The 222,774-nt window shown below is 51.7% G+C and overlaps 80 protein-coding genes and 1 non-coding gene across 81 annotated transcripts; 29 read left to right on the plus strand and 52 right to left on the minus strand.

The window, feature by feature from the left end:
- Positions 1-652: 652 nt before the first annotated feature.
- On the minus strand, positions 653-1,447 carry BDP55DRAFT_698202 (short chain dehydrogenase; the record flags this gene model as incomplete). Its single annotated transcript, XM_060577761.1, has 1 exon — positions 653-1,447. One exon carries the CDS (start codon positions 1,445-1,447, stop codon positions 653-655), a length of 795 nt encoding a protein of 264 aa, XP_060423403.1.
- A 668-nt stretch (positions 1,448-2,115) lies between these two features.
- On the minus strand, positions 2,116-2,580 carry BDP55DRAFT_637603 (uncharacterized protein; the record flags this gene model as incomplete). Its single annotated transcript, XM_060573002.1, has 1 exon — positions 2,116-2,580. The coding sequence occupies one exon, from the start codon at positions 2,578-2,580 to the stop codon at positions 2,116-2,118; it is 465 nt and encodes a 154-aa protein (XP_060423404.1).
- A 220-nt stretch (positions 2,581-2,800) lies between these two features.
- On the minus strand, positions 2,801-4,321 carry BDP55DRAFT_564653 (uncharacterized protein; the record flags this gene model as incomplete). The annotated part of the gene is made up of 1 exon (XM_060570349.1): positions 2,801-4,321. The coding sequence occupies one exon, from the start codon at positions 4,319-4,321 to the stop codon at positions 2,801-2,803; it is 1,521 nt and encodes a 506-aa protein (XP_060423405.1).
- Positions 4,322-4,980: 659 nt separating this feature from the next.
- Positions 4,981-6,791, minus strand: BDP55DRAFT_564684 (FAD binding domain-containing protein; the record flags this gene model as incomplete). Its single annotated transcript, XM_060570352.1, has 2 exons — positions 4,981-6,081; positions 6,132-6,791. 2 exons carry the CDS (start codon positions 6,789-6,791, stop codon positions 4,981-4,983), a joined length of 1,761 nt encoding a protein of 586 aa, XP_060423406.1.
- Positions 6,792-7,184: 393 nt separating this feature from the next.
- On the minus strand, positions 7,185-8,392 carry BDP55DRAFT_388852 (uncharacterized protein). Its single transcript, XM_060567203.1, has 2 exons — positions 7,617-8,392; positions 7,185-7,558 (listed from the first exon to the last, which is right to left on the minus strand). Exon 1 carries the CDS (start codon positions 8,269-8,271, stop codon positions 7,636-7,638), a length of 636 nt encoding a protein of 211 aa, XP_060423407.1. The 5' UTR covers positions 8,272-8,392; the 3' UTR covers positions 7,185-7,558; positions 7,617-7,635.
- A 5,583-nt stretch (positions 8,393-13,975) lies between these two features.
- BDP55DRAFT_681786 (uncharacterized protein) lies at positions 13,976-15,259 on the plus strand. The gene is made up of 3 exons (XM_060576222.1): positions 13,976-14,095; positions 14,158-14,629; positions 14,701-15,259. Exons 2-3 carry the CDS (start codon positions 14,208-14,210, stop codon positions 15,212-15,214), a joined length of 936 nt encoding a protein of 311 aa, XP_060423408.1. The 5' UTR covers positions 13,976-14,095; positions 14,158-14,207; the 3' UTR covers positions 15,215-15,259.
- A 530-nt stretch (positions 15,260-15,789) lies between these two features.
- On the minus strand, positions 15,790-17,328 carry BDP55DRAFT_698206 (uncharacterized protein; the record flags this gene model as incomplete). The annotated part of the gene is made up of 5 exons (XM_060577762.1): positions 15,790-15,992; positions 16,138-16,228; positions 16,334-16,545; positions 16,621-16,873; positions 17,044-17,328. 5 exons carry the CDS (start codon positions 17,326-17,328, stop codon positions 15,790-15,792), a joined length of 1,044 nt encoding a protein of 347 aa, XP_060423409.1.
- Positions 17,329-19,568: 2,240 nt separating this feature from the next.
- On the plus strand, positions 19,569-21,779 carry BDP55DRAFT_681794 (uncharacterized protein). The gene is made up of 7 exons (XM_060576224.1): positions 19,569-20,189; positions 20,245-20,281; positions 20,349-20,416; positions 20,476-20,566; positions 20,629-20,725; positions 20,784-21,047; positions 21,108-21,779. The coding sequence occupies exons 1-7, from the start codon at positions 19,998-20,000 to the stop codon at positions 21,556-21,558; spliced, it is 1,200 nt and encodes a 399-aa protein (XP_060423410.1). The 5' UTR covers positions 19,569-19,997; the 3' UTR covers positions 21,559-21,779.
- A 59-nt stretch (positions 21,780-21,838) lies between these two features.
- BDP55DRAFT_698208 (putative monooxygenase) lies at positions 21,839-23,232 on the minus strand (the record flags this gene model as incomplete). Its single annotated transcript, XM_060577763.1, has 4 exons — positions 21,839-22,160; positions 22,218-22,564; positions 22,621-22,684; positions 22,742-23,232. 4 exons carry the CDS (start codon positions 23,230-23,232, stop codon positions 21,839-21,841), a joined length of 1,224 nt encoding a protein of 407 aa, XP_060423411.1.
- A 904-nt stretch (positions 23,233-24,136) lies between these two features.
- Positions 24,137-26,887, minus strand: BDP55DRAFT_681796 (uncharacterized protein). Its single transcript, XM_060576225.1, has 2 exons — positions 25,044-26,887; positions 24,137-24,986 (listed from the first exon to the last, which is right to left on the minus strand). The coding sequence occupies exons 1-2, from the start codon at positions 26,677-26,679 to the stop codon at positions 24,382-24,384; spliced, it is 2,241 nt and encodes a 746-aa protein (XP_060423412.1). The 5' UTR covers positions 26,680-26,887; the 3' UTR covers positions 24,137-24,381.
- A 729-nt stretch (positions 26,888-27,616) lies between these two features.
- Positions 27,617-28,369, plus strand: BDP55DRAFT_507677 (uncharacterized protein; the record flags this gene model as incomplete). The annotated part of the gene is made up of 1 exon (XM_060567683.1): positions 27,617-28,369. A coding segment is annotated over one exon (753 nt), but the record flags the coding sequence as incomplete, so codon positions are not given.
- A 188-nt stretch (positions 28,370-28,557) lies between these two features.
- Positions 28,558-29,376, minus strand: BDP55DRAFT_564619 (uncharacterized protein; the record flags this gene model as incomplete). Its single annotated transcript, XM_060570347.1, has 1 exon — positions 28,558-29,376. One exon carries the CDS (start codon positions 29,374-29,376, stop codon positions 28,558-28,560), a length of 819 nt encoding a protein of 272 aa, XP_060423414.1.
- A 2,053-nt stretch (positions 29,377-31,429) lies between these two features.
- BDP55DRAFT_t315 lies at positions 31,430-31,511 on the plus strand. Its single transcript has one exon. It is a non-coding gene; the product is annotated as a tRNA-Ser (tRNA).
- Positions 31,512-34,712: 3,201 nt separating this feature from the next.
- Positions 34,713-35,348, plus strand: BDP55DRAFT_681802 (uncharacterized protein). The gene has a single exon (XM_060576226.1). It carries the CDS (start codon positions 34,746-34,748, stop codon positions 35,262-35,264), a length of 519 nt encoding a protein of 172 aa, XP_060423415.1. The 5' UTR covers positions 34,713-34,745; the 3' UTR covers positions 35,265-35,348.
- Positions 35,349-35,516: 168 nt separating this feature from the next.
- On the minus strand, positions 35,517-37,316 carry BDP55DRAFT_698210 (flavoprotein; the record flags this gene model as incomplete). The annotated part of the gene is made up of 1 exon (XM_060577764.1): positions 35,517-37,316. One exon carries the CDS (start codon positions 37,314-37,316, stop codon positions 35,517-35,519), a length of 1,800 nt encoding a protein of 599 aa, XP_060423416.1.
- Positions 37,317-40,613: 3,297 nt separating this feature from the next.
- On the plus strand, positions 40,614-41,333 carry BDP55DRAFT_681806 (uncharacterized protein). The gene has a single exon (XM_060576227.1). The coding sequence runs from the start codon at positions 40,685-40,687 to the stop codon at positions 40,913-40,915; it is 231 nt and encodes a 76-aa protein (XP_060423417.1). The 5' UTR covers positions 40,614-40,684; the 3' UTR covers positions 40,916-41,333.
- A 22-nt stretch (positions 41,334-41,355) lies between these two features.
- On the minus strand, positions 41,356-41,746 carry BDP55DRAFT_733908 (uncharacterized protein; the record flags this gene model as incomplete). The annotated part of the gene is made up of 2 exons (XM_060580152.1): positions 41,356-41,475; positions 41,525-41,746. 2 exons carry the CDS (start codon positions 41,744-41,746, stop codon positions 41,356-41,358), a joined length of 342 nt encoding a protein of 113 aa, XP_060423418.1.
- Positions 41,747-42,453: 707 nt separating this feature from the next.
- On the plus strand, positions 42,454-43,004 carry BDP55DRAFT_758271 (uncharacterized protein; the record flags this gene model as incomplete). Its single annotated transcript, XM_060580802.1, has 2 exons — positions 42,454-42,609; positions 42,756-43,004. The coding sequence occupies 2 exons, from the start codon at positions 42,454-42,456 to the stop codon at positions 43,002-43,004; spliced, it is 405 nt and encodes a 134-aa protein (XP_060423419.1).
- A 364-nt stretch (positions 43,005-43,368) lies between these two features.
- On the minus strand, positions 43,369-44,714 carry BDP55DRAFT_389201 (uncharacterized protein). Its single transcript, XM_060567204.1, has 3 exons — positions 44,456-44,714; positions 44,166-44,369; positions 43,369-43,985 (listed from the first exon to the last, which is right to left on the minus strand). Exons 1-3 carry the CDS (start codon positions 44,493-44,495, stop codon positions 43,636-43,638), a joined length of 594 nt encoding a protein of 197 aa, XP_060423420.1. The 5' UTR covers positions 44,496-44,714; the 3' UTR covers positions 43,369-43,635.
- Positions 44,715-45,224: 510 nt separating this feature from the next.
- BDP55DRAFT_698211 (major facilitator superfamily transporter) lies at positions 45,225-46,990 on the minus strand (the record flags this gene model as incomplete). The annotated part of the gene is made up of 6 exons (XM_060577765.1): positions 45,225-45,331; positions 45,397-45,528; positions 45,587-45,983; positions 46,048-46,292; positions 46,348-46,408; positions 46,463-46,990. 6 exons carry the CDS (start codon positions 46,988-46,990, stop codon positions 45,225-45,227), a joined length of 1,470 nt encoding a protein of 489 aa, XP_060423421.1.
- Positions 46,991-47,521: 531 nt separating this feature from the next.
- Positions 47,522-50,256, plus strand: BDP55DRAFT_389272 (fungal-specific transcription factor domain-containing protein). The gene is made up of 5 exons (XM_060567206.1): positions 47,522-47,828; positions 47,904-48,032; positions 48,125-48,782; positions 48,837-49,352; positions 49,409-50,256. The coding sequence occupies exons 1-5, from the start codon at positions 47,725-47,727 to the stop codon at positions 50,093-50,095; spliced, it is 2,094 nt and encodes a 697-aa protein (XP_060423422.1). The 5' UTR covers positions 47,522-47,724; the 3' UTR covers positions 50,096-50,256.
- A 38-nt stretch (positions 50,257-50,294) lies between these two features.
- On the minus strand, positions 50,295-50,893 carry BDP55DRAFT_698213 (uncharacterized protein; the record flags this gene model as incomplete). Its single annotated transcript, XM_060577766.1, has 2 exons — positions 50,295-50,805; positions 50,856-50,893. 2 exons carry the CDS (start codon positions 50,891-50,893, stop codon positions 50,295-50,297), a joined length of 549 nt encoding a protein of 182 aa, XP_060423423.1.
- Positions 50,894-51,498: 605 nt separating this feature from the next.
- Positions 51,499-54,039, minus strand: BDP55DRAFT_708092 (Sodium:neurotransmitter symporter family protein; the record flags this gene model as incomplete). The annotated part of the gene is given in 8 exon segments (XM_060578090.1): positions 51,499-51,959; positions 52,019-52,474; positions 52,543-52,778; positions 52,837-52,925; positions 52,950-53,071; positions 53,147-53,487; positions 53,507-53,689; positions 53,966-54,039. The coding sequence occupies 8 exon segments, from the start codon at positions 54,037-54,039 to the stop codon at positions 51,499-51,501; spliced, it is 1,962 nt and encodes a 653-aa protein (XP_060423424.1).
- Positions 54,040-55,123: 1,084 nt separating this feature from the next.
- Positions 55,124-56,499, plus strand: BDP55DRAFT_389297 (NADP-dependent oxidoreductase domain-containing protein). The gene is made up of 2 exons (XM_060567207.1): positions 55,124-55,946; positions 56,013-56,499. The coding sequence occupies exons 1-2, from the start codon at positions 55,344-55,346 to the stop codon at positions 56,316-56,318; spliced, it is 909 nt and encodes a 302-aa protein (XP_060423425.1). The 5' UTR covers positions 55,124-55,343; the 3' UTR covers positions 56,319-56,499.
- A 125-nt stretch (positions 56,500-56,624) lies between these two features.
- BDP55DRAFT_564750 (uncharacterized protein) lies at positions 56,625-57,652 on the plus strand (the record flags this gene model as incomplete). Its single annotated transcript, XM_060570357.1, has 4 exons — positions 56,625-56,784; positions 56,821-56,976; positions 57,069-57,370; positions 57,455-57,652. 4 exons carry the CDS (start codon positions 56,625-56,627, stop codon positions 57,650-57,652), a joined length of 816 nt encoding a protein of 271 aa, XP_060423426.1.
- On the minus strand, positions 57,527-60,653 carry BDP55DRAFT_621480 (OPT family small oligopeptide transporter). The gene is made up of 4 exons (XM_060571352.1): positions 59,880-60,653; positions 58,881-59,824; positions 57,866-58,824; positions 57,527-57,815 (listed from the first exon to the last, which is right to left on the minus strand). Exons 1-4 carry the CDS (start codon positions 60,171-60,173, stop codon positions 57,685-57,687), a joined length of 2,328 nt encoding a protein of 775 aa, XP_060423427.1. The 5' UTR covers positions 60,174-60,653; the 3' UTR covers positions 57,527-57,684.
- Positions 60,654-61,424: 771 nt separating this feature from the next.
- BDP55DRAFT_733915 (chaperonin 10-like protein) lies at positions 61,425-62,710 on the minus strand (the record flags this gene model as incomplete). The annotated part of the gene is made up of 5 exons (XM_060580153.1): positions 61,425-61,610; positions 61,665-62,035; positions 62,105-62,308; positions 62,363-62,497; positions 62,563-62,710. The coding sequence occupies 5 exons, from the start codon at positions 62,708-62,710 to the stop codon at positions 61,425-61,427; spliced, it is 1,044 nt and encodes a 347-aa protein (XP_060423428.1).
- Positions 62,711-63,075: 365 nt separating this feature from the next.
- On the minus strand, positions 63,076-64,553 carry BDP55DRAFT_681830 (uncharacterized protein). The gene has a single exon (XM_060576228.1). It carries the CDS (start codon positions 64,476-64,478, stop codon positions 63,333-63,335), a length of 1,146 nt encoding a protein of 381 aa, XP_060423429.1. The 5' UTR covers positions 64,479-64,553; the 3' UTR covers positions 63,076-63,332.
- Positions 64,554-66,037: 1,484 nt separating this feature from the next.
- Positions 66,038-67,952, minus strand: BDP55DRAFT_564691 (phosphate-repressible phosphate permease; the record flags this gene model as incomplete). The annotated part of the gene is made up of 4 exons (XM_060570353.1): positions 66,038-66,240; positions 66,295-67,605; positions 67,662-67,811; positions 67,880-67,952. The coding sequence occupies 4 exons, from the start codon at positions 67,950-67,952 to the stop codon at positions 66,038-66,040; spliced, it is 1,737 nt and encodes a 578-aa protein (XP_060423430.1).
- Positions 67,953-68,548: 596 nt separating this feature from the next.
- Positions 68,549-69,234, minus strand: BDP55DRAFT_389349 (uncharacterized protein). Its single transcript, XM_060567208.1, has one exon. It carries the CDS (start codon positions 69,041-69,043, stop codon positions 68,696-68,698), a length of 348 nt encoding a protein of 115 aa, XP_060423431.1. The 5' UTR covers positions 69,044-69,234; the 3' UTR covers positions 68,549-68,695.
- Positions 69,235-70,162: 928 nt separating this feature from the next.
- BDP55DRAFT_758290 (uncharacterized protein) lies at positions 70,163-71,347 on the minus strand (the record flags this gene model as incomplete). Its single annotated transcript, XM_060580803.1, has 3 exons — positions 70,163-71,132; positions 71,157-71,261; positions 71,315-71,347. 3 exons carry the CDS (start codon positions 71,345-71,347, stop codon positions 70,374-70,376), a joined length of 897 nt encoding a protein of 298 aa, XP_060423432.1. The 3' UTR covers positions 70,163-70,373.
- Positions 71,348-71,449: 102 nt separating this feature from the next.
- Positions 71,450-72,359, minus strand: BDP55DRAFT_758300 (uncharacterized protein). The gene is made up of 2 exons (XM_060580805.1): positions 72,150-72,359; positions 71,450-72,100 (listed from the first exon to the last, which is right to left on the minus strand). The coding sequence occupies exons 1-2, from the start codon at positions 72,333-72,335 to the stop codon at positions 71,690-71,692; spliced, it is 597 nt and encodes a 198-aa protein (XP_060423433.1). The 5' UTR covers positions 72,336-72,359; the 3' UTR covers positions 71,450-71,689.
- A 288-nt stretch (positions 72,360-72,647) lies between these two features.
- On the minus strand, positions 72,648-75,110 carry BDP55DRAFT_708098 (major facilitator superfamily transporter). Its single transcript, XM_060578091.1, has 12 exons — positions 74,845-75,110; positions 74,662-74,784; positions 74,492-74,607; positions 74,329-74,435; positions 74,021-74,224; positions 73,867-73,950; positions 73,680-73,804; positions 73,577-73,627; positions 73,416-73,498; positions 73,183-73,360; positions 73,017-73,117; positions 72,648-72,942 (listed from the first exon to the last, which is right to left on the minus strand). The coding sequence occupies exons 1-12, from the start codon at positions 74,999-75,001 to the stop codon at positions 72,754-72,756; spliced, it is 1,518 nt and encodes a 505-aa protein (XP_060423434.1). The 5' UTR covers positions 75,002-75,110; the 3' UTR covers positions 72,648-72,753.
- A 919-nt stretch (positions 75,111-76,029) lies between these two features.
- BDP55DRAFT_681837 (cytochrome P450) lies at positions 76,030-78,185 on the plus strand. Its single transcript, XM_060576229.1, has one exon. The coding sequence runs from the start codon at positions 76,379-76,381 to the stop codon at positions 78,017-78,019; it is 1,641 nt and encodes a 546-aa protein (XP_060423435.1). The 5' UTR covers positions 76,030-76,378; the 3' UTR covers positions 78,020-78,185.
- Positions 78,186-78,208: 23 nt separating this feature from the next.
- Positions 78,209-80,879, minus strand: BDP55DRAFT_720468 (uncharacterized protein). Its single transcript, XM_060578472.1, has 7 exons — positions 80,611-80,879; positions 80,386-80,554; positions 79,873-80,316; positions 79,723-79,816; positions 79,585-79,664; positions 79,306-79,516; positions 78,209-79,248 (listed from the first exon to the last, which is right to left on the minus strand). The coding sequence occupies exons 1-7, from the start codon at positions 80,775-80,777 to the stop codon at positions 78,260-78,262; spliced, it is 2,154 nt and encodes a 717-aa protein (XP_060423436.1). The 5' UTR covers positions 80,778-80,879; the 3' UTR covers positions 78,209-78,259.
- A 1,045-nt stretch (positions 80,880-81,924) lies between these two features.
- BDP55DRAFT_681840 (ribonuclease) lies at positions 81,925-82,920 on the minus strand. Its single transcript, XM_060576230.1, has 2 exons — positions 82,359-82,920; positions 81,925-82,255 (listed from the first exon to the last, which is right to left on the minus strand). The coding sequence occupies exons 1-2, from the start codon at positions 82,633-82,635 to the stop codon at positions 82,143-82,145; spliced, it is 390 nt and encodes a 129-aa protein (XP_060423437.1). The 5' UTR covers positions 82,636-82,920; the 3' UTR covers positions 81,925-82,142.
- Positions 82,921-84,611: 1,691 nt separating this feature from the next.
- Positions 84,612-85,647, minus strand: BDP55DRAFT_720470 (NmrA-like family protein; the record flags this gene model as incomplete). The annotated part of the gene is made up of 3 exons (XM_060578473.1): positions 84,612-85,106; positions 85,158-85,545; positions 85,610-85,647. 3 exons carry the CDS (start codon positions 85,645-85,647, stop codon positions 84,612-84,614), a joined length of 921 nt encoding a protein of 306 aa, XP_060423438.1.
- Positions 85,648-86,570: 923 nt separating this feature from the next.
- Positions 86,571-89,807, plus strand: BDP55DRAFT_733925 (WD domain-containing protein; the record flags this gene model as incomplete). Its single annotated transcript, XM_060580154.1, has 3 exons — positions 86,571-86,898; positions 86,971-89,655; positions 89,713-89,807. 3 exons carry the CDS (start codon positions 86,571-86,573, stop codon positions 89,805-89,807), a joined length of 3,108 nt encoding a protein of 1,035 aa, XP_060423439.1.
- A 292-nt stretch (positions 89,808-90,099) lies between these two features.
- Positions 90,100-91,869, minus strand: BDP55DRAFT_708103 (solid-state culture-specific ATP-grasp domain-containing protein; the record flags this gene model as incomplete). The annotated part of the gene is made up of 1 exon (XM_060578092.1): positions 90,100-91,869. One exon carries the CDS (start codon positions 91,867-91,869, stop codon positions 90,262-90,264), a length of 1,608 nt encoding a protein of 535 aa, XP_060423440.1. The 3' UTR covers positions 90,100-90,261.
- A 1,659-nt stretch (positions 91,870-93,528) lies between these two features.
- Positions 93,529-95,475, plus strand: BDP55DRAFT_637636 (uncharacterized protein; the record flags this gene model as incomplete). Its single annotated transcript, XM_060573003.1, has 4 exons — positions 93,529-93,539; positions 93,626-94,418; positions 94,667-94,723; positions 95,080-95,475. The coding sequence occupies 4 exons, from the start codon at positions 93,529-93,531 to the stop codon at positions 95,473-95,475; spliced, it is 1,257 nt and encodes a 418-aa protein (XP_060423441.1).
- A 717-nt stretch (positions 95,476-96,192) lies between these two features.
- Positions 96,193-96,585, plus strand: BDP55DRAFT_637637 (uncharacterized protein; the record flags this gene model as incomplete). The annotated part of the gene is made up of 1 exon (XM_060573004.1): positions 96,193-96,585. One exon carries the CDS (start codon positions 96,193-96,195, stop codon positions 96,583-96,585), a length of 393 nt encoding a protein of 130 aa, XP_060423442.1.
- Positions 96,586-98,791: 2,206 nt separating this feature from the next.
- On the plus strand, positions 98,792-100,861 carry BDP55DRAFT_564753 (uncharacterized protein; the record flags this gene model as incomplete). The annotated part of the gene is made up of 2 exons (XM_060570358.1): positions 98,792-99,907; positions 99,974-100,861. The coding sequence occupies 2 exons, from the start codon at positions 98,792-98,794 to the stop codon at positions 100,859-100,861; spliced, it is 2,004 nt and encodes a 667-aa protein (XP_060423443.1).
- Positions 100,862-101,160: 299 nt separating this feature from the next.
- BDP55DRAFT_637639 (uncharacterized protein) lies at positions 101,161-104,511 on the minus strand (the record flags this gene model as incomplete). The annotated part of the gene is made up of 1 exon (XM_060573005.1): positions 101,161-104,511. The coding sequence occupies one exon, from the start codon at positions 104,509-104,511 to the stop codon at positions 101,161-101,163; it is 3,351 nt and encodes a 1,116-aa protein (XP_060423444.1).
- A 1,722-nt stretch (positions 104,512-106,233) lies between these two features.
- BDP55DRAFT_733930 (uncharacterized protein) lies at positions 106,234-108,519 on the plus strand (the record flags this gene model as incomplete). The annotated part of the gene is made up of 2 exons (XM_060580155.1): positions 106,234-108,343; positions 108,395-108,519. The coding sequence occupies 2 exons, from the start codon at positions 106,234-106,236 to the stop codon at positions 108,517-108,519; spliced, it is 2,235 nt and encodes a 744-aa protein (XP_060423445.1).
- An 8,759-nt stretch (positions 108,520-117,278) lies between these two features.
- On the minus strand, positions 117,279-118,122 carry BDP55DRAFT_637642 (uncharacterized protein; the record flags this gene model as incomplete). Its single annotated transcript, XM_060573006.1, has 3 exons — positions 117,279-117,517; positions 117,538-117,649; positions 117,892-118,122. 3 exons carry the CDS (start codon positions 118,120-118,122, stop codon positions 117,279-117,281), a joined length of 582 nt encoding a protein of 193 aa, XP_060423446.1.
- Positions 118,123-119,959: 1,837 nt separating this feature from the next.
- BDP55DRAFT_681860 (uncharacterized protein) lies at positions 119,960-120,251 on the minus strand. The gene has a single exon (XM_060576231.1). The coding sequence runs from the start codon at positions 120,199-120,201 to the stop codon at positions 120,022-120,024; it is 180 nt and encodes a 59-aa protein (XP_060423447.1). The 5' UTR covers positions 120,202-120,251; the 3' UTR covers positions 119,960-120,021.
- Positions 120,252-129,763: 9,512 nt separating this feature from the next.
- BDP55DRAFT_593752 (velvet factor-domain-containing protein) lies at positions 129,764-131,454 on the plus strand. The gene is made up of 3 exons (XM_060570956.1): positions 129,764-129,895; positions 129,949-130,032; positions 130,103-131,454. The coding sequence occupies exon 3, from the start codon at positions 130,156-130,158 to the stop codon at positions 131,056-131,058; it is 903 nt and encodes a 300-aa protein (XP_060423448.1). The 5' UTR covers positions 129,764-129,895; positions 129,949-130,032; positions 130,103-130,155; the 3' UTR covers positions 131,059-131,454.
- A 4,359-nt stretch (positions 131,455-135,813) lies between these two features.
- BDP55DRAFT_681882 (uncharacterized protein) lies at positions 135,814-136,315 on the plus strand. The gene has a single exon (XM_060576232.1). The coding sequence runs from the start codon at positions 135,951-135,953 to the stop codon at positions 136,128-136,130; it is 180 nt and encodes a 59-aa protein (XP_060423449.1). The 5' UTR covers positions 135,814-135,950; the 3' UTR covers positions 136,131-136,315.
- BDP55DRAFT_720479 (uncharacterized protein) lies at positions 136,313-137,516 on the minus strand. The gene has a single exon (XM_060578474.1). The coding sequence runs from the start codon at positions 137,133-137,135 to the stop codon at positions 136,773-136,775; it is 363 nt and encodes a 120-aa protein (XP_060423450.1). The 5' UTR covers positions 137,136-137,516; the 3' UTR covers positions 136,313-136,772.
- A 1,132-nt stretch (positions 137,517-138,648) lies between these two features.
- On the minus strand, positions 138,649-139,182 carry BDP55DRAFT_637645 (uncharacterized protein; the record flags this gene model as incomplete). The annotated part of the gene is made up of 1 exon (XM_060573007.1): positions 138,649-139,182. The coding sequence occupies one exon, from the start codon at positions 139,180-139,182 to the stop codon at positions 138,649-138,651; it is 534 nt and encodes a 177-aa protein (XP_060423451.1).
- A 1,065-nt stretch (positions 139,183-140,247) lies between these two features.
- BDP55DRAFT_681885 (uncharacterized protein) lies at positions 140,248-141,297 on the minus strand. The gene has a single exon (XM_060576233.1). It carries the CDS (start codon positions 141,036-141,038, stop codon positions 140,475-140,477), a length of 564 nt encoding a protein of 187 aa, XP_060423452.1. The 5' UTR covers positions 141,039-141,297; the 3' UTR covers positions 140,248-140,474.
- Positions 141,298-141,939: 642 nt separating this feature from the next.
- On the minus strand, positions 141,940-143,424 carry BDP55DRAFT_389656 (uncharacterized protein). The gene is made up of 2 exons (XM_060567209.1): positions 143,070-143,424; positions 141,940-143,022 (listed from the first exon to the last, which is right to left on the minus strand). Exons 1-2 carry the CDS (start codon positions 143,110-143,112, stop codon positions 142,319-142,321), a joined length of 747 nt encoding a protein of 248 aa, XP_060423453.1. The 5' UTR covers positions 143,113-143,424; the 3' UTR covers positions 141,940-142,318.
- Positions 143,425-143,939: 515 nt separating this feature from the next.
- Positions 143,940-145,321, minus strand: BDP55DRAFT_389685 (uncharacterized protein). Its single transcript, XM_060567210.1, has 2 exons — positions 144,981-145,321; positions 143,940-144,933 (listed from the first exon to the last, which is right to left on the minus strand). Exons 1-2 carry the CDS (start codon positions 145,021-145,023, stop codon positions 144,230-144,232), a joined length of 747 nt encoding a protein of 248 aa, XP_060423454.1. The 5' UTR covers positions 145,024-145,321; the 3' UTR covers positions 143,940-144,229.
- An 863-nt stretch (positions 145,322-146,184) lies between these two features.
- On the minus strand, positions 146,185-146,742 carry BDP55DRAFT_733936 (uncharacterized protein; the record flags this gene model as incomplete). The annotated part of the gene is made up of 2 exons (XM_060580156.1): positions 146,185-146,505; positions 146,572-146,742. 2 exons carry the CDS (start codon positions 146,740-146,742, stop codon positions 146,185-146,187), a joined length of 492 nt encoding a protein of 163 aa, XP_060423455.1.
- A 3,555-nt stretch (positions 146,743-150,297) lies between these two features.
- BDP55DRAFT_389734 (uncharacterized protein) lies at positions 150,298-151,444 on the minus strand. The gene is made up of 2 exons (XM_060567211.1): positions 151,270-151,444; positions 150,298-151,207 (listed from the first exon to the last, which is right to left on the minus strand). The coding sequence occupies exons 1-2, from the start codon at positions 151,378-151,380 to the stop codon at positions 150,386-150,388; spliced, it is 933 nt and encodes a 310-aa protein (XP_060423456.1). The 5' UTR covers positions 151,381-151,444; the 3' UTR covers positions 150,298-150,385.
- A 329-nt stretch (positions 151,445-151,773) lies between these two features.
- Positions 151,774-152,163, minus strand: BDP55DRAFT_564620 (uncharacterized protein; the record flags this gene model as incomplete). The annotated part of the gene is made up of 1 exon (XM_060570348.1): positions 151,774-152,163. One exon carries the CDS (start codon positions 152,161-152,163, stop codon positions 151,774-151,776), a length of 390 nt encoding a protein of 129 aa, XP_060423457.1.
- A 1,728-nt stretch (positions 152,164-153,891) lies between these two features.
- On the minus strand, positions 153,892-154,319 carry BDP55DRAFT_520117 (uncharacterized protein; the record flags this gene model as incomplete). Its single annotated transcript, XM_060567762.1, has 2 exons — positions 153,892-154,170; positions 154,233-154,319. Coding segments are annotated over 2 exons (366 nt in total), but the record flags the coding sequence as incomplete, so codon positions are not given.
- Positions 154,320-154,883: 564 nt separating this feature from the next.
- On the plus strand, positions 154,884-156,549 carry BDP55DRAFT_720485 (uncharacterized protein; the record flags this gene model as incomplete). Its single annotated transcript, XM_060578475.1, has 2 exons — positions 154,884-156,399; positions 156,458-156,549. The coding sequence occupies 2 exons, from the start codon at positions 154,884-154,886 to the stop codon at positions 156,547-156,549; spliced, it is 1,608 nt and encodes a 535-aa protein (XP_060423459.1).
- Positions 156,550-157,137: 588 nt separating this feature from the next.
- On the plus strand, positions 157,138-158,753 carry BDP55DRAFT_564679 (benzoate 4-monooxygenase cytochrome P450; the record flags this gene model as incomplete). The annotated part of the gene is made up of 2 exons (XM_060570351.1): positions 157,138-158,322; positions 158,394-158,753. 2 exons carry the CDS (start codon positions 157,138-157,140, stop codon positions 158,751-158,753), a joined length of 1,545 nt encoding a protein of 514 aa, XP_060423460.1.
- Positions 158,754-158,972: 219 nt separating this feature from the next.
- On the minus strand, positions 158,973-159,455 carry BDP55DRAFT_513157 (uncharacterized protein; the record flags this gene model as incomplete). The annotated part of the gene is made up of 1 exon (XM_060567727.1): positions 158,973-159,455. A coding segment is annotated over one exon (483 nt), but the record flags the coding sequence as incomplete, so codon positions are not given.
- Positions 159,456-160,040: 585 nt separating this feature from the next.
- On the minus strand, positions 160,041-163,072 carry BDP55DRAFT_773179 (serine endopeptidase). Its single transcript, XM_060581169.1, has 4 exons — positions 162,943-163,072; positions 162,135-162,888; positions 161,306-162,079; positions 160,041-161,244 (listed from the first exon to the last, which is right to left on the minus strand). Exons 1-4 carry the CDS (start codon positions 163,048-163,050, stop codon positions 160,157-160,159), a joined length of 2,724 nt encoding a protein of 907 aa, XP_060423462.1. The 5' UTR covers positions 163,051-163,072; the 3' UTR covers positions 160,041-160,156.
- A 1,047-nt stretch (positions 163,073-164,119) lies between these two features.
- On the minus strand, positions 164,120-165,534 carry BDP55DRAFT_389793 (short chain dehydrogenase). The gene is made up of 2 exons (XM_060567212.1): positions 165,166-165,534; positions 164,120-165,095 (listed from the first exon to the last, which is right to left on the minus strand). The coding sequence occupies exons 1-2, from the start codon at positions 165,236-165,238 to the stop codon at positions 164,182-164,184; spliced, it is 987 nt and encodes a 328-aa protein (XP_060423463.1). The 5' UTR covers positions 165,239-165,534; the 3' UTR covers positions 164,120-164,181.
- An 840-nt stretch (positions 165,535-166,374) lies between these two features.
- Positions 166,375-167,375, minus strand: BDP55DRAFT_389834 (uncharacterized protein). Its single transcript, XM_060567213.1, has 4 exons — positions 167,132-167,375; positions 166,861-167,067; positions 166,608-166,784; positions 166,375-166,548 (listed from the first exon to the last, which is right to left on the minus strand). The coding sequence occupies exons 1-4, from the start codon at positions 167,132-167,134 to the stop codon at positions 166,447-166,449; spliced, it is 489 nt and encodes a 162-aa protein (XP_060423464.1). The 5' UTR covers positions 167,135-167,375; the 3' UTR covers positions 166,375-166,446.
- Positions 167,376-172,774: 5,399 nt separating this feature from the next.
- On the minus strand, positions 172,775-174,206 carry BDP55DRAFT_637657 (riboflavin transporter MCH5; the record flags this gene model as incomplete). Its single annotated transcript, XM_060573008.1, has 2 exons — positions 172,775-173,691; positions 173,747-174,206. 2 exons carry the CDS (start codon positions 174,204-174,206, stop codon positions 172,775-172,777), a joined length of 1,377 nt encoding a protein of 458 aa, XP_060423465.1.
- Positions 174,207-176,027: 1,821 nt separating this feature from the next.
- Positions 176,028-177,138, minus strand: BDP55DRAFT_681924 (uncharacterized protein). Its single transcript, XM_060576234.1, has 2 exons — positions 176,973-177,138; positions 176,028-176,905 (listed from the first exon to the last, which is right to left on the minus strand). The coding sequence occupies exons 1-2, from the start codon at positions 177,130-177,132 to the stop codon at positions 176,196-176,198; spliced, it is 870 nt and encodes a 289-aa protein (XP_060423466.1). The 5' UTR covers positions 177,133-177,138; the 3' UTR covers positions 176,028-176,195.
- Positions 177,139-178,874: 1,736 nt separating this feature from the next.
- BDP55DRAFT_681925 (SGNH hydrolase-type esterase domain-containing protein) lies at positions 178,875-180,248 on the plus strand. Its single transcript, XM_060576235.1, has 2 exons — positions 178,875-179,362; positions 179,417-180,248. The coding sequence occupies exons 1-2, from the start codon at positions 178,970-178,972 to the stop codon at positions 179,768-179,770; spliced, it is 747 nt and encodes a 248-aa protein (XP_060423467.1). The 5' UTR covers positions 178,875-178,969; the 3' UTR covers positions 179,771-180,248.
- A 151-nt stretch (positions 180,249-180,399) lies between these two features.
- On the plus strand, positions 180,400-181,464 carry BDP55DRAFT_564713 (oxidoreductase; the record flags this gene model as incomplete). The annotated part of the gene is made up of 1 exon (XM_060570354.1): positions 180,400-181,464. One exon carries the CDS (start codon positions 180,400-180,402, stop codon positions 181,462-181,464), a length of 1,065 nt encoding a protein of 354 aa, XP_060423468.1.
- An 871-nt stretch (positions 181,465-182,335) lies between these two features.
- BDP55DRAFT_637661 (cytochrome P450) lies at positions 182,336-184,112 on the plus strand (the record flags this gene model as incomplete). The annotated part of the gene is made up of 3 exons (XM_060573009.1): positions 182,336-182,566; positions 182,640-183,877; positions 183,941-184,112. 3 exons carry the CDS (start codon positions 182,336-182,338, stop codon positions 184,110-184,112), a joined length of 1,641 nt encoding a protein of 546 aa, XP_060423469.1.
- A 352-nt stretch (positions 184,113-184,464) lies between these two features.
- BDP55DRAFT_681929 (uncharacterized protein) lies at positions 184,465-186,110 on the minus strand. The gene has a single exon (XM_060576236.1). It carries the CDS (start codon positions 186,020-186,022, stop codon positions 184,484-184,486), a length of 1,539 nt encoding a protein of 512 aa, XP_060423470.1. The 5' UTR covers positions 186,023-186,110; the 3' UTR covers positions 184,465-184,483.
- On the minus strand, positions 186,092-187,783 carry BDP55DRAFT_681931 (ClpP/crotonase-like domain-containing protein). The gene has a single exon (XM_060576237.1). It carries the CDS (start codon positions 187,377-187,379, stop codon positions 186,534-186,536), a length of 846 nt encoding a protein of 281 aa, XP_060423471.1. The 5' UTR covers positions 187,380-187,783; the 3' UTR covers positions 186,092-186,533.
- Positions 187,784-189,580: 1,797 nt separating this feature from the next.
- On the minus strand, positions 189,581-190,432 carry BDP55DRAFT_564746 (uncharacterized protein; the record flags this gene model as incomplete). Its single annotated transcript, XM_060570356.1, has 1 exon — positions 189,581-190,432. The coding sequence occupies one exon, from the start codon at positions 190,430-190,432 to the stop codon at positions 189,581-189,583; it is 852 nt and encodes a 283-aa protein (XP_060423472.1).
- A 636-nt stretch (positions 190,433-191,068) lies between these two features.
- Positions 191,069-193,793, minus strand: BDP55DRAFT_733951 (homeobox and C2H2 transcription factor; the record flags this gene model as incomplete). Its single annotated transcript, XM_060580157.1, has 3 exons — positions 191,069-191,174; positions 191,228-192,152; positions 192,212-193,793. 3 exons carry the CDS (start codon positions 193,791-193,793, stop codon positions 191,069-191,071), a joined length of 2,613 nt encoding a protein of 870 aa, XP_060423473.1.
- A 715-nt stretch (positions 193,794-194,508) lies between these two features.
- Positions 194,509-196,747, plus strand: BDP55DRAFT_681936 (major facilitator superfamily transporter). Its single transcript, XM_060576238.1, has 4 exons — positions 194,509-195,392; positions 195,454-195,915; positions 195,979-196,405; positions 196,469-196,747. Exons 1-4 carry the CDS (start codon positions 194,991-194,993, stop codon positions 196,657-196,659), a joined length of 1,482 nt encoding a protein of 493 aa, XP_060423474.1. The 5' UTR covers positions 194,509-194,990; the 3' UTR covers positions 196,660-196,747.
- A 727-nt stretch (positions 196,748-197,474) lies between these two features.
- On the plus strand, positions 197,475-198,332 carry BDP55DRAFT_698245 (uncharacterized protein; the record flags this gene model as incomplete). Its single annotated transcript, XM_060577767.1, has 1 exon — positions 197,475-198,332. The coding sequence occupies one exon, from the start codon at positions 197,475-197,477 to the stop codon at positions 198,330-198,332; it is 858 nt and encodes a 285-aa protein (XP_060423475.1).
- Positions 198,333-198,910: 578 nt separating this feature from the next.
- BDP55DRAFT_681938 (major facilitator superfamily transporter) lies at positions 198,911-200,704 on the minus strand. Its single transcript, XM_060576239.1, has one exon. The coding sequence runs from the start codon at positions 200,567-200,569 to the stop codon at positions 198,968-198,970; it is 1,602 nt and encodes a 533-aa protein (XP_060423476.1). The 5' UTR covers positions 200,570-200,704; the 3' UTR covers positions 198,911-198,967.
- Positions 200,705-202,200: 1,496 nt separating this feature from the next.
- BDP55DRAFT_681940 (glutathione-dependent formaldehyde-activating enzyme) lies at positions 202,201-203,638 on the plus strand. The gene has a single exon (XM_060576240.1). The coding sequence runs from the start codon at positions 202,322-202,324 to the stop codon at positions 203,462-203,464; it is 1,143 nt and encodes a 380-aa protein (XP_060423477.1). The 5' UTR covers positions 202,201-202,321; the 3' UTR covers positions 203,465-203,638.
- A 2,095-nt stretch (positions 203,639-205,733) lies between these two features.
- Positions 205,734-207,000, plus strand: BDP55DRAFT_681943 (uncharacterized protein). The gene has a single exon (XM_060576241.1). The coding sequence runs from the start codon at positions 206,236-206,238 to the stop codon at positions 206,671-206,673; it is 438 nt and encodes a 145-aa protein (XP_060423478.1). The 5' UTR covers positions 205,734-206,235; the 3' UTR covers positions 206,674-207,000.
- Positions 207,001-207,545: 545 nt separating this feature from the next.
- BDP55DRAFT_708124 (catalase/peroxidase HPI) lies at positions 207,546-211,334 on the plus strand (the record flags this gene model as incomplete). Its single annotated transcript, XM_060578093.1, has 7 exons — positions 207,546-208,164; positions 208,256-208,410; positions 208,852-208,924; positions 209,114-209,545; positions 209,708-209,843; positions 210,096-210,180; positions 210,225-211,334. Exons 1-7 carry the CDS (start codon positions 207,867-207,869, stop codon positions 211,332-211,334), a joined length of 2,289 nt encoding a protein of 762 aa, XP_060423479.1. The 5' UTR covers positions 207,546-207,866.
- A 254-nt stretch (positions 211,335-211,588) lies between these two features.
- Positions 211,589-213,242, minus strand: BDP55DRAFT_564722 (major facilitator superfamily transporter; the record flags this gene model as incomplete). The annotated part of the gene is made up of 2 exons (XM_060570355.1): positions 211,589-212,571; positions 212,627-213,242. The coding sequence occupies 2 exons, from the start codon at positions 213,240-213,242 to the stop codon at positions 211,589-211,591; spliced, it is 1,599 nt and encodes a 532-aa protein (XP_060423480.1).
- A 628-nt stretch (positions 213,243-213,870) lies between these two features.
- On the minus strand, positions 213,871-214,782 carry BDP55DRAFT_564672 (short chain dehydrogenase; the record flags this gene model as incomplete). The annotated part of the gene is made up of 1 exon (XM_060570350.1): positions 213,871-214,782. One exon carries the CDS (start codon positions 214,780-214,782, stop codon positions 213,871-213,873), a length of 912 nt encoding a protein of 303 aa, XP_060423481.1.
- Positions 214,783-216,114: 1,332 nt separating this feature from the next.
- On the plus strand, positions 216,115-217,522 carry BDP55DRAFT_681960 (uncharacterized protein). The gene is made up of 3 exons (XM_060576242.1): positions 216,115-216,365; positions 216,442-217,369; positions 217,492-217,522. Exons 1-2 carry the CDS (start codon positions 216,257-216,259, stop codon positions 217,230-217,232), a joined length of 900 nt encoding a protein of 299 aa, XP_060423482.1. The 5' UTR covers positions 216,115-216,256; the 3' UTR covers positions 217,233-217,369; positions 217,492-217,522.
- The last annotated feature ends 5,252 nt before the right edge of the window (positions 217,523-222,774 follow it).

Consider the following 222,774-nt stretch of genomic DNA (forward strand, 5'->3'; position numbering starts at 1 on the left):
CTCAGTACCTAGTATCGACAACGTCAACTTCAACCACTTCCATCATGACCAATGAGCTGCTTTGGGTGTTCTCACACTCCGTAAGACTTCAGCCACGTGCTCTGCTTCAATCATTCAAAGGCTCGAAGTATCTCGTATTCAACACACTTGGAAACCACCATACGGTGCGCCTAGGACCATTAACGCCCAGAAAAGTCCATCATGTAACGTAGAGGACCGATGATATATCGTCGATGTAACTATAGGTTGAAGCCGAGTTATGGGGAAGTAAGACCCTTACATGTTTCTTTATCCCGACGTTTCCTCAGGTGACGAACGCCGACATAATCAAGTCTGAGAATCGACTCATTCAACCTCTGCTCTCGATGGCTACGAAATGATGCATGCAAAGATATTATCATTGCATTCCCTGAGCTAGAGGCCAGAAACATCTCAAAGAGGGTTGCGTATGCCAAGCTCTGAGCGTAAATCGGACGAAGCATAAACCGATGCTGCCTCTCGTGGAGTCCGCGGATATGCCGGGAAGGGCCTCTTCAACGAGACGTCAGAATAAGCCTTTGCTCAAAGTTGTACAAGATGAAACAGTGTGTGTACTGTGATATGGCGACAGATGCTCAAACTGAGCGTTAATTACGTGAAAGATCAGATCGGATCAGTGAGCCGAGTAACCCCCATCGACGCATATGGTTTGTCCTGTGACAGTGGCACTCGCATCACTCGCCAACCATATGGCAACTCCGGCAAAATCCTCGGCCTTTCCATTACGTCCAGTCATTGTCCGCGCCGCATGTACCTCCGCAATCTCCGTGTCCGCAAAGACCTCTTCCGTCATCGGAGTTTCCACAAGGCCCGGCGCGATGGCGTTGCACATAACCCCGCTCGGTGACCAGGCCTCGGCCTGGGACCGCGTAAGCGATACCAAACCGCCTTTCGCTACACCATAGGCACCGCTGTTACCGAATGCGCGGAATGACTGCTGGCTGGCAAGATTGATGATGCGCCCGCTTCCGCGCTCTGCCATTCCCGGGCCAAATGCTTGGCCCAGAGCAAACGGGGCGGTGAGATTCGCGGCAATGGTGTAGTCCCAGTCTCCCTGTGTTATCCGTGACAATGGCGGGCGGTTGTTGACGCCTGCTGCATTGACGAGGATGTCTGGTATGCCGTGTGCGGACTTGATGCGAGCGCTGGCGTGGTTGAGGTCTGCCAGGTTTGCGAGGTCTGCCGTGATGGACGTCGCGGGGACGCCAAGTTGTGTGAGCTGATCGACTGTCGCTGCCAGAGGTTGTGGCCTCCGTGCGATGAGTATGACTTTGGCGCCGGCTTGACCCAGGGCGAGGGCGATTTCCTTTCCGATTCCTGAACTGCCGCCAGTGATCACGGCTGTTCTGCCCGCCAAACTGAAGAGACGGGTGAGGTAGGTCGGTAGAGTGCTGAGATTTCTCGCCATTGTCCAGAGGGATTTTTTTACAACCTTTGAGTAAGAAAAATATTGAAGTAATGGATGTGACAGTTAGTAAGTGAGATGGAAGGTCTGCCTTTACTTTTAGTCCCAGACGGTGTTCATGGTGGGTTCTTGAAGTGTGACTCCAAGTCAAGTGTGTGTGTGTGTGTGACTAACTGACCCTTGTAAGTCGAATCTGGGATTAGTGGTTCGAGGCGGGAGATCTCACATGCAGCTACCGGCGTTCATAAAGGACTTGGGGTAAACTAGGACGCCTGTAGCACCCAATACCTCGACTTCTTACGTGGGAAAAAATCGCACGTGATGGAGATCAAATTGGGTGATAACGAGGAGTAGCGGTTTCGATTACTCAAGCCCACGACTGGCGAGGCTGGCTTGCATGCGCAAGTGAGAGACCAACGCAACGCACGGTGGAGGTTGGGAATGAGGTGTACAGATAATATCCCGGGCATACCCTTCACAGCAGTAACGAGAAGGGTAACTGTACCACGAGAGAGAACCGAAAACCTTATGCTGAAGAAGAAACATCTGCGTGTTTGATATAATTTCAGAACACCACGAAACTCTTACAGCGCAAACGTAGTCGCTCCGTATTTCTGAGAAGCTCCAGAATCGGCGTAGCGTGGACTGTGACTTAATAGCGCTAGACTAGTTCAGGTGACGGTGTCAAGCACATCGGCAGCTGTCATTTGGAAGCTAACACCGATGTTGGCCCCAGATGCGGGGGTAAGCCCAGTCGCATTAGTGCGTGGCATCTCGGTCTTTTCTATGATCTGTTGATTTCCAGACAGAGACCTTAAGCAGTGTACCGAGACTTGTCCCCCGGATTCATAAGCTGTTGGAGACCTCTCTTTAGGCATTTCATCTGATGGTCTCGTTGAGACTGCAGGTAGAGAGGCGCGTAGAGGACACCGTATTGTGAGGAAGCATGCATAACCTAGGATTTTACCACCATAAATGCTCAGAAAGAGTTCAAGGAGACCGCCGTAGAGAGATACAGTAGAAGAAACTGCCTTGGGGGAGGGGGAGGGGCTTCTTGGAGGTCCCTCGACACTGGAAAGAACGAGAAGACTGGCTTGGGTAAGATAGTTGGATGTTTTGTCCACACGACGGCACATATAGTATCTGAACGAGTAGTTTTACAAGCACGTATAATGTCTTTAATGTCATAATGGTTATTTGGAGTTTTATTCTTGGGACTTCCATAGTGGATGGTACAATCCAAGTCCTAATTCAATGTCATAATCATAAAGCGTTCATCCCTCATCAGTCATTCAATCGTCAAGCGTAGTGCATTTCCATCACTTCCCATCGGAACACCGGCCCAACAACCTCAATCTAGAACTGCGGCAGGCAGTTCAATGCGGTGTACTGGTTCTTCGGACTGGCATAGAACTGGAACGCAAACAGCCACAGGTATCCGATCGCCTTGCCAACTCTTCCACTCATCTTGTAGTAGAATCGAGGGAAGTAAGTCCGAAGACCATAGAGGAAGGCCGTTTCCATGATCATCGTGCTGTAATTCAACATCCACCACCAGATCTCCACACCAACGTGACACTTGATTCCACAGATATACTCGGTGCCAGCATGGAAGATACCACTGAGGAAGAAGATGAGTCCATTCAGAACCCAGCGCTTATTTCCCCGGAAAGGTCGCTGACCTAAGCCAAGTGTAGTCAGGATCATCTCGCCCAGGCCGTTGGTGGTGCGATAGATGAGTCGGTCGAAGAATTTGCTCCAGAAGCGGCGGAGGTTCCAGCCTTCGCGGATATCGCCGAAAACTGGAGGCCACTCTTCAGGTCCATCGATGTGAAGCGCTACGAAGAAGAGGGCGACGGTAGAATGTATGAAGGTGTACCAGTAGAAGGCGCCCCAAAGGCCCTCGAAGGCGAAGTAACAGCGGATAACGACCTCGCGTAAGTCGGTCTCATTTCGAATGAGACGACGGAAATAGGAACGTTTGTAGAGGGCAATATCATCGTGGGAAAACCAGGCGTACGTGTCCCAAAGGTACTCTTTGACATGCTCCAAGATGAAGACGAGAGTGATTTTGGTTATGGTAATCATAATCCAGCGACTTCTTGGACTCAATGAGGTCCAGGAGCGAGCCAAAGGCTGGCTGACTATGTTCCAGGCGGGATAGCTGACTTGAAGTACCAAGTCCCGGGAACGATTGATCCGGTCGATCACGCTTTTGTTGTTGCTTGTCATAGTCAAAGTCTTATACAAGTCTTTATTATCAATGGTGGCTTCCTTGGTGGCTGTCTCGCCGATCGTGGCTGTATTGGTTGCTTCTGAGAGTTGTCTCTTGCGCTCTTCCTCTGCCTTGATCAAGTGGAGGACAGGAGCTGGACGAGCAGTGTTGACAAATCGTGCGTTCCACATGAGCTTGTAGGTAGCGAGGATGCGTTTTCCCCAAGGAAGCTTCTTTTGCTCCTCTGTGACAGCGATGTTCTCCCACAGCATCATGACAGCTGCGCCAATGTTCTGGATAACGAGTACCTGAACAATTGTAATTTTGACAGCGTAAAAAACAGGAAGAACTGAAATCTGCTTAATGATAGCGGCTGCAATAGCGAGAGACGTACCGACGAATGCGGTACGATATCGGCCGTTGGAGTTAAAGGCGATAGCGAGGCAGGCCAAATTGAGAAAGTAGACCAGGACTGGGTAGAGAAGTAGGTCTGTCTGAATCAGATATCTCTGTGACCGAAGATGGTCAAGAAAATGATCGACCAATGACTCCCATATGCCGATGGGCTCGCCATGGATGTAATCCCAGTCTGAGTCTGTCCAGTTCCATTCGGGACCGGTGTAATTCCATAGATTTGCCAATTCCTGCAGAGTAGGTGGCATGATGTCCATCGTCAGGATGGAGTTCATAGTTGCATTGCCGTCCATGGTAAAAAGTCTGTTTAGTCGGTTCCGATGAGCAATAGTAGAGGTGTGCTCCAAGTTTGTTGCTTGTGTGGCTTGACTGGTGTTGGTGATCCAGATATCTCAAGAGATGGAAAAGGAATTGACGATGGGTTGAGGGCATGAGTGATATGGGGTCAACAGAGGATGGGAGAAAGATATTTATACGAAGGACTGAAGTCTTGCCCTCTTTCTCCGGATACAACATGATTTCGGCACGGTCTTAACTCTGCATTTCGGCTGGTAGATTCCAAACCTTCCGTGTATGGCCTAAATCTAAGGGTCTTTTACCGCGAGTCTTGATACCTTGCCAGACCAAGCTATCGGATATGGATCCAAGCGCAAATCCGGCAGGACTTTGAATAGGAAGCGTAGACTTCCAACACATCAGATTCTCTTCGACGACTGATTATTCTTTGTTGTTTTTCTGCTCACCAGACTTTCGGGCGGCATCAAGTGGATACCTAGAAATGAACAGGAAGATGTATCATCTGAATACCTGCAACAGACATGGATTGAAATGATGCAGTATTATGTATGAGCAATTTGATAAATCAATGCCGAGTGACTACAAAATACTCCTTGCTCTCTGCACTGAATCATCTAGCAACACGACACAGTCTTCCATTCTCGTGAGGAAGCCCATCTTCAGTGACAACATTCCAAAACTCACTACCGACTGCAGTGGCAGCATAGAAGACATTTTCAGGGTCCCACTTGCGTTTCAGTTCCAGCAGGCGGGGGTACTTGCTGTCGCCGTAGAACGACTGTTGGAAATTCGGCTCCATCCTGTCCGACTCAGCAAGGTATGAGCCAGCACCTGGAGAAACATCTCTCCACCGCTGCATATCTCCGAAAGTAAAACCTTTGCGGACTCTTAAAATCTCTTCCGTCGTTGCGTTCACAGACCACCTGACTGACTGGAGAGCGAATAGGATGTTCTCGCGCCAAGCTGGGTTGACTGCGTTGTCTGGGTCATCAGGGCTGATGGCTTTGATGTTGAACCCAACAAAGACGTGACTCGTCTCGAGGGATGTGCGGATAGCCTCAAAGGTGGCCTGCTTCAGCTCCTCATTTTCGAAATTCTTGCGGGGAAAGAGACGGGACCCGCTTTGAACGTTAACCTTTTCCACCACCTCGAGAGGGAAAAAGTCTTTCCAGGCAGGGTAAAAGCTGTCATATTCTGTGATGTTAGGGTCAAAATGAATCCCGAGATCGTGGAGCTTGCTGAACCATGGGTCCAACAAGGTGGCCACTTCTTCGGCTGTCTTGTTGGGCGCGAAGAAGGGGGTCATCTGGAAGAGAAAATTTCCAGGGCTTGGGTTATTGTGTAACAAGAGGAAGTACGAGTAAGTTCCGTTGTCCGCGTTGTGAATGAATGAGTCAAAGTAGCTGCGTACGCCACTCCAAAACGTCTCGTTTGATATACCGTCCGCCGTAGAGAATTTGAACGCCGAGGCAGTTGTAGGGATATCCGGAAATGCCTTGACTGTGACCGAGATTGCTACACCAAACGTTGAGCCGCCGCCACCTCGAAGTGCCCAGAAAAGATCGGGATTCTGGCTGTGGTCAGCAGTCACAAGCTCTCCATCCGCCGTCACAACTTCGAAGGCCAGGGCTTGATCTGCCCCAGTGCCGTATATCGAACTCAGAGGAGAGTGACCGCCGCCCTGGATGTATCCTCCCATGACTCCAACAGTCTAGAAAAAGTTAGTTTTGATACCCTTTAGAATTATCCTGGTCAATGTACCTGTCCTTCGCCACCTACGACGACTCTACCGTAATCAGACGCCACCTTGTAGATTTCGAAAGCTTGAACACCAGTGCCACATTTGAAAGCAGGACCAGAGTATCCCTCAGTATCGTCTGTGACATCCTCGATGTATTCGATGCTTTTCAGGTGATGTGTCCAGATACTTAGCGACTCTCCACCACCTGACTTGCCCGAGAAGTCGTGTCCCGTGTTCTTGACTACTAGTCTCACACCCGTCTCCTTCGCGAATTTAACGCCTTCTTGCACATGCCTTGCAGAAGTGGCGTTGATCACGTACCACGGAAATCCACCCATAGTACAGTTGCCAGAGTCGTAAATGTGAGGGGGCAAACAAGTGAGACCTTGATAGACGGGTGAGAACATTTCAATGGGGTCATCAAGGTGGGTGTAAGAATTTGTCCAGTTGGCCGTCATGGTGGCGCAGGCGTCCTCATCGTACTCGGGGCCATTGTAGCATGCTGCTGCCTGTGGTCGTGGTTTGAGGAGGCGATTTTCGACTCTTTCGTTGAGAGCCGTCCAAGCTTCGTCGGAGGGCCATGAGGAGTCACCTGGGTATACTTTGCATTGAGCTGATGCGATGTCTGCTGATGCCACGAGGGCATATAGAAGTACCGTTGATCGTCGGAGGAGAGTCATGATCTCGGTGTCGGTCAATGAAGCCGTTAGGCATATATAAAGTACTACTTTACGCAGCAGACGCCAATCTCAAATTTCGCGAGTGAAAACTTGTATTATGGGGCGCGCTCCTGGAGGAAAGTTCTTGACCGTCTTTATGGGTTGTTTGAATGTCAAGTGCGGGGACTCCTAGCGTTACAATGAAGATGGCGAACCCCTTGCCGCCGTTCCCCTGCTATGTTGAGCCAAGATGGCGATCTTCGCTAGAAACAGAGGGAATTTCCGTAGCATGTCAGCGTCGTACCAATTTCTACGCTATTGACCAACTTCAAGTCTGATTCGGCTTTGAGTTTCGACTTATATTTAGCCTACCCGTACTCACTGACGTCTCGAGGAGGCTCGGCAATAGATGTTGAGGTTTGCGTGCCATTGTGGCTGGCAATAGGTTAATCTACTCATATTATGGTACAGTTTTCGCATGAGTGACAAAAGACGGGCAGCCTCACGTGAACTTAGAAAGACTTGATTGATTCCTAACTTTCTCACTCTATCCTGATCGAGATAGGTTGTCCAAACTCCAGATGGTTATAATTGCCTTTACTGTGTACTGTTCGTCTGGCCTTATGATTGCTGAAAGCCGAAGACCCATCGCATAACTGTTTCCAAGCCACGTGTCTTCGCAAGATTGATTACTTGGAAGTGGCGGCGCATGTCTGGCGTATGTTCATTCCTGTTCTTGTATGTCCAACTCAGCCTCAACTAACATAATTTCGTGCATCTTCGTTTGGCTATTATAACATTATTAGCTAAGATCATTTGAGCTGAGAATAGAAGCCAACACCGCACCCGTATGCAGTTCACAAAATCAAGCAGCCCGAGCTGCGCCATTGAAATCTTGGCTCATGCTTTGGCTGTTGTTTCCAATGGTGTTATTTTGACCGTTTCCATTAGACGATGAAGATCCACTCCCGTTATCGACTTCGTTTTGAGATCCATCCCAGGGCTGGGCTGCCTGCATTGCAATATTGTTCGCATTCCCACTCCCAAATCCACTTCCATTGCCGGCAAATTGTTGATTTTGAGAATCGATCAAGGGTTGCGCCAGTAAGTCTCTCGTGACCCCAATCCAAAGAGTGACCTCTCTCATGTAGACGGTGCCATGATTGCACATCAATGATACGTTGCCCTGCACTTGGAAACAAGGCGACATGAACACGTGCCGTGAAATATCGTCGATTTTTTGGACTTCCAGGGTGGTCAACCCTGAGACGTAGAGGCCTACTTGCCCATGCATAGGGTTCGTAGTAGGATCGGCATCCGTCATATATCCGCTGAAGGCTGCTTGTTTGAATAGAAGTCGTGCTTGGAATCGTCTACGGGTCCGTTTGTATTGTCGCGGATCAATGCCGTGTAAGACTATTTCGTAAAAATGCTCTGGGCTCGAAAGGTACCCCTGGAGAAAGACGGAGTGTGTGTCCGCTTGAGGCGGGGTGGCAGACATGGTGAGTGTTGATAGTAGATGAGTGATTAGGTCAATGTTGGTTGAGTGTTCAAAAGTCGTATTTGGGAGTTTGAATGGCAAAACGTGTTAGGATTGTGATCGATCAACGTCTGAAATTTATATCATCCCGAGGAGGACGCTTTTTTGTGGTCTGGGACGCGTAGCAAAATACCAAATAGCCTCGCCGCCTTGTTTGGTAGCATGGAGCAGTGGCGAAACGCCGGAGACAGAACCAGCGAATCATCCTCCGTACCAAGGCAGTCGGTAACCGAAATCTAAGCACTGGAAGCCAAGGCTAACCACTCAGAGTTGCGATTTGTGACATGCCCTCTCGCATATGCTTCAAGGTGGATAAGGTGGCTGACCTCGAAATGTTAAACTGAGCCGCGGAGGTACCCACGGTACCCTCAAGTATGATTCGAATTTGGTACAAGGATATAGCAACTGTTAGTGGTAGATAGACGTATGTGCAGGATGGACAAGGGAATTGCATCGGCAGCACTGAGCTGTTGAGTGGTGTATGAAGAGTTGTGACAAGCGATTGGAATTCCTGGGATTCGGGGATGCAGCAAAAGCACAGGTCGTCACAAAGGGCTCAATAAATGAATATAGACACTTAGCCCATACTTTACTGCCTACGGGAGACGGATGCATCATGCAGCTGGCTTTTGGCAAGGTCAAGTAGACCCTCCCTTGAATCCTGAAGCCAATTCTGAGCAAGCGTAATCTTCTTGCGAAGTTTCAGAGTAGTGACTGTAGATTCTAACTTGAGAGACTACGATGAAGGTGTATTAGTTATGATCTATCGCTACAACATTCGGCCAAGAGGAGTACTACTTGGTCATCTCATCACCTCACACATACGATCTAATCAGTGGTATCGGGTAATTATCATGTAAGTTTGCCTGCTTCTTAGATTTTCTTTCTTCTCGTTGCTGTATAAGGTCAACCGCCCACCTTTCTCTCTTCTTTCCAATCTTCGAGTGCCTTGGTGGGTATAAGTTTGGATTCAAACCATATTTATCCTGAGGTATTCCTGGAGTGGACCTATGATCAGGAGACTCCTTATTCCTTGCCCCTGCTGGCTTCAACTTCCACTTCTGTGGTCTTAAGCTCTCATGTATCCATCTCTACCCATTTCTTGGCGTTAGCCAGGAAAGCGAACAACGAAGGTACTTGTCTTAGGGTGCATTGAAACCCGAGTCGAATTGAATCCTCAAGCCCTGAAGGCAAGTTTGGTATGCTTCCGAGAATCTTTCGAGCATCCACACCTAGGCCCTTCAACTTTCTTTCCAGCTGCAGTGACATACTTGGGCTCCATTTGTTTGGGTCTGAACTGCCCATTAATTGTACATTATTTGGCATTTTACGATGTGAAGGGTCTGTTTCGGAAAGAAGAACATTAGGCGAAGACGGCACGAGAATCATTATCTGGTATGTCTGAAGCTCACGTAGAATGAGGTCAAATCCCGATTAGGTAGTCTACTCTGTTAAAACACGTCGATAGCGTGCAATATTCCACCCGAATATGTAATATAGGGGGGCTGGGCAAGATTACTGGAAAATATCTTTACGAGGTCTCTTTTTTTTGTGAAGCTTGTCTTTTAGTTGCTGGGACGATGAAATATATCGCTAGGTGCACGGATTTCCGTAAACGCACCCAATGGCAGTTCCCACAGGGGTGGTGGGTTGCTACTGTTAGCGCCGGATACGGGGGGGATGCATCTTGAAGAGAAAGATCGTGTCGAACCGGCGCGATTCGAGCTAGATCGAGGTGTGACTGGATAACAAGGACCTTGGCGTGAATTATTAGTCACTGAAATCAAATTGTACCGGAACCTCACTGAAGAAATCTATCTCGAAGGCGTAATATGCGAGTGCGGCCGAAGACGGAACCCCGAAAGTGAAATAACTTGGATTAACCGTTGAGAGTAATTCGGTCCCTCGACGTAGGTATCGCGCCTTTCAACTCCATCTACTATTGAATCGGATTCCAACGCTCAGTGGACGAGCAAGGCCTCGCCCGCCGCCGCCTTTGTCTCGGCGAAGTGGGCTCTCAGGTCCGGTGCCCGTGCCGTCTCCGGGTTTGGACTTCCGAGGCAGAATAGGTAGTGGGATTAGCAGTGAAGATTCTCACTGGAACGCGGATGGACTGTCCTACAAGTATTGGCACTAGGAAAAGGTAGAACCTCTGCCTGCCGCTCTTGTTCAAGTGTAGGATTGGCAGCAGCACCCTTGCCTTCACGATGCCAGATTCCCGGGCCGCACCAGCACGAACAATGCCCTGATCGATCCTCGATGCGGCTTCTATGATGAACTAGCGGTCATGGTAATCAGGCCGCGAACCACAGTCTTCGGATGCGATTCCCGCCGACCAACGAGGTTTAGTGCCCCGTACTCTGTTCTTATTGAAGGTCTTTCGGCCGGAAGAGTCTCTAGCTCACGTGGGTCCAAAGCAACACAGCCGCCGGACTCTCAGCCCCAGCGCCACGAACATGGACCAGACTGCATTCTGGCCGGAACGTCGATAGCGCTTTGGCCAGCATCGACCGATGCCCCACCGCCTCGGGTTCACAAATTGGGCAAAAGAGAGGAGGCTATAATGCCATAGTCTCTGGTGAGGCTGGCTTGTGGTGCTGTCAGAATGGCCCGATGACCTGAAAGTCGCGTGGCAGTCGGAGTTCGTGAGGCGAAGGTATCTTGGCGGTGGCTCGCTGTTGATTTGTGTATTCGTTGTTGTGCAAGACATCATGAAACGAGACGAATGTTGACAATAGCCGGATGCGTCTGTGATTCTAAGCCTAAAGACTCAATAATTGGTGAAGCCGGTAATTACCGTTGTTGAATCGGCTACCTACTGGGCCTCACCATTCATCGGCCGTGGTCAAGGTATCCCGTCGGTATGGTTTCATGCATCCTCTCGTCCACACCAAAGTGATGCTCTGTGCTTGATTTTATCTGAGATCTTCTTACTTCATTAACGAGACTCTTGAGGGTATGAGGCACTTCTTGGGGATGGCATCGGTGGCTTTAACCTGTCATATGGTGTGCCGGCGCCAGGACCTCACGCTCGTAGAGGCAGGAAGTGGCACCGGCAAAGGCTGAGCCACGCCAAAACGATCGATTGTTGAAGTCTAACCATAAAGTCATTCGATGCGTCAGGAAACCCAGTTTGACTCATGCATTCTCTTGCAAACAATTTACGGGGCGCTTTCCGATGCCAAACCGTTGTCAAAGGAAGTCGGTCTATGCTGCCTCCCGACGCAAGATAATCTCTAACCAGAAGGAACTGTGGCTGAATCCCTGTCCATAGTGGTCTAACTGTCAGATAAGTTAAAATGCATCTGACTCGGAGGGATTCCAGATTCCTGGAATGTGACCAGTTCTTTATGTCGCTAAAGCTATTGCTGGACCCAATTCAACGGCACCGGAGGACGACGGTGGCTTGCGCAGAGGCCAGCCAGAAGCGAGTTGGCTGAACTGAAGCGACACGCTTGGCTAGGACTGGCCTCTTCTCCGTGGCAGAGATGAGGATCAGTATAGTATTAGACGACGATTGAGTTGTCATGATTGTCAACCGGTGCTCATTCACGCAATAGTTGACGGAGTGAGAGTGAAGTCACCCTGAGTGGATGAATGGACTTTGACAGCGCCTAATTCTTGATAATGCTCAGGCCAAGTTCGCCAGCTCAGTGCCAGCGTTACACAGCTTGCTTCTTCCGGCGGCCAAAGCTCTATGATCTGGCCAGATCTGCCAATGGATGTCGATCATCCCGCGCCCCCTCAGCATGTCTCACCCGGGGAGTCTTGTCCATCAACGCAGAAAAAGGCTTGGGCAATTTGGGCCTACAATGAAAGAAGGAGGGCAAGTCCGGGAAGCCGGTAGTAATAAAGAAGCAAAGCCCGGATGCGATTGTAGAGTAAGCACGGAGACAATCGTCACTGATCCCCACTTGAGCTAGCCGTAGATCCTGAGCGGAGGGCTCTTAGAAAGACCCCGGACTGCCTTGGCCCCAGACCGTCCGACGCCGCGGCTGTCCGAGCGAACCCTCCAGGCTTAGCCAGCCCAATGCTGATTCGCCAATTCCCCTCGTTTGGACTTGGTGGCCCTGCAGGAGAGCCTATGCAACGACCAAGGCGGGTGTGTTGTGTGTGTCTTGTTCGTCCCTTCATATGTTTCCCACCCCTCAAAACATGGCAGAAATCCAGGAAAGGAAGGCCAATCGCTAGGCGATGTCCCCGAGACGTTGCGCCTCTGCGATGAAAGACGAGACGGTTTGTTCATGTTGCATTTGCCTTCCTAGAGGGGCCAAGGATTCCGTCCGCACAACCCCTTTGTGATTTATGATGATGTGATGAGTGTTTGCTTGTCACCTTTGGTCTAAGCGAAGGAAATACGACTCTGAAAGGAGATGGGGAAGAAAAAGGAATGGGGTAAAAACGCGCGACATTTCGAACATGTCTAAGTCTATCTGCATGCTGCACGCTCGGGGTCTCCCAAAAAAACGTCTAACGCTGCAGAAGCGAGAGAGAAGCAACGATGAGCGGCATGGAAGAAAAAGAAACGAGTCCGCAGAAGCAAACACCAAGACATATCCACAGTGAGCAGCAATTTTGGGTTGGCCGACAATTACGTATGTTTGCCATTTATTTTTAATTGTCCAGGGCGTTTCCTCTTTGCCTGTTCGCACTTTGATCGGCTGATCGGCTTGTGGAGCCTCTCATCTGGGCGGGAAAGTTGGGGAACTGAATTGAGTCTCCATTCCAAGGGTGAGATTTGCGAGGAGTGGGAGAGAGAGGGAGAGGGAGATTCAAAGGGGACCCTCAACTCCCACGCACATGTAAACATGCATGTACCTACGCAGAAAGGTACTCAATAACTCACATACTATACCATAGAGTGAGTGGCAAGGAAGCCTCGAACCTTGAGACCTTCGTCTCAATGCCAGCCATGAGCGATCTTGACCGTCTTTGTCCAGACAAAACGCCAGTGCTATCTGCATCAGGTGAAACAAGTTCGCCAGCAACAAAAAGGCACTCGTTAGCCATGTCCCCCAACCCGTTTCCGGACTGCCCATACCACGTGTGCAGGGGCCCCGGTGCTGACGGCTTTTTCAAGGTACCAAACTGCAGGGTGTGGCGCGCACCACTTTCTGGAGCTACTCAAACACCCCCAGTCGGGTTCATCTCGAGAACGGCTCGACAGACGGCTTGACTTTGGGAACCATTTATCTTTGCAGTGTCTCCCCCCTTCGTTCTTGTCCAACCTTTCCAGCCCCTCTAGGTCGTCCCCATCTTATCCCGAATGAGTTGTCTGATTTGATATTCCGCCAACTTCTTGCTGGCCAACGGCTGAGAACTCCGACTCGGAACCTACCCGCGAGCTGGACTTCGACCTACGGAAATCGAGGTCCCCCCGAGTATGCAAACGGCAACGGCCTCGATCCCGAGAACCCTGGTAGAAAATGGGCGGCTCCATACTTGAATTACTCGGCAAAGCCGACAACCTCAAAGACCCTGAGCCGGTCCTCAACCAGCGACCAGCGGTCCTGGCTATGGTCGTTTCCTTTCTGGTATCTGACGCCCATCAAACATATCCAAACAACGACAGCTTTTAACAACTTACCGCAGCTTGTCGCCTGGATTTGCGGTGCTTTTCGACTCTATGTTCGGTTATTTATTGCCCGATGTCCGGGATGGGATGATTTCTTCGTTGTATTATCTTTGGTACGTGACTACCGGACACTGATCCCATGTTACTTGCAGCGTCTAACATGTCATCTACAGCTCACCAGCTTGCTTTTATCTATTGCGACTTGCGTAGGTAGGTGTCTTCACTCTATGGTGCCTATTTTTGACTCGGCCACTGACTCTTCGACATCATAGCTACGGATTATGGGTTGGGAAAGCATTTTCTTTTACTCGGAGTTTCTGGCATGCAAGCCTTCATCAAAGCCTTTTACGTTTGCAACGGCGCATACCCAATGGCAACAGCCCTAATCAAATTGGCCTTACTGTTCCAATACTTACGAATGTTCGAACACAACACCAAATCTCGATTCGTCACCATCGTGATTATTGTCATCACCGCACTATGGGGTGTAGCTTACTCCTTCATCGCCTGGATCCCTTGTCTCCCTGTCTCAGCCTTCTGGGACCTATCGTCGACGACCGAGACCCGATGGGCCTTTGGCTCCCGTGATCCCGTCATCTTCGCGCGCAGCTTCGAGAGTCACGTCGGAATGAACGTTGCATTGGACCTGATTGTATTCGCGATACCTATCCCGTTGTTTCTGGAGGCTGGAACTCGGACGAAGTCGCGCTTGGGCCTACTTGGTCTGTTCACCATGGGTGTCCTGTAAGTTTCCACGCCTAAAACTTCCTTTCCATTTCAAAGCGAACACGCCCCGTCTGACTAGGCTTCGCTAGTGTGAACGTACTTGGAATCTTCCGTCTCATTGGCATTTCACACTCGAGAGCGGGCACCTATCCGACTCTTGACCCCAGCTGGTACGGCTGCGTGCCCATCGTACTCGCTGCGGTCGAAATCAACCTGGCGACGATTTGCGCCTCCCTGCCCGTCTTCTGGCCCACCCTACAAAGCAGTATCGGCCAGATTTTTATCACAAAAGAAATCGAAATCACTTCCGAGATACGCCGTCTCAGCAGTCTTCGCGACGAGGAGGCCACCGCTGAGCTGTGCGACTTTTCATCATCACCACAAAAACCGAGCAAGACGTATGGAGGAGCCGAGGTTCATGAGAGGTGGTGTATTAATGAGTCCCCCTTGAGGTCGACGAAAGTTGAGGTCGAATCAAGGGGTCTTCACACAAAACCGAGCGAAAAGTCGCTGTTCTCTGAAGGGTTCAAGAGGATGGCGGATGATCAGGAGTCATATGATCGTCTCGTTCCGTCTCCATCACGCAGTCGATTGAGACCATGAGTAATAAAAGTTCCGATTCACATTCACGCATTACTTAGCGATATGTCTTAATCGGACCGAGTTTCCTCTTAACACACATTATTTCTAAAGGTTTCTGTGAAGTGCAAGTCATAGATTACAACGGGCGTGATTACGATTACCTCGTTCTCTCGCCCGCACACAACCTGCGTAGGACATGAGGTTCCTTTGTCGCTCGGGGACTCCTCAGTCATCATCGCCGCAAGATTGCCGTCTTCAGCGACTTGAAATCGCAAGCTAGGACAAATGGGGATGCCTCCGATGTTAGTTCGGCAGAGGAACTTTATCCAGGCACATCGACACCGTGGCTGTCTTGGTCTTTTGTGTGCCAGACCCCAAACTGCAATGGCCCGCGCCTCAACCTGTGCACGGAGCTTTCCCTCCACCAGAGACGGCTCAACCTAAACTCGACACACTAAGCTCGCGGGCGACGTTGCTCATCAGTCCAAGGTGGCTATTGGTCGCTGTACGACGGGTTCGTATGATCGGATGCTGCGACTAGAGTCCAGACGCCGTTGCAGCACACTAGACTGAGATAGTATAGTAGATATCCGAAACTACTTATACTCGTAGCAAAACGGACCACCATGGATATCCATCACACCGCTGATGGGGATATCCTCTCCAAAGTTGGGATACTTGAGAGGGTACTGCAGCGTAATGTTCTCGTACGGCACGTCACCGAAGAAGTTGAACGGGTACGCGAACATGGTGTCCGGCCCGCCAATGGCGGTTTTACGCGCGGGCCAGTCTACGACCACTGTTAGCAAGACAGAGCCTACTACTTTTGACATTCTCTTTTGCTGGGGAAAACGGGGCGTCTAGCCGCTCGTCCAAGTGTCTTGGTCTGTTCACAAGAGGCACTGAAACAAAAGTCAAGTTCGCGGGCAGAAAAAGATGCTTACCTCGCCGCTGCCAGTCGTTCCAGATCTTGTCCAGTGCGCCGTGGACAAAGTAGAAGAGTGGATCGCCGGGGGAGGAGTACATGTCCGCATTCTGGTCCCAACAGTTAGCTTCCTGAGATTTCACAAATTCACAATCAAAGTAAGGAACCAAATAGGGCCGAATAATGAGAAAGCATCATCGTCTGATCATACGTACTTCGCCAACAGCACCGCCGATGCCAAGATGCATGCCCGCGTGGAGAGTCAGGCCGTCGAACTCGAAACTGTAGCCCTGAATGTGAGAGTTGAATTCACCATAGGTCGGCGCAGAGAGCGCACGGTCAATAATCTCGTCTCTCAGGGCACTGGCAACGAGGGTGGGACTGAAATCTCGACGTAGGCAATGGGGTTGCGGTTCAAGTGAGGAGCCTAGGACCAGGATGTGAAGTCAGCAGATGCAGGGCAGAGAGAGAAACCTTGTGGTTGCGGAAATCCCCAACGCACCAAGACCCATAGGAACCGTGAGGTTCGCAAATGGCCCTTCCTGGACGCAACCTCCTCCACTCCTTCCCGGAATTTCCGTGGGGGTCTTGATCGGGAACTCCTCGTCATCACTGATATCCTCGACATATGGCCCGTTACCGCCGAATCCGTAAGTATTGTCAAAGATTGGCGAGTTGACGAAACTTTCCGCAGTGTTGTCAAGACTCAAGTCCCAGTAGGGTAGTGTTCCTTGGTAGGAGCATTTGTTCCTCAGCTCGGATTCGAAGAGAAATATCATCCATCGATGCCAGCTACAGTGGAAGTGTTAGGAGTAATGATCGAAATAAGGTTAGAGTTATCTCTTACGGGAGGAAAGGTCCCTATGGTAAGATCAGATTTTAGAATCCACCCACTTGCCTTGGAACGCAGATTGAGTTGACTTACATTGAAGTGCACTTGTTCTGTGACATAGATGTGCATACCTTGGAAATCGTCATACCGGGTCTTTGCACCAGGCCACAAATTATTTCCTTCCGACGGCAGAGACATCAAGCATTTGATAGCATCGATGTAGCTTAATCTCTGCTCCAAGGATAGTTGTCGCCATTCGTATCGGATCAGAGGGTTCCGACAGCACCCGGGGCTGGTGTGATTTGATGGGGCACCAGCGACTGTCTGGACGCCCGCCAGGCCGATAATGGCCGCAGCGACGGTGGTGAAAGGGCGCATGATAATTCAAGAAAGGAGATTCAGAGCTGAGAACACTGACATGGAACCAGAACAGAAGAAAATGAATCAAATCTCATTCTTGCTAACTGTCTACTTACGCATTGGAGGCGGATCGGTTCACATTTGAGGAAAACTGACATATTGTCAAAGTCGGCATGCGCTTGCAGATTAAGTGCATTATCAGCCTACCCGGAGAAGACGAGATGAACATACTGCTTTTCGTGTGCTCCGATGCATCTTTGCGGCACAACCAGGTCCTCATCAACGGCCGAATTTCTCCTTTGAGTTTTTCATTGGCATCAAGATGTAGGTTGGTTGCAATGCGTTCTCGACTTCGAGAAGCCCTGGCTCCGGTTGCATGCTCCGTTGGGAGACGCGTATCTTTCGGCTAGGGATCTGCTAGGTAGTCAACGACGGCCGATGGTTCGATCGGATGATGTTGTGGAGGTTACCTCGAGACCCGCTGCTAATGCCTGTTTCCCAACGCTTCCAACCCTTGCCGTTAAGATTTTTCCACCGACCCTGCTCACCGAAGGCGTGCCCGATCACACTAGTTTTAAGCTATCACCGACTGTCCCCTTCAAGGGTAGAGAGATGAGTTGCGGAAGTTTGAAGATGATTGGAGAAATGAAGTTCACCTCAGGTAAACGGTTGTGGGGAGCCCAAAGACTCCTGATTGTGCTTTAGACTCTGATGAATGCAGCAACCCAAATTTGGCACAACTCAGATACCTAGTAAAGGCCAGCCACAGCCCATTGACGAGTATTGCGTAAAATCTCAGGACCAGGTCGACTTAGCTCATAAGCAAGGGTCCGAAACCAACGAGAGAAGAGCTTTGGATCCTCAGGGGCTCATCTTGTCTGAATTCCTGTCGCCGAACAGTGCAGTGGTGATAGGGAGTGGCCTGGCTTGAATGAGTTCTGTTTTCAAAGCGGTGGGAGCCTGGGAGGCGCTTGGAATCCTCAGCCAACATCTGGTCAGGGTTCCTGGGGCTTCGTTTCTATGGGGCGATGGAACCTCATTTCAAAGTAACGAGGCTAATTTGACTTGATGCCAAGACAGACGTGCTCAGCTCGGGTACTTCAATGTGGAGGAAGAGTTTATGGGTCCATTTCTGATTGGGGCAAGGTTCACGCCTCGAAACATGATAACATCGTAGCTTCTTGCCTGCTGTTGGATCAGGTCGGGCAAGCCTTCATGGAAGCTTCATAGCCGGCTTACAACGGTAGTGATTGACTGCTTTAAGCCTCAACACCGGCGATGGTGTTCATGCTCGACCATATTGTCAGACACGGCACCACCGGCCAATATCTCCGAAGCTTGAAGGCAAGGCCTCAGTGAAGCCTCGAAAAAGGCTCGATCGGCCTCTTGGGGGGAAATATGATTAATCATCGCTAGCCAAGGCCGGAACCGACAGCTTGGGTCGTTCGATTACAGCTCGCTACAGAGCTTCCTCTTATGTCCAACGTGGTGTCATTTCAGCATAACCATATGAGGTTCGAGGCGCTCCCATCCTCGAGGATCAAAAGGGGTGACTAATGTAAACACCATTGCAGGAATAGTACTGCTAGGTCCGACGTGGTATCCGGCTTCACTACTTCCAACACGATGCAGCAAGGTATGGTTTCCATCACACTATTTCCAGGCTTCTAAGCCGGTCCAACCGCCGCGGGCATCGGTAACGTCTCGCTCTCTGAGCCACATCCCCATTTGGCGAAATGTGCATTGCTGCGAAGCGCTCTTTCGGGCCAGGTCTCGACCAACATGCAGGCCAGAGACCTGACTAGCGGCCCGATGCCAAGAACCAAAACCAACAACACCGCGCATGATAACGTACTGCCAACGATGGGGGTTTGTCCCGAAGAATTAACCGGCTGCCTACTGCTCCTTTAATAAGGTGGATAGACCACTGGTGTGCCAGCATAGTAAATATTTCACAATACCGCACTCGCATTACAGGTGAGAGAGCGAGGACTACAAAATGCAACGCAACCTGAAGTACACAAGGTTCGTGCAGAAGTAGAAACTTCACACTTCTAAATGGGCAGAGTCTTTGATTTTCCTTAGATTTGTCAATGGTGAAAGATTGATCCTTTTAAAAACTTGGCGTTTAAAGATCAATTTGACCGCGGTCATACTGGGACAGGTGGCAGGATCATTCTAGTATGCATTGGTGAGGTTAAACACGGCGGAGGGATAACACTTCGATTTGCCTTTCCCCATAACAGGATCCAACATCCTGCCGACTGTCATCCCGCTCTCATGCATGCACAGCGGCTGTAACCAACCCTGACACCGAAAACCAGGATTTTCGTCACTTACAAACCGGAGACTGACCGAGACAATTCTGCGAAAGCCTTTGCTACGCATGGCTGCGGCACAGTAGCTCGCCCGCCGAAGAGTTTGCGCTTCGCGTTTTGAAGATGTGATGGGGGCTATGCAAGGCGCCTGGATTACTACCACAACTCGAAGAGACATTTCACGTGGCCAAATCCCGCGGCTGGCCGCACTTGGCGGCTCGAGTCCCGGAATTCAATCTCATCTCGTCCGTGGACAAACTTTCTCTTGTTAACTGCTGCGTGGTAGACTTATTCTTCAATTCTTTCTCTTGCTCCTCCTTATGCTGTTTCCTGCCCGTCTCGGTCCTAAAGTATCGGAAATCACATCGAATGACGTCCGCGCTTGCAATGGACGGCGAGGTCCACTTCATGGACTCTCCAGAATACGCCGGTGATAAGACTCTGCACCTCAATATCGCCCTGATTATCTGCACAACGATTGTAGTTGGTATCAGGCTCTATGTTAGGGCTTTCATGGCCAAGGCATTGGGGCTCGACGATTTGCTTGCGTTCTTAGCCTTCGTAAGTCATCTTGCGCGTCTTGAAATGGCAGAATTGTGCTAAGACATATCAAAAGGGACTAGTGTCTGCGTTGTCCGCAATGGATATTCGCCGTAGGTCACTTCATGATGTTTCTTTCGGGTATCGTTTGAACCGCTGACTGAATTTTCTTGTGGGCAGTTGTCCAGTTTGGCAGCGGAGCACACATCGAATATGTCCCAAAGCCTTTACTAGCGACATGGTTCGAGGTAAAGTTTCACTAGCGGTCTCGATAGGGCGAATAACTTTACTAACGGGCCTCATCAAGTCGCTAACAACACAGACACTGATTTATTTCGTCGGAACCGGGGTGATGAGACTGTCGATTGTGGCTTTTCTTCCCCGTTTGAGTCAAGATAGTAGGTCATCGCTTTCGAAAATTGGAAATCAATTATTGATTTGGACTAATAGTGCTTCCTAGGGACGTATCTAATACTTGTCTACATCACCGGCTTCTTTGTGGTGGCCCAGACTACCGGATGCTTTTTCTATCGCCTCACGGAGTGCAGCCCCATAGGGTTAGTGGCTATAGACATTCCGTTGATCCATGGACTTTGCTGAAAGTACCTCTTCCAGCGACATATGGAAACCTCCCTTTTTGCCAGGGCTTAACTGCGTTCCTCCCGAAGCCGAGAATACAATGATGGTAGCTCACCAAGTGATTGGTCTGATCCTGGATCTTGCACTGATGGGATTACCAATATGGGTCGTTTACATGAAGATGATCTTCTCCCAACGAGCCTTCCAGGTTATCTTAGTGTTCAGCGTGGGGCTCTTTGTAATTGTTACAGGTTGTATCCGCCTCGTAATGTTGAAGACACTACTTTTCCTCGCCGATCCGTAAGCATTCCGGCAACCAAGACACTTTTGCGAATAACAGCTGACGTCTTCCTGATACAGTACCTTCAACATGTCGACTATAGGCGTCTGGACCGATCTAGAAGGACACATTGGGCTCTGGGTTGCCTCATTTCCTGCATTACAACCTCTCCTTCGAATTGCCTCTTATAAGTTTGGCTTTCGAAGTAAGCTCCAAAGCTATGTTAAAGAAGGACGTTCGGATACTGGCGGCGATGGCGGTACAAGGTCGAGATCAGGTGCTTGGACTGGTCCTGCTCGTAGCAGAGGCTATGTACGTAACGGAAGTGGCATCGATACCGCAGATAGTCATAGCGAGAGGGGCATCATATCTAGTGCAGATAGAGATGTGGAGATGGACAAGATGGATTGCAGATTTTCCGGCATTCACAAACAAGTTGATGTCGAGGTTCGAGTGGATGATGCACCTAGGAGGGATAAACCAGTACATGACACTGTGGACAAGGATCCAAAGAGTTGGTTGGCGGATTGAGAAGACTTCAGACAACATAAAGTGTCCAAATCCTGCAGTTAGGACAAAACAAGTATTCTAGGCAATCTCCACGGTCTTCTTCTTTCAAAGTGAAGCCGCCATTTCATACGTTAGAGCAGTCGGAACTTGGTGGGAGAGTTCTCAGGCAAGAGACAGCCAACCATCAACCTTACCGGTCCGGCGTGGTAGAGCTAAGGAAACTCGACGGCAACAGTATTGCCGGAATTGACTCTTTCATGTCCAAATCTCCAAAACATCCGTCTAACAGATTTCGCGTACCTCACGACAAACCCCAGTCGCCGGTATTCTTTAAATCCTCGACAAAGATACCAGATTTCTCCTTTTCTTCCTCGTCTTCGATACTCCAGGGTTGGATCTCATGACCCACGGGCAAGTTGGTATTTCTGAATGGCTTGTCAAACGCGACTGCCGAACACGCCTCTTCGAAGTTCTCTGTGGCGTATTTTTCGGCATGGTGAGTCCAGACCCATTTCCCGAGGAGCATGGGCTGCCTTTCATCCTTGAGAATCTCGTTCATATCGCGATGGACCTGACGCCTATTGACGAAACCGTTGTGTTGCAAAAGCGAAGTACGCTCATATCTAGGATGGATTGATTAGAAATGAGGCCGTGTACAATGAAACCGCTTGCCGACTTACCTGAGAAGCTGGTGAGCGCGAACGGCAAGAGCTATGCGATCCTTGCCTCCCAGTCTTAGGCATTCAGGAAGCGACATGGCGTCCTCAAGGGCCATAGATGCCCCGTTTCCAGATGATGGGATAAAGCTGTGGGCTGCGTCACCAAGCTGAATGATGTGACCACCGTCGGAGTGCCACTTTGGTTGTGGGTTCCGGCAACATAACTTCCATCGCACAACAGTGTTTGGTGGGGTGCTGTGAATCGCTTCCATGAGAACTGGGTCCCAGCCCTCCTTGTCGGGCAGAACGTTCGCCGTTTGCTCGGGAGTCACAGTCGACGACCAGGATTCGACAGATGTTCCATCGTCCTATGTTTCTCATGTTAGTTCGTGATAGAAGACGACAAGCTGCGGACAGCACATACCTTGTGCGTAATACCGAGGAAAATGTGTGTCTTTGACAAGAGGAAGATAATGTACATGTCAGGACTATTAATCTGTCAGCGAAGTCTTTTGTTCGAGTCCCGAGTTGAGCAAAACCCTTACGCGGTATACATGCGGAGCTGAGGTCGTTGGAGTTCGGCAATCGCTTTCTGCAGAGCAGGGGTATCTTTGATGTGGTCGGTTGAGTACATGACACGATCAGCACAGTAACCCGTGCTCACTGCGCGAACAGGCTTGCCCAGGGTCACACTGCAGCTCTTGGAACCGATGCCATCTGCCGCTATCACAACATTGCCAGTGAAGCTGCGGCCATCTTCGGCGTGGGCGGTCGCGGTTCCCTCCCCATCTTCTGAGTATTGGGTGATGTCTACACCATATGTTACAGGAATTCCTAGTCGCTTGCATTGACCAAGGAACATCATGGCGAGATCTCGTCGGCCGACAATGGGCTTTGCTCGGATGGGCCATATCACATGTGTGGCAACTCCCGGGAGGTGATGCTCGACTTCAGCCTTCGGTACGGCAAATTGCCCATCACGGTGACAGAAACACGCCTCGGGGTCAAAGGCGAATTGGTCCCATTCCTGTATCATTTTGGGATACTCCTTCAAGGTGGCATAGCTGTTAGGTCCGAGTCTGATAACATCGCCTAGGCGGCGCACATCAGTTGAACTTCAGGGGAAAGGAAGTCTTGAAATGAATACGTACCGGCCTCGGAGATCGCCTCCCCCTTCTCAAGTATTTGAACCTCATGGCCCTTCCTCCAACACTCGACGGCTGCCTGCAAGCCTCCCAGGCCTGCGCCAACAATGAGAACGTTGATCCCAGACGGAGGGTACCGCACGACCCCGTCCACAATTGAACCGCAGTCGGGCATTTTGGCAATGGGAACTTATTTCAGAATAGGTCCAGAAAGCTACGGGGAAGTTTGACTAGGGTAAGGTCTCAAATCTGGAGCTTTATACTCCACGAATGTCCAACACAATCATATCTGTCAGTGCTCTCAAATAGCTCCATGATGTGGCAGGAATTGACAATATGTCGGTGACTAAGCGGGCTTGGGTCACAACTAGTTGCCGCAAGTTACCCATGCATCGACTGACTGCCGCGGACGGCAGTTTCATCAACTTCTTTGAGATGCGAGAGGATCTGTAGATCAGGGTTACGAGTCGTAGCGGAGCTCCGCCGCAGTTACCTCCCGGTGGGATACGCTGGTGTCGCAGGCTTCTTCGCATTATTACAAAAGCCCGAGACTAACTCCACCAGCAAGACCAATTCTCCCAGACCTCCAAAGCCCCAGGTTCATCGGCCTTGTTTAAATTGGTCGAACCCCTATGTTCATACCTGACCCATGGGCCTGCAACAGCTTCATAATTACACAGAACCCCACTCCGAAAAAAAAAGCTTTGGTTCAGCAAACGATTTATCTACGGAGTACTTCAGTCGCATATCTGGCTGCGCCGGAATGTTGCAATACTTTCAGCAACACACTAGGGACTCAGGGGCACGCCCATTGATAATGATGTCCAAGTTGAGATCTTCTGACAGTAGACCCTGTGATTTAATTCTATTGATCATAGGTGTCACACAACAGAGCAGATGCAATGTTGAAGTATAATTTATCCCGCTGCAAGGAGATTTCGGCAATGAAAAGGCGTTTTCCAAATCCAGTCAAGTTTTCACGCCTACAGCACCTAGTCACTAAAAAGATGTGGATATCGACTTTAGCAATTCTGCGGCTCTCAACCTCCCTTAGCTGTTGTTTCTTTCGCATTGGTCGATCCCCAGTTAGAAAAGATAACCGGTACATAGTAGTACCACTCAAGCTTGATGACATCGACACCATGAGGTCTTTCAGACTTAGAACTTGACCACTCGTTTCCATTAAAGATAGACATTGTTGACCCACGTGAATGTTTGAGACAATATCGAGAGAAGGAGATCAGCCCCATGCCGTGTTCTCCCTCAGCTTCTGGCCCAAGCAGAATAGTTTGTGTAGGAGGCTTAGCAGGTTCGTTGACGACACGATCTTTGATACCTCTTCGCTGCTTTCCCATAGAAAACTGTGGGTTGAGGCACATTTGATTAGGAGAATCCTTCCTCGGGTGGTGGTTTTTGACACGCTGGCTCACAGCCCAGTTTTCGGTCCATGGGCGCATACGGCTAATCTCCAAGTCTAACACCGAGGCAACTCTCACGGTGATGGGTGGCGATGAGGTTCGTTGAATGCTATCAAATAGATTTTCTGCACTCATAATGAGCGCTGTAGGCTCTGACCTGGAAACCATGATAACGGAACCGCAAAAATCGCCGTCCCTCACGACCCAGCTACCGGAAGCTCCTTGGGCTACAAAAGGTTGGTCAGCTAAGCTTTGGAACACTACGCAACCATCCGAATACTTACCAAGAGGCTTGTCGATGACGATCCTTCTTGTTTGAAAGGTGGCTTTGCCGATGTAGACGGGAAAGACACCCTTCAGCAAATGACACGACATGGGCGATTTTGGATCCAGAATTAATCTCGCATCACCTTCCAGTAGCCTGTCGTTCTCAATTGACGATTCGACGTATATTCCTCTCTCCGGGCTGTCCATGGCATAGTAATGATTGTGCATGCTTTCGAATTGCTCTCTACCGAAAAGGGCAAAGTCGGCACTGCACGTCATAGCATCATCGGCATTCAGAAGCTCGATTTCGTCACTGATTGCAGAACCGTCACTCTCTCCGTTGTTTGGCGATGGACCAAACCATAGAGTTTCTGCAAATTGTACCGGGAAAATAGGCTCGACTACAGTCCAAGAACCAATTTGTAGCGAAAGTTGTTGCAAGTAATCTCGGTGTATGTCCTTGAAAGTAGGATTAACAATTTGATCGTCCCTATCATCGTTGAAATTGATGTCTCCCCCCTTTCTTTCAAGGCTCTTGTCCTCTTGAATATTGCCGTATTCCTCCTCCAATCTCGTAGGGTTGGATGATTGAGAAGATGCGCTGGCTTCGTCTACATCGTGGACATCGTGCAGTAATTCCATGAGTCCATGTGCGGTTGTGACAAATGCGACGGTCTCGCTCTGAGGCTCGCTATATCCGCTTTCTATGATGATGAGACCGCCGATGTGAGAGAGCCGGTGCCGCTCCTCCCTCTCTCTGGATGAGCTTGCGCAGAGATTGAGGCCAAATGCTGACGAATCACATATAGGAGGTGAAACCTTGAATGAAAGGTGACTTGCGGATTTCGAATGTGCAGCAGTTTTCTTGGCCTCAGTAGATGGAGCGGAGAGGTAGGTAGCCGCCAGCAATGAGTCAAAGTCAACCAAAATAGGGACTCGAGAGAGCTGCTCGGTACTAAGCCACGAAGTCTTTTTCAGTTGCCGTTCGACCCTTTTGACTGTTTTTTTGTCCCCGCAAGCGATTCGTATACATGGCTGAAGCTTGTAACAATTGTCCACGGGTGTCGAAACTGCTCTCATACGCAATTGTAGATCGATTATCTTGCGTAAGCGTAGAACTTCTTGAGTCAGGATGTCTGGCTTCAACCTCAATAGGGCTTTAGTTGCCTCCCCAAACATAGGATCCCTGCAATTAGTTGATTCGGGGGACATCCAATGGTCCGGCTTCATTGAGAGAAGAAACCCCTCGGGCCCGGGTAGGAGATAACCTGGAGCTCTACCATCATCTGTATGGACCAAGATCCCTGGATGACCTGGTATACTGGTAGAGGTGTCGGTGGAGGCGATCTGGTCGGACTCTACAGTAGGCTTTTGAGACGGAGAATCTGGGGATGCAGTTGATAAGTTCCCTGTTGAATTCTGTTGCAGGGCCTCGGATGAAATATGTGAGTGCGGATCCTCATGAACTTCGACGTGTGAACCCGATGGTGCCCACGTCCTCAGTTGGCGAAACCAATTTTGTACTTTTTCAGCAAGACTCATGGTAGGCTTTTCCCTAGGTTGAGAGGGGTCTGGGGCCGGTGATCTTTGGCCAATTGCCGAACCTGCTGATGGCAGTGGCGGTTGCTGGAGACTAACCACTGCCTTCATCATTCTCGTTGAGTTGGGATTTCGAAAGTCTCTATGGTGACAGGCTTTCCGCCAGGAAGTTGCTGGTGAAACCTACTTGAAGAGATTGGATGTGCAAAAGTCAGAATTGCTTAGCCCCTGGGAAGGCCACAGCAACGTTGCACCCCGGCCTGTTCCGGGTAGACTCAACACCAAGGCAGACTCCATGACCTAGGTCATATGAATCATGCTCTAATTTACGCAGATGTATGACAAGGAATACTCTAGGACTGTTGATTTGAGCCTGACTTGGTGGCTACTGGAAGCTGCATGTGCATATGCGGTCCTCTGTCCAGTCAAATGGAGTGTGGTGAGACAGGGTGATCCTCAGACATCAGCGTCAATTGCTCCGAGAGTGCTTGCTGTGATTGGGTGTGACAGACGACACGCGCATGGCAAAATATTTAAGTAGCTCAATAGATCCCTTAATTTGCATCGACGCCCATTTATCATAATTCGACTGCCAAGATCATCTCAGCAAGCCGCGTCGGCGACAACGAACCATTCACCGAAAACAAATTCGCTCATCCCATGAGTTAGATCGGCCTAAGAAAGAGCTATGAAGGCATTCGAGCAAAGCGGAATATCTCCAAAGGCCCACATGTGGATTCTCCAGCGGCTATGGCCCCAACTACCTACCTCAGATTGTCACCTCGAAGATTACAAGTGCTTCCTCAATTTCCTCGACAAAGAAACGTCCAAAATCCACCGGGCACCACTTCATCATACAGAAAGTCTGCCTGATTATGTCCCGCAGTACATTGATGTGGTGGTGCAAAACGTACTGGAAACAAAAGTCCGAATCAGCGAGGTACTCGATCTTCGCTCAACGGGGCCTACAAAAGTCATTCCCCCCAGGGAGAACACAGCCAAAAACACGAATGGCATGACAGAGGTACCATCCGAAAAGCTTGGAAATGAAGTTTCCAGAAGTCTAGATCTTGTTGCCAGACTTTGGCTTACCATCAATTTCGATACTTTGCCCCTCGGTCAAATCTATCCTAAGCCAGTACAATTGGCCTGGGAAGAAACCAAGACCCTTCGCCAAGTGATCGACAGTTACTTTGCAGTCACTCTTGCCGATCGGCCTGCCGAGTTGAAACGGGGTGATATTCCATCCACTTTCAACATTACGGTGCTCTGCGAACGATACAATTTTTCCATTCGTTGGACTTCCAACCTAGCTGAACACTTGCAAATTGAAGAAAAGTTGGGCCAAAGAAGCGTGATGTTGTACGAACATATTGTGTGTCTCTGGAACCATTTGGAATATTCGAAAGATTGCCCTGTACCTCAAAGCCTGCTCGAAGAAACACTTGATACTCTAGTTCTTCTGTTTCCATACGAAGACACTGGAACCATGAAACTACTGAAAAGAGAGAAGAAGAATTTCTGGAGACTGGGGCGCTGTGGCCGTACAAGGAAGGCTGAGCTCGACGACTTTTCATACTGGAAGCCAGGCATTCAGAGGTTACTGGAGGAGTACAATAAGCCACCTCGAGGGACCCAGCAACTCCGTCTGGACAAGGAGGGGCGAAATTTCCTAGAGTTTTCCACGTTCTGGACAGCACTCCTGGTTGCTATCCTGACTATACTGGGCATTGCCTTTGGGACGATCGGAACTGCATACGCCATCAAGGCCTACAATTTGTCCTACAAACAATATGTGCTATCACAAAAGCAGTACGCGCTTGACTTGGTCCAAGCTTGCGCAGATCCGGAAGCGTCCCAGAAATGGCCAGAATTTTGCAGGAGCTAGGCAGGACTGTTGTATTGTATCGGCGAGGTGGCAGAGGTCAACGAAGAACGAACACTATTCCATTCATATTCAGACCATCAAGTGTTATCAATGTATTCAGAAGCCTAGTCGTCGTCATCATCATCATCTCCATCCTTTCCACCCCCTTTTCCTTTATCATCGTCCCCGCCCTCCCCCTCGCGGAACGCATTCGGGGTCACCGCAACCGCCCGACTCGATCCAGCAACTGGTTGTCCAGCAGTAGCCGCCACCGCATCAAACTGCGCAGACTTTGCGTTTCCGAGACGAGCAGTAAAAGGACCAAATCCTCGCTCGTGGAACCCCAAAGTCGCTCCAGGATTTCCGGGATTTCTTACCGCCTTCTCCGACAGAGCCCATCCCATAACGGCGTTTGCACTCGTAGCTTCCGGTCCGAGCCCCAGTGTCGCATCAAGACAGTTTTCGCAGAGAAAGGTATACGTCAAAGAGGTCGTGTTGACAGAGACACCCTCAGCAATGGGCCGGACGGCGAAGTTGCCCCTGACTTCGGGCGGGTTGTCCTCATTGGTGCCCTGACGGAAGGTAGCCATAACACCACCCTGGCCATCCGGCCATGCAGCGAGGAAGAAGTTTCCTTCCATGTCACCAGTCAAACCCATCGCGCCCCACCCTGCGCCGTTGACAAGCGGGAAAGACAGCTGACCGATGAAGGATGAGGAAGTTGTTTCCGGCAAAGCCATCGCAAAGGCGAAGGAGGTGCGGGCGCCGAAGAAACGTTCCATAGCCAGGCCTGTGGCCTGGTCTACGAATGGAGCGCTTTGCTGAGCCGGCGAAGAGGTTGGATCTTCAGCCTCAATGAGGATGGCGATGGAACAGAAGAGAAGGATCAAATAGAAAAAGGTAGGGCTAAGCAGCCTCAGGGGCAGGAGAAATTGTGACGACATGATGGTATCGTGGTATCAGGCTCTGTATCGAATTGAGTGATTACGATATGCCGGCGAACCAGCGCACGACCGAATTGGATAGATAAACTCAAAGGGGAAGACGCGTTGGAGGCTGAAGACTATCTACTCGAAACTGACTTAGATAGATATTCCAACTACTTTATATATTCTAATTGTCCGCAGTCCACCAGGTAAGTCTTAGCCAAGACGCCGTCATGTTGTGACAGCTTCGTCTCATTGAGGCGTACAGGAGGAGTTGATGAGGCCATGTTTGAGCCAAGATTAGCACCTGTCCAAACTTCCATCACATAACAGATGACTATCGGACGCATCGTGGTTGACCTCTCAGAAGGCTGATTTTAGCAATCAGACCCGGACTGTTCTATTAATATGTCGAGGTTGTTTGGCAGGATTTAGCGACGCACTACAAGTCAAGGTGTCTGACAGGCAAGTCGTTTCGGTTTGTCTGGGGTAAGGCCTGGTCGCGCATCATCCGTGATGTGCAGCCAATGAGGCCGGTGTGGAGCCCCATATTTTGGCCGTTTCATGGACGCAAGGCGGAAATAGTCTCACGAAAAGAGGAATCCGATCTCCTCGCCATCACTAGCCTCGACAACGCCATAACTTACAACAAGATCTATTTCGAGAGAGAACTTCGTAAATTGGTAGAGAACCGTAGAGGCTCTAGCAGTATTCCTGCATGCAGGCACGGCTACGTCGGCGAAGACAAGCTTGGCAGCTCGTCAAACGAGAGATAATGAGCCGTGAGACGACTTGCTAGGCTCGCATTCGAAATCCAAGGAGTTTTACCGTCGTATCGAGTGACATCGTTGACTTGGAGCTTTATTTCTTTACCGGGCGATATGGACTTTTACCCCGCCAAGATCGTCTCTTGTATAGTTTTCCGCCCAGCCGTTCGAAAGGGACATCATTCAGTGCCAAGCATTTGGCATCGGGTCGACTTGTCTTCGTCTTGAACCCGGCGATATGGTTGGGCCTGACGAAAACGAGACCACCGAGAAGTTTGCTCGGTATTGTTTGTACTTGGCATCATATTGACTACCTTTGCGGGAAATCTTGATGGCAAGAAGTAGCGACAGCGAGGCTTGGCTTTCAACACCATATCAGGCCTTGGCAAACAGGAGTTGCTCAATGTCTGAATGTGATCTCGGATCTGCGCTAGGTATCTCATGCGGATGGCTCCAGTCAACGAAAGACGGAGACACTCGCCTGAGAGTGAGTAAACGTAAGAATAAGGTTAAAAATAGCAAGAACAAGCGGAGTTATCCACAGCTCATAAAGACTACTGTACTGTTCCTGATTACATCAAGTTTCCGAACCTCGCGCCAGGATGTGTTCAGAATAAGAACGGACGACAGCCAGCAATCGGAATTGCCATGGGTTTAGCGTTTAAAATTTCAGACCCCAAATGCTCCATGCAGCCCCGCCGGTTGGACTTCCCCTCCCCAAAAATCTGGGTGACCCCGTTCGTCTGATCGACCCAGGGTCAGGGGCAGCCTCAGACCTCGTGTCATCTTGCACATTTTTTTGGTGCCGCCAGCAACGGCAGAGTTCCTGAGGCTCTTGACAACCTTGGCGCCGGACATTCGGCAAGTTCGCGTTCGCTTGCTGCTCGAGATGTTCAACTTGGCTAATGGAGCAACAGATGCTTCTAGCTTCTAGGGCACGGGATTGAGCTTGTCTTCTGATGTGACATCTCACTCGTACACCTTGAAGCTATGGGAGGCCTTGGATTAGAGGAAGTTGAGAAGTAAACTATTATACATGTATCAAGACCCGGAGACATTCTGAACTAGATAATCAGGTGTCCTGGGATGCACAGCATTGGTTGGCACATGCTATGAGAATATCTGCTCCAAGTGCTCATTTTCAGCACCTCAAGCTCTGTGAGTTAGGGACAACACAGTCAACACGTACATCTCAAGCAAGCAGGTGTTCAGGCATGCGCATAGGTAACGTCTCGCTTAGGATCATCAAGGAGGGCAAGTCCAATCTCAGCAACCCCGTCTCAAAGCGGGTTCCTCCACACTCCGGCGTTGTGGCAGAGTGGTCTAATGCGCAAGACTAGAAATCTTGTTCCTTCGGGAGCGTCTGTTCGAATCAGGCCAACGTCGATGTCTTTTGCTTTGCTAGCGTTTTTTTTTTTGGCTGTTGATCTTGTTAAGAATTTGGGTTGTGATTTGCACTTTTGAACAGCAAATCCCGTGCATTTTGGTCACTGGAAAAGTGGAAACTTTTGGCTTTGCACATTGTGTCTTTTTGTTGGAGACCTTGTCAGATGGTAAACGCCACTTATGTCAGCGCGTCTCCCTCGACTTGCAGCATCGCTGTCCACCGCTTCTGCGGGACGTCAAGCCTCGGGACCCAAGACAAATCGTGTTACAATACCGGAGTGTATCTGTGTCATGATGGAAAGTGGCCTCACCAAAAAACCAGCGCCCTTTGTCTTTACCATCCAGATCTGTCAGACGGCGTGAATCCCGTCCAGCCGGAATCCCATACACTGCGGGATTTCTCAGCGTCCGATGACACCACCACGATGTCAACGCATAGGGAAAATACCTGTACTCATTCCGAAGGGTGATTCCACGGTTTTCTTGCGTTGATTGATAATCTTGTCAGAGGTGAAAGGGATACTGAGCCTATCTAGCCGATTGACGGGCAATAATTCGAACGTTCCATTCTCACAGCCTGCCTGACCCCAACCTCGCAAAAACCCGCAAGCGATGCTCCAGGAATGCCAAGCCGCCAACTCAAAAGCAACTTCAAGCCACAACACAACTCACACCAGGGTCCAACAGAGACTAGCGAACGCCTCTCTTGGGGGTCCCCTCAACTCCATTCGTCAAAGTCGTCAAATTTGACTCAGCCGCACCGCGCCAGTCGCCGTTAGGGCGCAAGAAAAAAGGTCTGACAGGATCTTGCCCTGTTGGCGTGTAAAAGGCTGTGCCGCTTCAAGTGTCTGTACTATGTAGTACTGTGCATGTACGCTTGCACGCTTGATAGCGTTGTTCATTTGTCTTTGCCTATCGTGTACCTAGTTCCAACTTCTAAGCGGGGCATCTCGTGCCCGAGTCAAAGTAAGCATTTGAGACGTGTCGACGATCTGGACCTTGAATCGGCATTAGCTTGAGAGCTTCACTTCGCTTACTCGCAGGAGATGATAAGCTAGAGAAGCTAGAGAAACAAGGTTGAACGAGCTGAGCTCGCTAGCCCAGGCTGACAGGAATGCGGGGGACGGGGTGGACAGGCGGACTCGGACTCGGAGTCATGCCGTTTGGTGGCAGATGATGTCAGTTGGGCAATCTACTTCTGGTAGAAATCAGGCAGGATCGTTGATCTACGATGTAAGGTTGTAGATACCAATATCTCGGTGATCTACGTGAAGTTTGGATCACTTCTTTGAACAACCGGCCAACCACAGCCCGTACAGTGATCTACAACGGAGCGATCCACCCCGTTGCCGCCCTCGTAGGTGTCCTTACTCTCCCTTCTGTGTATGGACGACTCAAGCTGCTTATCTGAACACGAGACGCCTCTCACGACCCTCTCATTAAACCATGTTGCCATGCAGAAAAGAAACATCTTAAAATCTAACAAGCGTGATTAAACCCTGCATGTCTAGCTCATCCCCATAAGGCTCACCCACCATCTCAACGAGTCTACCTCTCTAATCCGCCCTATCCCCTTCCACCATCCAGTACCCCCAGACCCCTTTATGTCCACGTCCAAAGAGCCACCAAAGACTCCAATTCTTGTACAGAGTACAAGCAACCCGCCTTGCCAAGAAACAATCGCCTTGTCAATCAAGGGATTAAAGGACTTGGCAACAAGGTAAACGCCCGTCGTATTGTTTATGCCACCTCCGCCCGCGCTCCGTGTCCGTGTGACTTTGACCGCAAACAAGCACCCAAGAAATAGAGATGGACGTCGGGTAAGCCTCGACCAGGGAGCTAGCGAGCGATGAGCAAGGTCCGGGGTTGGAAGCTTTGGTATTCAGCTCTGCAATCCTACATGGTACGGTTGCCTATGCTCTCAGCCTGATCAACGGCTTAGTGTCAGTGGCTACTCCTGCGCAGGACTCGATAGAAACCCGCGGAGATGTCAAAGTCGAAGACGCCCGCCCTACAAAGCCAGTCTTTCTTCTTGACTTGAGTCTGGCCAAGAACTACATATACCACAACGTAAGTCTCTGGAGTTGCCCAACAGTCTCGTGTCTCTCGCCCCTCAGAGCCTTTGAGCTTCAGGCGAATGCTACCTCAATACAATATCGTCTTTTTTAAAACAAACAAATCAAAGAGCTCACGAGTCACACCCACAAACAACCAATCATGCTCTCCAAACACCTCCTCTTATCCCTCACCTCTCTTCTCCTCCCGTTTCTAACCCACGCCGACGAACCCCAAAACTTCGACGGCTCAACCTCCCTCTCGACCCAAACATATCTCTTCCCCGGCACCGGCTCCACAATCCCGATCCTCAACCTCGGCGCCGCGGCCGCGGCTTCGTGCGCCATTGGCCAGAAATCCTGCGACAGCGGCTGTATCCCCGTCACCGGATCATGCTGCGGCACGGGGTCGGGCGGGTATTGCGAGGTGGGCAAGTACTGCACCTCAGGCGGCTGCTGCCAAGTCGGCAAGACGTGTTCCGGTCCGCCGCAAGGATGTTCTGCTGGCAAAGTGCTTTGCAATGGGCTATGTATTCCCTCTGGCACGGTATGTTGTTCGAATGGAGGGTACTGCGATGCCGGGAAGACGTGTACTGGTGATGGGTTCTGTTCTGGCGGCAGCGGAGGCGGGGCAGGAGGTAGTTCTTGTGGGAACGGGCAGACGTTGTGTGGGACTGGGTGTATGCCTTCTGGACAAACGTGTTGTCAGACGTACTACTGCCCTGCCGGGGAGACCTGTGTGGGCAACAAGCAGTGCAATAAAGGAGGCGGCGGCGGTGGTGGAGGCACTTCGTGCGGAGCTGGCGAGACGCTGTGTGGAACTGGGTGTATGCCTTCGGGACAGACTTGTTGTCAGACGTATTACTGTCCTGCTGGAAACACTTGTGTGGGCGATAAACGGTGTAATAGCGGTGGAGGAGGTGGTGGAGGAGGTGGAAGCCAATGTGCAGCTGGTCAGACTCCTTGCGGATCGGGATGTATGCCGGCCGGTCAAGTCTGCTGTGATACATACTTCTGCGACGCTGGCGAGAAATGTCTCGGGAACAAGAAGTGCGACAAGGGCGGCGGATCTGGCGGCGGAAGTCAGTGTTCGGCGGGCGAGACTCCTTGCGGTACGGGATGTATGCCGGCTGGTCAAGTCTGCTGCGACACCTACTACTGCGACGCCGGAGAGACGTGTATGGGAAATAAGAAGTGCAATAAGGGTAGCAGCGGCGGCGGCGGCGGCGGTGGTGGAGGAGGAAGCCAGTGTGCGGCTGGCCAGACACCCTGTGGCGTGGGATGTATGCCGTCCGGGGAGGTTTGCTGCGAGACATACTTCTGCAATGCCGGCTTGACCTGTGTCGGGGACAAGAAATGTCGAAACCCCAACGGTGAAGGTGGCGGCGGCGGCGGCGGAGGAGGAGGTGGTGATGATACCAGCGCGACGTCCAGTTTGCTCGCAACGATACCTGGTAGCGAAGCGGGGACGACGTCTCTGAGAGATTTCCCTCAGCCCACGCAGACACTTGATGGCGGTGATGATGGACCGACATCATCGTCGTCAAGATCTTCGTCGTCGACAACGAGGTCGGGGACAACCACGACAAGCGCGGCACCGACATCGACGTCAGCCCAGGCTGCAGCGTTCTTGGGACGATATCTTGACGGCTCCGTCTTGGTTGCGGGCCTCCTCGTTGCAGCGCCGCTAGTGATCTGAAAATCAGCTGTAGGTAGTACATACCAGGAGTAAGAACGACAAATTTGTAACGCGAGTGTGTCAATAAATATCAAGAGAATAAGTCTATAATTTGAATCATATTCCTTAACCATGTATCGCTCCCTAACGCCTAGAGAATCCCCGTTAACGCCAAACTTTTTCGAGCCCATGTTGATGCTAGAAACGTCCAGGCGCCATGTGTAGTGCTATCCAAGCAATGCTGCCCACGCCCGTAAATGTGTCATGATAGTCCTACAGATACCTTGGCCTCATCCACTCCAGATTACGAATGCTCAGGTTGAGCCCGTTACCAGCCCACCACTTCCGTACCGGCTCTTGATCGCCGATGCTGTCCTCTAACGCCTCTTCGATATCGCAGGTTCGGTATTCGACGCGGTGTTTCCGTCCTTCCATTCCTTCAAGCTCGCCATATGCAAATTTGCGCCACCACTCCAAGACTCCAATGTGCTGGTGGATTGTAGGTTGAACGAGGACTTCGCCATCGAAAGCAAGCTTGTCGTCGCCCTTGAGCTTCCTCCAAAGTTCAAGAACACCGACCTGGCCCCACCGTGAAGCAATCTTTGCTACACCATCTCCATTGGCAACGGGAATGCCAGAGGCCACCCACCAACGTATGACGTCAACCTGGCCATGCTGGGCTGCCCACAGCAATGACTTCCCAGGCCTGAGCACAATGTTCTCGTCCTGGGCAGCAGCATCACGCCACCATTCAAGCACGAGAAGATGACCCTTTCCACTGGCCTGCTCGAGAGCAGCCTCGGTGAAGCGAAGCGGTAAGCCAGAGCGACGCCACCACCAGTCTAGAATCTGTATATAGCCGTTCTTGGACGCGCCATCGAGGACTTCGGCGTCGTAGCACTGTTGGTGGCGGCCACGGAAGTTTCGGCTCTCCTTCCAGTAGTCGAGGACGTCGGGTCGTCCAAAGTATGCGGAAGCCTTGGTCGCGAGGACCTTGCCGTCAAAAGCCTGGAAGAGATCAGGACGGTTGGCTTCCATCCAGGTTAGGACTTCGATGAGTGAGAAGCGGATAAGAAGTTTGATGACCAGTGCCGGGAGTTCGTGGAAGGTAGGCGGTGACTGAAGCAGCTTTTTGCAGATAGAGGTTGAGTCCCCTGTAAGTACAATCCACTCCAACTCGTGCTCGTAGACCTTTAGGGGATCATTGGGGTTCCTGGGTTGCAGCTTCCAGGGATATGGCATGGGTATGTTGGTGAAAATCCCCAAGGCCTGCGCTAACTCCCAGTCATCGGCAAAGTCGAGAATGATAGTCCAGATCTCAGGCGGTAAATTGGAGTACACTCGCGGGTCACCTGAGGCGAGGTAGCCCAGGTGGGTGACGACGTCCACATCCCGACCCAGGCCCAGCAGGTCCGCTTGATTTTTGATGATGCCCAACACATCATTAAAGCCGTTCCAGTTGACAATTCGCTTAGGGTGTTTATGCGAGCTGTCGTAGTGCCAAAGGATAGGTGGCATAGCTCGTATCCAAGGCCATTTGCTGTTGATTTTGTTCAACTGCCTTTTAGTGACCGGATTCTCCCACATGTGCGTGCTCATTCCAGGGACGAGGAGCACCTTTTTTGTCGTGTCCCAGCCGCGAAGGACCTCAAGAAGGAAAGTATCGGCGATCCCCACCATCATCTTGGCAATGTTGTCGGCGTCAATCGGGGCGAGAACCAAGAGATCAGCCCACTCGACCAGCTCGAATGCCTGCTGGCGGTAGAACTCGATATCGTCAACGTCTGCTTCGGAGCCGGCACGCGACGGACACAGCGGTAATGTCATGGATCGGTTCTGCATGGTGATGACAGTCTGGCTAAGGCGGGGCACGGCATCGTCGACGATGGCGCGCATTTCAATGGCCGAACTCTTGGAGAGACGGACAACGAGAGCTTGTGCCCATGATATGTCGCGGGGCCCATTGGCGGCCACTAAGAGGTGAAGTTTTCTGTCGCGCGGTTTGAAATGGAGTGACGAGGAAGAGGAGGCGCTCCTCGTTATTCGGAGCGGCAAGGGGTCGGGGGGATCCATCGTGTCATGCTTTGGTGGTTTGTGGGATGTATCGTGGTGATCGAGGCGGTATCGTCGGCAGTCAGACTATTGAATTCGGGTAGATCGACGGCGGCTGAGAAGCCAGGTAACGGACGCGGTCGTATATATGAGGGCCGTGTTTTAGCACTTCCCAACGAGATTGCGATCGGAGGCGAGTATCGAGGTGATAAGGTCGAAAGATGGACTTTTGGCGCGAGTCGAGTTGCCAAGGAGTAGGTGATTGTTGTGAGTCGGTGAACAAGGTCAAAAGTCTTTGATCGGCGGTCGTAGATAGCAGGGCTCTACTCGAATCTCGGGGATAGGAGTTGTCTAGTGGATTTGTGATTTATCGGCGGTTGGTGGTGTGTTGTCCGTGACAGCGTTTGCGGTGTGTGCAACGTCGCGTTGGGTAGGTCTGCAGTAGTGGTGGTCCAGCAATTATCCGGGGTCCGTAGGTAGCACAGCTATTAGGTGGTGAATCAGACCAGGCGGGAAGCGTGTGCAGGTATCCGATCCGCAAAGCAGCGAAAGGTTGCGTGAGGTCGCTCGCAAGTCAGATCAGCGAATAATAGGCTGGAGTCAAGCAGAGTCGTGGCTGGCAGACGGGAGGAATTGGACATGGATAGGTCGCAATATGTGGCATCACCATGACATGGGTGCGAATTCCTTAATTCCACTCTCGGGACGAGGTGCATGCGGTGACCGACCGACCGAGTGAGTGACGACGAAAGAGGGGGAACGCTGTTGGGTGGTCCTCGCTTCGTCGGTGACCGGGAACAAGCAGGGCTTGTTTGTCAGTGGTAATGGCGTCGTTGGGTGTCGCTTGTCTTTGATTTCGTTCTAGACTTCGATGATTCGTCGGGCAAGGAGGCAGCGAAGCGAACTGGATGCGAGGGAGAAAAAAAGTCCGGGCTTGTTCCTTGGGACGACGAGAATGTGAGCAGCAGCAACAGCACACACAAGACGGCGGACGCAGATACGCAGATGGGGATTTTCGGGAAGACCAGGACGAAGGAGTGGGGAATTCCTGCAGGGCAGAATGGAAGGGGGGGGCAGACGGAAAGAACAAGGGGTTGTTGACAGGGAAGAGTCGAGTAAATGCAGTTTGAGAGGGGAGAAGGAATCTTCCTTTGCTGGAGATGGAAGCGGCCCACGAATCCGTACCTTCCATGAAAGACACTGGGAGGAGAAAAGAGGAGGAGACTCAGACAGACAGACAGACAGACAGACAGACAGACAGACAGACAGACAGAGAGACGGTGACGGTGACATTTGTGGAGACATTGCGGGGCAGAAAGTCTGCCGTCCTTTCTTTCCAAATTCTTCTTTTTCTCTCCTGTCACTTGTGAGACCGGCACCTCTCTGGCGGTCTCTGGCGGCTTGCCTCTGTGCCTCTGTGAGATGGTGAGACCAGCGACGAGGAGGCGTCGGTGAGCGGCAATTACCTAATCTGCCCCGCCTTTCCACGCTTGTCCTACGCTCCTACGCTCCTACTCCGTAAGGTAAGGTACCAACCAACATGGGCGGTCGCCTTTTTTTTTTTTTTTTTGCAGGAGTCAGACTGAGCCTCTGAGGTGCACCTTCCTCAGCAAATTCTCCGCATCTACGTCACTTGCGCTCCTGCCTCCTGAGACAGTTTGACCAGTGGCGGCAGATCAAAAAAAAAAAAAAAATGCAAGCACGCAAGACATCTTTCCCTTCCTGCCTTCCTGCCTTCCTTGCTAATGAAATTCTCCGTAAGTCGGTCCATTGCCGTTACCGGATTGATTCTCATCAAGATAGGTGCCGGACCGTTATCTCCTTGGTACTAAGGGTAGGTGCTCACCAAGACATATGGACCTCTTCACTCTGGAACTCACTCACCCTCATAGGTATATCATTGCCTAAAAGAAAGTGCAGATACGAGATACGTACTCCAGTCCATCATAAGGTATCGCCGCTTCAAGCAACTCATGAGTCACCAGCCATCTCAACCTCCCTGGTCGGCTACTGTCAGCCTGCCAAACCCAGTTATCGGATCGGCTTATCCTGGCCGCCACAAGGCAAACCCCAAGACTTATTTTCTGCTCGTCTCAGCCTGCTGAGAAGAGCCCCCTGTTTTGCATTTCCCACCCCCGAGTCTGCTAAGTTTAGCGCATTCCGGCGTTGCCCCGCAGGGTCCTCCGTGCTATAGGCGCCGGATCCCCACCCAAACGGCGATTAAGTGTGAATTTCATCCCGACTTTCTTAACCCTCCTCGAGGAGCCTTCAAGCGAGACCCCAGTCAACCACCCTGGGCCGGAGAGAAATTCTTATTGATCCATCCAAAGTAAAGCTTGCTGACATAATTCAACCATGTCGCGTTAGCTTGACCCGCGGTCTACCTCTATGCAAGGCCTACCTGTAGGGAACTTTTGTTGGTTGTCGGATCCTCCCGAGAATGCGGCATGTGACTACTGCTCATTCCTTGTGGTGTTGCTTCTCATCTACAGGATCTACGGCTACTGCGATACGTTTGATGAACTCAGTGTTCTGTTGAGAAGACCCCCTGATACTTCTTGCTATCATCAATGAGGTAATAACATTACCTAGTACTTTGTACGTCGATGTAGATTGCAAACAGAACTCAATATGATGCGCCGCCGAGTACCCAATGACAAAAAAATTTGCCTCACCCTTCAGACAATTCACGGCTTCATCGGAGTCAAGCTACACATTGTTGATCTCATCGGTAGAGTTAAGCTTCTCTCATACACCCGCGAGCTAATGAACTCTATTCCTGGCACACACCTCAACCTCGTTCTCGGTTGACTAACGCATATTAACTAAGCCGTATGCATCGACTTGACACATTATATTCCTAGCGTGTTATGGCTTTTCTCGCCAGATTAACAAGATATTGTGTGATTCAGAAGATATGAAGTGTATGAGGACGATGCCATCGCGAATAATGGCAAGCAGGAAGCATATCCCGTTTTAATACCTAACAATGGCTTGAAATGAAACAGGATGAGTCTGCCCACCAAGGCCAATTCTTGTGACACGTCAGATGGTACTTTTTCCACTTCGAATACGAGTAAAGTGCGCTACCCACAGTACTAATTATCCTTTGTGGGTATTCTAGGCATCGAGAGGTCACCGTCTTCATGCTTCGCCAACAAGCCCACTTTGCGGGTTGATAAATTACCGGCGATATCTTTTCGAATAACCACTCTGATGCCTTACTGCTAGTCTCCAATGTCTATAAGATGTTGTTATATGCACAAGGTAGGCTGAAGGATGACAATTCTTCTTATAGTGCGTAGGTTGAACATTTTCAGAAGATCATTTGTTTCAATACAAGTCCACACCAGGTGTTTGTGTTTACATATTGTGGTCCGCAGACAAGAATGTTGTACCATCGCTACTTGTGGGCTTGGGCTATGGCCTGTACCATCACTGCCGCCAGTGCTACCTCTGACGTTTCTTTCACCTGGCCCCCTCCGCAAGGATCCATGTCAGACTTCGAGTACAATCTACGATATGGATGCGACTTCATGACTTGGTGTGGTGGATTTGATGGCGGATGCTCCGCCGAGGTATTTACTATTTACAACACCACACGCTCAGGCCGTTGCTAACGCGCTCATATGATAGTGCCAACGGCAAGGAAAACAAGGATGGAAATGCACAAGTCCCAATTGCGAGTGTTTTTGCGAATAATGTGGTGGCCATTCCGTTAATCCTTGTTTCGGGGACACGCATCAGAAGGTCCATCGAGCGATTCCATGCAGTACTGTTTCCATTGTGACATTGACATTGGTTTCAATGTATCCAAAGTATCCGAGACTAGCGCCCATCTTGACGGGGAGTTACCACTGGGCAGGTAGTAATGAGAGGCTTTGAGGCAACGCTCCTATAGGAGGAGCTAGACTGTACAACACAGCATGAAACGACCTTGGGCTCCCTATAGCCAGCCTAAATATCTGGGTTACGAAAGCAGCGTCCATTATTTGGATCGGCCCTGTGTACATACAATAAGCTTACTGCTAAATCCCAGTGTCATGAGGGTTGTGAAAGCTTACGTGTATTCCCAATTACCGTACGCCGTACGCCCCCCTTGCGCGCACTTTGCTTCCTTTGAGAAGCCATTCACGCACTCAGGGCTATGGATGGTACGCGTTGCACCGCTGCCAAAATACTGCGAAAGGTCAGAATCAACTGCAAATCTGCAGAAATAGAGTCGATACCTTCAGCTCAATGTCCCACTTGATGCCATTCTTGTCATGCACACAAATCCGTCGGAACTCGCCCTTGTTGTAGAGACCTGTAAGCAAGCCGCACACAACGCCGAGATCTAGAACGTCGTTATCGTTGGCGTATCCTGTTCGCGGTCCTGATTTGTAACATTCCCCGAGAACTGAGGAGGGTTCAGCAAGGAGGGCCAGAAGGAGAATTTGGATGAGACGCATCTTGCTAGGGACTGGAGAAAATAGCCGCTTTATTCTAGGACTCGTCAGTGATTGAGTCTTTGGGATGGTGCTTTCTTCTATGGCAAGCAGACCGAGTACTTATACTCAAAATGAAGGGCTGCACATCCGGGAAGTTGCTACTTCGAGCATGACAAGCTGCCATAAAGGCCAAGAGCAATTTCCAGCTCATCACTTCGAAAGCAAGCAAGCTGCAATGATCGTCCTCGTGTCAATTGCTATGTTGCCGATCTTTCTTGTCGAAAATTACATGGGCTTCTATTCATTCCTAGATCACTATCAAGCAAGTATGGAAAGCAAACTTTGCTGATTTGTCGGATGCCAAAGCCCAGAACCGGTGTATACATCGCTTGATGAGGCAATCAAAGATTCTCGAGCTGCTTATATCTCCTAGAGACTACATGAAGCTACTCAGCTGTTTGCACCATAATAATCCATTGTTCCCATTGCATTGCCTACCCCTGCGGACACCCTGCATTGTTGTATCACCTGTCTGAAAGACAGCATCTCGTCACATAAGCGTGAAATTCTGACTTTTTGCAATGTCCTAATTTTGTGGCGTTTCTGGGTCGATTGGTAAGCGATAACACAACACACTGCAGGCAACAAGTTGGGGAAGCAAACAAAGTGCTCAAAGACTCTGTACCTCAAGCACCAAGCTGTGATCTTCAGACTCTCATGTTTACAACATGTTACATGATTCGTTTGGCCGCCAAGCAGACCATGGTCGCTTTTTCAAACCTCGATCAGTGTTTGCTTTCCTTGTGATCTTGATTTCTGTCAAGGCCACAACTGTCTTCGATGTCTCCATTGATACTTCAGTACCAAGAAGCAAACATGTTGCCGTGAGGCAAATCAGTGATCACTAACCGAAATGCGTAAAGGGCTTTAGTCGAGTATTTAACTTTGAACAACCCCCACAAAGCAAGACCTTCAACAGACTTCTACCTCAGCCAACGCTATTGTTAGCTCTTGATCACATTTTCAACAGTTCTCCAAGATCTTGGTTACTCCGTCAAAAATGAGGACTACGGCACTTTCTCACCTTCTTGTTCTCACCGTCTGGGCCGCTCTTTCCTCCTATGCTGTTCTTGTAAAGAATGCTGGCGAGGCCGGCGACATCTTCCGAGGTGGCTCACAGACAATGACAGGTCCTATCGAGAAACGCTCAGTTCTTGTCAGGGATAACCTGAAACATGATAGGGCCGAGGAAAATGATGCGGTGTTCTCTGCAAGGTAAAATCATATCAAACATCAAGCACAAATCCAGTAACTGACAGTTCACAAAGGAATATCATACATCGAATTCAGAAAAGTTCTATCACAGAAAATCTGGCTTCACGGAATGATGATGATGCACTTGCTCCGACAGAGAAAAACCTGTATACTCTTTGTATGGAGCTTTGTAGGGAAGAACATAATGCAGCCAGTTTTGTTCATTGGGACCTGTAAGTCATACTGCCTTTATGGATCGGCTCATATACGTCACAAGAAGTTAACCTAATTTCCAAAAGCTGTATCAAGAGATGCAACCTGAGTTTTCCTCCGGACAGAAGTCATCAACTGAACATGAACTACATACGGCAATACGGGATTGCTAGATTCGCATCTCTGGCTGCGATTAGGCCACTTATGGCGACAGCCAAAACGTGGTAATTAGAGCGTAGTTTTCTAGTTATTGTTACACTCGACGATATTTCAGCCACACTCAGTGTATCTTCGACTTTGTCCAAAAGTTACTGCAACGGCTTATGACGATTATTGGGACCTGGGAAGGATTCCGACCAATTCAAATTAAACCTTTTTTGAGGAATACCTATTTATGTTTTAACCCCTTCTCGTTTGTCCCTCCGTGATGGTATATCCGGGCACTAAGGTAGATGAGTGACTTTGAATACTGCTTCTTGCAACGAGAACTGAGACGCGGTCTTCGAACTGACCCCATGATAGCAATTCGTCTTCCAGAGATTTGAAAACTGCGTTGAACGAAGAAGTGATAGACATTTGCGAACTGGGAAGCAAATGATTTTTGAGCATCGACGGTGATCTTCTGACAGATGTGAACGAAAACGATTATACATGTATATTCGCCAATGTACTTTTGAGTCTTCGGCTACGTCGTGAAGAGAAGTACAAAGTCTTGTTGCAGTGAGATCGAAACACCAATCCTTAGTAGCAGGGCTGAAACCTCGTCGAAATAAGGCAAGAAGCTGACCGGTTCCTGTGATTTTCATCAGTTTCTCAAGAGGGCCTGTGAGCGCGATAAGAGTAAGGCTCAGTGATGGATGCTTAGAATGGCACACTGCATATCTCGAGAGTCATCCTGACTATTGCCCAGACGCCGGAAGCCAAGAGATTCTGGGCACCTCCAACGAGCACATCACCTACGGGGCAAACTGACGGATTCTGTCCCAAACGTTGACAAGGCGGGTAGCGTAGAGTTTCCAAGCGCCATGGTGACGAGCTCCATCGCTGTTGATCTCCTCCGTCAATCGCAATACCTCCGTCGCGTTTGACGGACTTCTCGTCTGTAGATTCTTGAACCGGATGTGAGCGTCATCTTTGCGGCTCTGGATAGCGGCGCCGAATTCTGATATGGCTTGAGCTAGACGGAAATTAGACCTCAACTTTCCCACGGTCGCTACCTGTCACACAAATTGGACCACTTCTTATGGGCAGTTTTAACCTCACCTATATCTCGTGACACTATCGCTGTCGGAATATTTGGCATTCTTCGGCATTGTTCTTGCCCATTGATTGTCTTGAGGTCCAGACGACTTGTCCGTCGACGTTTATAGAACCGGAACCATTAGAGTAGAGACGCCCGGCAAGAAGTCGATCGCGCATAGAAACGGTTTGATGCTCGTGGCCTCAATGGCGAGGAAGTGAATTGGTATGATTAGTGTGGAAAACTGGTGGGGGGCGGTGGCCGGAATCGAACAACATGAATGCCCTGCCTCTCAGCTCTGCGGCGGCTCTAGGTCGGTCGGACGAATTGGCAGGCCAGCTTCTGTGGCAGTGCCGCGAAACGACTGCTGTGCCACTGTACCAAAGGCTTTATATACTCATTGGTTGACAAGATTAAGAGCCAGTAGGCTTTGAAGGATTCATGCATCTCAGATGCCTTGTCCGCCTGTCAACGGGCGTAACGAGACGCCACATCAGGTACCCATGCAATCTAAGGCGTCCCGTTCATCCCTTCAGATGCTGGGTCAGACAGACGATATTGAATGTTTGAGATTTCATTTCTCTTGTGACGGAACCTGCTTGTGTGCCCTTTCTGGCCTGACTCATATCGGAATCGGGAGATAAATGGTGGTGCCCTGGACAAGGAGCAAAAGACGGCAATTTGAATGAAGGCCAGAACATTGAAATGGGACCCCATAAACGCCATTCGCTATGCCAATGTACTCCCAAAAAAATGCAATTCCGCAGCGTCAGGCCTGAATCTAATCCAACTTTAATCTGAATCATCGCTGTTGCTCTTTTCTGCCCAATTTTGAGCCCTTGATGCAAACTTGGAGATACCCAAGACCAGAACGCCGGCTAGAAGAGCGGAGAATGCGGCTAAGTTATGGTCAGTAAAGTATGGGATATTAAAAGGGAAAAAACAGGCAACCTGAGGGACTTACTAATCGTAAAAGACCAGCCGACTCCAATGGCGTCGATCATCGGCACTAGGCCGCCAACGCTGCCAGCTCCGAAACTGTACTGGACAATGTATTTGCTGCTGATGACAGCTGTTCTACGCTCGGGCATTGCCTCTGGAGAAAGAGATTAATCTTGGCCCAAGTGACAATTAAGGTGCCATGAAAGTCTTACCGGCGGAATATGTGTTCAAACCACTGAAGGACCACATGAGACCGAGGCCCTCAAAGAAGCAACTGATGACAGGCAAAGCTATTCCACCTACTTCCTTCTGTACGCTCCATCCATAAATCAAGGTGCCGGCAGGCAATACGACGAAGATCGCCGGCAAGCTGCTCTTGAGCCTGTCCTGAGGCAGGCGAAGACCATTGCGCTTTCGGATGTATCGCTTCACAGTGTGGTCAGAGACTCTGCCCCCGATCGTGCTTCCCATTAGGAAACCTGCTCCGGGGGCGAGATAGAAGAGACCACTGATAAGAGGGGTGGTGAGACCGAAACGAGGGTTGATGACTCGTCGGATAGAACTCAGAAGACCGTACTGGTTGAATCCCAGGAGTCCGCAGGCAAAGTTCTGCAATACAGGTCAGAAGTGGTGAAAGGGAGTTGAGCAATGGGGAGAGGGCCTAGTAACTCACAGCTGCAACGATGTTAGGATATTTGAATTGACGAAGAACACCCATAGGGTTGAATGCGTGAGCCAAGTCACCCATAGATCGGATAGGAGCTCTTTCTGCGACGGCGATCTTCAGATGCGCCAGTTGGCTCGCTTTTGGCACGAAGAAGAAGGCCATGATGAGACCGACGAATGTCATGCCAGCTTGGACCCCGTAAATGACTCGCCAACTGGTGAAGGTCACGATGACAGCTCCCGTCAATGGCGCTTGAAGACTGTCAGTTTGAAGGCTCATTCGCAGAATTATGGTCTATTAACTTACCAATTGCGTTTGCCGCCACGCAACTTCCCAAGAAACAACCCACAGCAGTTCCGCGAGTTGTCTGAAAACTGTTAGACTCAATAGACTAGAAAAAGGAAGCTTATTTCTTACTCACAGGCTCAAATATATCTGCCAAGATGGTTTGTCCGGCAACTAGAAAGAAAGGGCCCGTTGTTCCTCCTATGACCCAAATAGCCGTGAAGCAGGCAAAGCTACTGGAGAGTGCCGAACCTATTGAACACAGGGTCAAGAGGCAGTTGGCAACGAGGTATGTTGTTCTGCGGCCAAGAATGTTACTAGTAGGCAGCCATATCAAGGCAGACATAGCCATGGCGATGAACACGCCAGCGTTCGCTGTGGTGATGGCATGCGTTGAGACATTGAAGTCAGCAGCAACCTCGGACGTCGCTGTCAAGATGGAGCTGCCGGAGAAGGTGACGGGCAAGGCCATCCAACAAACAACCGCAAGTGTCACCCATTTCTTCCATGTTGGCATCTCCATCACCTCATCATCTGCTGCAGCCACGGGCCGAAGAGGGGCGGCCGCGGCCGGAATGGGGCCGGTCAGCGGATCGGGGCTGAGATGAGGGATCTTGACAGCGGCGGTCACGCCGTCTGGCTTTTCGGCATTTGAATAATCCATGGCGAGTGAACTCTCATTAAAGAAAGGAAAGTAAGCTGATCTCTATGCAGAAGTATCGTCAAACGACCCAGAATGCATCGGGGAATCCTCCGAGTGTATATAGTCTCGGACTCCTGCAGCTCTCCGCCGGTCGGGAGGAACCCCTTCGGCAGGCGAATTTTCTTCCATTTTTTCACTACATTTCCTCTGACTCAAATGTTTCGTTAAGTGGGCCTTGTAGGGCGACGTGATGCACGCATAAGGCGACGTGATCAAGCCCGGTCCGGGCTTGTGACGGAAATGCGAATAAAATAGGGCGCCGGTGGTTGGTTGCTTGGTCTGAGTAGTCGGCAACATGGCATGAAGCCGACTTGGGAAACTGGTTAACCCCCTGGACAGTTTGTGGGGTAAAGATCATGACGGGAATCTCGGCAAAATTAGGATCTTGCCGATTATGTGGAGAAATCACAGTCCTTTCTCGGCGTAATGCGCCATTTATGCCGACATATCTCGGCTAGGCCAGAGTCTTTACCCCCAAACGTTTCGCTGTGACAACAAAGAAACTTTTACCAAACTAGTGCTGATGACTATCAGCCAGCGATGGTATTCCAGGATACGTCACAATTTATAGGAACTTTGGAAGGTGACAGGGTGTCTTCCAATATCCATTGAGCCCCTCGGAGTCCCTTCACGTTTCCCGAAAACATCGGACCTCACGAGGGCAGTATCCTAATCCGGCATACCGATAGACCACCATGACATCGGAAGGCGACGCGTCCAGTGCGGAAGACAGGGTTGCTTTGAGGTCCGACCCGGTATCCTCGTCGGCTTCATCCCGACCAAAAACCAAACCTACCGCGTGAGTATCACTTGCCGCGCCGCAAAGCTGCGGAAGGTTCCCTCGTGGTTAACACCAGCGTTTTCGCCATATCAGCTGTCGTAGGTGTCACTCTCGCAAAGTGAGGTGTTCGGGTGGCCAACCGTGTGAGAATTGTCGCCAAGCAAGCAAGGGCGCAGAATGCACGTACCCTCGACGAAACCGCATGGTCAAAGTTAGCCAACGGTATGTTATAGTCGTAGCCTGCCTACCTTGGATGTAACACTTCTGGGTTATGAGCGACAAGTGTAAAGAACTATCAACTAAATGACCCATAGCTACATCGATGACCTCATTGCCGAAAATCAGCGGTTGAAGAGCAATGGGAGCATTGGAAGTCAACCTCGAGCAGCCAACCTGCTCCCAGACATCACAGTCGTTGCCCCAATAAAAGAGACAGCAGACAGCAACGCGACTGCCATACCAGCGCCATCGCTTGATGAACGACCATGGTTCTTCGACATGAATATTCCTCACACGCCGATTCTCATTGGCGAGGCCTCAGACGCCGCATTCGCTACCCGCTTCCGTCAAGCGATATCATCAGCCGAGAGCAGTCACATCCCGCGGGTGAACTACGCCACAGACGAGAGGCTGCTCGCTCTGTCTGATACAGACTGCCCCTGGCCTAGCCCGGCAAGAGCACGTTTTCTTGTCGGAGTTGCCTTGAGATATGTTAGCCGCTGCTACCACATTATCCGAAAGAGTTCTATTCTGGATACCTTAGAACAGACACTTCAGAACCCAGCTGAAAGCGATTCCCTTCTCAAAAGTAAGCTGTGGGCAATGTTTGCTATTGGCGCCATGTACTCGACCCGGTCTGCTACGTCAGAAAAGCACTTCCCTGGCATGGGCTACTTTGCACGGGCAACCCGCATCTTGCGCATCGTGAGCGAACGACCGAGAATCGACGTTGTTGAGTTACGATTGTTACTGGTAAGATCGCTACAAGACTGTGTTGTGTGGTTTAACTTTTCTGAGTCTTGACAGTCTTTTTACTCCCTCGCGCTCAACCGACGACATACTGCCTATACCTTTGCCGGCTCCGCAACCAGGCTTGCCGTTGTCATGGGCCTTCATCTGAACGTTCCTGAATCTCAACTCAGGGATGCAGCCGCCCGAGAGCATAGAGTCAGGGTATGGTGGACAGCCTACATCTTTGACAGGATGTGGGCAGCCAAGTTAAGCCACCCCGTTGCCGTCCAAGACATCGATATTGAAGTGGATTTGCCATCGAACCCGGTTGTCGACGATAACACAGCGGATGACTTTGCCGATGCATCCTACTTCGTTGCCAGTGTCAAGCTCGCCGGTTTACTGGGAAAGGTGGTGCCTTCCATATATCGAAGAAGAGCACAAGACACGTCATTATCCCACAGAGTTCAAGAGGCGTTGAAGGATCTTCGTGGGTGGTCGGCGGAGTTACCGCCGCAGCTTCACATCGACTCAAAGCCTACATCGGAACGCATGCCAAAGCCAATCTCGCTGCATCTTAACTTCAATCAGGTAATTAGCCAGGCTATCGTTACCAGAGGGGGTATCAACCCGCTAACTTCTTCCAGTGTGCTATCAGCACTACCCGTCCGATTCTGCTCCACGTGCTGCGAACACATGTAGCGTCTTGGGGAACACCAGAGACCCCAGAACCTCGAGTCCCGGCCACCGCCATGACTCTGGCAGAAACTTGCATACGCTGCGCTCGTCATACTTGTCGACTTCTGACCGAATGTTGGATCGACGGCTCCTTTGCAACGTTTGACTACTTCTACACTCAGTACCTTTTTTCGGCTGCCACCATCCTGGCGGCATCTAGCCTTCTAAGCGGAAAGGAGAGTCAAAACGATAGGGAACAATTTGAAGAAGCTGCTCAATTCTTGTCCCAGCTGAAAGATAATGGTAACTATGCAGCCGAGGAGTTCTGCCATCACATCGACGCCATGAAGCCTACAATGGCCGCAGCTCATGTACGCCGTGGTGATTTCGCCATGGCGGCAGACTCGACGGCTTTGCTGAGCGATACGACGGCTGCTTTCACGGATGCTGCAGTCAGTCTCAATCAACCTTTCGCGGAGCAAAATACGACCGCTGGTATGGCACTTAACGAACCGTCGTTGCAGGAGCTTCTGGCGCAGCCACTCCTCGACTTGCAGTTCATAGATGCGTCGATTTACAACGATGGAGCTCAGGGACTTTACTGGCCAGACTTTAGCCCGGAGTCATGGACGCCCGAAACGTGGACAGCAACTTGAGTCTCCATTATGTCAACCTGATATTAAGAGCTACTCAGGGCACGTGTATGCCTTGAAAATACGAAATCAGGCGAAGAGAGACTGCCTTTGGGTAATCCCACACTATCATTCATTCTACAGAAAGGTTCGGGGGCGCTGTTAAGGCAGCCATTTTTTATACATTTCATCCATGTATGAGAACATAATCCTCAAGTGCTTTTTACCAAAACTTGAAAGGGACGGCCAGTCTTCCTGCCGCATTTGGTGTCGCACTAGCAGAAGCCGAGGACCCCGAGGCACCTGATGCCGTACCGGCTTGCGAGCCCGTCGCGGCTGTAGAGGCATGTGTCGTTGTCACCGTGACCACGTCGGTCGTTACGGCCGTGCCAGACACGCTTGCACTACCTGTGCATGCCTCCTCGCCAGAGACAATGGTGTAGCTGGTGCTGCAGCCAACCCTAGGGCAGGCACTCTTGTCGCAGCCGAATGTGAAGCTCTCTGTCGCAGCTACACTAGGGCAGCCGCATGATTGCGTCAGAGTCGACACCGTAACGCATTGCGGTGCCTCGCCGGTACAACTGGGACACAGGGATAGCTCTGTTGCGGTGGGACAGCCGTCTTCCACCACGGTAGGAAGCGGCACCGGGGTAGGAAGGGGTGTCAATGAATCAGTTGGCAGGATCGAGTAAAGAAACGATTCTGAACTGGTCTGGGCAACAATCGGTGCCGCGCTGTTGATGTTAGTGATAAGTCTCTGTGAGGAAGGTTGACGGACTCATACACGAAGAAGAGCGTTGCTACTTGGTTGACCACCTTCATATTGATTCTTCTTGATGCTGAGGATTGATAGTATCACGGAACGAAACTTGAAGCAACGGGAGGAGAAGATAGTTTACGACCATTACAGCGCATCTGAGCTCTTATGAAGTCACGAGCAGGTAACACCACCGGCGATCAACTCCTCCTTGAAAGACGACCGTCATTCGTTCATTAATCGTCGGTGTACAAACCACCATCCTTTTTCGGCATTGGGGTCTTGGCTTGCAGGGATGCTGTTGCGGAGAGCCCGTATCGACTGGCTACCAACCTCTTCGATTCTGTGCTATTGCAGCACCCTTCAAGGGAAAACACGTAGTCTCACTGCGGCCAATCCCCCAAAAGCAAGAGTCACACCAGCCGAAACTTAGTCTTTCAAGGCGCTCCTCCTTACGTTTCAGAAGTACGTGGACATATCTAGGGTGTTGACGCCAAGGACTCCAAGCCCGCGAATCGTTCATTGTCTTTATCACCTTCCTATAGAGGCACGAAGAGAGCGGCTCGTGCCCGCGCGACTTATGACGCAAATCATCATCATTTGCATTCACTTGTTTACTTGTGATAATGGGCATTTACTTGGTACTCAAACATGCATGTGCCTGACCGCCTTACTGTTGCTTGTCATCGATCTTTTCGTCAGACGACCTTGTTTCTCGGGTAGGGTTTCCCTCATCGCAGATTTCTTGAGCATCGATGGTAGAATCATGGGCAATTTGTGCCACCCCATCAATATTGAGCGTTCCCTCCGCGTTGACCCTCGAAAAGATGACGCCAGGCATGACAGGATCGTCGCCCTCGAGTTTCTTGTTTTCAGGAATGAGGATATTGAACCAGCGGGGTATGATCAGCCCAACGAGGGAACTGACAAGGACTTTGTGCATGAAGGCAAACCCAGCAATGTGTAGCGGGTCCATCCGATTCTTGGCATAGAAGTTTGGGTAGGAAAAGGAGAATATGATCGCCACAATCGGCACCGTATTGTACTTGAGGATGAATCCCCAAATGGTCGGGATCTTCCACTGCCCATTGATGGAGATCGTAGCATTTAGGTCTCGGCGAAGTTGGTTCCCTAAGAGGATCAGTAAGCAAGCAAACCAACACTGTCAGCGAACGGCCGAACGCGAGGACGTACGGAGTAGGATCTTAGATACCAAAAGCGTCTCAGATATGTGTTCTTTGAAAAGAACTTAGGTGTGTAAGCTATAGTGTCGGACGAGACCAGCACCGAAGAGACCATGCCGATGACGAACATTCCAAAACCAACATCAACACCAGGACCAGTTTCCGGAGATACTAAATGAGCGACAGCGAGACCGATAATGGTGCCTCCGATGTAGCCAAGAATATTGCACAAGGACCAAGGTAGGAAGCCACACTGATCAACGACATCGCGGAAGCGGTAGATTGTGGTAGCGCACACAGCTTCGCACCACACAATCCAGAATAGAGCCATATAACTGATCCAAGTATCCGCCGCGTCAACTAGAACGTATCCGAACTCGGTACAGAATGGTAGAGAGATGAGGAACGAGGCAACGACAATGACAGACGATACATAAGGGCGGGAGAACTTCTTGCCCCAGTCTGTATCGCAGGCCATAGTCACCAAAGTCACCAAGACCCAAGATGAAGAGCGTCGCAAAGAAGAGAACTCCCCAAAAGGTTTGCGGCGGGCATCTCGGCGATGGCTTCCTGGTATATGAGTAATCCAACGACGAATGTGTTGAGTCTTTTGCTGGTTTCGGGGTGCATACCGAGGTATCCAACGATCCCGAAGACAGACAATGAGCCGATGACCTCGATAAGAGAGTTGGAGATGCAGATTATCAGAGCGTCTTGGACGGCATTGGAGTACTTGGGGTTGTAGGAAGCGTTACTCGTGTAGTATCTGGAGCTCACGTCAGTTGAAGGTCCTCTTCCAAAAGCTCAAGGAAGTGGAACGTCACCCCATGCCGATTCCAGTGCTAAAAAAGACTTGAACGCAAGCTTCTTGCGAGATGGTGCCCGATGCAAGCTTCTTACCATGCCACTCAGTCTAGCAGATTATTATGCCATTAACAGCGTTTGGTAAAGAGCACCCACGGCCGACCAAAACGATCATGAGGATTATCGGCATTGCCATTATGAAGTACACTACTCGGCCAGTGATTCCAATCCCCTTGAACATGCATAGCCACACGACTAGTATACTGGAAAAGGTTAGTCATAAGGAGCGATGGACGACTTGGGAATGCAACCACAGGTACGAATACCGACCAAACCATGTGAACAGATTCCACAAAGTAGTCTCGGTAACCATGCCCATGCCGGGATAAGCCGTATAGTCTTGGACAGTACCCCCATTCGCTGTTAAGTTTCCAGCGATAGGGTCCACGTTCTGGAGGACTGCTCCCGCGAAGAATCCGGTATTCCGTCCTGTACATGGAAGCGTTTTATGAAATGAGTATCGGAAATAAGTCATAATCCAGGCGATGATCGGAACTAAGTAAATGACAATGGCGTAGCCAATGTAAACGACACCGAATCCAACGCCCTTGGCACGCTTTTTGGCATGATGCCACGCAAGGACGCAACCTCCCCTGTAAGCTCGACCAATGCTGATCTTCGAGAAGTAACGTGGGTATGGCCAGACAGCAGAGTGAAATCAGATACGGAATGAAGAATTGAAGGCCGTGATTGTTGTAGATAATTGAGGGGAACCGTAGGAGATTGCCGAGACCGACGGCGCCGCCCATCGCGGCGAAGATGAAGGATATGCGAGAGCCCCATACATCACGGCTGTCCTCGCCTTTTTCGGCACTGGGGACAAAAATATTGTAGAATTTTGTGCCGAAATTTATCGTGATTGCCGTCGATGATCAAACTGAGCCGGAAGATATGGCAGTAGTTGACGGAAGCAATCAGGCGACCATCGCGCTCGTTTCGTTGCCCTCTTATGGGGTATGATGCTACACCCTTCAGCCCTTAGCTAAGCGACTAGGAAACTTCATCTAGAGAACTATCAGACAGCCTGTAAGCATACCAACGTTCAGGTGAAATTAGAAGAACCTGGCAGTGCAATTCGAAAGCCATTACCCTTGCCGGCGTAGCACTGAGACTGAGACTTGAGAAGTGAGGACCAAAACGGCCAGGGCGTTGGGGCGCACCATTATGCCAGCCAAGTCTCTTGGTTGTCTTGTTTAAGATAAGAATCTTCCAGATTTAAACATCAAATTGAAGCCCATGCGGTCATCTCAAGCCACGGAGAGAAGTGTGAATTGGATGAAATGATAAGCTGAGCCGTGGCACGATCATACCTGATCTAGAAAAGCTTGGGGCTATTCGGCTCTCCGGTCGTGTTCTGACGTCCGCCCAGCTCGTCGATGCTATCATGAATTCATCTTGGCTCATGATCATTGTCATTCGACGCGCGACCTGACCAGAATTCACGTCTCCGAAACTTTGGATTTTCATATAGACCTGCGAAATAACCAAATTCTGCACTAGATCATTCATCTGGACGATGACCAAATAAAAGTCACGTTTGGTTCTGTTAAAGCTCTATCGTGGCCCGTTATTATCGTTATATAACATTGTACGTGACAATTCTCGCAACACCTTGCTCAAAGTTGAATGCACTCGCATGTCTTGACTTTGAAGTACTTGAAACATGTGGGAACTGGGAAAACGCTGAAGATCTTGAAGCCATTGGGTGAAGCCATGGTATGTTTTCCGCGGAGATGTCATTCTATATCTGCGAGTGATGTCGTTGTTGAACTTCTGCACTTTCGAAGCTACTGTTTTCTGCAGTAGGCTGTGATTCAAACCTTAAAAGACCTGAAAACTAACCAAATCGTGAAGCTCCCCACCATGATCGGATCATCAGATTGATAGAGATTAGTAAGATGCAACAAGTAGTACGTCGAGTCCGTCGAGTCCGTCGGGACACGGCATGAAACTCCGGTCATCTGAAGGTTCACCTCAACTCATCAAAGCGTCACACATGGTCACATAGCTTATTGCCCAGATAGGTACTTCCTGACGCAAGACCAGAGGGGTAAGCTTTGTTTTGCTGACGAATTGATGCCCGTCTTAGTCAGTGGCTCATAGTTGCAGTTGCCCGAACAAGAAGGAGTAGCACTGGGCGCATTGTCAGATGCATCTGATGATTCTGAGAACCACAAGGTAGTCGGACTTTGAAACCATTTAAACCAGAGAGATTTCCATCAAATTCCTAGCTAACCTCTCAGATGTATTAATCCCATCAACGTGCAGCAATCACACGATCGCACACAAGCCAGTCTCCCCTCACTTTTGCCGTCAAGTTTCATCAGCCACAATGTCATCCGCCCTCAAACTGCCCATCAACCTCGTGTTAGGTGTGGCGAACGTAAGCTTGCCCACGGCGTGAGAAGGATCTACCCTGGCTCCAAAAAGCTGATTTCCGCAGGTTGGAGATTCATCTGCCGACCCCATGGCACGCTACGACACACCCGACCAAGTGAACGCTTTTCTCGATGTCTTTGCTCGACGCGGGTACAACCAGCTTGATACCTCGCGCATGTACTCGCCCAAAGCGCCTACAAGCTCTGAACCCAGGCTCGGCGCAGCCAACGCGGGAGAGCGCTTCACGATCGACACTAAGGTCACATCCAGATCGCCAGGGTGTCACACCAAGGACAAAATCTTGAAAGAGATTGACGAATCCCTAAAGGCTCTAAAGATCGAACAGATCAACATCGAGTATCTGCACGTGCCGGACCGAACGACACCATTTGAAGAGGCCTGTGAGGCGATGAATGAGGCGATCCGACAGGGTAAGATTAAGAAATGGGGGATCTCAAATTACTCCGCTGCCGAGGTCCAGCGGTTTGTCGACATTTGTCAGGAACGAGACCTCATCAAGCCAAGTGCGTACCAGGGCCATTACAATCCGCTCGTGCGAGGAGGCGAGAAGGATTTGTTCCCTGTCTTGCGCAAAAACGATATCGCTTTTTACGGATACAGCCCCGCTGCGGCTGGGTTCTTTGCCGGTAACCACAAGAAGGTGAAAGCAGGTGGGCGATATGATACATCGGTAAGACTTTCCTACTCGTCTCGACTAAGATGTAAGACACTGACCAGATGTCTAATGACGCTCAAGATTCCCGTTGGAAGCATATACGCAGGAATGTACGTCAAAGAATCGATCATTGCGGCGACGGAGAAGGCGCTCGAAGTTGCGTCTGAGCATGGAATCGGCGGCCATGCCGCGGCGCTTCGGTGGACGGTGTATCACAGTATCCTCAGCAAGGAGCACGACGACTCGGTAATCATTGGAGCTTCGAGCCCGGAGCAGCTGGAGACCAATCTCGACATGATCGAACAAGGACCGCTTCCAGAGGATATTGTGTCTGCTTTCGAAGCCTTGTACGGACAGCTTGTCGACAAAGTTCCGTACCACATGTAGACTATGTCGCCCCCAAGCATTACGGAGTAGGGTAGCTTCATTTGGAATAGAGTCAACCGCTAAGCTCGATGGAGTAGGAGTACACCTTGGCAATGCTGACTGCTTACATCAAGCCATCAACTTCACCGCTGACAAATATCAGTGTTTACTTACCTACCTATGATCTGTCTCTTCTACAAGTATCTCTTATTCTTGTTGCTAAAGGCCATTGTTATCCGAACTACTAGTAGTCGTAACTTCTTTCCGTAGCAAGTGATTCTTTTGAGACGCAATTTCCTGACATTTGTTACACTCCGAATTACCAACATGGAATTCATTGTAATGGTGCATCCCAACCAGAGAGGCTCAGCCCGCTTGAAGAGACAGGCTCACTCTCACGCAGCACGGGTGACCCATGCCCGATCAAGAAAGCGCCAGCTGGCCCATCTCAGCAATCCAGAATTGAGAATAGAAGCTGAAAGTCATGGTCGGTCGATGAGTTTGAGACAACAAGGAGGGAAAGAATATGAATTCAGTCGTCCACAAAGAGATATCGTTGAGTCGCAACATGTGACTGCGCCGTCAATCCCAAGCAGAATTTCGGGTGCATTTGAGCATGAGCCATTGGCTAGCTTTCTGAAGTCTTCCACAACCGAAGAAAAAATGTTATTTTCGTACTGTAAGACACCACATATCTTTTATGCCGTTTTTGAAGCTCGCTCGAGGTCATTGGCACTGCAAGGGTGTTGTATGCTGACAGGTGAGTCGTAGATGGTCAAGTCATTGTTCCCAATATGGATTCGCAATGCCCTGTGCTGTGCTATCTCGGCGAGAACTTCGACCACATACGGAATAACTGGTTGCTCTGTGGTTCTACCGACGTTGACTTCCTCCAGGGATTCTTGTTCGCAGCCAGCCGTCATTTGTCCCTCAATCACGGAAAGGAGTGGGGAAACTGGGCAGTCAAGTATAAGCTCCAGCACATAAGCGACCTGCGCCGTGCCCTCTTTTCTGGCGAAATACCATTACGACGTACTGGTGTTGCGAAAGCATTGGTGCTGTCATTCGACGAGGTAGGTAAACTTCAAACTTGTTAGGTTCAAGTATCCTGTCACCAAGTGCGATACTCCAGGAATAAATCTGACCTTCTGCTGTAGATCATGCTTTGTGACATGCACATGGCTTCGAAACACATTCAAGGTGCTATCTCAATCATCAAGGATTCTGGAGGAATCGACACGCTTGGGCTAAGTGAAATTGTTCGAAGTGTTCTCTTTAGTTGCATGTTTGGCAAGGGCCTGCTGGACGGGAGACCACTCTTTGAACTCGGTCCAGTGTCGCGCTTTAGTCGTTAATAGCCTTTGTTCTAATCTGAGAGCACGCATTTCTAAGACCACGTTCCGTTCGCAGGTCCAAAGTAGCCTACATCCGGCATCTGTAACCATGGCAGGCCTTGTCCATCCGCGGTTTCACTCCAGACGGTGTTTCCCCACCAATCAGGGAACTGTGCATTGGGGCCTAAGGTCAAAGTTAATCTAGAGTTCAATGGGCTGTGTAGGATGACTTACCGTATGTGACTGCGAAGAAGATGACAATACCACTGATGGCGAGCCCAGTGTCCAATGCTGCAGCAAGAACATAATTGTACTTGCTCCACCAGGCGTAGAACTTGCGGTAGATAATCTTGTTAAAGATCAGGTTGACAATGTACCACGAAGAATAGTTGATACCCGTGGCTGGCGGCACATTGTAGGTTCCAACGAAGATGAGCGGCCAGTTGATCTTACGGATGAAGTCAGACTTCGTCTTCTTGAAGATGAAGTACGTAATCGGCGGCAAGATGAGTCCGATCCAGAAGAAATGCAAGAGACCTGAATAGATGGCGCCAACGGAATAGAGGCGAGCGGGTCCGACGAGGCCCCAGATGACTGAGGATGAGAACACTGTGCGACCGTTGGGGCAGGAGAAGCCGTTGGGCTGGTCCTCGGTGCAGATACCGTCGACGTTGCCCAACATCCAAAGTGTGACGCCAGTCTGGGTCAATGCTCCGAGGATGGTAGCAAGACCTTGGGCAAAGAAGAGAGTCGTAGGCGGAATCTTGAGATAATGGCCGAGCTTCATGTCGGCTGCAAAGTACAGCCCCTGACCGACGACATCTGTGCTGAGAATCTTGAAGAGGATATTGGCAATGGGTTTGCCCTGGAACATGTAACCTCCAATGAACTCAGACAACACGTTCAGCTGGTTGGCATCCACATTCGTGACACCCTGGATCATGCCGCAAGGGACCATGTAGATTGCGGGGATGACGAAGGCTAGGATAACTCCCCACCACGGAAGACCGGTGTCGTAGCCCTCTGCGGTACCGACTGCCATGCCAAAGACGACGAGGAGAATTACCAACCACCACCACCACTTTACAGTCTTGTATGACTTCATCAGGCGCGCGTGAATGTCGAGCTTGAGTGTTCCCTTCATAGCATGAATGATTTCCTCGAAGTGGAAGAAGTAGACGTGGGATAGGACACTATCGTGAGAAGATTAGAAGAGAGTTACCGGCAGTTGACATGACTCAGCTCATACCTTGTGATTGAAGCAAAAGACAACCCGTAGACGAAAGCAAACGTTGCGGGCAGATACGGGGGAGAGTACGAGGAGTACTTCTGCTGATCGAACTCATTGTTCGTGAGAACCTCTGTCACGTTGTAAAGGCTGCCGAATCGATCGTAAACGTCGGCCGTACAGAAGGGCATGTACGAAGTGAACCAGGTGTTGGTGTAGTAGATCGCTGGCGTGATGATCCAGAAGAAAAACGCAAAGCCGAAGAAGACGTTCAGCGCCGCCCAGTGAGGACTCAGAAGCGGGTTTGTGTTGTACGCGATCATGGACCAGTCGAAGGTCAGAGGGAAGAGACCCATGCCGGTGACCATGCCAAAGACCTGGTTGACGGCCAGGTTGTTGGGTGCAATCCAGCAAATCCAGGTGAAGTAGCTGAGACCCGTGAAGATGAGGCCAGGGAACCAGTACCAGACGAAAGCGCATCCACCGACGATCATGAAGAACTTGATGCGGGTGATTCTCCATCCGTCGGCGACGGCGTTTGCTCTTGAGTGCAGAGAGCTGAGAAGAGCGACGTTGCTGAGCACGCCTGGCCAGATCATGCTAGCGGGCTTGACAAGCCACGGCATCGCGAGACCTGCAACGGCGTATCCGCTGAGCTGACAACACAGGACGACGAGCACGGAGAATCCTGGCGGGATGTAGAAACCATACAACCTGGCTGCCTGAATAATGTTCGTCGCATCAGCTGAGCCAAAGCCAAAAGAGACGTTGGACATGATAGTCACGAGGGCGTGCTCCTTGATGTTGAAGTGCCGATCGGGGTTGAAGCGGCTGATAGGCAGAATCTTAGCGAGAGCAACGCCGATGGGGAACGCAATCAGCTCTGCGACAAGAGACACGATGTGGACACCAGGGTAGCGCAATGAGAAGAATTGATTTACGCCGGCGCCAAGGAAGACGAAGACCTTTGCTGCAAGTCAGTATTGCGTTCTCACATCGGTTGGACCACCAATTGCCTACAATTCCAAGGAACCAGGCGCGGAACGTGTTGACGGGAATCGCAGTGTCGTCTGTCTCCGGCACAACAGCTCTGACCTGAGGAAACGGTGAGGTATCGGCATCGTAATCCCCTTCTCCCTCCTCGTCGAGCACCCTCTCCATATCAACCTCCAGTTCCGCGAGATGTCCATTTTCAAGCTCGATGTCCTGGCCGTGGAGATTATGTGCCGTCTTGATGTTGAGCTTCTCTCCCTGCGCGAGTGACTTTTCAGGGTCCACATACTCTGGCGGCGTATGGCTAATGTCAGTTGCCATCTTGCTGAGGCTGAGGGTTTGCAACGATGGGTTTGCGGCGAAAACAAGCAAACGCCCAGAGGTGCCAAGAGAGTAGCTCCCGGCGCGGCATCGTAGCTATTATGAAGGGTGGTGCTGGTCACACTAATGTGAGTATGAAGGGTACAACGTCGCATCGACTGATAGAAGCGACATGGCCCGACGCGTACGACAATCTCCTAGACATCTTCTCCCGCTTATCAGTTCGCCCCTGGTCGGTGGTCAGCCGATGATAGGATTCTCAAAAAGTGCCTTTGGGGATTTCAAAAAGTTCCCCAGATTACACGTTCGTCCACTCATGTTGGCTCTACACACACAACCATCACGAATCGTAATGACTTTCGCGTTTTCCCCTACCGCGGCATCGGAACTGCGGCATTGGCCAATTGAGCATCTTGGCGTTATCTTGGCCCCATCTGCCGCTGCGGGGATCCGCCGTCTGCTTCTGGAAGGCGACCAGGGATTCCTTTCTTAGCGGTCGGGTCCGGCACCACGGAATGAGGGAGGCATTCGGGAAACCTCGATAAGTTTGCCGTACTTCCGCGGTCTGTCATTCCCGAGCGATAAGACTAGCAATGGTTAGCTGACCCAGAACGCGGCCATGACACGCTTTAAGCTCAGAATTATCTGCCCAAGCTTGACGAGCGCTGTTGGTTCCTGACATGGCGGGGTCATCCTTCCAAGTGTCTACCCGTCGAGCTGTCATGCAGAATAAAGTTGTCACCATTGGACGCTCATCAACAACAGTGAGCGCTGCATGATTGTCCATTATTAGGTGCTTACATCAGTCTTCATGACACTGGAACAACAGGTCTCCAAGTGGCAGGTTAAGCTTATCCTCCGCTCCCAGCTGTCTTATCTGCAGTACAGCTTACGCATCCTTCAGTCAAGTCAGATGTCACGGCGAGCCCTTGATGATGGAAGCCCCTTGCTGCAAAGTCTCAGCTATTTATTCCTGTGCTGATTGACATCGCGTGTAGCAGGTTCCCATTGGTCGGGCTTTCCGCATTATTTGTCCAACATAGACACAGAGGCTCCCATATCTACATGATAAATAGGAGTTGTTGATTACCACAAAGCACTGGAGCTCTCACGGGTGTAACGAGTTGTGACGGAAACCCAGCATAGTAGTTGTCATGAGTTCCAGCTTAAAGAAAGCGCGAAGATGCGCTAGTATGCAAGTACCGTACCAACGTGGCTGCATGCGCGAACGTAGCGAGTTGACCCAGGGCCTCAGAGTTTGTACACTACCTTCTCGCCGGAGATCGCTCCGTCCCGATACACTTGGAACCCCTTTTCAACGCCATCAAGACCCCCAAAAATCACCTTGGGTTTGTTAGGCTTGAATTTGCCAGCCTCTACCCAGCCGGGGAGCTTCTCGTAGAGCTCGGTACCAAGCTTGTGGTCCTCCTCGCTAGCCTACTCCGCTGTCAGTAACCACCCTTCACGAAGCCCTGTGGCGACACAACTTACCGGCCACTTGAACTGTGCGTACTGATGATCCCTCAAGAACGCAGTCCAGACCAAGACATCCGTCACAGTCGTCTGCTTCGTAACGTCCTCGGTGTTGGCCTTCCCCGGGCGCACGGTGCAGAGCCGTCCACCATTTTCATCAATAGCTTGGGATGCCAGGCCCGAGGAGGAATTATTCCCGATAGTATCGAAGACATACTTGAGGCCGGGCGTCGTCCTCTCAATGGACTCGATTACGTCGTCGTCGCGGTAGTTGAAGACATGCTTCGCACCCAGGGATTTCACCAAGTCAAAGTGGCGAGGGCTACATGTCGTGACAACGTTAAGGCCTTGCATCGCGGCTATCTGGATGGCGTATAATCCCACGCTCGCTGTAGAGGTGCACGATTAGCAAGAGGCTACACGTAGTCGGGGCATGTATTGGGCCGGCACACAGCTACCACCCCAGACGAGGAGTGACGTCTTCGATCCATCCTCTTGAGGGATTGCAAGGCACTCTTTGGAGAACAGAGCAAGCCAAGCCGTCATTGAGGCTAGCGGTAATGTAGCGGCCTCTTCAGGGCTTATGTTCTTGGGCACGCGGAAGCTGATGTTGTCATCCGCGAGGGTGTATTCGCTGTAGCTGCCGAGACCCTTGATTTCACCTAGATGGAAGTCACAAAATGCTCTCAAGTCACTCGTTCGGAAGGGCCACCGACCTCCCCAAATTAGACCAGCAACAATATCTCCCTTGGAGAGCTTGTTGCACTTGTCGCCGGCCGCTTCAACCGTCCCCACAAAGTCGCACCCGAGAACGGCGCCGTCACCGAAAGCATTGCCGTCGAGGGATTGAACTGCGGCCTATAGTTAGGAAATCGAACTTCTGTCGTCTCGAGACTAGTAACGGGTTCCGACCTACCGTCTGTCGGGTTCTGTGCAATATGTGACACTTTTACCAGGGCTTGATGCGGGGCAGGTTCCGGGACAGGAATCTGCTTCTTGACCATCCTCGTCGACCCACCGGCCGAGGATTCGGTCACCAGAGCTTGCATTTGTTGTCCGGCCATGTTCGCTCAGAATAGAAATAGACTTGTGACACTTGCGATGGGATAGACTGATGGGGAGCCATCATGAGTTTCTAATATGAAAGTGAGGCAGCCAAATGTAGCGTGGCAGGCATGTTTTCTTGTAGCAATCGGCGCGGTCTTTCTCCTGCTTAATCAGCCTACGAGCCCCGTGGAATTCGGACCTTGGCGCGCAAGGAAACTTAATCCACCTCGATTGTGCACTAACATTAATAATAATGTCTGTTCATGACGTAGTGGTGATGGAGAACACTGCCAAAGAAATACACCAACTAACATGAGTTGAGCCTGATGATACAGTCATGAGGGGGCCAAGCACAAAGGAAAACACACAAGACACATCGCCAACAAGAGTGAAATCGTGATCCTTGATGAGGGGAGGGAAAATTCCAGCTTATCATCTACCAAATTCCTCGACCCAACATGAATAACCTGATGCAATAAGCTTCTCCCGCCAGCACCCTCCCACCGGATTTTGCCAACGCAACCCCCTCTCTTGCTCGTATATCCCGCACGAACAATGTCTTTCAGTTCCCATCGTCCATCCTAAGGCATTAAGAGGCTCATAGTCTCATGGCACTCCTCCGGGGAATGAAAAGCTACCCTAACCAAGACCGGGCCAACTTTCCCGTCTCCTCAATAGCTCAAACCACATATCAGGCCTCACAACTTCAAACTCATCCCCCAACTTCTTCACCATACTAGCAATACTCGTCGGCGTCATATCAAAGGCACTAATCGCGCCTGCTACAAAAAGAGGCCCCCGACCCCTCCAATTATCCGAGATATTCCGCAACGTCGCCGCACCACTCTCTTCGTTCCCAATACTTACCATGTTTGTCACCGGGAACCCATCCGTGACATTAACCTGTAGTGCATCCGCCGTGGAAACAAAGGACCCGTAGTAGATTCCCCGCAGCCTATTCCTCCCCACGGCGTCACGAAAGTCGAGAGTTAGCCCCGGCGTGAGCGGGTTATCGGTGGCGTTGATGCGGTCGTACATGAACAACACCTCGCCCGTCTGTGTTGCCCGCATATACTCACCGCTCTGCATCAAGAAGATAGAGAGAGCTCGTCTAGGCCAGACCCCGGGATACGTGTACCCTGCGCCGTCGGGCCCGGCAATCAACAAATCATTTTCCGTGGACGTCTTTTGATAATACGACAGGATGCCCGGCCCAATATCGCGCAGCAACGGGCTGATAGTCCACCCAAGCGGGACTAATCCCCTCGCGGAGTCGTTCCAATGTTGAAACATGCTGCGCTGGTCATACTGAATGTTGTCGCCTTCGAGGTAGACGAGTGACAAGAAGACCTTTGGTGTTCCTTTTGGAGGAGGCGGAGGTCGCCACGGTGGCCCATCCGGCGCAGACTGCTGAGACTGACTTTTAGTATTGAAACCGCTGAAGATCGTGGGGTTGAAGTAAAAGTCCGTGGCGGCTACATATAAGCCGTTCCTCGCGAGTTGCGTGACACCGGTCATTTCATCACCGTTTGGAAACCAGCCGAGGTACGCCGCATTGGGCTGGAACTCGCGTAGGAGTTTGTCAAGCAGCGCTGCTTCCCGCGGTCTGTTGCTATCTAGCCATATGCAGGGAGCCGCTGTGCTGACGATGTAGTCGCGGAAGATAGAGTTGACCTTGTAGTAGCCCGGCTGAGCTGACGTTGCCGAGACGAGAAACTGATTCCACATGGACAGGGTGATTGTAAGATTAGTCGTCTGAGGCGGATAGTCGAACTTGTAAATCATTGCGGATGCGCCGTCTGCGAAACGCCAGCCTCCGGGGTAGTCTGCCAGGTGCGAGCCACCATCGTCGAATAGAAAGGAGTCTTCTTCCTCGCTGCCGGGACTAAAGTCTGCGATGGTCCTATTTCCATCCCCCATAACCTTGACGTGGTAGACGGAGGGGCCATAGCCATCTGCGGGAAAAGCATCTGTGATATTGACGTAGACAGTTCCGTTGCCGTTCATGAAAGGGGATAGATCGACGGTATAAGTGCCATTATTGGAAGAGTCGTTAATGGACGAGTTTGCCTTCAGAAGGATGGTCCAGGTTCTGTTAGCGTACAGGATAGTCGAAAGAGGCTTTATCGCTGTGATGATGCGATTGGTCACCTTGGGCCACACCTCCCGAGCTGCATGGTCGTACAGCTCGAATTTATCTTTGAATCGACCTCGTAAGTCTTCGATAATAGAGATGTTGAAGCTCCGGGCCAGCTCCTCGGTTGCGAGAATAGCGCCATGAAGACCAGCAAGTGTCGATGCCAGATTAACAGTATCTGGCAGTTTAGTGTCATAGATGATGGCACCCCGAATCTCAGACTTGTACTTGTCAATTAGTTGTAAAGGGGTGCTTGTCATATCCGCGCTCCGGCATCCTTGACTCTCAAGCTGTCGTAGCCAGGCTTCGTTGACAATGTCGTCTGGGAACGCGGAATCTTGCGACCAATAAAGGTACATTCGCGGTTGCCTTCGGTTGACCAGTCCTTGCAACGATACCAAGAGAACCTGCTCATCGCCAGATAGTGCAGTAAGTTTGGCATAGTCTATGTCTTTGGCAATTTCCGGGAACAAGGGCAGAGCTCTGTTTCCTGGCCAATCTAGGCCTGAGACAGATGGTGAACATAAGCAAAGCGGTACCAACAAGGCGTTCAGCAGCAGAATGAGATGGTGCATCTTGACTTGTGATGTTGGTAGCACCTTGCCACCTGCCATGATTTCGAATCCAACATTAGTAAACAAACGAACTTTCTTCAAGCAAGAGTCTTGCACCTTCATTTAAGGGGCATTGCAATCATTAACTTTGTTAACATGAGACAACCGGGCGAATGAGGCGAACGAAGCGGGGGTCAGAGATCGGACGAAGGTTTGCAACATGATTCTAAGCTTAACTCTGTTTCCATGACTAGCTCGTCTCCTTGGCAGATTCTTGAGAAGCTGGCCGTTTTCGCGGTATCGCCTTACATGCCCTAAAACAGATACCTGCTGGAGCTGCAAGTTGCCCAATGGCCGGGGCTCTCAAAACCCTTGGGGGCACATCGAAACGACACTCTTCAGTGGATCATCTGAGCTCCTGCCCGTTATCACAACCCGTATTTCTGCAGAGTTATGCATTGATTGCTACTGTTATCTATACTAGTGAGGGTAAGAGCCTTCTCTAGACTAACTTGAAAAAGAAACCTCTTCTGATTTCATGTGCTCTTCACATTTGAGCTTCACCCTGTCGCCATTTCCAACGGCACAACCAACCAAACGTGTCGGATGATACCATTAGTCTGTGGACGGATAATTCTAACTGTCAACATCTTTTAGCTCGCCATGCCCCAGCGAGGAGCGTTGACGATGACGCCCGCGAGACATCCGGAGATGATACCAGCAGTAGGCAGCGTGATGATCCAACCCATGTAGATCCAGCCAACCATACGCCAGTTGATTGATCGCCAAGTACCGGAGCAAAGGCCGACACCTACGGTAGCACCAGTGATGCACTGTGTAGTTGATACAGGGAGCTCTGCATGACAGTTAGTGATACTCCGGCATAGTCAAGTCAGCTTTTTCGACTTACTGAGACGTGTAGCCAAGATGATGGTGCAGGCAGCACCTAACTCCATAGAGAAACCACGAGCAGGCGAATGAAGGGTCAAGCGGTTACCAAGATTTCGCATGATGTTGTATCCGTAAGTCCAGATACCAAGAGCAATGCCAGCACCGCCGAAGCAGAGGATCCAGATTGGGACCTCAGACTTGCTGCCAGAGAGAACACCTGTGTTCCAAATCTGGAAGATGGTGGCGTAGGGTCCAATGGCATTGGCCACGTCGTTGGCACCGTGCGTGAATGAAGCGGTGCATGCGGTCATAACTTGCATGAATGAGTAGAGAAATTCAGCCTTGTTATCGTAGTGTTGGACACGGGCGTGCATCTCCTCCAAGTCACCAGTGAGGACGCTCTCTTTCTTCTGCATGTTGATAATATCCTGATCGACACCAGAGAGGAAGATCTTCTTCACCATCCAGAAGAGAACGGAGCCGTTGTGCCAAGGACCCTCAGGACGGGGGCCAACGATGGGCTTGTGGACATAGTCCTTGCGAGGAAGAGTGGCTGCAGGGGAGTCGGTAGAGCCCTGGCCGACTTTCTTCTCTCCATCAGCAGAGCCAGTTTCGATGTCGTTGCTATTCGTTTGAACAACACCACCGCTGCGAGCCATTTCAAGCTCCTCTTTGGTCATGTGCCCGGCGTAGAAGTCGCGAATACCACTGCCGTTGCCTTCAGGCTGTGCAGGGGGCTCGGGCCGGCGGAGCAGAAGGGGGCCGAGGGCGATGTGATACCAACGTAGTTGCCAGTCGTCCTTGACGACCACACGGTAGAGCCAGGGAAGGAAGAAAATGGTGATGAGGAGAGCCCAGGCGGCACCCACTCCAATGATCATGCCGGCGGTTTCGGCATCGTTGAAGGTAACCTTGATAGACCCGCCCTTCCAGACAATCAGCATAGTCAAGAGTGAGGCGGTGATACCAAAGTACACGGGCACCAAAGCCAGTCCCTTCATGACCGGATTCTTTCGCAACATGACGCCGTACTTGGTGATGGTGAAGATGATGGCTGCGAATGCACCGGAGATACCAGGGGCGATGATCCACGCAAGGAAGACCGACACAACACCAGAATCAATGCCGCCGCTAGGAGAGACCCAGTGGATGTTATCGGCACCAATAAGTGCGATACCCATACCGATGACGCCTCCCATGATCGAGTGTGTGGTTGATACCGGGAGACCAATCTTGGTGCAAAAGGTAAGATAGATTGAGGAGGCCACAATAGCACAGGTCATTCCAAGCATGAGGAGAGCCGGGTCGTTCTCGAATAGGTCGATATCCACTGTGTCAGCCAATTAGCCATGGCGTCTGTGTTAACTAGAAGAGCAGAGATCCTACCAATCTTGGTGCGAATGGTGTCTGCGACACGGGCACCGACACCAACCGAGCCGGCGAACTCGAGGATGGACCCGAGGGTCATGGCTTGAATGTAAGAGATAGACCGTGAAGAGACCGAGGTTGCCCACGAATTTGCAACATCGTTGGCACCTATCAGAACGGAAGGGTCAGCTTGGGTATGGCCATACAAGAGAGATTCTAGTTTCGAGGGTACATACCAATGTTCCACGCATCCAGGAATGCGAATATGGTGCCAATGGCGAAGATGTAGTCATACTGATGGAGAGGCATTTCGTATTGTCTCGCAAAGGTTGCGCAGAGCCGATGTTCAGGAAAGGTGACGATGATCGAGATGATGTTTCGAACTGGAACTTAGGTCCACGTGCCTGAAAGAGGTGTGCGAAGAGATGGAAGACCCTGGCTTCGTCGCGGATAGCAAGGCCGGAGAGGAAATGATGTTCGATAAGTCGACATGGGAGCAGGAAGGTAGAGATTGGGACGAACTCTAGCATATATACCAGAAGGCAGAAAAGCCAAGACGTTGCTTCAGTGCAGTCCATCCTTGTCCACCTTTCGGAATGCACGTGTACCCCCTTCCCGCCGGGGCACCCTCGGTGTATGATGCTCGGGCGTAGATGAAGAAGTGGCTAGACACCAACATCAGCACAGGCAAGACAGGGTGGGCACATTCGATTCTGCGAGACGTACAGGCCCAACCCACCCAAAGGTACTTTGCCACATCCATCATCTGCAATGCTACTGACATGGTTCATCCGCAGACCAGTCCTCGACGACCCTAGCTTGATTGTCTTACCAGGGTGCTCACGAGCCTATTCGGTATGAGAAGACCCCTTTCCATTGAAGAAGCATCCGCTATGTGGCTCTGAGGGCATCTACCATTGCCATTGGTCGTTACCATGATGAGATTTGGCGCAGAGTAGAAAATCCATTCCCGTAAGCTTTGAATCGCTGATTCTCGTAATCATTTGCGCCCTGTTTCTGTGTGCTTGGGGTCGTGGGCACGGCTCAAGTTATCAAGGAGGAGCCGTGAGCCATCCCCTTATGGAAAGCCTTGATAAGCACACCATCGGTGGGAGAGGGTATATGCCAAGGTCAACATAGCAGAGGAGTTGGCTGACATCAACCTGCGCGGGGCGGAATAAATGGATATTGAGTAGCCCGGTGAGGAAGCCTGTGAGAAGCAGGGTATATTCCGGGGCCACCCACGTGTCGTGAACAGAGTTGCCTGTTTGGCAGGACTCGGAATTTTCAGCAAAAACCGCAGCCTCACTAGAGGTATTGTTGGGAAGATAGCTTAGAAGCGTAAGAAGCAGACCGAGAGCTCCGTAGTCCGAGGAGATCCTAATGCCGGGAGTGGTCATAGACGGCCAAGTAGGTCAGAAGGATAGGATGAATATTGACTTTTCTCGCCGAGCCTATAAGGAAGCATCGGTGACGGCCGAATATGAGCGATGCAAGCAGCAGGTGTAGCATGTACAGATGAAGAGAGGTGGAGGTTGCACGTTGGATGTTGGACATTCGAACTTACCGGGAAACAAATGGACGATGGCAGGTTGCCTGAGGTGGGAAGGAGATACATCCTCGCCGCACCCTTTTCAAACCATCGACCGAGACCCATTTGTGTGGAGTATCCTAAGCGACTTGGCGCGCTCAAGCGCCAAGACACACGCTCTCAGGAAGCGCCAAGCGCTTCTGGCAGGAGAGCAGCGGCCCCGCCCTTGACCCCGTAACTGCCGAATCACCGGTCCCGAATTCACCACGTGCTGGATCCCGTCCCTTCCTGTGGATTTCCCCGGGCTGCATTCCCGGAGCTTCTCATCTCCAACATCGCAACCGAGTCGCCAGCACTATCGACAACTTCTCCATTGACAACTTAGATTTCTATAAATCCTGTGCTCCCCGCCAAGCAGCCAAGGGGCCAAGGAGCTCGACACCTTTCTAATGGCTCCGCCAGTCAACCGTATTGCGACGAATGTCGACGTCTGATTCCTCCCACGCCCCGTATCCGCCCCTGTGTCGAATTGGCAGTTTCTACGAAGTATATGATAGGTTTCTTCCGAAAGCTCATCTCTTACAGTTGTTCCCCGATGTAGGTCGATCTCCGGCCTTCCCTCACCTATACTCTTCCACCGGCAATATCCTTCAACTGACTTCCTTAGGTCCAATCCTGTTTCCGAAACGTCTGGCTGGACAGTATCTCTGCGAGACGTGCGTTGCTGAAGCCACTGTGATTCTTCCATTGTCTCTCCGGCGTTCACTACCACCAGTCATTTGTGACCATTACGGGCAAATCCCGTTACCCTGGTTATGGCTGTCACACGCTGCCCTTTGGCCAAGGAACTAAATAACGACCAAGGCGATTTATCGTCTGCCCATCAACGAATAACATTTGCGGCTCAAAGCCCGTGGTCTGCCCTCGACGGCCTGAAGTATTTGACTGTGCTTGTCGGCCGATAAGTCTCGTGCGGTCGAGTTTCATTGCCATCGAACTTGTTATCTGATGATCTGCAGCGACGACTGCGAAAGCTTCTGGTCTGGGGACAATTCTACCTTCATTCGCTTTTCTTCTGTCAGGTCATTGAAATGCATTGTCCGCTGTCGAACACATCTCGTAGTTCTTTGATGTTAACATTTATGACAATCCGCAATTCTTCCTCGAGGCCGCAACTAAGATCCACCGCCTAAACCTACCTATTCAAGAAGCCTTCTCAAGTTCTTTTTCAGTGCATTTTCGCCTTCAACCCACCCAGACTCAACTTTGTTCTCAAAGTTGGATCCGTAACGATCTTCTTCGTCCAGAAGTGCCACAGTAGAAAGCGCGGCATACGCCCTGGAGTTGAGTCTATCGTCAACTCCCTCTTCCGTATCCTCCCGCCACAAAGTACGAGCCTTCTCCGCAAACCCGTCAAGCGGCACATAGACAATATTCCAGTCCTTGAGACCAACATACTCAATAACTGTGATCAACTGATTCGTCGATACCGTATGGCTAGCAAAGTAGGCGGCCCTGTTGCGATACTTCTCCGGATTGATCAACACAGCAACGAGGGCCTCGCCGTTGAGTGCGCGGCGACTGATGCTGTATCTTTGATCTCCGGAGCCGTATCGAGTGATGATACGATCTTCTTTATTGATCCAGAAAATACCGCGCTCGAGGGTCCAGTCGTACCACGGGCCGGATATGATTGCCGTCCACGACAATGACCCGTTCGACTCGTCGACGATGCGTTCAAGCTCGCGCTGTGCTTGCAACTTGGGGTTTAATATGAGTGCCTCTTCGGCATTGGGATGGAACGTATTGCCACTGAAGTCTGGAGTGATGATGTGTCTGACTCCTGTGGCTAGGGCTGCTTGCAAGATGCTGGTCTGGTAGGATGCAGCTACTGGGTTGAACGCTTCGACAATCGCGTTTTGACCTTTCAGTACCGTTGTAAGAGTCTTGAAGTCTGACTAATCGGAGACTCTTCCATATACGCCGGCGGGAAGATTCTTTCCACTGTCCGGTCGAGTGATGCAGGCCACCTCGAAGTTGGCTTGTAGGAGTGCCGGGACGAGAACCTCTCCTAATGCACCAATTGCCTTGGGACAGATCAGGAATCATGACGGGGCTTGACAATTAATCAATGACTTACACCGAATATGGCGACGTTTTTGATAGCTGCCATCGCGGTCATGGGGGTTGGGCTGAAGTACTTTGAGGCCTCAGCAATCAGGAGTGGTGATGAGTCCAGAATACAACCTTTTGACTTCATGATTTTGTGTTGGGAAACAGGTATTTATATCTGCTTCCACGTCGACGATATCCCCATTGATGACCTTAGTAAATTAGGGCATCTTCTTGGGTGCAACGTTATGGCGTTGCTGGGGCGGTCATGAGCTCATTGAGTCAGCCGAATCGCACCATCGTTGATGAGCAAGACTTGTTGAGAACTATGGCACGAAGTTATCCCCCGTCTTACATGCCATGGCACGCCACGAGGTACCAGCTCCTAACTCTGCTCGAGTTCTTACGAGTGCTCAATCTCCACCTTTTCTTTCTCAGAAACGCTTGACAGCTTCTCGGCATCATTTCCAGCCCTCATTACCTTTGACATTTCCTTCGCAACCTTGACTGGATTACCACCCGAGGTGAAAAACTCGTCGATATCTTCCAACCTGAAGTTGCTAGTCTCAGGATAGAAGAAGTAGATGATTGGCACAATTAAGAAATTGGTGATGACAAAGATGAGGTAGGCTTTCCACTGAAGCTGATTGATGATTACCGGGGTGATCATGACGACAAGGAAGTTCCATAGCCAGTTGGAATTGAAACGGACGGCAGTACCTCGAGTTCGTGCATGGAGGGGCAGGATTTCGGGAACGACGACCCATGGGACGCAATACATTCCCATGCCAAATATCAAGTTGTATCTGGGTACCTCGTTAGTGGACCTTCCGAAAAACCTCGTATGTGCGCGACAGGTGAACTTCCAGGAAGAAGAATGCTACAGACGCCGAAGCACAAGCTTGACCGCCAGTGAATCCCACCCGCGACAATAGTATCGAGATCATGAGCATGCAGACGCCAAGTCCTGCACTTCCCCACATCATCGTCTTGCGACGACCCATACGGTCCAAGGCCAGAGCCGGCAAGATGAACCTAAACATGAACATTATCCGTACATAACTACTAATTATCTATGCCAAATGAGGCGTTATGCTAACATCTTGCACCAGTACTGATACTCGGATTCTAGACATGATAGTTTTACGCGCACCAATCACAATTACATTGCTGTAACGGGACATGTGCGGCATTCAGGCTTTGAGGCATGGTAACACGACAGATACATCTGGTAAATGAGGGCCAGGATGAAGAGAAACAACGATCGGTAATCATTGTGGTGTGAACTAATGAATGCGTCGAAACAGCACGCTTCATACTTAAGACATGGCGTGCAGGAGCATCTAACTAGCCTGCCCTTCGCTGTGCTGACCACCTGACTTATGATATTGAGCCCACGAACACCAACGCAAGCCTTGTGACCAAAAGATGCGTCTACCGCTTTTGATCTCTGAAGCCGAAGCGCTATCAGATCTTGAGGTCGTATTGTCTTTTCATATCCCGGTTGTAGAAGTGGCGGATAACGAGTACAGTCACCGCGGCCGCTGCTCCGAAACCAGCTGTAATGTAGTTACCAGTGACGATGTACGGCTGGAGATTGGCAGGGAATGTAAAAATAGGCACCCAAGCCGTGAAAATGTAGGCAAACGCGTTCATCTGATAGTGGCAATCGATGTTAGCTCTCATTGACTTGGAGGCCGTAGAACAACTTTGAAAATTGTATGACATACCATGGCAGACACGTATGCCCTCTTTTCGGGATCGTGTCTATTTGTTTCGTTCACCCATGTCCATGTGATGCCAGCGCACGTGCCTGCTAGAGCCGTGAGGTCTGACGAAGGGAGATTGTCAGTAAAGTGAGACGGATTCCATGAGAGCGGATGAGGAGATACTCACAGTACAATGCCCATCGAGTTGCGATGTTTTCTGGGTGCACGGGTGTGGCTGCCAGTGCAATGGGGAAGATAATGGCCATCACGCTGGCAAACAACATACCAGGCCATCGAGCTGCTCCAGGCAAGCTGTCCGATACCCAAGAGTTGACCAGGGTTGCGAAGATGGAAATAATGTTGATCTGGCCAAAAGGTAAGTTACGATGTAGCCCAGTGGGTAAGACGCGCAGAACTCACTCCGAGTGGGATAATATTGATCTCTGCTACGGAAAAGCGAGGTGGCTTCTCGGCTACGTTGTAGCTTTTGACCCAGAAGATCACTGCACGTAAGATAAGTACAGGCGGTTAATGACTGAGTACTCTCACGAGCAACACAGTTCATGTGTGTGTGAACTTACTTGATCCTCCGGACTGGCCCAGCTGTGCAAGAAACGTGAAGAACAGCGGGACTTCATAAGTCAGTTTCCATGAAAGTAGTCATCGACGAACCGGATCACTTACAGAGGTAGACGTGCCACGTTGTGTGCCAGCGTTTGACATCCTTCCACTTGAACAGTCCAGTGTGCGGTTTGACTTCAGTTGGCATCCTAGCACGGGCCAGCTCAACTTCCTTTCCGGTGAAAATCCTGGGTGAATATCAGCTTCAATGTTGCTTCTCTTCTAGGAGACTCCACCGGAACATATATACCAATTCGCTTTAGCCCGAGAAGGCAGTTGAGGCATGGCAAACGCAGTCCATATCGCACAAGGGAGGGAAATGCAACCGCAAACGCTAATCTTCCGTCAGCACAATCTCGTCGTTGAGAGGTCATCCAGTGGGCTTGGGATTCCAGTGCACTCACATGTACATCCATCGCCAGCCCGGGAGACCACTCTTTCCGTCCAAGCCGGCATACACGGCAGCCATCAAGAAGCCGGAGAAAAGTGGCCCGACGGAGGTAAATACTTGGATCAGCGTGTTACGCCGCGCAAGTTCATGCGGCTTGTAGTAACTCGAACACACGTACATGACGGCTGGGAAGTGCCCTGCTTCAAACAAGCCGACGCTAGAGCCGAGTTAGTGAGTCCATATCAGGAGTGAAAGGAATATAGTGAGTAGATATTATTTAAATGGATGGGAACGACGACAGTCCTAAACGTGGGAACTCACAAAAAACGGAATACGTAAAGCTGGTTGACATCTTTGACACCTGCGGTGGCAAATGTGAAGACTGTCCATGCAAACTCAAGGAAGGCAATGTAAAGCGGAGCATTAACCTAGAAAGCTGTCAGAAGTTCTTGTTCCCTCTGAAACTTGAATTATGTAAACTTACTCGAGTGAGAAGCAGGTTTGACGGTATTTGCCCGAAGACGTAAGCTGCACTCCAGATAGCGTTGGCGTAGTTGAGCTCCTTTCCATATAACGAAAGATCCTCTTTCATACCACTGTCTGGAAGAACATTCTTAGCAAGAATCAACAGACGAATATGGCTCAGATACTGACTGAAAGCATTCGTGATATTGACTTGGTCGAGATAGCGACACATTACGCCGAGAGCCGATGCTGATATGAGTGTCAAATCTAGCTTCGTAAGGAATCGTGCCTCATCTTTCGGAACATCGAGTGCTACAATAATAGGAAGTCAGTAAATGAAGCCGTTTATCGTTCTGATTCCAAACAGCTGACTTGACCAGAAAAATGATTTCCACGTTCTCTTGGATTCGACATATGCTTCTCTATCTGTATCTGCCTGTTGTGTTTCTTTGACTCCATCATGGTTTTCATTCTCGCTCTCCCCGATGAAGACGGCGCCTTTCGGGTTCTTTTCGTGAGGAAGCGACATTGTGTCTAGAAGAGAGACGTGATGTGAAGCATGGATCTGCCCACGTCAACTTTTCGCGACGGAGTTTGGTGGGTTTATCTACGAACTCAATTTCTGTGGCTTTCCGTTCAGATCTCGTTGCTCGGAAGCCGGGTTGATTGTCGTCTTAGGCGGGTCCCATGGCGACATCGACAGCCAACTCAGAACGAGTCTACTAGTCATGTTAAATAACGCCACAGGACCTCCATGTGTCTCCCAGGTGTTGTGAGACCAATGAGTACTCAGATTTTCAGCATAACATGTCGATAATGCAGGCGCCTCTTTAGGAGCTACCGATGTCGGGAACATGGGTTGGACCGTTTCTTTCGGTAGGGTACCTACAATTAGCGAGGAAGTGCGAGTCCGTAAACACCAATAATATCGACGAACAGCAGGCATACAATGGCGTGCTTGATATCTCGGCAAAACCACGCGTTTATTAATCGTGAAGGTCGCAGGCAGGTAATGAACAAGTCTTAAAAGGGCATTTCCTCCGCCTCAGACTCAACTATTCCTGATCCCCAACGTGAGGTATTGAGGCACAGCGACTCGGCTTAACGTTGGAAAATACGCATTCTCTTTCTCGCGGTGGAGCAGTCAGATCTGACGACAATGCCGCTAGGAGGAACCACAAGCCAGCTGATTAGATTTAGATCTAAGTGTTGTGATTTGATGATAAGCTTGCTAGAATTACTAAGAGTGTATCATCGAATTCGGCGGTTCAACCCCTCACCTTTGGGGCTATCACCCGCATCTGAAGCGAATGATATGAGGGCGCCCCCAGAGTCTATTGATTCACGACAATTTCGCAAGGGTTGTAAGAGTTCAGCTGGACCAAATCCTGTTGACCCGTCTCTTTGGTTTTCTTATTCATCTCCCTTGATTCGCTATCAAACATACCCCACTGAACAGACCATAGGGGACCAATCAATCTTAACGACGCGTCGCTACTGAACCTTTCCTAACCTACTCGCCTCTGAGGACATCATCTGATTTTTCACATAAGTAGCATGACATTGAAGAATCAGACTGGAACCTTACCGGGTCACTTGATACGATACCGAACACGAGCCCGCGGTGCTACGCAGAATATTGTGCTGGGTGTCGAAAAGGTTAAGCTTTTTCACTCTAGCGCGGGGTTGAAGAGATGAACCTTACCCCCTCTCGATGGCATTGATATGGTACAGACCCTACGCGCGTCTAAGCATTCTTATTTGCAGGTAAGCCGTTAGTTAAAAAATCTCTGAGTAGTACTTGCTCGAGATATGTGCTCTTTAATCCTCTCAGATCTCACGGGCTGGTAACTGCCTGACTTTGCAAAACTATTCACGACTCGCTGGCGGTCGGAATCGAACCACCATGAATACAATTGTCTCATCAGCGGCCTTGAAGGCTTTGGCGGCAGGCTGTTTACTGGCGGCTATTTACTCCATTTACTCTTTATACAGAGCTCGCAGCTTCTTTAGGTCACTTCAGCGTCAAGGATTGCCAATGCCTCCTCATGACCCAGTCTGGGGCCATCTCAAACTGGTCGGAAAGATTCTCAAAGATTTGCCGCCTGATATCATGCCATCCGCAGCACTTGCTCACGAAATACGTTTGCGATATCCGCATCTTGACCAGGCCTTCTACTTAGACCAGTGGCCCTTCTTCAAACCCATGTTGGTCGTCCTGTCACCAGATGGAGCTCGGCAAGTGACACAAAGCCAATCTCTCCCGAAAGAGCCAGGCCAGCAAGAGTTCCTGAAGCCACTCACAGGTGGCTACGACCTGGACACGATGGAAGGGGAGGAATGGAAATTTTGGCACAATATCTTCAGCCCTGGCTTCCGAGTCACGAATGTCGCAGCGCTGGTGCCGAGTTTCGTCGAGATGGCTGGTATTTTCTGTGATCGTCTGCGCCAGTGTGCGAGGAAGAACGAGGTGGTTTCTCTGAGCCCGATGGCTCTCAATCTTACCATGGACTTCTCAAGCAAGGCCATCATGGGCCACGACATGCATTGTCAGACAGGCTTCAACGGATTTGCTGCCGCGATGACCTCGCAACTAAGTTGGTTGCATTATCGCGGTACTTCACCGCTGAGAGATTTGAACTTCATCAGGCCTCTAGTCCAGCGCTACAACACTTGGCTGATGGATTCGTACATCAAAAAAGTGTTACAGGAGAATTCGGAAGCTGCCAAGAGCGGACAAACCAAATTGATCTCGATACTGGATACTGCCAACAAACCACAAGACCAAGGCCATCTCCGGATATTTCCTGATGTCATTCGGTCACAGATCAAATTCATGATGCTTGCAGGCTACGACACAACTGGTTCATCGATTGTTTTCCTGACCAACCTTTTGTCGCAACATCCGGAAGTACGGGCACGCGTTCGAGCTGAGCATGACTACGTTTTCGGGTCTGATGTGAGGGCAACAGCGGGGCTCATAGCCTCTCAGCCGAAGCTTCTCAACCAGCTTCCATACACGAATGCTGTCATCAAGGAGTCCTTGCGAATCTACCCACCTGGAGCTACTCAAAGATTGGGCAATCGCAATTTCAATGTTTCCATTCAGGATTCTTCTGGAAGTATGGTGCCTGCTACCGGCGAAATTCCAGCAATGACTCTGAGATTCCTGCCGACTGAAAAGTGCAACGTCTATGTCAGTCACTATGCAATTCATCATAATCCACGGTACTGGTTCCGTCCCAGCGAGTTTCTGCCAGACCGTTGGTTGGTAAAGGGCAAAGATGATCCTCTACGACCTCCGGCGAATGGCTGGCGTCCCTTCGAGAGAGGGCCTAGGAGTTGTGTGGGGCAAGAAATGGCTTTGACCGAGATCAAGATGATGTGTGCCTTGACTGCGAGGGAATTCGATTTCAAGCCAGCCTACGAAGAGGCTGGACACATCGCAAAGTATCACGGGGATCCTGTGTATTTGGTGAGCCGTGGAGGGGCAGCCAACCCGAGTGGGTTCTATCCGTGCCGAGTGAGCTACGCAAAGAGAACATGATGTTTGCAAAGCGCGACAGCCAAATTCGACTTTTTGTACATTGTCTCCTTCTGGACGGGGTGGAAATATAGCATGACTTTCAGGATTAGTGTAGGGTAATTCGCTCACCGTATCCATCATATAGGTAATGAGCATTGTAGGGTCAAGCTAGAACAGAATTCTCAACGATACGATAGCATAAATTCATTTGCCCTACTTCATTTCTAAGATAAATGATCTATAATCATCGGTTCTTTTCGACTATGCTTCAATCTTGTTACTCTCTGGCCAAGGGTTCTTCTGCCGCGTATGTGTGACATCACCTCGCTGCCAAGAAATCAAATCGTGGTATCCGAAATACTGAGGATAGCCCAAGGGCTTGAGCTTGGCTGATGGCCCAAGGAATCTTCCGACGACAGTGTTGTTGAGAGCATGTCCAGCAGCACCCTTAGCTTGATTAGCCTTTTCCGTGAACCACTGTCTCCAAGACTGCTTCTCCTTGGACTTCTCAGCTTTGATCTCGGCCCTCTTTCTCTCTTCACTTTCTTGGCGCAAGAACATCTTATGGTTAATGTCGATGAATAAACGTTCCCACATTCCTATGCGCTCCTCATGCAAAGTTCGCGAGCCTTCCTTTTTGTCATCTGAGTCTCGGGTCCAGATCCAGTGATTTTCGGCTTGTTCCAGAAGACAGAGGTCAGCCTCAAACGGCACTTGGTGGACGACAAGTGTGTGGCCCTTGTGGGACTCAAGGTCCATTGTATGGCCGCCGTGGACGGATGAGACGGCACCGGCGAGGGTTTCGTAAGTTGAGGCAATGGGGGTCTTGGGGTATGGATCATCAACCTTGGGCGGCGCGATGCTCATCTTGAGTTTGAATCCGTTCTTCGTCAAGGCTGCGCATTCCCATTCGCCAGCGTCATCGAGGCCAGCCCCATCGTAGAGGTAACGGATGCGTACGGAGGGATGTACAAGCTGGTTAGGGCTCACAAGTCTACTTTTCCCATCGTCGGTCCTGTATAAGCCAGGAGTTCGGGTGCCCAAGACGGTGTTTTCACCCTTCAACTTTTGCCACGGATACCAAATCGCGTTGTATGTCTGATCAGGGATCGACGTGGCTTTTCCAGGGTTGTTGATTCTACCCATTCCCCATCTGCGTGCCTTGACACCAGGAGTGAGGGTGTAGAAGAGCCGCTTCATCTCAGACGTGTTGAACTCGACACCGACAGAGGTAAGCTGATCCGCCATCCCTGTTCACCTTGTAAGCTGACTTTCCCCCTCAGTTGAGTCGCATTAGGAGATCATACAGGCAAGTGCAATATTGGCAATCTGTTGGTCCTCAAAACCTCCACCAACGTCGCTGTGGCTGCCGGGAAACCAGACTTGTCGAAGCTGCGTATGTTCATTGTTGTCCTTACCCCACAATGTTGGTTTGAATGCCGTGCGCCATTCGTCAAGTGCGAGGGCATGGAAGGCATAATCGACATTAGGGTTGACATCGAGACTTGCAAAGCGAAGCTGATCGTGTTGGTCTTTTGTTCTCGATATCCGGTAATTTCAGGGCATTTGAAAAGGCTTGAACTCACCTCCTCGACGCTGCGGCCAAAGTTGACCTTTTCCCAGGGCATTTTGGGCCAGCCTAGACTTCCAACAGTATCCCATACGGCTGTGTTGGTAACAGTTAAGCTGGGTTCGGTTCTCGTTTTGTTATGTGTAATACTCACCTACCGCTTTGACCTTGACGTTTGTCGGGACCAAGAATTCGCGCGATTCTCCCCCGCGACATTGCCTCTGCCTCTCGGTGAGAACCATTTCATGCTGAGCCATTGATCAGTGAATAAGTTCCTAGACCAAAGAGATAGGTCTCTCGTTACCTTTTCAAGCTGGTCTCTGTATTTTCTAGCCATCTTGCGAAGGTCCATTTGTCCGTAACCCTTCATGTTCTTGCGACACTCGGTCATTTCCTTGAAGAACTTCTGCTTCTCCTCGTCCAACAAAGCTTGTAGGGCAGCGCTATCACGTTCCTCGACCCTTTCCCACTTCGATGCTTCGAATTTCTGAAGACGCTCGTAGTTGGTAAGCGTAAAGCCTACCAAGTGGTCTTCTTTGTCAAAACTTCCATGCCATTTGGGGAAGGTCTGGTAATCGTGGAAAATTGCCCCGAACTGTGACAAGCCAACGCGATTCAAAAGCCCGAGATTGCAGATCAATCCGGACACCGATCGCGCGGTGAAAGCTCCGCGGGAGAAGCCGACAATAAAGATCTCATCTCCTGGGTTGTAGTTATCGCAAACGAAGCGGTAAACATCAGCAATGTCCTGGGCGATCGCAATCAAATGTCAGCAAAAGTCACTCCATTGCCATGCACATTTCAAAGAAAGACTGACCTGAACGATGCCCTTTCCGAAAACCCCACCGAGAGTTTGGGCAACTTTTGATTCCTCGGTGCCTGCTCCGCGGTGGTAGTAGACGACCTGTGGCATACCCGTGCAGCACTTATGGGCAATGCCGGACGAGAGGCGGGCCACATTGGTAGGAATGCCTCCCTTCTTGTTTCTACCCCACAACCAGAGTCAGCGATAGAAACGCGGCGAGTGGATTAGGATGCTTACGAATTGTTCCATGTTCCGTCACAGCAGACGATAATACGTTTAGTGTTAGCAAGTTTGCCTGTTTTGTGAGCGCAGTCTTCAAGCTTGGGCTCCTTGACTGGCTGCTGTGATTCAGGCAGCTGGATCGTGGAGTAGAATGTTTGACCGTCACTAGTAGCTGACGCCATGTTGAAGAGCAGGTATTCTATGAAGTTGAAAGTTGGGAATGATGGTAGATGAACTAGCGAATACAGAAGCCATGCTACTCGATAGAAAGGTCCTTCACGCTGGTTATAAGTTTTCTGCCTTCTCCTCAAGTCGGACTTGTACAGCACTCAGCGTTGAGACAAGCTTCGGAGGTTATCAAATGGGGAATTCGACTGCAAACGCCAGCAATGATCTGCCTTGGCTCTGTCTGTCTCGGAGATGTGGTGTTACCGACCCTACGGAATGGTAGAGGTCACCATCGTCTAACCGATCATGGCAAGAAATACCAAGTCTGTCAGACATCGAGGCATAAGAGCAACCATTCACATGCTAAGTTGCTGGTCTGTATCGAGATCAGAGACAAGGCTTGGGGACTTGAGATTTACACATTGTCGACGTTAGCTCGAAGTGAGTCTAGAATCATAGCAGTAGGCCTTACCGTAACCGTTCGTGCCCTTCAGATGGGATCGACAGGCTTTCGGCAACAGCATTTACCGGTGCCTGACACGTTGATGATCCGATTCACATTGGTGAGAGCCTTTCTGAAACTTATGCCTGCTTTAGGAAGTCACCAACAACGTTAATGAGAAACACTCCTCGCCCTAGCCTGAAGTAGCTGGTTTTACAGATGACGTTGATATGAGACATTCAGAAATGATGTCCAGTGGGCCGGAAACGTGTAGAGATTACACTGATCGAGATTCAGGAAGACGGCAATTCCATCGATCCGTCGACGTAAACCTCAGCTTGCCCAGGCCTCCACACACATACATACGTGCCACCAAGCTAAGCCGAAGAGTCCTGGACATAGGTAGCCGAGCCGCAGACGGCAAATCCACCACACTACTGCCGTGTGGGGACACAGCGGAGCGGCCCGCACTACGGGGGCGAGACGGCTGTGAGTGAGTCAAGGTAATGTCATCGGCGGTGCGGACATGAGGTATTGGTCCTCCGCATCTTTGCAGCAATACTGACGGCCCAGATAAGATGTCACCAGAGCTGCAGAATACTAAAGTACTGATGCACGCCAACATTTCGACAGAGAAACGGCAGTGAGATGGATTCTACAGGACCCTAGTTGAATACTTTTCCAGCCGCTTAGAGCCATCTTCGAAAACGCACGGCTGTGTGCCCAAATACTTGCATCATTTTGTTGTCGTTACGTTGCCAGGACCATGTCACGATGAGAAGACTGCTAAGACATCAAAGCGTAGAATTTTGACAGTTATGTACGTTCAAAAGGCTTAGTATGTGCAGAAGTGAATTTTCATAACCCATAAACAGGCCCTCCGACCTTTTCATAACCACACCCCTCCCAATCCCAACAAAGTCCTCTCATCCAGCATTTAGGAGGTACCGGAGCAGCCAACGAAGTTGTTGCCGCTGGCGCCAGTGTGGGTGATCTGGCCAGCCTGGCCGCAAGAAGCGTTGATGACGACACGGTCAGCACCGGGAGAGCCTAGGCAGAGAGTCAGTAACTGTTTGAATGGGTATGTGTACCACTCGGGCGACGCTTGCACCACTCGAACGTGGCGCACATGACGATTGGGGACATAACTCACCTCCGGTATAGACGCCGCTGGTCTTGATGGGGAACTCGTACCACGGGCCGGTAACGTCAAAGTCGAAGCCCTCGTAGTTGTTGTAGCGGTGGGGGTAGGTGGAGCTGCCGGCGACGGTGCCGGCCTTGACGTGAGTGCAGGCGGCGCTGGAGGCGGCGTTGACCTGGGCGGTGGAGTAGGTGGTGCTGCCGCAGGTGGTGGAGCGCTTCTGGATCTCGGCGGGGGCGGCGGAGACGGCCAGGGCGAAGAGGGAGACGAGGACGACGGAGAACTGCATCTTGGCGGTTGGTGTTGGCGTTGTTGGGAAGGGGTGGCTGTGGGCTGGGAGACGAGACTGGATGACTGGGCCTGAAGAGCTTCTCTCAAGTCTGTTCTATCGTGGGAAACCTCATCGTCTTTATACACGGAAATCGGCTGTAAATAGAAGGCAAACTGACTTTCCAATTATTGTGAGGACCCCGACTCCAGTGTGATGCTACAGTACGGCAAGCAACAGCCAAGCGAAAGAACAAAGTCCCACGTCCCCCAGGGTAGCGGTGTCAGCGCGTCCGCGACTCCGCCGTGCCCACTTGTCGATCCCCGGTCCTGAATGCGGAAGGTGTTTTTAGGGATCTTATCGCGCATGGCCAGGAACGCCAACGTGGTTGGCTGGAAAATGAAGAGGCCATAACGCATAGGAAACCTGTCCGGTCCGCCTTGGTTCACTCGAGCCTCTATAGGTTCCCACTCAGCTTCGTTAGTGTAACCGTAGTGTTCCTTCTGCTAAGACTTGCGCGGTTGCTGACACGTCGAGATCTAACAAATAAAGTCGTGCCCAGTGCTTCATGGCACCCGTGGAGTGGTGTTGCGGACATGGATGTCGTGCGCTAGTCAGGCGCATCTACCGACGGCATTGCGACCCCAATCCCGGGCCAAGCACCAACTGTGTAATGTCAACAAGAAGACAAAAAGCGTTCCTAAGCCGGGTAAGGAAGTCTTTCCCGTGTCTCCCGTCCCACACGCCGTTCGAGATCCCCGCATTTGAGTCTTGAGTTGCGCCCTTCTCAGTCCCTTATTCCCTGCGGTGTCCCGCCGTGGCCTACTATTTCCCCCCCTTGCGGCCAGCTCCGATCCACCATCCTCTTAACCAGCTGTCAAAATAGGCTTAACCTCAAGGTGGGTTTTGAAACGTTCGGGCTGTCCCTATCATTCTGCCACGGGGGTTTGTCTGCGCTCCGGTGGGCTGCAATCTGTCTGGGGGAGGCAAAGGTAAGCCGACTTTCAGCTTAAGCGCTTGCAGCGAAGCTTACAGGTTGCCTCGTTACCTACCTTCTCCATGGGGTTACAGCTCAGCCGTGGCGCGTTCGTCCCATCGCCGGGAGATCAGCGTAGGTAATCATTCAGTGGGTGGAGAAGTCGTTCGTTCTCTTTCTTCACAGATCTATGTCATCAAGTACTTGGCTCATCTTTGTTCCCGTCGATTAGAGCAATACCAAGCAGGAGCTTGTAGTCTACTTTGGGTGTTTAAAGCACAAGCCAGTAAATAATCCAACCGCGAGCCAAATTTATTGCACGACATCAATAGAGTTGAGAGTTCCCGAACTGCACAAGTGCTCCATTCTCATTTCTCGCAACCGGTTTCCAAGCGAACTTGCTTAACCTTAATCAAGCTTCAGTGGGGGAGATGCGTCCCCTGGACGCAGGGATCAAGTGCCGCTCACCCGATGCCGGACAACCTGATTCGAGGCATATCTCTCTACTTGATTGTATGTGGTCTTGAGCTCTCGTCGGAGACGTCCGGACCTGTTTGCACCTTCTCCTTGGGTTCTTGGCTTCTCATGTTGTCAGGCTCGCATGTGATGCTGTGCGGCCACGGGTTGTTGTGCCCGCATCGGCGTTGGTGCTCAATCAGGCAAGACATCTCAACGTCGGATGCTTCGCTTAGGAATTGGCTGCCAGCGAATTGCGATATCACGAGTTTCATCGTCGGCGTCGGCCGGTCCATACTATCTTATATCATGTTATCACGGAGGCATGGGTTTCAAATGAGGACTCAACACGGAAGTGAAAGTATCAAGATGGATAAAGATCATTGATAACAGATAAGCCAATGTCCACGACATGTGCGGCGAAGGGAAAATCAAGGAGTTTGTTCCATGGAACTGCCGTGGCATGTTGGTACGAAATTGGCTTGAAGAAAACACCGGTCAATCGTTAATTGTCCTACGTCTCATTGATTGATAACAGAGACATTTTTGTTGCTTCCTGGTTCCGCTAACCTGACAGAAAGGCCTTGCTCCAGTGGTGAGCTGAAAGCCATTCGTCGACTTTGCCCGCTTCCATCTTTTCTCCCAGATCTCCGGGGAACGTCATAGACTCTTTCCATCCACCTATCTTCTCCCCAAAAAGACCATATTCTGCAAGCCAAACCCAGCTCTCAGGAGCCTCGTGACCTAGCGGCGATTCGGCCGCCATGTCATCGACGGTTCTTTGCATGAAGACAAAGTCCTGACCCGTTTTCCTACGCAGCAACTCGATGCACTCTTTAAGCGACTTCATCTCGTCGTAGGCTGCCAATATCGTGCCAAGAGGCTCAGTAAGCACCAAAGCCTTAACGAAGTTCCCGGTGCTGGACGAAGCGTCGACGAACGGTACAAGATTGTCGTCACTCGCAGGCCCCTCGAATTCGATGTTGCCTGTGGCCGGATTGAAGCTGGGACCAAAATATGAGTCGGGTAGGATGTTGGAGTTGTAGAATCCAACCAAGATCTGTGAAGTCTTGGCCCAGAGTGCGAGTTACTCTTGTTGAAGGTATTTGACATTGTTAGCTTTGCCGTCAAAGTGTTGAACGTGCTTCAGGTTTCCTTGACTGAGTTCAGAAACAGGTGGAAGGTTGCTAAAAATGAAGCGCTCCAACGTCGGTATTTCCGCCGCTGTCATTGCAATGTTCCTGCCCCAAGACTCCTTTAGGACCTGGGTAGCAATGGCGAGATTGGAACCATCTGTTCCGGCCCTACTCGTAACCTGCTCGGTCAAAATTGCACTCCAAAAGTCGGTGACTGCGAAAATAGCAAATGCATCTGAGAAAGCTGACTTGAGCTCTGACACGGAGTCGAGAGAGGCAGACATCATTTCCGCTTCATGATTTAATAACTTGGTGGCAAAATCGGAAGACGGGTTTCGAGTAATACCGCATACATGCCAATGGCTGGCCAAAGCTATGTCGTTGAGAAAGGTTCGATTCACAGAGCCGCCTTGGTTCCCGGTGGCACCCAGCACGACCAAAATTTTCCTCGGTGCGTGAAGTCATGTTGGTTTGAAGCAATTTTGTCAAGATTTAATGATAAAAGCATGGTGTGAGTATTTTTTTTTTTAGAAAAGCATGCCTGTGAGAAGCAATCTGAATGCCTTCTTTCGATTTAAAACTGCCGGCCTGTGTTATTCCTAAATACATCACTTCTCAGTCCTGAAGATGAATAACGTTACTGCTGATTAAAGACCTTTCAAGAAGATTTTGTCAGCTTGATTTGCTATGATCCCGCCGTGGCATCATTTGCCGATCGGAATCCTGCAGTTTTGAGGGTGAGGATGAACAGAAACACCGCTAATTATCACGGAAATGTGGACCCTGAAGGAGAAATTGCCAGCCGACTCCGCTCCGCGACAGCGCCGGCAAGGTTCTCCACCAAAATTGCCCGGCTCCGGGAATCGAACGGAAGGAGGACGATTACCTTATCCTTTGCCATCTGTCCAGGTGCTCCTTCCAGGTTCAAGGTAAAGTACAATCGATACGGATAGGTAGATAAGTAAGGTACGTATCCGTCCTCGCCAGAGGAGGGTCATTAATCCGTCCCGAGGCTGTGTGTCACTCGAATGAGGTGGTCTGTGCAGCAGCTCAAGAGGTAGCAGTTTTGGTGCCAAATGGCCGCTCATTTAGCGTACGCAGCAGCAGGAGCTTTGGACGCGAATTCCAGGGCGTCCGGGCTCCGCAAAACGCGTTTTCTTGAGATTCAATCAACCCCAATTTGTGCCCACCTGTTTGGTCTGTCGCCTTTTTTTGTCTTTGGCATTGGTTCCCCAGCTTCACTATCACCAACCACATCACGGCGCATCAATCGCATCACCTATCCCATCGACGAGAGCTTCAGCAACATATCGTCAACATCGCATTTACATTCAAACCCTCCTATCTGACCGTTGACCTGGTCTAAATGACCCTGGAGGCCGCTCGCGATGCGCGTCATTAAGCCCACGTGGCTGAGCCATTCCGGCGAGCAGAAGGACTTCGAGGTGTACAGCTGTCACGTATCCTCCGACGGGAAACGACTCGCGACTGCTGGAGGCGATGGTCATGTCAGAGTGTGGTCAACCGAGGCAATTTACGGCGATGCGAATGGTGACGCAGAAGGCAAGCCGAGACAGCTCTGCCATATGAGCCATCACCTCGGTACAATCCACTCTGTCCGCTTCTCTCCAAACGGTCGATATCTCGCATCAGGTGCCGACGACAAGCTTATTTGCGTATACCACCTTGACAAGAGCCCTCCTGTTGCCTCCTTTGGTAATGCGCTCCTGCCGGAAGCCAATGCGCTGTGCCCTCCTACGTGATGGGGATTCTAATGCAAGACAATAGGACTTGGCGCCGAACCTCCACCGGTCGAGAATTGGAAGACATACAAACGACTTGTCGGCCACGAGAACGACGTCCAGGATCTTGCCTGGTCCTACGACTCCTCTATACTGGTGTCGGTTGGCTTGGACTCCAAGATCGTGGTCTGGTCGGGCCATAGCTTCGAGAAGCTGAAGACCATAACCGTCCACTCCAGTCACGTAAAAGGCATCACGTTCGATCCAGCAAATAAGTTTTTCGCGACCGCCAGCGACGACCGAACGATCAAGATCTTCCGTTTCACGCCCCCTGCGCCGAATGCGACGCAACATGATATGGTTAACAACTTCGTGCTGGAGCAAACAATCAGCGGGCCCTTCAAGAGTTCACCACTGACTACATATTTCCGACGGTGTTCCTGGTCTCCTGACGGCAACCACATTGCAGCTCCAAACGCCGTCAATGGTCCTGTCAGTTCAGTCGCGATAATCGAGCGAACCCGATGGGACAGTGAGATCAACCTGATCGGCCACGAAGGCCCGACCGAGGTCTGCATGTTCTCTCCACGCCTGTTTCATACGGAGAACCCGGCGGAGCAACCAGACAACAATGCCCTCGTTACTGTTATAGCGTCAGCAGGCCAAGACAAGACTCTCAGTATCTGGAACACGAACACGTCACGACCTGTAGTCATTCTGCAGGACGTAGCCAGCAAATCCATTTCTGACCTGGCTTGGTCACCCGACGGAACTACCATTTTCGCCGCCAGCTTGGACGGTACGCTCCTAGGGATTTCGTTCGACCACGGAGAGCTGGGCTGGGTTGCAGATGCTGGCGAAAACGATAAGGCTCTTCAGAAGTATGGCGCGTCACGGAAAGGCATGGGTATCGCAGAGGATATAGAAGGTCTGAACCTGGAAAACCAAAGCAAAGCTGGCGAGTCTCGTGCTGCAGAGTCCAGGATGGGCGCTCTGATGGGCGATCCGGGTTCTTCCAAGGGAGCAACGCCTGCAACAAACGGCACCAAACCAAATGGGATAGCTACAGGCACCTCGACACCAAAGCCCACGAACGGTAACGTTGAGCCGGAGAAGGAGAAGCCGGCAGAAGAGAATGGTGACAAGTCGGGGGAGAGGGTCAAGGAGCTCAAGTCTAGGGTGACAGTTGGCAAGGACGGTAGGAAACGTGTTGCGCCTCTCCTTGTCTCCTCATCCGGCACCGGCCAGTCATCTCTTCCTCAAACTCAGCTAGTGGGCTCGACATCGACCTCAAAAGCCGCGCAGAACGATACGCCTCAGACCATTCTAGACCTCGAAAGACCGTTTGAAGGACTCCCCAAAGGTGGCGTAGCTGCCATGTTGCTCGGGAATAAGCGCAAGGCCACAGTCCTTGAGGGCGAGGAAGAAGAAGATCCTGCATCAAAGCGGCAGGCAACAGGACCAACGCCCGTGGTGCTGAATGGCGTCGACGGCGTCGAGCCGGCTTCCGTCGTGCCAGCTGCCTACGGCGTTGTACCCACGCCCGAATATCTTAGGCCTGCGGTATTAAATCCATCGATTGCCTTCGCTCAAATCCGGTTGGCAGTGCCAAAGGTCAGATCTCAGATTGTGAGGCCACTCGAACGCGGGGTCTTGCTCCCGGAAAGCAGCAAAGATGAAGCTTCCAAGGTGCCCGAAAACATCATCCTCGAGGCCCGAAATCCTGTTCAAATCAGGGATCCATCTTTCATTTCCGCTACCAAGCGTGGAGCGCTTCTTTGGCAAGACTACCTGCCCAGAGCAGTAATCCTTGTCACTGGAAATAAGAACTTTTGGGCAGTGGCATGCGAGGACGGCAGTATCTACACCTGGACGCCCGCTGGACGCCGATTGATGAACCCGATTATCATGGAATCCCAACCAGTCATTCTCGAGTGCCGTAATAATTATTTACTATGCATCAACGCTGTCGGCCTTTGCCACGTCTGGGATCTGCAGAGACAAGCAGCTCTGCATCCCCCAGTATCGCTTGGTCCCGTCCTCGAACTTGCGACAACAACGCTCAACCTCAACACAACAACACCAGGTCCCGGCATCACATCAGCCCAGCTCAACTCAACTGGCCACATTGTTGTTACACTGACTAACGGAGACGGATATTGCTACACTCGGGACATGTATACATGGCAGCGGGTTAGCGAAGCCTGGTGGGCTGTTGGCTCCCAGTACTGGAACAGCAACGACTCTTCGATTGGCGCTCTGCAGTCAACTGCCGTTGGACCCGTCACACCCGCGAAGCCCAAGGACGACAGTAAGGCCAATGTCTCCGCCGGCATCATTCCTTACCTCGAGAGGCACACGACCAACGAGTTCCTGCTCAAGGGTCGCGCCTATACCTTGCAGCGCATCGTCAAGATGTTATTGACAAAAGACGGCTTTGAGGGCTTTGAATCAACGGTGAGTATTGCTCACCTTGAGAATCGCATCGCCGCCGCTCTACACCTGGATGCTAGGGACGAGTTCCGCCTTTACTTGTTCATGTATGCGAAGCGTCTTGGTGCCGAGGGTCACCGGGGCAAGGTTGAAGAGCTCCTCAACAGCTTGCTTGGCGGTATCTTGAGGGACAAGGACGAGAAGCCAAGTGAGGGCGGCCGGGGCTGGTTCAGCCAAGAGGACGAAATTTGTGGCTGGGACCGGAAGGAGCTCCTGAAGGGCGTCGTCATGATTCTCGGTAAGTTCATTCTCTCATCGACGCGCCACAAAAGAACTCATGCTAACAATCGCGCAGGCAAGTTCAGAGAACTCCAACGACTGACCATCCAGTACGCGCGCGTGCTCGACCTCAACCTCGAAAGCGACGGGGCGATGGAGATTGAGGCGTGAGCGACGTTCTGACAGGGAAAGTCTGCTGTATTACTTGTAATGAAGAGGCAGCGTTTGTATAGTATACCTACCAAGCGACCCTACGGGTAGTTGGCATGATGAGAAGCAAAAGGGCTGGCAAGGCGTGTTCGTCGCTAGGTTTCGGGAGTCAGCGTACCTATTAGGTGTTTATGGATGGGGTGGGCACGGCGAGCGAGGCATCGTTTTTCACGCTGGCCTTGATTTGGGATGGGACGGGCGTGGCGAAGATACAATTTCAGTTTGGGCTCAAGCTCGTGAATCGTATGCTACAGTTTATCATGTGTTGTTGGAGTCCTATGCTCTGGCAATAGACGCCTCTATCTCGTGGTCAAGTTCCCCCGTCCAGCGGCGTCTCGGTCTACAATTATCCAATCACGCACCCTTCGGAATCTTCAGCAAGTCACTCAACCTCTCGTCTACCTAAACGCACCCGTCAAAACGTCACCTCCTCCGTCGCATCCCGGACTCTCTTCATCGCTCTCCGCAACCCATCCACATCCTCGGCGCCGACAGCCACGTCAGCCAGACTGCACCCCGTATCCGGATCCTCGTACCAGCTGATTATGCACATCTTCCCTGCCTCAAAATCCTCTCGGAAAGACTCAATGAAGGCGTCACGGGACTTGTCGTAGCTGATGGAGAAGGAGGAGGCGCTCCAGAGGCTGCGGGTGGCGAAGTGCGTTCGTAGGAGGGGGAGGCACATTGAGCCAGACGTTCTGATATTGAGGTCGACGATGTGGAAGTTGGGGAAATCAGATTTACCATCTGTTGCATGTGGAATGTCATCGGTGACGCCATTCGCAGCACCATTTCTTGTGCCATCCGTCTGGGGATACGCTGTCGACGATGCCGTCTCCAAGACATCGGCTCCAGCGGGTCCAACGTACCCATACCCCTGCAGCCAAGTCGCAATCTTCTTGACCAACAGCCCAAACTTCTTCTTCAGCTGCTCTTGACGGCGATAGTTGATGGTGCTTCCGATCCACGCATTGTCATCATCTGTCATCTGTTCCGATGCAGCCAGGAAAATCGAATCGCTTCCGTTGTCCGCAACGAAGAACGTCAAGCCGTAGTTTTCCATGGGATTCTCGACCACGTCAGAAAGGATCAGAGCTGCAGGCTGGAGATGCGCGTTTGACTCCGTCACCGAAGAGAGAAGCTTGCGCAGGATGCCGTTTCTAAAGTCCTGCACCAACTCCTGACGCTCGTCCTCGTTGTTGATGATGTACGTCCCCGCACCACCAAAAGTCTGCTGGTTCTTGAGGACGAACGGCAGAGGGTGGGATTCGAGATCCGTGTAGACTCTCTCGCTTTGCTCTTCCAGCCATCTGCTCCGACTTCCTGTACAGCACTCCGGGATGACAAACTCTGCTGCGTCGCCGCCGTAGCATGAAGCACAGCACGCCCACGCATCACCTGCTAGCCCATCGACCTCGAGAATCTTGGCTTTCGGGGTAGGAAGGCCCGACTGCGCGAGCGCAGCCTTGGAGTTGAGAAACCAGTGCGTCTCAGGCGGGACGATGAGATTGTTGTACGACTCTAGGCCGTCTAGGACGATTTTATACGCGATGAGGTCGATGCCGGCTTCCTTAATGGGGATCTCTGAAGGTCCAGGGCAGAAAATGAGATCTGGCTGCTGAGTTTTGGACAGCACGAACAGAGTTCTTTCCGCCTCACGGCTATCGTGTAGCTTTTGCTTCTTGGAGTCGTTGATACGGAAGAGGATGACTGCTGTATCGCCGCTGATGAAGGCGTCTCGTTGAGGGATCAGCGAGAGGTATTTCACTGCTAGTTCTCGCTGCTGCTGTCTCCCGCCGTCGTCGCCTGGGAGACTACTGCTAGAAGGGTCTTTTGGAACGGCGTTGAAGGGGCTATCTTGATAGAGGTATTTTGCGTTGCGTGGAACGCTGGGGTTGAGTTCTGAGCCGGAATTGACGAGACTGAGGACTTGGGCGATGCGCTTGTCTGCGTTTCTGGGGCTTGCGCAGCGGTAGAGGTCTGTGAGGGTCGTGTCTAGGGTGATTGTTGGTAGGTCTATCATTTTCATCCCTTCTGCTTCTTTTTAAACTTGTAATCTGATGAGTGAGACTGGGTTAACTCTGAGGTGATACTTTTTCGTGAGTTGCACTGGGCATTAACGATCTCGTGCTCAAAGGGTTGAGGAGCATGAGATGTTGATGTCTGCAGATGATGTTTTTGAAGAGGAAGCAGCACTGCTAACTCCTGTGTCTTTAGAATATCGGAAAAGATTCCGTTTGTGGTTGTGATACGTTTGAATTATTCGAGACATTCTAGGGATATTGGTCACTCTTTGCAGATCTTCCAGGCTTGTGAGCGGTTGTCCACCACGGTGCGGCGCCATCCCGCGCCCCTCGGAAGGGAGAGAAAAGAATGGAATATCCTGAGCAGAGAAATTACGCATGACTATTGATGTCATCGTCTCCATCCATATTGGTAGGGCGTCGGTCGGGGGTTCACTTGGACCAGAGACAGGCGCACAGGTCATCCAGCGACGATCTAAGCGGGTCTCGCGTAAGACCTTTGACGTCGTTTTCCGATTGTGGAGATGGCTGAGAGATTCTGGGCAGAGGCTAGGCTTACGGCCTTGACAAGCAACGTTTTGACTTTGAGACGACTACTTTTATTTTTGTGACTGAGCGCTGTGGCAAGGTAAAAGGTGTGTCGTTGTGAGATGCAGTCTCGACCTTTACGGCCTACTTACCCTAGCAGCTCCTGGCGAGCTTTTACTTGCATCACCACCGCTAAGAAGAATCTATCATGTGCAGGTCAACGCTGGAACTACGGCGAGGTTACATGTGATAAAAATCTTTACTAGTGCAGTGATAATCTATGTACGGCGTGGCACATTGCAGCTCTCGGTCCCGGCTTATAACCCTAGGTTTCCAACATGAAAGACAAGACACAAGGTAAGACTTGGGCAGTATTCAAACATAAGAAGCATATAATCCAGGGGACGTCTGGAATCAGCGCTAAAAGCATTCGTTAGAGGCCCCAATATACTTCCATCAGCGTAGTAAGAATGGCACGGTGCGTGGCGGGGATGGCTCAGTGATACCAACCGCAGAGTACCTTCCCAACATACCTCAGTGAAGGTATCTCCGATTGTTTGGACCTGGCTACTTACAGGTCGTCCTGATCTTTTCTCGCGCTGCTTTTCGGAGGTATTTTGACGTGACGCGTCAAGAAGCTGCCCCCCCCCCCCCCCCCCCCCGCCACTGGCAGCTTCTTCAAGCCATTCTTCTTCTACCGTCTCACCAAGATTGATGAATATCGAGATCTGAACTTCCTGTCTCCGAATCGTCTCCGACGTATCAACTTGCTAATAATTTCCTTATATGCAAATCGTTATTTACCACACATCCGCAATGACTGATGTTAAATTTCCTCAGTTTCGGCTCCTCCCTGGCGAGATCCGAGATTTCATCTGGGACCACGCCGTTCGATCCCGCGGCTACCGAGGCGTTCACTAATTTTGGGTGATAGACACTTATGTTATCTCCTCGTTCGCGAGGATAAGGAGGTTTAAACAAAACCACCTCGTCGAGAAAGTCCACAAGGGCCAAATCTAGGTTTTAGCGGCTCCATTCTCAACGCTGGACATCATTGGATCGTCAAAAACCCATCATCCTATGCGATTGGCGGGGGTCTCTGGGTCGCCTGTAGAGAGTCCCGTGCAGCTATGTGTCGCAGGTATAAACCAAGTACGACGGAAGGGATCGATAGGAGAACGGTAGAACCAGACTTCGGTTCCCCTCAAACGACTCGGCCACCTTCAGAGTCAGCGACGGCAAGAGTGACCAGTGGTTTACGGTCCTCCCAGAATCCGACCTCTTCGTTTTGCAGTCCGTCAGCTGCATACCTGACTTCATAGGGTTGAGCCACGACTCGCTTTTCTCCTCAGACGACCGGAAGCATGTGCTCGTACATGCTGAAAACTCCGCAAACGTATTCGATCCTACATGGAACGTTGAGGAGCTCCGCCAGTACGAAAGAGATATAGAATGGGATCCTTCACACGATCCAATCAAATACCCTCCCAGAAACCTATCATCAACTGCGCATTCGAAGGACCGCTTTGACGTGTACGATTCGTTATTACAGGCCTCAATGAATCTGATCGCCAGGGGAGGTTCAAAGCTGTGGCTTATTGACAGCCGCCTACGCCGAAAGCAAACCGTTATATCAAGCGATACGATGCCAATACTCGGAAGCTGGACGTATTCCGGCCAAGGCCAGAAGATGTTTAGGGGGAACGGATGCAAGTTCTATGCGATCTCGGACTATGACACCTTGGAGGTCTGTGGAGACGATGGGGATGGGTACGAGATTGCCGCGCAGGTTTGCCTCTTTGTTGAGGAGCTGGCTTTTGTGGCAAAATTTCAGCATGCATTGCTTCGTGGTATCGATCCCAGCGATAGATATTTGGAACAACTTGGTATTCTAGTCAGGGAGCGAGACTGGATTGGAGGCCAAATAGCTATCCTGTCTGATCAACAACAGGACACAAAGGACATTATCACAGACGGAAGTTTCAAAGGTATAATTATAGACGATGGGCGTCATAGAAAAGTAGGAAGCACGCAGTAGGCCATGACTGGTGTCAAGGGGTATCTAAGAAGCAACTTGGTCAAGTCCAGTGGGACTAAGGAAGAAGGGAAAAGTTTTGAAATGACAGAATATTGTCAAATCTGAAGTATGCCCCAAGAATAGTCCTGACTTGGAGGTTTTTGGGATGCAGGATGCGATGACTACATACGTGCTGACCGAACTTCTTTGTTGGTGCTTGCAGCCATTTGAACTGCATACTCGGTTCATAGACTAATATCTCCCACCTTGCCATATGTGACATGAACAACGATAGACTCAGCATAATTGTAAGTCAAAATGTCCAATTCTGAGCAGCGCAATCGGTGGGAGATAAGGTCGGTGTAGGTAGAACAGCAGTAAAAGGTCGAGGCCACGGGGGCACTGCGACACCTGAAGTAGCGGCATAGTTTTTCATTTAGCGATAAGGCAGGTAACTGAGTCCTGGAAGAGAAGAGAAGCAAATCTGCAGGGATGAGCATACACCTGTAGCCTGTGACCTTCGAGTTTCGAGGCATAACGGCCTCCACGATATTGCCGTTCAGTAAAGGTCGGCTTCGCCGTCTTTGATACAACGCACTCCTGTAGAACACGCAGATACTACTACCTATATTAAAAGACAGAGAAGATGAACTTATCGTAGTAGAAGCACGAGATCTGGGATCTTCCACAGCATGAGTTGCGGCACCCGACTGTCCGAGTTTCCAGCTATATTGAGATTCGCGAGGTGGGGGTTTCTATCTCTGTCTTATTCAATTTCTGCTCACTTGAATTTCAAAAATCTCACCGGAGGCAAGAAATGATTGATTCGTTCGCTGAACTGGAGCATTGTGATGTTGTTGTGATCTACTACTTTATGACTGATATTGCCATCCGAGTTAAGGTCCAAAGGTTAATGATTTTAGTGGCTATTCGGTGCAGGAAACACACCCCAAATGTGGAAAAGCTAGCCGTTTCTCTCAGGGTTGCTCCGTCTGGCATTCAACAGATCATCAATCCAATTTTTATTTTCCCTAGTACGCTCCAACCTACTCGCCTGTAATACGAACGGCTAGCGAAGATTGCAGCGGTGTTTAATCATTTAAGCTTTGTAAACCTTGCTTGCGTTAGGCGGCCTATTTGTGTTAGCGGACTATTGACTGGTCCGAGTCCCAGTTTACAGAGGTTCGGCTCCGAACAATTCGCTTTCGGATAGCCCTGTTCCAACTTTCAGCTTACAACAAGTGAACAGCACCACTTTGTAGCTCCGGCTCCTCGTGTGCTGAATCATGTGTACCTCGATACGCGGACTAGTCCGTGTTGTTTAGTGTGTGCGGACTGGCCGATGAGATTAAGGTCACCCGACCAAGCTGTTGATCTTCATTCATGAAGTTTATCCTGCCGGCATCCGTTCACCGGTGGGATAATTCGTTGCAGTGGGCTTCTACAGGCGGTCGAGCAAATCAGCGACTGAGTTGCGTTGAATATCGACCCGCCGGTACAAGTCATGTACAACATGTGAGGCATAGCGTGTTCTTGGATACTATCGATGGAAATTACCATGGCCAGGCGGTTGACTTGAAGACATTGTGCAAGAGTATTTGAGTCGACGGGTTGGTCTGCCATCTATGATTTCCAAGCCAGCATTCCATTGTCATTCAAACTATCAAAACTTCTCGTCATACCGCACACCAGTCAGACATCATCTCTTCATTTCTTCCACAAAATTCGACGCCTTAATCTCTACGGTACAAACCCTTAAACTACCTAGACAGCAAACATGAAGTTCCAAGCCATCCTCCTCCTCGCGGCCAGCGCCATCGCCGCACCTACGCCAGAGGCAGTTGCCGAGCCAGCTCCCGCCGATGTTGGCGCCACAACCAAGGCTCAACGCCTCTTGTGCTCCGGTCTCTGGACTGGAAACGACCTTAGCTTCGGAGACCTCAAGTGGGCAATGGATAACCGCAGAGATGAGTTGCAGCTCAAGGCCGGATGGTGGAACGAGGTCAACACCGCCTGCAGATCGACAGATGGCAGGAACATTGCGCAAAATGGTATCTGGATCACCTATAACCACGCACGAAGCACCCAGGCGAAGACGACTTTAAAGTTCAACGGCGCGGTGGTTTGCTCGCCGCAGAGCGACTGGCGTCTTAAGTGCGACAAGGCTTGAGTGCTGACATGAGGATCGAAGTGTTTAATGAAGAGCGCTCCGAGAGCGTTTAAACATGCCTAGCGATGCATTTACAACAATGAGGCAGCTTTTGAATAATGTCAACAATCAATAAGCCACTTCATCATGAAGATGTCTGCCTGGTGCCGTGACCCATCCAGGAGACCTGATGTAATTTCAACTCGGGAGTCTTCTGTCAAGTTATTGAGCGACAAGTTCACAATTTCGGGGAATCGGGCGTCCTGTGAAAGGTAAAAATCGTAGGCATCCTTCTTGCATGTCGCTTGGCCGCACTACTACAGGGACAGCCCATTTGCTTGTCGAAGTAGAAGAACCTTTCCGCCAAGGTCACATAGTAAGTCATTCACGTGACTTTGACGAATACATAAGTAATTCCTTGAGCTAGCAAGTCAAACGGCTACTCTCTTAAGGCCGCCACATAATTCCTTCTCAAAAGACAACGGCATCAATGCAGACATCTCATCTCTCTCACATAAGGTATGGTAGACAGGTAGGGGGGTTTCGGACGAAAGCTCCGGGGGTAGGAACTCTAGCCTAAAAAGCTTTAGTGTTCACATTGATAGCGTTTGTATCAGTGGATAGCTGGATTTCAGCTTTTATCTCATGGAAAGAAGTAGTCTGTGTCGCTATTGAGGTGATCCAGTCAACGCCCATCCTCTTCATTACCTACCCATACCGCCGGGTCTTCTGCAGTAAGTTGACCGCATACAAAAGGATGAGAGTCCCGACGGACTGTTCCTAGTATAATTACTGAAGATATCCTTTACAAGGGATGATCTTCTTTTCACGCTTCCAGCCTGTTAAAGCAAGGCGTTACCTTCCGTGCCAGTGCCTTCTCAGATTGCCAATCTCATCTACTGCGTCAATATTTACAGCCCAAAAAAGTCCAGAGACCTCTGACAGATGTAATCAGGCGCTACCACAAGACATTCGCAATTCTTGAGGTGTTATGTTTCAAAGACTGGACTTGCGTTTGGCTTCACCGGCTCTAGTCAAGTACGTGATGATCGCCGTCTGGTAATCGATTCTTGGCGAAAGGAACGCGGCAGAAATTGTGCATTCAAGAGACGACGGGCATCACATATGCTGATCTTCTTCTCTTGGGACAATCAGGGGCCCTAAGAATGCTGTCCGTCGAAGGTGCTCCGTTGGGCTAAGTCAACATGTTTCACACGAGCTGTCGGGCCTCCCAGCTGAATGCAGTCGGGGTCTCAGATGAATCTGCTGGAACTTGAACATCGGTACCGACGACTCCACATCTAACAGTCAATACCAGTTCATTTTAGTTCGAGCCGAACGATAATTGGGTAAGAAACGCGCGTGTCTTTGCCTTAGATAGTCAAATCTTCTGCGGGGGAGGCGCCAGCAACCCCGGCAGTAATTTTCAAAGTTGAACTGTACCTAGGTACTCGACGCGGGGGAAGATATAACCGCTTTCGGTCATATAGCTCAGTCAGTTTGTCTCCATTCTAAGCGACGAGTTTGTAGATTAACGTAACAGAGACAAGGACCATTCCCATTGTGGCAAGCTATGCCCTGCGCGCGGGATAAGTCTCGAACTCACGTCCTTCGCCATCTTAGATCCTCATGCAAGGGCCAATCAGACCTTTTCACGTTCTTCGGCCCATGCGAGAGGGCTGCCTGTGGCTGGCTCAGCTACGACAACTAGGGATGCAAGCATGAACATTGAGGTCCCTGGTGTTTACCGACATCGCCACATCGCCTAGCCTCTATCAACAAGCAGGTCTCGGACTACTCTGTAGATCAAGAAGCTGCGAATGTTGCTTCATCGCTATCGCAAGCCATCCTATTTGCCCGGTGGGCCTCTTTGGGATGAAAGGGCGGAGATTGGGGTCTTGCTAGTTTGGTCGGTGCTGCTTTGGGAAACCAGCCATACTCCAGCTGTGTCTCAGCCTCTCAGGAACGAAATTCGTGCTCATCATTCCCATACGAGCGGTATCGATGACCATTCTTTGAAAATAGCAGAAGCGGAGGTGACCGGGTCGTGTCGTCGTGAGTTTGTCCCCGTCAAGCCCATGCCTTAAAAGTCCCGCGTCGCATGTGCGATCTGACCTGACCGAATCCGGTTCGCTAAGTCTGTTGATATTCCCCTTAACCCATGGCCGAGGGCTTCTACCAGTCTTTGGATTCTACTCTTGCTTCACACTTTGGACTACACAGCAATATGGCGACGACTCACGATCACAACCATGACCACTCCCAGACCCATCTGGGAGTGGACATTGACATCCACACCCCTCTTACTCCGGGCGAATCGGATTTGCTAACGAGCGAGATGTCGGGCCTGAGCATCAACGAAAGAAGCCGGCCTCGCCTTATCCCGTCTTACCCATCCGCGACATCTCCTCGTACAAGCAGTCCTACTGGGTCTGTCCGGAGCGCGTATACTACCAAGCGCCGCGTCAGCCGTCGCTCCTACAGCAATGAGTTCCATTCAAGCTCCCACAGTTCCAGCTTCAGTTCAGAGGTGTCGAAGGAGCTCACCCGCCAGGCAGAGACCGAATTTATGGCTCTCACGGAACTCATGGCTAGCATGTCGAGGCGAAGCATGTCGTTGCGGGAAGTATGGAGCAAGATTATCACCGAGCGCGAGTCCGTTTACTCTGAGATGCACCGCATGACCGAGCGCTACGAGGAGTTGACCGAGGTCATGGAGCGCAAGGATAGGGAGCACAGCCACCACAACCACGAGCGGGAGGGTCACAAGCAGGAGCTTGTCAAGGTGCGTCTGGAACTCACTGCCGCCACCAACAATGCTTCCAAGTTCAAGTTGGAGCTGGCATCGAGAGACAACGAATGCAAGACCCTCCGCCACGAAATTGCCGAGGCCAAGGACACCTACACCTACATCAAGAAGGAGCACGAGGAGCTCAAGAAGACTTCGGAGCAGACGAGACTCACTTTGGTTGCCACACAAGCTGCCCGGGTCGATCTCGAGGATCAATGTGGCAAGCTGCGCGGCGAGCGTGCGGAAATGGACTTGAGGCTCACCGAGCTGACCTCCAAGCACGAGGAAATCACCACCAAATTCGAGTCGAACCACAAGGAGCTTGTAGACATCAGGAAGAGCCACCTGATACTTAAGGAGGAGAAGCATGAGTGGCTTCACAGGCGGGGCGAGCTTGAGGACCACATCCGCAAGTGCGACCACAAGTACGATGAGCTGAAGCGGAAGTACAAGGAGACAGAAGAATTGTATGAGAAGAAGAAGTACGAGCTCAAGGAGCAACAGGAGACGGTCATCAGAGTCAAGAACGAAAGGGAAGAGGCTATCACCAAGGTCAAGAGTGAGAAGGAGGAAGCCATCACCAGAATTAAGAACGAGAAGGAAGAGATCATCATCAAGATTAAAAACGAGAAGGAGGAGCTCGAGCAGCACATCATCAGACTCAAGCGCGAACTTGAGGAAGAACACTGCCGGTGGGAAGAGGCTGAAGACAGCTGCGGCAGGTGGAAGCTCAAGTGGGAGCACTGCGACCGTGAAATCATTTCGCTCCGCGAAGAGATCTCTCGCATCGAGATCACACGTACCGAGCTACGGGAAACCATCACGAAGAAGACAGAAGAGCTTCGTATTCTCATTATCGAGAAGAAGCGCCTCAAGGACGAGGGCGAGCGTGCTGTCGGTCGCGCCAACGAGAACCACCGCCAGCTTCTGCTCGTTCAGGAGACCCTCAGCCATACCGAGACCATTCTCAAGAAGTCGCAAGAGGAGATCCATACCAAGATGGAGCGCATCGAGCGTCTCGACTGCGACCTAGGCGATGCCAGGAAGCAGGTCGAGAAGCTCCAGATCGAGATTGAGAGCCACCAGTCCGTCTCGGCCGTGCTCAAGATCGAGGTCGAGACGCTCAACAACAGGTGCGGCGCCCTCAAGGCCAAGTGCCACGAGTGGGAGGTCAGGTATGAGGAGGCCTCCGAGAGCATAACCGAGATCGAGGAGGGAAGCTCGAGCTTCGAGTACGAGATCTCGGCTATGCGCACCATGCTCCGCGAGGCGAGGGAGCAGAAGGAGACGGCCATTACGGCGCGCAACACGGCGGATCGTGAGCGCGACGAGGCTATGATGAGGTTTGAAGAGAAGTGCAGGGCGATGGAGAGGTTGGAAGAGAGGATGAGTGCGCAGATGCATGAAATGAGCTCGCGATCTGGGACCAAGACTGTCACGACGAGTACCAGTCGCAAGTCGGGTCACCGGGTGAATAGTAGTGGCAGCTTTTGCGTTGAAGCCTGACACGGTGACCGTTGGCAGGATCGTGGGCATAAGATTTCGACCTGGCAACAACTATTTTCTTTGTAAACTTCATAGGCATGACCGACCCTGATTCGTAGGATGGCCATACAGCTAGTGCTCCTAATATTACACTACACCTTTAAATTCTCACTCTGCCAAAGTAGCTATGGTTTATGAAATATGAGAGGGATTCATGGGGTCCATATGAATGCTCGTGATGAAATTTTTTATTACTTCTCTCGATTCGCCTTTTGGTATTATCTCCGTATTTTCAACCTAGGTAGGTCGTGGGTATTATGTTAATCTCGCTTGCCCTTCCCTCTGGCATCCTCCTCATCACTGCTTGTCAATGTCGCCTCGCTCGGGTTGATCCTGAAGCTGAAGTCCACAACACCAACCAAGCTGCTCACAGACCGCACCAAGCCTTCTAAATCATCGCACACAAGCGAGCTGCAGACCTGCAGCACCGCGAACTCGGTATATCCGTGTTCCTCCACATTCCTCACGTCCAGAATGCTTCCGCTGCCGAGGGGGCTGACTATCTCCGATAACTCGGCCATACTAGCAATCGTCGAAGTGTCGCTCGTTGGCGACTCCACCACGCTGGGCTTCCGACCTGAGGGGCGCACTTCCGAACCTGTGCGGGTATGCACCGTGACTAGTCTATGCTCGAGCTCACTGCCTCTTCTTTGCATGGCCCGCGGCTCCGGTTCGGGGCCCTTGAGGTGGAGGAGCTTGCGGGTGAGTTCATTCGGTCTCGGAAGTTGCATGAAGGGCGGCAGTGACTGGCCCGATAGCAGCGAGTTGGACAAGAGCGTAAGTGTGGAGAGAATGGTGTGTTGAGTCGGTTCGATCCCAGCAAGAACCTGATTGAGAGCGCGCAGCCAGGCCCGGTCGCTGTCGGACGAGGGGGTCGCTGGTTTGTCACGCGGCTTCCATGTAATGGTGTAGGCAATTAGTGTCAGATACCGCATGGTGCTGGTCGACCGTCTGATGATGTCTTCGTAGGTGGCTCTGGGAAACTTGCCGCCGATATCGGGTTCCCATTTTTGCCATTGCGCATGCTGATCCAAGCTAGGGAGCAGTAGTAGCAGCTTGCCCAGGATGCGACGCCTTTCCTTCTCCATCTTGTGTGCAGGCGTACCGGGCTTCTTGATGTCACCGTGAGTCTCTTCCATCGTTGCCTTGATTGTTTCAGTCACGACGCTGAAATAGTTGGCGAGGAGATAGAGCGAGGCGCTGAGATCCCGTCGGAGCCAGCGCCGGTCGGTGATGGGAGCCGGGAAAATCGTCCAGATGAACGCGATGAAGCAACCAGCCGCAACACAGGCAAGGCGATAGGGTGCCAGGAGGTATGTAGGATAGTACGGTTGTCCCGTGGCGGCGGCGGCTTTTTCCCCAATCTTTTGAACCTGCAGCTCATATCCAATGATGAGGACCTGAGTGATGATGGTAATGAGCCATACAGGCATGAATCGTGGATACTTCAAGACGAAGTACTGCTCGATGAAGATGAACAGCCAGAGGAAGACGATGACTCCGGCGGTGCGCTCAACAACGATGTACCAGATAATGTAGGAGAAGATGACAGCCACACAAGTTCCACCGACTCGACATACGAAGCCAAAGATGGATTGGCCGGCCGTGATGGTCATGCCGATGGCGATCATGATCATGGCCCAAACCAAGCGTTGCTCCGTGAAGAACGTCTGGGTGCTCTGCAAGAAAGCCATGATGCCAACTGTCATGGTAGCAATAGCGACACGGAAGCCGAAGAGCGATTCACCGGATCCGACAAAGGCGGAGAATGCCCTCACCCAGTTACCAAAGTGTTGCCAGAGGCCGTGAGCGTGAAGATGTTCGGGGTCCTTCTTCTTGTTGTATCCGTCACCGGCATATACGATATTCGCACCCATCTCCGCAATATCCGGCGTCTGTTCGGGGGAAGCATCCTCGGTGCTGCAGATACCCTTGAACCATTTCTTGAGGCGTTTCTGGGAAGGGATGATAAGGCGCTTCTTTGCCATTGTGCCGTCTGCCACCTTTGAGTCTGCAAACATGACCAGATCCTGCACCGCTTCACCGAGGGCGAGCATGAGCTTCTCCATGTACAGCATCACATAAAGCTGCGTCTGGTCGCGCTCCCGCATCCTGGTCTCGAGCTTCTTTAGGTGGAGATCCTGGCGTTCCTGCTCCGTCGCAAGCTGTCTCTCCTTTAACCAATTCCTGAGCAGCTCGCCCTTCTTGTCGTTGAAGTTCTGCACTCTCTCGGCGAGGACTTCGGCGAACCCGGCTTCGCCTGGCTTCGAAGTCGCCTTGGCACCTGCCTCCATCTCCACATCGGCACCTTTGGTCTTCTTTGGCTTCGGTGTAAGTTCGAGCACGATTCCGACGTGGTCGAGTCCCTGGTCCATCGCTTCCGTCAGGATTTCGAACGGCTCCAGCAATTGGAGCATGATATCGTTCCAAACTTTCTTTTCCCGGTCCTTCTCTGCGTCCGAGTCGCCGTTGCCATCATTGGCCCCCCATCCGTGTTTTTCGGAGGCACGGCGGAAAATGTCGACAATTGTGCTGATTCCGTTCAATGGAATCATGATGCTTCGCAGGCGGTTGAAGATCTCGCCAATATCCTTGGAGTTAAGCTTGCCGTAAGCGATATCCCTCTTGGCGAAGAGGATGTCTCCGTGCATCTTTCCAAACAGGGCCGAAATCGCCAAGGCCGTGGCCTTGAGCTCGCCGGCGGCCTTTGCCTCCTTTGTCATCTCGGGCTTCTTCTGCTTCTTGTTCTTCTTGAACACATTGCTACTCTTCGTCTGGTGACGCTCAAGCATGTCCGGGCTTGATAGCGTCTTCAAGTAGTTGAGCTGCAGGGCAATGGACTTGCGAACAAGCCCAATGGCACCCTTGAATTCACCGCTCACAACCTTTCTGCTGGAGACGGGGAAAACAAAAAGCGAGACACCGGTAGCAATACCCATGGCGCAAAGCATTGCCACAGTAAGCCGCTTCACGAGCGACTCGGCGGCTGCGGTCGTCACCATCAGCGGGCCAAAGGTGCAGGCTACGTTCATGAAGATGGAGTATATCATGACAGGCAGGTTCATCGCAGGGTACTTGGCTCTCAAAGTATTGGAAATCCAAATGTTGAAGAACAGCCAGACGCCGCAGACGGCGGACTGGCTTGAGTTGTAGACGGGTAATCCAGAGGCCAATTCCTCGGCGGAAGCGGTGTTCCTACGCGCCTGAACACCGGACCACAGCGCCAGCATCGACAGGGCACCGCCAATGCAGATTCCAGTGACATTGAGGACAAGATTCTGAAGGTATTTCCCTCTAGGTAGAATGGCGAGCGCGAGCACCGAGATAATTGGCACGAGATAACCCAATGTTGTGAAGTACTGTGCCACAGGCGTGGATTGGTAGATGGCGATGCCGATGAGAGGCGGTAATGAGCCCTTGAACATCATGATGAGCGTCGGCGCGTCGAGGCCCAATCTTGTCGCCAGGCCCGGCTTCGGCGCCGGTTTCTTTGTCGCTTTACTTGCGGTCGTCGGTGACCGCGCAGGGACGCCATCCGGGTGAGTCTCGGTCTCTGGGGACTGAGACTCGGTGTACCGGTCAGCGTCCGGCTTCTGTTCGTCGGATGCCATGGTTCCTATCGTTTTGCGTTTACGTTTGCGGAATCATCGGCCCCTCGAGCGAACGAGCGGGCAGCTGTTGATTATTCGATTATATTGTCGCGCCCGTAGATCAGTTGAACATAACGGTCCCTCGGCTTCTTGTCTCTGAGGGTTGCGACGACATTGGGTTGAGTTTTCACCCGGGCCGAGGGGTGGGCGATTTGTTTTGTCTCATTGGAGAATGATGTAATTGCGGAGTTCGCCGCATCTGTCCTCACGCGGTACAGAACCCCAACTCCGTACGGATACAGCACTGCAGGGCAACAGAATGCCGACAGAGTTTGCGCTAATGCTATGTTTTGTGGACTTTTGTACTCGTTTTCGGTCAAGAGGGGGGAGGAAAGATTACGGCGTAATAAGACCTAAAATAGCTGGTGGCCTTTTAGAAGCCTCTACCTATTCAACGTGAGACGAGTCAAGATTCATGCACGAGCACGGGCCTTCATCTCAAAGGTAGGACGGGGTGAGCCTGTGAAATGATGTGAGATTAGATGAGATGAGCAGATCATTCAGTCTAGGCTCCTGTCTCTCGAGCTGTGGAGATACAAAATCTGCAGTTTGCAATTGAGCCATGGTTGTTGCATTGTCCTACGATATCGTGGCCTATCCTAAGCACGGAGTAAGGATAGGTGAATTGTACACATCACTCACGGATGAAAAAGGGGATGAGTAAGCCATACAGATACCTCATCTAGCCGGTGAAAGATGATCGGTGCGGGTGTGACAGCAGCAACCAACCCCTCTGCCTCAGTGCAGCTAATGCTCAATGAGTTCTGATAGGTATCATCAATGACCAACGAGCTTGACATACCTTCAAGAAAACCATGGATCGAGAGTACTACTTCCTTAACGTCTACAAGTACAGCAACGCTGAAGGTCCGTCAATCCCTAGCGGACTAAAGGGGATGAAAAGACTGCAACTGCATGTATAATCCCTGCTCCTCAGCCCTAACGAGCTCAAGAACCCCGCCACATCAACTTGCCAACCCCAAGCCGGCGTGTCCGGCAGAGCATAGTCGCGGAATTATAGCCAGTTCCGAGATCGTCCGCGGGATCTCGAGACTTCTCCCCGGAGAGCCACTGCATATTTTCGTCGAAACGTTCGTCGGCCGTCGGAAAATTGAAAGCTCGCCGTCTTGAAAGAATGCCAGGAAAAGAGCGCACTCAAGAACCGAGGATCTCAAGAGGAGGGTGTGTCGGCCATATTTCAGGTAGCTTTGGTGGGCAACACCACCATTTTCCCCGCACCCCGGATTCACTCCCGCAAGACGCCGCGCTCAAGATCAGCACCGGGCCCGTTGAGGAGTCTCGGGGTGGGGAAAGTTGAGAGCCGCCTCTCAATGGTGCTGCATGTACCTGAGGTAATGTGATGTGCTCTTCACGCGTCTAATGAGCTGGCGCGTTGTAAGAGACTGGCCACGTTTATCTTCCATCCCGTCGATAAAAATTCAATGATGACATTTAATGGCACTGAACACGTTGCTGTTTTCTTGATGAAAGTCTGACTCTTCGCCGGAGCTGATGAGAAACCCCTGTCGGTGCAGGCAGCAGCCATCTATGGGCTGCTGACCGAAGACATATCACTCAGTTTCAACTTTCTGAGGAAATTTGACTTCCTGTCTCATAAATGTCAACAACAACATGCTCTCATATCAATCCCCGAGTTGAACAAACCGTCCCTGTGATATCACGATGTCTCCTGTTTACCGGCGCTTGAAACATGGCTACATTCGGCTTCTCACCCTTCTTCCGGGCGACGTATTTGATCCTTTATCATGCACTTTGCAAGAGGTCTTGCTAGAATCGTCTCCTTATTTCGAGGCTGTTTCGTGCGCAAGAGAAGCATTCGATGTTTCTGAGAATCTGACTATTCAAGCCTGCGAGTCGAATGAAAGCCCCAAATTCATCCCGATTTCATCACAGATTCTGTCCCTTCTATTCTCCCTTCGCAGCACAGTCGACGCGAGGACACTATGGATCTATGAAATCCGCGTTGAGCAGGCAGATCCATCAGAAAAGAGCACCCAAGCGAAGCTTTTGCGGCAGATCTTCGAAAGCGCTGTACGCGTGATTCTGTGGCTGGGTCCCACCGCTGAGGACGGAAGCAACGATCGGGCTCTCACGTTTCTCAAGAGAATGGCCATGCATAGGAAATACAACGATAGAGGTGAATACCTTGGTGGCAGGAGACTTGGTTCCGACACCAGCTCCGAGTGTGGAGATGGGAGGCGGGCGGGTATTTCGGACGAGGAGGCGGACGACGACGATGATGAGAAGGACGACGAGGGCTACGAAAGTGGGCCCCTTTCTGATAATGACCTTGATATCGTTGATGATAGGACTTCTTCCATAGTCTCGTCTGATACCAGGGCTTTTTTGGAGAGAGTCAACGCATCAGAGCCGCTCATGTCTCATTCCGAACTTCTTCGCACTGAGATACACCAGTTCTTTTCCGGCATCGGATGGTTTCTGCGTAGTAAGTACCGGCACTACTTCGTCTACGGCTACTGGAACCCATACCGAGCATGGAGAATCAGCAGAGCCTGGGAAAGGGCTGTTCTAGCATGGGAGCTTAACCGGTCAAGAGTTGGCTACATAGCTTTTGGGCGGCCCGTTCTTTACGAGAACCACATGGATTACTTCTTCCAGGAGCGCTACCAAGCCGACTGGGAGGCGGTCGACAGACTCCTTGAACATCCATGGTGGAGCCAGACGTGGACTGTTCTGGAGGTCTGGTGTGCTAAAGACCGAGCAGTGATCCAGTGCGGGCAGCGGACGATCAAGTGGAAGACCTTGCAAAAGGCACTACCATTTGCCGAAGCTTGGGACGATATGGGAAAGACAATGATTGAAACAAAAGACGTACGCATGAGCGAGTGGCCGCAGCTGTTCGAACGATACGCAAGAGCTTTCCACCTCTTGAAGAAGCGACTCATGGATGGAAAGCTATCAGACCTCTTGTGGAACACCTGGGACAGAGATGTGGCTGACCCTCGTGAAAAAGTGTTTGCGATGCTCAGTCTCGCTAGTAGCTTCCGTTGCTGGTCTCAACCTGACTACAACAGGTCCGTCAAGCAGGTATTCTGCGCAGCAGCAAGAGATATCATTCGTGACGAAAACAGCCTTGATATCTTGTTGGCCGGTGGAAGGATAGAAAGACAGGACGAGGCAATCTCATTGCCGAGCTGGGTTCCAGACTGGCGCAGGGAACATAGCCCACTTCAGGGGCGGCCGATGCCCCTGGTTGATCAATCGCGTATTCAATCTCTCTTCGTCGCTGGGTCGATTGAGTCTCTTGTTGTAAACGGACACGGATTCACGGCTTGCGCAGACACAAAACCAGTTGCTTGGTTTAGCCACGATCTCGACCGGTTGCATGTTCGAGCCGTATTCGTTGATGAAGTGGAGTCGACTGCTCCTCCGCATGGCTCGAGATCAGAGAGTGGCGTCAAGAACACCGTGAATGATGCTTGTCTCGTAGCCCGGGCTGCGTTCTTCGACGGGAAACCTAATTGGTGGAATAAGGACGAGAAGGATGGGTTGCCTGGCCTGGTCAAGAGCGTTCTAATGGCTGGTTCCCGTGGCACTATGGATGAAGAGGAAGCCATAGGAGAGACCATGATCTTCCGACGCTTCTTCATCACAAAGGATGAGCGGTACCTCTGTATTGGAACCCAAGGAACCCTACCCGGAGACAAGATCTTCATTGTTGCTGGATGCAATCTGCCCCTGGTTCTCAGGGAGCACAAGCGGGCAACAAACAATGGAACGGCGCTCTATGAGCTGGTTGGGGAAGCATACGGTAGGCCTCGATCAGTCAATGTTTATAGATCTTCACTAACTTCAGACTAAGTCCATGGTGTCATGAAAGGTGAATTCTTCGCAAGTAGGAAAGCCAAGGTTGGGTGGGAGAAGTATGCTTGGTGGCGGCCACCGAGGAAAAGTGAGGTCAATTGGGAGGAGTTGGTTATTCAGTGAGAATCAAACAAACCTACACGGCTATCGAATAGTGCGACTGTATTTCAGAAGTAGGGCATTGTAGAGACTAAACATACAAAAAGTATTCTGTCACTCACAACAAGATAGCAAGACTCGAACCCATGAAAAGCGGACACGTAGAGCGCAAGCAGAATTTGATTGCTCTGGATGTCAAAGAGATCAAAACTTCCGGTAATCTAGTTCTACAGTGAGATGCCGAGGTAGATACTGTAGTGCTGAATCGATTAATCAAAATGAAGTTAAGGTAAATGGGGGCAGTCCGGTACGTTCAGCGTATTTTGACCTAATGATCGCAGAGGGCTTCCACTTTCCTCATTTATATGACAGAGAAGGGGTTCTTTTTCTTTCTTCCTAATACTCAGACTTGTGTAGGGAGTCACGGTGCCTCTACATCAAGGAAACAGATTCTGTGTCTATGGCTTCCTGGTCTATGTTCGATTATTATTCGCAAACGGCTACCTCGAACAGAGAAATGCGAGGCTAGAAGAGATACAGAAAATGTTTTAGATTAATGCAATATAGATTGACGATAGAAACCCCGAACCAAAAGGTGAGTTTGTGTCAAAGATTTACTTGTTGCGGGGGATTGGATTACCAGAGCGTCCAGTTCTAGCTTATCCATAGGCAAAGAATTTTATGTTTGGCGTCATGAATCATTAAAGCCAAATGTAGGTCGGCCACTCGGCCTGTTATGAATGCGTCTGTCTCAAAAAACGAAGACGTTAATTTCGGGCTGCAATTAACGCCATAAATCCTACTACAGTTTCCCCCTCGCATCGTCAGACTGCGAGTGTCCACCGAGTAGTCCTCCACCTTGGACTGGGCGGTATTGAGGAGACTGGATATGGATCTTAGAGATGATCCACGACTGATCCCAGCCGTTGGTGCGAAGAGCGCCTGCCACGCAAGGAGTCAAGCCCGTAGTGTCGCGGGAATGTTCGAAGTCATCGACCTGATGATGGTAAACTACCTTGGGGTCTTCACTCGAGGACCATAAAACTCGCCAAGTTCCAAACCAACCGCCAGCGCGGTGATCCATCAAGTCGAACCTCAGGTCATCTAGGTGCGTTACTATTGATCAAAGTCCCGTGTTCTTAGTCCACCAATGTAATTCCTAGTGACTCGACGCTGGAGAGGAGATCGACGTCCGTCGAGACCCCAGAAAGCAGGAGGCCGAACTCTGGGATGTGTTCCAAGCGGATGGGATCGAGGTATTGACATTCGTAGATGGAGAAGACTCCAGCAAATGTGACGAGCATCGAAGGGTATGGGTCGGGTCTTAATGATGATGGTAGCGACTGATCGGAAAGTAAAACCTGTCGACAAGATACCATCAGCAATACAACCCCAAGAAGCGGGTGGAAAGGCACCGAAACACAAGGTTATGACAGAAAACACGAGATAGGCCAAGTCTGCCGACTTGTTCAAATAGAGGTCAAAGAACTTAACTTCAGAGTAGACGCCACGTAGACATGCGTCCGTAGAAGCGCCAGCTTCGATCTTGGTTCGTCCGGCCTCTGACTTGCTCGTCCAGCCTCAAAAGACAAACGACGTCAGTCATGGACCATTTTCAGGCTCTGACCGACAATGATCGAAGAGACCGCAAGGGCCCTTTGACTCTCTAGTGTCACCAAGTCTCCCGAGAACCGAGACTTCGATGTGTAGTCCCAAAATAACAAGCCCGTCTCTTACGCTTCCACACCCTCCCCTTTACACATCTCTTGTTATCACGTTCTTCTCTCATCTCTGTATTTTGTCCCTCCTCCGTTGTGTCTCTCGTCCGAGACGTGAGTTTTCTTCCCGCGCGCGGCATCGAAGAGTGGCCCAGGCTCGCGATTCGGTTTCGTCGGGTTTGTTCATACTCGATGGATCGGTCTTGGCATCTTCGTCGATAGCCGTTCGGCCGGCTTGTCGCACGATTCGAATAAAGGACTACGAGTCATTAGAGTAATTCTGTCGAGGTGTTACTGACTCCACAAGCTGTAATGGGATGACAGATGCCTGGGTCGAGTTGGATGTTTGTCGTCGTTTCCAACGACCCATCAGATAGAGACAGACAGATGAATTCCACCGCCACATCCATGATGCAAATTACCACGACGACAGCTGATAATGAATCAAAAACAGATAGTCACAATGAAGAGGAAACAATTAAGTATATGTATCCGCTTCTGTTCTCTGCCATCATCTACTCAGCTATACTACCAAGATCTTTCGCCATCCAAACCAAAGTTCAGCTCCTTCTCTCGCCTATCCAAACTATCAACACAGCCGGCGCGCCGCTCCCGGGTCTACACCGCTCCGGCGTTAGCAGAACCAAAAACCCAGTCCCTAAGCTTCCCAGGACCCATGGTAACCAAAGAACCCTAACCAGTAAGCTACACTTCCAAAGACTACGAATTTCTCATCAAAATAATGCCACAAAACAGATACGTAACCAAGGCTCGCAACTCTGCGGAACACCCAGAGCCTCAGCCTCTACGGATTTGTTGGTGTGGACCTACCATAATGAACCAAACCTTCCAGAGACCAGACCAGACGACACCGGGGCCCTCTCTGTCTACCCTTCCTCCTCCTCCTTCATCCCCCCCCCCCCCCCCCCCCCCCCCTCATTTCCCCCATCACCCAGAGAACTCGTCACTCGATCAGAGGCAGAATAACTGCCTCAGCCTTGGACCTCCTGATCACCAACCATCTCAGTCCCATTTCCTTTTTGCCGCCTCTTCCCTCCGAGATCTGTGCTCCGGGTGTTTCATTGACTGACTTCCGCTTCGTCATTTTACCGCCACGTTCCGCGATCTCCTGCAAGCAGCAAGAGAGATGTCTTGGTCGCACCGCCAAGGTCACAATTAGAGAGGATACGTGAATTTCCTATGCCGAACACGCCCTGGGAGTGTATAGCCCAAGTGATGGTGGAAATCCGTCACTAGTGGCCCCTAGCCAGCATGGTCCTTCCTGGGAAGCACTGAGGATCTAGACAGCATTCGAAACTGCCCGCATATCTAGTTAGGTGGCGGATCAACGCGGCCGAGTGGAAGTACGATGGGTTCAAAGCTCAGTCTCAAAACACATCTCGTCCCAACTTATTCCATCGGTACATCTTGGCAAGGCGACATAAAATACCACACAGACTTTGCGCCAAATCTGGCCGCGGATGTTCCGCTGCAGTTGCTAAGGCACGTCACCTTGATTCGTCACATTCCCCGATCGTGAAAGCCGTTAGTAGATAACTGATCGGAGTTGGGCCGTGGCCCCCTTCTCCCCACGGTGGTGGCCAATGGACAACGGTCCGATCGGTGGCTGGCTTGTCTCAACGGCTGTTAGACATTCGATATCAGTCGTTGGCCGATGATCAGTTGAGGCTGGGGGACGTTTAGTCGCTGTTGTCTCAAGTATGCATTGGAGCGGGCAGTTAGACTTTGTACAACTAGAACATCAAACCTGTCGTGGTTTCTTTTCTGCACAATGTCATGGCAGCATAACCGTTACCGCATGACATTTTCAGAAATTTCCAATGACACGAGAAAACCATATTGAACCAGCATCTTGCCTTGGTAGACCTGCAAACCTAGAGTCCAATCTCCACCGGACCCGAAGATGCAGTATTGGTCATGGCTCGATTGTGCTCCATTTATTGCTGGTGGTATCTGTACGGAGCACTTCTAGCTTCTGGGCTCTGAGTCTGGGGCTCGTGAGATTGTTAGCGCCCTAGTGCTCTGTTAGGCAACCCGATTCTAAGCGCGATGTAACGGCGGCTTGATGAACCGCCGTGAAAGTGCAACTGTGACCCTGATTGTGGAATCGACGGATTCTCTCGCCTACCAAGCCGTGCGATAATGCATGTACGCTGTCTGGTCCCATAAGCGGTGATTTGGACACACTTCGGTTTTGTGCAAATTGATCTAAGATATGTTTTCAACCGAGTTCAAACGAAACGAAACAATTAAATCTCCGGATCCATCGCCGGTATTTGTCCAAGAAGAGGGGCAAACAGCAAGGTGTGTTGGAGACTTTGCGTGCGCCTCGGTTCGGTTGATGATGAGGAAATTGGGCCACCTGGGGGAGATGCACGCATCGGGACTCCAGTTAATTGACGGTGCACACGATGTGCAATGCGGAGATACGGTGAGAACAAACTTCAAGTTAGGACGCCAGAAAAGTCGATCTACCTGATTGCCTACCGTAGCTTAGGTCCAGAAGGATGTGGGTGACGAGGGAGTGGCCTGGGCTGGATACGATGCTCAGCCCGGCTTTCTGGCCTCGAAGCTAAGAGTCCAGATGGAGGGGAACCAAGAAAAGCAAGGTAGAATCTGGGAATATTGGTTGTGCTTCAACGGTCTCCGAGGGGTTGCCTTGATAGCGGACATCGTCAAAGATTGGCATAGCAGGGCACTTGTCGACCGGGCCACCTGCTAGCGAGCCGTGTCCCGCCCGACGACCCGGACTCTATCTAGGTTTAGATGCAAAGCGAAGTTTTGGCTGACAACAGTGGATCGGTGTCAAGTTGCGCTTCCACTGTGGGAAGCTCGGAAGAAGTGCCAGAAAAGCACATGCAATTTGGGCGCGGGATGCCAGATCCGACCAGGAGATTGAGGTGGCGGCTGGCTGGCATGCTTCTGCTGCAGTGTAATATCGAACATGCAAGCTTGACACCAATTGATTCAGGGGGACCGCGGGTGCGCGGGTTCTCCGTTGGCCGCATCAATGGCCGCAGAAGACACGAAAGACCGCTGCTGGAAATGTATTATATGCGAGTATGCCATCCCAGTCCTGCGCTGGTGCTGCTAGTCCTGCTGTCGACTGCGAGAGATGTAGCTGACAACATCTAGGCTCTGTTGGTGCGTGGCATGGCATCCCCAATACGGCCACTTTCCTACCGTGTACACAGTAGAAGGTTTGGTGAATGGCTCACAGCGGTTCCTACACAGGGAGATCATCCCGACGTTGCCTAAGTTGTGCATGAGATGGCCCCTTTGGTCGTCTGCACTCCACATTGCACCTATGGTAGAACCAGCCAATTCACGGCTGTGGCACGCTGTCGGCACTGACCCTCGCAAATGACGCCAGACGCCCCGAAGAAGTGCAACGCATGGCGAGCCCAGCTCGATCCCATCGTATCCGTAGGTAAGTAAGCCTTGATATGCGTTACTTATCTCTGCCCCCAGTGTCGCCTACTTTCCGACTTCAATAATGATTCGGCGCAGGCGCACATAGCTTTTGCGACAACGTGTGCAGTTGCGCTGTAGACGGAGAGGCTCGAAACATTCATCAAGCGAGCCGAAAATAGCCAAAACGCGGCGGCAAATCCCAATTGTGCATGAAACATGGGGCTCACGTAAGAAGAAAGACGACATGGGTTCTCTGGGGTCCTCGGAGCTCGAACGACGTTGTTGCTTGAGTTCGGAGATTCGTCTGTTTGGCGACGATGACCGGCCGATAGCGATGCAGCAAACGGGGCTGCATGTGGTCATCGGTTGACTGTCAACCTCGTTGATTGCAACCTGGCTCGACTTCCATTGCTGGATCTTGGCCGTCTTCTGTGCAGACATGTTCCATCATATAATTTCGCAGAGACCCAGTCTTCATTTCCCCATGTTGCCTGTAACGTCGTAGGTGACACACACTTCGCTTTTGAGGGTTGTATCCGTCCATCAACAGCCACCTCTGCCAGTGTCTCGCGACCGATCCTCTTTCCCCCCTAGCCAACCGCCTTCGGGCTTCTCTCGCGCTCGGAAGATTTGTCGGGAGTCTCGAACCGACGTGGGCTCTTTGAGTGAGGAGCCGACGAGGGTGGTTGGCTAGACTGACGTGACATTGGGGGTGCGCCACTGACAGACCGGATGACAGGCTCAGGGTTTCTAGTGGGCCGCGTCAAACGTTCCTGACAACCTGGGCGGGCTATTGGCCCTTCTTCAACGGAACTTTGCGATTCGTGAAATGGGTCTCCAAAGAGCGTCCAAACGAGATTGAGTTTGCAAGGGCGACCTTGTTCTGCGCAACGAACCACAGCCCGCAAGGCGTTGAGTCGACAGACAGCTGCAAAATCACTGCCAGCCGAGCAGCCGCGCCATTCTGTCAATTTGTCGCTGGCGACGATCATGGGTAACGCAAAGTCGTCCGAATAAGGTTGAGACCTTTAGGAATCTCAAAAGTCCGATCAAAGCTAGACTAGACTTGACTGATGTTATGTATAGTGTTGTTCGTGTCTGAGCCGAGGTATGTCCTTGTTGTTGGACTGATTTGGTATACCAACAAGCGCCGCAAGCAGCCGCGGATCATGCACAGGTTCTTGATATGTATCGTTCAGAGGGCGCATTAGGTGTGCACACGTGAGCAGCGGCAGACTCGGATATGTTATCCTGTCATAGAGAGAGGCCTTAGTTGAACAACCTGTTTCGCATGTCAGCTGCCGAGACCCTGGGCCATGACAAAGCCTCTGGTCGAGCAGAATTATTGCCGTGACACTCGGTCAGATGTAAGAGATTGCCAATCTCTTCATATCCAAACCGGCAATTCCCCCGTAAGCAAACTGTAGACTGGTGATGCTCGCAGGTGAAATATCAAGTTGTCCAACGTCAGGCATAAGCGGGGATGCTATCGAGGCCTAAGAGATCTCTGGCTAGGTATCTGGCATAGAATGCCAGTGTAGTGTTGAGCCCGGAGTCTTGCACAGCAGAACGTTTCGTGGTTGACATTTCGAGTTGTATTTCAACGTGAGAAAGGGATGCCCCTCGTCTGTCGGCCGAGTGCAAGTCCTTCGGGTTGTGGGTGGAGGGTGTAGAATGAAATGAAGCAGTGGGTCACAAAGCCGATCAGCACCATGCTGCTGGAGACACCCGCAAGACTCCATACGGCATGACTGTCATCGAATTCAATTGCAGTCTGTGATCAAATACCGAATGATGCGAACGAAGTACGGATAGAAGAGCGGAATGGTGCATCACTGGTTGATCTATCCTACTAGGGTACGCAGTCGCCAATAGTGCATAAAGCATATCCCGCTTTGCAGGATGCGAAAAAATACACGTGGCTTGCGCATACAACATCGAATTTGTAACATGGCCCATCGTGATCCGACAATACTTCTGTATCCCACAAGCGCAGACCGTAGGCGCCAATCCGTATCAAGCTGCCATACACTTCACCCTGCCGTCGAACAGCACCATGACATCCGGGCATCAAATCGGAGATCGGCTGGAATTGCAGTGAAGCACGACATATACGGTGGGTTTGTGAGTCGGACAATGTGAACCTTGGTGGCAAGGAACGTCTCTAAAGCTTGTTGATGCGATCCATTCCCGTCCCGCGAGACGCATTGATTGCATGCAGCCTTCACACCATCGAAGCGTGCTGGAGAGGACGCCGCTTGGGCCAAGCGGAGATGCGAGCCAAAAGCGGCCGTATATGTCTCACTATACGGCTAGACTGGTGGTGAACCGATGAAGGCTCAAGTTGTATAAAGATTGTGCCATGGCCGCTCAACACTCCTGTCTATGGCCCCGTCTCTCGTCGAGGACGTTGAACTTCCTCTGACTTGTAAAATATAGTCTCTGCGAGCATTCCAGCGTGAAGACATTTCTGAGGAAACTGGCCAGCGGAGCGGAACCCGGCTGATAGTTCTTCATACATATGCCCCTGATCCCCTGCCGGACATGGAACCTATTTCGAGGGGACTTTTCTTGGAAGCTGTAAATCGCTGCAGGGGGGTTTCACAATATTCCAGAAAGATTGCCGACGAAGGTGTCGAAGAGTGTTGCATAAGCAGGCGCGGATGGAAATCTGGGGGATGATGCCATCCCGCCTACGGCGGAGGAGATTGTGCAGGGGGCTCGGCATGGAATAGAGTTGTGAGTCCTTCTTCTAGAAGACTCAGGGATGGTTGGAAGGCCGAGGCGAAACATTAGTCCAGATGCAAGAGACTTGGAGATTCCGCAGCCTTGTCGTGTGGCCAGTGGCATGCCAGTCGAGACAGTGCAGCGCCTCCTCCTCGGACTTTGGTGCGGCGCGACCTGGTCATCGTTCTGCAGAGGGGGGGAAAGGTGTCGGCGATTGGCAGGGGAGCGAGTGGGCAGAATTCCAGGAGGAATCTGCTATTGCATAGCCTTGCGGCGCTCGTTTGAAGGGGTGCTTGCTGGGTTGGGTGCAAGTAATTGCTCACAGGTTGGAAATTCTCCTTCTCCTCCCATGGTGCCCCGCCGAAGGGTTTGCTCGCCGGCCAAGACGCGACATTAAGAGCGAGGAGGTTGGATTTAATGGCATTCGTGTCGTCCATTGTTAATGATAGCTGTCGTGTACGCATATGGGTGATTCTCCTTATTTTGGCCGACAGCGATGTCTATCCCGAGATGGCTTATTGAAGCAAATGCGCGTACTCTAGGCCAATGCGAGGCCGTAGTCATGCAGGGCAAGCCGCAAACGCCTCCATTTAGAAACCCTAGGGAGGATGATATGGCGTCGGTGATGACAACGGAGGCCTCTCCCAAACAGAGCACATCCGGACATTGCCGTGATATGCGAAATAAAAGCAAGTGACGGAGCCATACAGACTGTTTGCGTCTGCCCAGTGAGTGCTCTGGTGGATGATGTCGGGCGGGCGCTGACTGACAGGGCGTTGAAGTGGACGAGGGTCGGAGGTGGACCAGGGCGGAGGACGACGGTTTATTTGTTTCATCGATGTCGAATTGGGTAGGCAGGTCGCAGAACAGGAGTTGAATGCTGACAATATCAAAAGATTTGGATCAGGAGAGGCTGATCGGAAAAGAGTCGAATTGGGTCAGAAGCAAAACATTTGTGCATCTTGAACACGTCCCGCCATGAAGAATGGGATTGTGCTCGGCGAATTTCTTCATGCGGATGTGGGATGGAGGAGGGTGGGGGATGTGGGATGGAGAGGGATTCTGGGAGAAGGGGACGCCGGGAATGGAAGGAATGACAAGGACGGAACGGGGAGAAAGAGCTAACGGCGACCTTGGGACACCTATCGCGTCAAGTAGGTACCTGAGGTAGTAAGGTAGCTACGTTCTTCGTTCGAGGCAGGTGTGTACCTTCCATGCCATATATCAAAGAAAAGTAAAGGCATTTCACTAGTCTCGGCGATTTGTACCTGCCTCTTTTGAAGATTGCGCACGATCAATCCAAGGTGACATACTTTACCTTACTACGTAGGCAAGAGGGCGATATTACATACTACAAATACAAGAGTGAAGGAACGAACGACTTCGCAAAGTCGCGAACACACGGCGGAGCCATCGTGCCATCCACTTCCTCAGCGGGATGGACACAGAGGAACAGAAAGAGTGGAGACATGTCACATTGAATGGGTCTGAAATGCCTGAGTACCTGGGTACGTACCCTCGGTGGGCCGCACATCGACACCTCAATTGTGAAGGTGCCCTGCACCGAGTCGTTGTGCGAGGAAGGAAGTAACAGGGGAGTGCCGTCTTTCCTCCGTTTTTGCGCACCGTGGTCACCAATCCACTTGAAGTGTTTGAACACCGTGCCACCATCCGTTTCCTTTCGCACGGTATCACCAATCAAGGCAGGAACAAATTCAAGACCTGGAGTCACGTCGTGAGCGGGCATTGTCTCCGTCTGTGCCTTGAATTTGTCTATTCCGCCTTGGTCAAGGAAAGAAGATGCGGTAATAACAAGGCGAGATTGAATCCGTCAGGTCACAGGTAAGGTTGTTTGATCCGTTCCTCGTCAGTTAGGCCGCGCGACGATGGATACGTACCGCTGTTAGGTAGGGCAAGGTCCAAGCCCGAGCAAGGCTGGGATCATTGACAGCTGTCAGATGAGCCACTCTCGGGAGCTTCAGAACTTCAGGACCCTCAACGTGTCGCTTGGATGCTGGTCCTGCCAACACCAGCATTGATATCTCTACTCCTGGTAGATACCGCAGTAAACTAAGGTAAGGTATGAATGCCTACCCGAGTCTCCAAGGTGTCATCAAAGTGTCAAGGATAAATGGTGTGTATAGATAGCTACCTTATGTGACCATTGTGCACGTAAGTGATGGAAGATGGCGCTATCTATCTCAGATATCCGAATTCTTTATGGAGCATCAGTCTGTGCTGTTTTCATACCAGCTGAGGTTCTCTCGTCCTGACAAAGAACTTACTGTGTAGAAGAACTCACGGTCCTCTACCCCGTTTCCCCCCGTGTGGCCCATTCCGCCCCGTGTGGAGCAGCCCGGAGTTGGCCGAGGCAGGGCGCAATTGAAGATTCGGATTAAGCATGTGCTTCATCAATACGGACAGATAACGCGAAGATGAAAAAAATATGAGAGAGAAAGAAAAACGTCAATCTTGTCTAGTCTTGGAAAGACGTTTTACCCATCAAGCCAACGTCTGTCCAAGCAGTGTCTCAGAAGCTTCCATTCATGCCTTGATGCCTGCCACGACTTCTTCTTTTCGCCGCGCACAGACGGCAGGGTGGAGCCGTCGACTTCCGGTCCGGGCACGGCACCCAGGGGCACGATCAAGAGGGGCAGGGGTCAGGGATGTATACGTCAAGGATCTTGTCAAGCTGTCTTCGCTGCCCGTCAGGGGACAAGGGGTGAAGTGGAAAGCACGGAGGCAGTGGGAGGTGGGAGGTCAGAGAGGAGACACGAAAAAGTGAACTGTGAGGAAAGAAGTTTAGGCAGAGGAGAGGATGAAGATGATGGGCGGTGGGGGGTGACCAGGGGTGAACAAGGGGAGGAGGAAAGAACCCGGACGTGGATGAGGTTCTTCTCTCCGCAGAAACGGCCAAAGCACAGTGACTTGCAGCATCGATGGTCAAGAAATGGCAATGATGTGCCTACGCGTTGCTCGAGTATTCATTTATGCCGCGGGAAAATCGAGGTTGAAAGAGAACAAAAAACAAACAGACAAGAGATTGTCTCGACTGAATCTCAATCGGCCCATCTCTTGCGTTCACGTAATAGTTGGATATAAGCCCTTAGGGGACCTTATGCCAGGGCTAATTCATCTGAGATGCATTCATAGTGGCACAGGCTGTTTTTCTTGTCGGATCCCGCCGTCTTTTATTCACTGCACTTTGCACTTTGCACAGGGCAGAAAATAACCGGATAGAGCAGGGATTCTCCCGTTGGGTGCAAGGCGAAGCCGCGAAGCAACGCAAATGCCAGAGACTAGTACTCCGTAAAGCAGAGACGATTTCCGTATGCAGGCCCTACCACCCGAATGATCTTCCCTTGCCTTTTTGTTGACTTTTTTCCCGACATCCACTCAGCTTACTCCCAGTCAGTCTCCCACTCACCCAAGGTAAAGTTGAAAAGTCCCAAGTCACTCACTCAGCCCACCTCATGGTGACTTACCTAACATAAGGTACCTAGGTGAGCTACCTAGTAAGGTACAAATGCAGCACCTCGCAGCTCGCCCTGTCCAGTATCGCTCTTACCAACGCAGCTTGCGTTACTTCATCCACCTTCACCTGCCTTAGCTCAGCTTAGCTCCAGATCAGGCTACCTTACCTGCGTTACCTGAGGCAGAGACAAGACATTTGACACATGGTGGTGTACCTCGACACGGTCCAACACGTGTGTCGGTACTTTCTCGGACACATGGAGCACATGAAGCAGACACACCTTAAGGCAAGGCCGACATAGGCCTGGAGGTGTGGGAGAAGACAGAAGAAGGAGGGCATGTCCAGGTCCATCTTTCCCAATGTGGTCTGTTGCTCTGTTTCCCGTTCCTTAGCTTACCTGAGAAAACTACTCCGTCCCTTCCTTCTTTTCCCAGCCCAGCCCTGCCTTACGAAGTTACGACTAACGACTAGTATGGCGCGGTACCTGTCTACTTGTGGCGTCCGACGACACAGACACACCCCGCGCCCGTCTCGAGGACGGACCAAGTATCGCCTACTTCCGCCATCCGTGCTTCCTCGTAAAGACTGAAGTCACTTTAGCCTGACAAGGTACCTCTAAGTCAGGTAGTCCACGCATCTCCCGTCTCAATCAGCACTTGCCTTCAAGGGACATCCTTCCTGCGCAGCAAGTAACCGGCCTTCGCGCCGCGATCCATCTGAACGCCCTTTCCCTCCTAACCTTACGGTCCTTGCTTCTATACGGATACGTATCCAGGGTGTATTAGGTCGTCGATCCAGACGTGCCTGCCATTCCACTACCTGCACACTCCATTGCTCCATAGTGCCAATGGGTGTGTGGATGCATCTGGGTATTGCCTGCCAGTGTCTCTTTCCCCATCTTTTTGATATGCATGGGTACTGGCCAATACCGACATGGAACGGTTACAGAGACTGAACGGAATGACAGGGACTCGGGAGGTAGGCTAAGGTAGGGTAGGAACGGGAGACCAGGTCCTATGTGAACAATTCAGCCAGGTGAACGCCTTCCACCTTCTCCCGTCTTCCTCCTGCTCTTCCCTCCAAGCCAATCGATTCTTTCCATGGTCTATTTATCCAAGACGACTTTATGAGGTCCCTTATTCTTACCTAAGGTAAGGTAGGATAGAGTAACGTACCAAGTCACTTGACGTTTACTCTCGCGCCTCGCGCCTCACGCTTCACCTCCTTCTTTCCCTCTCCACCGATGGATATCAGACCTGTTCTGCCCTGTTCTCCTCTTCACCTTCCTCCTCGATATTCCCTGGCCTGACATTTCATCGTTGACAAGCCCCTCACCTTGGCCGGCATTAACCTTACATGAGATCCACTTGGACATCCCGACGGATGTGGTGAGGCCCTCTTCGAATGTTCCCGTCAAAAGTCCCCTCCGACCATCTCCGGTACCCGTGCCGTGTCTGACTTTCTCCATCATCGTCTCTTTATTCTGGCCGCATGAACGCACAGAGCAGATCAGGACCCGTCAGAAATTGCTTCTAAATCCGGCCGGGCCTCTCTTTCATCTGCGCGCTCGTCTCAGGCCTGGGCCATGTTCTTCATCTCGTCGTTTCTCATCTTCAAGTCATCGATTGCTCATCAAGAAGACGGCACAAGTACTCAGCTGGGCAGCAAAAACGCATACCCTAAGTTTGGATTACTTTCCGCCTTGCACCCACATTTGATACATCGGCATACCCAAGCTCAACAACAACAACAACAACAACAACAACAAGAACAACAACATCATCACCAAGCTCATCTTGAGTAGTGATCATCAACCGCCGTCATTGAGAACGCTCACAGTATTTGGTACACAACACAACACGCTCTGTTCCAATCGAATACCGCGACAGACCACGCAGTCGAGTCCAGCCCAGTCATCTTGGCTTCCTTGACCGCCCCCAAACCGCCGCTTGACAGGTCGCTTCTTGCCGAAGGTTGTCGACTGACCACATCCGGGACGACCAGGGACAACTCCGCCAAGAGACTCGAACCTCGCGGCACAGACCAGAGCGACACAGGGATTCTTCATCGGCCTCTCCTCCTCAGTTTCTCTGCCCCCGCCGGATGGCAACCAAGGCCTGGGCCTAGTCCATATCTCCCCAAGAGTCCCGTCCAGTATTTGGCATCCGGTTCCTCCAAACTCTAGCAACTCACAGTCAACCAAGACAATAGAACCGGACACCACCTTACCATCTGGCTCTGCCTACTGGACTACGCCCTTGCCCACCCCCTTTGAAGCTTAGAGGTCAATCCTGTTGCAGACCGATCGAACTGTTCGCTCCTAGGTTAGACCGTCCGGCATCGAGACATGGGCGTGGAGTTTCTCTTTACATCGTCATTGTCTCCAAATCGCGGTTGAAAGCCCCTCGAAAGAGAAGGAAAAGGGGATACATTGGTACGACACGGTGCATCGCATCCCACCTTGAACTGCCACCCCCCGAACCCCCCCTCTTCCCATTCATCCTCCATTTTGCTGTACCCGTACGGATAGTCCTGCCAGAGAGGAAACAGGCAAGCATTGGCCAAGTCAACCGTCTCGTCTATTGGGGCAGGGTTCGAGGCGAGGCAGGTTGGGGAGACGAGACCTGTTCTTCCTCAGCACACCCCACCCCCAAGCTTCTCTTTTGCTCAATGCTCACAGCTTGGCTGACCGTTTTCTTTTCTTAGTATTCCCAGTCCTAATCCCATACTCCCAGTTCCAGTCCCGGTCGCTGGACGCCTCCTTCCCATCTCCAAACGTCTCCATCTTGTACACGCCCCTTCATGCGACCCCTGAGGTACGGTACCCTCTTCTGCTCCACCCGTCTTTTCCTGATCCCGACAACAGCTTCCAGGGCCATTGAGACCTAGTTAGTCTGCCCGACTTTATATCAAGATCACTGCTTTACCTTCTAGTTGCATTTTCCATCAACCATCTATTTACCGCACCAGATTTGACGGCATATCATCTCGGATCTTCTTCCGAGTCCTTCTGCTCCCTTTCCCATTTCTTTCCCTCGTCGCAATAACCTCGATCTTACTCGACACTCGAAACTCAACACTCAGCAGCTTCATGACAAAAGACGTTTGGGCGGCGTTTTGATGGTCGTAGAAAACGCGGACAAGTACACGCGCAACATTTGGTGCGCCCGCTGCGCGCCACTCGTCGTGGAGGTCGAACTGTCCATTTCTGCCACGGTGCTGTTGACGTACCACTGAGCTCCTCGACCGCTAGGGACGGGTGTAGCTTGCTTTTGCAAAGGTAGGCCAGACCCTGTCTATATCACCAGCACATGCTGGGCCTGTGTGGATATGCAGAGAGAGAGGTCGTTGTCGCTGACCACTTAGAAAGTAGAAAAGTGCCGCTTTCTTAGATACACTGGCACTATTATTGCCTCGTACCCTCCAACTCTCCTCTTGTTGCCCCTCCGCACAGGAACATTCCGATCAGTCTCCCCTGTTGCTGTCCTGTGTCCCACCTCGAGGGATCTGCGCCTAGTACTGTGCTTCGGGCTACCATCGTCTTGCAGGGGTCTTACCATCAACTTCTTTGTCGCATTAAATCTCCTCTTCCCACACCAGTTGTACTTCCTTCACCACTTGTCGCTGTCACGTATCGTGTCAGATAAGCTTCGCCGACCGGTATCCAACATCAACGCCTCTTCGCAAATCATCAAACGGGCTCCTCGAATAATCACTTCTCGTCTTTCGTACTACGTCGCCTATTTCGGAGATACAAAACTCTTCTGCCACCACGGCAAGGTAACCTTACCAGTATCAAAACTACGCTGCCGCAACTTTCACTGGGCCAACATCCAACGAACTGCCCCTATCTCCGATACGTCTGAATATCTTCTGGATATAAGAGGCGAAATATTTCTTCTCTACCAAACAACAGCAACCCTTGGAACACCTCACCACGAAACATATCGTTACTCAAAGCAGACCAGCAAAAGAAATACACAAATGTCGTACCAACCCAGTTGGCACACGGGTCCGGCCCCCGACCCGCAAGAGTATGTTCAAGACATGATATCATGGTGTCTGGGAGAAGGAGCTGACAAGTCACAGCATTATGAGGGACAAGGAATCGTTGCGTCTGGCCATCGCTCAAGCGCCAACTTCCCTCTCGCCTAATTTTTCTTGGCATCTGCTGTTAGTGAATGAGTGAGCCTACCACCAAATTACTAACAGCCGAAAACTCTTCACCTCCCCTTGCCGGAGCCCGCATCCGCGATGGCCTCACAGCCGCCGTCGGGCACCGGACTGATGTCGGCCGACCAAGCCGACCCCGAACCAGGCTCCGGGACACCTCCGGAGCCGAACCCCACCTCAAGAGCTAAGCGACGCCGCGACGTCGAGGCACAGCCGACCCGGCCCAGCCTAACGGGAAGCCAGCTTGATGCCACCACCGACGCCCCTACCTCGGCCGAGGGGCCCGCAGCCTCTACCGCATCTGCTCCGAGCGGATCTGCCACAGGGTCCGTCTTGACAGCCCTTGCAGAAGAAGCTAGACAGTACGAGGCACGGAAAGACGTCTTTCTGACCATTGCACGGTCCGTCGACAGCGTTGTCGCCAGCTTTGACGGTTCTAGAAAGCAGATCGCGAAAGAAGCCACTGCCTATGTCATTCAAACCCTCAAGAGACTGATCAATCACGAGACAAGCCCAATAGCGGCCCGGAGTTGGGCGGCTGTCGTCGCACCGATGGCGGGCAACACCACTGCGGCGACCCGGAGCGGCCAGAGCTGCCAGAGCTCTGCCCGCCCGAAGGCCACACTCCCCGCCGAGGATCAGCCGCAGGCGCAGCCGAAGGAGGACCTCCGCATCTTTGCCCGCGTCCCGGAAGAAAGCTTAGCGGCCGCTCGGAAGATCGCACCGTTCGCCGTACGACAGATCGTCTGTAAGGCCGTTGGCCTGGGGCTAGCGGACCTTCCCCACGTCTACCATATCAGCACAGGTTACTCTCTGAAGCCGCGAAACAAGCAAATACAGGAAAGACTACTTGCAAGTAAGGCAAAGCTGGCGGAATGCCTCGGCGCCCACCAGGTCGAGACGCCTATCAAGTGGTACACTTACGTTGTGCCGCGATGCCCAACAAAACTACACAGCATTGGCGGGGACGTCCTGGACCCAGCCACACTCGTTGAAGATGAGGTCTTCGCACAGACAGGACAGAAGCCTGTCCTTGCTCGACCGTCCCGCCTTGGGCCCAACCCAGTCACGAACGAAATATCTTGGCTCATATCATTCACATCAGAGGTCACGCCCTTCAGGCTCTTCAACCAAAGCGGCAGATCTCTGCCCGTCAAGAAACGAAGGACGCTCATCCGACACGACCCCGGCTGCCAGGGCTACCACTCCAACCGGTTCTGCGGACGACGACCGATCTGCAGCAACTGCGGAAGACCTTCCGATTCACACGAAACGGGACCCTGCATGGCCAGGCCCCAATGTGCCAACTGCTGCGGCCCCTTCCAAGCCAGCCACACAGACTGCCCAGCGAGGCCCTCGGCCGTAAACGGCGTCGTCTCCCTTCCCGGTCGAAAGGAGCGGGCTCGGATCCGGAAGGCCGGCCAGAAAGCATCGGACACTCTGTACAAGGCTACTCGATCCGACAGTAGCCAGGAGGCGGCAGGCGTCCCTACCTCCACCAGCCAGAACCAGCAACCCGGCGCCAAGCGCGCGCGCACGAGAACGCCCTCCGCAAGCTCGATCGTTTGCCTCGGTGACGGAAGCACTGACAGCAGCAGCATGGATGAAGACGAGGCGGACGAAGGCGAAGGCGAAGACTCCCCCGACAACACCTCCATCGACCGTCCCGTGCTACCCATGCCAAGCAGGAGCCAACGGGCAGCACAGAAGCCAAACTACAACGTCGCGAATGCCTACACCCACCTCGAACTCGACTCGGAGACGTAAGCCGAGAGCGGCGACCCCACGGATGCTACGCGTTGCGCAGGGCAACGTCGGAAAGATCTCCCCGGCGCACACGGCTTTCCTGCAGCTCTGCTGGGAGGCTCAGATAGATGTGGTCCTCGTCCAGGAACCCTGGACGGGCTGGAAGGACGGAAACGTGCAACTGAACACGCACCCGGGTTTCGACTCTTTCGTCCCGGTCGACTTCTGGGACAGCGAAGGAACCAGACCAAGAGTATTGACCTACACACGCAAAGGGATAGGGATGACGGTGGAGCAGCAGAGGCCTGTCCACACGAGAGACGTACTGTGGCTGGTGGTCGACAAAACGACGACTATCGTCAACGTGTACAGACAACCCCGCGACCCCCACAGCCGCACAACAGGGATACTGCTAGAACTCAAACCCCCGGAGCGAGCTTTGATCGCGGGTGACTTCAACGCGCATCACTACTCTTGGGAGCCCGGGACGAGGAACGGGAACCGGGGAGATGACATCGCAGGCTGGGCAGACGGCCACAATCTCTCTCTTATCAGCGAAGTTGGGGTGGCAACCCAGGATTGCGGACATGTCCTGGACCTGGCTTTCTCTAATATCCCTTTTGCGCACGCGCAGGTCAGCCCACAGCTACACCCGGGAGCTGACCACGAGGCCATCGTGGCCGTCATACCACTACTCAAACGCCCAGTGTCACAGGGAGAGGGCCACCCGCAGCCACGGCCACTGTCAGTGCCCGACTCGGCGCTGCCTCGGCTGAGAGACCTGATCGAAGGGGGGCTAGCTGCGATGCCCAATCTGGGGGATCAACCTACTCCGGAAGACCTGGACGGGCAGGCAAGTCACATCGTCGAGCTCTTCTCCCGAGCCATTGAGGCGGTCGGCAAGAAGAGAGGAAAACATGGTAAAGGCGCGGCTTGGTGGACGGAGGAATGCGCAGAGGCCCACAGAGCATACCGTGCTGCCCGCAACCAACAAGCCTGGGAGACGGAGCAAGATGCGCACCTTTATCTAATGGAGAAACGAAAGGCGTTCCTGAGCACGGTGAGGAAGGCTAAGCGAGCATACTGGGCCGGAAAGATCGATGGAGTCGCTTCAGACCGGGACCTGTACCAGATCATGGGTTGGCGGAAGGCGAGCCTACTGACCAGAGCACCCCCATTGGTTGTGGACAACCAGACGATCGAGGATACTAACGAAAAGGCTCAAGCGCTTCGGGGAGCCCTTCTCGACAGGTTTAGTGCGGAAGATGACGCACCGGGTGACCCGTTTGACGTACCCGTCGTCCCGAGGCGAGCGATTACTTGGCAGGACAATGTTAGCGGAGAAGAAGTGAAGACGGCCACCTTAACAAAGACAACGACCCCTGGTGTGGACGGCATCACAACACGCCTCCTCCAGGCATGCTGGGATGTCATCTCGGAACCGGTCAGGCAGCTATTCCAGTCCTGTATGCGGGCCGGCCACTTTCCTCTGCCCTTCCGCAGAGCTGAGGTGGTCATGATCCAGAAGGCCGGCAGGGATGCCTCCAAGCCCGGGTCCTGGCGGCCGATCGCGCTCCTCTCGTGCCTGGGCAAGGGACTAGAGCGACTGATAGCCAGAAGGATGGCGTCCCTGGCGATTGTCGAGCGCATCATCAGTCCGCAACAGATCGGGGCTCTACAAGGCAGGTCAGCCGTCGATCTGACGACCTGCCTCACCCACGACATCGAGATGGCCCTCCTAAAAGGACTCACGGCGACACTTCTGACTATGGACGTAAAAGGGGCGTTCGACTCCGTCCTTCGGAACCGGCTCGTCATTAGACTGCGTCAGCAGGGATGGCCACATGGCCTGACCAGACTGATCTTTAGCTTCTGCTGCAACCGCACCGCTAGAGTCCGACTGGAAGAAAGCACAACGGAGTACTTCCCGCTGTCATGCGGGCTGCCTCAGGGGTCACCACTATCTCCCATTGCCTTTCTGCTCTACATCGCAGAGATACTTGAAGACGACCCGAACGCGCGATTCGGGTACGCGGACGACATCGCCACTCTGGCCATCAGCCCCTCCCTGGAGAGCAACGTCGCAATACTCAACCGAAGCGCAGCCGGCATTCTCAGATGGGGCTTGGAGAACAAGGTCTCCTTTGACCCGAGCAAGTGCGAGGTCATCCACTTTACTAGGAAGCACGGCCAGCCAGCGGAGCTGCCAGAGGTCCGGGCGGGGGATTTGGTGGTCAAGGCCTCGACGAAACCTGTACGCTGGCTGGGTGTCTGGTTCGACAAGAGACTGTCCTTCCGGCACCATGTCGACGCAAAAGTAGCTGCAGCAAAGAGGGCAGCTCAACATCTGAGACAGCTTACGAACACAAAGAGGGGACTCCCAGCGGCCGCCGTGCGAAAAGCCGTCGTCTCCTGCGTACTGCCGATCGCGCTCTTCGGCGCCGAAACATGGTACGCAGGTATCACGAAGCCGGCTTCGAGACGCCAAGCGGAGACAGACACGAATCCGCCTCTCCAAGGAAGACCCGTCAACACAGGCCAAAAGGGGCTCGTGCAGAAGATCGACAGCGTCATTACAGCGGCAGCAAGGGCCGTTCTGCCTGTCTGGAGGACAACGCCAACCAGTAGCCTCCTCCGAGACGCCGGCTTACCGTCAGCCAAAGTCGCCTTAGAGGGCGTCCGCTTACGGGCCGCAGTCCGACTACAGAGGATTGATCGCCGACACCCGCTAGTCGCGCGGCTCTCCCAGCAGGGACAGCAACAGACGAGACTACAACGGACGGCTGAACTTCTGCCAAGATGCGGAAGACCAGCGTTCCTTCAATCACAGTACCTGCCAAGCTCACAGGATCAGATAGTAGTTCAATGCAAAGAAGAGGCTGCGAAAGCTTTCGAGCGCTGGCTAAAGACAGTACCGGAAAGCCATATGATCGTCTTCTCGGACGGCTCCAGGGCGACGAACGGAGCCGTGGGGTACGGCTTCGTCATCTACCGAGACTCCAAACGCATAGCACAAGGGTGCGGCCGACTCGGACTAGCAGAAGTGTTCGACGCCGAGGTCGAAGGGGCGCGAACCGGCCTCAGAAGGGCTCTGCTCACCAATCGCGGTCATCCAATCCACATATGTATCGACAACACCAGCGTTATACAAGGCATCCGCGGCAAGGCGCCGGACTCGTCACAAGACGCGTTCCTCGAAATCCAAGAAGCGGCCAGGATATTTGATATACGGACGCACTGGTCCCCGGGACACCAGGGCATCGAAGGAAACGAGGCCGCGGACCGGCTGGCCAAAGAAGGAACGACACTGCCGGCGCGGATGGGTCAAATGGCAACACTAGCGGGCATCAAGCGGCTTGCAAGGGAAAAATTACAAAGCCAGCACAGGAGATGGTGGTATAAAGAGCGAAGGCCGCGGTACGCGGACTTGGGGCTTGAGGCAGCTCTGTCCAGCCCTCCTGAACTGGCCTTGCCGCGGGCTACGTTACATCACCTGCTGGCGGCACGATCGGGTCACGGGGACTTCGAGCAATATCACCGACGTTTCAACCACGACGACGCTCTAATGATGTGCTCTTGTGGAGAGGCGAAAGACGTGGACCACCTGGTCTACTGTCGACTAACGCTGGCGAGGAGGCAACGGTGGCCGACCCTCCACTCTCGCAGTATGCCCGAGCCCATAGGCCCTATGGGATCTCTCGAGGCCTACTTCAAGAGATTAATCACCGACCCACGAGGCTTCGAGGCCTTTCTCCGCGTGACGGACTTCTTCCAGAAGATCTGTCTGCGGTAGCAGCATCCACACCTACGTAGATGTGAGTGCGGACTACAAAGAACCTCCCGATTCCAAGGGACGATTTGGGAAAGAATGAAACTGGGGCACCAGCGGGAACCGGGGACAGACAGAACGCGTAGTGGCCACAAGGCATGATTTGGAGGACGATGTAAAGAGACGACGTACTGTAGAGTAGGTAGCCTTGGCTCACGGCCCTCCACGCCATATACCCTTCGGGAGGTCTGCGGTAAGGGCTCTAGCCCGGCCGCCACGGCGTTAAATACAACAACAACAACAACAACATCGCTCAAGCGCCACAGCACGCCAAAGTAGCAACTGGCAAAGAGAAAGGTTCGTCTTCGCTCGTCGATGCTACCCGATAGTCACCTAATTCAAGGTCGCAGATCGTAAGCCCATTGACCCTCCGCCGATTCTCCACATCGACCTAAGGAATCACAACCAGAATTACGCAAATTTCATTCTGTCGAGTAAGCTACGAGACCCTCTTCCTCGTTCCTGCCTGGGACTCAAGCTTGAAGGAAGCTAATCGTGCAACAGGCCCTAGCTTGTTCGTCCAAGTTTACCTCAAGCCCGGCGATAAGAAAACCAAAATGGACCCAGAGACCTGTGCAAAAGGCTTAGTGGGATCGACTGTCTCCTCTTTGCAAAAGTACAAGAGCATCGAGGGCAAGGACGAAGGCTACTTTGTTTTTCCCGACCTCTCTGTCAAGATGGAGGGTTTCTTTAAGCTGAGATTCGCCCTGTACAACATGAAGGGCGGCGAGGTATACTTCATGACGGAGATGGAGTCCCACGGCTTTCAAGTTCACACGGCGCGGTCGTACCCTGGAATGAGCTCTTCAACAGACTTGACCCGTCATCTCAGCGATCAAGGCTGCCGTCTACGGATCCGGAAAGATTCTCAAGTTGTCAAAAACCGCAAACGACAGTTCCAATATGGCATGGACTCCGACCAAATGCGCAATGTCAGGCAACGTCAGGGCATGGCTCAGCTAACACAGCAAGCCCATCACCCAAAAGATATTGCACAGCAGCAGGGATTCTCTCACGGAGGCTCGGCCACGGGAGTTCCCAGTCCTGCATCGTCTTCTCACGGAGGAGGGCAAGCGCCTGCGGTAACAATAATGCAACAGGCGAATCGACACCAAGTCCAGGCGGTCAGTTACGCGCATCCACAGCCATTGATGGCGCATTCCATGCCGGGAATAATGAGCATGCAGTTGTCGCATTCGGCAGTATATCCGCCACCAACGCCATCTTCAGGACTATCGGTTGCATCGCTTCCCTCGACTTCGCCTACGCAGAGCCCAGACTTGGTGACTCCCACGTACTATCGGCTTGACTCGGGCCTCTACGATTATACGACAACCCAACACAACTTGGGGGACGCTTTTTTCCCGCAGCCTCACCAGCCTTACAAGGCTGACCAATACTGGGAGAGAGACTCGGATAGTAGGATTAATAGCCACGGACATGGCCATGGGCAGAGCTAGGAGGCTGGAGATACTGGTCAAGAGGCAGGCTAAGGGCATGGGAGTTCAGGTGAACAGCGAGAGCTCAACCGGTCTCCAGACGAGACTGAAGTGGGAACATCAGTATGGTGGATTTTTGGTTTACTGTTTGTCTTGGTGCACATTGACGAGGTTTGTCAAAAGGGGGTATTAGTTCAAGCGACATTGCATAACACCAGGCACAGTCGCCGGCTATGGGTCGATCCGGCGTTGTTGGTTTCGAAGGCTTCAACAGAGGACAATATACCCTTGGGATTCTTTCAACGGGCATTGTTTGGTAGCACAGTGGTGGCGCAGCAGGAGCATAGAGCGGAATGAAATCTCGAGCAAGTTATCACTTCAGACTTTAGCAGTAGGAATCACGTTTTTTTCTTTCGTACCTTCCACGGTGTAGTAGCCATTTCTCGTGAATAACACAGCAAGTCCGAAACCAGAAGACTAGGTAAACCATAGTCAGAGCCATAAGGTACCGAATAACCCAGGGCCCTGGCTGCTCGACGGAGTGGCCCTCCGACAGGAATCCTTGCGCCACTAGCCCGAATATCTACGGAGCGCGCGCTATTAGACTTTCCAAGCGTGTTGGACCGGACCCCTGCCCGCCATAAATTTCCTCATAATGCACGACAAATAGACCTTGGTACCTCACAGGCAGACAGCAGAGACCGCGATCCCCGCACTGGTGCTACTTGAAACGAGACAGGCTACGGCAGACAACAGCATAATGTAGTCAGGGGGGTGGAAGGGGGCAGGGCATGTCAGGATAGGGCGCGAGGAGAGTTGATTGGAGTTCAGGCCCTCAGCCTTTCAGCCCTCCAGGGACTATAAAGGAACTAGAAAGGGAGAGAAGGGGCAAGTTTTGCCAAGCTATCAAGTGCCAAGCATTCAAGGGAGGTGTCAACATGTGTCAGGACTTTGGCGTATCCGAACTAGGTATGTGCTGTGTCCATTTTGTACTGTTGTCGGAAGATGCCGTTTCGGATATCGGCGAGGGTGCGTGGGTGCGTGTGTCTGGTGTACTGTGTAAGTGCTATGTGTGTTGGTGTGTCATGGTTTTGGTCACTGGTGTGGTGCTGTGGCCAGGTTGCGGCGTCAGGTACCTTGCGTTACGGCTGTCCGGCGGCATTTCGGAGGGCCGGGCGCCCGGCCGGGTGTTGGGATTATGGGGCTTTTGGGGGGCCCCCATCACGGTGTGCCTTACCTTACGCTTGGTGCCTACAGGTATGCTGGGGAATGTCGATTGGGATGGATCCGTTCGTATGAGCAGATTTTGACGGATTGATACTAGTGTGTGTAGGATTGGCTAAGGGAATGAAGGGTCGATGAGTGATATAATCCCGCGTTGTGGCTCGTGGGGGTATTGATTTGCTGGCTCTGTGGTTGTTGGGGCTGTCGGATTGGGGGTTTCACGTAAGGTAATGTAAGGCACATGAGGTACGGTGCTAGTAGGGTTGATATCGGATGAGTGCACGTTGAAAATTTTGTTCATGGGCCTGGAATATGCCTCAGACTTTGAGCGACATCATTTCGTAATAGGGTCATTGAGTACCTCAGGTATTGAGTAACGTAAGAGAAGCATTGACGTTCGATTGAGTAACGTAACATTGAGCAGACGAGTTAGCCCACGGAACCCGCGCAATTATTCCGTTCTCCTGAGACCATTGCCTCGGTCTCGGCTTAGCGACGTAGCTCGGGCGGGTTAAGGACTTTCATTCAAGAATGTAATTGCTCACGTGTGACCGAGGTTCTTCCCGGGAGAAGGGAAAGGTAAATGCTTGTCAGGTCATCAATAGCATTCGGTCTCAGATTCCTTCTGGTGAAAACATCGTGAGGTTCAAACAAGGTGAATACAAAGTTTGGAAGCATCTTTAACCGGTAGCCCTCACGCAATGGGTTCATCTAAATCCAGCCCTACGAGGCTAAGGTATGTCACGAAAGTCAATTATCACCATTTATGATGGATGCAACCAGACCGTCGGCTTCTACGCGTGACGAATGTCGCATATTGTATACTTTGGCTGCCTTTGAGTTCAAGCCTACTGCGGGTGCACAAGGCTCTTGGTGTTCATCGTGAGCCGTGTGGTGGTTGAACTTGGCTGTGGCGCCGGCGCGCACGTGTGTGATGTTAAGTACATCGTGTAACTTGCCTTAGTGTCTGTAAGACTAACATGAGACTGCTTAGTGAGCCATGGGAATGGAAATGCGGCAGGATCGAGAAAACTAGTCTGGAAAGTGACAAGTAACGGTCAATTGACCTATATGAATCCAAGATGAAGTGAAGTTGTAAGGTGGTGGTGAGGTTCTGCGGCGATGCGGGCAGTTTGCAGCTGCTCCCCCCCGCACAATGGAGGGGCGGCGCGGGGCTGTGTCTGACAGGCCGCGGGGTCCCTGTGTGCGGGGAGGGAATCTGTAACACATGCCCAGTTCCCGGCAGCTCGTCTCACTCTCACTCCACACCACCAACTCAACTCCAACCTCGACATGACAACCTCTGTCAATGGGAACATCTCATCAGTGTCTCACCGCAGACTACCACACAGGCTTCGGTCAGCGGTCACCTTCGTGACACGATCTGAAATGATGCCAATTTGCCGCCTCCTGTCACCTGGTCGCCATCCCATAAACCAAGATACAAACCCGGGCCGGATGGCGCAGCCGCCTCATCCCGACGGAGATCACGGCGATCAATCACCACCTTGTCAACATATCACACTCGGGACCTTCATGCGGCTCTTTCGTGATCCGACCTGCCGAGTTGTTCACCGATTTCTCACTGAGACTGTATCCGAACTCCGGACTGTGAGGCCTGCATCCATGCCGTTCACAAACTTCACCCTACCCACCACACCGTTCACCCGTGATCTGCAGCTGGGAAGATTGGTGATCACGCAGATATCCTAACACCCTGCGCCTCACGTCTGGAAATCTTATGGGATTGCGATTCCCAGGCCATGAAAGTCTGGGCACTTCGGAAAATCCGACGCATGAGAGGCCTTGGTGAGATTTGAGTACACCCCTTGACTACTTCTCATCGTTTATTCGTCTCATCTCCAGATGAACACCCCATCAACGTATGGGCTATCGATCAACCATGACGTGCGTTTCGAGGCGCTTGAATGCTGGGTGGCAAGATCCGGTCGATCACACAGCAATGAACCACTTCGTTGTCTCTTCTGCGGTAGGTATTGACGCTTTGCCGCGCGGGTCCTTGCGTAGAAGTTTGCATCGCGTTATGTATGTCTCTGCACAGTTACTCAAACCCGCAGATGAATACTCTCTCAATCAAACAAAGTTTAGCTTGAGTCTATCTACGAATTTCAAATTTGCCCGTCCGAGACCGAGGAAGGAGGCTAGGGAATTCCAAGCCTTTACTAACGATCGCGAAACTGGCGCTGTAGGTGAACCTTCTTGGAAGTCCGCTCCGCCGATGATATAGGGCGGGCTGGAGACGAGAGTAACATAATGCTCTCAAAGTCGTGAATAGTATATGGTAGCTACTTATCATCGCGATCATCAGTGCACCCGAAATTTCCGTCCGACTTTCATTCTCATATGCCGCTGGCCGCTAGCATTGCCATCCCGGATCTGGAGAGTACTCGATGCATGGATTTGAAAGGAAGCATCCGGTCGATCATACTGGAGAGGCCTCTTGATCTTTTTTTGATAGCAGGGCGGGAAATCAGATGGACTGAATCCAAACCCCGTCAAAGATAGATAGTTTCTTGGTCTAGGCGCTGGCGCGCTTCGAGGCCAGTAGAGCATTGCCACATAGCAAGGCATGGATACGTAACTCCTCTGAAACGTCAAGAAGAGAAGAATGGCGACTTGGAAACACTGTTGGGGGTACTGAACAGAATTCTTTTGTCAGTATGAAAGGGATTGTGCATTAGGCCTTGCCGCCTCCCGACAGGTACTCGTGAGGGCTGTCTAATACCTCCATGACCAATAATCTCTAGTACCTATAACCCAGGTAAAATGCTGGCGAAGCTGGATTGTAATATCTAACAATACCAATTTGGCTTCATTTGTAGTAGGTTTGATCATTTCATAAGCCTATCATAAGTGCATCCAACTACCTTGCGCAATAAAAAGACGGCAGGGCGGTGTGCTCCGTAGCCGTGGTATTATTGGGTCGGTATGAGTTTTTCCAATTTACCTCAAGTCAAACACTTCTCTCCTAAGCACCTTGCCTCAGGAAGTACACAACATTGATTCAAAGAGCTACCTGATTGCAGAACTGTATGTAACCACATCTCACTCATCAACGCCTGGTCTAGGTGCTTCGTGGACCTACCCCGATCAGTCCCCAGATCTTAGGTGACATCCAGAAGCACAGGTAATGTTCATCCAAGAAGCGCATGGACTTGCATGCTACAAGCCGGACGATCATACACGGCATGTCACGACAACACAGACCTTCCCGGGAGGCCTTTGCCGGCCGGAATTGCAAGAGAGAGTTGCCTCACAGAGTCTCGAAAATAGCTGCGGGAAGGTTACTCATCAGTGTCGGATCTCCGTCGGGAAGACTGCTCTGCCCACGCGCTGCGTAGAAAAGTGACTGCATCCAGCACTTCAAAAACTGGCAATCCACCCAGGATGCCAATACATAGAGCGTCACTAACGCCATAGAACACCCGCTTACCACATCCACTGATGTGGAGTTACTTCCGAACCCTGACGGGAAAGCGACCGAGCACCGGCTCGAGCCAAGATCCTGCCAAACAGAACAGCGCTGCGTCCAGCAGCCTGCATTAGGTAGCACGCCACACTTGTGGCACTGTCCGCCTTGCGGAAAGAGGTTTCCAACCAAGTTCCAGTACCCAACCAGCAGCTTCGGGCAGCAGAAGATTCCGCTCTGCGTAACACTCGACTTCGCCATGTCGACTCGGGTCAGCCCGACACCATATTGGAGATTCCACTCCATCAACTCAGCCACCCAATCCATGGGTAGAAACTTGGGGTTTGCCATCACCTGGCACTCAACCCTCTTGAGTATCTCCGACAGCCGTCCCAAGCCGGCATCAAACAAGCCTCCGCTTCGCTCCGCCACCCAGTGAGCCACGTCCGGGCTCAGCACAGGAGCAAGCCAGCTGACTGGTGTCCCACCGTACTTGCCATACATGGACAAAGAATCTACCCAGATTCCACCGTTGCGAATACACCCTTCCTCTCGGAGAGGTGTTGAAGGAGGGCTCACGCCGCGCAGTAGCACCATCGCTCCGTCTCTGTTCGAGTCACCCAGAACGCAGGTGCTTTAGCACCGCAGTGGAGCGCAAAGCGGAACGCAAGAGGCCACTCAGGCCGATACAGTCACGAAGGTACGGAGTACCGTAGGGATGCGGGGACCGGGGCGGAGTGAAGCGAAGCGGAGCGCAACGGAGGGGAGGCGTCAAGCCGGACCGCAGTGGAGTGCAGCGCAGTGCAACGACCAAAGAAAACTTTTTCACAGTAGCAACATTGTCAATCAACATCTCACGATAACTTCATTCTATTAACGTGTTTCCGAACACTCTGAACTGCCTACGCTGCGCTCCGGCGTCACGGGGCTCCGCCCCATACCCCAATTTTCGTATCTCTACTTCAGTCCTCCGGAGGTGAACAGTTCATTGTCAATCACTTAAGCTCAGCCTAACTACTATTTGGGCTTTACCCTTCTGAGGGTAGAATAGTCTATATCATTTCATTCCATTTCAAACTAACTACGTCTCCTTCTCGGAGAACGGTTCCACAACAACTTCGTTGTCTGACTGGGCTACACCGCCCAGCGAAGTCCACCCGTCTAGAGACGGCCCCGGAAAGAACTTGGACTCTCCCCAGCGAGTCCTACAAAGGGAGAATCCATAGGAGAAAAGCAGCTCCGCTGCCTTGTTAAAGTCGCCGTTCTGCGTCGAGGAGCTTACCCAGCCCCAATCCATGCCTTCCATGGCACATCGATCGTATCCAGTTGCCTTCCACGCCTCGGAATACATCACTTTCTCCCAAGAACTAGTCCACTTCTTCAAAGAAGGAGGATCACCGCTCACGTCTCCAAACGTAATCATAAACCTGCGGGAAGACGTCATCCTGACTGTCGGTGCGCTCACGCTCTCCGTCAACTGCAACACCTGTCTGTTTTTACAAACCAAGTGCGGGATTCCACCCTTAATATACCTCTCGGTCCGGCCTCGAACAGTCCAAACCAACCTTTCTCCACGAAAGAGTAGCCACTGGGCTAGCTGAGTAAAACAACAAACCTGTCCGCAGTTTGTGTAAACAAAAAAGAAAAAACAACCTTCTTCCTGTCGGTTGGCGAAAACTTTTGTTCTGCCTGAACAAATAAAACAAAGAGAAATCCTCTGGATTGCCGACTCCGTCTTGTGTGTCGCCCCCAGGGCTACGTGGTTCCCTTTTACCACCAACGGTAAAGTGGTTTCAACTGCCGGTTGAAAGTAGAAGAAAGAACCTGTTCGTTTCTTGTCCTCCGTGTGGGCGTCTGTCGACTTTAAGTAATTCTCCAAATTGTCTTGCTCCACTTCGATCATATTGTGGCTGCCTGCCCCACAGAAGCAAAGACCCATCTTTGTTCTGCCACAACTAACCTATTCAGGTTAGTCTTACAACCTTCCAGTCGTCCCTCCTTCTCGGTTTTACCTCGGAAAAAGATAAGACTTTTTCTTACCGATAAGCATTTCTCGGGCCCTCGAAATGGCTTCTAACAGCTAGACTAACATTTTTGCTGCGCAAATGTTACTGGGGCCCAAGGGCCATCGTCTATCAACAACAAACTATAGGGCCCGCTGCGCGTGCTTGATAGACGATGGACAGCCTTCGGCGACGAGGAGAAAAGGGCCTGCAGCCCGCACAATGAGTGAAGCGGAAGCAAAACGTAGGTGACCTGTCACCGGAGAGCAGCGCGAGTGCAGCGATGTGGGAATCGGGGGGGTGAGCAAACGCAGTGGAGCGAGGCAAGGCGGAACGCAAGTGAAGCCGTAGCTGAGAGCAACGCAGTGGGGCGACATAGCGAAGCTATCACGAAGGTGGTGCAGCCACCAAAGTGCAAAGAGGAACGCAGGTGACGGAGTCACCACAGTGGAACGCAAAGGCCAGAAAGGCCGCACAGTCACGGAGGTGCCAAAGCACCGAAGGGAGAAGAGGAGCGGAAGCAGAACGCAGGTGCTTTAGCACCGCAGTGGAGCGCAAAGCGGAACGCAAGAGGCCACTCAGGCCGATACAGTCACGAAGGTACGGAGTACCGTAGGGATGCGGGGACCGGGGCGGAGTGAAGCGAAGCGGAGCGCAACGGAGGGGAGGCGTCAAGCCGGACCGCAGTGGAGTGCAGCGCAGTGCAACGACCAAAGAAAACTTTTTCACAGTAGCAACATTGTCAATCAACATCTCACGATAACTTCATTCTATTCAAGCTGTCCGAACAGCGGAACACCTTCGCTACGCTCCGGAGTCACGGGGCTCCGCCCCATACCCCAAATTTTCACATCTCTACTTCAGTCCTCCGGAGGTGTCCCAGTTCATTGCCACTAAGCAATAACAGCCTAACTGAGATTTGGGCTCTACCCTTCTGAGGGTATATGGTCTATATCACTTCATTTCATTCACTATCGCATCACCTCTACCGTGATGCACTGTCAGCCAGAGGCAGTCCTGCCTACTTAGCAGCTTAAACGTCACCGCGTCGTACACCGACTGGGAACAAACAAGATGCCTCGTGCCACCTCGGCCGGGGCTGCCGCCCGCGTCATCTTCAATGACCAGCTGCTCGATGAACTGGTCCCCGTTCGCAGCAAGCTCGTGGGTTTTCCTAACAACCCAGCCCCAGTGCGTGGCCTCGCCACTGTTGTGCCTCCGCACAATGGTAGAACGACCCAATCGTTCCTCTCTTACTAGAATGGCCAGCGACTCTGTCGCTTGGTGGTCCTCCAACCGCCACTTACGTGTCGGCGTATAGTCAGCCTCCAGCTTGTCCCTACCGTGCTCCCCGCACTCTTTCAAATAGCAACCCATCCAGTGTGTTGCGTAACACCGGGCCCCTTCGGGATCCGTCTGTCCCTCCGGACATAGGATGGCCAATCCATGGCTTCCCACAACATCGTGATCGGATGCAACGAATCCCATCGTTGCCAGCACCTGCTCTTCTCTAGAGAAAACCAAGACAACTATCTAGTTGTCCACTCTTTTTCGGCCCGCGAAAAGAAAGGTTTGCATCCACTGCAAAACAGACTTGGTTGACCGTCCCCTGTCAACTACTCCGCTGCGTGTGCGTGAGTCCCAGCTCACTGTAGGTGGCCGTCGACTGGCCTGCGTCGATCGGAAGAAGGAAAAAAGAGGAAGCGAAAGCAAAAGATTCCTTCTGTTTGCTCCTCTCGGTGCGGGCTGTCCATCCCTTTAATACTTTCCAAGTGACTCACTCTGTTCAGTCAGTGTGGGGTCCCCCCCACAGAAGCAAAGACCCATCTTTGTCATTCCATACCTAACCAGGTTTGGTTAGTCTACTTCACTCCCACTCCTCCGTCGTTCCGTTCTTATCGATAAAAAAGATAAACCTTTTTTCTACTGATAAGCCTTTCTCGGGCCCTCAAAACGGCTTTTAACAACTAGACTAACAAATTGGCTGCGCCTTTGTTACCAGGGCCCAAGGGCCATCGTCTATCAACAACAAACTATAGGGCCCGCTGCGCGTGCTTGATAGACGATGGACAGCCTTCGGCGACGAGGAGAAAAGGGCCTGCAGCCCGCACAATGAGTGAAGCGGAAGCGAAACGCAGGTGATTCATCACCGGAGAGCAGCGCGAGTGCAGCGATGTGGGAATCGGGGGGGTGCGAAGCGCGAGTGAAACGGAGCAAGGCGGAACGCAAGTGAAGCCGTAGCGAGAGTGCAACGGAAGCGAAGCTATCACGAAGGTGGTTTACCACCGCAGGGATCAAAAGAAAGGTGTTTAGCAACACTTATTGACAATTAATCTGTCCGAACAGCGGAACACCTCCGCCTTCGGCTTCGGAGTCACGGGGTCCCCCCGTACCCCATTTTCACATCTCTATCTCGGTCCTCCGGAGGTGTCCCAGTCAATTGGTAGCCGGGAAGGCTAAGGAGAAGCACTATTTGGGCTATAACGTTCTTTAGGGGAAAGTACATCATTTGGGCTTAAGCTAACAAACAACGACAAAGGAGAATCAACAAGACAAAACATCACGTTGAACACAGTCACCCTCAACATCTTCACAGTCTCAATCATTCGAATTCACTCCGTTTATTTCTACAATAGGCTTCTAGCCTCTACACCAAGTCTCCTTGGTTGTATTTCCATCCACCACTCCGTTTCCCTGACTCTCGTCGCCGACCCTCCCGGCCTACTTACCACAGTGGCACCACCACTTGTACTTCCCATCCGCTTCGCGTAACCCGTGCCTCAAGGCGTCACTCTGTTCCCACGCATGTCAGCCCGATCCCGGCTGCACAAGCCAGCAAAAAGAAGATGATCAAATCCACTGATCACGCACCTTGTCAACGTTGCGCGGCAACAAAACAAACCAGGTTCCGGTCGCCTCCTGCTCTCAGCCTTAGCTCTCTCTCCGCTCGACACGTACAACGTCGGTCTCACCCTGACCCTCCAGCGTCCCGCCCCAACGATCCTGTTGAGTAAGGCGGCTAGGTCCGCGTTTCCCAACCGCAGAGCTCCGCACAAGCTAAAAGCTTGCCAGTCCCTCCGGTGAAGTCTGTCTGCCCGACCTGCTCCGTTCCCCACTTCGCTGCAACAACTGGCCCCCGCCAGAGCCATCGCTTCCCCAGCGCTGTTTGTGTAGTGTCCGACCGCCTCGTCGGATGTAACTCCGTCGGCTACTTGAGTACCCTCTGTTTCCAACAGTTGCTTTGGTTCCGTCATTTGGCCCGCCAAAGAGAGCAATAAGACAAGAGGAAAAACAACCCAGTGTTTTGTGGCCTCCGTGCCGATCGTTGTTCCCACAACTATCATGCGCGAATCGCTCCGTGCCGGTGCGTGTGTGTTCAAACACAACAGAGCAAGAAAGAAAACTCACCTTTTCTTACAGCTGCGTCCACCCGTGGACTATAGTGCCAGACTGCCGTCCAACCGTGCTGGTTAGTGATCTCTCCGAGTGCCCGTCCCGGTCATACATAGGGAGGGAAAAGAACAAACTCCAATTTGTTCCACTGCCCACCAGTGTGTATAGGCAAAGTCCAAACAACAGGTTTGGAAAAGGAAAACAAAAACGTCCCCCGTTTTGTCGCTCTCGCGGGGGATATCATCCCTTTAATAGATTCCATCCATCTCGTCCCCACTCAAACAGTCTCGGTCCCCGTCACTCATTGGTTGTCCCACCCATGCAAACAAAGATCCACTTTGTTCTGCCACCACTAACCAGGTTTGGTTAGATTAACAACCTCCCATTCCTCCGTCACTTCGGTTCTACTTCGGAAAAAGATAACACTTTTTCTTACTGATAACACTTTCTCGGGCCCTCGAAAGGTGCTTTAACAACAATAGACCACAAATAGCAAGCAATTTGTTACTGGGGCCCAAGGGCCATCGTCTATCAACAACAAACTATAGGGCCCGCTGCGCGTGCTTGATAGACGATGGACAGCCTTCGGCGACGAGGAGAAAAGGGCCTGCAGCCCGCACAATGAGTGAAGCGGAAGCAAAACGTAGGTGACCTGTCACCGGAGAGCAGCGCGAGTGCAGCGATGTGGGAATCGGGGGGGTGCGAAGCGCGAGTGAAACGGAGCAAGGCGGAACGCAAGTGAAGCCGTAGCGAGAGTGCAACGGAAGCGAAGCTATCACGAAGGTGGTTTACCACCGCAGGGATCAAAAAGAAAGAGTTTAGCAACACTTATTGACAATTATTACACAGTAACACATTGAACTGCCTACGCTGCGCTTCGGCGTCACGGGCTCTGCCCGTACCCGAATTTCGTATCTCTACTTCAGTCCTCCGGAGGTGAACAGTTCATTGTCACTATGTAATAACAGTAGAGGCATACATTTGAGCGATAACTACTTTTAGGAGAAGGGTAAATCATTTGGGCTTTAGCATACAAAACCAGAGAAGTCTACTCAGTATCACAAACAAACCAGATCAGGTAATCATAACTCTCAATTCAAACCGCTCTAAGCTAATCTACTTGGCTCTCGCCCTCGACCTCCCGTCGATTCAACCACATTTAACTTCCACTTTAAGCAGCATCAGCCTACCCTCTGTAGGCAGGGCACAAGCAAGCTCTCTCCGATCACGACTATAGCTCCTCTTCCTCTGAGGAATAGAGACATCGTCTCAGCCGCTTACGCTGGGGCAGCCGCTGGCTAGGATTCGGAGGGGTTCTCCCCCCTTCATCTCCACAGTCCGTCTCCGACAACTCCCAAGCCTGGGTGGCCAGAGGCCTACAACCCGACTCTTGCACTTGCGTACTTACCGTGGACCCCCGGCCACATCCGTCCTGTTCGGACATGGCAGTACCCACCCACGTGGAACTGTGCTGAACAAGGTCTTTCAGCCCCTCAATACTGTCCAAGATCGAGTCGAGCACCCCCTGTGCCTTGATCACATCGCTCACCACTTGGCTCGCCCGGGCTTCCACCGCTCCGCAGTGGCAGCAAGAGAAAGGAACTCCCGTTCCCTGTGTAGCATCCTGCACCAACCCACTCGGTTGACGAGCAAACAGCATCCGGGGTACGAACCCGGAAGAAACCACTCGGTCCTGCCTCGTGCGACTCCTGCCCGTCCCGGTCAGTGTTTCCAACTTGCGCTTCGCTTTCCGTTGTCGCTCCACTCTATCGAACACTTCATCTTCTGAAGCTGCCCGCCTCCTCGGCGTCTGGAGATGTGCGTCCACCGCAGCACCACCTTCGCTGTCCTCCGTGACATCGTCATTAATGAAGTCTGCCAGACTACCCGGGCTGTCCGAGCCCTCTTGCGACGGGAAATCGTCCACAATTTCCCCTTGCCTCCGTCAGTTTGTCACCAAACCAGCGTGCTCTTGCACTTACCGCTCTCCACGAGCTCATCGCTCTGCGTACTACTGAACGACATACTGTCTGTGTCGAGTCCCTCGACGTGTGTGAGTCCCGTTTCCGCCGCGACCACAAAATGACAAAAAAAGAACAAAACAACACCAAGAGTGTTTTGAAGAAAGAAAGAACCCAGGTTGCTTTCCGTCTCAAGACTGGGACCTCCGTCCTCTTTAAAGAACCCCTCCAGTGGTCTCGGTCCCCGTCACTCATTGGTTGTCCCACCCATGCAAACAAAGATCCACTTTGTTCTGCCACCACTAACCAGGTTTGGTTAGATTAACAACCTCCCATTCCTCCGTCACTTCGGTTCTACTTCGGAAAAAGATAACACTTTTTCTTACTGATAACACTTTCTCGGGCCCTCGAAAGGTGCTTTAACAACAATAGACCACAAATAGCAAGCAATTTGTTACTGGGGCCCAAGGGCCATCGTCTATCAACAACAAACTATAGGGCCCGCTGCGCGTGCTTGATAGACGATGGACAGCCTTCGGCGACGAGGAGAAAAGGGCCTGCAGCCCGCACAATGAGTGAAGCGGAAGCAAAACGTAGGTGACCTGTCACCGGAGAGCAGCGCGAGTGCAGCGATGTGGGAATCGGGGGGGTGCGAAGCGCGAGTGAAACGGAGCAAGGCGGAACGCAAGTGAAGCCGTAGCGAGAGTGCAACGGAAGCGAAGCTATCACGAAGGTGGTTTACCACCGCAGGGATCAAAAAGAAAGAGTTTAGCAACACTTATTGACAATTATTACACAGTAACACATTGAACTGCCTACGCTGCGCTTCGGCGTCACGGGCTCTGCCCGTACCCGAATTTCGTATCTCTACTTCAGTCCTCCGGAGGTGAACAGTTCATTGTCACTATGTAATAACAGTAGAGGCATACATTTGAGCGATAACTACTTTTAGGAGAAGGGTAAATCATTTGGGCTTTAGCATACAAAACCAGAGAAGTCTACACAGTATCACAAACAAACCAGATCAGGTAATCATAACTCTCAATTCAAACCGCTCTAAGCTAATCTACTTGGCTCTCGCCCTCGACCTCCCGTCGATTCAACCACATTTAACTTCCACTTTAAGCAGCATCAGCCTACCCTCTGTAGGCAGGGCACAAGCAAGCTCTCTCCGATCACGACTATAGCTCCTCTTCCTCTGAGGAATAGAGACATCGTCTCAGCCGCTTACGCTGGGGCAGCCGCTGGCTAGGATTCGGAGGGGTTCTCCCCCCTTCATCTCCACAGTCCGTCTCCGACAACTCCCAAGCCTGGGTGGCCAGAGGCCTACAACCCGACTCTTGCACTTGCGTACTTACCGTGGACCCCCGGCCACATCCGTCCTGTTCGGACATGGCAGTACCCACCCACGTGGAACTGTGCTGAACAAGGTCTTTCAGCCCCTCAATACTGTCCAAGATCGAGTCGAGCACCCCCTGTGCCTTGATCACATCGCTCACCACTTGGCTCGCCCGGGCTTCCACCGCTCCGCAGTGGCAGCAAGAGAAAGGAACTCCCGTTCCCTGTGTAGCATCCTGCACCAACCCACTCGGTTGACGAGCAAACAGCATCCGGGGTACGAACCCGGAAGAAACCACTCGGTCCTGCCTCGTGCGACTCCTGCCCGTCCCGGTCAGTGTTTCCAACTTGCGCTTCGCTTTCCGTTGTCGCTCCACTCTATCGAACACTTCATCTTCTGAAGCTGCCCGCCTCCTCGGCGTCTGGAGATGTGCGTCCACCGCAGCACCACCTTCGCTGTCCTCCGTGACATCGTCATTAATGAAGTCTGCCAGACTACCCGGGCTGTCCGAGCCCTCTTGCGACGGGAAATCGTCCACAATTTCCCCTTGCCTCCGTCAGTTTGTCACCAAACCAGCGTGCTCTTGCACTTACCGCTCTCCACGAGCTCATCGCTCTGCGTACTACTGAACGACATACTGTCTGTGTCGAGTCCCTCGACGTGTGTGAGTCCCGTTTCCGCCGCGACCACAAAATGACAAAAAAAGAACAAAACAACACCAAGAGTGTTTTGAAGAAAGAAAGAACCCAGGTTGCTTTCCGTCTCAAGACTGGGACCTCCGTCCTCTTTAAAGAACCCCTCCAGTGGTCTCGGTCCCCGTCACTCATTGGTTGTCCCACCCATGCAAACAAAGATCCACTTTGTTCTGCCACCACTAACCAGGTTTGGTTAGATTAACAACCTCCCATTCCTCCGTCACTTCGGTTCTACTTCGGAAAAAGATAACACTTTTTCTTACTGATAACACTTTCTCGGGCCCTCGAAAGGTGCTTTAACAACAATAGACCACAAATAGCAAGCAATTTGTTACTGGGGCCCAAGGGCCATCGTCTATCAACAACAAACTATAGGGCCCGCTGCGCGTGCTTGATAGACGATGGACAGCCTTCGGCGACGAGGAGAAAAGGGCCTGCAGCCCGCACAATGAGTGAAGCGGAAGCGAAACGCAGGTGATTCATCACCGGAGAGCAGCGCGAGTGCAGCGATGTGGGAATCGGGGGGAGGCGTAGTGCGAGTGAAGCGGGAACGCAGTCGAAGCGTGAGCTGAGACGCAGTGGGAGCGTAGCGGAAACGAAGCCATCGTGAAGGTGGTGCAGCCACCGTAGGGATCAAAAGAAAGAGTTTTCAGCAAAAACATTGTCAATCACAATCACGAACACATTGAACACCTCCACTTCGTTCCGGAGTCACGGGCTCTGCCCGTACCCGAATTTCGTATCTCTACTTCAGGCCTCCGGCGGTGAACAGTTCATTGTCACTATGTAATAACAGTAGAGGCATTATTTGGGCATTAACTATCGTAAAGAATATAATACATCATTTGGGCAATGACGTTCTCAAAGAAAGAAAATCGATCATCTGTGCTTTAGCATACAGAGTGACGAGGAGTGATACATCAACCAGGACAAAGTCAACTCAAAGATCACATTGGAACAGCGTTCAATTCGCTACTACCATCTAAAGTATTTCTAACTTTACTCCATGTCAGAGTCGGAACCGAGGCCTGCACTCCACTGCCGTCCGGCTTGACGCCCAACTCCTCAACGCCTCTAGCTAACACCGAGTCCTCCGGCTCTCCTAGGCCTGCACGGAATACACATCCTTCGTCACCACAGCCGCCTCCTGCGCTCTCAGCCACCGGCGCATATCTGCCCAGCGCGGGCAACCGGCGTCTCCGTCCACCACTCCGAACAGCTCTCCGCTGACGGCCACACCCTGGCCTTCCAGTCCGGTTCTCACCCTTCGTTCTTTCCAAAACTCCCGTTTGGCACAGCACCTATGTGCCAAAAGCAGCACCCGAGTCTGCTGCCAGCAGTCCCCCTCCATGTGGACCCAGAGCCCCTTGGCTCCGACACTCTCACGGTGTCGAGGGAAACACTGCCCGCGCTTTCCTCGGGGCTAGAGCCAGTCAGTATCCACTGCACTTCGTGACCAGAAGAGCGTTCCACGCAACAAGCAACTCACCTTACTCCGTACACGGGCCATACGCCCTGTAGCCTCTACCGAGTCCATCCTATCCGTTCCGCCCAGCTCCACGCTCTCACACGTAGCAGGCGTCCCATCCTGCATCTCCGTGTCGCTCTGCTCCCAATCCACCAGATCATCGCCATCCTCGCGATCAAACGGACTATCCATCTCGAACAGTGGCCCACAGCTCCCGCGTGGTCAAAGTAGTGCTTGAACTATCATCGGAATCAACATCATTAACCGTTCGAGTCATTGAAGCCGTGATGAAAAGGGACAGGCCAGATAGTGTTACATGAAAAGTGTCGGAATCCTAATCTAGAGAAACCGGCGATGGACCGGACTTCCTCGGGCTTGAAGCCCCACATCATCGGCGCCAGCGCCGCCCTGAATACGGAAGTCGTTTTTACTGGAGGATTGCAGCTGCTTTAAAGTCTGAACAAGCATCCCATGCAAAAGACCACCGGAAAAGGTCCCGAAATTCACCGAAAAAAGCATTCGGAATGCCCACGGCTCGTATAGACAATACCCGGCCTCCCAACGGCCAGGAATCTTGTGTGCCGTCGGACATTTTCCAAGTCGGCTATTCCGAGCGGACAGATGTCCGGATTAGTAATCCGGCATTTGAAGCATACTCAATTAGGCTCAAAGGGTTCCGAATTAGACATCTTGGAAGTCGAGGGGGAGAAATTGCCAAATTGACTGGTAGAACGCCCGCAGTTCCCTGTCTCTCAAGATGCGTGGTCGAGGCCTCTACTGTCCCTCTAAGCCTGAGTCCAAGGTGTTGCTCGATCGTCGTCCCATCTTCACGGGACTCAATACCGGATGACACTTCTTAGCCGCATCGCGGGCAGATGCGACAGTTTCAAGTTTTCCGCTGGCAGGGCTGGGGATTTTTCAGCTTTGGCGAACGGAGTGCTCGTCCGCTGCACCTCCTGGGAGCTGGTTATGCTTGTTCTGCTTCTCGCTCGTTCGGGCCGTTGGCCGCAACTCGACAACGGCGCCCTGCTTTACCCACGCCCGCAAGTTGCAACACAGACCGATTATCTCCAGATACGAGAACACTCTTTGAGAGAAGTTCCGATCCCTTGGTCTGAGCTCAATTGACTTTGTTGACACTCCCGAACCAAGCCTGAACTTCACTGGAGTCTTTTCATGGTTGGAGGATAGAATAATCTATCAGAGTCTGCGAGACAATTGGCAGGCCTCGTTCGGGCCCGCCCGCCAAGCCCCTGGCGTCGTTCATCATCGGTCTCTCCATCATACGAAGGTTTGCTTTTTTCGGTCTTGAACCCCCGACTACCCTATTACGCGACGAGATCTCACATGTTCCACCTAGATGATCGCCCTGATGCCATTGTCCGATGCGAGCCCGACATGGGTTCCTCGTCTGTCGAGCCAGCCACTTCAGTGGTCATTATCCGTAGGTACTATGCTGCAGCCACACAACAAACTCGAGGCTAGATGTATCTGGTACATGCAACTTGACCCAGACCAGAAGTCTTCATGGCAGTAGGCGGATAGTGCCACCTCCTGCAACGGCAATGAACAAGCATCACAGCCGGAATGCTTTAGCGAGATGCAGAGATAAGCATATACAAGTTGGTAAGCTGTTCATCAGCCAACCCCAGATGGTGCAGACGGGCGCCGGACTGTTAGCTCACTCCCCCAGTGATCCCGCAACGGGCGGGCTCGCCTCACCTCCAGGCCGCATCCTACGCCGGGAGTGGCTGGATGAAGAAATTTTCTTCTATGGTGGACAGCCCGCTGAAGGCGGCATCTGCACGAGAACCAGGACTGGGCAATGGTCGAATCAGGTAATAATGGAGGACCGTAAGACGGCAGGATGATCACCTACATTGGCGGAGGAGTGGCGGAGAGCCTCCAGATTGGGGTTGTCAAGCCCTCGATCCTGGCCTGCCTCGTTCCATATGAGGACAATACTCAACTGCCCTTACCCTTTGCACAGCTATACTCACCGCAACTATACCGTACTCCATCGTCATTATTCCCGTCGCCTTGCTTCTCTTTCCCGTCTCGCGTCAGCAGTCGCTCGGACACGAGACTGATGTGCCACTCACGACCCCTCTCCAGGCCCCGCTCGCCCACTTTCCATTTACCCCAACTCGCAGTTAGACTGGTGTTGGATGCCGCCGCCGGATCGTCATGGGTGTGTGCGGATGAGACGACCGGGGTACCGGGGGACATTGGTAGGGCCTTGCCGGGACAGCGATTCCGAGGCTTGAAACATTACACTAGAAGCAGGGCCGACTCCAACGGGCCTCACGGCGCGACGGCAAACTCTGCCTTGGGCTCCATGGTAGCCCTTTCCAAGAGACAGGCCTTTTCTGTGAAAAGATCATTGACGTGTATGCAGTAGATGGGCGGAGGGGCAAGGCGTTATCTTGGCATTATTTGAACATCAGCAGATGGTGACATGAAGCTTTCAGGGGAACGACCCCAGAGCCGTGGGAGAAGGCCTACTCATTTCGGTGGCATTCATGGCGCCGATCCAATTTCAAGCATGCATCGCACGGGACATCTGTCAAACCTCATCTGCCTGCCCGGCTAGTTCGACCCAGAGTCTGCGGCCATGGCCACCGAGAGGCCGGGTTCTTTTGGCATTTGCGTCTCAATTCTTTCGAACACCCCCCGGTCTCCTCCCCCGCGCGCGGGCGGTTTGCCTGCCGCAGGCCCCAACCACCTCGATGTCGACGCCCATCTCGCCAATGTCGGGGTCTGGACCCGATGCCACAAGAAGAGGCTTCCCGGAATGCGTTCCGCTGCAAAGATGGATGTCGGTAGCCTCGGCCGGGACACGAAACTTCCCGTCCCTGGTCCATCGCTTTGGTGCACCTTTGCCGCGCATAGCATATGACGCTTACCATACTCGCCGGCTAATTGCTTCCGCTGGGTGAGACGAAAGGACGTGGTCATTCTGGCCATGGGTTCACCTTGTGCAATGGCCCCAATCGATTATGGTGTTGACCTCATCTGACACACATGGCTCAACTCCGATCTTGACATCAACTGGCCACTCACAATGGATAGGCCTGGCTTCTAGACTTCCTTGTCGTGTTAGTGGCCCAAAGCCGAGGAATGGGCTTCGGCCCGCTAGTAGTCAAAGCCAACTCTTCGGTGTGCAACGCGAACTTGATGGTTGGTTGACAAGAAACCGTTGTGAGAAACGCACGTGCTGTGGAACGCCGAGGTGGTCCTTTTTGGAGGCTCGGCCTTTGAAGTAGGAATCATCTTCCCGTCGTCCGGATTGCCTATCCGTGACGTTGGTGATCAGCAGGCACTGAGGTCGCCAACCCGGACCTTTTGACTGCAAGAAAATATTTCGAGGTGATCAGCGTGCACAAGGATACGCCGGCACTGTGCCGATGACTTACAAGGGTGAACTTGACGTTTGAGATGCACGCGCTGTGAGATATGGTGGCGAAAGTATTGTCAGCGATGATCGTTGCCCGGGCAATCCTAGCATGTAAGCTTGGGAGGAGAACACCGGGAAATGTGAATAGCTTCAGATGCAGCCTGTCGCGATAATGGCACGCAAGTGCCCCAAGACTTGATGAAGAAAGTCTCACAGAGTCTTTAAAGTAAAGAGTCCTCGAGCACATATACAAAGTAGCCATACAAAGCAATAGGTGTAACGTGACTGATGTCGCTGTCCATTTGAATACATGAATGTCGTCTTCTGACTGCTATGACCCAAAGTTCAGAGAACTGAAATCATCGTCCTACCACCTAGCGAAATGAGACCGAAGCCTGTTGTGAGTTCTAGTATCTCTATTGACGAACACTCGGGCGTTTAGATCCGAACAGAAACACTCTGGGGGTTGTGGAAAACATCCTCCGGATCCCACTGTGCCTTGATGTCTTCCAGGGCAGCAAGGCTCGCCCCCCAGTAAGAGCGCTGCGCATCTCTAAGCTCCGTGTCCACAAACCCTGGGTACGTGCCGGCAGCCTGAGGAAGGGTGTTCGACAACTCTCTGTGGAAGTTTCCAAGGCTGGTGCGGGTTGCCTTCGAGGCATCGGCGGCGTAGGATTGATAGAACATGACCTTATCTCTATGAGCATAGGCAGTGGCTCCATCCGAAATGTCTGTAACAGCACCGCCAGCGGCCTGGAATTTAATGGACCAATCTTCCGCCATGAGCTCAGCTGGCAGACTTGCGAGGATTCTGGCAACCTCTACTTTAGAGAGAACGTCGCTGCTGCTCAGGCCTAAACTCTTAGAGTAAAGCTTATTCGGGATGGGAGCCGTATGAAGAGCTTCCTCGGCGGCGAGGCGGGCAAGAGAACCCTCCCACGTCTCCCGATAAGTCGTGATTGAAGGATCGGCGATCTTAATGCGGCTGAGGATACCAGCCTGCTCAAGCTCCGCCTCTGAGCCGAACCACGTCGAAGAGATGCGAGCTCCCGACGGGCTGAAGACCATCTCCGTACTGAAGCGATTGTCAAGGGCAGGATCAGTGGCAACAGACTGCCATGAATGAAGGACATCGGCAATCTCTGCCGGGTGGCTGTAGGATAATCTTTGATTAAGGTGAATAACACACGATGGCGCTGGGCGAGTTCTCATGACAAATTCGGTGACGATACCGAAGCTGGCACCAGCCCCTCTCATGGCCTGAAGGTTCATTCATCAATAAATTGAACGTGGTGAGAGTGCCGCCGTTGGAGGAAACTCACGAAAAACAAGTCCGAATTCTCCTTCGAGCTTGCCCGGACGATAGTCGCGTTCGCCGTGACAACCTCAACTTCCTCAACGTGATCCAAGGTTGTACCCCACATACGGGACATTGGGCCGATTCCACCCTGAGCTCAGCTTGTCAGTGTTCATCTCAATCGGCTTGATCTTCTGTACTTACAACAGTGGCATGGCCTCCGATACCGATGCCACCGCACATGCCATGAGGGATGGCTTGCTGGGAGGCGGTGAGATGTTCATCGATTTGGCTGAGTCTTGTACCGCCGCCGACTCTAATTTTGTTTGAGTCTCCGTCTTTTGTATACTGGAAGTGTTCCATTTCGACGGATACACCGCCATCCTCACCTCCGAGGGCTTGGAACGCAGTTAGCGATAGTTACATTTCGTCACCGCAACTCATGTTACAGAACAGCAGGAAACCTAACCATAATTGCTGCGGACAAAGTCAATAATTGTAGGTCAAATGTTCTCTGGTGTTCCTGAACTCACCCCCATCCATGACTCCCTGCAGCTGCCTGAACTTTGACTCCATGCTTGGCTGCGCATCTTACAACGCTGGCGATTTCCTGGGCATCCTTGGGTCTGACTATCGCAACTGGTGTGACTGTGCGACCAAGGTTGAACGGGACCATCCAAGTAGCTTCTCCCGCGTCTTTTTGACTGGGGAGCTGGACGCAATCTGATCTTCCGGCGCAGACTTTGACCAAACACGACTCAATCGAAGGGATTGGCTTAGGAGCTGGCCCAGAAACCAAGAAGGTCTGCGCTGCAAGACCGGCCACTACTGTGGCAGCACAGATGGACCATGAGTTCCATTGAATTCCTTTGGTTGCCTTGACCAAACTTGAAGGTTGGCTTTGTTGGTAAGTGGACATGGTGGGAAGTGCTAGGAATAGGTCTGAGTTTCGTAAATGGTTAAGGATAGTGTGAAAGGGGGGGCTGTTGGATGGAGGTGACGATGGCTGCGTCTTATAACCTCATTAGGACCAGAAGCTCGGAGAGCCTATAAATGCCTCTTGACCGCTCTTAAGTGCCCATCCGGCAGAGGGCATGTGGTTGTGATGATGCAAGACCGCTTCGAACGGTGGAAGTCTACCGGACCCGGCCCCGCATCGCCGATCGGTCTCAGCCCGGGTGCTCAGAATCCGTGGATCGGCAAACTTTGATAACGCAGCTGGCTCCCCCTTCGCCGAGTTCTACGAATGCCGCGCGTAATGCATATGTTTCGGGATGAGCTCCATCAGGGACGCTCAACTTATAACCCGTTACGGTTCGTGGTGTCTTGGATCGTGCAGCTCCGCCAAAGCTACTGAGACATAAGCCCCAATGCATTCTCCATGGGTTAGCGCATCTGTTCCCGGAACGTCGTTGAGAGCTGAACAGCCCGGATAGACATTGTCGACCGACCCGTGGTCTTGCTTGACTGATGCTAAGTTGTCGAGTGTGCATGGGTACTTGTTCCGAGTTAGGCGTGTCTCGTTGTCGAACCTACTGTCTCAGACTCTGAACTCCTCCGATTACCCGTCAGTTGGCCGCTGTTCAACATAAGGTATAGTAGGTAAATCGTGATTCTCTCATCAATAAGACAGGCTTCTCAAGTAGTTACGTCATGCGCTGAATGGATGGCACCTTTCCAGCCAGGTGAGGAATTCCACATGTCGCGATAGAGCGCCGCTGTGACATCACTATTAGCATCTGTTCACATGAAATTACAGACGAGGTGGATAGCCGCGGATAGCGGTAAAGCCCAAGGTATCATACCTACTTTAACTTCTGGAGAGTATTGACGTCTCCCTTCAGCTCGTTTAATTCGTCCACCCCTTCTTCTTTGGTGTCTTGATTGTGCTCCTTTAGGACACCCGATCTTTCACATCATTCAAAATTTCCACTGACATATTCCACTACGGCCAACAGTGAGTAATCTGTCAACACCGCAAACACCAATTGCGTTGGAAATTTTTTGAGATTGATTGCGGCATCAAGTCGGGTGTTGTGCTGTACTAGCTACTGGTGGTTTTATTACCTATTACACGTGCTTGTTCACAGTTGGTCAACGTAGAAGCATCGTGTAAAGATATTCGGACCTTACGACGCCTGACTTCAATACTCACCATCTCTGGCAATGGGGTCGCCAACAGCAACTGAGTACTACCTACGGCCTGACTTGGTGCATTATGCTCCATCGCGGACGAACTTTCCAAGCTTTTTATCTCCACTTTTCGCCAAATAGTCTTCTTTTCGCAGTTATGACTTTCTAACCCCCGTCAACCTCCACCGCTTCTCGCCGGTCTTCATGTTCCAACAGGATAGTCACCACCATAGCGTGTCCTAGCGTATTGCCTTGGCCCCAAGGAATCGCTTAAACTTCATCAAGTTGCAGCCAAGCAAGATGCCTATTTCATTTTGGTTGCTTTCAAGGGATCCAGTGAGCTGGTGAAGTCAGCGGCCTTGGTGGCCATGTCGGTGGGGAAGCTCAGATGCTCATGAATCCACTTCCATTGCCCCTCCTCATTCTTCCTTGCGATGCCTGTCCTTCTGAAAGCCGTATCAAATGGCACACCGCCAGCTGTCCCCCAGGTGTGTTGTATCATGGTGGAATAGGCATATTCCTTAGACAGAGCAGTGATCTCGATATCCTTGAACTCCATGTTGCCGTCGTTCCAGTACGGGAAGATGGAGTCAAAGTGCTCTTTGAAGCTGCCACGGACGGTGTTGCCAAACATATCGTAGCTGAGCATGTCATCAAAATCATAGAATCGCCGAGCGCCAACCATTCCGTTGTGGTAGTCTTCGCGCGACTCCTTATTCCAGTAGCGCAACCAGCCGCGATAAAGCTGGTCCATGACCTCTTGCTCTTCTTTCACCAACTCTTCTTTGTGATACTTTACGATGCAGATCAGTTTATGCTTTTGCCATAAGATTGAGATGGGTAGGTGTCACTAACTTTGCTGACTGGCATGTGTAGGAATTCAGCCTGCTTCCGAATGTCGGCATATTCGCTCTTTTTCTCAGTCAGACTTATCTTCTCGAGTGAAGTAGGATCAGGTGATACTGACAGCATCTTCAACAAAGCCCTTATCGTTCATGTTGAGTATACTTATAGAGTAATCAATATAATATGTGTCCCCTATGGATGGTCGAGGGAGTAGCCAAGGATGAGAAATGGCGTAAAAGAGCAGCGTCTCCATATTTAGATTTCATCAAAAGAGCCCGAACATCCCAGCAGTTAGCCGCGCCATCGCGGACAGATTCCCACATTGAATTAGTCCGTCCGAACCAACATTCGTAACCTCTCGTAAATTTCAAAAGCAACAAAACCATTGACGCAACGGTCATTACGGCGAATCCGTGGTGTTGAATCAAATCGACCCGACCGTCCCCCGAAACCTGCGGAAGTTGGCCCGCGGCCCCGTAAACTCGTGGATCAACGCTATCTCACATTGAACGTCATTCTTCAAAGGCATCATAAAGATGCATGCCATTCTTCGTCATATCTCTCTTGCCAGTCAATCAGATTATCGTCAGCCTTCTCAGTCAGATTAATCAACCCACCGATCCTCTTCTTACCTTTTGTTCGCATCTGCAGTGTAGCACGATGGGATCTTTGTCCTCTCCGGAATATGATGCCATCATCGTCGGTGGTGGCTTCGCCGGATGTTACACCCTTGACCAACTCCGAAAGGCTGGATTCAAGACCCTGGTGATCGACGACGCAGCCGACCTTGGCGGTGTATGGTACTGGAACTGCTATGCAGGAGCACGTGTCGACACACCTGTGCCTCTCTATGAGTTCTCTGAAGAAGAGATCTGGAGACCATGGACTTGGTCCGAGAAGTACCCTGGAAGAGAAGAGATTCGAGACTACTTCCAGCACGTAGAGTCCAAGCTACATCTCAAGAAGGACGTCATGTTCAACACTCGTGTTGTCAGTGCCGACTTTGATAAGATGGGATCCCACTGGAACATCACCACTGGCGACAAGTCCGTCTTGACCGCCCGATACTTCATTCTCTGCACTGGTTTCGCGGCAAAGCCAAATATCCCAGATTTCAAGGGCCTTGAGTCTTTTGCAGGCGTCTCGTGTCATACCTCGAAGTGGCCCCAGGAGGGAATTGATTTCAAAGGAAGGGGAGTCGGTGTCGTTGGCAACGGCTCGAGCGGCCTCCAAGTCATTCAGGAGATTGCCCCAGAAGTCGACCACCTGACTGTGTTCCAACGCAGCCCAACCTACGCTCTTCCGATGAGACAGACTCCTCTTTCTATCGAAGACCAAAAGAAGGAGACCTATAAGGAGCTTTACGAGCTTCGCAAGAACACTTTCGCGATTCTCGACTTTGAGTTCAACCCCCAGGCCTGTGCCGGCACCACCGCGGAGGAGCGCCAGGCATTCTTCGAGAAGATTTGGGCAAAGGGTGGACTCTCTTTTTGGTTGGGTACCTATCAGGATGTTATTAGGAACAGAGAAGCCAACCAACACGCCTACGAATTCTGGCGCAGCAAGGTCTTGGAACGCGTCCATAAGCCCGCGATGCAGGAGCTTCTTGCCCCGGAGAAGCCACCATACTACTTCGGAACCAAGCGAGCTACCCTCGAGCAGAGATACTACGAGGTCTACAACCGCGACAACGTAGACTTGATCGACACCAAGGCAAATGCCATTTCGGAGGTTGTCCCCGACGGCGTCTTCACAGCCGATGGTGAGCTGCACAAGTTCGACGTTCTCATTCTTGCTACCGGCTTTGACTCCGTTACTGGAGGTATCTTGGCGATCGATATCAAGGGCGAGAATGGCCAGTCACTGAAGGAGAAGTGGGCGAAGGGCACGACGACGCATCTTGGAATGATGACCGCTGGGTTCCCCAATGCACTGTTCGTCTACGGACCACAGGGTCCGACATCGTTCTGCAACGGGCCTACGTGTGCTGAGCTCCAGGGTGGTTGGATTCGTGACACGCTTATTCACCTACGCGAGAATGGTAAACGCTACATCGACCCTCGTCCGGATGTCGAGCAAGAGTGGCGAGATCTGGTCAACCGTATTGGAGACGATACACTGCTGCCTCAGACCAAGTCTGAGTACATGGGAACCAACATTCCAGGAAAGCCCAAAGGTAAGAGTTCACCCTATCTCCACTATCTAACCAAGTGTAACCGCTGACTTCAAAGCAGAGATGCTCAACTTCCTGGGTGGCGTGGTTGAGTATACTCGACGCATCAATGACTCGCTCAACACGGGCCTCAAGGATTTCGTTGTCCAGTAAGAAGGGACAGAAGGCAGTTGCCAAGGGGAAAATGTGCAGGGTTTCATTTGCTCGTAGAAATATACCATCTCTGACTTCCCGTTTCGGAAGTTCGGCGCCGACCCGGCATTGTCCCCGGCTACACGACGCGGCAGCATGCATATTGTGTTTCTCGGCGGTGTCACCTCGGACTCCCGGCCAGCAAAAAACCCCGATGCGGTGTACGGTCTCCTCCGTTCAATCAATATTGAATGGTCAGCCACTTGCAAGCTACGGACCGGTCCGCAGTATCTCCCAGTCCTGGCCCGGCAGTCGTAGAACAAGGATGGACACATCCGTTGCGGGGAAGGCGGCGGGATCAAAAAGGACGTTGTGAGAGGAAACACGCAGCCACGTCGCTATCTTACCAAGCGATATGCCAAGAGACTGAGTAATGGAGTGGGGTAACGATGTTACAGATGCATCGGGGACTTTACGGGCGTTGAGAGCGATGGCACTCATTGTGAAATCAACTTACTTTACGGACATAAAGGCTGAGAAGCCCGTCGTTGAATTTGGCACCAGCTGATAGAAACAACTGAGGTCCGCAGCTCAATCTACTTTATGACAATGGCTCTGAGCTCCCTTTTGTTAACGGGAACTCAGTCGCTTGCCCATATTGCTTTGTTAGCAATCGGTTCTTTCTCCTTCTTTTATCTTTCTCGAGGCATTTATCAAGCTTATTTCTCGCCGTTGAGCCACGTTCCGGGTCCCAAATTATGGACGATATTCCCAGTCATTCCCAAGTTCAAGATATTGTTCGGTACCATCGATCAAGATATTCGCAAGTTTCACAGAAAATATGGGAACGTCGTACGCTACTCGCCAGATGCGGTGACGTTTACTACTAGCCAGGCCTGGAAGACGATTTACGGCCATGGGCACGGGCAGTTCCCAAAGTACAGTGCCTCGAAGCAACTCGACCCTGACTCCAATATCCTTGACGCTGATGATGTCAATCACGCTCGAATTCGCCGAGGAGTCGCCCATGCTTTCTCGCCACGGTCTTTAGCCGAGCAGGAGCCGATCATTCACGACTACGTCGATAAGCTGGTTCGAAGGCTATCTGATGTGGCTGAATCCCGAATGCCGACAGAGATGGGCAGGTGGTTCCACATTGCTTCCTTCGACATTATCGGCGACTTGACGTTTGGCGAGTCTTTGGGCGGTCTCGACAACAACGAGTTCCATCACGTGGTGACCTCTGTCCTCATGTTTATCGAACGCGCCAAGAAACTCTTCGAACTAAACACTTTGCTAGGCCCATTGGCGTGGATCGTCCTGCCGATTTTGGCGCGGGATGTTGAAAAGGGCTTCATGGACCAATTTGACTACACCAGAAAAGCCGTCAATAAGAGGCTCGAGCATAACTCTGAAGTCACCCGAAAAGATTTCATGCAGGGTCTTCTGCGTGGAAGAGAAGAGAAGACTATCACTTCCATTGAAGAGATTGTCACAAACTCTAACACACTCTTCGTGGCCGGCAGTGATACGACCGCGACTTTGATGACGGCTTGCACCTTTTACCTCTTATCGACGCCTCATGCACACAAAAAAGCCGTCGAGGAAGTCAGAGCAGCGTTCGAAGCAGCCAGCGAAATCAACTTCACGGATGCTACAGCACGCTTGCCATACCTTCTCGCGGTGCTGAACGAGACCTTTAGACTCTATCCGCCCGTACCAACTGCGCTTGAGAGAGTCGTTCCAAAGACGAAGGAGCCAACTTATATCGAGGGAATGTTCTTTCCATCAGGTGTAAGTTCTCTGCATACTATCTTACTCCACTTATTTAAGCCGGGAGAGTTGCTAATGAAGGCGTCTGAAAGACTCGAGTCGGAGTTCATCACTCTTCTGCCGGCCTATCTGCTTCAAACTTTGCCCAGCCAGAGAGCTTTGTCCCTGAACGGTGGCTTCCCAGCGTTGCTCATGACCCAACGTCCCCCTTCTACGCGGATAAGCGGGACGCCATACAGCCATTTTCTTATGGCCCTCGCAACTGCATTGGCAAGCACCTGGCATATAACGAGATGCGAGTTATCATTGCGCGACTTCTATGGGAATTTGACATGAAGCTTGATTCATCCTCGACAGAATGGACACAGCCATACTCTAATCACAAAGCCTGGGCCATCTGGAAGAAACCGCCTCTGGTAGTGCACATCGAGAGACGTCATTTGGCGGTCTAGACCCTGGTCAAAAGTCAATGTGGGATCAAATGGTTTATTAATTGAAATCAATAGAATCCTCGCCATAGTTATAATGTAGTTGAGTGGCAATCAGACGAGGAATATTCAGCTTCAATGCTAGCAATTCTCTCTAAGCGCCATCTGCGATGACCAATCCACGTTTGCTTACGGACCAAGTCTTCCCATTATCTTCAGGATCTTACTTATCGGGCTCCCGAACTTATTTGCTTTCTTCCAGTACCCTGCAGATGCCAGCCCGGTGACGACCAACAGATCCATATCAAATGTTTGAGGCGGGACAAACAGCTCAAAAATCGGACTCGAATCCCCTCCGCGGCTTTCAGGCTTTCCCGACCATTTCGCTAATAACCGGTCTCCATCGGTTTTGAGGTACAGTGTGTTCGTCGACATTGTGTTCTTGGACATGACCCATCGATAGTTGCAGCCGTTGAGATTAATTTCGTGCCCATGGCTGTAGTCCGTGAGCCTCAGGCTCAGATTGGAACCGCGGAGGGTGATTTGTGTTTTTGAAGACAAAGTGTGGTATTTGATAATACCGACTGCACTGCCCGCGGGGACCTGTACTCTGGGGTCTGCGGAGACAATCGCAAGGACGCCTTCTTCGTTGTTCTCATTGACAGTCCACATTGGTATTTGTCGTCCGCTCTGATCAACGCGATAAATGGTTCGTTGTGTGCCGCCGTTGACATCTCTGACCTGGAGAGTCTCGCACACAGGGAGGGCGATTTTTGCGTCCTTGATGTAGTCGTCGGTGATTTCGTACCAGCCCATGATGAAAATGGAACACGATTTGTTGCGTCAGACCACGGCTTGTTAGTGGTCTCGGGGGATAAGAAAGTCGCTGGGCAATATAGTATGGTACCAGAAGGCAAGAAGACCTGAGGCTCACTGGAAGGCATCGCGGCTACTTAAACTCCGAGGCTTGAGCAGCCTAATCTCCTCATGATTGCGCGCAGCAAGACAGACCACATGATATGCAGGTGCACTACGCCGCAAACTCCTGCATGAGAGTATCGCCATTGGAGCTTCTTGGGCTTATTGAGACAGACTTGCCCAATGGGGAAGTAAAAAGTTCATTGTACGGGCGAAGCTGCAAGGTTGTTCCACTAGGTCTTACTGCTCTGACTAGTGCCAAGCGTGGCTCATCTCATCGCAGGCGAGCTGAACAGGGATTGATTAACCTGTTGACCTGTTGACAGGCCAGGCAACGAAAGAGGCTACGAGAGAAGCAAATACCCCACTCATACCACGTCTTCTTCGTGACCGCACAAATCGATTTGATCGACTTCAATATGACTGGAGGTAATAGAACATATCTTCGCCAGACTCCAACAACTTTCTTTCGCATTCGACTCTGGCTAGCTACTTATCTAAGTGTTGCGTTACCTCTTTGAACCCGTCGAATTCGAAGAGAAAATGCTGTCAGCAGTGTATTCCAGAACCCAGGTACCGGCTTCCCAGGTTTCCCAATCCTCCTCATTCTCCGCTTTTCCAAGCATCTTAAGAGCCTTGACACGCCACTTGTAAGTGCCAGCGGGTACGGGAGCTTTGTTATCATCGGAACCATCCCAATACCATGTTGAACCATTCCAAGGGTCCTCTGACGTACTCTGGTATGATTTGACAACTTCCTTTCCGGTCTTGGCATCAACCATGTGAATGGTCATGTTACGCGACTGCAAGAATAGGAAGACCTCAATGCCGGGAAACTCGTTGCCAGGGAAAGAAGCTGGAATATCTGCGGTCATGTTTAATGTGCAAGTATAAACGCGGCCTGATTCAGCATGCGATGCCCGGCCAGCGGTCACATTGTACGCTGAGAGATATGATTTATCGCGGTTGATGCTGTGCAAGGTAGTGAGGGGTGCGCCGAAGCCCGTATAGGGTAGCGAGAGTCTGTTAACGTCGGTTGCGCCCTTGGCTTCGATGTCTATGTAGCCGCCAAAATAGGAGACGCGAGTGGAAGCTTCCGACAAGGCGGGCTCTTTTGAGATTGAGACCGAAACTGTGGCAGTCTGTCCTGGCTCAATTGAGAGAGCTGTGGGGGAAATGTTGACCTCGGCGTACACGGGATAGACCACGGCCTCAGTGAGTTGGTAGCCATCCGCCTTGTCCAGAACATAGCCAGAGCTGGCTCCAACATGACTCAGTTGGTAGGTGTTAGTCTCCAATCCGGTGTTCTTGATGGTAAAAGTCAGCTCTTTGGGACGATTCGCTGTGTCATTGAAGGAAAGAGCAGAGGCGTCGAGTAGTGTAGCGGAGTGGACTGCTCCCCAAGCGTCGACAAGACCAGATCCTTGTTGGAAGACCGGCGCCAGGAAGTCTCCCGTGTTTCCCTTTCCATCATACCACTTGACCGGGCGGGATGTGGCTGCGATCACATTCCTAATATCTTCAGAGCTGTAGTCTGGATGCTGCTGCTTGACAAGCGCAGCGATGCCGGCGACGAACGGCGTGGCCTGGCTGGTGCCTGACGGAGAATACTTGTCAATGATAGCTCTACGGCGCTCGTGAATGGATGTTGAACTTACCACTGACTACTCCGTAGCCTCCAAGCCATCCAGGGAAAGTGCTCAAGATGTTGCCGCCGGGAGCATGAAAGGCAGGCATAGATCCTGCTCGAAGAGTCGGACCCCAGCTGGTGAACACGGAGCTCAGGAGGCCGGACTGGTTATTAGCCTTGTAAGTGAGACTAACGTCTGCAACAGAGACCTCAGTTGCCAGAAAGACTTGGACAGAGCCGTGTTTCGCCTTCGCATCTAGCAGTTGCTTTGCTGTTTCGTAATCGATCGTGACAGATCCTTTTTGATTTGCTGCAGAGACCTTCAGGAAGAGCGGTCCTTGAGAAACAGTGTAATTACTCCAACTGTAGTACATGACATACGGGATGCCGAACTCTTTGGTAAGAGAAACTGTAGAGTTATCGGCCGCCATCCAGCATTGGTCAAATTGGGAGAGGAAAATAACTTTGGACAAGTCGGCCGGCAAAGTAGACTTGTCCGGAAGTAGCTGGCAACCATTGGTGTTGGGTGTGTCTGAAGTCCAGATGGTCAGACCCTCATTTGATGGGAAGTCGAAAGGCATGCCAGGGACGAAACGAATGGGTCCGCCTTCACCTCCTGCAGTCCAATTGCCACCCCAGTTGTAGTAAGGAGTTTGCGAGTTATCAGTAGACCCGACGGCGGCGACGGCATCTGCACCCCCGGGACTGGCGCCTGTAAAGATACCAGGGCCACCATTTCCAGCTACAAGGGAAACATAAGTGCCGTTGTTGAATAGTCGCGTAGCCACGATAGACCAGGGGTCTCGAAGTTGTCAGGATGGTCCTTGAGCTTATATAGGAGTTAATAGCCAACATACCTTCAGGGAAGGTGAGATCACCTCCATATGAGCATGAGATAACGTCTACGCCTCTTTCTGCAGCCTCGAGGAACGAGCTGATAATCGCGTCATCCGTAGTTCCAGAGGTGCAGCCTGTAATACGGTAAAGCTCGTACGTGGCATCCGGCGCTACGCCAACGACACCGAATCTACCCTCATCACCCTTGGCTCCCACAATACCCAGAACGTGCGTGCCGTGGAAAGAACAGTTGTCACGGACATCATTATCGCCGTCTGTCATGTCATGGGCATAAGCAATGTTGGTTTTGCTCAGACCTGGGGTGTCAACATCGAAACCACTGTCAATAACGGCCACACGAATGCCTTTGCCCGTGATGTTGCTGGCATGAAGCTTTGACACTCCAGTATCCACGTGCGTCGGCAAGGTGATGGCTGCGATGCCGTCTCTTGCGTTGAGAGCTGAGATCTGGAACAAGTCGCGCTTGGACAATCCATGGGTATTGCTTCCCCAATTGCCGTCAGAAATTCCTGGAATCCTCGGCATATGGACGGCCGGTGTTGCTGAGGTTACTGGCCATGCCTTGTGAATGCCATCAATTGACTGTAGCGTCGACAGTACCGATTTTCGAGAAACTCCATCGTTGGTGCAGCCGACGTTGAAAGATCCTCCTTGGAATACGGCATGAGTGAAATGGAATCGCGAAGATGCTGTGCAGTCAAGGCCGGAGGCTGCTAGAGATGTTTGCGCTCGGCTGATTAGATCCTCTGCGCTCTGTCACCGTGTTAGTGGCATCTCTACTGCGAGATTACTCTTGTGTGTTTTTACCAATTGCATGGAAGCATCAAACTCAACAACAAAGGCGTCATTGTAATCAGAGACAACCAACCATGGGAGGCAAGCTGCGAAGGCAGCCTGCTTAACGAATGACTTCATGATGGCCTAGCTGACAGTTGAGTGAACCAAAACTTCCAAGCACGATCCTTCGGCCACGATCAATAATCGCCTCAAGCCTTATAAGATGACCTAAGTTCCCTGGGAAAGACCCCTGACTCGCGCAAACCATTGCGGGCCCCCCTACTGTAGAGTGTAATACGGGCTTTCGCTTTCGGTGCAAGCCGAATTCCCAGTGGTCGAACTTTAACAGATTGAATGCAATTACCGACCTCTCCGTACACAATTCTCACAATTCTCGGCGCAGTCTTTTGCGCATTGTTGGAGAAGTAGCATAAAGGGGCCGGCTCTGGATTTCCGTTCTATACGATAGCCTTTGGCGCAATAATTACTTCAACTCTTACCCTGCATCTGTGCAGTAGACACAGTGCGTACGTACGTACGTACCTACCGACCTTACAATCACATTCTCTTGGCAGCTTTGTATTTGGATTGCGCGTGGCCAGACCATGCCGCTATGCTCTTTTGCAATTTCTCCACTCGACATACGTAGCTGCGATTTTTGCCCCAGCAAACTTGCAGGACGACAGATTGGCACTCGAACGAATCCAGACTCAGTCTCGCTTTGAAGCCAGGCGACCGAACCACACAAGCATGTACCCGCTCCGGCCTGGCCGCACCGAAACATCCGGACTTGTGTACGTTTGAAGGGCCGAAGGTGGGAATCACTATTCGTAAGGTCGCTAGTCCGGCGGTCGAGAGTCAAACAGGCCAATTCTCATGGTCGAATCATAACGCCTCTGGAATTCCGGAACAACTCGGTGACTCCCTTCACAGAGACATGCTTCTCAGAGCCAATAACTCGTTGCCTAAGTACGTTGTGGGTTGCGGTCATCGGCGATGCTTTGAACATCCAGAGCCAAGTGCCACTTCACTTCCTTCAGACATTGCTGCTCTCGTTGAGGTACTGGCGTCCAGGGCCAGCAGTAAGTTGCATCGCCAAAAGCGGCCTGGAACAGATTTAGAGATGCCGAATTCTCGAGTGCTGTTGTACCAACATATGCAGGCCAAACGTGGAAAGAGATGTGAGAGTGAAGAGTAAACGATGTTACTTCGAACTAAGTATGTGTAATTACTGCACACTAGGGAGAAAAGCCTGTCTGAACTCGGCTATTAGTCCCTGCCAACAGCCCATTTGGTGGCATCCCTCAACCAAGAAAAGACCATTTCGGTTCCCTTTGACCCATTTCTGGCAATCAGACCCCTCTTTGGGTCGGGGTCTGGACCAGGCGCGTTGAAGGCTTCGACCAAGCGCGTGTTATCTTTGCCAACTTCCAGAATCGATCCTCCGACAAGTGCCTCCTCCTCAACGCATCTCAGCATTGCCTCGGCAACCTCCCGCGGAGTGACCCAACCATCCTGAGCTTCGTCCAGATTGACCAGCTTCTCTGGGTGCTCGGTCCAAAGCGGAGTTCTTACTACGCCGGGTGCAACAGCGTTGACGCGGATGCCATCGGTCTGTTCCAAGCGAGCGAGACTGCGAACGAATCCAGTGATGGCGAACTTAGAAGCTGCGTAGAGAGGTGCATTGATGTTCGCAACCTGTCCAGCCACTGATGAGATGTGAACAATGCGCTTTGGGTTCTGGGGTGAAGCTTTGATCGAAGGTGGTAGGGCGGTATTCGTGACCTCCTTAGGATGAAGCCAGTAGGAGATTGCTAGCTGCGTAGAACGAATTGGATGAGTGATATTAATGTCAAGTAGAGCATATTTTCCGCCGTCTACACTGTCCTTGCTCTCGGATGATCCAGGCGGGTGCCAGAAGTTGGACCAGTGCGGCTCATAGACGCCCGCTCCGGGACAGAAGATGTCGAAACTCCCAAATTCATCAACGGTAACTTTGAACATGTTGGATAGCGCCGGCCATGAGGTCACATTGGTCTTGACAAAAAGTGCGCGTGGCCTGCCGTTTGTTTTGTCTTGGGTGCTCGAGACGAGCTGCTCCGCCTCTGGTCGAAGAGCGAGGTCAGCAATGACGACATTGCAGCCACGCTCAAGGAGCAGTTCAGCAAAAGAAAAATTGATGCCTAGGTTTCATTCAATGGGTTACTAAAGATATTACAATGCAAATCTGCAGGGTGAGCTGGGACTGCATACCTGACCCAGCCCCTGTGATGATGGCCGTTTTCCCGGCCACGTTGTAGGGCGCGATCGATTTCGTGTCGGTCATGTCACCGAATAAGTCTGAAGTATTGGGTGACTCAGCTGGAAATTAAAGATGTTCGTTGCCGGAGTTTCTGGTTCGCGCAGGGAATTTCGGCAAGTAACGCCTCACTGTGTTGTGATAGTGTTACGAGGAATAAGCTGTTGTTTTGAGTAGTGGTTTTTCTGGGAAAACAGCCACGAGTAAGAAAAAGTACATCGACAACTTTGGCGAGGGGTGACAACATGAATAGACTTGGACCTGCTCGCGAGGCCGACGATCGGACCCTGAGCTTTGCCGAACAAGACGAACTGGCGAAAGACATGCCCACGTCGTGCTGCAACGCCATGCGTGGCCTCTCCACGGGGTATGCTCGGTTTACCCCGCAGAGGAGCTGGGCGAGACAAGTGTTGGCGTGGCTAACCTCACCCAGGCGCTTAGACTTGCCGAGATTAGACACCACAAAAGATCACATCCCACTTATGCCGGACGAAGAAGGGCCAACGAGAAGCTGACTCAGTCACAAGAATTCCGAGTGTTGGTGGAGTTAAAAAGAGGGCCGTCGGTGTTCGAGATGCACCAGGATTCTGATAATGTTCAGATGGAAGCATATATGTACACCAAACCACTACTGGCTAAGTTTCCAACACTAATATCAGTCGTAGACGATGTGAGCTTGTCAGTCAGGATTATAAGAAATGGTAGTACTATAGGTCTTAACGCAAAGTAGAAATGTAAGGTGCTAAGTCTTCTAGTCTATTGAAGTGTATTGAAACTTGTTTGTTGAAAGGTAATTTTCCTAGTATATAGTATGTATCAAAACTTTTCAAATGTTGTTCTCGAATGACTTTTGTACGGAGTCTACCACGGAGCTGAACTTCCCCAATGTCATGAGTGGCGAAGTAACAGTCATCCGAGCGAAGAACCCAAGTGTCGAAACCAGATATCTAAAGATTGTGGCCCGCTCGTTCGCTCTCGAAATGAAAGTTGCAACTAGGCAGAATGAGCTGACGGCAATGCGCACAAGATTCCTGGAAAGACATTTGGTTAGTGCTGAGACCGTGGAAGACAGCGCGAAGGAAACATACTGATCTGTGCCGGCTTTGGTGGGATCAACTTCGACAAGTGACTTCAAAATGTCAATAGCAGACTCAAGAACCTTTTGTTCTATCTTATCAGAGATTGGGTCGCTCAAAGGTCTGGCTGAGAGTCTTCCGCAGACACACAATACCAGATCAAAGTACAGCAGGCTTGTTGAGATGTCCCCTTGAGAGGGCGTGGTACTTGGGCTGTTGGGTGAGGCGACTCTCGAGTCCCATATCGTGGTGGGTGCTGGTCTTCGTGCATTGAAAACGTCAACTCTCAATCTTTGAAGTTGTTCCAACCAGTGATCTACATTTTCTAAGGTGAATACCGTCGACCGTGATTGAGCTTTCTGTATATCAAATTCGTCTGCTATTCTGGCACAGTATTGAGCCAGACGGTAACGAACTCCAATGGTCTGCATTGGCGGCTTCCTAGCTCTGATATCGGAAGATATGGGCTCGTGGTCGATGTAAGCATCATTCAAAGCCTAAACACAAGGAGACAAGTTAGTGCGTGACTTATGTGGTTGATGATGAAATCGCGAAGTAGAATGGCGAGCTTACCGAAGCTTGTCCGTTACGCAACCGAAAAGGCTTTTCAATTATGTACAGCAGCCAAAACGCGTGATTCAATAATTCGACATCCTCACTGGTCTGGCAGACTATCTTGAGGCATGCCAGGCTGTTTAGTCTCAAAGATTGAGCGCAAGAAACTGCAGCGCCGAGCAGCCAATCAGTGTCTGCCGGTTTCCAAAAGGTCGAGGCAACGAGCTTTACGAGAAGTGTCAGCTACAATTCCACGCGGTTCACCGTCTCTCAAATCGTTAGTGCCTACCATTGTGATCAGTGCCTATTTGATTGAGTCAGAATAGCTCATTATACTTGGGCAGCACTGGGGGTGTAAGTACTACCTTGAAGCTCAGAGCTGATGGAGGACACGAGTGCAGTTTCTCGACATGTACCATGGCATTGCTATACAAGCATCTCATGTTTGACTCTGTCTCTTTGGAAGGGAAGCATTGTCGCATCGAGATTGAGCAACCAATAGAAAGCGCGCCGTATACTATCGAACTCGTAACATGGTCCGACATTCCTTTCATAACCACCTCTTCAAAGAGTCGCAGAATTTCAGAGTCTTTGACGTATTTCAACCCACTAAGATACATGGTCAGATCACACTCATACTACCAGCAGGCTTCGTACGCTGGACTATGACAATACTTACAGATATGGTTCAGATGCGGTGAAAGCTGCGAGCAACAGTTAGCCTCGGTTCTCAACCCCATCAAGACTGCTCCTGGAATTAATAGCAGTGTACCATGAAGAAACTCAACTAGTGTGTCAAGGCTAGGTTGAACCCTTTGGTGGGTACTCTCCGGAAGCTTTGGGCTGTAACAGCAGGTGGTGGATTCGTCTACAAGATCCATGAGGTTCTGCCCAAACTGTTTAGAATTGCAAGAACTCCGAGCTCTTCCTATAAGGAGCTTCACCATATCAGTTGTTGAGTACGCGGATGTCACTGATCATTCTGTAAGCTGGTATACTGTCTCCCAGAATTATGGCTTGGAAGCATACCATGAATAGAATGGTCGATGATGCTCTCATCGGTGGTCGTCTGCAGAGTTTCAAGGCTCCAGCCGGTCGATGCAACACTATCAAACTCCTGGAATCCAGAGACGCTGTGACCATTAGATAAGAGTTGCGTGCTCCAACAATACTCCAATGCTGAAGAGACTGGGCTGGCGATGATCTCTGTGCTCTGTGCTCCGAGAGCATCAGGCGAGTTCAATAGACCACCTGACAACGGTCCCCAGTGTTCTTCAAGGGATTCATTCGTCACCGGGGCCGGGAATTGCCCAAGATCCAATAGCCTGTTTACATCTGAGAGTGATGACTGAGTTGACGGGGCTCCAAAGTAGTTCAGGTGATCTGTCGGTGAAGGGGGTGATGTGGATTGCTGTGACGTGAAGTTGAAATCATCGAATGATGCACTGTGTCTGGTTGTCGCGTTGAAGCCTGGTCGGATGTGCTTAGCTGCTGTATGGTAAACAACGCGGCATGGTTGAATCTTCCTACTGTTCTGACTGGATCTTCCCCTCTTCTTTGGTGTGACGTAGAAGCAGAAGGAGGCGGATGACTACAAGTAATGAGATTCCACGGCGTCCAGTCCAGCCATGGGTACACTTACAAGGCACTTGTCGCAACTCGGCCTGCCGCCATCGCCTATGAATTGTTATGCCACTGCTTCGAAGATGTTCTCAAGGTTCTCAACCCACATTTTCGTTTTCGTACTTTGCATGTTTCGCAAGCGCCGGGTCGACGTTTGTATACTCTTCCACCAATGTCCGTGGTATTTGCTGAGGTCGGCGAAGACATCGCATGAAATGTCTTGGAATGGAATATGATGGATGGGATGGCAGAGGAAACAGATACAAGAGAGCTTATATCGTCGGAGTCATGTTGTGTTGTGGGGGTCTTGGAATATGTAAACCATCCCCGCTTCATGTTCATTACAGCTGTGCGTAGTTCAAAGCACTGATAGACCCCGGGCCGTGATTTCCGAGTCGAGAAGCAGGAGATCATCCCGCGAGGGCCATCCAAGGTAAGGTAGACTGGTAACTCCATCCCTGCCCAATGAGTCCTGAGAGATCTAGCCGGCCATGGTTCTTGACCTACATGTAACAAATACCATGTCTCTGGAGGACGCTACTGAACCTTGAACAGGCAATGCTTGAGTCCTGCGATCATCCAGACGCCTCGTGGAATGAATCTCTTCTGGACTTCTAGCCGAACTTTGATGGCTTGACCCCCCTACGCTCCATGTCTCTCAGCTCAGATCCCCATCGTTTCTAGGCCCGTTTACTGTTCCCTGGATACTATTAGCTTGGGTGCATGTCTCGAGAGACATATGTATGGCGGGCAAGGCCTCCGTTCCCCTCTTAGAAGTCGGCCCCACCCGCCGCACCGTTCACTTCGATCACCTCTGGAAAAGCTCAATGCGACAGCTACGGACTTCCATTGGAGAAAGAGTTGTGATGATCTGTTTCAGAAGATTCTTTTATCCGAAGAAGGCTTCCTTGACTATTCCAGATGGTGAGCATTACCCGCAACACATGGATCAACTTCGGATTTCTCTCTCAGACTTAAGGTCATCCAGTCAGAAAATTCCCTTCGATGGATCGCTATCTGTTCATCTTATAGTAGAGTAGTTTGCTCAATTCACAATAGGAGGAAGAGCTGCTGAGCTGCAGGGCCAATCTTTCTTACTGCCCAGCTACGTTTCCCCTCTCGCACATGAGGTCCTCAATTCCTCAACTGATCGAAGTTCTGGATCTGGCATCTATTCCTCTCGCTGCATTCGACGGTCTGCTACGTGGTCCCGGATGATCTCAAGTGCAGTGTCCAAGGGACCAAGGCATTGGAGCTACCAGATATACGTCTATTGTTATCATGTCCATCGCAACTTGCATCGATGATCGCCATGGCAAATGGTATCAGCGCTGCCAGCCGGATTGCTTCACCAAAGCCATGAACTCAAACGGGGCGGAAATGGCCTGACTTTGACTTGCCGTGATGTTATCCGAATGAATGTTGGACAAGATTAGACCTCCCGCTGGGGTCGCAACTCTGACGTTAAAGAAAATATGCATGCGTTGACTCGGGTGCATGTGCGTGAACTCTATTTCATGACCCAATTCGTAATTCAGAAGCAGGCTAGGGCCTTGCTCGTGGTCTCCTGTGGTTGAAACTAGCGAAGCTTGGTAGATCTTCGGTAATGTTAAGTTATTTCGATTGCATCGTTTGCCACAACGAACTGCCATCGTGGCCTGATTCCAGACCAAACCCAGGCTGACTACCTAGGACGGGCTTGGCTTTGGTCTGCCCACTCTCGTACTTGGTCGTATTGTCCTCAGCCCTATCCGATGGCCTGGATGCTAGCCTCTTCAACCAGCCAATGTGCCAATCTCCTCATACCGGGTGTAGAAAGTCTATTTCAAATCCCCATTGGGCGAGCTGACGCAAACAAAAACTCAGTGCCTCGCGTCTTCGCTCATGTCGCGCGGGGAACTGTCAATCCCGCGGGGTACCGGTTCGCTTCCCCACTAAGGTTCTGGGCGCAGGTCTCCGGCAGGCAAAGGTCCAGCCATAGCCGCCTTATCTTGCATTGGCAACTTAAGGCTAGCTAATGCTGCTCCCAGCATACTCACGGTGTGTCAGAGCTTATCATCTGAAGTCTGGGTGATATCGAGCCTTCTGGAGTTGCCTACAGCAACAAAGGATCAATGTTTCTAGTTCGAATGGGAGTCTCCGGAAATGCTTCATAATATGTCATAAACATGGTGAACTGGACGTGGTTTACCCCATTCCGAGGAGCATATCGATTAGGACGAGGAGTCGACCGGTGAGCCTCCTTGAATCCACGTACCTTATCTGTGATCAACCTATTGATTCAGTCTCGATCTGCAATTTCGTTCGAAACACACCTTGATTTCTACCAATCTTCATCGAGAGCCTCCTCATATCGGGCCGTTTCATATCTCCGACAGTGCCTACGTTAGGCTAATCCGCAATATAAGAATCCTCAAGCACTCATTGTGAGGAGGGGCCGAGCCTGGTCCGATATTCCGAGATCACAAAACTCACCGGCTCTCCAGACGACCGGGAGCGCCCGTGGAGTTATTCTCATGCTGGGGTCTAGCGTGGCAGACGAGCAGAAGTCTTCAGTTTTACACAAAACTCCCATCTTCCTGCCGTCTGAAGCTTTGCTATTTTCTCGAGATGACTTTTAGTGTAAATTGAGTTGATAGGAAAGTCCAACCAGTCGCAACCTCTGCCTTTCCCCGCCACCTTACACCTTACTTCTTGCGGCTGTCTTGGAACACTGGCAGTTGCGGCTATTATATCATGAACTCGGGCGATATGGAGATAGAGATGCCTTTTCTATAGCCACATTTGTCCACAGTCATTAACCTCAACGTTCTCGAAGAAGACTAATGATGGCGATCATCACTTTCGGGAGGTCGGGTGTAAGTTTCCGGTACTAATTGCACGCTAGGTGAGGCTGTGCCTGTGCCGAGATCCGACCACGTCTCATGAACAGGTGAGGAAATAAGTCTAAATAAATCGCTCACTGGCTTACGTTGGAGAATTCCTGACCAGCTATGACTGGGGAGATAAAAGTTGGAATGATACTCCAGCCTCTCTTTCTGCAGATGCCGACAAGGCCGCCACAGTACCTATTGAGCGGCAAGATTGTTCTTTCCAATGCCATTCACACTGCAGAACCACAGACCACCAGACTAGCCGTACATAGGTTGACGGAAAGGCATGCAGCAACCCGCCACCGATGCGTTCTTAGCTTAAACTAGCTATGGATTTGGCCCAATCAAATGATCCATTACACGATGAAAAGCCGTGACCGCACTTTGCTTGACTCACGAACGCGTTGTCAGTTGATAGGAGCTTGAAAGGCCACCGGTTTCCAACACAGACCTATGGCAATAGGCACACTTGATATTCCCAAAGAAGTCGAGCGTTCAACTACATCTCGACGGGGTCATGCCCAGGACCACGGACCAAGATTTCCAAATCGAGTTTTATGTCATCCACCCTACTCTTCTTTTGGACAGAGATGTGTCAACTCACTGACTAGGCTAGGTTGAATAGGCGGCAACTCCCGTAAGCCAGGATTCCACGGGGCCCCAGCTGTAGCAGAGGACTGCTTCCATGTCGTCACGGTTCACTCCCCCAGTCTTCAGCAAGGGTCTAGCAGCGGTGTTGAGTCGGACATAGAGCAGACAGGCCTCAACTTTGAGTCAATTCGCCGAAGTTTACGGCTGCAATGCAACTTGCTTGTATCTGGCACATCAAATAATCACCAAGTCAGTATTAAAATGGCCCGTAAGAGAAGATAAGGCGAAATCTGCCTTGATCATAACCATGTCAGTACCAGCTTTTGCTGCGCGAAGTCAAGCTCAAAATCGGCTAAATCAAGTTCCCCCGCGTGTTATACCATAAAGCCATTGAACCTTTTCTAGTATACCATGACTCGTCAAGAACTCACGAGCGATGTTAGCAGCCACATGCGGAATTGAGAAGATGAACACAGTGAGATCCTGGTTCTGGGATTCCTCTGCTCATCGAGCTGGAGTCGACAGCCCTGACATCGGCTTTCCCGCGGCGATTCGGCTCGAATCTCCCATGATTATGTACATCAAGTAGTACTTGCACCATTGGCCGGCGTTGCGTAGAGGATCCATGGAGGCGGATCATAGCAGTGATTAAGGTTTATCGTGCCCGCAACGGAGAGGCAAGGTAAGTAGGAGACTGTACTAGGTAGTGGTAGATATCGAGGATGAGAAGTGGTCTATCGAACTAGCTTGAAAAGTGTCTGTAACGTAGCAGCAATATCTCGCAAAGCTGGGATTGCAGCCGTGGTATGGACTTCAAAATATTGCTGGTTAGTTTGACTGCCGTCTTAGAATCTTGCTGAGAATTCCCACCCCACAGCCAAAACCCTAACCGCAGCGTAGCAAATGAAAGCAAGAAAATAAGAGACGCCAGAAAACAATATCAGTCCCTTCCAGTTTTGGCCTCCTTCCTGTGCCTCGAGGATGGCACCGGCAATTGGCAAACTGCTGAGAGTGCCGAAGCTGGCCATCATCATCGCCGTGGAGAGATAACGTCCATATTCCCTTGCATCGCACAATTGACCCAGGCAGACCGGAACTAGTCCTAGATTACTCCCACTTGCGAAACCGAATATAGCAACAAAAGCTAGGAGCATCGATTGAGAATTTCCCGAAGGCAGCCATAGGCCAAGAATTGTGATGAAGCAGAGGGCGATGGTGATGAGAATGACGTTAAATCTCCCGTACTTGTCTGCAGCCAGACCTGGGAGGAACCTCCCGATCGCTGATGTCGCGTTGAGAATGGACAGAATTGTGTACGAATGAACGTTGCTGCCGGGTAGAGTCGCAGCGTAAGAGATGATGTAGGTGATGGGGACAAAGAGACCCCACTCCATGAAGAAGATTCCGATCGCTGACAGGCTAAATTTTGGATCGCGGAAGACAGTCAAATCTGGCCAGATGGACCCAGGTCCCTCTTTCTTTGGCAGCCGAGACCGAATAAAGAGAGTCGCGGGTACCGTTAGTCCAAGGAGGATGAAGCCAAGAATCCGCGCTGTCGGACCAAACCCGAGAGTCGGGAACAGGTTTTGAAGCAAGATCGGATACACGATTCCGCCTATCGAACCAGCTGTGGCGGCTATACCCGTGGCGAAGCCTCGGCGTGAGTCAAAGAAGTGAGCAATAGCGCCGTAAGAGGGCGAGTCCAGTAGGGCACCTCCCAAGCCACCGAGAATTGAGTACGCCAGCAGGATTTGATAATATTCTGCTTGCATTAAGTTGTCAGGTCCAATAACATTTGAGCCGTTGAAGAAACGAACCTTTGCATAAGCTCAATAAGAGAAGGCTTGCAGACATGCAAAGACCACCAGCGACAACAAGGCCACGGGGACCGTACTGGTCAAACAGGGGACCAACTTGAATACCGACAAAAAAGACAATGAAAAGGTACAAGCTGAAAATCCATCCGATCTCGGATGATGAATGATCAGCAAGTTGGTTTTCAGAGAAATATGACTCGAAGACGGCAGCTGAGTTAATGAGGCCGAAAACCGAAAGCATTGCACAGAACGACCCAAAGACAACCAGCCAGGCCTGCCAGCCTCCTTCGGGGAAGGTCAGTTCGTTGAGACCTGAGGCATCATGTTGCGTATAGCTGGATCTGGCTCTTGATCTCGAGCGGTCTCCATCGTCCAGAAAATTCGTGAATGGCGTAGATGATGTGTGGCCGTGAATGCTTCTCAACTGTACAGATGATGTCTTTACAGCTGTTTGTGACATTTTGCGCGCAAGTTCCGTCAACAGGAAGTGCACGGTAATACAGGTACTAATTGTCCTCTTCCTAAACTTTGAGTGGACTCGTACAGAAGAGATGCTGCAGCAGGCCGATTAGACAATTTCCCCAGCGCGGGGTGACTAAACACACTTACTTGGAGGCAATGTTAATGAAAGAAGATAGAATTGAGTCGACACCGGGCTTCGAGTCCCATGTCGGCAAGAACACAATAGGGTCCACATGCACGTGTTGCGCCTTTTTGGCCCCTTACGGTTAATGGGAGATAACCCTTCTTTGCGTGTGATTACGTCGCCAAACTAGCACTGAGACCAAGCATTGCCAGCCCTGGACAGGCAGAAAGGGGTACTTCATCAGGGTTCCGAAGAGTACAGGGTTACCCAAACACCCTTTTAAGAGCGGGCACTTTTACTTTTGTCCCGTGCTGTCGTAATTGGCACTTGGAGGACGTTCCCAAGCCTTAGGTCAATCATATAATAATGGCCGTGAAACTAACAACGCGTCTACTTGAGGTTCTACCCATTGGCTGTCTCATTGACACAGGAAGAACACATGCATATATATACATAGAAGGCTTGTATTATAGCCACCATCCTAGGGAAAGTCCTCCTAAATGGTTTATGATTTGGCGAAGATTTCTCTTGGACACAAGAATAATGCCCCTGATCAAATGTGAGCTTGATCATATTGCGACTCAAAAACCAGTCAAAAAAAAAAAGAAAAAAAAAAAAGAAAACGGGATTTAGCCGCTCAGCAGCCTTCGCTGGGATGGATGACCCCGCCAGCCGTTCCCCGTCGCTCTCCACCGTTGACCGGTGTCTCTCTTTCCGGGCAATTATTCCCCGACTCAGACTCTTGGTCCAGTACTTCAGCGAATAGGGCCCTTTCATCGGGAGCTTAGGAGGTCAAGGTTTCCGAATAAGACATGCGCGTACCTTTCAAGCGAAGCGAGGTTACCTACTGAAGTAAACATGTCCACTATGATGTCCAAGTTCCCCTTTTGTACCTGCCAGTACGTGTAAGGTAGAACTACAAGGAGACATTAGAAAGGGGCTTTCACGTTCTGGGGCAAAACTCCTTCTACAAATCCCCGATTAGCTGTGAACTATATGGTCGCGAACCAACTCTAAATTTGCCCGCAACGGTGCAGCCGTCTTAGAATGTCGCAGCAAATGTGACAGACCATGGTCTACGGGATGTTAAGGACGCACGACTTGGCTACCTAGACCAGATCAGAATAGATCGAACACCAACTATGGACTTATTCAACGTAGATGAGAAGAGTAGTATTCTGGGGTTAGGTAGTGGCTATTTAATACGATAGGATCTAAACATTGACTTGTTGTTGGTATCCCTGTTATAGGGATTGGTTCGAACTGTAGGTGACGAAGAGGTTAAAATCGATATATATTTAACTTCTATATAAAGTGTAAAAAGGAGGTTTTAACTAGAGGTTAGGTAAACCGTAGATCTCGTAAATACGGTCTATAGATAGCCCCTATATAGGCCCCTTGCCTCGAGGTCGAATTGGACTTCCAATCCGACACATATCTCTTGGAAACGCTCCGACGCCACTCGTTGCATGGCATTTTGAGTAGAGACATGCGGGTGGAATTCAATGACAGGTTTCTTTGGGTAATGCATCCTGATCGCATCTATGCGAGGGCTTTAGCCGGGCATGGGTGGGATGGGCAAAGTGCCAATTGTCATCGTCTCAAGTAACATCTAAGTACTAGTAGTAATATAAAAATAGCGAAGGGAAGCGATATGCCTTAATACCTCCAGCGATCTAGGAGATGCGCAAATGAGCCAAGAAACTGACTTGAAATTAAGCCAAATATGCGGGGGTTCCAGCAAGCTGCCATGAAGAGGCTAGTCACCTCGGAATATAAGAGGCACGATCGAAACATAGAGAAGTCAACCGTCTAGGCGAACAAACTTGGCCAAGCCAAAAGCACCCATCGGCGCCCATTCAATCAAACCTGCAGACCTGTAAGCTTTTGGAGGATCTGCTTGCTGGTCGTGTAATCCGAAGTGCCGTTCTCCGGGTCGGCATCCGTGGCGTTCTTGGCACCACAGACAGACCCATCATTGTATTTGCCTGCAGGGCCATCTACGCCGGCGAATTCACGCTTTGAATTGGCAAGCAACATATTCTCAGCGGCCTTTGGGAGCCAGCCATTGATGAAGTCACCATGGGTACAGTATGCCGGACCGCAGGCAAGTTCCAGAGGGGCGGTTCCCTCCCAACCGTCAGGCAAAGCCTTGCGAAGGTCAAACCGAATGCTGAAGCGCAGTTGAGGCATTCTCTTCATACCAAGAGGGCAGCGATTGGCTGGCTTGCTAGTAGCAGTCCAGTGCTGGGTTCCAGAGTATGTGGACTCTAGCGTCTCCTCGTTGACGCAGTCGTGGAACAGGAGGATAGTTTGGAGATGGGTGTTGCAGGTCTTGGATGGGAAGCCATTGACGTCCTTCTCTGAGCTGGGACCGCCTTCGCAGAACCATTGGATGCCCGCCAGAGGCTCGGTGTCAGCTTCGGACTTTGCGGAAGCGTTGCCGACGACGACCTTGTAGTCTTGTGGAATGGCAACTTCTGCCTTTTCGATCGCAACGTAGTAGGCGCTGAACCGACTGATGGGAACCGGGGCCGTTGTAGTCTTGTTCTTATAGAACAGTGTAGGTACCCCTGGTTTCGTGTTAACAAACAGACTTTCTAGTTGATGGAGGTATTTCCCAGGTAGAAGTTGACTTACAGTAAGAGGAGTAGTCGTTGGGGTTCACTGCCGTGGCACAGACGGTTTGTAACTCTTTGGAGGTAGTTGTGTTCAAAGTGACAGCATCAGATCCAAAGAAGGTGTGCAGGTGACTGGCATACTGGCCCGGTATAACCACCGGGTCAATGTTCTTGTACATGAATCTGTCAACAACAGTGACGGTGTAGGCACCAGCCGTACTAGCAATTCCCAAAATGCTTGCGAGCTTCATGATAATGAGAAAGCTTCAAGAAAACAACAGAAAGATTGGCGTGAGTTGGTGCTGAAATGAGCGAATAATATGCAGACAAGCTGCTGTAAAGAACGACGACACTGAAACGCGTGAGATTGAAACGAAAGCAAAAGTTCAAGACACAAAGCTAAACGTACTTTAGCCAACTGGTTGCCAGAAGACTCATTTCAGAGCCACCGCAACTCTTAAGACGTCTTCGATCGATATCCTTTCAAAGCCCCCTACGTGTGGTCGACGGAGCAGTCCGCATGTTGAGACATGGGCACGCTCTCAAAAGCAGGGGTTTGGGTCTGATTAAGGTATGGTCATCCCAACGCCAAGGGCCCAGGTGGGAATCTGATGGATGACAGCCACGCTTTCAGAAGATTAGCGTGTCAGTGAAACCCATCAGAATGCAGTGAACAAGCGTTATGCCGGTCCTTAAATTTTCGTGCCTACACGCTTACGCGCTGACAAATGGTTTGATGCTAGCCTATTGCCATGAGGATGCCCTGCTTTGATGATCGGCACTGGCCTTTCTTCCAACCTTATCCAAAAATAAAAAATAAAAAGTCTTTACGGTAGATGCATTTACATTTAATTGATTGTTGTTCCAGTTAAGGTGTGTTTCCCTCGCTTCCTATCTGCCGAGGGCACGACGCCGTTAAGGATCCTCTTATCGTGCAGCGTGCAGTGACCCGGGAACGCTGCCTTAACCTGCTCAACTTTGCGCTGTACCCACATCAAGAAGATGAACAGTGTCACTGTTGTATTTCCAATAGTGAACATGATTCACCAGAAACAGTTGTATTGTTGACCTTATTGCCTCGGAGCAGGGCAAAGCAGAAACACCCGATACCCCCTCTTAGCACTTAAATCACCAACTCAATCCACGTACCACACCTCAATTTCCATCTCATCTTCCGGTACGTGTACTAGAAGACGAGATCATCCACACGACCATCTTGGAAAACATTCTTCCAGGCAGGGAATCTCGTCATGGCCGGGATACACGAATCGAGCCTCTCATCTGGAATGTGGGAATCATTTCCGGGTGCTTGTCCTAGAATCCGACAGACTTGCCCCGTCAATCCGTCTGATTTGGATGTGTAGAGGACGATCACTACGGTTCACCTGAAAACACCCACTCTCGGTGGCCAACAAAATGGTAGGGTTGAACGGAGCGACCCGCATTAGCCCGAAGACCACATCCTCAGGGATGTATCCGAGTGTGCGTATGACACTTCGGGGCAATGATTGTGCGGATGTCACATTCAAAGCCCGGGAGACTCCATTTTCCAACAAGTGCTAATAGAGAGGGTCTACATTGACATCTCGATGGGCTTTAAGGGAGGTCGACTCGTGCCTCAGAAGCTTCCTTTGCTCCGAAAATATCATTTATGCTGGCAACTGTAGCGCGGGGCCCCGCGTTTATGTGCGAAGGTGCAGATGAGATGGCGGAAGTTCAGCTCGACTTGTCTTCTCGGCCGAATGGCTGAGTCTCAACTGGTGGATTCAGCCGTCACGCAGTCTGGGATAGTCATATGAGACTTCCATGATGATGACTTCCGATGCTCGAGAGCAGTGGGTTTTGAGAGGCTCGGAAGGCTATAAAGCGTCTAGATCCAGATTCACGAAACCTTGGAATCTCAGAATCCTTCAGGCCTGGAAGGAAAGTACACTCAGACAAGGACAGTAAGGTAGCCTCAACAAGACTGCGATAATTTCGCCATCAACCAGCTTTCTATTCTGCAATCTCAGCATCATGAGATCAACTATCTTTACATCACTGATCGCGTTGGCGGCGGCGATGACCACGGGATCGCCCGTTGCTCGAGCCAAGAAATCTCCCTATTTCTTCCTTATCGGCGACTCCACTGTCGCGATCAACGGCGGCTGGGGTGACGGTTTCTTGTCTTACCTCAAAGACCCCACGAAAGGCGAGAACAGGGGGAAGAGCGGCTCTACGAACGTCTCTTGGAAGTCGAACGGCCGCTGGGCTTCGCTTTTGCAGGGTATCAATGACACGAAGGCCGATTACGAGCCCATTGTGACTGTTCAATTCGGTCACAATGACCAAAAGAGTCTTACCTTAAACGAGTTTCGGGCCAATCTGGTTGCCATTGCTGCCAAGCTAAAGGATGCTGGGGCGACTCCGGTGAGTTTTCACTCCTTGCGCAGGACCTTGAGACTGACAACTAATCCTACCTAGATTTTCATCACGTCTCTCACTCGCCGTCGCTTCGAAAATGGTGAAGTGGACCAAGACCTTGCTGACTGGAGGGGCAAGACGATCGCAGCGGCAAAGGCCAGCAGCATTAAGTGGCTTGATCTTAACCTAGCGAGCACCGACTACGTCAATGCCATTGGAGAGGAAAATTCCCAGTATTACAACCTGGCGAGCACCGATAGAACCCACTTGGGTGAAGCTGGCAAAATCGTGTTTGGTCGCATGGTGGTCGACCTCTTATTGGAGAAACGAAGTGACTTAGACGCCTACTTCAGCGCCGACGAGGAGATTTCTGACGCTATTGCGAACGGCAAGTTCACTACTGGGGGCAAGTGAACGGTCGGCGACGATGGACAGACAAATGCCTTGCAGAGTTGTTAGAGAGTAGAATGGAATTGGTACGGTGTAATGTTCCGTGTGAATATCATTCGGAGGGCGACTAATAGCATGGTGGTTGAATGTCGAGGCCCAGATTGCATACATTACCTCAGCGCATAATTCTGGAGCGAGAAACGTCTTGTTCAAGATGCACTAGAGCTTCCATAACAATGGTACAAGGATGAGGTGAATATCTGAAGATAGTAGTAAAACACTACCAATCTCAAATGTTTCACGAAATCCGTCGTGAGCTCGGAAGCGGTGTATCATGAAGTCGAGCAAGCGATCGTGCTCCCAGGATGATGGACCTGGGATTCCAGGGCCATGGGATTGGTGAGTGGGGCGGACGAAGAAACATCGCCAAACAAAGTGGCCCGAATTGGAAGGTCGTCAATGATCTGCAAGAAGGACGTTGAGATGGTTATCAACACGAAATGAGGAGGCTGGTGTACCACAAACCAACACGAACAACACGAACCCCGCCTTACCTACATGTACTTAATACCTTAGCTACGGACGCAGTTCTCTTAAACAATCATTTTTTTTCGTCTGTATTTGAACGATCAGTCCGAACTACCGCCATGATGATGAGCCTTTTTGCATTGGTCTTGACTCTGGTCGCCATCGCCCCTTCTCTGGCAGTGAGGAGTGGTATCCACGAACGGAAATTGAACTTGACCTTGACATGGGAGATTTTACCGACCAACAGCCAACAGCAACTCCGCGGGTTGTCGCCAGTGTCGGACCAAATAGCCTGGGTATCCGGTACAGGAGGGACAGTTCTTCGCACCACCGATGGCGGTGCTTCGTGGCAATCAGTTGGCCCCAGATTGTCAATCGAAGACGCTGACCTGCAGTTCCGCGATGTGCAGGCGTTCTCGGCGGAAAAGGCTGTCATCCTGTCTATTGGCGAAGGAGCGGATTCGCGCATTTACATCACGGCCAATGGCGGGGAGTCTTGGACGCAAACCTTCGCTAATGAGGAGGCATCCGCGTTTTTCAACTGCGTCGATTTCGAGGACGATGAGAGGGGGATTGCCGTGAGCGACCCAGTCGATGGCAAGTTCCGTTTGATAGAGACGCTTGATGGGGGTAGCTCTTGGACTATCGTGGACCCCAGCGGGATGTCCCCTGCTTTGGAGGGAGAATTCGGATTCGCGGCCAGCGGAACTTGCATCTCTACCGCAGCGGGCCGATGGTATCTCGCATCGGGTGGCATCGATCCCGGCAGAGTCTTCCGGAGCTCAGATGGGTACCAGTGGGATGTCTCGGGCAGTGCGATTGCGGGTGGTGCCTCGGCCGGGGTGTTCTCGGTACGATTCAAAGATGCGCACAACGGCATTGCAACTGGAGGCGACTTCAACGTGGCTAATGGTTCCCTCCACACATCAGCGTGGTCCGAGGATGGCGGAGAGACCTGGACAGCATCGGAGGTGTTCCCGGGCGGATACCGATCGGGCTCGTCATGGGCCCCGGGGCTGTGTGGGGTGGCTGTCGCTGTTGGACCTTCCGGATCCGATATCACGCTTGATGGTGGGACGACTTGGGTTACATTTGACAGAGGCTCGTTTGACGCAGTCGAGTGCGTCTACGGCCGAGTCTGCTGGGCGTCCGGGTCAGCCGGAAGGGTGGGCAAGCTTTTGTTGAGTTGATAACCGTGCAGACATAAGAAGGCCTTCACCGCTCATGGGAAATCCATGGAGGGCTGGAAGTTCCTAACTCAAATTCCCACAACCTCACCAATAATTGCCCTCTGTCGCACGGAAGGCCGACATTCAGGTGAATAGACTCGTTGTCGTTCGATATTTACCACTTCTCAGTTTGTGTGAAGGATGACTTTATGTCTTTTCAACTCCTTTGCCCACAACCAATGCGAGTGCGACGGCGGAGACCATCCAGATACCTGGCCATTCTAAGCAAGGTTCGAGACATGAGGAAGCAATACCCTGCATATGCCCTTCCACCCCTCCATGAACCTGCGCTAACAGGCCTTGGCTGTGGATTCGGTTGAAATGTGTTAGGGCACCTCGCGGCCGAGAGCATATATGAGACGGCACGTACCTGAAACAGGTCACAGCGTGCCTCGCTTAAGCATGCAAGATCCAACAGGCGTGCTCCCAAAGTTCCAATCAAGAGCTCTTGTGGGGAGCAATGGGGCCCAGCGAGGGGCATAAGGAACTTTTTGGAGGGGGGGGGGGATGTTGTTGAGGACTATTGAAAGCAGCTGAAAACGAACGTTACTACCTGATTAGAGTAGAGCTGTTGTAACATGCCGGCAGCTCAAAGTCCCGTTCGAATGACAGGCTCTAGCCTAGCCGCCAATGCAGCCAGCGCGTCATGACCTGAAGCCCAAACCAGCATTACCAATAGTCGACTCCTGAGCGGTCTGTTACTAAGGTCCGAAGTTCCACCTACACAACTCCGTGTCACTCCCGTACTCTGTGTTGATCTCACATTTCTTTCTCTGAAGTTCAGAGACGACGATGTCCAGAAAACGATAGCTCTACTGTACACTACGTGATCATGGCGGGCAGTCTTCACGCCCAAATCACTGAGTCGCTGACGCCTGGGCGCGTCTTCGGCTCGCTTTTCCTCGTTTTTGTTGGTCTGCTTATCCTCGATCATACATGGAAGCCCACATACCCAGAGAACATTCCCGTCGTGGGCTATGGGAAGGGCACCGTGGCACGCTTCAAGAACTTCTACTACTACATGTTTCGCTATCGAGACTGGGTCATTGAGGGCTACAAGAAGGTATGTGATTATCCCCCAGCGTGTGAAGTTGGCAAGGCTAGAACAGACACTGATTTGGTATGCGACAATGTAGTACAACAAGCAGAATCGCGCATTCGTGGTCCCCGCTGCCGCAAGCCGAGCACCCGACATCATCCTTCCACAATCCCTTACGAAATGGCTCCTCGAATACCCGGACTCGGTGGTTTCCGCTCACGAAGCGCATAACGACGTCCTCTATAGCGATTATAATTTTCTTGGAAAGGTGTACGCCGACGATGTGTGGCATACTCTGGTAATCCACAAGAGCCTGGCGCGCCACCTCAGCACCCTGATCCCCGCGATTGAAGAAGAGGTATCCGTCGCCGTGGACGAGGCCTTTGGCACAGATACCCAGGATTGGAAGACCCTGAATCTCTGGGACGCCTGGTTGACAATTGTGCCGCCCGTCACGAACCGGATGCTTGTGGGAGAGGGCGTGTGCCGCACCAAAGAGTTCTGCAAGGCCATGGTTTCGTTTGTCGATCAGGTCATTCTCAACTGTTTTGCGCTGCACATGGTTCCCCAGACCATCCTTCCCATCCTTGGGCCTTTGATCGCATTACCCAACTGGTGGCTATGGCGCAAAGCCTCCAAGCACAGCTTGCCGGTGATCAGGAAACGACTCGACGACATGGCAAAGAAAGAGGCGGGCGATCCGGCGTATGAGAGCTGGATCGCGCCCGAAGACTTCATCACCTGGGACATCCGCATGGCCAAATCCGAGAGGAAGTTCTTCGAACTCGATCCCTACGTGATCTCGAAGCGACTTCTGCCGATCCAATTCGCCGCCATTCACACGACCGTCATTACGGGTCACAGCATAGTCCTGGACTTGTTGAGCTCTGACCCGGCGAAGGGCTATATCGAAGGTATCCGGGAAGAAGCAGAGCGCGTTCTTCGCGAGGAGGGCGGCCGCTGGACAAAGAATGGACTTTCACGGCTATATCGCCTCGACAGCGCAATCCGAGAGAGCCAGAGGCTCAGCAATTTCAGCTGTACTCTGATGGAGCGCAAGGTTATCGCCAAGGAGGGAATCACCAATGAGCAGGAGGGGTGGCATCTACCAAGAGGCACGTTCCTCACCGTGAATCTCGAAGGTCTTCACCACGACGATGAACTGAACGCCAACGCGAGGGAGTATGATGCGTTCCGGACGAGCAGGCAGAGGGAAGAATACGAGGCGAAGCCACAGTCAGAACGCAACTTGGATGAGGGATTGAGGTTAAAGAATCTTGGCATGGTTACAACAAGTGATGCTCATCTGCCTTTCGGACATGGAAGACACGCATGGTAAGCAACTGGCTACTATCTCTCTTAGGTTTCTGCTATTGTCATGGAATTAACGACTTGTAGTCCCGGCCGCTTCTTCGTCGCTCACGAGCTGAAGATGGTTGTCGCCAATTTGTTCCTCAATTATGACGTCAAGCCACTGGCCGAGAGACCTAAGCACCAATGGGTTGGCGTAACTGTAGTCCCGCCCGTTGACGCAAAGATCGAGCTCAAGCGCAGGAAAGGTACTGTATGATTGAAAAGGTAAACGCAGTGGTAACGAATCATGAGTGGCTCAGGAGTATCAGGATAGGAACAGACTACAGGACTCGGCATAGTCGTGTACAAGATATTAATACAGCGTATGTAAATGAAACCTATGGACTATTTGTTTTTAAACTTTGGCCCTTTCGACGTGTCGATCGCTTCTTATGTCTCGAATGCTGTGCGTCGTGCCTACGTAGGTGGCCCGAAGCAACTATTAGACCTCCTGTTGTGTCAAATTTCCGATGTGCACCATAATTTTCGTCCCTTGATTCTAAACTCCGAAATACCAGACTCGCTACGACTACTGTGTTTCCAGACGCAAAGCACCCCTCATCGATCTTGTCCGATTCACGGGTTTCTTCACAGCGCTCGACGATGCTCTCTCATACGTGCATAGACAGCTTCGCCTCTAACATCATCCCAGCTAGGCAACTCCGCCCCTAAAGACGTCCGAGAGTATTCGTCTTCTTGGTCCATGAAGATCTGAATAGGCAGCAGTAGAGAGAGCTCGGTTCCTCCCGCCGCCATTTTGATCTCGAGAGTATACGTCCGCGAGATCAAGCAGGAGTGAAAGGTTGGGGGAAATACGTGACTTGATGTCGGAAGTTCAAAGTCAACTTGCGTTGAACAGGTATGAGTGATAGGTACGCTCTTGTTCAGGCTGCTGCTGTTGCGTACTACCGTGATGTCTCTCGACCCTCTGGACCCTCCAGCTTTTTTTTCTGATACCTCGTCATCTGAAATATGCACGTGCTGAATCCAAGGGGTGGTTTTTGTAGAGTCGATTATGGCAGGTGTAGATAGTGTGATTGCGTCTCGATTACCGCCGACATTGGGAAAGCTTGGCGCAGGTCGTGGAGAAGCCCAGGTTTGTGCCAATATCCTTGTTGATTTTATCTTGAGCTGCGGTGGAAGCATATCTGGAGCGGCAGGGCGGAAAGCAATGTTGATGTAAGCCGACGAGCTCGATGCTGCGTGTCCATCCAGACTCAAACGTATTGCCTGTGGCTGGGATGACTCGATCGTGATTTGGCCTGTGGGCATGGAGAACATATTCTTTCTGACTGAGGTGGTTTCTTTCAAAACGTAGTGAAGGTCGTGCTCGTCGATGATGAGAGGCGGGTCTTCGGGGCATGGTGCGAGGATGCTGATGGGATGCTCAGACTCAAGGATCGGTTCCAGTGGCACCTCAGGAGTACCGTCTTCGATGTTGAAAACTCTGGCCCTTATGCTGTATTGGATCTTTGTAATGTTTGTAGTAAGATCATCCTTGTCGAATCCGGTCAAGGACGACGGCAGGCGGAGGTGGTGGCTACGGACTGCTTCCGTTTGGACTTCGTATTGGCAAACATTGCTTGTAAGTTGGTGGGGGACGATGAATCGGAATGGTATAGAATAGATCTGTCCACGTTTGAAAACCCTCGTTGGTGGGTAAGCTAATTCGGGTACAGGCATGTGCAACTTAAGGAGCAGATGTGTCGTTTCGGTCATGACGTGGACATCTTCCCGCCGAACGTTGGCTTTTCCCAAGAGATTGATTTCAACGAAGCTGAAAGCTATATCTCGCTGTGGACTGATCTGGACAGTCCCGTTGACTTGCGATCCTGCAGAGTAGATCTTTGACGTGTAGTGATGATCGATGTGAACTTCGACGTCCCCTCTCGTAGGCATGCCGAACAATTTTGCCATAGACGTGATACCGCTCGCCATTTCTCGCATGATACCCGGGTGATCGACTTTGCCTCTCGGAAATGCAGCAACAACAGGCTTGGCAGCGTGATGCAAAGATTTGGAGTGGTGACTGGAGGAAACCTGGCTGAATGCCATGTTGAAGTAAAAGGAACTGGACAAGCTAGTAGATGAAAACTCAATGGTGAAGTCGTACATGAGTTCATTCATGGCATCTGCCCAAGCAAGTAGAAATACTGTAATGAAAAGGCCGATAGTATGACTCTACTTACAATTGGATTCGCTAGTCTATTTCCACGTATGCACAGGTTTGCAAAGACTTCGCTTCGTGCTTGACTCTACGCCGATTACGCCGACTACTCCGCAAGGATGCCATGATCCTAGCGGCGTGTTGAAACTATCCGAAATCTCGACATCGCCTGTTTCTTCTACCTTTCTTACAAATCAACAAGAACAATTCAGACATTTCTCATGGATGGTAGTCATACTTGACTTCCAGCTCCATGGCTATTGCTCACCTCGCTCAATGCGTGGGCCGTTAAGCGCCCCAGTCGACGAAACGAGCACGCCCTTGACAAGGAATCCATATGACATTCTACGCCCTATGCTAACTCCAAAACAGCCAGACATCTCTTCCTGGTCCAACTCCCTTATGTCTACAGGTTCCGATGTCGGCAATCCCGCCGGTTCATTTCTGGCCTGCCATTAATCTAGCCAAGCCTCAAATCTTGGCCTTTTCGAAACTTCCATGTCTTCCCGCTCCCTTGGAAAATTCCGCTGCACCCCGGACACTCTCTTTGTTGATCACTTTGATCCCCTGGTCAAACTCGTTGCTCAGAGCGTCCTCGAATGACCTGGCATCATAAGTTGAGTAATAACAGCTCGCCCTATCGGTGTTCATGCAGGCTTGAGGGAATGCCAACAGTTGTCGTGCGATATTCGTTGCCTCTGCCAGAGCCTGCCCCTTGGACACTACCCGATTAGCCAGGCCCATATGCAACGCTTCTTCCGCGGATACTCCACGGCCGGTGAGGATCATGTCGAGGGCTCGACCGAGGCCCACAATGGCTTGCAAACGAACGGTGCCGCCGTCGATGAGGGGGACGCCGAATCGTCGGCAGAACACCCCAAAGACCGCGGTCTCTTCGGCAACTCGAATGTCACCGAGGAGGGAAAGTTCTAACCCTCCAGCGACAGCATACCCTGATACAGCGCTGATTACTGGCTTTTTGATTCGCATTCGTGATGGCCCGATGGGCCCAATGTTGCGGCCTGAGACTCGGTGACTGTCGTCGATGATGGGTCCTTTGTAGCTGCTGTCTCTAGACCCATGCCCATACTGTGCGACTTCGTGGAGATCGAAGCCAGCGCAGAAAGTACCATGCGCTCCATAGAAGACGCAAACCTTCTGGGTAGGGTCATTCTCAAAGGTCAGGAAAGCATCTGTGAGTTTGCGTGCAGTTGGTCCATCGATTGCATTCCTTCGATGCTCTCGGTTGATGGTTATTGTGGTGATCCCATCAGATGAGATATGCACTTGAACTGCTTCTGGTTCGTTGTCTGCCATTGCTGATTGATTGCAGTTGATCTTTGGCACCTGGCCATCTCATTGTTGAGAGACCTTGTTTCAGAAGGAAGAAGAGAATACCCAATTCATGGATGCAGTATAGACCGTTCCTACGGTCTGTCTACGTCATCTTGAGCGGTCTTTCTCCCGTTACCCCGCCATGAACATGACCATGAACTTTGACCTGTCCTGTGAATGTGCCGGTCTCCAAACAGACTCAAGGAGGATTGCCTGGGCAAGGTGAGGTAGCTTCCGAGACCCCCATGTATTCCGTCGACAGCCGACGGCAACCGACATCAGTGTGTCGTCTAATTGATCAAACGAATTGAGTCAGATTTCAAGAAGGTGGAGTCATTGAATTGAGCGGCTTGGTGAGCTGGTTACCTTACTTTACTTTACGTATGTTCTCTGGGTGGGCTGGTCGCAAACTGCCGCTTCCCTAGGCTTTTCGCTCAAAACCGACGACAACAATGTCTCTCGGCCCATGACCCGAGCTCTCACATCTTGACTGTCTCCAAAGCCACTGAACATGTGGGTTATACACCGGATATGGTCCCGAGGCATATCCATGACATTCAGAGATTTAATTTCCTTGTAGCTTCCCTCCATACACAATTGTCCTACAAAAAGTCAGGTCCCTAGCCCATAGATGACAAATCCACACCACTCGGCACTCATGCTTCGAACCAACGGCAGTTGGATTTCTTCCTGGACTCCTTACGCATATCCGCAATCACACCTCTACCCCTTCGCGCGTCAATCCCAGGACCTGTGTAAAGAGATGCATGCCAAAACCATGCAGGCTTTTATCGAAGACGATCTGGAATAATTTTCAAGCTTCCCGCAATTTTGAGTGACCGGGCCACCCATGCAGAGGTGTTTTGTCTTTCTACTCCACGATTTTGACGAATCCGGTTTGTCTTGAGGTTGTGACCCTGACAAGTCTTGAAAGTTCGACCCATTTCTCGCCGGCTTCGTAGATCCTGTCGGCCCAGCGATTTAACATGTGGTCGGTCGCTCGCGAAGTCGTTATGATTAGGCCTAATCCTGACTTCTATCTCAGTGCTCTGAATTAGCCTCCCGGCTTGAGGTGACTGAATGCTTTGGTATACACCGTCCGCTAATTAGGGATGCTTCCGTAGAGAGACCTCAGCATGAATCACAGTGAATTTTCGGCTCAGTCTAGTTCAGAGTATAGTAATCTAGGATAAACTCGACGTTCGACGGGACCCAGCCCGGCTGGATGGGGCTCAGGTCAGTGCCGACGACTTTAAACTTTGGGCACTGATCCCCAAGATCGATGGCCCAAATCCCGGTTCCGCTTAGGCCCATCGTTGCCATCTATGGGAATGAAAGACAGAGGATTTTTGAGAAGCATCAAAAGCGCCGTATAGATTAAGTCAAGACCCTCATTCTGTATTTGGTCGTTTCGGGCTCAGTATTCTCCTATTGTGCCGCTTTGGATACGTTCGGCCGTGCAGTTGGCTATATTCGAGAATGCTAGAAGAGACCGAGGTTGCGGAAGAATAGATGCTGTATGTTTTTGACTCGTGAAACTGGTCTTCGTTATCGACGACAGTTGCTGCCTCAATGCGCGATGGCATACTGTCGGTTCCTTGGTTTTGTCTTTCCCCTATTGTTCGTGCTTGTTGTCGGTAGTATCCGTTGACTGAAGGAACTTTGGAAATACCCAGATCTCAACAGCCGAGCACACACCATATCAGTTGTTGGGAACTTGGAATGTTTCCTCTATTTTCAAGTTGTTATTGGTCTGTGATGAGTCTTGATGCAGGAGTGTGAAATGTACGAGACACTACGGCGTAGTCGCTGCGGCACAGGCTACAGGGGTTCCGACCGGTATCCCCAAGAGGTTTTCTCCCGTTCATGTATTGGAGGTACAGCGATCTTAGCTCCAACTGCTCTGAGAGCAACGCTGGGTCCTTGCATCACACGAGATTCATGCAAAGGCGCGGAGTGGAATAAGCATATTGCCCTGAAGCCTGTTGGGGGACAACATCAGTAAAGTACGGTCACTTTCGGAGACGCGCATGGGAAGCCAACATGATAATAAGCGTGGATTAAACTATCATAGCGCAGAACATGTACGCGACTGGCCAGACCACGCCACCAGTAGTTATGAACATACACAGAGACCAGTGCATCCTCTGTTCAAACGATGTAAAGGGCCCCTCACATGTTTCTTATGAAGGTTGGAAGACTTTGTACACCGCAATCATGTCCTCCTCGCTCAGCCCGGCCACGTTCGCCTGTCCGTAGATCGAATGGCACAACTCTGCAAGAGGCGACTCTACATTCGCCAGCCTCGCAGCTTCTGTAATGAGTTGCATGCTATTATAGCAGTCCTTCATAGACGCTTGTGGATTCCAGTTTCTATTGACAATCTTAGCGACTTTGATTTTCGAATACGCAGAAGCCATCGGCCCGGCGTCGAGTACTTGTCCGAAAGCATCGAGATCGAGGCCCTGCGCCCGTGCAAGACTGAATGACTCTGCAAGAGCGACCGTCATGCTGTTGAGGTAGAGATTGACCGCGTACTTGGTCTTGAGTCCGGAACCGATTGGTCCGCAGTACACGGTAGCGGAGGTGAGCGGCTCCACCACCGCCCGCATTCTCTCCGTGACGGCCGGATCACCGGCCATGAGACCCACTAATGTGCCTTGCTCTGCCGGGACCCTGCTGCCGCTGACTGGCATTTCGATAAAGTTGCTTCCCGCTCTTTGGACTTGCTCCGCAACGTGTTTGCTGACTTCCACAGTGATTGAGCTCGTGTTTATCAAGGTTTTACCGCGTAGTGCCGCTGTAAAGTCGTCGTTGAGAATCGAGGTTAACGCCGGGCCATCGAAAAGCATGGTGAAAATGACATCAGATTCCTGAGCCACTGCCGCCGGGGTATTGCCAATCTTAGCACCAGCTTGTATGAGCGCCGTGTATTTGGAGGAACTTCGGTTCCAGACGGTCAATGGGAATTTGCGGGCGAGATTCAGGGCCATGGGTGTGCCCATGAACCCTAAACCTAAGAAGCCGACACGCATCGTCCGAATTTTGGCCCTCTGGGGATTGAAGATCGTTGAAGGTTAGAAATTAAACCGAGATAAAAATGACCTTCAAGAGATCTAATCTTTTACCTTGGGTTCAACGAAGGCAGTTCTCGGAACCAAGAAAGACGCCTTGTCATCGGGACAAACCAACAGGTGATGGATAACACAGTTCTTACTACAGTACTCTACATCATCAGATCACTTCGCCTAGAGGGCGCGATGGCTTTTTCTAATGTGACTAGGTTCACGCCTTAGGGCGGTGGTGCTACCGATGGGATGTATTAGCCCCTTTGCATGGGAGTATGACAGGACCCATAAAATACATGTCAATTGCTCCCTACGCCTTAATTGTAATTCAAATGCGCCCACACTGAAGGGTGTGCGGGGATCTGGCCGACATCGCTGAGCTGACAGAGAGAAGAAAATCTTTTGGTTTGAAGTATCTCGAGTCATCATGTTCATGCGTCTTGGCAACTAGAATACTTTTACGGAGTACTGCAAGCTCATTTGCGCTACTGCGCCTCGGGCGTCTTCCAAATTTGCAAAGTACAAGTCTTGCAACATACAGGAACCAGCCCCATTGGACCATTGGCTTGTTTGTTGCGGCTACGCTCCAGATGAAAATCTCGTTCATGGATGACTTGGCACTGGAATATCGTCAAGAATGCCCATCTCTCGCTTGAAGTCACGAAGCCAGTCTGGGTTGTCCGCTGGTGTCTGATTCCAAGGATCGTCACTTTGCTATCGTTAGCTGTAAGTCTTTTCCAAATGACCGTTGGGAATTCTTACTCTTCGAAGGAAATCCACCTTGCCTGATGCTGGAGCTCGGCGTCGGTGGGGATCCGCCTGTTTGGATTGCGTGGTGATGTAGTAATCGTCACGAAACGAGTGAGCTCCTTCATCAGTTTCCTGTAGCAGTTGTCGTCGTTGACGAAGAACGTGGAGGTCGAGTACACTTTGCTGATCTCGCCTGCGTTGCCACCGGCGGCGTTCGCTTGTGACGGATCAGGTGTGCTTCCCGAGGAAAGGTTTGCAGCTGAGAATTCGAGACCGGGCTCAGCTGGGATGGCGCCAAAAATGGCATTAGATGTGCTGGATGGAGGGAGAGCACTTGAAGCCTCCGATGGTGACAGTCCAATTCTGTGACGAAACGCAGCCAGCCAGTGGGAGGATCCGTTGATGAGACTGAACAAAAAGTTCATAAAGGTCTCTGACGGGTTGGGCGAAGAGACCTCAATTCTATTGACAATATTGCAGGCCTCCCTTTGCAATTCTTCGTCCGAAATTTGTGGCTCAATCAATTTCGAAATCTCCACGTAACTCTGTAGTTGTTCTTCTAATCCACAGGCCTCGAAGATACACGCTTTGCCGTTAATGCTAAGATATGTAAATCGTGATTTTGCGTTATTCTTCATCGGTCGGACGCGCGCCTGCTGCACGATGGCCTCGGACGACATAAGCAGATCTCGCAGCCAGCTTTGGGTTGATGTTGCAGGTCTCTTGGAAAATGAGATTGAATCGCATCCAAAGATGACGCAACAGCTCTCATATAAAAGTTCTGCGTTTGTGGGCATCTGCTCATTTGTATTCTGGTGTTCGGCAGAGAAGTGTTCGAGCTCCAACTTGATCAGCTCGTACGCATTTGGTGGTGTCTCTGGGACGCCTTGTTTCGTCGTGAATGGCCAAGGTGAGTTTCGTTCCATGTGAATCATGTCTAGGCGTCATGGGTTAGAGCTTAGTTCTTGCATACTTGGCTTCTCCGGTAGCACTTACAAGGCTGCATCGAGTTCTCGACCATGTTCAAGACATTATCATCAAATCCCCAGTCACCATGCCAATCTGCCATCGTCTTTCCATCTTTAAAATGCTCGGCCAAATGGTCTATCCGATCTGTCCACGAGGACATCGTGTGGCCGCAGAAGCCGCACCGGGAACGTATAATCTCGCTTTCGTACTTCCAGTCTCCCATAGGCCACCTCAAGAATTTGGCATCATGAACCAGTTTCAAGTGTTGCTGCAGGTGATCTTTTCGATAAAAGGTACGATCTTCAGGCTGGCGGTCCCTGCATGCCTGGTAATTGTGCTTCTCTAGATGCTCCTTGCTCGGGTTCGCTTCGCCGCAAAAGATACACACCGGCTGTCCCCTGGCGTCGGGTACAGTCGCGCCGGTCGGGGCGCATTCCCACCGCTCGAGGGATAGATGTAACGACTTCTCGTGACGCTGCCAGTTGTGCTTGGTTTTAAATGTTTCCGTACAAAACGTGCATTGATACGTATTGCTGGTCTGCCATAGGGTTCCCGTGCCTTTGGCTTCGGGGCGTTTTGCCAGCGCTCGACGTCTTCTCCGCTTGACTGCGCTCTTTCCAAGGGGTTCGAGAGATCTCAGAGACGTGCGAGAGTTGTGTGAGTACGCCGAGTTCGCTGAGCTTCTGCTAGAGTGCGACGTTCCTGCGCTACTCGCAGACGACTGCCCATAAAATGATCGCGTTGGAATGGTATCTGTCAAGGATCGGTCGCCCAGATCCTCTCCTTCTGACGAAAACCCAGATACAGCATTGGCAATTGCCGAAACAGACGCAGGTTCATGTTCTGGGGGCGAAACCTGCCATCTCTGCATCGGGTTCAAGTTTTGGAGAGTATCGGAAAGGCCGGAGCCTGGAGGAATGTTGATGGGCATGGTTCTCGAAGAAGTGATCGCTGGAGAGGGCGGCCGTTTGGGCGGCACTTTGAATCGTGTCCGTCTGCGTGTGTTGGCCAGCCAATTGGTAATCTGTTGTCTGCTGAGGCCAGTCTGCCGCTGCAACATCTCCATGTCCTCGGTAGTTGGGTATGGATGATGGTTGTTGTTCGCAAGCCATGTCTTCAATATACGAAGGGATTTGGATGAGAAGCGAGTTCCGATCTTCGGCGGCGTTGTGGTATCTGAAGGTTGGAGTGAAGGTATGTTGTTACCTAGGTCGTTGCCGAACAGGTGTCCCATAGGCTCTCCATCACCCAAGGCTTCCGAAAACATGAAAACGCCAGGCTCGTCGAACTGGTTAACGTTATTCACAGGTTGCCTTTGGGTAAACTCCATGCTGACATCTTGGCCACCAAGAGCGGTCGAGGCGGGGGCAAGTGCAAAGGCATCTTGTTGATGAGATGACTCAACATTGAGAACACCAAGAGATTCAATATAACCAACACCCTGTAAATCCTGCTCAAGCCCGTCTTGTCCAGTTCCAAAATTGGTAATGTCGTGTTGCTGGTTGTTGACAAAGTTGGACGTGATGAAGTCCAATTCAAGCGCGGCGGTGTAGTCGTCAATATTGAGAGCTTGCGTGTCATTGGTTGCACCCGATCCCTTGTCCATCATTGTGCGAGTTGTGTAAGTGCATGAGGATGCAGCCTGTCAACCTCGGGGCATTGGCATCTGTTAGTGCTGGCCGAGAACAGATAGGATGAAAGTTTCCCCGAACGAACTCTCTGCTTTCAGATGACGAAGAGTCAGGGCAGAGGTTGTGGCCGCACTCCCCGCACTGAGTCTTGTTCCGTTGCTCGGGTCATCGTCATCCCGGCTATCGGCACACCTCTGACCTGCACCACCAACTACCGGGAAGGCAAATCATGTCTCTCCCATCACCTGGAAGTCGAGGGCTGGCTTCTCGGGGGAAAGATTAGAAGGTTGAAGGTATTGAGACGCCCAGGACATGTCCCAAATAGATCCTTTGCCTGCGATATCTAGGATATTCTTACTAATTTGGGTCGATTCTATTGCCGACTTTGCCAAACTTGGGGATGATCATCTGCTTGACGCCCACCATTGCGCTACCAAACTCACTTCAAGGTTGCGGATACAGATGCGGCTCAATCACGCATCATTGTTCACGTCTCTCATTCCAAAATAGGCTTCCGTGTTATCGGCGCCGAGCCCGGCAGAGAACCGCAAGCCGGCCAGGTCATTGCCACCGATCTCGGATGGGGACTCGGCGACCGAGCCGTTCATTTCGGAGCCGGCCGATCTCGGAGCTTTGGATACCACGCAAAAAGTCCTCAAATGCGCAAACATTGCCGTGCTGGTACCGAACCCGGCCACATCGGCCAACCCCCACCATGTGGCCTCGATTGCTGAATTATTGGGAGATGCCCGTCGGAAGATTTCCGTCGCGCGGCTAAGCCCCGCGCCCCATGAATCTTACAATGGAGTCTGGACTCAACCAGGCCATATCCCATTCGTGGGATGAAGTGATGGCTTCTGTTTCAAGCAATTCATCTACCAATTTGGCGGGGATGACTGGGCTATTCCGGGGGATGATCCAGTCACCGAGGTCGGAAAAGTAAGCCAGGTGCAACGCTCGAGACGTTCCCGCCGCGGGTGGATTCTTCGCAATGCCGTCGGTCAATACTGTTTCTTTGCCGAGTTTTTCGACTGGCTAGCTGTGAAAAACTTGGAATCCCCATTCATCTTTGCGCCATGCTATGGAGATGTCAAGTCAGGTCTTCTCTAAGATTCATCCCCGCATAGCCGAACGGAGAAGCCAAGCCTCTCGTCCCACATCGGCAGCCCACGAACATGTCCCGCGACCAAGTCGAACAATCTGAAAAGCCGGAGCCGAGTAGCGGTGGCCGGCCCGAAACCCCTGACTTGGCACCGACAACTTCTAATGCGGAGAACAATGGCAGCATTGTGCCGGCTGTCGACGATAACGACGCGCGCCTAAGACGCCAAGACACCGAAGCCATTTACAATAGGTTCACGCCAGCTAAGAAGAGGCTCGTAACCGCGGTTGTGGCATGCGGTGGGATTGCCTCGACAGTCTCTTCCTTATTGCTTCTAGCTGCCATCCCCGAAATCGCAGCCGATCTCAACACAACGGGAACCACCATCAACATCAGCAACGCCATCTACGTTTTATTCATGGGCATTTGCACTCTCTTCTGGGGTCCCATCAGTCAAGTTTACGGTCGGAAATGGGTAGGTTGACAAGTCTCGACCCAAAATAGTAGCACCAGCTCACCAAAAACTAACCGCACAGTGCTGCATTATCTCAGCAGCTACTTTCTTTGCCTTTAATGTAGGAACTGCTTTGTCACCAAACCTTGCAGCATTCTTCGTCTTCCGTATGTTCTCGGCGTTTACGGGAACAGCGTATCTTGTGCTCGGCTCCAGCTGTATCAGTGATATCTACAAGCCCACGGAGCGAGGCACCGCACTCGCATTCTTCCTCAATGGTACCCTCATTGGCCAGAGCTTTGGACCATTCATTGGCGGTGTTATGGTCAACTTCCACAGCTGGAGGTCGCTTTTCTGGTTTCAGTCTGCCTTGGCTGGACTCACCGCAATCCTGGCAGTTTCGTTCCTCCCAGAAACCAGCCACCGGATGCGAGCCGACGAATTGAAGGGCTTAAGTACTAAGGCGAAGGTGGCGCAGGTCTGGGACTGGGCGAACCCGTTCCGTGTACTTGCTCTTCTGCTGATACCTAAACTCTTCGTGGCTGTAAGCTTCACTCAGAAATCACGTACACTCTATCTTCGCAGTGGCCCTAACCATCTAACGTAGGCAATGGCTGCTTCAGCTTTGGTGTGGAACATGCAAGCCTTGCTCACCCCCATCCGATACGTCATCAATCCCAGGTTTCACTTGACGTCGCCGCTCGAATCAGGGCTTTTTTTCCTCGCACCAGGATGTGGCTTCTTCTTTGGTACGTACGCCGGAGGGCGCTGGGCAGACCTGACCGTCAAGCGCTGGATCAAAATCAGGGGTAGGCGAGTCTCCGAAGACCGTCTGAGAAGCTCATTCGTGGCAATGGGAGCCGTGATCCCTATCTGTATTATCATTTACGGCTGGTCCATTGAGAAGGCAGTCGGTGGGATTCCTCTTCCGGTCATCTGCATGTTTATCCAGGGCTTCGCCCAGGTCATCGCGTTTCCCAGCATCAACGCGTACTGCTTGGATGTGTTCAAAGGGCGGAGCGCCGAAGTTATAGGTTTGTTCATGTTCTACCGCCGGTCTCATACATCACCTATGCTAATAAAGTATGCTAATCTAGCGGGGAACTACTTCTTCCGATACGCTGTTGCAGCGGTGGGTACTGCTGCGTGTTTGCCTGCAATCCAGAGCATTGGTGTGGGCTGGTTCAGTACAATCACTGCCTTGTTCGTGTTCTTTGCCGCGCTTGCTGTATACTGCGTTGTTATTATTGCCTCAAAAGAGGATACTAAAGATAACGAAACTGTCTAAAGTAGAATTGCGGCTAGATCTAATGAGACCACGTGGTATGGATGAGATGACGATTTTTGGCTCATCTAGTCTCAAGACGATTCCTGGATTGAGTTTTACTAAACCGGCTCATCTCTTGCCATTGTCGTGCACTGTAATTGAGCGTTCTAGGATCAATCAGTAGGCTTCCCGGGCTGTAAGTGACTCCGAGGAAGTATCATGCGTTTAATGTCCAAGTTGAGACAGCAAAGCTCAGCCAAGGCGATTAAGGATTCGACAGTGACCGCCAGGTGTACCAATCAACAAATCAAACCCCCAGACTAGCTACCTCGGTGAATGCTTGGTGAGTTTGATGTGCCTCGATGTAAAGGGAAGCGAGAATGATGTCAAGATGGTATACTTTGCTTGATAGGTAGGGCGATCCCTCCCGCTCGGTCCCTTCATCGTCGTTTGCACGGATAGCAAGACGAACTGAGACCTATTCAGAGAAGCAGAGTCCGAGAGTTCGATCCCGAGTGTGCCTATAAGTTATCTTGGCAAAACGGTAAGATGTTTCAACGACTCGATCGGGCGAACCTTGCTGTTGCGAGCAGGTCGGGTACAGCCAAATTTCCCCCATGATAGCATTCCGTGAAACACATCAAAACCATCTCGGTCCGGCCTTTATGTCGTCTTTCTCGGACTTTGTCGGCCCCGCTTGCTCCAATATCGCCATTCCATTGGGTTTATACTAAGGGTGACGGTTACTATCACAGAGTCAAAGTGACAACCTCCCGTCGACCGGTGTACGACTTCGAGCAACGAAGCCGGCCTCTCTGGCCCCCTCGGCTTGGGCTATGGCGCAGGTCAAAGGAGCGATAGGTCAGAACCTGTCCACAGAGGAGGCAATCGCGATTACCTGCTTAGCGACGGCTGGCATCTATAATGCCTTCGAGTTATACGTTCTTATCTTCACGAGATTTCGACGACGAAGCGGACGATATTTCTGGAGCATGCTCGTCGCAAATACCGGCATCCTACTACATGCGTGTGGCGGCTTGGGTCGGTTTATGCAACCTACAAGAACGGTGATACCGGGGATATTCGCCCACGTTGGCTGGTATTGCATGGTCACCGGCCAGTCCGTCGTCCTATGGTCACGACTGCATCTCGTCGTCTACAATCGTATTACGATTCGGCTGGTGTTAGCGATGATAATGACGTCTTTCTTCTGCGTTCACATCCCGCAAACGATCCTCTTCGCTGGAGTCTGGGCAGGCAATAATCCAGTTTGGGACAATCGCTTCAAGATCTTCGAAAAGGCATCTTTGATGGTGTTCACTCTACAAGAAATGATCATCACTGGAATCTTCGTCAGGGCTGGATTTCGAAACTTTAAAAGCCTCTTCGAATTCAAAGCACAAGAGGCCAAAGTTCTGCTCAGCTTCATGGTCAGCATGTTTGTCTTGGTGTTCCTTCTCGACACTGGTCTCGTTATCCTGGAGTACATGGGTTACTTCGTCTTCCAGACAACCAGCAAGCCCATCGTATACAGTATCAAGCTGAAAGTTGAATTTGCGGTTCTGGAAAAGCTTTTGGCATTCACACGGATGAAGCAGTGCGACTGCCATCAGCTGGAAGACATCCCAACGACTAAAGCCAAGTCATTCGCGAATAATACTACATTCGTCACCACCATCAACACAATCACTTGACGGCACTGCACTGAAGGATGAAACAGAATCAATGAGTCTTAGTAGGAATAGCAACTCTAACGAAGACGGCTGCCGTATAATCGTCCAGACAAAGATGTCAGCACAAAAGCTAGGGCCAAACTTGCCTTTGACTTGCGTTCAAGCAAACCATCAGAGTTACGAGGGCTCCTCCGGCTACCAAGATGACTTCATCAGCATTTGAACGTCAAGAACATAAATCCGCCACAAGAGCCAGTCATATAGACTTCAGGTCGGTATAAATACTCCACATCTGCTTTGTGTACCAACACAGTCTGTCATTTTACTAATTCCGCGTCACAGATATGTTGAAGTTTCCACCCAGAGTCAAATAGCCAACGTCAAGTGATTCGACCTGAGCTAGTCCAAACAACGGTTCCGCACATGGAAGACCAGGAAGGCATTTCGATTAAGAAATACCGCGAAGTCGAGGGGTGGGCTACGAGACGAAACAGTTTATGTGTATCATCTAAAACATCGGCGACAATCATGCCGTATACTACTTAGTCAGGATATCAATCACGTCGGGTAGAGATCACGAAAACAAGATTGAAGATGTGAAGCTGGGTCTGTCTATTGCTACAATACGGGATCACTAGTTCTCATAAAATTCTATCTTACAATTCATATCTGAACTCCTTGTTCTCAAGATCTGTCAAGTCCCAGAACTCGTGGTTCTCCTCCACCATATACGCATCTCCCAAGGCAGCCTTCTCGGCATCACGCTTCTTGTTTCTTCTTTCCAGCACCCAGCGCATCAAAAACAAGTCAACAGTGACCAAGAAGTAAATGATGCAAATCGATATCTTAGCGGGGAGGTATCTCGGTGCATCACGGGCCTGGAAGGTCTGAGGAGAAATGATGTTACCGATCGTGTATGCGATGGTGCCAATGCATGCGACGGTGACTTTCTTGGTGGAACCTGCAACATTGGTACTCTGGAGCCCCAGAATAGTTGTCCATCCGATCGGAATACCTCCTGAAGTGTAGTATCCGATCAAGGCGGGAACTTTCGAAGTCGTCGCCATGAGAATGGCACCGATAATGGCAGGGATGTGGCCGGCAATGCACCAGTAAAGCCGCTGTCTCGTCTTCATTGCCAGCCAAGTCAGGCCGATCAACGCTACGATCTCGTAGGCACCGAGAGGGGTGACAAGAAGGAGAGACTCCTCGCTCGTGTATCCCATACCTCGCACCAGAATATTCCCAAAGCTGGTCGCAATGGAGTTGGGAATGTTGGCCGCGAAGATCCAGAAGGCGTACAGCCAGGTCATGACGTCAAGCAATGCCTCTTTCACGTGTTTCCATTTGAACTCCTGTGAACCAATGCCTTGCTCGTTATCTCGAATTCGCTCAAGATGTGTTGCCTTCTCTTCTTGAGACAGAAATTTTGCAGTTGCCGGTGAGTCAGGCATGATGAAGAAGAACGCGATGCCAACAAGTGCGGTCAGCAGGCCGAGAAACAAGAAGATCACTTGCCAGCCCCTCAAGGCCGCACTTGGATCCTTTCCGACATGCGTTGCAACGCCGTATGCAAAAAAGCCGCCAAACATCTGAGCTGCACCACAGACAGAGAACCAGATTCCAACGCGGAATGCCTGCTCCTGCTTTGTGTACCACTGCGAGGTGAAGAGAACCCAAGCAGGCACTACAGCCGCTTCAAACGCTCCTAAGAGGAATCGGCAGATAAGGAGACCAGCGTAATTCTTGCATGCCGCGAGACAGGCTAGGACGACACCCCATAGGATGATGTTGATGGAGGTGTACTTGGCTAGGGGAAACATCTGGATGAGTCGGATAGTTGGGAACTCAAAAGCGAGCTGACCGAAGAAAAAGATGGAGGCAACCCAGTTGAACTGGTTTCCGCGAAGACCGGTTGATTGCTGGATGCCTGTGACGCTGGCGTAAGAGATGGCCGTCTTGTCGATGTATTGCAAGAAATACACGATACAGATCAACGGCATGATGTGGGTATCGATACGGCGCTTGAGTCTTTGATTGAGCTCTGGATCGACAGTGCGGCCTAATGGCCCTGTCTCGTTGAGAAGGTCGAGGGCGGCATCGGCGCCGGTCTTCGGTAGGCTCTTCGTAGCTTCTTCCGGGTGGGCCACCCCTGTCGGGGCCGAGATGGATGCATTCGATGCGGAGCGTTCGTCCGAGTCGGAGACAGTACCCGTGACTGGCGGCTTTGTGACTACTTTAACGTCAGGGTCAGCCATGGTCTCACTTGTTGGGCTATAAGATGGCAAGGCGAAATATGTCGACTCGCAATTAGCGGCGAGGCAGGATCGAAGCGACGGAGGATACCTGTTTCGACAACAGCAAAGCAAAACTGCATGGAAAACTCCTCGCTCTTATCACTTGCATACTTATGCAGTATCACGAGCGTTCTTGAGCACATCATCGGCTACGTCTAGCTACTCATAGCTGGGCAGACCCATACGCGTGGTGTGAATACTAAAACTTTTCACCGACAACATCCACCTAATTCCGATAAGAGACGAAGCATCCACCAGAAACCAACGTATCAAGTCAATTGTCGGACGACTTCTGATCCTTTGTGTTACTCTAATAAGCACGTCATCGTCAAGCCGATGGTGCAAGACTTCAATCGTTGCCTGTTGTAGGTTCCATGCCCCACTTGCTCGGCTCACCACCACAATGGTTCGTTCAGGGCTCACGTTGCGGCCAACCTGAGCTGTAAACTGTCGGCTTAAGTCGGTTCTAGAAGGTAAAAGAGCGACGGAAACACCGTGAATGGTTTTTAGAGAGTTTTGATCTTCGTCAACCCTTAGCTGCGTAAGTACCTAGGTTCTCTGGTTTCCGCCGCAGTGACTTGGCTAAGCCTTCAAGGCCCATTAGTGCACGTGCAGGCAAGATGGGCTTGCATGAAGGCCCATGCCACATGGTAAGATCGGCGAGGCAACGTCAAGATACATAACGGGATTGCGCATAGAAGTAAAGTCATTTCAAGAGGAATTCCTTAACTCGGATCTCATGAGGACGATAAATTTTGGTCTGTAATCTCCATAATCTCACCTCCGTAGTTCCTCCCCTCGTTCTTAGAATAAAATACCTGAGTTGGAAGAAAAAAAGTCGTTTCCATGTCTTTAGAACTTCCTTCGTTCGGATCATCATAACATCACGGTTCGTACATTATAAGTGGTGGGAGACGATGAGCCAAGAAAATATCCATGCCCTGTTAGGCTGAGCCGGACTTGGGTCACATATATTAGCTCTCATTCTAGGAAAGCTCTAATCGAGATTAGTAGTGTTCCCCTCCATAGGCTTCTCGCACCTCCAATATGTTACGGGCATGGGCCTTACCACGCACTGTCGACATTTTTAAGGGGCCACGGCGAGCATGCCCCGTGGGTGACATGAAATATTCCTCGTACAGCTCAATCCTGACTAGTTAAGTTTTCACGACGGTGTCAAAGTTAGTCAGCCTTTAGACGGCGTTATCGGGCTCAAGTTCGAAGTTTCCGGACTGTCGCCGTTCATCGAAAATGTCATGAGCACCCAGAGAAGATAGTCTTGTCACCGCCAAGCGATATTCCGCGCCTTTCGCATCAGACCCGCCTGGATTTAAATGTTTGATCCAGGATAGCGCAGGGTTTACTAGAAAGTCTTCCCGATATTCCGCAACTTGATCGCGTCCGGCCCCGAACGCGCCTTAGACACGCCCTAGATCGACGCAGGGCTCCGGCGTTTGCGGGGTCGAGTAGTCGATATTCGCCGAAACTTCGGGATATTCTCCGCTATCGGGGGGGGGTGTGGCTCGGTATCCGGTTGGCCGGGCCGTTATCTGATGCCCCAAGCGGATGCGGGGAAGCGTCATCCGGAATCTGTTGACAGCCTGTGGTACTAAGGTACTCACTGGAGCGACTCGATCGTGGTGCGAAGAACTCGAGTATTTCTATGAACATCACCTCCTACCCTGATGCCTAAAAACAACAAGTCAAGCCGCCATGTCGCCATACACATTCAATATCTCTTGCCTCTGCGGCGCTGTCTCGCAGCGATTACAACCTACGGTTACTCATGGAGAGGCTGTGGACCTGTCCATCAACCACGGCGACGTTGATCGACATACCACGGGTATTCTCTGCGCCTCATACTTCCCCATTCGAGAACCTCATCAGCTACTGGGAACGGCAGAGTACCATGGCCCTGACGGGTGGGCAAGATACTTTTGCAACACCTGCGGATGCCATGTCTTTAGACGCAGAGATATAGATGGGATATCTGTATGGGAAGCGGCGACTGGCGTTCTACTGAATTGCACTGAGGAAGAAACTGACGCGGACGCGCGTTACGCAAGACATACCGGCGTTTCCGACACCAAAGACGGGGGTATTTCGGTGTGGCTGCCCGAGATTGATGGACGGCGGTTGGAATCACCCACAAACCCAGTCATTGTGGAACCAAGAACTACGACGAAGCTTCCTCCTATGCCACCTATCTATCCGAAAGATTCCCTGCCTGCCTCATGCGCCTGCGGTACGGTGAGCTTCCACATCACACGGCCAACCGAGGAAAGCTATCTACCGCACTCCGGCTTCCCTGATCTGCAGTATGCTGCCGTCGAGCACTCACACGAGTTCATGAAGAACTCTGACAGCCTCAAATGGTGGATTCGAAGTGACGGCACCAAATACTTGGCTGGCACCTGTGCCTGTCGGTCTTGCCGTCTCATCTCCGGATTTGAGATTCAAACCTGGACATTCGTCCCCCGCTGCAATATCTTCTTCCACGTTCCCGGACCAGACGACGGGCAGTCCGTCATCTTGCCCCTCAGCTTTTCGGACTTACCGGCTGGAATCGCGAAAACGTATGAATCTTCACCTGGCGTCTTTCGCGAGTTTTGTGCCAAATGCGGCGCGACGGTCTTCTGGCGCGACAGTTGGCGACCAGACGTCATCGACGTCAGCGTAGGGCTGCTTCGGGCAGACGAGGGCGCGCGGGCCGAGACGTGGCTGGACTGGTGGACTAAGCGATGTAGTTTCGAAGAAGAGACGGAAAGGGGTCGATCAGGAGAGCCCGCCCGCATTGCTAGGAGGCTCATTGATGGCCTAGAACGAGGCTTGCGCTCAGGGGCCCAGTCAAAGTGATGCAGCTTGGGATCACGGCAGATAGCTATAAGATATTCAATCAGAAACAAATCGTTCACCGTGACGCTCGTTGCAGGTCGCTAGCAGGCCTATAATAGGCAATTTGCAGATTCACGTTCTTCTTGGCGAGCAAGATAACAAATCATTCTTGGTACGGAGTATACAAACTGGATCGATCCGGTAATCTGGAATCTGAATCCCGTTTTTTACCCCTGAGATTAGCCAAGGATACCTGAGTCATCCCATGTCCGTTCCAAGTTTCGCAATGATTGAACTGCTATTCAATTCGGATGAAACAGGCTGGTTTCTATAACGATCTAGAGAACGTGGAAACAGTGCCTGTTAACTCATTAAGCATGGTTTAAGGGGCTATTTCGGCCCGCTTCCCAGTGGGATAGACTTGGCGAATGACTCGGGGGTCCTATGTCGGACCTGCCAAGCGCGCCGGGCCGGGCGGGGCCCCCTTGACGGACGGACACGGACTCTGTAAAGGTCGGGCCCGCGGCGCCGGGTCGTGTGGAGGGACACGTGGGGTGTTGCCGGTATTCTGGAATCATGGGGACGGATTTGGTGGGATACCGCACAGGCTCACACTTGCCGAGTTTTCCAGGTCGTAAAGCTGAGCTCACCGTTGTCTGACCGACCTGTTAGTCTACTTGGCATGCTTATGTGCTTCTGGTGACAGCAACTCGGATCATTGCCAACCCCCGCAATCCTTTAGGTGCTGACAGCTTACTGCTGCGCCTCGAGGGAAAGGTAGTATGGGGAATTCTCTCACTTGGAGGTCCTCCTGCGACCGTTGCGCAGAGAATGTCTGCCCGTATCTTCACAAGTGGTCTAGTCTGTTGATGCACAGCGTTGTTCGAGATGAGTCCACAGCGAGCATCGCGCCACTTCTCACTGGCACACGACGGGACACTGACCAGACCAAGGAGCGCTGACGAACCGAGCCTCCTTTATTGGCAGCTGAAAATAGAAGAGTCCATCACCCGCTTATGCAGTGTGATGGAGTTGGGTCCTCAAGCTTGGCATGCACAGCTCAACCTAGTCCACGTCGCGTCGTTGGCTTGAATGGCGACATAAGGTCGACGACATGTCTGGCTGCTTGGAATGTCTTGATGCTGTAAGTTAAGTGTATTGACGTGTGGTCACAGAGGAATATAAGCATCTACTTTACGAGCGTTGTAACGCGATATTTAGAGAAAGCCGCAATCTTCTTGGCTGCTGACACTGAGATGCAACCACAGCAAATGCTACTAATGTGATGTTTCTCGGCATAAAACGCAAGTGTTCACGACATAAGCATCGCCATCCAGCGTTGTGCTGTCGGATGTAAAGATGTCCGTGACGGAGTTTGGGTCAACAAATGAACACCATTTGACACAAGCCGACTGCATTGTAAAACGCCGAGACGGGCATAGGTTCCTGAAAGAAAATTGGTCAACTGAGTTAAGCTTACAAACATTATTGAGGTATCACTCGTGACTATGAGATCATGTTGCATGAACTCGGCATTGAGTTAGTTGGATGTCAAAAAGTAATCGCTTGAATGCTCTCCAAATGATTCATGCTGACCCCTCAAAGTTGGCTCGTCGCCGAACACGAATACTCAGTAGTATGTTGTAAGTCCGATGAAATTTGACTTGGTAGTCCAGGTCTGCGAGCTGGGAAACTTTTGACTTTGCATGCAACTCCAAGGGAAACGGGCAGAATTGATCACATGGATCACGGGTTCCATACACCTGGCCTTCCCAAACGGATATGTCGTCCGCCTCGGCATCCTAGAACAAAGTCAATTGAAGATGATGGTAAGTTGGACGGAGAGACAAGCGTATCTAGTGTCAGTGTGATCCTTGCCGGTGTTGACCGGCGCCCTATAGAAAGGAGGCAGTTTATAATCAAAAAGGGTGCAGCCGAGTTGATCAAGGTTTCCGGGTATACTTTTGGTATAGTGGGAGGGGGTAAAGCGATATGAATCATCATTGGTAAGTTTGCGCGCGTGAAAGGGTGTGAGATGAACTCCGAAAAACAAATCTCCCTCCCCCTATGTCGTGTAGTGTTCCCGAGATGATATCGCAAAGGTAAACTTTTCGTGCCCCCTCAATACTGCATCCTTCGTATAGGCAACTGTTACTTGTCGCGCACGTGTTGGTGTGGACTAGACTGTGGATGAAAAGATTATAGCAGGCCACGGACACCGCGGACGCATACGGCAGACGAAAAAGGGTAATGTTTCCGGCAACTAAGTGCGCAGTGCCCAGCCAATGTGGTTCGACACATTCCTAGTCCAGGCTCATGACCCATCGGCAAGTGGGTGTCGGCCGAGTACCATCAAACTCCCATGACCGCAAGCAACAACAGCCTACAGGGATAAACGTGATTCAGAGAGTTGGACGCTACGGTAGTTGACAGGGCGGCAATCTCATACCCATCTCAGCCACTCCCAGCATCAGATTTACCTCCGCTGTCACCGTGCTTCCAAATGCCCCAGCAACCTCCTAAGGCCTCCCGGGTTCATAGTTCCCAGCCCAGCGTCCAAGGGAACAGTGTTGCGCGTCCAAGGCTCAAGGGGATTCTGCATGTGATGAGAAGCCACCTCGCCAAGCATCTTGGCAGCACAGGTGGACGGGGTGACTGATGTGGCTCTACTCAGGGTCAATCCTTTGGCTCGGGCACAGCCGGGGTCGCAGGATTTCGGCCGACAGCTCGCCTACTGTGAGGTGCATGCACGAACACTCGTACCTACTTCAAATCTAGCCTTCCTGTTCAGGATGGTGGTGCTGGCTGGGTTGGCCCGGCCTGTGGTTTCTTTCGTGCTTGCAGCTGGCGTGCTGATCTGCCACGCTGCCTGGCTGCATCCCATCCCGCCCGCATTTCCGTGTGGGTGGTGTCACCTTGGTGTGCGTCTGTGGACTTCGGTTCCGAGTGTTTGTGTGCCGTGCGTTCCAGTCGAGGCCGTTGAAGGCCGCCACGAACGGCCGGCCGGCGCGCGGGGTTGGATCGTCGAGGAGGGTCGTCTAGGAGGGGGGAGGCGTTCATTTGGGTGCCAGATCTCCCATCCAGAGACTTGCTTTTGCTTCTTCCACACCCAAGCAGTTGCCCGCCGCCAACGAGAGGTAGGGCTGAGTCAATGCACGATTGATGAAAAGCTTCCTTCATCCCATGTTAGGTGGTCGCGATTTGGGCCAAAACCTTGTGCGACTCTTTAGATTCTAGGCTTGTAATGGTAGGTTGCTTGTAGCCAGGTTGTCTAGTCTCCCACCCGGCATAGCTTTGGCAGGGTTCTCGAGGCTCTCTGGGAGTTTCGCTGGGGGGAAAAAGTTCTTAGTCCACAGAAGCAAGAAAGATGACGGAGGCATCAATTAGCCCGTTGCGCGCGGGCAGCTCCGTAATGCTAAGTGTAGGCGCAGTGCTAACTTCTTAACGGCGTTTACAGACAGGGTACAGCAGGATATAGCAGGGAGAGGGCGGGTTGATATGATCCGATTTGTTACTCTTCGGAGTTTAGGGGGCGAAGTCTATTAGATTCAAAAGTGGCTCCCGCAGCTTGGAAACTGTCATCGCACAATTGGTCGCGGTTGGTGTGAATAATTGCAGGCTTTACAGAAATACTACCTTACTCTTCCAGTCACCCAGTAACTTGGCACCGGCCCGCATCCACTGTTGACTTTTGACCATCAGAGCAGGGAGCACAGCTCGTCAGCTCCCCGGATTCCCTAGCTTATGCCTGGTTAGGGATCAACATCTGAGCTCATGATCCTGGCTACACCAGCCCGATCCTGGTGTTTCCCCCCCCTGGGGCCCATGTATTCTCCATACAAGTTACCGTAGGTTTCACCCATATGGACATCGCTTAGGATACAATCCCCGCCCAAAAGTGTGAAAAGCGGACCAAATCACACCAAAGAGCCATCTGCCAATCTGTGTATGTTCACGCCCATCCTAATCAAACAAGATTGTTATTCCAGGCGCTTATTCTGGATCGCAAACCTTGCCATGGGGCATCTTAGTGCACAATACCGACTCGACTGCCGTTGTAGGAAGCTTATTACCAAGGCCCCAGTCAGCGATGCCTTGCGCAGCATTGGGGACGCCGGGCTTGGAAGCGGCCTTCGCAGGTCTTGGTATTGTTACTAATCATGGAGTTCTGGAATCAAAATATTCCCACATGGAGATGCTCCATCGTGGCTCGTGGTACCTGCTCAGTAGCCGTGTCATTGCTCGTGAGTCGTAGGTCGCCACAGTTTATTACTTATGTCCTGGGGTTCGTCCCATCTTCGAACAGAGATCCGTTTCCTCTTCTCCAGGAACATACTCACCTTTCACCCGTTGAGTCTGCTACCCCCGGTCTCACCTAGTCATTCCTTCTTTGAACTTCCTCTGGATCAACTTGTCTGTCAACATGCACGCCAAACTGTCAAGCTGCCTTTTGGCAGCTTCTGCTCTCCTGCCCGCCGTCGCGGCTGAGGGCTGCCCTTTCGCCAAACGGGATGGTTCCGTCACCAGCGAGCTCCCCAAGAGAGACACGGCCGAGGGTTTCGGCCGGTGCTCGAGAATCAGCAACCAGGCCGGCGGTGGCACCCGCAGCCACGACTGGTGGCCTTGCCAGCTTAGACTCGATACTCTTCGCCAATTCCAGCCCGCGACCAACCCGTACGGCGGCGACTTCGACTACACTGCGGCTTTCAACTCCTTGGATTGTGAGTACACCCGATGGTCTCCGATGGGGGAGGGGGCAGAGGACTGAGGAAACAATTCGTGTGAAGGACCCTCACTAACACCCCACGTCAGATGAGGCTCTCAAGAAGGACCTCCACGCCCTGATGACCGAATCCCAGGATTGGTGGCCGGCCGACTTTGGCCACTACGGCGGTCTCTTCATCCGCATGGCCTGGCATAGCGCCGGCACTTATCGCGCCATCGACGGCCGAGGTGGCGGTGGAATGGTGAGCCGTTTTTTTTCTTCACTACATTCCTTGGCTTATGTTTTACTCTCTTCTCTTTGGCTGTGGTATCCCAAAAAGTCCTTCCCTCTTCTCCCCCCGCTCTCCCGGTCTTCCTGGCGCTTTTCCACTTGGCACTGGAAACTACGCGTTGCAACCCCCCCCCTAATCCCTTTTAGCATATTTCTTATTCCTTGCCCACCGTTGCACTTGATCATCTCTTCGCGAACCTATTCGTCTCGCGTGGGAAGATCAATTGGCTAGACGGAGGTTTTTGTCCTATCCCGGAAGAAAGCCAAGAGGTGCTAAAGCATCTCCGTCAACTCTTTCTCCACCCGCACTGCGTCACGAAATATGGACCTGGGCTGTTTGCATCTTATCACATCTCTGCATCACTTTGATTCTTCTTGAGGACTGGCGTTTACTAATATTGGACTCCTGCAGGGCCAACAACGTTTCGCTCCGCTTAACAGCTGGCCTGATAACCAGAACCTCGACAAGGCTCGCCGCCTGTTGTGTAAGATTTCCCGTCTTTATGCGCTCTTTTGCGATGTGGCCCCCCCATGTTCGACTTGCATCATCGACTCGGTAGCGATATCCACTCTGCCGTGGCTCGATGGCGCGAGTAGAGCGATGTTGTGGGCCCCTCCTGAGAGATACGTAGTAGAGAGAAGAAACGTTTACTGATCCTCTTCCACGTTCACAGGGCCTATCAAGCAAAAGTACGGCAACAAGATCTCATGGGCTGACTTGTACCTCCTCACTGGCAACGTCGCCCTCGAGTCCATGGGCTTCGCTCCCATTGGCTTCGCTGCTGGCCGTCCTGACACCTGGCAATCCGATGAGTCCGTCTACTGGGGTGGAGAGACGACCTTCGTTCCCAAGGGTAACGATGTCCGCTACAACGGCAGCACCGACATCAACGAGCGCGCCGACAAGCTCGAGAAGCCCCTGGGTGCCACCCATATGGGCCTGATCTACGTCAACCCGGAGGGCCCCGATGCCAGCTCCGATCCCGCCGCCTCGGCCAAGGACATCCGCGTCGCTTTCGATCGCATGGGAATGAACGATGAGGAGACTGTCGCCCTGATCGCTGGTGGACACGCCTTCGGCAAGACGCACGGTGCCGTGCCTGCAAGTGAGTTTGTGCAACATACGTCCCCCATCTTCGCCTTTCCGGTTGAAGTCGGACGAACGGGCGAGAAATGAGCGTTCCAGAGAGTTCTCCGATTCACCCCCGGAAACACTATTTTCACCGCCACTTTTGGAACATGCAGATGCTAACCCGCGACTCTCATAGGCAACATTGGAGGCGAGCCCGAGGCCGCTGACATTGGCGAGATGGGTCTCGGATGGCACAACAGCGTTGGCGATGGCAACGGCGTCAACCAGATGACCAGTGGTCTCGAGGTTGTTTGGACCAAGACCCCTACCAAGTAAGTGATTATTGTGATGAGTCTATTTCCGTATGCATTCGCCCCCCGGTTCTTGGCGCTCCAGTCATTCTTCTTCCCCTCCTCTCACCCTTGAGGCCTTCTTTCTCTCATGTGCCAAGCACTCGACTTTGAGAGAAGGTCATAAGAGAAATGTTGAGGCGACAAACGACGACACCAAGAAAAGCTATTTATACATCAACCACACCGGGTGATTATGCAGTGATACACCGACGCTAATCCTTGTACCTGCAGATGGAGCAACGGCTACTTGGAGTCTCTCATTCACAACAAATGGACCCTCGTCACCAGCCCTGCCGGCGCTCACCAATGGGAGGCTGTCAACGGCACCCTCGACTACCCCGACCCTTTGACACCACCAAGTTCCGCAAGGCCACCATGCTTACCAGTGACTTGGCTCTCATCAACGACCCGTCCTACCTCAACATCACCACCCGCTGGCTCGACCACCCCCAGGAGCTCGCTGACGCCTTCGCCAAGGCTTGGTTCAAGCTTCTCCACCGTGACCTGGGTCCCGTCGCTCGCTACCTCGGTCCTGAGATCCCCAAGGAGACTTTCGGCTGGCAGGATCCCCTTCCCGCCAGGGAGGGTGAGCTGATTGACGATGCCGATGTGACCAAGCTCAAGTCTGACATTCTCGGCACCGCCGGTCTCGATGTCTCCAAGCTCGCCTCTGTCGCCTGGGCCTCTGCCTCGACCTTCCGTCACTCCGACAAGCGCGGTGGTGCCAACGGTGCCCGCATCGCCCTCGAGCCCCAGAACCAGTGGGTTTCCAACAACCCTACCGTCCTCACCGAGGTCATCGATGCCCTCAAGAAGATTCAGACCAGCTTCAACACCGGCGCCAAGAAGGTCTCCCTCGCCGACTTGATCGTTCTCGGTGGTGTCGCCGCCGTCGAGAAGGCCGCTACTGATGCCGGAGTCACCATCGCTGTCCCCTTCACCGCCGGCCGTGTCGACGCCACCCAGGAGCAGACTGACGTACGCGCTTTCGGCTACCTCGAGCCGCAGGCTGACGGCTTCCGCAACTACGGCAAGGGCACCGCCCGTGCCCGCACCGAGGAAATCCTTGTCGACAAGGCCTCCCAGCTCACCCTCTCCGCCCCCGAGCTGACCGTTCTTGTCGGTGGTCTTCGTTCCCTCGGCGCCACCTTCGACCAGTCCAACACTGGTGTTCTTACCGCTAAGAAGGGCCAGTTGACCAACGACTGGTTCATCAACCTTCTCGACATCTCCACCGTCTGGTCAAAGACCGACACCGAGGGCGAGACCTGGACCGGTGTCGACCGCAAGACCAAGGCCGAGAAGTGGACCGCCACCCGCGCCGATCTCGTGTTCGGATCCCACGCCGAGCTCCGTGCCATCTCTGAGGTCTACGCCAGCTCTGACGCCAACGAGAAGTTCGTCAAGGACTTTGTCGCTGCGTGGGACAAGGTCATGAACCTCGACCGCTTCGACCTGAAGAAGTACTGAAGTGCTATCCGCACTAACCCCATTGTTTCTATGTTAAGGATTTAAGGTGTTGGCGGCTATTCTTGTATCTACTTTATATACCTCATATATTTTTTCGATTACACCTTTTCGCCTTTGCCCTGATCATTATTACGCGTAACATTCTATATTGACGTCTTTGTAGTCACGCATCTGTCCTAGACTGTCTCGTATGTGTCAGTCGTGAAATTGACGACCGCTTCAACCTATGCGGTTCCGAGTATCGTAAAGAAGGTTTATCTGCTTGTGTCCTGTAGAGCCGACTTTTTTGGCTTCGGCTTGATGAAAATCGCAGCCAGAAGCATACATCCGGAAACACCAGTAAAGAATGCCCACATCACACGCAGCGCAGACATGTAGCTCGACTGACTTGTCCCAGGCGTCCTATCACTCCCTTCTTCAGAGCCAAGCTTTTCCGCCGTCAGCTCTCCACCACCGAGATTATGCTGCAACAGCACGGTTCCAATAACAATCGACATCGATGAGAAGAGAGACCTCAAGAAAGTAAAAGCTGACATGGCTGCCGCCGTATCAGCCTGCTTCATGTGGGTCTGAATCGAGATCATCGGACTTTGGAAAAGCACGCCGGCTCCAAAACCGGTGATCATCTGGAAAACAACAATCTTAGCCCACTGCGTGCTGAGGCCAAAGCTGATGAAAAGTCCGTTTCCGAGAGTCGTGAGTGCTGAGCCGAAGAAGATGGGAATGATGTAGTTGCCAGTCTTCCGGGTGTATAGCCCTCCGAGCATTGTCATGACCGTAAGCGGGATAAGCAGAGGAAACAGTGTGATTCCGGCAATGATCGGTTGGAAGCCGAGTACAACTTGGAAGTAGAGCGGCAGGAAGTAGTCGTACGATATGAAGACGAAACTGTGGATGCAAGCAAGGGTGAAAGAGGCAATATTGGTGACCTGTTGGAAGATTCGGAATGGAATTACGGGGCTCTTGGCGAAGCGAGCCTCCCATACAACGAAGAGCGCGAGGATAACGATCCCGAAGAGGATGAGGCAGATCACCAGAGCAGACCTCCAGGGTACGATGCCACCGGCACCTGTTTCGAGGCCGTAGAGGAAGCAGATTGTGCCACCTATGATGAGAAGAAACCCGATCCAGTCGAGATCTCGAAGGCCGGCGACCAAGGGCTCTTTTGGGGTTTCAACCTTGAGGGTGAAGAACAAAACCACCAAGGCAATGCCATCGAATGGTAAGTTGATAAAGACTGGCAAATGTCAGTTGCATGCAATTTCTTATGAGATCAAGGAATTCGCCCTCACAGCACCATCTCCATCCAATTGTCTGGGTAAAGACACCACCAAGGACCGGACCAACCGCACTTGCGATCCCATACACAATGCCAGTCATGCCATAATACTTGGCCCGATCCTCTAATTTGAAGATATCGCCAATCACAATCGTGACCAGAACCAGCGAACCACCTCCCCCAAGCCCCTGCACAGTCCTCCCAGCAATGAGAACTTCAATGTTCCCAGCCAGGGCTGCGATCAGACTTCCAGCCATGAACGTCGCCGCCGCGGTCATGATAGTAGGTTTCCGACCAAAGATATCCGACATCTTTGCCCACACCGGTGTAGAGGCTGTGCTCGACAACGTGTACGCGCTACCCACCCAGGCGTACTCTGAGGCCGTGGCTTGCAGAGTTGATGCGATTGTTGGAAGGGCAGTTGCGATGATTGTTATGTCTAGCGCGCTGAGCAAGAGAGTCAGGCAGAGTGCACACATAACAGCGCGGCGACGAATCGGGCTCATTTCAGGTGGCTCATGGGAAGCGGCAGTGATGACTGGCTCTAGGGTGCTGAGAGTATCGCCATGTTGCTCTGACTTTGTTCCCTCTGCCTTCTCGTTCGTCTTGGTTGCAAAGGCATCGCCCATAGCGACTGTAGACGGGGTTGGATAGAGCCAAGGTGGTTGAGCGTGCCCTATTGTTTCTGATGCTTCAATGGTGTGAAATTAAAGAACAATGTAACAAAGATCAGTACTGGAATCTATGACACTGCAATTGAGGAGATGGGTCCTGACCAATACTTCCACGCATGTCTTTTGTCCCATGGCATGCTCAGGTGGCTCGGTTCGGTTCGGTTCGGGGACCTGGGGTATTGCACGAAAATGGGACCGCATGTCCAGTACCTGCATCCAACTGGCCAATCTTCCCGTCTAATGTCTCTCAAATACGGAAGCTTGGCTTTCAGGTCTATTCGATGTTCATCCAAGGTACTGGAAGAAACGAGTACTGGCCTTGCCCCCATCTCTAACAGCCGACCTTGGGGTATTCTCGGCCGGGGTCGATACCGGATCGGACTGGCACTTTTGTATCTCGCAGCCAATGAATATAAAGTGTTGGACCATTCACAAAAGAAAGAGCCTGAAAGAAAGTTGAGGTTTGTGGCTGAAGAAATCAATTCCGCACTCTCTGGAGGTTTGCGTGCCTTTGGGTGAACCAATTATTAAAACATCAACTCTGTGAATAACATCCAAACAAGCAGCCCGCACCTACAATCAGTCAAGCAATGGTTTCCGCATGTCCCTTGAGCTCCTTCTGAATCCACCCAAAAACATCCTCTTGAAGCCTGCGATCCTGGCTGAGCTTCGATCCAGACTCGGCTTTGGCAATAGGTCCGTAGTATTGTCCGCTCTTGGCGTCGGGGCTCGCAGCTGCCCAGATCTGTGATAAGGCGCCCTTTTCCACCGGCGTTGCGAAGAAGATGGCTGCGTATAAGAAAGGCTTGAGGAAAGTGCCTGTGGATGCATGGTGAAGATTGGTGGCGACCATGCCTGGGTGAACTGGTATGATCTTGACCTGTTTCTCTCGTTCTGCCAAAGCCTTGGCATAATGAAGGTCGGCAAGCTTTGATAACGTATATCGCTGGGTAGTGGCTCGGTGGGGCATCGTTGTTCGGATTTCGTCAAAGTTGTAGATATCGCTCGGTGCTCGGGCATGCGCAGCTGAGGAAAGCATGACAACGCGTGTCTCTCGATTGACCTTGGCAGTTTTCCTTAAAATAGGGAGCAAAAGCTGAGTAAACAGCGCCGGGCCCATGACATTGGTTCCAAACTGAATCTCGTATCCTTCCGTTGACAGACCCTCGGGAGTCATCATAATGCCGGCATTGTTGACGAGTATGTCCAACCTGGATTCTTTGCTCAGGAAGTCGGCCGCTGCAGCCTTGACGCTGTCGAAAGATGCCAGGTCGAGCTTGAGGAAGGTAATGTTCGTCGTCTTGGGGTTTTCTTCCTTGAGCGTTTGGATGGCCTTTTCGGCTTTGTCTTTGGATCGGGCCGCAAGGTAGATTCGGGCTGGGTTATGTTTGCTGAGCTGTCGTATTGTCTCGAAGCCTAGGCCAACATTTCCTCCAGTCACGATAATGACCTGATCACGAAGATCAGGGATGTCTTTGGCAGTGAACGCGGCCATCTTGGAGCGAAGTGAGAGGAAGGTTCGAGCGTGGGTGTTGATTCGTGGAAGGTAGAGAGACTGTTGATATTAGCTGAACTCAAAGATGGACGGGAAGGAAAGAGGAGGTTTAATACACTGATCAGAGGAGAAGCCGAATATGAAGAAGGGAGTCCTAGTGCGCGGTAAAAGGTGCCATGCGGAAGCTTTGAAGAGTCCGAAGGTGCAATGCTTGATAAGCTAGCCAAACGGGTTGATCTGGGGCGTAAGCAAGCCATTGGAGAAGGACAGAAATATCTTGGGCCAAAGATAATGAGGCGGCGTGGATGTGTCTTTTGCAAAGTCCAGTCTCGACCTTGGATTCATGACCATAAATGGTTTGAGGCTCTGGTAACCAGCTCGCGACTTCCTTGTTGCTTACACCCCTGTCGGGCAGTTCTGTTCTGGACTTGGAACTGCCCAACGTACCTTACCTTCCTTTCAATGGAAGTAAGAGGTACTGTACGTAGGTCTGTACCTATAAAGTCGGGAGCCCGGTTGGGTAGGTACATAGCCGGGAGTTCGGCGTTTGTTTAGGCCGGACCAATGTCCATCTCGGTGAGGTCCCGTCGGATCCCCGGACCTTTTTGACTTATCATGATCATGCCATCGTTCCATAAGGCAGCTTACCTCGCTCAGAATAATGGTGTCCTGTGGCTTAAAGCATTTCCGTTCTCCATGTCCTAGACATCACAGATGCTGTCGGCTCTGAGATTTCCGTGGCCGCCCTCGGAATCTCAATCTTCAGGCTGCGACGAGTCTCTATGACTTAGGTAGTCTCCGAGGCAAATCGACTCCTATCAGCATGTAGTCAGGGGGAAAACCATTCCGCTGCGGAGCGTGCTGTAGTTATCTCCGAAAGTCCTTAATCAAAACCCAGACATTAACCAGTGGCAGACTCGCTACTTCGAGAGTCAGGTTAGATGCGTGGAGTTACCATGGCTTGCGGACTTTTAACGGTTGACGGGGGGGTTTCTATCGAGAACTTCACCATAGGTCGCTGTGCGGAGATCGTCATTTCCTAGCGCACAGCAGCTAATCTTCTGAAGTTTGACGGCGAACTCCCGCGTCGTGACGTACAGCCCATGGTGGATGACTCGTGAGTTCTTCGGCCTTGGACAGAATGTAAAGGCAAAAAAGAGCCTTTCCAGCAGGTCGTCGACCGAAGTGACCAAACTACAACCAGCCTAGCACGGATTTGATGGTTCCTCTTTTGCCACCAACACTGAAGATGAACGAATGACAGGCTTTCCATTCAAGCCCCATCGACAGGGGAGTAAGCAATCTATTTCTGTGACACTGCACGTCCCACTGGGCCTCTGGGTTCAGTAGGTTCGTCCCAGCTGACAAGGGAGTAAGCAAACTATTAATCCCCCATGAGACCACAACTCTGAAAGAACATCCATCGTCTACGAAAAAAAAATCAGCACGCGAGTTAAGGGAACATCAAATTTAGATGGATTTCCGACAAGTAGAAGCACCGGATGATGCTGACGATTGGACGGGCGTGGCGAGCGCCGCCGAAAGAAGGAGACGACAGAACCGGGTCCATCAAAGGGCCTACCGTAGGTCCATTCGACAACCGGGCTGTCAAACGTGCCCCCTCGTTAGCGAAGATTGCTGACAAGACAATTCGATTAGGCCAAAAGAGACATATGAAGCGCATCGCACTCAGCAGCACTGCACCTCAATCTGCTGCAGAACCCCGAGCCGAGACATCTCTTGTTCCAGCTGCAGCGCCTAACAAGCGGAGACCCACGACTCCGTCGCAGATGCAGGAGATGCTTGGGATATACTACTTGCTCAGGTGTTCAGGCATACGCGAGAACGTCGCCGAATTCCTTCAAAGAGCCTCTTCGAATTGGACCTTGGGGGCCCCCACACCCCGAGACCTCCCTGCTCTTACGAGGCTCAATGCATTCGACGCGCTGGCGAGAAATGCACTGGTACTAGGCATTCCCGTAGACTTGATCGAGAGTGACGATGGCGACTCTCTCTTCATATATCAAGGCCCGGCGCGGCCTGGGTCATCTCACGAGGTCCTTCCGCCCCATCTCTCGCCGACAGCGCTGCAGAGGACTGTGAAGCATCACCCATGGCTGGACCTATTCCCAATACCGAAGATGAGAGATAACATACTTCGTGCCATCGAAGCGGGCGATGTAGATGAAGATGAGTTGTGCAACGCTTTGGTATGCGATCTCTTGGACTTGGATTCGCCCTCCAAGTCATCGCTTGTCATATGGGGGGACGCTTGGGACTTGAGTGGCTGGGAGTTGGGTCCGGAGTTCTTTAGAAAATGGGGCGGGCTACTTCAGGGCTGTCCTGAAGTGCTCGTTGCTACCAACTACTGGCGACAAAAGAGAGGCGTAGGGAAGATAAGGGAAATCTGCTCGGGTGACTCTCCGGTGTCAAATATAACACAATTATGAGACGGTCGTTCCCATCATCATTCTCGGTAGGAGCCTGCGGATCCAGCACAGACGGTGGGAGCAGCTTCGAGGGCCATATTTCTAACAGCTCGTACCCAATCGATGTGTTCGTCGTGGCTAGCGTCAACGTTGCCGGTGTAAGTGAGTTCACGTCTTCTCCAGAGCGATGATCTGCTGGCTGTAGGTCTTCGTCGTAGACGGCAGCCAGACATGAAGCTTTCGACATTGGGAAGATCAGCCCACAGCTGACCCGAGCCAGTGCAGCCAGTAACGGAATCGGCTTGAACCAGATTGCAAGATACGGAGGCGTCAGCCACAGGTGGCGATCATGTCTACTCCACTTAGCTCGCGTGCAAAGCTGGCCGAGCGCCGTGGCTGCGTGTCCAGAGTCGTGGACGGAAGCGGGAACTTTGTGGTACTTGGCCCGCCACTTTCCCATACTGATGAGCACAACTCCGAAATCGAGCAGCTCAGCTTCCGGGGTTAGTGCTCGGCAGGGTGTTGTCAGGCCGTTCTCGAAACGATCACACCGCTGGTCCCGGGTGAGGTTGTCCGACCCGGCCACATCCGCATGCTTCAGTCTGCGCTGACACAGAGCTCAGACTAACAATGTCAACAGAGTGCTCCTCGGCAATGACCAACCTAAAAGTGTCTAATTCATCTTGACTAGTGACATAGACGATAAGCATGTAGCCAGCCCTGCTGTAAGAAGAACTGATGAGTAGCCCAGTGTGTCACTTCTGCCGCGTCGGGGATGTTCAGAGAGCTACTCAAGATATGCGTAAAAATATTGACCTTGATAATTAGCGGCTGAAAAGAACTTTGAAGTTTGAGGTTGATTTTCCTCCTGTTCACGCATGGCAAAGCTCGAACAATGACTCCTCGCTAGGTGGTATTCTTTATCCCATGTAAAACTAGATGGTCTGCGAGAGAGTTACCATCTCTCACAAGTTTACAAGTCCTAAAATCCATGAATAACAAACGCAAACATCAACTCCGCTGTTGTAGTTGTTGACTTCCTCGGCAACCTTCTCACCCGACTCGATCAAGTCCGTCGTCCAGGAAACGTGGTTATTGGCCTAATTCTTGGCTTCATGGAGGGCACTCAGATATCTGTCGAGGTTGGCTCCAGCGTGTTGCCTTCGGCCCGTCCGTTGAAAGCGTTGATGAAAATCATGTTCTCCTGACCTAAGGGGTTGGAATCAGACTTGATACGACGCATGAGGTCTCTGATACCACCTGTGTATGCGAAAACGTCGTTAGCTCTTTACATGTCAACTTGATTTGGAGGAGCAGCTGGCCACTTACTCTTTCATAGGTCTGGATAAGTCAAGACAGTGGCAGATGTACCACCGTCTGTTGCATGACGAGGTGAGTTCTCTTAGGTCACAAGAGCACCACGGCGGTCAACTTCCCTCTCGCCTAATTTTTCTTGGCATCTGCTGTTAGTGAATGAGTGAGCCTACCACCAAATTACTAACAGCCGAAAACTCTTCACCTCCCCTTGCCGGAGCCCGCATCCGCGATGGCCTCACAGCCGCCGTCGGGCACCGGACTGATGTCGGCCGACCAAGCCGACCCCGAACCAGGCTCCGGGACACCTCCGGAGCCGAACCCCACCTCAAGAGCTAAGCGACGCCGCGACGTCGAGGCACAGCCGACCCGGCCCAGCCTAACGGGAAGCCAGCTTGATGCCACCACCGACGCCCCTACCTCGGCCGAGGGGCCCGCAGCCTCTACCGCATCTGCTCCGAGCGGATCTGCCACAGGGTCCGTCTTGACAGCCCTTGCAGAAGAAGCTAGACAGTACGAGGCACGGAAAGACGTCTTTCTGACCATTGCACGGTCCGTCGACAGCGTTGTCGCCAGCTTTGACGGTTCTAGAAAGCAGATCGCGAAAGAAGCCACTGCCTATGTCATTCAAACCCTCAAGAGACTGATCAATCACGAGACAAGCCCAATAGCGGCCCGGAGTTGGGCGGCTGTCGTCGCACCGATGGCGGGCAACACCACTGCGGCGACCCGGAGCGGCCAGAGCTGCCAGAGCTCTGCCCGCCCGAAGGCCACACTCCCCGCCGAGGATCAGCCGCAGGCGCAGCCGAAGGAGGACCTCCGCATCTTTGCCCGCGTCCCGGAAGAAAGCTTAGCGGCCGCTCGGAAGATCGCACCGTTCGCCGTACGACAGATCGTCTGTAAGGCCGTTGGCCTGGGGCTAGCGGACCTTCCCCACGTCTACCATATCAGCACAGGTTACTCTCTGAAGCCGCGAAACAAGCAAATACAGGAAAGACTACTTGCAAGTAAGGCAAAGCTGGCGGAATGCCTCGGCGCCCACCAGGTCGAGACGCCTATCAAGTGGTACACTTACGTTGTGCCGCGATGCCCAACAAAACTACACAGCATTGGCGGGGACGTCCTGGACCCAGCCACACTCGTTGAAGATGAGGTCTTCGCACAGACAGGACAGAAGCCTGTCCTTGCTCGACCGTCCCGCCTTGGGCCCAACCCAGTCACGAACGAAATATCTTGGCTCATATCATTCACATCAGAGGTCACGCCCTTCAGGCTCTTCAACCAAAGCGGCAGATCTCTGCCCGTCAAGAAACGAAGGACGCTCATCCGACACGACCCCGGCTGCCAGGGCTACCACTCCAACCGGTTCTGCGGACGACGACCGATCTGCAGCAACTGCGGAAGACCTTCCGATTCACACGAAACGGGACCCTGCATGGCCAGGCCCCAATGTGCCAACTGCTGCGGCCCCTTCCAAGCCAGCCACACAGACTGCCCAGCGAGGCCCTCGGCCGTAAACGGCGTCGTCTCCCTTCCCGGTCGAAAGGAGCGGGCTCGGATCCGGAAGGCCGGCCAGAAAGCATCGGACACTCTGTACAAGGCTACTCGATCCGACAGTAGCCAGGAGGCGGCAGGCGTCCCTACCTCCACCAGCCAGAACCAGCAACCCGGCGCCAAGCGCGCGCGCACGAGAACGCCCTCCGCAAGCTCGATCGTTTGCCTCGGTGACGGAAGCACTGACAGCAGCAGCATGGATGAAGACGAGGCGGACGAAGGCGAAGGCGAAGACTCCCCCGACAACACCTCCATCGACCGTCCCGTGCTACCCATGCCAAGCAGGAGCCAACGGGCAGCACAGAAGCCAAACTACAACGTCGCGAATGCCTACACCCACCTCGAACTCGACTCGGAGACGTAAGCCGAGAGCGGCGACCCCACGGATGCTACGCGTTGCGCAGGGCAACGTCGGAAAGATCTCCCCGGCGCACACGGCTTTCCTGCAGCTCTGCTGGGAGGCTCAGATAGATGTGGTCCTCGTCCAGGAACCCTGGACGGGCTGGAAGGACGGAAACGTGCAACTGAACACGCACCCGGGTTTCGACTCTTTCGTCCCGGTCGACTTCTGGGACAGCGAAGGAACCAGACCAAGAGTATTGACCTACACACGCAAAGGGATAGGGATGACGGTGGAGCAGCAGAGGCCTGTCCACACGAGAGACGTACTGTGGCTGGTGGTCGACAAAACGACGACTATCGTCAACGTGTACAGACAACCCCGCGACCCCCACAGCCGCACAACAGGGATACTGCTAGAACTCAAACCCCCGGAGCGAGCTTTGATCGCGGGTGACTTCAACGCGCATCACTACTCTTGGGAGCCCGGGACGAGGAACGGGAACCGGGGAGATGACATCGCAGGCTGGGCAGACGGCCACAATCTCTCTCTTATCAGCGAAGTTGGGGTGGCAACCCAGGATTGCGGACATGTCCTGGACCTGGCTTTCTCTAATATCCCTTTTGCGCACGCGCAGGTCAGCCCACAGCTACACCCGGGAGCTGACCACGAGGCCATCGTGGCCGTCATACCACTACTCAAACGCCCAGTGTCACAGGGAGAGGGCCACCCGCAGCCACGGCCACTGTCAGTGCCCGACTCGGCGCTGCCTCGGCTGAGAGACCTGATCGAAGGGGGGCTAGCTGCGATGCCCAATCTGGGGGATCAACCTACTCCGGAAGACCTGGACGGGCAGGCAAGTCACATCGTCGAGCTCTTCTCCCGAGCCATTGAGGCGGTCGGCAAGAAGAGAGGAAAACATGGTAAAGGCGCGGCTTGGTGGACGGAGGAATGCGCAGAGGCCCACAGAGCATACCGTGCTGCCCGCAACCAACAAGCCTGGGAGACGGAGCAAGATGCGCACCTTTATCTAATGGAGAAACGAAAGGCGTTCCTGAGCACGGTGAGGAAGGCTAAGCGAGCATACTGGGCCGGAAAGATCGATGGAGTCGCTTCAGACCGGGACCTGTACCAGATCATGGGTTGGCGGAAGGCGAGCCTACTGACCAGAGCACCCCCATTGGTTGTGGACAACCAGACGATCGAGGATACTAACGAAAAGGCTCAAGCGCTTCGGGGAGCCCTTCTCGACAGGTTTAGTGCGGAAGATGACGCACCGGGTGACCCGTTTGACGTACCCGTCGTCCCGAGGCGAGCGATTACTTGGCAGGACAATGTTAGCGGAGAAGAAGTGAAGACGGCCACCTTAACAAAGACAACGACCCCTGGTGTGGACGGCATCACAACACGCCTCCTCCAGGCATGCTGGGATGTCATCTCGGAACCGGTCAGGCAGCTATTCCAGTCCTGTATGCGGGCCGGCCACTTTCCTCTGCCCTTCCGCAGAGCTGAGGTGGTCATGATCCAGAAGGCCGGCAGGGATGCCTCCCAAGCCCGGGTCCTGGCGGCCGATCGCGCTCCTCTCGTGCCTGGGCAAGGGACTAGAGCGACTGATAGCCAGAAGGATGGCGTCCCTGGCGATTGTCGAGCGCATCATCAGTCCGCAACAGATCGGGGCTCTACAAGGCAGGTCAGCCGTCGATCTGACGACCTGCCTCACCCACGACATCGAGATGGCCCTCCTAAAAGGACTCACGGCGACACTTCTGACTATGGACGTAAAAGGGGCGTTCGACTCCGTCCTTCGGAACCGGCTCGTCATTAGACTGCGTCAGCAGGGATGCCACATGGCCTGACCAGACTGATCTTTAGCTTCTGCTGCAACCGCACCGCTAGAGTCCGACTGGAAGAAAGCACAACGGAGTACTTCCCGCTGTCATGCGGGCTGCCTCCAGGGGTCACCACTATCTCCCATTGCCTTTCTGCTCTACATCGCAGAGATACTTGAAGACGACCCGAACGCGCGATTCGGGTACGCGGACGACATCGCCACTCTGGCCATCAGCCCCTCCCTGGAGAGCAACGTCGCAATACTCAACCGAAGCGCAGCCGGCATTCTCAGATGGGGCTTGGAGAACAAGGTCTCCTTTGACCCCGAAGCAAGTGCGAGGTCATCCACTTTACTAGGAAGCACGGCCAGCCAGCGGAGCTGCCAGAGGTCCGGGCGGGGGATTTGGTGGTCAAGGCCTCGACGAAACCTGTACGCTGGCTGGGTGTCTGGTTCGACAAGAGACTGTCCTTCCGGCACCATGTCGACGCAAAAGTAGCTGCAGCAAAGAGGGCAGCTCAAACATC

This window comes from Colletotrichum godetiae (assembly GCF_030913485.1).
Source record: "Colletotrichum godetiae strain CBS 193.32 chromosome Unknown BDP55scaffold_70, whole genome shotgun sequence".
NCBI classification, from domain to species: Eukaryota; Fungi; Ascomycota; class Sordariomycetes; order Glomerellales; family Glomerellaceae; genus Colletotrichum; species Colletotrichum godetiae.

What these genes read in the sequence shown, in the direction of transcription:
- BDP55DRAFT_388852 (XM_060567203.1), bottom strand. Translation starts at nt 8,271, where the DNA reads ATGTCTGCCACCCCGCCTCAAGCGGACACACACTCCGTCTTTCTCCAG.
- BDP55DRAFT_681786 (XM_060576222.1), top strand. Translation starts at nt 14,208, where the DNA reads ATGCAAGCCTTCATCAAAGCCTTTTACGTTTGCAACGGCGCATACCCA. An exon ending in CTGTTCACCATGGGTGTCCT is followed by an intron (nt 14,630 to 14,700) that starts GTAAGTTTCCAC and finishes AGGCTTCGCTAG; the next exon opens with TGTGAACGTACTTGGAATCT.
- BDP55DRAFT_681794 (XM_060576224.1), top strand. Translation starts at nt 19,998, where the DNA reads ATGACGTCCGCGCTTGCAATGGACGGCGAGGTCCACTTCATGGACTCT. An exon ending in TACTAGCGACATGGTTCGAG is followed by an intron (nt 20,417 to 20,475) that starts GTAAAGTTTCAC and finishes GGCCTCATCAAG; the next exon opens with TCGCTAACAACACAGACACT. An exon ending in CTACTTTTCCTCGCCGATCC is followed by an intron (nt 21,048 to 21,107) that starts GTAAGCATTCCG and finishes TTCCTGATACAG; the next exon opens with TACCTTCAACATGTCGACTA.
- BDP55DRAFT_681796 (XM_060576225.1), bottom strand. Translation starts at nt 26,679, where the DNA reads ATGATGAAGGCAGTGGTTAGTCTCCAGCAACCGCCACTGCCATCAGCA. An exon ending in CGTCATCGACAAGCCTCTTG is followed by an intron (nt 24,987 to 25,043) that starts GTAAGTATTCGG and finishes AACCTTTTGTAG; the next exon opens with CCCAAGGAGCTTCCGGTAGC.
- BDP55DRAFT_681802 (XM_060576226.1), top strand. Translation starts at nt 34,746, where the DNA reads ATGGGAAATAAGAAGTGCAATAAGGGTAGCAGCGGCGGCGGCGGCGGC.
- BDP55DRAFT_681806 (XM_060576227.1), top strand. Translation starts at nt 40,685, where the DNA reads ATGTTGTACCATCGCTACTTGTGGGCTTGGGCTATGGCCTGTACCATC.
- BDP55DRAFT_389201 (XM_060567204.1), bottom strand. Translation starts at nt 44,495, where the DNA reads ATGCCAAATATTCCGACAGCGATAGTGTCACGAGATATAG. An exon ending in GATAGTGTCACGAGATATAG is followed by an intron (nt 44,370 to 44,455) that starts GTGAGGTTAAAA and finishes ATTTCCGTCTAG; the next exon opens with CTCAAGCCATATCAGAATTC. An exon ending in CAACGTTTGGGACAGAATCC is followed by an intron (nt 43,986 to 44,165) that starts GTCAGTTTGCCC and finishes TGAAAATCACAG; the next exon opens with GAACCGGTCAGCTTCTTGCC.
- BDP55DRAFT_389272 (XM_060567206.1), top strand. Translation starts at nt 47,725, where the DNA reads ATGACATCGGAAGGCGACGCGTCCAGTGCGGAAGACAGGGTTGCTTTG. An exon ending in CCAAAAACCAAACCTACCGC is followed by an intron (nt 47,829 to 47,903) that starts GTGAGTATCACT and finishes TCGCCATATCAG; the next exon opens with CTGTCGTAGGTGTCACTCTC. An exon ending in TTGAGTTACGATTGTTACTG is followed by an intron (nt 48,783 to 48,836) that starts GTAAGATCGCTA and finishes GAGTCTTGACAG; the next exon opens with TCTTTTTACTCCCTCGCGCT.
- BDP55DRAFT_389297 (XM_060567207.1), top strand. Translation starts at nt 55,344, where the DNA reads ATGGCACGCTACGACACACCCGACCAAGTGAACGCTTTTCTCGATGTC. An exon ending in GTGGGCGATATGATACATCG is followed by an intron (nt 55,947 to 56,012) that starts GTAAGACTTTCC and finishes ATGACGCTCAAG; the next exon opens with ATTCCCGTTGGAAGCATATA.
- BDP55DRAFT_621480 (XM_060571352.1), bottom strand. Translation starts at nt 60,173, where the DNA reads ATGGCAACTGACATTAGCCATACGCCGCCAGAGTATGTGGACCCTGAA. An exon ending in TCTTTTGCTTCAATCACAAG is followed by an intron (nt 58,825 to 58,880) that starts GTATGAGCTGAG and finishes TTCTCACGATAG; the next exon opens with TGTCCTATCCCACGTCTACT. An exon ending in CTTCTTCGCAGTCACATACG is followed by an intron (nt 57,816 to 57,865) that starts GTAAGTCATCCT and finishes CTTTGACCTTAG; the next exon opens with GCCCCAATGCACAGTTCCCT.
- BDP55DRAFT_681830 (XM_060576228.1), bottom strand. Translation starts at nt 64,478, where the DNA reads ATGATTTACAAGTTCGACTATCCGCCTCAGACGACTAATCTTACAATC.
- BDP55DRAFT_389349 (XM_060567208.1), bottom strand. Translation starts at nt 69,043, where the DNA reads ATGACCACTCCCGGCATTAGGATCTCCTCGGACTACGGAGCTCTCGGT.
- BDP55DRAFT_758300 (XM_060580805.1), bottom strand. Translation starts at nt 72,335, where the DNA reads ATGTTCATGTTTAGGTTCATCTTGCCGGCTCTGGCCTTGGACCGTATG. An exon ending in TAGCATTCTTCTTCCTGGAA is followed by an intron (nt 72,101 to 72,149) that starts GTTCACCTGTCG and finishes TCCACTAACGAG; the next exon opens with GTACCCAGATACAACTTGAT.
- BDP55DRAFT_708098 (XM_060578091.1), bottom strand. Translation starts at nt 75,001, where the DNA reads ATGTCGCTTCCTCACGAAAAGAACCCGAAAGGCGCCGTCTTCATCGGG. An exon ending in GGCTGGCGATGGATGTACAT is followed by an intron (nt 73,951 to 74,020) that starts GTGAGTGCACTG and finishes ACGGAAGATTAG; the next exon opens with CGTTTGCGGTTGCATTTCCC. An exon ending in GGGCCAGTCCGGAGGATCAA is followed by an intron (nt 73,499 to 73,576) that starts GTAAGTTCACAC and finishes TCTTACGTGCAG; the next exon opens with TGATCTTCTGGGTCAAAAGC.
- BDP55DRAFT_681837 (XM_060576229.1), top strand. Translation starts at nt 76,379, where the DNA reads ATGAATACAATTGTCTCATCAGCGGCCTTGAAGGCTTTGGCGGCAGGC.
- BDP55DRAFT_720468 (XM_060578472.1), bottom strand. Translation starts at nt 80,777, where the DNA reads ATGGCGTCAGCTACTAGTGACGGTCAAACATTCTACTCCACGATCCAG. An exon ending in GACGGAACATGGAACAATTC is followed by an intron (nt 80,555 to 80,610) that starts GTAAGCATCCTA and finishes GTTGTGGGGTAG; the next exon opens with AAACAAGAAGGGAGGCATTC. An exon ending in TTGGCCGCAGCGTCGAGGAG is followed by an intron (nt 79,517 to 79,584) that starts GTGAGTTCAAGC and finishes CAACACGATCAG; the next exon opens with CTTCGCTTTGCAAGTCTCGA.
- BDP55DRAFT_681840 (XM_060576230.1), bottom strand. Translation starts at nt 82,635, where the DNA reads ATGCAGTTCTCCGTCGTCCTCGTCTCCCTCTTCGCCCTGGCCGTCTCC. An exon ending in CAGCGGCGTCTATACCGGAG is followed by an intron (nt 82,256 to 82,358) that starts GTGAGTTATGTC and finishes CTCTCTGCCTAG; the next exon opens with GCTCTCCCGGTGCTGACCGT.
- BDP55DRAFT_681860 (XM_060576231.1), bottom strand. Translation starts at nt 120,201, where the DNA reads ATGGACCTGGACATGCCCTCCTTCTTCTGTCTTCTCCCACACCTCCAG.
- BDP55DRAFT_593752 (XM_060570956.1), top strand. Translation starts at nt 130,156, where the DNA reads ATGGACCCAGAGACCTGTGCAAAAGGCTTAGTGGGATCGACTGTCTCC.
- BDP55DRAFT_681882 (XM_060576232.1), top strand. Translation starts at nt 135,951, where the DNA reads ATGTCGACTCGGGTCAGCCCGACACCATATTGGAGATTCCACTCCATC.
- BDP55DRAFT_720479 (XM_060578474.1), bottom strand. Translation starts at nt 137,135, where the DNA reads ATGACGTCTTCCCGCAGGTTTATGATTACGTTTGGAGACGTGAGCGGT.
- BDP55DRAFT_681885 (XM_060576233.1), bottom strand. Translation starts at nt 141,038, where the DNA reads ATGATAGTTGTGGGAACAACGATCGGCACGGAGGCCACAAAACACTGG.
- BDP55DRAFT_389656 (XM_060567209.1), bottom strand. Translation starts at nt 143,112, where the DNA reads ATGTCGTTCAGTAGTACGCAGAGCGATGAGCTCGTGGAGAGCG. An exon ending in CGATGAGCTCGTGGAGAGCG is followed by an intron (nt 143,023 to 143,069) that starts GTAAGTGCAAGA and finishes GACGGAGGCAAG; the next exon opens with GGGAAATTGTGGACGATTTC.
- BDP55DRAFT_389685 (XM_060567210.1), bottom strand. Translation starts at nt 145,023, where the DNA reads ATGTCGTTCAGTAGTACGCAGAGCGATGAGCTCGTGGAGAGCG. An exon ending in CGATGAGCTCGTGGAGAGCG is followed by an intron (nt 144,934 to 144,980) that starts GTAAGTGCAAGA and finishes GACGGAGGCAAG; the next exon opens with GGGAAATTGTGGACGATTTC.
- BDP55DRAFT_389734 (XM_060567211.1), bottom strand. Translation starts at nt 151,380, where the DNA reads ATGTCCCGTATGTGGGGTACAACCTTGGATCACGTTGAGGAAGTTGAG. An exon ending in AGAATTCGGACTTGTTTTTC is followed by an intron (nt 151,208 to 151,269) that starts GTGAGTTTCCTC and finishes ATGAACCTTCAG; the next exon opens with GCCATGAGAGGGGCTGGTGC.
- BDP55DRAFT_773179 (XM_060581169.1), bottom strand. Translation starts at nt 163,050, where the DNA reads ATGAAGTCATTCGTTAAGCAGGCTGCCTTCGCAGCTTGCCTCCCATGG. An exon ending in TTGATGCTTCCATGCAATTG is followed by an intron (nt 162,889 to 162,942) that starts GTAAAAACACAC and finishes ACACGGTGACAG; the next exon opens with AGCGCAGAGGATCTAATCAG. An exon ending in AGGCTACGGAGTAGTCAGTG is followed by an intron (nt 161,245 to 161,305) that starts GTAAGTTCAACA and finishes ATTCTCCGTCAG; the next exon opens with GCACCAGCCAGGCCACGCCG.
- BDP55DRAFT_389793 (XM_060567212.1), bottom strand. Translation starts at nt 165,238, where the DNA reads ATGACCGACACGAAATCGATCGCGCCCTACAACGTGGCCGGGAAAACG. An exon ending in CATCACAGGGGCTGGGTCAG is followed by an intron (nt 165,096 to 165,165) that starts GTATGCAGTCCC and finishes AATGAAACCTAG; the next exon opens with GCATCAATTTTTCTTTTGCT.
- BDP55DRAFT_389834 (XM_060567213.1), bottom strand. An exon ending in TGCGTAACGGACAAGCTTCG is followed by an intron (nt 166,785 to 166,860) that starts GTAAGCTCGCCA and finishes CCTTGTGTTTAG; the next exon opens with GCTTTGAATGATGCTTACAT. An exon ending in CGGTATTCACCTTAGAAAAT is followed by an intron (nt 166,549 to 166,607) that starts GTAGATCACTGG and finishes CAATGCACGAAG; the next exon opens with ACCAGCACCCACCACGATAT.
- BDP55DRAFT_681924 (XM_060576234.1), bottom strand. Translation starts at nt 177,132, where the DNA reads ATGTACAAGAACATTGACCCGGTGGTTATACCGGGCCAGTATGCCAGT. An exon ending in CAACGACTACTCCTCTTACT is followed by an intron (nt 176,906 to 176,972) that starts GTAAGTCAACTT and finishes ACACGAAACCAG; the next exon opens with GGGTACCTACACTGTTCTAT.
- BDP55DRAFT_681925 (XM_060576235.1), top strand. Translation starts at nt 178,970, where the DNA reads ATGAGATCAACTATCTTTACATCACTGATCGCGTTGGCGGCGGCGATG. An exon ending in AGGATGCTGGGGCGACTCCG is followed by an intron (nt 179,363 to 179,416) that starts GTGAGTTTTCAC and finishes AATCCTACCTAG; the next exon opens with ATTTTCATCACGTCTCTCAC.
- BDP55DRAFT_681929 (XM_060576236.1), bottom strand. Translation starts at nt 186,022, where the DNA reads ATGAATGAACTCATGTACGACTTCACCATTGAGTTTTCATCTACTAGC.
- BDP55DRAFT_681931 (XM_060576237.1), bottom strand. Translation starts at nt 187,379, where the DNA reads ATGGCAGACAACGAACCAGAAGCAGTTCAAGTGCATATCTCATCTGAT.
- BDP55DRAFT_681936 (XM_060576238.1), top strand. Translation starts at nt 194,991, where the DNA reads ATGTCCCGCGACCAAGTCGAACAATCTGAAAAGCCGGAGCCGAGTAGC. An exon ending in AAGTTTACGGTCGGAAATGG is followed by an intron (nt 195,393 to 195,453) that starts GTAGGTTGACAA and finishes CTAACCGCACAG; the next exon opens with TGCTGCATTATCTCAGCAGC. An exon ending in GCGGAGCGCCGAAGTTATAG is followed by an intron (nt 196,406 to 196,468) that starts GTTTGTTCATGT and finishes ATGCTAATCTAG; the next exon opens with CGGGGAACTACTTCTTCCGA.
- BDP55DRAFT_681938 (XM_060576239.1), bottom strand. Translation starts at nt 200,569, where the DNA reads ATGGCTGACCCTGACGTTAAAGTAGTCACAAAGCCGCCAGTCACGGGT.
- BDP55DRAFT_681940 (XM_060576240.1), top strand. Translation starts at nt 202,322, where the DNA reads ATGTCGCCATACACATTCAATATCTCTTGCCTCTGCGGCGCTGTCTCG.
- BDP55DRAFT_681943 (XM_060576241.1), top strand. Translation starts at nt 206,236, where the DNA reads ATGGTGGTGCTGGCTGGGTTGGCCCGGCCTGTGGTTTCTTTCGTGCTT.
- BDP55DRAFT_681960 (XM_060576242.1), top strand. Translation starts at nt 216,257, where the DNA reads ATGGATTTCCGACAAGTAGAAGCACCGGATGATGCTGACGATTGGACG. An exon ending in GGTCCATCAAAGGGCCTACC is followed by an intron (nt 216,366 to 216,441) that starts GTAGGTCCATTC and finishes CAATTCGATTAG; the next exon opens with GCCAAAAGAGACATATGAAG.